At 42.5% G+C, this 236,407-nt stretch overlaps 3 protein-coding genes and 2 long non-coding RNA genes across 58 annotated transcripts in view; 3 read left to right on the top strand and 2 right to left on the bottom strand.

The window, feature by feature from the left end:
• Nucleotides 1-17,850, top strand: part of ELP4 (elongator acetyltransferase complex subunit 4) — a 147,689-nt gene extending 129,839 nt beyond the window's left edge. For 2 of the 3 annotated variants that reach the window (XM_005499390.3, XM_065065433.1), the window contains one exon: nucleotides 13,898-14,466. In XM_005499390.3, the coding sequence (XP_005499447.2) occupies nucleotides 13,898-14,029 (132 nt within the window). In that variant the 3' untranslated portion in view covers nucleotides 14,030-14,466. Of the gene's footprint in view, nucleotides 1-13,897; nucleotides 14,467-16,638 lie in introns of those variants that run through there. The other variant, XM_021279806.2, reaches the window with a different exon arrangement.
• Nucleotides 17,851-25,212: 7,362 nt separating this feature from the next.
• Nucleotides 25,213-50,980, bottom strand: PAX6 (paired box 6). 50 transcript variants are annotated; one of them, XM_065065386.1, is made up of 15 exons: nucleotides 50,821-50,980; nucleotides 46,606-46,720; nucleotides 43,990-44,132; nucleotides 40,540-40,616; nucleotides 40,142-40,196; nucleotides 37,377-37,507; nucleotides 36,478-36,519; nucleotides 36,169-36,384; nucleotides 35,502-35,667; nucleotides 30,896-31,054; nucleotides 29,979-30,061; nucleotides 29,538-29,688; nucleotides 29,300-29,415; nucleotides 27,139-27,289; nucleotides 25,213-26,316 (listed from the first exon to the last, which is right to left on the bottom strand). In XM_065065386.1, the coding sequence occupies exons 5-15, from the start codon at nucleotides 40,149-40,151 to the stop codon at nucleotides 26,231-26,233; spliced, it is 1,311 nt and encodes a 436-aa protein (XP_064921458.1). In that variant the 5' UTR covers nucleotides 40,152-40,196; nucleotides 40,540-40,616; nucleotides 43,990-44,132; nucleotides 46,606-46,720; nucleotides 50,821-50,980; the 3' UTR covers nucleotides 25,213-26,230. The 50 variants fall into 50 exon arrangements, with proteins under 50 accessions (XP_064921458.1, XP_064921466.1, XP_064921481.1 ...); XM_065065394.1 differs by having other exon boundaries at nucleotides 29,300-29,397; XM_065065409.1 differs by having other exon boundaries at nucleotides 36,370-36,384.
• Nucleotides 50,981-51,806: 826 nt separating this feature from the next.
• Nucleotides 51,807-78,915, top strand: LOC110354874 (uncharacterized). Of its 3 annotated transcripts, XR_010473128.1 has the most exons (6): nucleotides 51,808-53,387; nucleotides 73,065-73,147; nucleotides 74,265-74,430; nucleotides 75,211-76,409; nucleotides 77,785-77,918; nucleotides 78,763-78,915. It is a non-coding gene; the product is annotated as an uncharacterized LOC110354874 (long non-coding RNA). The 3 variants fall into 3 exon arrangements; XR_010473127.1 differs by having other exon boundaries at nucleotides 51,807-53,387; nucleotides 74,265-76,409; XR_010473126.1 differs by lacking the exon at nucleotides 75,211-76,409 and having other exon boundaries at nucleotides 51,817-53,387.
• Nucleotides 54,508-186,601, bottom strand: LOC110366339 (uncharacterized). Its single transcript, XR_010473129.1, has 13 exons — nucleotides 186,178-186,601; nucleotides 184,997-185,095; nucleotides 184,408-184,841; nucleotides 170,436-170,577; nucleotides 164,803-164,967; nucleotides 140,950-141,160; nucleotides 128,024-128,200; nucleotides 106,709-106,862; nucleotides 86,068-99,830; nucleotides 85,453-85,551; nucleotides 74,718-84,249; nucleotides 73,390-73,579; nucleotides 54,508-72,611 (listed from the first exon to the last, which is right to left on the bottom strand). It is a non-coding gene; the product is annotated as an uncharacterized LOC110366339 (long non-coding RNA).
• RCN1 (reticulocalbin 1) lies at nucleotides 183,771-197,473 on the top strand. Its single transcript, XM_065065434.1, has 6 exons — nucleotides 183,771-184,141; nucleotides 188,925-189,118; nucleotides 190,682-190,860; nucleotides 191,408-191,468; nucleotides 194,315-194,514; nucleotides 195,436-197,473. The coding sequence occupies exons 1-6, from the start codon at nucleotides 183,786-183,788 to the stop codon at nucleotides 195,541-195,543; spliced, it is 1,098 nt and encodes a 365-aa protein (XP_064921506.1). The 5' UTR covers nucleotides 183,771-183,785; the 3' UTR covers nucleotides 195,544-197,473.
• The last annotated feature ends 38,934 nt before the right edge of the window (nucleotides 197,474-236,407 follow it).

Raw genomic sequence — 236,407 nt, 5'->3', positions numbered from 1 at the left:
CAGCCCTCCCCGCCACTTCCAGATAAACATTAATGTTTGTTTTAATCTCAATTACTCACAGAAGTCTTGCGTTTCGTGTGATACCAGTTTCTGTCATTCATACTCTCTATGTTTGTTTCAGTTTGCACTGGGTCGTACTGTCTTAGATAGAGTCATTTAAAAGGAATTAGCATGACCTGTCTTCTAACCTTTCCCCAGCAACTCCTTATTCTGCGCTTAAACTTCCTTTAAAGCTTTGGTTTGCCAAAGGGTAGTCAACATGCTGACTTGATCACCAATGTGATTTTTATATTTTTTTGTATAAGCAGTATCAATCACTGAGTAAAAATACACCACAGTATGTTTTCCTACCAAAACAGGGTGATCCAATGGCATGGATGTGAAATTACACTTCATTAATTTCTGACGTCTAAGATTATTTGGCAGTAATGCTACAAAAGGCTTTGTTAGCTGGAGTTTTAAACTGTAGCCCTCATGAGTCATGGGGGATTAGTACTGAAAATAAGGTATATTAAAATATGAATTATACAATGACTACGTCTTCGCCTGGGAGTTACAGGAACTGTACGTATTTCCAGTATCAGTGCCAGTTTTTAGGGTGAAAAGACAATGATAGCAGAATTTTATCTATTTTTTCTCTTCTGGCTTGGTTTTTGCCTTAGCATGGGGCATCCAACAGTGACATTTACCATTGCAGAGCTGAAGTTACTAGCTTGTGAAAAGCTGCAAACATGAACAAACTGGTGGTCTGTTTAGCAACCTCTGTTTGTGAATGTGCAAAATTTTGTAAACCAGCAAAACATTTATATAAATGATACTAGCTTTTAAAAGAGAAATTAGTAATAATAGTCTGCACTTACGTTGCACTTTTTCATTTATCTAGCACTGCTTTAAAGTGATTGAATAATTTGTGTTTCTCTACACATAATAATCCTGCCAGGCAGACTCAAAAAGTACCTGTAGCAAAGAAGAACTTGCCCATGCATGAAAAGAAAAATTATTAAAAATATATTAAAAAGCTCAAGAAAATTAGCCTGCTTCAAAAAGCTATTAAATCGTTCCTATCCCTGAAGCTTTACAAATGTGCTAATTGTCGTGTTGTGGTCATGTAATATGTTTCTGCTCCAAGTGAAGGCTCTTCCCTGTTGCTGAAGCCCCGGTGCTGTTGGGGTGGACTGATGGGCCCCGTAACACAGGGAAATGAATCTTCCCTTTGGGCAGCGCCTGCTCCAGGTCTGAACACCCAGAAATGCTTCACAGATGTGCTGGGCTGCCTAGCAATGGAAATCTTCTAATTCTAGCTGACCTAAAAAGGTAAATAGGCTCCTGAGCATAGGGCTGCTCCCAGTATAAACCAACAATACTCCCCCTCAGCTGGCATTTACGTTTTGCCCCCTACATGCTCTTTCTTCGTCAGCAGCAACTTGCCAAACCTGTGGCACTGGTCTCTTGAAACTGCAGCGTTCGGGGACGTATCATATGGATGGTTTGCATTGTGTGGACGAATGTAAAACAATACAGCGCAAACCTCTCAGTGCTTTCTGGAGCAATCCCACGCACCTGGGAGAGGTCCTGCAGGTAGACCCTTGTCAGTAATCATACGCAGCCATAAGTAGTGTGTGCGTTCGCGTGTAGAGTTACGTGTTGTGTAAACTTCTGAAACTGATGTGTAGGAGGAGATCACTATTGTCAATTAATACGAAATCTACGCAAAACGCTGAGGCGGCATTGGGGCAGCCCACAGCTGGGCTGGGCCAGAGTCTCAGAGCAGCTCCCGTTTTCTCCTCTTCTTCTTAGGAAAGCATTTCATTAAACTTAAATTTCATAGGATGTATGGAGACTAGGTACTTGAAATCCAGGGAAGCTTGTAGGCAGTGTGTGTTTTAGCAATAGCTGGCAGAACTGTTCAGTTCCCGAAGACTCTTTGCATTTCTGTTTTCTTTCTTTATTGAGTTGGCAACTCAGACATTGAAACGCACTTGCAAAGGAGATTTGTCAGTGCAAGTTACCTGTCCTGGAGCAGAACCTTTCTGCGAAGTGTTGAAATCTATCTGGACATTTTTTGCAAGAGGCAGAATATATTTTTTCAGTTATTTGCGTTGTTGCACACTTGAGATAAAATGGTGGTTTTTAAATGGATGTACTAATGAGTTTTATGAAATGTAATATATTTAAACCAAAACAGAAGCTTGATAGATTACAGTGAACTTGAACAGATAGCTTTGGATGAGAACTCAAATATTTGGTTAGTTTTCCAACTTAGCTGAAATTTTAGAGGGCAACAGTAACATTGCAGTATGTTGGAACTCCTAGAACAGATGCTTCTGCCTCTGAATGCTGTTTCTCCCTCCTCCTCACATAGCTTTTGTTTGTACACACAGTGTCTCAAACACTTCTCAGGCTTCCCAGTCGAGAGACCCGAGTCATTGCAGAGCAGCACGGGCATCGCCAGCAACTCTGGAGCGTTTCCAGTGAGCCATCTGTGGTTTGATAGAAAATCCGTATTTTGTGGCCTGTTGCAATGTCATTCAAAGAGAGAGGAGAAATCGTGGAGGCACTGACTCAATGAGAAGCTTCGTGTAGTTGTAGGACTGAATTCCTCTCCTTGACCTTTTACTCTCCAAGTTAAGAATGGGGTTTAAGCTAGTCATCCAGGTTTCCTGAATAATCAGCAGAGATGGGCAAGCACTTGCAAGGATGATTCATCTCATCCTAAGTATATAATATAGGTTAGACTGAACGGCTGACTTGTATACAGCTGCAATTAGGTTGAATGAATCCGTCAGAGAAGAGAATGTGACATTAACATCCATCCGGATTATCCTGAGAGCCCTAGAATTACTCAGACTTGCATCACGGGTCCCACACTCCTCTTACGTAAGCCCAAGGAGCAGAAATTCAGCAAAAAGAACAGGTCTACAGGAGCAATGTTGGCTTGCTTGCCTTGGATATAGATGATACCTTCAGACTCATGAACTACTGTTTGAATTTAGAACAGTATTTCCCTTCCGCTTTTAGACAACATATTCCAATCTCAACTATAGTGTGCCTAGATAACGTATCTCACCCTGCCCTCCATCTTGCCCTTTCTTCACTCCATCTTCTCTTCAGCCCTTTGTCACTTGATTTCTTCCCTGTTCTCTTCCGCTTGCCTTTCTATGCCTTTCTCATAGAACATATCTTTTAGTAAGAAGGGAAAAAAAGCTTCACATTGATACAGTATTTATATATCATGTCATTTTTCATTCTTCCTGGATATTTTATCTTTCACTTCTTCCTTTTTACCCACTTTGTATATCCAGATTGTAAACTCTCCCGGACAGAGACAGTCTTTCCATATGTGCTTGATAAGAGCTGGATCAGTAAGTATTACAATAGAATGTGATGTAAATGTTTAGTACAGCTCTAGTTTCAACATTACCATGTATTTCTCTGAATTTTGGATCAGACAAGCAGTTGAACAGCTGTAGTCCCTGGAAAGTCAACAACCACCACTGATTAATCCAGCTCCCTTTATAACATGGGTAACTTCTTCATTATGCAGAGACTACAGTTATAATATGAAGTGGGTCTCGTACTTGTGATTTAGAGCACTCTGTAGTACCAAACATTTGGCATTCTCAAGTGTCAGAGAAGGTAAATCTCCCTGATATTTTTATCTTTCCCTTGTGTCCCTTCACATGTAGCAAATTGTCTTTAACACATCTTGAAGTCTTTCTTCGGAATGAAATAGTTTGTTCAGACAATTGTCTGTTTTTTCCTTTCCTGTCACTGAAAAGCAGTGACTAATGCTGCACCCACAAAAACACACCTGTCTCTACTCAAATGTTACTGGAACTTTTCAGCCATCTGAAATCCCCCAGGGATTCATTTTACACAAACATCTATGGAATAGAATTCTATGGGTACAAACAATCTCTGAAAGATTTTTGGTTTGCAACAGCCAGTGTTTAAATAAACTCAGTGTTAAATTCAGACTCGCGAATTCAGATTTTAAGTACTTTGCATAGTTTTATGGTCAGAGAACTGAAACAGCACCGTGTGGCACATCCAAGCGAATCAGGGCGGTTTGAACTGAAATCTCTTGGATATTATCATATCACTTCTGTAAAGCAGATACCCTGGAAAGCTGCACTAAAGAGACACATATGAAGATTCAGTGTTCTGAAATGTAAAATGGCTTTTACAAATGCTGTCACAAGAGGAAGTGGGTTTATTAATGGTTGTTAATTTTGCCAGGTGTCTTTAAAGTCACTGTTTAAATAATCTCTTTGTGGTGTTGGAAACTCACAACAAAACATCACTGTCCTGCAAATGAGGTGAAGGTGAGAATTATCCTAGTTTTGGTTTACGTTTTGTAAGTGATGGAAAATAAGAGGTTTAGAATTGTGTTCAAGTATTTTAAGTAATATTAGCTATATATTAAAAATGTTTTCATTCTAGCAGTGTGTCCTTTAGCAGACAGACAGGGATATGTAGGTAGAAGTATATTTAACAGCTATTCTTTGTGGAAGCCTCCTGATGTTAACAATAATTAATTTTGACGGCTCAGATTATGCTTCAACTTTAAAAACAGAAATAGGAAATGCATGTAGTAGATGTCCTTATTTTAACATGTATTTATATAGTTTTGGGTGATTATAAGTCAATCACAGTTATCTGAAAAGTAGGAAATTTTAGAATGTTATTTTTAAAAGTCAAGTCTTTTGTCTTGATAATCAGTTTAGAAAATGTATCCATTGCTGTGATGTAAAAATGGTAATGTAGCATCTATGGATATAGCAGAACAACAAGAAACTGCGTTCATGTCCATTATACAGAAAAATGGTTACCAACTGGTTTGTCTCCTGAATTTGTTAAAATACCAATAAAACTGTAATGTGAACAGGAATGTAAGAGATTCTTAGTAAATTAGTTTTAAAATAGTTTGCCTAAAACCTAAATGCCGTTACGAGAAGATAGTTTGGCACCATTCTCCTGAGACACTGTTCGTAACCAAATTTCACAACTGTTAAATGATTTCTGCCTGACACAGCTTTAGGCTGGTTGAAATTACTTTTCTAGTGCTTGCTGTGAGAGCTTGTAATGTCTTCAGTGGTAAAGGGATTTTGCCATTGAGAAGTGAACTTACATTAACTCAGGAGCATTTTTAGGTTTTGTGGCGTTAATAAGAATTTTATATCTTTTCATAGTGGTATTGTCAGATTTGTAAGTTGTTCCAAAGTTGTGTCAATATAAGTGATATGCCACTCCAGTAGACTACACATGGTATAAAATATAATTCATTTCATCATAATACACATATCTGGTGTCTCCCAATTGGCAAACTGGGCAAGAGAAAAGGCCAAGACTTACAGTCACCTACATGTCAAGTATTTGAATAAATTCTTCTCTCTAGAAGAAATTTGGTTTCATACCTGCACACCTTTGTGTTTATATTAAGCCCAAAGGTAGTAAATTGGCCAAGCAGACCAGTTAGTTACTGTGCTTGATGATGACCTGTTAAGAAAACTGTGAAGTCATTGCTTGGCAAGGCTAAGACACTCCTGAAGTGCACATCTGTTAAGAAGTTTGTAACCATTTGGCAGCTGCGTCGGTTAGAAATGCAAGATGCAACCTCTGGAGATGTCAAGCAAACCTGTTCATCCAAGACTTCTTTCATCCCATCAACAAACACATTGCAATGGCCTTGAAGAGAGAGAGATTCAGTTCCACGTGTTGCCATTGCGTTGAAGGTATCATCCAATGTCCCTGGTGGGCTCAGATGCCACTAAATCCTTAAGTCTCCACTGCCCCGATAAGAAGAGCAGAGCAGGTTTAGTGAACATAATCAGGGTCAACCACCACTCCTGGTGACCACCAGACAGATCTGTGGTTGTGAGGCATGTCCGCTCTCAAGCCAAGCAGTCAGGGCAGTAGGTGAGGACCATACCTGGGTCAGCAAGCTCCATGGCCAGGCCTGAGCAGAGGGCAACTCCCCAGCAAACCAGGAGCACCCATTAGGGCTTTGCCAGCTCCTTCTTGCACAGCTGTTTGTCACCCAGCAGCCCAGTTTCGGGGTGCACAGCTGCACTGTGCCACAGCTGGCCATGAGCTAAAGCCTCCCATGTGGGACAGTCTTCTTCATCGCAAAAGTAAAGAGACATCTTAGTGGCTGTGGAGTAATTTGGAACCTCTTCACTGGCTCCCACTTTTCTTAAGATGTAAGTTGCTTGTTTTCGTGGCCTCCGTGTCCTTTTCCCCAGCCTGCCTGTGAGATCTGATTCATTATCAAGAGATCTATTTCCAGTCAGGTAACGGTGACAGTCACTTGACAGTTCAATAATTTTCAAGCAAGAAATGGGGTTCTTCGCTCTAAGATGGGGTTTTATGAAGCCGCATTACTAACATCCTGCATGTTTCTCCTGAAAATCCACCTTTTTCATGATACCTACAAAAATGACAAAGTCTTTTCTTAGAAATTGATTACTAGTTATTATAAATTAGATAATAACAAAAAGATGTAAAAGGGAAAATATAATGGGCATCAGAAGCAGAAAATGAAATAGTAACAGGGACTTGGCCTCTGTACCACAGACTGTTCCTGCTCTCTCTTGTGTGGGCTTTATGGGGTGGCGAGAGTTCTGCTTCAAAGAGAAATAAATAGAATATAAAGCTCCCCAACCAGGAGTCTGAATCTTTCATTTTCCCAGCATTCCTAAAATTCTTCTCCTTGCCCCCCTCTTCCCCCTAAACAAAATCCCTTCAGCTTTGGTGACTTCAGTCTTCATGGAGTTGTGGCAAATGGAACTAGAAGGGATCTGGAGAGGTCATTAACCCATCTCCCTGCCCCAAGGCAGGGCTGCAGCCATCATAGACTAATAAGCATTTTTTTTTGGCCAAAGATCCAAATACATGGAATTGTAAAGATTTTTTTTTTTGTAAGTTTAATTTTTGGAAGTGTGGATTCAGTTGTTAAAGCTTTGTATAACTGTTAGCAGAGTCACAAGGTTATTTTCTGCGACATTATTTTAATATATATCAAATTAAGAGCAAATTTCCACCTGAACTCCCACTTCTCTTTTGGGGGGATTCAATGATTTTGCATCAGTCATGTTATTATTTATTTGCTTCATAAAAATATAATGATTTTGGAGTAATATGAACAATTACTTTGAGCTTAGATTTTTGCCAGTGTATGTGTATCTGCTTATCATATTGTTGCTAAACATTTTTATACTTTTTTATTGCTTAAAGTATTTTACAGAGCATGTGATTTTAGGAGCCATTAATTAATTTTATGAAATGTTGCTGTTTCTCGAATGTCCTCTACCTCATTTTTTCTGAGTATTTTAGCGAGTATAAAAACAATCTGTACAGACACAGATTTCCTCAAATCTGAAAATGAATTTTATGAACTGATTGTTGTTTATACTGTGTAGGTGTAACACTGGATTTCACAAGTTGCCTCCACAATGCGATGCCAATTGATTCTTCAGAAGAATACATGTAGTGTATGTGTATAGTTGTATACTAATCGGTTCTTTAACATTATCTCTAGTAGGTAGCTCTTTTTTTTAACCAGTCATTGGTTACTGAGGTTCAGTTACATGATTTTTACTTTATTTTCAACCCCTTTTATAGTCAGCTAAAGCCTGCATACTGTTTCTATGCATTTTGTAACTCAGGTGTAATCAACATCAAGAGAGGTTGCTAGGAAAATTGCTGCTCAATCCTACTAATACTGAAGAGAAAAAAAGTCTTACATTGGAAAGTCTGTGTTTTATAATAAATCTGTAAAACAATCCACTTCATACAATGAGCAAAAGCACTTGTTAGTGTTTTTGTGTAATGAGGATTTTGTTATTTTGGTGGATTAAAAACAAATGAATTGCACCCCAACCAAACATACCAGCCTACTGGAAGTTCCTGGAATAGTCGTGAATTGGATCTTTACACCTCACTCTTACAAGGCAGACCAGTATCAGAAAACCATCGGTGCTGTATTTGGTCCTCAATGCTGGGGTTGGACTAAATGCTTGTTCAGTGTCCTTTCTGGCTTGTCCTTTGACATATTATCTCCCACTTCTACTTTATTTTTTTTTCCCCCATTGAGAACAAATGAAGTAATTAGAAGTTTTCTTCAGGCAGAGGGAGGAGCAGAGGCAAAGTATGTAATAAGTTTTGTCTGAGCTGTTTTCCTTTTGTAATTCGTGCCCTAAAGGTGTGTGCTTAGCTGGGTTCCGTGTAATTGTTCCGATCACCGCAAAGCCTTGGGGACCTGCCTGAGACAGAGCAGGTGGGAAGCACCAGCACTCGCATCGTGTCCCTTACAGTAACTAATCACCCTCTTCCATAGCCAGGGATTTCTTAATCAACCTTAGAGTCTGATTCTGAAGATCCTAAGTTTAAACCTTTCTGACAGCCTGCCTGGGTGAAAATGGTGTGTGATCGTGTAATTAAACACACTACAATAACGCAGACACACAATTAACTTTGCACAAAGGATGTTTACTCCAGCGTTCCCTAGTTTTCTCACTGTCAAACTTTTCTTTGACACAGGCTTTAAGAAATTATCACAAGGATGGTGATTATAGGATCCTATTTTCACTTGCATATTTACCTTTGCCAGACTTTGACCATTTTGTCTTATAATACTTTTGCCCTGCCAACTTGCTGTAGGCTACAGGAAGTTCTGGAATATTTTAGTGAAAAGTTTTGATTATTTGAAAGAAAAATGAAAATGTGCTATTTCATATGTAGCATTTATGCCAGGGATGTGTTTTTGCTGTCCTGTGAAAATCTGTCCATGTTTGGCTCAAGCGGGCTCAGTGCTGCATATTCAGCTTGACCCTTTTCCATGAACATTCCTGCTTTTTCGGAGCGGGCAGCGAGCAGTGCAAAGGAGATGGGCAGGGGGGATGGAAAACTGTGCCAGCAGGAGAAAGAAGGGCAGGTGTAGGGCAACAGGTGGGAAAAGGAGGAGGACAGAACAGGGGATGAGGAAGACAAGGGGCCGAGGTGAGGGAAGGGTGCTGTATTTGGACCTCGGCATTAGGAACGGGAGCAGGTGTTGGAATATGGGCATAAATGGGCAAGAGAAACTCAGGACTGGCAGGAGAAGGAATGAAGAGCTTGGAAACAGAAAGCTAAGACTGGCTGGGGAGTGCAGATAACTGGAGGTTCTCCTTCCCCTCTACTCTGCCGTGGTGAGACCACATCTGGAATATTGTGTCCAGTTCTGGGTCCCTCAGTTCCAGAAGGACAGGGAACTGCTGGAGAGAGTCCAGTGCAGGGCAACAAAGATGCTGAAGGGAGTGGAGCATCTCCCTTATGAGGAAAGGCTGGGGGAGCTGTTTATTAATGTGTTTATTAATGTTTACAGATATATAAAGGGTGAGTGTCAGGAGGATGGAGCCAGGCTCTTCTCAGTGACAACCAACGGTAGGACAAGGGGTAATGGGTTCAAACTGGAACACAAGAGGTTCCACTTAAATTTGAGAAGAAACTTCTCAGTGAGGGTGACAGACACTGGACCAGGCTGCCCAGGGGAGTTGTGAAGGCTCATTCTCTGCAGACATTCCAACCCGCCTGGACACCTTCCTGTGTAACCTCATCTGGGTGTTCCTGCTCCGGCGGGGGGATTGGACTGGATGAGCTTTTGAGGTCCCTTCCAATCCCTGACATTCTGTGATTCTGTGAGAAGCTGTGATTTTGTCATGAAGACCAGTTGCAGGGTGGGAGACCTGGGCAAGGAGGACTGGGATTGGCAATGTGAGCAAAATCAGCATGATCCTTATCAGGCTGATAAGAGAGAGATTGAAAGGGTCACAGCCTCAGAAATAGCAAAGAAGTCTGTCCACCAGAAAACATTTTGTCCTAAACTGGGTCTTTAAATGTGACTGTTCCTCTGTGGTCAGCAAATATCTGTGAAAATGTCTGATCATTCTGTAATGCTGGTGGTCAAAAAGGATCACAGCCTATTTATGCCATCACTTGCTGCCTTGGTTCAAGTAACTGCAATGTCCCTACTGGTGCCAAAAATAAAAGCCTGCTGTTTAACCTGTGGATGTCTGTATTATGCTGTGTGATGAATTTCCAGTTTGTTTGTGATTTAAAGTGTAGAATTTTTTAATGGTGTTAAAGTATTTAATAGGATTGATATTTGCAGCTCTGTTTATATCTTTAAGCTGCGCACAGAAAATGTAAGGAATGATATTCTGAGATGCCGATTCAGGCTTTATTCAGAGGTAGCACATGTGTGTGCGTGTGCTGTGATTCAGATCTTAATGGCAGGATAATATTCAGTTGTTTTCAGAGAACCCTAGTGTTGTTTATCGTTCAGAATACATCTGATCCGAGGATGAATGTGGCATACTCAGTGAAGTATGCTTCTTGGAGAACCAGCAATTTGTTGTAATCTTTGAAAATGGGGATTGTAGAGAAGAGGAGGATTGCAGGAGGGATGGTCTCATAATTAAGACGATTGAAGGATATCCCGGAAGGTGTGATGCGTCCCTGCCTGTACCGCTGAGCTCCTGTGTGATCATGTTACTTCAACCCAGCATTTTTATTTCTCTGCTCTTATTTTGTGTCTCTCACTTTTCAAGTGCTTGACTTGAGGTCCTTGAAGAAATACCAAGCACGCGCAGCTGTAAATTAGGTTAGCATTTGACTATGTGAAATGCTGTACAATGGTAGACATTCTGGAAAAGCAAGTCCTAAATGCCTCAGATTGTGTTTCTGCAATTAGTGGATACTTATTGCCATGTGTTTTATGTGGCTTAATTCCCTGTCTCTAAAAATGAGGTAACTTTGCCACCTTATCTCACGAGAAAATTAGGAAAACAATGCAGTTGGTATTTGTGAGGCATTCAGGTGCTGCATACTGACACATGCTATTGAAAAGCCATTCTGTCTTCAGAACAAGGTTTGAATCATGTACAATAAATACATCAGAAAAGTTCAAAGTAAACAGTGACAATAAAACAAAATACTGAATATCCAGACTAACTGAGCAGTGTGCAGCCTCTTCACTGAATAAGAGGAGGGAAGAAGAATATGTGCATGTATAATGAAACACTGCTTCATAACAAATACATCTGTAAAAGCCTCATTCAGTCCCACCATCCAATCTGAGGATCTTTAATTTTTACTTTTCCTATCTGAGTCTTTGCAAATGTATAAATATTATTCCATCTGTTTTCTGATTATGATACATATTAGCAAAAAAAACCACAGCATTGACTAAGAAGCTGTGTAAATATCAAAGACTGTTTTTTCTTTTGACCACCACCTTGAGTCCAGGCCCATGTGGCAGGGTTTAAGTTGCTCCCTATCTGTGGTATGGGTTAGTCCCTGTGTAAGATGAGTTTGCTGAGTCTCAGTTCCGTTTGCTTTGAATTCATTTGGCAGACTTGGCAAGAGGGTCCGTAATTGCGGGAGGAAGACAATGGTATCACATTTCCCCTGGAGGAAGCCGCCTCTCCCGCTTCCTGGTGTGGGCAGAGACATGCTAACAGCGAGTGGGAGAAAACTGCATTGTTTCACTTGTGTCTCCACCTCTCACATATCAGATATCCTGTAGCCTGCCAGCACTTTTTTGGAAAGAAAATGTAACTGAAAGATCTGCCGAGTGTTCCCCTGCACTTCCCGGCTTTTCCTCGTCTTTCGCTGTCCAGTGGTTACAACCCACCTCAACAATCCAAGTTGTACATTGGCTCTTGCCTAGCAAACATTTTTCTCAGCAGACAAACAAAATAGGCACATGCTCAGGTTTGTATTGTGTTGGAGCAAGTTCAGAGAAGGGCAAAGAAGATGGTGAGGGGCTGGAGCACAAGTGTGATGAGGAGTGGCTGAGGGAACTGGGGCTGTTCAGCCTGGAGAAAAGGAGGCTGAGGGGAGACTTTATTGCTGTCTACAACTGCCTGAAAGGAGGTTGGAGCATGGAGAGTGTTGGTCTCTTCTCCCAAGTAGCAAGTGATAGGACAAGAGAAAATGGCCTCACGTCGCACCAGGGGAGGTTTAGATTGGGTATTAGAAAACATTTATTCACAGAAGGGGTTGTCAGGTATTGGAACAGGCTGCCCAGGGAAGTGGTAGAGTCACCATCCCTGGAGGGATTTAAAAGACACGTAGATGAGGTTCTTAGGGACATGGTTTAGTGGTGGACTTGACAGTGTTGGGTTAATGGTGGGACTCAATCTGAAAGGTCTTTTTCAACCAAAATTATTCTATGATGTAGAAATGAGGCATCATGGACCACAGTTCACATCCACAGCTGTGCTTGAGCTTCTTAGGAATACAGGAAGAACTGTAGATGAAGGATACCACAGCACAGCACTGATTTCAATACAGTGAAATGTAGAAGTCGCATAGTTACTAAATGGTATATACAGGGTGTGTTTCTTGCTACATAAATTGTGAGATTTCCCACGTGCTTCATAGGCAATGTGCTACAAAGAAATACACACATTTCTTCTATTTCAAGGCTGAGGTATGTCACCTCACCCTGAGCTTGGGCTTTCCTGCTCCGCATGTATTACTTTATGCATTTTCTTCCCTTGGAGAAGACAACCCAGCGCACGTTCTTCTCCCCACACTGCCCAGAACCAGGAGAGCCCTTTGGAGCACCTCCCAAGTTATGTCTAACTGCACAGTCTCAAAGCCAGCAATGAACTGAACAGTCAGTCTGCTGTAAATAACAGATATTCCCTATGCTTTTCTATTGAATTCTTATCCTACAAGAAGTTGCAAAGGTGTTGAAGAAGAGGCATCTGTAGTTATGTGTTGTGGTAAAAGCGAAAACATAGCAAAATCAGAGAATAAGAATGGTCCACACAGCCTCCTAAGATAATTTTGCAGTCATTGCTGTTATCCTGTTCCATTTAGAAGCGTGTGCATTTTAAAGAAAAGCCATGCAGTTTAGCCTTTGCCTACTAAATCTCTCAAGAAATATGTTTCTTCCATGATACCAGTTTCATAAATTATTGCACTGTGTATAAGATGCTCAACTGTCTCATCTGACTGGCTTTCGGTACCTCACTGTGTCCAAAAACGAGGCAATTAACCAAGTAAAGCCTCGGTTTTACATTTATTTTCACCTTACCTTACAAAAGCTAAATGGTAATGGCATGTCTTTTATGTATCTCCGGTGTAAAAGAACCCTCGGAGGGAGAGTTGAAATATTTTTGTCATTGCTGGAAAATAAGGTTTATTACACAAGGACTGTGTGCTTGTGGACAAACATGTAACCTGTGTCTCAGTCTCCTCATCTGTAAAATGGATGTAATGTCCCTACAACTCACAAGGGATGGCAAGGTTTGATTAGCATGTGCGATTGCCTTGTACAAGTGAAACTACTAGCACTTTTGTTTTTATTAAAAAATGAAAGTAGAATATGAAGAAGAAACACTCTAGTAGAATAATGCTGTAACTAGGGTTAGCCCTCTCCACCTTTTGACCATTCCATCATTCATTTTCAGGCTCTGCCACAAATTATCTATGCTTGAAATAAAATTAGAGTTACATGGTAATGCTATAGAAATCAAACTATTTGATATGGGGGTTACTAGTGAGGCAAAATACTTGTTTTTTGAAGGGAAGATGCCCATAGGTATATTGAAATACCTTGAGAAAATTTGCATTTTGTTTAGTAAACTTTAATGAGGAAAAAAACTCTATTCCAGTTTGTAAATCTAATACAGTGAAAACGTACAAAACCATTTCCAGGTCAGCCTAAACGAGTGACTGGGAAGTGTTTTATTTGCATGAGTAAACATCGATCAGTCCAGAAAAATACCGCGTTTTGAAATATGCTATGGAAAAGAAATTCTACTGCATTTATTCTTTCTGGTTTTTTCCTCTCTCTCTTTCTTCTCTCTCTCCCCGTCTCCCTCCCGAAAATTTCCTGCCACAGCGCCTGCATTTGCCTCCAGACTTGTCAGACACAGTGAGCCGCACGAGCAAACAGGATCTGGCAGAAGCCGCCAAACTGCTGAGCTCAGGATGCGGCGCCATGGCCATCGGCAAGAAGCACCTGGACTTCTAGTGATTTCTACTTAGCAGTTTCACTCAGATTTATATGACACCCTAATTATGAGTGTTAATGACTTATATAAATATTTTTCTTAATGATTTGACCCAGCAGTCTTGAAAAATACATGTTATCGTATGGTGCCTTCTTTTTTGGTTTTTTTTTTTCCTTTGTTCTGGTTTCTTTGTACTAATTTTGGGCTTGTTTGGATTTTGCTTTTTGTTAAAGCTTCTGTTTGGTTGGGTCCTGCCATTGTTCTGCTCAACTGGAAACACACAGTGTTTTGTTCCTTGAAATAAGAAAATTACTCTTGTCCTTTCATTTCTAATTTTGTTTTACAAAAAAAATAAAGGGATATTTTTACCGATGGAATTTTTATATACTTACATTTCATATTTTGTATGAGTAATAAGTTAAGTTGGATGGTTTATTGCAATAAAGAATGAAGCTAAGCAATTTGTTGTCACGTGTTATTTTGAAAGCAAACTACACAGTTATGTTTTTAAAAACATTAATTTTAAAAATTGAAATACCGTTCTTAAATTTCAGGAAATATTTACATTAGTTCATTAAATATGTAATAATAAATGTAAAACATATGAGTCTTTATTCTAAGATGCCAGTAATTAAGAATGGTTGTTTTTTTAATCAGAATCTATTATAGATAATTACTTTGCCTTATGGCTTACCACATGCATTTAAATGCACTCGAATGGAATTTACTAACCAGCGAGAAAAGAACTGATTTCCTTGTGTAGTTGAAAACAGTAATCCTAAACAATTGAAGTCAGCACTATGAAATTATGTCAACAGACATAATTCAAGATTGAAATTCAAACTGACAGCTACATTAATGCTAGAAACCAGAAGAGCACATCTGAGCTCGGGGAAGGGTATCACAGCATGCTGGTCTAAAGCAGGGCAGAATATACAAGTAATTCAGGCTTCTGTACCCTCAGATATCCTATTTGTGCCTATTTCTATGTATCTGTGTGTATATCTCATCAAACAAAAGGCAGGTAAAGCAAAGCTGACCTGTAAATTCAAGTGGTTTGTGTGTTTTTCTTCTGAGGCTGCCTTCCATTTGGAGAGGTAATATCTTCTTCTCCGCGGAACTTCCAGCCACCCAGCTGTAAGATTGCATTACAGTTGCAAAATTTACTCTCTCTAATAGTGGATTACATGGCTGGAGTGAAACTGAGTCTTCAAAGAACATGTTAATAGGATGCAATAATGGTTACTTATTTTGATGGGTTTGGAACCAGGAGTTGGTTAAGTGGTTTCCTTTCTTTTTTTCCTGCAATCCAGGTTCTACTTTATTTTTTTCTTGACAACGCTGTGTAAAACAAAGACACAGCTTTTAAAACTGTCTAACTAATATGATGAATGTCAATCACTTAAAAAACTCCACTGTAGCATAAACACATACTGTATACAGCTTTTATTCTGAATTAGAATAATTGAATCAATGACAGTGATTTGCCAGGATGTCAAATCTATCCATCATATCCTGTCACTACCAGTTTATTTTTTGTGATCAAAATCAAAAAGACTACTATTTTGTCATCAGCTATTTCATTAGTAGTAACAATCAGGTTTTCTCTTCTGTATTTTTTAGGTATGCCTGTTGTATTTTTTCTTTCTAAAGACACAAATCCTTTTTAAGTCTTTTCAAAATAAAGTTTCAGAACAGAACTGTCAGTTTAATAAGGCCAAAAGACACCTACTTTCCTATGCCAATATATTTAAAATATTGGCATTGATGTCTCAAACATTTTTCTCTTTTTGTATTATGTGTAACATTGAAAGGAGGTTCTCATTAGATGCTTAATTGTGCCTTTTGAAAGCATGGAATAATTTAAATACTTAGGATAAAGTGATTTTTAACAAAGTTGAAGTTTTACATAGTACGTCTTTTTAATGTAAATAACAAAAACCACAGTATTTCTTTGTGAAATATGAAGTCACAAGACATATAAATTGCTGCCAACATACTTAAATAGGTCATTGACTTAACATACAGGGGAGAATATATCATGAAGGTCACAGTCGATTTCTGGTTAATATATTAACTGAAAATTGTTAGTGAGTAGCGCGGGTATTCCATGTATGTATATGTGTATATGTGTGTCCTATGAATTTATAAGACTTCAGTTTCAAAAACTTTGGTAGGTTAATATTAAAGCTGACAAATATTTTGAATAATAAAGGGAATTCTGCAAATCTGGATTAATTTTTTTTCTGAGTCACTAAACATGCTTTGTAAAATAAGTGTTAGACTATACAGATGTACAGTGTTGTTCACCTAAGGCAAAAACACAGAGCAAAATTTTCTCTGCTTTGCTTCCAAAATGTTGTATCAGTTTCAACAACACGTGACAGTGACTTGGCTTATCAGTAAGCTGATAAGTGAACCAATGCTATGTATGTGCTACCTGGTAGTATGTAGATATATAGGAGTTACGGTGTAGGTTCCACTTGTTGCACCAAAAGTAATTTTGACTTGGAAAGCAGGAGAAGTGTTTACATGGTGATTTTGTGTGAATTTTCCCCTTAACTGTTCTGTGATGGTCAAGCACTTGTGTACTAAACGTCCTCCTGTTCTCTCTTCTCTTGATTTCAAGACAAATATTTAACCAAGGGGTGCAGCCCAGCTCATCGCAGGATGGGTGCAGCCTCTTCTGACGGGTTGTTGCAACGTGCTACCAGCTTCTTCGGCATCTTCAGAGCCCCCTCGTTGGCTTGGATGGAAAATCTTTGCAAGACGAACATGATCCTTCCTCATGCTCGGGGGACTCTTTTGCACAGAGACTACGGTGCAAGGGATTTTTTGTTTGTTTGTTGGAAGATTTTAAGCAGAACTTCCTATTTTTGAGCAGGCTACAAACTGAAACCGCCGAACGCAGCAGGGAAACAATAGACTCATCCCAGGGAAGACGTTCCCAATTCAGCACGAGAACCTGATCTATACAGAATTGTGACATACAGTTGAGAAAGTGGTAATGAAATTTAAAACGTTGTGTCTTGAATATGTCAAATATGAATTCTTTATATACTTTCTGTTGTGTTGACGTTTTCAAAATATAAGTATTTGGAACATGAATATTATGATAGATTAAATCTTGTTCTATGTTTGTAAAGAAATCTCAAAAACGATTTCAAGGATGAAGCTGAATTCGATTTTCTGTAACAGTAGATACAAGCATCTGAAAATGGGTGTTCAGATACATGGGATGTGATACACATGGTAGTACACCACTGGTTTCAGCTTTAAATTTAATATAAAACAGTGATGTTGTTCCAAATACAGCTTTTGGAAAAGTGCAGAAGTCTAACTTACAAAAATCCTTTACTATGCCAATATTGGAAAGTGAGCTATTAATCAAGTTTTTCTGAAACCACAAGTTTATAACACATCCCTTTAAAAATGTGTGTATATTACAAGCATTACACACACAGACGCACACACACACAGATGTCAAACCAGTATTTCTCTAGTATCATGTATTAGAAATTTAATAAAGTGGGTTTTTTTTTGCCTGTGATGGAGAAATGTCATCCTTAACTACAGAGCACAACAGAAACAGGCAAGAAGATGCTTTTATGTCTTTAAGAGGTGGTAGAAACAAGTACTATCCTCCATGGCATTTCTTGGGGTTTTTCTTTTCTCTTGTGAGCTACCTGAGTGCAAGGCCTACCTTTCTTTTTTTAATCACATTGAGCACATGTTGGTGCTTACTCAATAATAAATGTACTTGTGTAAAAAGAAGAATGAAAGTGAATCATCTTCATCTTAAGAAAAAAAGGCAACTCGGAAAAAAACAATCCATCACCATTTTTTTCAGTTTCTAGTCTAATATAAGCAATTGTTAGGCTCATTTTTTTTCCAAAAATGGTTCATTGGTATAATGGGTGCCTACATCTGTATTTCAGCATCTGAACAGACAGACAGATTTTCGGGAGTGTTGAGCATCGAGCATCCCGAAGCATCTGCTGAAAACTTGGCTGCTTTATTTAAACTCGCCTTTAACAATTTTGGAAGTTATTAGGTACGTGGAACTAATTTGCAGACCTTCTGTTCATATCAAAACAAAGATAGCTTTTGTGTTTTCTGTATTTTTTTTGCACATGGATTTTCTGGTGCTGTAGAGCTTAATCTAAAAAATCTTCCAGAGAAACCAGTGACGATTTAGACCAGGAGCAAAATGGTAGGATTAGGTCCAGTGGATTTTTTTAAATGTTAGCTTATCTAGAGAATTTGTAGCTGCATATTCACAGAACCACAGAATCACAGAATGTCAGGGATTGGAAGGGACCTCAAAAGCTCATCCAGTCCAATCCCCCCGCCGGAGCAGGAACACCCAGATGAGGTTACACAGGAAGGTGTCCAGGCAGGTTTGAATGTCTCCAGAGAAGGAGACTCCACAACCCCCCTGGGCAGCCTGTTCCAGTGTCTGTCACCCTCACTGAGAAGAAGTTTCTTCTCAAATTTAAGTGGAACCTTATTCCTCTATCAAAAAATGTATTTTGTTGTCTTCTGGCATTGAAGGTAAAAGTTAAGTCCAAAATGTAGCAAGAATTTTTTTTAAAAACCAAACCCTCCACTTTATGCTGGCAGAGTTCGAGCCTGGATGTTCCAGCACTTGGAATGCTCTCAGCACTTACAACACCAGAGGCATTCTCTTTAAAAGTCTTGAAATGGGCAAATTTCTGTGCACTTACAGCTGCTTTTTTGGTGTCAGGTTGGAGCACTGAAGAAAACTGACAGAAACATCATGGGGCCAGACTTACAGGGGAACAGAAATGGGATCTGGTTTGGGTTTAGGTATGAAATCAAGCAGCTTTCAGTGTCAATATTTTGGGAAAGTATATTGTGTGGAGAAAAAGCTGTAAAGTTGTTTAAAAATATGTTGCTTGCATGAGACTTTTCTCCAGTTCTTAGTGTGTATTTATTTATATTATCAAAGTATCTCAGAGCTTATAGATCAGGACTGTTTTGTGCAGGGCATCATTCTTGGCTCGTGTCTTGCACCACTGCAAAATAAATTTGTCCTCCTAACCTATTTTAAATCAATAGGACAGGGATCATTCAAGCAGGTCTTGATGCCAGTTCTAGCCCCATCGTCTTCCGCCAGCAGCCATAGCTGGAAACTGCGGCTCCGGCACTTGATTCCTGACCAGGGAAGTTTTAATGGGTCAATTTCCTCTCTGGGCATATTAAACATCTTTATGGATCCATCAGATGAACTGGTCAGACAACAGATGTACATCTGTTGTGCATCATGTATAATGAAACTCCTGCCACCAGCGTGGCCTTGCACTTGGAAAAGTTCAACTAGTGAATAGAGCTGAACTTAGTCAAGACCAGATCGAGAGTGACAGGCAGAGAAAAACATTTGGAAGAGTTCTCCAGCATGGGGAAATTTCCATTTATGGTGCTTCCCAGCCTATGTCCAGGATAGCTCAGCAATTTTGGAAAATTACTTGAGTGAGAAGGAGTTTGACAGTTGGAGACAGTGGAAGAGCAAGTCCGTCTGTGTGGAAGACGGAGCCTTCCCAGGAGCCACCTCAAAACTTTGGGTTCTTCCTGACTAGCAAAGCGTCACATAAATGGAGCTTCAAGCATGCACCACCAATACAGCAGCTTCAAATGAACAAATAAAACTTGACCACAACAAAACGCTGGGGAAGAGGATGGAAGCACCAGGTGTATGATATGTAGACACAATTACTTCATGCGTGACGGAGACTACAGCAGATAGACACAGTAAAGGAATATATACAAGGGAGCAGAACAGAGGCTCCCTTCTGCAGTCCCTGCCTATAAAATGATCTATGAAGTTTTAAATGTGCCCTTGCCCAAACAGGTGTAATTCAACAGCAGTTCATGCAGAGCAACTGAATCATAACCCAGAAAACCACCAGACCAAACAGAAGCTTAGTTTAGGTAAGAATTGAAGGGTTTGAATGCATGTTTTGCAAAGGAAGAGTGTCAAACTCAGAGAAGTCAAGGGGGACAACTTGCTCCTTTAAAAGCAAAAAAATTATAAAAATTAAATTACTGGATTTTTATTTAATCCAGTCTGACAGAAGAAGTTTTAAAATTAAATAAACGCTCCCTTGAAGTACTTGAAACACGAAACTGCAGACTACAGACTCTGAATGTGAAGGCAACTTAGCAGAGAAAAATGTAAAGGGTGAAACATAAACTGTTACAGGGAGAAATATAAATTTTCTTCACTTGTGATAAGTTAACATATTTATTGTAGCAACCCGAAGGTGTTTATCTGCTGTATGCAGCTCCATATAAATCAGAGACCTTCTGGTGCCCTATTTGTAATTTCTGTGGAATAACTGCTCATAAACTTCTCAAATTCAGTTGTCAGAGGCCTGACCTGAAGGAGGTTATCTGTGAATCTACAAACTGTGCTGGTGCAGCTGGAAAAGCTCGTATGTCCCAGGAGAGGAAGAAGCGCAGTTCGCAGCCCTTGCCAATCTTGGCTGCTGGAGTGTACGTGAGGTCTGGCATGTGCCTGGAGGCAATTGCAGCCTCTGCTGGAGGATTCCACACAACTTAAAGCTCCTGTCAGACACCTGAAGGTAACAAGGATCTTCCTGGGTCGCTCACAGAACCTCTGCTCCCCATCTGACCCGGCTACAATTCAACTTAGGAGGTCAGGCTCCAGTGCCCAAGAAACCACAGAGCTCTGCCAGCCCAGCAAAAACAGTATTGTGGTCCTTTGTGGGGGCAAAACAGCTCCAGCACACAGCCCACCAGCATCAGACATGTTTGCACCTTCATCCCCTTCAAAATCACAGCCATCTCACCAGGGATGTGACCTGGTGGGATGTTACCAAGGGGGAGGAAGGGAGTGGCACAGAAGGCCCTGAAATTCTGTGTTAGAGCACAGTCATTGGAGGTTCATAGTGCAACCTGAGAGAAAGCAGGTTTCAAGGGAACTTTTCTCTCAAGCGCCATCTTTGAAAGAAACGAGGATTTGGCAGCTGGAGGTTTTATGGAACCCTGTCACACATCACCTTTAGATGTTAAAAGACTGATCAAATGAGATGTCCTTTGAGATTTCATTTCTGCAGCCACTATGGAAGCACCTTCATCTTCCATGCGATCACTACTGAAAACTATCTTAATATAGTAAACCATCCTAAGTAAGCTACACTAAGTGTCTGCTCATATACTGGGTTTTTCTTTCTTTACATCTAAGAGAATATTAGGGGAGGAATTAATTTAAAATGTGTTCTAAAGGAGGGGACTTGCCAGCCTGGCTCTTATCCAAACTGTGCTATCTTTACTACCACGCGTCTTGTGCAGACTGCTCCATCCTCTGCTATTTTTTCAAAGAACTACTAAACAGAGAGACTTGCCTAGCATCATTCTCCAACAGGAATACAAAGCAAGCTATATTCCATCCTTTGTTTTCCACCCAAAGAGGAGGAACATTTTTTCTACCTCTAACGTGCTGTGGAGGACTGGGGCTTTGGGGATTCCTGCACGCTCCAGCCACAGAACTGCTGCTGCCTTCTCTCTGCAGCAAGACATATAAATACTCAACATCTGAACAAGAACAGCCATCACAGAGTCTACTCTCACATCTGTAATTCATATGCCTATTTCTTATGGGGGGGGGAGGGTGAATTGTATTTGGGTGTTTGTAGGTGCCAGTCACACTTTTGCTTAGAAACAGGGCTGTAGGAGCTCATTAAGCAAGCAAGTGCCTTCTCAGAGAAGAGGTGGTTAAAAAGAAGATGCTACAGCATTCCTAGAGCAGAGGAGCTTTATTGGCTGCACATGGAGCATTGCTCGACTGCTGAAACTGAGGACAGGAGTGAATGGAAATGAACTGGGGAAAAGAATAAATAAATAAATAAATAAATAAATAAATAAATAAATAAACAAAAATTTTCAGTTTCCTTGTACTCTTTATACCATGGAAATGCAGAATAAAGGTAAACCTTAGGACAACTCTAAACCTGCACATATTACCCAGAGAAAATAAGTTACTATATTTTAGTCAGTAATACCAGAAAAATCAATTACAGAAAAAAACAGGGCCAGACGCCTTTGGCCATGGGAAGTGAATGAAACAGGACTACTGATGACCAGAAACCCTGAGGGAGGTGACATGTGTTGTCAGTCCCAGGTTATTCTTTGCAACTGCAATCTTGCCCCAAAAGGTAAGTCCCATGTTAGGCTGCCTGAAGTAAACCAGTCTATGGGGACGTTTTGGTCGTTTTATAAAGACCTAGCTAAGATGAAGTGGTGAAAATCCCCTTTCTGTGTTACAACCTGGATGAGAAAGCAGCTCTGTCTGCCTCCCGGAGCAGGACACGCGCCGACTCGTGCTTACCTTTTAAAAACAATTAAAACCGGTATCTGCACGGTGCGAGGCAACTCCAACACGTACATCACCGCATGCATGTCTGCGTCGCCATCAGCATGTATGGCTCGTCATCTGTCTGCTCCGAACAATAACTGTTAGGTTAGCAGCCTTTTCACTTGTAATTGTAAATATTGTATCTAGAACACAATATTTGAGATACAAAATACAGTGTTATTAAGACAGCGCTCACACATCAATTCTTGTGTGACTATAATTTGTGAAATGCCTTAGGAGGGGCTTATAAATAAAGTACAAGGTGTTATTATGAAATACATTTTAACCAAATGCACAGAAATTTCTTGTTCCTATTGAAATCAATAGCAAAACTCCCACTAATTTCAGTGGTAAAAAAGAGGAGACCCTTGGGAATTGCTGTGTTACACTGAGATTGCTGCAGATTTCAGTCTTCTTAAGTAATACAGCTCTAGAAGAAGAAAGGGGGTGAAAATGGGTATTAGAGGCTGTTCAGAGCATGCTGAAGATTTTCATTCCCCGCTGATGTGACCAGTAGCGGTGCCTGGCGAGGCAGCACGTCCCCACGCAGCCCCACGCAATCCCTGTGCCCGTTTGCCAGGGGCCAGTTGGGCATGGGGGCTACTCCGGGGCCTCCCCGGGCCCCCAGCCAGCAACCGGGAGCTGGCACCGGTGCTCAGGCTTGGCAGCCCTGAGACGCTGCCCACTCGGCCCCGGCCCACCCTGGGGATAAGGCTCTTGACGGGGCTGTGGAGGCGACAAGCGGCACAAGGCCGCCTGCAGCCCGCAGAGCCCCCGGCACGCACGGCAGCGGCTCTTCCAGGCAAGCAGTGCTCCAGGGACCAAACGCCCCGGTTTCTTCGCAATGTGCAGCCAGCCAGGGACTGTTCCCCACCGACCTCCTTCCATAGGGCACAATAACAAGCCAGTGAGCCAGAAATGTCTCCTCTCCGCCGCGGCTGGCTAGCCTGTCACCCAAATCAGCTCCAAGTTCATCCGCGCATGCAACCGCTTTCTAGCGTCGCTGCGACAGTGCGGGGCTGTGGAAGGCGGCAGCCCCTCGGCACAGTCTGCCCTGAAGAAGGCTTCAGGAGGGACGTAGAAGGCTGGCGATGGCTCTATGGAGGCCACCAGTAGCTGGGCCACAGGCGGTGGAGCTGCACGGCTGGGAAAACCTGGGAAGGGCAGGGAAGAGCTACAGCGAGATACCTCTGCCCGCGTATCGGTACCTGCAGGAACAGCAACCATGGCAAAAGCTCTCGGGAGGAAGGGATGGGAAGCACATTTCCATTCCTGGTTGAGCAGAAGTTGGCATTTAGATTAAAAAAAAACTACATTAGTAGGTATGAACACTCTATGTGGCTATAAAAGTGCTGGGGTTTTACCTGTAATTAATTGTTCCCAGAACTGATCTATCTATGTGAGAAGGGACCTGTCTATTGTGGTGTTTAATGTGATCTGTCTGTACCTTATATAATGTCTGTGTGTGTATCTGATAAAAGTATATATACATTTTTTTTAAAAATCCATGTTTCAGTAACATTTTCCAATTATGACTTCTAGATAATTAAAACTACTTAATGCTGGTGATCTGTCCATACCAATGTCTGTGTGTATATCTGATAAAAGTATATATACATTTTTTTTAAATACATGTTTCAGTAATATTTTCCAATGATGACTTCTAGAAAATTAAAACTACTTAATGCTGCCACAACAAATACAACAAAACTGATCAGTATCAATTAAAATTAAATATTTTAATCTACTTGTTATGCATATTTTTGCTTGCTTCAGGCTCTTGACTTTATTGTTGTACTGTGCTTTGAGAGGAGCTGCTCTTTGTCCCTAAAGGATTTGGAGTTTATGTGTGTTTAATCTCATCTGCAGCATCGTGACTACCTCAGCAACACAACTCTGCTACTCCAAGTTTACAATGAAGTGTTATCTGCGGTGACAAATATGCCGAAAGGAAAACATAACCAGCCTAGATGGTATCTTTGCTTTACAAAGGCTGCTTGTGATGCCTGTGCTCTGACTCAAAAACTCCCGGCACATTGGCTTTTTAATCACGAGATCCCTTTTTCAGCACAGCATCAGGAGTAACAACTGCACCACAATGAGCCAGCTTCATAGATATGGGAATGTTTAGATTTCCCTGCCAGTGACTAAAGGCCTTTAGCTTTCACTAGCCAGTCCCAGTTCGCATTGTTGTTGCCTGTTGATTTGTCTTCTCTCATTATTCCTTGACATGCAGCTCTCCACCCACGCCCACACTAACAACCCTCACACAAAGCGCATTGAGGTATTAACCAGGTTACAAGTTCAATGGAAAATTACACTAAGATTGTGCTGTGTGGCAATATAAAGGGATGGTACTCACTCTCCCAAAGAGCCTGTTAAAAACACAGCTGGTTTTTTGTTTTTTTTTTTTTTCCTTTCTAAGCACCCTAACAAAAACATTTTTTAGAAGTCGGGAATGTATATTTGTGTGCATATGCGTCTATACGTACTTTTTGTACAATTACAGCAGATAGGCACGGACATGCATCACGTCACCACCACTAACTCACACGATGCAAACTGCTGGATTCTGGAGTTCATTTAGAACATCCCCAGAAACCTGAGCTAAATAACCAACCTCCTCCTCTCAATTAGATCCGTGAACCTATCTTCTTTTTATTAGCCCAAATTACAGGCTGGTAGAAGTGCTGAAAGTCTATAAAAATGTTTCTTAAAAATCCTTATTGAAAACTGAAAATAAATCAAAAATAAAGCTTAATGAAATTAACCTAACACAGTAACAAAATTTGCAACACCACACTATAAGGTTAAAAAGAAAATAGTATAATAAAGGAAATACAAAGGCTTTGGCATGGTTTTTACAATCAACAATGGTTAATTTTGATATGTAGTTGTGAACAACTTCAAAACACTTAAGTTTAAAACTCTTGCAAGCACTTTTAATTGATTAGGAATGAATTCTAGATGCACAAAAATGATTGGACTGTGAACAGTAGTACAACTATATCTAAGAACAATTAACTCTTGCCGACCAAAAAGAAACGTATGATGCATGAAAATGTGTATAAAACATCTATAGAATATTCTTGTCAAATATAAATGAAATTAACTTTATTATAGAAATCATTCTGGGAGATTTCTAGGGAAGACAAATACTTACATTTCGACATAAAACAAATTGGATTATATCGAAGACACAATCTACCTTTTATCTATCAAACTCTTTTCTTCATCAAAGTTCTCTCTTAACCCCTGTTTGCACATAGCTTCAGCCGTTAACAACCTTTGGAAATACCAACAGATATTTTTCTTACATAAATCTAGTGCGTATTGTTCCAGGTTTAATTATATGCAATGGAATGATACAAACTTGGAACATCAATCCATAATCTATGAACAGATTGGTAGAAGTATTCGATATATCTTGATAAAACTCTTAAATTCGTGGCAAAGCTTGTTGATCATGGCTTCTTTTTTTTTTTCCTTTTCTTTTTTTTTTAACAACTTCATGACCAACACAGATCAAACATCCATCCAGTCTACATTGTTCTTTTTTTCTTTTTTTTCATTATAACATACAAATGCCCATTTACAAATAATACATCAAAATGAATAAAAGTTTGGATACCAAAATGAAGATTTGTTCCAACTGATATAATGCCTTCAGTGTACAAAGGTCCATGTGAAAGTCTTTTCCATGTGTTACAGCATAGGGCACAGTTGCAGTACAGAAGTACTCTGAGAGCCATTCTTCCTTTATAAAATACTGCTGAACATCCAACTGTTGTCCATATAGTCATTTACGGAATTAACACATGTTTTACTGTAATCTTGGCCAGTATTGAGACATATCAGGTTCACTGCCAGGAACTTGAACTGGAACTGACACTCCAGGGGAAATGAGACCTGAAAATTGAGGGGGAAAATAGATATTTTAGTTTTTCTATACATAGCACAGTTTTTGCTTGTATTCCAGTAAGTATGAAATCTCGCCATCTACCAGCCTGCAGAATCAGGTGCGGGGGGAAGGGAGACATATTTTAAAAACCTGTGCACGTCTCACTGATGTGTTATTATAAATAAACAGTCGTGCTTTGAGATAAATGCCAGAGCCTTGGCTCATTTGTTGGCAATTCAACCCAAAATACACTGAACAGTTCTGTTCTTTTAATATGTGTCTGGCTTGCTCCTGTTTATGCTGACACTTACCCTTTTTTACCCTAGTTTGCCTTCCTGTGCATAGGTTAATATTTCTACCGGTTACCTGCCTTTTTGATAACTTCAAATCTTTAGCAAAAAATAGCCTTTGACACAGACACGGTGAAAACATGCCCAGTCCTGCAAACGCTTTCACATATACTTAACTTCACAGACTTATCTCCACTGAAATTTAACAGTGAAATAAATACTGCCTTAGAAATCAATTACACAGGGAAGATTTTGAGGGATGGGGGCCTCACTGGAGAGCTTCCCACTGCACCGCCCTTTGAACAACACCTCTGTTAATGAGCCATCTTTCATCTATCCCTTCAGCAGCAGCTTAAAAATCAGACTTAAAAATCAGACTTCTGCCCCAGCCCACAAGGTTATACATTTCTGTTTTCTGCCCGGTTCGACAGCTACTAACCCCAACCTCTCCCAGCAATGGGGAGAGACTTCTCCCAGTGAATATCTGTGAAAAAAATGAATTTCTGGAGCAGAAAGGCAGGGGGACCACAGGGCACTCACCTGTGGAAGTGGTGCCAGAGGTGCCCATCGGCTGGCTGTTCATGTGTGTCTGCATGTGAGGAGGGGTGTAAGTGTCATAGCTCCGGCCATTCACCGATGGACTGGTGGGCAGCATGCAAGAGTAGGAGGAGGTCTGGCTGGGTACCGGGGGCTGTGGGAGCAAAGGACAAAACAGTGTTAAGGATTGGTTGAGGTAAACACCCCGTTACGGTCTTCTGGATGGATGTGCCAGCCCTCAGGGACAGCATGCACAAGCAAAGATGAGCTTCAGTTTCGAATTTGGGGACCTAAATGTAAACGCCTAGTTAGGAGTTCAACCAAGAAGCCTCTTCCTGGAGCTTTTTGCTCTACAGATATGACATGAATGGTCACTGGCACCTTTTCAGACGCCTTGTTGAGCAGATCTAGATGCTAACAAAAGTGTTACATACCTAAACCTAGGAAGCAAAGCCCTTGTTTGTGCTTCTGTAGAAGAAAGATGTTTCCTGCCATTTGCAGCCACAGAGAGACAGAGCAGGGCTGGCATCTTATCTCACACTTGGTGGTTTAACTAAAAACTCTTAGGAGTGCAACTAAAAATTAGTCTGCTGAGACACGCAGGGTGTTTACACAGGTTGGACCTGCATCTGTGTGTTGCACATACACACAGACAATGTGAGTTTGGGGTGACCGAGGCTCTGACGCACATGTGCATCGATCCTCCATCAGCCTCGGTCACCCCAAGCCCATGCCAGCAGCATCCCAGGAGACCAGACGTCTCCATTTACCTGAACTCCAACCCCTAAAACTCCATCTGCCATGGGCAAGAGCAGCTGGGGGCAGGGGATGAGGGATGGCACAGTGCTGGGGAAGGACCAGCCAGGGGCATCTCCCACTCCAGGGTGCTGATACAGCCCTGATGCAGGGAAGCAGTGAGGGAGCAGGATGAGTAATTCCCGCTCCGAGCACACAAGACTCGACATGTCTGCACATATTTCCTCCATCTGCACGTCCCTGACACATGCTGTCTCTGAAAATGCAGCCTTGCTCGCTAAGCACACAAACATGGGGGGAAACGCACACCCTATGCTCTGGGAGAACGAGCAGCAAACCCCATGTCCGTAGGGAGATGCCGATGGTTTGGCTGCCAAATCTCCCACCCTGACATCATGCAGCCACCTAGTCAGGAATTTCCAGAGCAGTTCACACGTGCCAGGTCCCAGCCCAGGTGCCCAGCGGTGAATCAGGGGCCTCCTGCTTTCCCAGGGGTCCCCTCCCGTATCAGCCTTTTGATCTTTTGTCATCTGCTCTCAGCCCGCTGCTGGAAACGGTGCCGCCGGCTACCAACGTCACGGAATAGCGACCTAGCCAATGTCATTTCTTTCTGCAGACTTGTGAGACTCTAACTTTATTTGGTTAATTTTGGTTCAGCAATTAGTAACATAGTAATTGCCACAGCGAAGGAGTCAGGCTCTCTAATCTGCTCGCCTGTCTCCAGCAGTGGTCAATGCTGTGTGCCTCAGACAAAGCTGGAAAACTCCCGTAATTGGCCAGCACCTTCCTAGGCCAACCCCACCATTAAAAAAGGAGGAATTTTGCATCTGAAAGGTCTATAGAAACAGACCCCAAAGGAATAGATTTCTTCCTAACCCAGCTGGTGATCAGCTAATGCTTTCAGGCATGAGGATTGACAGCTCTTGCAATTCTGGCTTAGCTGGCATAACCACTGATGCTAATCACATCCTTCCCTCTCTCAGGTGTTCCTAATGTGCCGCTGCCACATTACCTACTCCAAAAAGGCCAGATCCCTCCAGCAGCTTACTCGGGCGGCAACTTCCACAGTACCGCACCAGTGAGTTCCATAGGTTAACTGTGGTTTTTTCTGAAAAGGGCTTTCTCATCCCAGATTTGTTGCCTTGCAATTTTGAGGATGTTTCTCTTTCAAAATTTGGGAAAAGGGCTTGTCAGGGCACCAGGACTTAGAGTGTCCTTTCTCTTGTGATTTTCCCAAAACAGGGCATCTTTTCAGAGGCCAGGGAAGCTTTTGGTGCCAGTTTCCCTGCAGCATGGTTTGGGTCTGTAACTCCCCATCCTGGGATGAAGGGCCCCCACGCTCCCACACACCCCAGGGGCCACCGAGTCCTGAGGGAGCGTCATGCCGTGGTGGTGTCACCGGACTTACTTGCATAGGCAGGTTGTTGGCCATGGTGAAGCTAGGCATGGGCGGCAGCGCGCTGTACGTGTTTGTGAGCGCCGTGTCCGTTCTGCCCAACATGGAACCTGATGTGAAAGAGGAAACTATAATAGAATAGACAGATAGATGAACACATTAGTTCAACCATAATTACAATCGGCGATACAGTCTGAGAGTCTCATTTTCCCCAGAGGATGGATGAACATGAGCGGGTTGGTGGCATTACCAGGGGTGGTTGGTTGCGGGATCGGCTGGTAAACGCTTGTGCTGAAACTACTACTGATGGGAATGTGGCTGGGAGTGTTGCTGGCTTGTCTTCGCTGGTTCCTCAGCTTCTCTTCCCTTCTCCACTTGGCCCTTCTGTTAGAAAACCACACCTGGAAATACAGTGTTTTGAGAGACGTGAGTGACCTTACAAGGACTGGAGATGTGGGGCCTCCCCCACGTGGCTCAGGGCTGTGCCGATAGAGAGCTGGCTTGCAGCGTAGCAAAGCAATGTGTGAAAGCAAACTGTAGCTGCTGTTATTTTCCTGAAGGAGGAGATGGACAAATACCTGATCATAAATAAGGGCAGCCCTGTGCTTTGAGAAACCAGGATTAACAACAATTATAATAGTAAAAATAATAATAGTATAATAATAGTCATAATTGCACAGTAACTCGGTACCTGTATCCTTGCTTCAGGCAGGTCTATTTTAGCAGCTAGTCTCTCTCTTGCAAACACATCGGGATAGTGGGTCCTCTCAAATTCTGCAGAAGAAAACATGGTTACATTAGTTGCAAAGAGTTAATGTGGCTGAATGTAAAGGCAGGGTCATTCCTGGACTGCCTCTGCTCTGAATGCTCTTAAGAAACATCACTGTAAAGACAAAGCTGAGCTTTCTCCATGTGTGTGTGTGAGGCAGGAGGATGCCTTGCCTGCTGGGGAATATCGCTCAGGGGATCGGCAGACTTGGGAGCAATGCTGCATCTTTCAAGAAGCAGTGAGGGCTTCTGCCTCCGCTGAGGGGGTCCCCAAGGCAGCTCTGACCCTGTCACCAACAAGTGAAATGGCATGTCACTAAATAACAGCGGAAAATAAGAACAAAGATCCACAGCGGGTCAGAGGCGAGGTGCACCCAGGCCAGTCAGGGAAAAGGGCACCTGCTCCCAGCCCCGGGCAGCGGCAGCACTGGGGACAGGGAGCAAGCGTGGGGACAGGCACAGAGGATGCTGCCAGCCCCAGCTGCCTGCCCTGGCCTTCCCGGAGTACGGCAATGTGGCCCAGCCATGGACATGGCACAGTCGGCAGGAGGAGATTTATCCCCCGTGAGAGGAGCCCAGGGTGTAACACTGATGTTTCGGTATGATCTCTGCCATGAGTACAGTCCCTTTGAAAACCTTTTAACAGCTTTTCAGTGCATACCGCAGCCATCGATGAATATTTGGAGCTCAATAAATAAAAGGGCATGGAGGGAGCCATGGACTTAAAATATCTATGCATATATAAGGCATGTGAATGCCATGTTTCCATTCAGCTCTTAATACAGCCAGGGCACACTTTGCTTTTCTCTCCCGCTTCAGCCATAGGAAAATGTCACTCACCTTTCTCAAGGGCTTCGATTTGCTCTTGGGTAAAGGATGTCCTATTTCTCTGCAACTTTCTTTTCAGCTGGAGTCTCATTTGGGCCTCGTCTGAATCTTCTCCATTAGAGCTGATGGAGTTAGTGTTTTCCCCTCCTCCTTCCTGTTGCGGACAGCCATCTGCGGAACCGAGAGTCGGAAAGTGAAACGCAGGTACCCCTGTTTTAAGATCCCTATCAGAGAAATAACACGATTGGAAACAAGTTCAGCCATGTTTCCTGACACCCTCCCTTATAAACGTCTCGAGTATCAAAGCAACATTGCGCTAATGACACGGGTAGCATAGAAACATTTCAGTTTCCAGCATTATCATAAACATTGGAGATAAGGAAATACGATCGCCTGGTCTTAATTTCATTTTGTTTTTCCTCTGGAATAAAACCCACATAAAAATACTTTCCCCTGAAAGTGATTCTTTCCGTGCATCACTGCTGAAGTGCCATGGCAGTCTCCTCTGTTTGCTGCATCTATTTACCTATTGCTACATTTAAAATAGTGATGTTCAGTATTTCAGATTATCTATAATCAGTAATTCCTCTCTAATCAATTAGATGTTGATAGGTTTGCAGAAAATGCTATTAAGAAACCAAACCAAGCTTGTAATCTTTTTAAAAAAATATTTATCCAGTTTTTATTTGAATTCTGCACAGTCAATTTCATTTTAAAGGTTGTGAATTTAGAAGTGCCTGCATTGTTCTGCAGTTTTATTCAACTATTGTATGAGTGTGCATTGCCTTGACACCTATTACTGAGCACAGCTGTAATTATATCATCACCAAGAACAGGCTATAATTGCTGAAAATGGAATTTTATATTTAGATAAAAGGACTGTCCATTCTTTGTAATGTGTTGCACCAGAGAAAAGTAAGATTTCTTTTAAAATTTTAACATGTAATTTTAAAAGAAATAGTAGCGAGTTCACTAACTAGCTAAATACGCTCTTCTGCAGCTGAACGTCTGGCATATCATTTAAGCGGTACGTTTTTAATTAGGGCATTTCGACCACTTTTAATGTAATTTCTGTCATTAAACAGGGGAAAGTTTCATTGTGCTCCCCTTTCGGGCGGTCGCAAGGATGCGTCCCGGGTCCGGCCGGTTTGCGGGGCTCTGCAGGGACCCCCAGGCCGCCGTGCCCGAAAGAAAAGGACGTTTCTGCCGAGGCAGAGAAGTCGTTGTCCCTAAATTAGCTCTCCCTCTCCTTTCAAAGCATATTTTTCGAGACGTTTTGATGTCGCATATAAAGGGGGAGATGGGATGAGGGACGCATGGGCTACTTATGCTAATTCCCTTGAAAAGTTACGCCAAAAATAAATAGCGACACTCCCGCTACATCCTTTAAATATTGTGGGAAATCAACTTTAAAGTAATATCATTTATAATCGGCGAACAATGGCCCCGGCCTTCAAAGCTCGGGGGGAATTGTGACAGGATCTGGTGGGACCCTTTCAACCACTTTGAAATGTTTTAAAACCCGAACTTTCTCCCCCATTTAAACACAGGGATTCAGCGGCCGTGGTCACCATATGGGCGGCCGCAGCCCCATTGAGGCGGCCGGCGGCGGGTGAATAGCCGTGGGGGGGGAGTTCTGCCTTTCAGGGGCACACAAAGCCGCCGAGCCCCGGGAACGCCGCCGCGGCGGGACAGCCGCCCTGCCCAGCGCTGGTGGCAGCTCCGGGGGCCGCGCCCGCCCGCGGTGGGGGCCGCCGCGTAACCTCCGCCACCGCCCTCATCCATCACTGTCCGCTCGGACCGGACCGGCACGGACCGGGGGGAGAAGCGAAGGGAGAGGGAGGGAAGGGGAGGGGGGAGCCGCGCAGAGGCGGCGGGGACGGCCGGCTGCCCCCCCAAGCCGCTGGGAGCGAGGGCTCCCGCGGGGCCGCGCCCGCCCTTCCTAGGGCCAACCCAAACCGGGCACCCCTGCTGCCCCCGCCTCACTTATTTTTAAACTTCAGAAGCCACACTTTTTTGCAACCTCGTCTCGGCGCGCTCCCCATCTCCCCAAAAACCTCTGAGCCAGCTAAAAGTTTCACCTAGTGTTAAACTCGCTTATGATTATCTAAAACCCCCTCGCGGAACAATTAAGATATCTTCTTTTTAGACACCCCCCCCTTTTTTTTAAAAAAAAAAGCCCCTAAAAGGAGCGATCTCAATAGAGCTGTTCCACCTTCCAGACCTAATCCGTAAGAAAGAGAGTGAATGTCCGTCCCTATTATCCTATAGCCAGACCATCTGACGCTGGGTATAGGATTTGTTTCCCGGAAAAAAAAAAAAAAAAAAAAAAAAAGACGCTGGGAAATAAAATCATTCCTTAGTTTCTTAGTGTCTTAATCAGTGAGGCGGAAAACAAGCAAAAAAAGATAGCAAACCAATCGCGGCACCTCTCAGCTATAGAGCTGGGATCAAAACATTGTAGCATCTGTTGAAAGAGAAAGTGTCTAAATCCTATAGAAGGCTTTAGTCTTATAAGAGAGGGAGGGGAAAAAAATATAAGAAACAGTGTCTCGGTGATCCCTAAAACCACTAAATCACTAGAGAATTTCTCCCGGATAGAGATGTCTCTTTTTGTTCTGTCAGCCCTCATGTATCCATTATTTTATTCACTGCTGCATGGCGTTTATCAGATTGAGACCATATTTGTACCCCTCTGAGACCTAACCTCGCCTTATGCTTTTTGAGTAATGGACTCTTAAAATCCAGTAACATACCCCTGCAAGGGAAAAACATTAGAGGGAGCATGAATATTCCAGAGGAAATCCATTTTATTAATTTTAATTTTGCCATGCGGATGTTTTAAGTGCCTGCCTGCCTCTCCCTCGCCTCTTCTGCCCACGCACACAGGCACCCCCGGCCCCAGCCAGCCCTGCCCCGCTCCGCACCACTTTATTTCGGTGGCAATTGGGGAGAGGGCTCCCGGGGTCCTCCCGCTCCGGCACGCTGCTGCCCAGGGTCCGCGCTCCCCCGCGGAAGCTGCGCTCATTCCCACGCCACGGGAAGGGGTCACCGCAAGCCCCCAACATCTCCACCGACAACACCTTCCCCCCACCCGCCGCGACACGGGCGCCTCCGTCGCAACGGTCCCAGGTGCGCCCGCACCGCATCCGCGCACACCGCGCGGAGCAGGGCCCGGGAGCACTGCTCTGCGGAGAGGAGGGGAGACAGGGGGAGCTCCTAAATGTTTTCATTTACCGTCTTTCCTAAAAAAAAATTTTAAAAAATAAAAAATTTAAAAAAAAAAAAAAAAAAAAGGAAAACGGCGGGAACGGAGGGTGCCCGGACTGCCAGGAGCCACAGGGGCGGACAGAGCGCGCCCCTCGCCGCGCACCGCTCCGCGGTTTGGTTCTCGGGTGCGGTGCGAAGGAAGGACAGGGAGTCCCGACACCGGCCGGCCAGCCCTGGACCGGGGCAGGGATGCGGGTAGCGGGGCAGGGGCAGCCCCTGCCCGGCCCCCGGGCGCCGCAGGTAGAGACGAGCCGGGGCGCAGCTGCCGGGAGGGCCCGTCCCGGCTCCGAGGGGGACATAGGGCAAAACAAAATTAAAAAAAAAAAAAAAAAAAAAGACACCAAAGTGGGGGTGGGGAAAAGAGAGGACTCCACTCTATATTTCTAGTGTCCTTCATAGATTGTTTTCTTCTCTTAAAACTGACATGTCTAATTGGCAAGCGGTGCCATATCGTGTCCAGAGGTCTCCTGTGGAACATTTCTACAGCTGTCTCCTTCAACTAGACGCTTATTCATGTCGCCTTAATGAGAAACAAAACGATCTCTAATGAGCAATTACATAGCGACAGAATTGTTCCCATAACAAATTCTTGCGTGTGACAGAAACATCCTTTGTACCAGATATTCCGCACACTGTTACCGATTTTTTTTTCCTTGCGGGGTGAAAACAAAAAGCAGGTTGTTGTATATAGACACCTCTTCTAAAGGAATGACCACAGCCAGGGAGAGAGCCGAGCTTCAACAGAGCCCGTATTCAAAAAGAAGCCATTAACCATCTTAAGTATGTAACGTAACATCCCATTATCCTTCATATTATCCCCTTGTCATTCCTACAACAAATACCTATTAATCTTCAGGATAAACAGTTTCCTATATTTACAAAGTTGTTTCGGGTCCATTGAGGAGGAATTATAATCAGCCCTACGGAGATAGTTACCGATCCCCCCAGCTTTTGAGACCCCGGCACGGGAAGGCGGCCCGGATGGGGAGCAGGATCCTTAATTACCGGGGCTGATGGGCGAGGTTAAGGAACCCGGGAACCCACCCGGCTGCTGCCGGCACCGCAGCTCGGCGGCCGCGGCTTTGACAGCGGCTCCTCCCGGTTCCCCTGCCCGCCGCAGGACCGGGGCCGGGGCTGGACGCCCGCCCGGCCCCCGCCGCCCACCTGCTCGCAGCTGCCCGGGGAGGCGGCGGGAGGGACATCCGCAACCCCTGGCCGGAGAAAACTGCCCACTGCTCTCAGCATGGCGGCGGCGATCGGGGAGGGGGCGAGCGGGAGCCGTGTCGGTGCCACCTCCGCCAAGCGGGGTCGAGCCGGGCCGGGGAGCGGCGGCCAGGTTGTCGCTTACCTTGGGCGGGCTGCCCGGGTACCGAGGTGCCGGGATACCAGCCGGGCCGGGTGCCCCAGGTCCCCGTCTGCCCGTTCAGCATCCTTAGCTTGTCGTACATCCCGTCGGCACCCATCTGTTGCTTTTCGCTAGCCAGGTTGCGTAGGACTCTGTTTATCGACGACACCTGGAAGGCAAAGGACAGGAAAGGCAATGGTAGTGCGGTAGCGCGCTCCCCGCCAGCCACCCGCGCAACCCCCGCGCCCCTTCCGCGCTGCGAGCGGCTCCTCGACCTGGGCGCAAGTCAGGGGCTCCCCGAGCGCCGGCTGCGAGCTGCGGCTGCCCCGACTCGCTCACTGCTGGTGGTGGTGCAAACAAACAAACAAACCAACCAAGGCGAAAGAAAAAAAAAACAAGCCCCAAACCCAACCCTGCAAAACCACAGTGATAGCTTCGACTGATGCTCGCAGTCCTGAGGCGCCAGGCACAGGGGTGACCCGCATTTTTTTTTTCCCTCCTTTAAGGCATTTGTCAGATTCTGTATGAAAAAACACGTCTGACCCTGCCACATGCAAATGATGTGAACCTGCTATCCTCTCATCTGATATCAAAACAAAAGAAGCAGAGGCTCGCTACGGCTACCCAGCATTGTACACAGTACACAGGAAGGTTTTTTTCATGAACTTACACTGGGTATATTATCGTTGGTACAGACCCCCTCTGATAGTAATCTGTCTCGAATCTCCCACGCAAAGATGGAGGGGCACTCTCGTTTATACTGCGCTATTTTGCTTACAACTTCTGGAGTCGCTACTCTCGGTTTACTACCTCCGATTGCCCTGGGTCTGATGGAGCCAGTTTCGTAATACCTGCCCAAAATTTTACTCACACATCCATTCGACACCTGGATAGGGAAGCGGACAGAAAATCACATTATTAATAATTTCAAGACAAAAATAAAATTGTTTAAGTATGCATTAAACAATGACAAGCTTACGTTTTGATTGTCCAGCACTTGGACTTTTGCATCTGCATGGGTCTATAACACAAAAATATACCTTAAATGGTATGAGAACTTACTTAGAGAGTCTTTTTTTCTTTAAAAAAAATACATTCGTGGCCCTACCCTCTACAAAAGTGATACTTTAAAAACATTTGTAAGAAAAAAAAATCTGCTCAAAACGTAATTATTTTAGTATTAATGTTAAAATACGCCTTAAATGCGAACAATAGCTAAACCAGACTAGTCTCCATCGTCCTCACTGCTCTTAGACAGAGTACTTGAGGGGGACAGGGTGAGTGAGGGGTTATCAAAACCTATGTTTACAACACACCCCTGAGCTGCGCCAGATCGCGTTAATGTGTCCATAAAGACAGATTCTGGGCTAAAATAGCGTGGCTTTGAGGGGGGGTATTTTTTTCTCTTTTTTTTTTTCCTCTTTTTTTCCCCGCTTTTTGGAAGAATAAAAAGGTGAGATTAAAAAAAGCAGTAAGCCACGCCAAATGCATACAGAACTCACAAAATCATAAGTAAATATGGGGGAAGGGGGGAAGGAGAGGAAACTGAAATTATGCCGAGTCGTATAATTCAGTTTATTACAGCGAACTAACTGTAACGAGAGTGCAGGTTATCACCGGACGGAAATAAAGGGGAACAAAAAAAATTAAAAAAAAAATAAAAAAAGGTAGATATATTTACGCGTAGAGAGTTCTATTTGCAACAACAATCAAGATAAGCAGATGGATCATTTTATTAGGCTGGAAGGCGGGTGTTGGTGGCGGTGATGGTGGGTGAGTGGGGGGGGGGGGTCGGCAATTAGCGCCTTGGCGGCCAGCGGTGGACAAAGCGGCTCTGGAGCGGAGCGGTGGGAGGACGGGGGACGCCGCCGCCTTCACCTGCAGGATCCGGGAGATGTCGCAGGGCCGGGCGCCGCTGTGAGCGAGTTCCACGATCTTCTGCCGCGTGGAGTCGGGCAGCGGCCTCCCGTTGACGAACACCCCGCCGAGCTGGTTCACGCCGCTGTGACCTGCGGGAAGCACAGTGCCCACCATAGTACCCTCCGCTCCCACCCGCCCGACCCGCGCACACCCCGCGGAGCGCAGCCAGTGCGCCGATCCTCTCCGCGCCCCACCGCGCAGCACCCGCCGCTCCGCTCCGCCCGCTCAGGAGCCACGGCGCCCGGCCCCGGCACCGTCCTCGCGCGCCGCTCCCCGGGAGCCACCTCGGCTCCGAAAAGCGCCCTCGCCCGCACTCCCCGTCTGCAAAACCCGCCGCAGCGGCGAACCCCCCAAACCCAGCCCAAAAGCCCAGAATATTCCGGACTAGATCGCCTTGGGTTGCTTCCTTGCTTTGCCTTTTTTTCCCCCCCACCCATTTAAAAAAGAAAAAAAAAAAAAAAAGAAAGAAAAAGAAAAAAGAAACCCAAACCCACCCAAGCCTGCCTGCACAGCCACGGCTCGCCTCGCCAAAAGCAAAGCGAGAGGCTGCCTCGCCAGTGCCCAACCTGCAGCTCCAGGCTTTGGAGGAAGTCTCCCTGGAGAAGCTCTGCTCTACGCGCTCTCCGCTCTCCTCTCTTTGGAGCCTCCTGATAAATTGACTCCAAGAGCCCAGGCTTCTTAGCAATAAATAAGCTCCAAATATAGAAGAGGGGGAAAATATGATGAGCCTCTCTGACATTTGTCTTTAAAATAAAACTAGCTGCACGTCAAGTTTGAGCTTAATTTCTGGAAATAGGCGGAAGTCGCCCCGGATCATGCATGGAAGGCTAATTGAAAAGATCAGTTGGAGCACTTGTGGCAGGCGTGTCACTTTATGACAGTACTCTGCTTTTGAAAATTGCATCGTCACGACAAATAGTAGCATGATAAAACGACCCTTTCTGTCCGCATTTGGATATCACTCAGACTAGATTGAACTCTACTCGCTCTCCCTCCGAGGGAGGCTGCGGTTTGAGGTAGCCGGGGGCTCTGCGCGGACACAACCGAGGGGGCGCGTTCCCTGCGCAATGGATTCGAAGTGACATCGGGGCTGGGGAATTTGCCGCCCCGGCCCAGCAGCGCTTGGGCCGGCGTTGCGACCTGCGCATCCCACCGCGGGGAGAGCAGCCCCGAGTCCCTCCCCGCCTGCGCCCCGGGGGGCGGCGGGCTGTGCCCTGGCGGGCGGGACGGCTCCGGGCGGCGGGGGGCGGCCGGGACCGCGGTCCCTCGGCGGCTCCCCCTCCCTCCAGCCGCCGTCCCCCCCGCACCGTCCCCGTAAATGCGTGCGGGGAGCCCATTTCAGGGAGGGACGCTCGCCGACATAAAAAATGGCAGCGGGGAAAGCAAAATCAAAGTTTCACTTAAAAGGTTAAGCCTTAATCATTATATAATTTCCCTGGAGAGCGGTGTAGATCTCGCCCAGTGGCAATGATTATGCGCCTTGTATTCTATTGCTAGTCATCTAATAGGAAAACATATGGTGTCAATTTGGATGCTCTGCACCATATACACCCAGGAGTTATTAACACAAAGCCTGAAGAGCCCGCCGCGACCTTTAAACAAAATAAAGGCTTCACCCGAATGATATCTTTTCTGCGTTTTGCAGTGGCGATCCCAAACGGCCGAGTGAAGGCATTCCCCCATTACCATAAACCCTCGGCACGCCACGGCCAAGGGCAGCCGCTGCCGTCCCTGTGAGGAGCGGATAGTACATTTCCCCGGGATGCTGGGGCTCAGTTTTTCCTCAGAATAAATGAAAATACACGGCACGGCCACGCACCAAAAAAATAAAAAATCCACGGGAGATTTTATGAGAAACACCCCAAATTGGTGTTTCTCCTGATGCTCATCACACGAGGAGACAACTTATTAACCGGTCTAAGGGGGGGATGATAAAGGGGTCCCAGAGCTGCGCATTCCCCGCAAGGTCCCGGAGTAGCACTGGGGTGCGGGCCGAGCGCCCCGCGCAAGAGCCGCGCAATTCTGCCTGCTCTCCTCACCGCCTCTACACGCAGAAGATAAGCGCCCCCCTCGCAGGAGCGCAGCGGGATTGCGCGATTTCGCAAAATCGCGACGGCTGCGGAGCCCATCCCGCGGAATATCCGCGTCCCGGGGGGATGGGGCGTGCTCCGGACTGGCTAGGACATCATCCCCGGTACCCCCGACCTCCGCGCAGACCCTTTTCGAAGGGCACGGAGAGGCCGCTTCTCCACAGCCATCTCGACTCCGTGCGCGTTGTGCAAGCGCTTTCGCGTGCAGGCCTATCGGCGAGGTCTTAAACAACATCAGCAACAACAAAGTCAAAAAAATAATAATAATCCACAAAAGACATCAGAATCGGGAAGCAAATAAAACCAGGAGGTGGCGGGGAATTGCATCTACCACGTAGTGGCTTTTTCCTGCCCAGCTCCCACTGCGGAGCAGGCAGGGACACACATCGTGGCCTGGGCCACGAACTGGGCAAGCCCTGGTGGCCCGAGAGCCGTGACAGCGTTCTTGGCCCCTTCCACGCCGCCCGCGGCGGTACCCGCGCCCCGACGGGGCGGGCGGCGCTCCCGGCTGCGCAGGGGCCACCGCACCAGGCGGATCCGCCTCCCCCACCCCTCCCCGTGCGAGGCCTCGACCCCCGGCTGCCTGCCCGCTCCTGCGCGCCCGCGGCCGCGAAGGGGCGCGGAGTCACTTACTGTTCTGCATGTTGGGCTGATAGAGCAGTATCCCACGGGGCTCGCCTATAGCAGTCTATCAGCGATAAAATAGGCGTTAATCAGGGGAGGTAGTGCACACGGTTAAGCTGCAGAAAGGCTAATATCTCACAGGCTTACTTTGTTATCCTTAGGCGTCTTCCCCTGATTAGTTTAAGGATTTGGGGGCTTTAATACCTCAAGGCAGAAATGTACATATGTATCCCTGACACGCGAAAAAAAAAAAAAAAATTAAGAAAAGCAACCCGCCAAGTGGTTTCTCGTTTTAATTGCATGCAGGTGGCGTATTGCCTTGTCGGTAGTGCCCTTCGCTGGGGTGGTGTATTAAGTGGAGCGACAACAATCACAAAGAGAGTCCGAAGTCATGTTTTTAAACTTGCCTGAAAGCGGGGTGGACTGTCCTCTCATACAATTTAGGGACTCGCACATCTGCGTGTCACTAGTTAAAGTCTTCCCTCTAGGACAAAGCAGAAGAAGTACATTAAAAAGTGTGGAGCGACGTCGGAAAGGTGTGCGGTGCGGTGCCGGCCGGGGGAGCAGAGCGGGGCGGGCACCGGGGTAGCCGGGGCGGGGGGCGCTCCTCCTGCTGCCCTGTGTGCTGGGAGCGGGGCTTCATTTTTACCTCCGGGTATTTCCTCGAGTTATTTTTTTTTTTTTTTTCCCCGCGGCACTAGCAACTTTTTCTCCCCCAAACTCCCCGTCTTGTGATTAACTTCTTTTTTGGTCTTTAGATCTTCCCCTTTTTCACTGTACTGTGACACACGCTGTCTACCTCGCCTCACTGCTTTAAAAAGTAAGAACAGGAGGGGGTGAGAACTGTTAAACAAAGCCTACAGAAAGCGAACAATGGCCTCCATTCTGCTCCTCTACCCAAACCCCGAGTGCAGAAACCCAGGCTCCTTAACCGGCCGCGCAGCTTCCCAACTCAACGGACCAACAACCCTCCAACTTACAAAGAGCAGAGAAACAAGCCCCTTCTCCCTTCATTAGTGCCTGCCTTGACCCAGCGCCTGGACAGTCCCCAGAGCTTTTTTTTCTCTTTTTCCCCCCCACCCCTCCCGCTCTCGCCGCTCCCTCCCTCTTTCCCTTGCTCCCTCTCTCCTCCTCTCGCCACCTTCCCTCCCTCTTCCCCCCTCCGCCCCCACCCCGGGCCACTTATTTATTTATTTATGCGTCCCCATGTATTTATTTGAAATCGTCGCGGGTGAAAATGGAAAAGTAATTTCTCGTTATAAATATCTGGCGGTAATTGTGTTACTGGTGCGAGTTGTTAGGGGTTGTAAAAAGATACAACAGCTCAGTGGGGTGCTCAATTGGGGAGGGACAATTACAATAAAGAGCCCATTCAAGGGGGTTGCTTAAAAAAAGGAGGTAAAATAATGAAATAGTCGCAGCCTTCATTTTCTCTCCCTTTTTTTTCGTCTAAAAATACTCATTCTCTTTCTTTTGCGCCTATAATGAATATTAATTTTACTCTTCCTGCATATGACGGAGAATTCAAAGAGGCACGTTTCCCCATTCAGGACTAGCCATGGTATAATTTATTAAGTAGCTTTTAGTAATCTTAAATCCATAAAAATAAACATCAAACAAGTACTTTCTCGCAGCATGAAGACTTTAACTGGTAAATATTTACTGCTCTTTGGAGAGCTACCTGATTAGCAGCAGAGCAAGCTACACTGTACTTCAATGGAGACGTGGCGATATCTCCTTCAGCTGAACTGAACGTGAAGCCATCCCTTTAATACACCAAACACGTCTGCATAGACACACACCGAACGGGAAACCCACTTCTTCAGACACAATTTCCTCACATATTTCACCCACAACTCATAAACGTGGGGCCTATGGGGTTAAAGAAGCCATCCAGAAAAGCACCATTAAACTTCCAGCCGTCAGCTCTGCCAGCTCGGACCTCAGAAACGGCATCGAGCGGATTTTAAAAGAAAAAAAAAAAATAGAGAGGGGAAGAAAAAAGAAAAGGCCACGAAACAATACAAAACCAAACCCCAAACACAGCCGAAAGCGTTTTACCATACAGGGAAAGGGTAGCCAAGTGCTTCAGCAAGGTAAGAGGAGGTGTGGGGCAAGGGAGCTGCGGTCTGCTCAGCAACTCTCTAACGCCTCCAGCAACCGGCCCGGCAGCCCCGGCCGGGTCCGTCGGACGCGCACCCCGAAGCAACACGATCGCAAAATCGCCTTTTCCTGCCATAAGCCGAATTCGCTGCTCCCTTGCAGGGACCTGCGGGCCCGCAGCCGGGACGCGCCCAGCTCCCGAGCCAGGAGGGAACGCAATTCGCCGTGCCCTAATAGGCCAGGCCTAATCTGCAAGTCGGTTTTTAATCTCGAAATCTTGATATAATCTGATGGCGGATAGCATTTTTTTCCCCTTCTCCCGGTTTAACCGTAATTAGACATTAAGGAGACAAAGTTTCGCGTTCTCGGGACAAATGAGAAAGAGATAAAACCGAATCGGTTTGCGATTAGGCTTTGGTAAAGGTCAGCAGCTATAAAGAATTATTGTCAAGGGCTACTTTTATTATTTTATGTCCCTAAGATGGAGAAGATATAGTCACTTTTCTAGGACGTTGTTGTCATTTTCCAAAACAGCCTCTGCCAGGTACAATTAATCGTTCGAGAAAGTTTGTTTTTAAACTTTCCAGAAATTATTCCTGCTCTGCGACTCCATGTAACATCTCCGTGCAAAGCGTTACAAGGTTAAATTCAAATCCAGAATTTTTCCAATTGCACTTGTGAGGAGAAAGAGATTCAAGTTTATTGGTGCTCTTCCTGGGAGCATTTTATTTTTAAACTTCTTAAAATAATAATAAAAAAAAAGGCTTTACTATAGTGGGTATAGTGCAGGATCGCAGGGAGGGGGGGATCAAAAAGGCGACTACGAGGCTGTTGCAGAAATAAGCGAGATATTTTTTGTTAAGAAAAAAAAAAAAAATAAAGGCATATCGATTTGAAAAGGCATTAAAAAAATGCCCAAACCGGGACCGCCGCGCGGCCGGGTGCCGAGGAGGGCCGGGGTGGTGCGGGGGTGTCCGGCCGGGCCCGTGGTGCGGCTCCGCGCCCCCGGCGGTTCTCCCGCTGCCGGAGCTGGGAAAGTTGCTGGCACTAGGGACAAGTTGGGAAGATCCCCGGGTAGATGATTAAAGCTGACAGCCCTTCAGCTCCGCTCAGCTCCCCGCCTGTACCGCGCCTGGGAGCTGACTTGGCCTAGGATGTGATTTTTTTTTTCCTTAATTTTCCCCCCAACGCAACTCTCCCGGTCGCTCGCTCCCTCTTTTCCACACCATCACGGGTGCTGATCCTTCTCTACCCGAGACCGCGGGAACACAAAGCAGAAGCTGCGGACGGGGCCTCCCCCGGTGCAGCGAGGCGCCGCTTCCCTCCCTCCTACGCGGTGTGGCGTGGGACCGGAGCCCGGGATGGGTCGGGGCCTCCCGGGAAAACAGGCACAGCCCCGACCCGTCCCGAGATCCGGCCCCGCCGCCCCTACGAGCTGGGGTACCGGCAGCATCGACAACACAGGCTCCGGCGCTTGTGATCTCCCTGCCCAGCAAATGCTGCGTGGGAATTACTGCTGCTGGTGTTGGCATTGGTTTCCGAGTCAGATGCTTTAGCTTTTCCAGAGGACACGGGCTTGTGTGAAAGGCAGAAAGTTTGTGAGCTCCTGGGCTGGAAAGTTCCCTGGAAAGCTCTCCGGAATGCAAATGGGAATATGAGCGAGAGAGAGAAAGAGAGGAGGAGAGAGCAAGAGCCCTGCCTAAATATTAAAATGCAAGGAGGGAGAAGTCGGGAGAAGAAATGAGCAGACTCACCTTTATGAGGCATCCTGTCTTGTTGTCAAAGCTCCTGTCAATAGTTTAAGAGCGCACTGATTTGAAATGATGGTGCTTTAAAAAGAGTTGCCAGCAAAATAGTTTTTCTCCACTGAAGGTGCTGGTTGTGTGATCTTGAATTCCTGGGAAGGAGACAGAGATTGACAATAAAATGGGCTGTCAGTGACTGGAGAGCGAGAGATAAAAGAGTGTGTGAGTGAAGTGGGGAGAGAGAGACAGAGCACACCTATGCTGATTGGTGATGGTTCAAGTGTATTAATGTATGTGTGCCTTGGTCTCTGCCTCGCCTCCACTGCTCTTCACTGGCCCATTAGCAAAGCCTGACCTCTGTCATCATCTTCCAGCAAAACACTTCCTCCCTGCGCCTTAACCAGAGCGGGAAATGCGGCTGAGCCGGGGCTGGCTTTTCAAACCCACTAATCACTCCGCAACATGCAAATGCTCCCTTCGCTCCCACACAAAATATTGCTTTATGCAAAGCAACGCCAGCGCCTCCCCGCCGCCGATTGGCCGCCCGCCGCCCGGCTCGGCTCAATTGGCCCGGCCGTTTGAATATGAATGTCTTGGGCCCGGCTCCCCGCTCCGGCTCCGCGCCCGCCGCCCGGCCCGGGTTCCACCGGCCCCGCCGCCTCCGAGCCGGGGTTCCCCCCGTGAACCACCGAGCCGGGCCCCGGGGACCGGCGCGTTTTCAGGTCGGGCCTGGGAAGGGAGCCGGGGGTGGTGGTGGCGGCGGCGGCGGCGGGGACGGGGGGGGGGTGGTAGGTCAATTTGCATTTAAACAGTTCGTTCCAGTCCGACAATGGAGATAAGGGGAAAATAACATTCAAATGGTAAAGACATAAATATTTGGGAGACAGACGCTTTGTCAGCGGTGAATCGCCAGGAGCTCCCCGAGGTCGGCAGCCCCCCCTTCCCCGCTCCCAGCGCCGGGGAGCGGGAGGCTCTGCCCGGCCTGGAAAGAGCAGAGCAAATACACCATTTACTTTGTGTATTGAGGGCTCTTGTGAAAAGCCCTGAAGAGTCCTTTACCAAACACTCACAAACTTCTCCCACGTGCCATTTGTTGACTGAGGGCTGCCGGGCTGGTTTTGGGTTTTTTTTGTTTTGGTTTGTTTTTTTTTTTAATGACACCACGGAGGACCTGGTGGGGGGAACGTCCCGCAGGCTGCGGCGGGGGCGGGCAGCGGCTGGGCACTGGGCAGTGCCGCCTCTTTGCGCCCGACCGCTGAAGGGGCTTCCCCCCCTCCTACCCCCCGCCTTTTGCAAAGGAAGCCCCTTCACTGGCTGCCAGAAACTCAAGGGGGAAAGTAAGTAAATGACTTTGCTGCTCTGACCACACACCACATTTGTTGAATGCCGGACTATTAAGACACACCTCAGTAAACTCTAAAGCAACCCCTCAGCGCATGCATTTAAGGTTACACTGGGAGCACCAGTCCGAGCTCAGGGTGTCCCAATCGGTTATGGCGAGTGGTCCAGGGGGGAGGGGAAGGGGGGTCTGCACAGGGGAAGAAAGGAAAAAAAAAAAAAGCTTGGGGAAAAGAAAGGGAAGAAGAAGAAGGGACAGGAAAAAGAAATTCCAAGAGCCGCCGCGGAAAGTGGAGAGTATGAACGCGCAAAGCATAAAATGAAGTCGTAGCCGCATACACTTGACTTCTCTTGACATGTGAAAAGTGCTAAAAGTCAAAGCTCATCAATAAAGTATCTTGAAATTGAATAAGAGCCCTGACAACCATTGCATTCTTAAATAAAGTACAATGAGGAGACAAACGACTCTGCCAAGGAGTTTGCATGTGAGTGAAAGGGCGCCTCAATGGGAGCGGGATAATGGGCTGCCCGGCCGTCATGCACTGTCATCCCCGGTCCCGCCGAGAAGCTGCCACAGCTCCCTAATAGCACAAAATGGGCTCTTAAGAGACTGCTGCCTTCCCCTCCGTCACTCGCTTCCCTTCCCCTTCCCCCGACGGCGGGGTGCCGCGATGGCCACCCCCGCTCCGCGCCCGGAGGGGAGGCCCCGGCAGGCAGGAGCTGAGCGGCAGCCTCTCCTCGGCCCTCCTCTGTGGTCAAGAATGGGCAGAGCAAAATATTTCCTCGGAGGCTCCTGGAAGAGGGGAGCCGCCGGTGGCCCTGCGCCGGCACCTGCAGCGGCAAGGGCCGGAGGGCCGCTCCCCCGGGTCAGCCTTGGCTCTTGTTGCCGTGCCCAGGCCTAAGAGAACCTGCGGGCTTTTTTTGTTTTCTTTTCCCCCCGAGTCATGCATGTTTATAGAAACGAAGCCGAATATCGCGATGGACATACGGGAGTATTTGGGTGCGATGAGATCTCCCCTGAAGGTAAGGCAGGGCAGGAACGGGGGAGCCCGGCTGTGGGGCACACCAAGGGGGGCTCTGCCAAAACTAGGGGCTCGGACAGGACCCCCCTCCTCTGGCAGCCTCCTGCTCCCCTTGCTCGCCTCATGTCCTCCTCCCCAAAACTTTCCAAAGTATCAGCTGCCACTAAGTTAACCTGCCCGTGGCCAAACATAATTTCAAGGGCGCCGAGGAGATCTTTCAGAGAGACAAAAGAGACCGAAATAAGGGCCAAAATAAAGTACAAACCGATGCAGCGCTTGTCTCCCCCTCCAGGGTGAGTCTCGGCGAGCCGTCCCGCGAAGGAGCCTGCCTGCCCTCCTAGTTGCCGGTGGCCGAGGCCGGGCGCCCCGCCGCACGCATCCTGCAGGCGAGAGAAAGAGGCTGCGATTTGTAAACTCGATTTGTAACTCGGAGGCTCCGAAGGGATTGTAAAAGCTGGGATATCTAGTCCTTTTTCTGTAATGAAGTCAGTCGTGTCCGCGGGTTTTGATTTGATTGTTGTTGGGTTTTTTCTTCTTGAATATTTTTGTTTGTTTGTTTTTCCTGTTGCACTCCCCCTCTAGCAAATGAGCGATTTTTTATTTTTTTTTTACTCCTGTCCACGGGGCGTTAAAGGGGGAAAAGAGAGAAATCACTTTATCCGAAATCGCAGGCAAATATCATTTTTACAAGCTCTCAATTAGCCATCCCTTGGATTAGCACCTTCTTACGCCTCCTCGCCAGAATAAAGCAGCCGTAATCTTGTTGCTATTTTCCCCTCGGGCGCAGCGGGCTTTGTGTTCCCTCCCTCCCCCAAAAAAACTTTTAACGCCCCCCCCAGCCGAAAAATAAAATACCCAGGCAGGGAGGGAAGGGCAGGGGTGAAGCCGGTGACGTCACGGCATGGGGGGGGGGTGGTGAGAGCCCCGAGCGAAAGTTGGGAGGAAGAAATAGAACAGTGGGGCGGGCCGCCGGGGCCGCGCGTGTCCGTCTGCGCGCGTGGGTGCGCGCGTGTGCGCGCAGCAGTGCGGTGCAGCCCGCCCCGTCGAGTCCCGCGGAGGCAGGTCGGTCCCGGCGCGGAGCCCCGCGGGGTCCGGCCCAGCTCCGCGCCGCCATTTTACCTCCGCCCGTGGCGGCGGGCGCGGAGGGGCTGCCCGGCACCGGCACCGGGCCGGCCCCTCCGCCGCCCCCGCCCCCGGCCCGGTTACCCCTAGCCCGCCCCACGTCGGAGCGGGCAGCCCGCCCGGCCCAGGCCGCCGCGCCTTCCCCGACGCCCCCTCGCCCCCAGCCCCAGCGTTCCCCGGCAGCGGTGCCCAGCTGAGGGACACAGCACTTGCCGGGACTGCCGTGCCTGGATACCTCTAAAAGAAAGGCTTGCTTTTCTTTTCCTTTTTCCTTTTCTAGTCTTATTTTAATTTTATTATCCAGCAGATTTGCAGCTGCCGCTCGCCCTTCCGCGAAGGCTGCAGCCCTCCAAGCCTGTTTTTCCTTTTCCGTCTATTCCTCCTGTTTGTTTTTTTTTTTTTTTTCCTGTGTTTTTTCTTATGTTAATTATTTTTAATTTTATTTTTACTTTTAAAACCGCTCCGATTGCCTTTTTTATGAAGCAAGGGGAGAACCACTGCTAAGAGGTGCTTCGCATTACCCTTCCCCAAAGGTCTGCCTTCCTGCAAGCGCTGACCGCCCCCCCTTTCCACGGGTGAGGGCTGCGCCGGTGGCACCCATGCCCGCCCGAGGTGCGTGGGACCCCCCAGCAGTGGCTCTCGGCATGGACTTAGACACCCTTTGAAGATTTCTACTTTAAAATCCGCACAGGATTATCCTAAGTAGCATTTTTTCTGCATTTTTTTTTCTCCCCACACCTTTTTTTTTTTTTTAACTATTCCAAACAAAAAGAAAAAATGGCCATAATAATAAATTTTTTTAAAGGTTAGAAAAAAAGGTAAGTAACTATTATATATGGCAAGGCGATTTTTTTGTTGTTGTTTATGTTGTTGTTGGGTTTTGTTCCTAATTAAAATAATTTTCACTCTTTAAAATGTTCTCATGCCTGGGTATTGATTTGTGTTAAACAGCAGCTTTTGCTTCCCTTTCGTATTTTGTTAGGTGTTGAAAGCAGAAAGTGCTGAGTTAGAGACTCCGGTATCGTCTCGTTGTATTAATATCCAGGCTGCAAACTACCTTTTTTAATACCCAGAAAAATGCTTAAAGTCCTCTTGTCCAGTTCGGTCTAAAACTGAAGAGATACACAAATCCTGACGTCTTAGACTACAATGCTTTTGCCTTCAGGACACTTAATGCCTATTTGTATATGTAGAGACAGTGTTTGAAACCTATAATGCACAGGACACTGAGTTAAGTGGAGCTTTTCTAGTTTATAAACAATCTGCAAAAAGTTTGGAATCGATTTAACCTCTTTTATGTTGGCCTTTTGCATAAGGCACAGCTTTGTGTGGCAGGATTAAAAAAAGGCTTTCTGGACCTCGCCGAAGTCGCTCTGGAACTGGAAGACGAATATACATCTTTCTGTATGAGAAAGCCTTTGATTATATATATGTGAAAAATGTCATGCAACCGGACCCGCTCAAAAATCCTTCAGAAAAGAAGAGGGGGTGGAAGCTTAGCGCATCCCGACGGGCTTTTTAAATGCTATTGATTGGGACAAGCTGTTCAAAACCCCAGTAACAGTTAATCTGCCTGTTAATCAAGCCACTAAGGAGCTCAATACGAGTTTTATTAGCAACTGGAGAACACAGGCAGCAGAAAGGATCAAAAGCCTACATCCTCGATATTTGTAAAACCAGCCTTTCCAAAAAATATATTTTCAATTACAGAGTAATTCAGAGCTTACCGGGGCTCGCTCGCAGCCCCACGCAGATGGTTCCGCAGCCGCTGCCAATGCCACGAAACCAAATGAACCAGCACCGCGCTGGCCCCGCCGAGGTGCGGGGTTTAAAGATAACGTGGTGAAGGGGGGGTGGGGGGAGCGGTTTCTCTCGCCTCTTTCCCACCTCGGGCTCTCCCGGCCTCCCGAATTAGCAGTAAAGCCTAAATTTGGCAAACCACGAGGAACCGGTACAGAAACTCCTCGCATTCACGTCAACTGTGTTATTAGGCTGAGGGGTTGAGGGCTCTTTTTCTTTTAGCTGGCATATTTGATTTATCGCGGCAAGTTTGCAGGGTACGTTTCCCTCTGACCATGCTTTTGGTAAAGCCGCCCATTTAATTCCAAAAAAAAAGTTTAAATCCCAAGATTCGTAATTTGGAGAGCCTGAAAGTTGAATTTCAAGTATTTTAATAACCAGAAATATTACTATATCGGCTAAAATCAACATTTGATCTAGTCATTTTTAATGCAAACCGATTGCTTTATATGTCAGCGAGATATGCATATAAAAGACTATCTGGTCAGAGGTAATTATGTCACAGCTTTTTCTCGGCATGACAGCTGGATAAACACCATCTCCAATAAACATCTCTAATTAGGGAGGAGGATCTGAGATAGATGGTGTTTGATTTATTACTGAAGGAGAGTGTCTATTTACCGGTATATTATAATGAAGAATCACAGGGAGCGTTCCCGCTAACGCATCGTAAGGGATATTTGGAGGTGCTCGAGGACAGGTAAGCGGTGTTTTAGGTTTTATGCCGTTATTTTGTTTCGTGTTATTTCGGAGGAAGAACGACCTTTCTAGTATATCTGTGTCTCCCAATGACGCCCTAATTTAGCAAAGCCACCTAGAGCTGGGAAGGCAAGCCTGAGTTTGGGGGCCGAGATGTAGTCGCCTTTCGGCTACCGCACCTTCCCCAGCCCGAGCAAGGCGACGGAGCCTCCGCGGCGACCGGCGAAACCCGGCGTTACCCAGGGAAGGGAGGCTGGGACGCGGCCCCGACGACAGCCCTCCTTGCCTCCCCTCCCCTCCCCCTTCCGCAGCACTGCCACACGCTCGCCTTTCCGCGCCCCTCCGCGGGGCCGTGCGGGCCCGCCGCGCCGGACCCTCCATGCCCCGCTGCCGCCCCGTCCAGCCGGCCCGTGGGGCTGGGGCCCGAGCCAGCATCCGGCTGCTCCAGGGCCCGGGGGGCGCGGAAGGGGGACCCCCGACGGGCGCGGTATCCTGCAGCTGCCCCCGCCACCTGAGATGGGTAACGGCGAGGGTCACGAGGCGGGAGGAAGGGAAGGGGGCTGCACCGCCCGAGCGGGGGGGAAGTTTGGAAAGTGGCTCGCACTGTCGGCAGCCCCCTCCGCCTCGGGGCGCCCCCTCCGACGGGAGGGCAAGCGGCCGGAGCCGCTCGTTCCCTCCCTCCCAGCCTCACCTGTTGTGCGGGACTCCAGCCCGCTTCCCCTCGCCTTCCTCCCGCGGGGTGGGGGTGCCCGACTGCCCGGGGTTGGGGTGCCCGGCCCCTCCCGTCGGGCAGGCGACAGGGAGCGGCCCCGCGTAGGGGCGAGCGGCAGGGGGTGAGGGGATCGTGCGGAGACGTTACCTGTCAGCGGGCTCGAAGGACCCGGGCGCGGCAGTCCCGCGGCCGGGAGGAGGTACCTGGCGGCTCCGGTCGCCAATTTCCACGCAAGAACCTGCCACACAGTTTAAATGTCAATGACAGCAAAAGAGGGGTGCTGCCTTTGCACTAACTTTCCCTTAATATCCACGCCAGCGCCTCCCCCATTGGCTGGGCCGCCCCGGTGACGTCACGGCGGACAGTAGTTAGCTAATGAGACATTTTAGGCGACACGAGCGTGGACGGGGCGAGTCCGGACACCGCCCGCCCCGACGGTGGGCTCGGCTCGGCCCGGCCCGGCCCGGCCCGGCCCCCGCCCGGGACCCCGCTGCAGGGCTGGGCCGCGGGTCGGGGCTCCCCCGGGCAGCGGCGGGGGCTGCTGCCTCCTCCCGCTGCCTCCTCCCGCTTCCTGCCGGCAAACGGGACTGCGGCCCGACGGCTCGCCCCAGCCGCAGCTGTGTCCGCAACCTGGCCCGTCTCCAGGCCAAGGTTTATGCTGAAATTTGGCTCTTTCCTCTGTGAACCGCCCTCCGAGCGTGGGACACCCGTGCGTGGGTAAAAAGAAACCCCCAAAACCCAGCCCTGTGGGTCCTCTTTAAGTCTGTGGCTGCCCAGGCGGCCCACAGCTCTCCTGGGGGAGCTGCATGCTGTCGCCCGCCAGACGAAGCGGGCAGGCCGTGGTGCGCCTGGGACACTCGTGGGCCGCCCCGGCAGCCTGCCTGCGCCGTGACAACTGCTGCGGGTGATCCGCGCCCGACTGGTTCTGCCCGGGCTCCCCGCTCTCATCCGCACCCTCTCTCATTAGAGAGGCAGAGAGAGAGGCCTTTATTTGCACACACTTGTCAGGGTAAATAATTTATCAGCAAAGTGCCCCCCCCCCCCCCCGCCCCGCCGATAGTTTTATTGAACTGTACTTAAATGTTTCATGAACCTGTCGCCTGCCTGGGATGAGGCAGGGGCTGACAGATACATTAGAAGCAGGCTTTGACGCGGGGGGAGGACAGGGCTTTGCGGGGTGCAGGGGTGCTGCGAGGCTGCTCGCCCGGCCCCGGCCTCTGCTCCGTCTCTGCGGGACGGGGCTCGGCGGCCGCCACCGGGGCAGGGAGGCCGGGGCACCCGGCTCGGATCCCAGGTGACCCCTTCTCCTTACGCTGTGGGGCCGCGTAAATCTCGCGCGTTGGCAGGTAGCGACGGCCCCGGGGGGGCGGCCCCGGCAGCGGGGGCCGGCGGCGCTGCCAGGAAGGGGTTTCGCGGCGCTTTTGGAGCCGCTGCCATTAAGGGGCTTGCGGCTCCCTGCAACCCGGCAGAGTTCTCCAGGGAAGCGTTGGAAACACCACGGCTCCCGCCTGCTTATCTGGCTGTCAATAAAAGGAGATGGCTCCTAAAGCAGGGCCAGGTGCTGCCTCCCCTGCTCTCCAGCGCGCCGCTCTCCAGAAACTGCTCAGGCGTGAAGCCAAGTCTGCTTGGCCAGGCCTCGGCGGAGGCAGGCAAACAGTCCCTTCGCCAGCGCCAGAGCGCTCTCTGTTTGCCTTTTTATCTCCTAAAAAAAAAAGAGAGAGAGAGAGGGGGAAGCGAGTCAGGAAGGTGGGGGAGAGCCGGGAGCAGAGTCCGTGTTTGACTGTGAGATCGCCGCAGAGGCTAAAAAAAATATTAAAAATTAAATAAATTAAAATGATCATAATGAAAAGGAACAGGGGAGAAAATATCTGCAAAACGCTGCGCTCCTAGGCAGGCGGGACCCCGAGGGCTGCGGGACCGGGCCGGGCCGCCTCTCCCCGCCGGCCGCTGGCTCGGGACGCCCAGAGGCGGAGGTGCCCCGGACAGGCTCCGTCTCACCCCTCGGACCGCGGAGGAGGGTGCCCGAACGCGGAACCGGCCGCCCCCCGCCGCGCAGCCGTGCGGGCAGCACCCGGAGACCCCGCTCCGGGGACAGGGTGGCTCAGGCAGGGAGCGGTGCCGGGAAATAGGGGGGGAACAGCCCCGCCATCTCTGTGTGTCCCCTCATTTATTTTTGCGTCTGCCATCGTCGGGCCCGCTGCCTTCACCTGGGCCGAGGAAGAAGGAGGCGGCTCCGCGGCATAGCGCGGAGAGGAGCCCCGCGGGCGCGGAGAGGAGCGGGGCTCGGTGCGGGTGCCGCCGCACCGGGCAGCGGATAGGAGCCGGGGCTCGGCAACGTGTTACAAATTTATAAGCATTATACATATTTGATTTACACCACGATATGAAGTTGTGATTTTTTTTTTTTTTTTTGCCGAGGATGCCCCAAACCCCCGTTTTCACATAGGTTGAGCAATTCTCAACACACACTGTAATAATGAGCTTTAATTCTCTATCCAAGCAGAACTTGAGCAATAATAATAAGCACATCAGAACAATTTGTTTACTGTGGCATTGCACAGGCTTCAGGGTCCAAGACTAGCTACAATAAACGGTAAAACTCAAAGGAAACTCTCTAGGACGGGAAAAATATTGCGATAGAAACGTGGTTTTGGCTTTCAAGCAAAGAGGCACTTGACTAGCATTTTAACTGGGATATTTTGCCCTTGACCAAGGTATGTGGTTTTAAATACTTTTTGTTTTACCCACACGTTTCTTTACTTGTCTAATATTTCTCTTTTGCCCCCAGGATTGCGTTTAAACCTCTGCGCAGAAATGTAATGTTGCTCTTGTTTTGGCTTGGTTATTTTTTTTTTTAATCTTATCGTCCTGTCGGTTCAGCCCTCTCACAGTTTGATATAAACTGAATAGCACTATCTCTTCGAATAAAAAATACCTGAGTTACTCTTGAAATAGCTTTTTGTGTGTTGCCATGTAGAGGTTTGAGAGCTTTCTGCCTGTTGTGTGGATGGCAGCCTGCGAGGCTCTCCTGAAACCTGGTAAACGGTTGCACCCCGGCTTCTCCTGAGCATCCTCCTAGAGCGGGCTGAGCAGGTTGACACGGGGCACCCCGCTTTGTGAACCCGGGCGAGCCGGGAACTTGTTGTAACAAGCTGGATTAGTGTGCGGGAGCGTGTGTTTGGGGGGTTTAATTTTAGATGCTGCAAGAAACTTCTGTGAAGTGAAGCGTCCTAAAGACAGAAATTTAGCAGAAAGATAACATTTCCCCTCGTGAAGAATCCCACTGTAGCCGACTGTATAAGAAGACTATTATTTTCAATGCCGTAACCTTGTTTTCTCATTAAAAAAAAAAAAAATCAAGATTTTTAAAAATACTTCTTGCTTAAAAAAGAAACGTATAGTTGTAAATAATTTCTTTATACCTTAACTTTGTAGCTGGGCTTTCTCTCTATTTTTTTTCCCCGAAGACTCCTCACGCTATTAATTTGTCTAAAACTTTATTCTGGGCTGTCTTGAATTATTTCCCTTCTCTATCCTTTAAAACATTTTCATAATAAGCGTGACTCCGGACAATGTTTGATTTGTTTTTCTCCCCTCATCCCGGTTTAGACTGAGACATTAGCTGAATTCCCTGGGGGTGATTGGATGCAATTCGCTGAAAGTCGACAGGCACGTCCTGGATGTTAGAAATTCACTTTTCCTCAACGTGACAAGGCTGAGTTCGATCTACAATTGTATTTGAAAGGGCAATGAGCGGAAAGATCTCCCATCATTAAAGCCTCCCTCTTCTTTAGCAAAATAACAAGATACTTCATTTGCACACAAACACTGAGGAAAAAAAAATCCTCAAACCCCAACCGACTCTTTAATAAAACGCTATCTCTGCATAATTTGGGAGGGGAACACGACATATCAAAAGGTATCGGAGGTCCCCCAAAGCGCCCATGTGATCAAGTTGACTTTTTACTTTAAATCTTGAATAAGATGTGAGTTGTAACAAGGGGATTTGCACTTACTCCATGACCCTTGTAATTGGATTAAATATAGACTGAGACGTACAAAAACATACCAAGATTGACACCTGCCAACTGGACTTCCTTATGATTGATTGTGATGCTTCGTGCTGGCAACAATAATGAAATAAATTGTATGGATAAAACAGCACATTTGTCATTTCCGTGCCATAAGAGAGGAAGGCAGCGTGTTAGGCAAGCTGTTATCTGACAGGCACGAGCAGCAGACACAACTAAAGAGCTAAACAAGGATTCCAGACATTGACAAGACAAATTATAACTTGTCACAACCTTTTTAAATTCAGAAGTTTTCAATTAACATATATATTGCTGTTACATATAAGATCGGGTGGACTTAAAACGTAAACAGCCAGGGACGGAGGGCGTCGGGGGGCCGCGGGAGGCTGCGGCGCCGGCTCTGCCCGGGCTGCCGGCGCTCACCGGAGCCGCGGCCCCGCAGCCGCCCCGCAACCGCCCCGCAGCCCCTGCCCCCGGGTCCGGCTCTCCCGGGGCAGCGGGGCCGGGTGGTGAGACGAACAGGCGGGGGCCGCTCCCGCCCGCCTTTGTCCGCGACCGCCGCGCGGCCGCAGCGCGGAGGGCGGCGGAGCGGGGCACCGGCGCAGGTAGCGCATCACCCCTCGGCGTGCCGGTTTTCCGGCGATAAACTGCCGCCCGTTCAGCCCGGGCTGCAAAACGCGGTCGGCCGGCGGTGTGTCCCGTAGGTAATTAATTGGTTTGAATTTATGGCTCCCGGCGGCTGTCGGCGGCGGGGGGATGGATGTGGCTCAGGGATTCCGCGCTCCTCCGCGCCCGGCCGCGCCCGCGCTGCGCGGCCAGCGATCAGGCTGCCGGCAGCGGGCCGGGCCGGCTTGGGCTTTCCCTCTTCCCCACCCGCCGGGTCTGCAGGGACCCCTCGGGAAGCGGGAAGGAAGACATCACCCATGGGACCCCCTTTGGGGGTGGCAAGGCCGTGTCTGGGACCCACACCCGGCACCAGCCCCGCTCCCCCGGGGGCGGCCCTGTCTCTCAGCTCCCCATGGCCACTCTTGACCGCGGTGTCCCCAGCCCGGTCCGGGGGTCGCAGCAGGGAATCCCGCGGTCCTGCAGAAGAGGGGGACTTCCCGAGTGGGGGGTCATCGTGATACAGGGACTTGATTTTGGGCTGGAGGTTCCAGGGTGCCCAAACGTGCAGCGTGCTCTGCCGGGTACTGGGAACGGTGAGCTGGGCAAGTGTCCGAATTTGGACCATCTGGTCCCCGTCAGGTCATTTCTGAGTAAGCTGTGCCCCCGACCCAGCCTGGTCCGGTCGCGTCCCCCCAACGAAACTCCCGACCATTTCCACCGAAGACGTGATGCCCTTTGCCCGAGGACATGCTGACCCGGTCCGGGCCGGCGAGCCTGGCCAGCATCCCCCAGGAGCAGAAAGAAATCCTGACTCCCCCTAAAAACCGCCGGATTCCACTCGAGGACCAACTCCAGAGCTTATACAAATATTTTTCGTCCTCGGTTCTTTTGTCTGAGCGGATTTTTGCTGGGTCCGATGTGACGAGTGGTAAAAGCGCAATGCTGCAGCAACGCGGCTCTCCCGGCCATCGCCGGGGGCATAGAAAAAGGACCCTTCCCCCAAAATCCCGAGTCCCAATTTAGGAAAAAATAACTAATATTCCAAGGCGACCTTTCCATTTGCTGTAATTACTGCCAAACTCATTCCTCTAAATTAAATGCTGCAAGTGATTTGAATCCTTGTAAAGCAAAAACCAAGTTCCCTCGAATTAGTTGTAGCCTGCCTGCTTTCCCCAGTGACTGCATCTATTAACATTATAATCTCAAACACCATTTTTTATGTAACACTATTGTTAGTAAATCAACTCCTCAGGTCCACAGAGACGCTGACCCCTGGCAATTCAGTGAAAGTGTAATTATCTCCCCGAATCTTGGACAGATTTAAGAGATTACATTTCAACTAAATCTATATCAATGCTAATTTTTTCCAGACTCCAGGTGCTAGGCACTCCGAAATGGTGTTTCTGCCCAGCAGAATGGGTTACAAAGAGGAGAGGGCTTGCTGTGTAGAGGGCCAAAAGAAATGAAGCCCCACATAAAATTACACCTATTTTTTTTTGCTACAAAACCTGGTTCTTGTATGGCAAAGTTAAACAAAGCAGCTATGCTAAATTAGCGTTAAATAAAGGCTAGTTTAATGCTCGGTTACAGTCAACTGGTGTATATTTGATGGCTAATTGTCTATCAAAATTAAAAAGAAAAGAACAAATGATTCGTTATAAGAAGGTGTTAAAAGCTTCGACAAAAGGACATTTCACAAATATAATATCTGTGGATGGCGAATTGTCCTTTTGAAGCTTTTTTTAATGTAGTAAAGGCCTGGGACTCCCTAGATATGAATAATGGGGAGAAACGCGCTCTTTTATTCAGAAAGAGTCTCTTTAAAACCAGTCGTTCTAATAAAACGGCAAGGACAATATTCCGGGAGGAGCTGGGACCCGCGTGGCTGTGATTTCCGACGGCCACTTAAATAAATAATGCCTCGGCACTAAAAAGACATTTAAATGTTATTTGGTTTGTGCTTAAAGAGACCTAAGCGCCATCCCGGTGGAGAGCAGCTCTCACTTGCAAATCAACCCATATCAGCAGGGAGAAAACAGTATTTGTAGGGCTGCGGGGATGGGGACGGATCCTGCCCCGGGTCGCCCCGCATTTATTTCTTTATTAGAGTAATGGGCCAGGAAATATTCCAGGGACAGGGGGAAGCGAGAGAGGGGTAGCAGGAAAAATAAGAGGAAAAAATGGTAAACCCAACCAATCAACCAAAAACCTGTTGTGCGAAGTTAATTGAAGAGAACGGCGGCGAAGCGGGAGCTGGGACAGGGGCAGCCCCGCCGCCTCCGCGGGCGCGGAGCCCTGCGCGGCCACTCCGCGCGGGGAGGGAGCGGGTCCGCGCCCCCGCGGAGGGCGTGTGGGAGAGCCGGAGTATGCAAAAAAGCCCCGACTAAATCATGCAGCAAGAACGACAAACCGTCTGGAAAATGGACCCATGGAGCAGCAAGAATGTACTTTTTTATCTTTGACAACTTGTGTCCTAAAGAAACTATCTTGAAGATAATTGAAATGATTACGATTCATCGCTGTCTTACTTTGAGTAGGAACAGTCAAATAATGAAATCTTAGTAATACAGCAAAAATTTAATTTACATTACACCACTGCTCGAGGTTTCCTTTTTTTCCTTTTTTTTTCTTTCTTTTTTTTTTTTTTTTTTTTTTTAATGCCCAGCTTCCCCTAGAAATTTTGTGCTCACGCATAATTCTGTACTTCGTTGCATTATTCATATTTTCCGGGGTTATTTCCCATCCCCTCCCGCCCTTTCTCCTTTAGTAATGGTCTTCTTTGAAACTCCCAGGTGCGAGGGGGGAGGTTCTTCTGCAAGGAGGGTGTCCCAAGAGGTGAGGAGGGACCCCAAAACTGACTCCAGCGAGGCCAGGGTGGTGGAGGAGATGCCCCTGTCCTGCAGCCTGACAGGGCTTTAGCTGAAACACCCTCTCAGGCTGCGGTGACCAAGGGCTGTGCAGACACAGTCCCCACATCAGGGTCTGTCCCACCCAGGGCAGCGGTGATAATCTGTTTTTGGAGGCTGTTCGGAGTCTTAGTCTCTCTTTTATTATTATTGTTGTTTTTGTTATCATTATCAGTACTACTCTTAATTACTATTTTCACCAGGAAAACATTTTCTAGATGTTACAGAGTGTCCCAGTGGTGGGGGGGTTGGCTGGAGTGGTTTTTACCAGAGTTTAAGGCTGGAGGAGGGCAACAGGACTCACCTGCCCCTGGAAATGCAATGGAGCCAGGGTGACCCTCTGCCCAAAGGTCCCCGTCATCCCCCCAAATCCCCTGCTGCCCTTGCTCACAGTTATTGACTGTGGCGCTGCCCAGGATGCCTGAGCCCCTTTCGGCCTCTCGCCTCGCAGATTGTGCAGGAGGCAGTCTGCTTTTTAATCCAAGTCAGAAATGGACCAGGATACATCCTCAATGCAACTAACTGTTTCTAAAAAAAAGACCATCTGGTAATTGTCTTCCTTTAGATCTTCCCTTAATTATGCTTTTAATTAAAGATGGTTCAAGGCATTGGACCACATGAAGGGCAGTAATTACAAATTACATTACAAACCCAACAGATGTAGCTCTATCTGCTGGGAAAAAGGTACCGGAATAAAATTTGACTAAACTTTAGGATAAATTAATCCGCTGCCTTGAGAACAGAAGCACATTTTTTATTATGCAGACTCTAGCCAGGATTTAAGTTCTCTGTCATGATTGTTTTCATATTTCTTTGACATCTATTGATTTGGAGGCAGCTGCAAGGCTTTGTCACAAGAGAGAAGAGCAGTCACAATATATTAGCTTGATGGCATAACTCGAATATGAGTAGGAAGGATAGAAACATGACAGGGAGCCACGTGACCGAGTGATGGGTCTCCAACAAAATAAAGAAATTAATTTTTAATAAAAAGCTTTAAAAATACCACAGCTAGGGCAACAGCGAGGGGAACAACATAAGTTGTTAATTATCGACTGCTGGAGCCTCTGAAATTTACCCTCAAAGACTAGGAGGGGACAGGCTTTTAATTTCCAGTTAGGACTCGTGCGTTGGGCTGAGATCACAAGGAGCAAAGCCCCTGTGAAGGACACACTTGGATGGAGCCCACCTTGCCCCAGCATCCAGCCCTGGCATGGGGACACTGGGGCACCTAGCTGGCATGGCAGGGCTCCCCTCCCCTGCCAGGCGCTGGAAATGAGCATCCCGTTCAGTCCATGATCCGCTCAGAGGCAAAACTCAGAAACCCCAAGTCGAGTTAATGCAAAGCCCCCTTGGTGAGCAGATGCAAAGCAATGCAGACCCGATAGCCTCTGTAATGAGGGAAAGGCAATGCAGGCTGAAAGATTTCCAGAGGGAATATCGCCCCACTAATCTGTGGTCACTGATGGCTCTGGGTAAGCTACTTATAATGCACATTGTAGGGCTGCAGGAACACAGGCGTGTGAACTCTTCTAAAATGACTTGGTTTGCAGAGGCTGGCTGACACATCAGGAGGAGACCTAGAAATTGTGGGTGTAAGGGTTTATGAAACCCCATTCTGGTTCAGTGGATAAAGACATCATTGACGATCAAGGGGCTGTTTTTAAGTCTACCTCCAGTTCAAAGTATGCGCCTCTCCCGCGTTTTGCCAAAATCCTGTGTTAAGTGTGTAACTGGGAGCTCAAAGTATTTGAGCAGGTTTGGGCAAGGTAACAGAATTTCCCTGTCTGGGGAAGGCTGTTTGTTAAAAGCCATCATTGAAGCCAAGCTGGAGAGCAGGGACAGTGAGGATTCACATGTCAGACGCTCCATCAGACCATTAAAAAGAAATTAAGTTGGGACGTTTTGTCTTCCCCTCTCCCAACTCCACCTCTGTGGGAAAAGCACAACAAAAATCCGGGCAGCGCCCTAATGTGGGGGGTGAGGCTGTCTCCCCTTCAAACCACAATACAGTCTGTGATGCCTTCAGGGGTCTCTCAAAGGTGAAATTGGACACAGGAGACTTTTGGGTGTGAGGTTGCTTGGAGTTCCCCCTTTTTTGCCTGCAACTGCTTGCACCTGCACCCCCCAAGACCCTCCTGATGGTGGGAGCAGGTGCACGGGCACCCCGAATACTCAGACTGAAGGCACATGGGGTCGTATCGTGTCTCTGGCTTCCCTCTCACACACATAGACACAAAGGCTGACACTCTTCCACCCTTTCTCAGGCACAGTTTCCAGCGTGCCTCTGCTTAGCTGAGCAGGATGGGACCTGGCCCAGCTGCTTTCGGCCCCAGAAGATGCAGCACAAACCAAAACCAGCTTAACGCACACGCACACCCCTTGCACCCAACCTTGGTGATACATTCACACTTTCACACACCCTCTGTTAATAGTGTCACTCTTTTTTTCCTTTCCTTCGGTGGAGCGCCAGCCCCTGTGAGGGGTGTCTAACCCATTTCCATATGAATTTCTGGATTTTGTCTTATGTGCAGTGGAGGAACACGAACCGCTCCTCGTGTCTTCTTGGGACCCTCGTGTCAGGAAGGTAGTTATTTGGACAGACCTCTTCGACTGCCTCTTAATCAGCTGACCCTGCTTTTCCAGTAATACTATAATTTATGATCACCAAGTGTCAGTAGGTATCATTACACAGATATAATGCACAAGACATTACAGCTCCCAGACTCTAATTTCATTTTAAAATGAGCAAACTCCTCTATTTGTTCAAATTTTAGGCCTGTGTTTCCTATAATTTCCTACTTTTCTAAAAGTGACCCTGTTGACAAAATTCCATATCAGAAATGAAAAATAATTTCAGGTTCAGAAACGATGTTACTGTGAAAATTATGTGTACTATCTAGGAAAACCTATGTATATAATGCAACTAGTTAATATAAGATTATAGAACCTTCTGAAAAGCTCATACTGCTTATTTACAGAAAGGTTTTGTATGTCTTTGCATATCAGCAAGCAAAAACTTTTGCACCAAATTGCAACAGTGCTTTTAAATCAGGTTTGATTTGGAGTATAGGCTTACTTAAAGGTTTATATTCTATATTTATAGCTATGTGTTATACTTACATTCTATATTTATATTCTACATAGAATGTACATCTATTTAAATAAATCCATATACATAATATTTTTATTATATAAGGAAGAGATAGAAATAGAACACAGATTTCTATAATACTTCGTTTCTTTGTGATTGTATTTCTCTGCCTATGGCCCCATGTGTAACTATTCAGAACGGATACAACGTGCAACTGGACAAACATTTCTTTGTGAAATATGTGAGAGACTACAGGTGTTTCGTTGATTTACTGGGCAAATCCCAGACTCTTTTTGGTGATGTGGTCTGTACTTGTTTACATGGCAAGTAAGTGAGACGTGCTTTTCTTTGAGTTGCAAGACTCACCAGATATAACATTAGAGCCATATATACAGCTCTGGCTTTCACAGGTCTGACCCAGAGCTTGCTGATATGATGGACAAAATCCCAGGTCCACGTGATACGGTCACCAGGCTGAAATCACAGCTGGCACAGCGCATAGTGGTGTTTCTGTCAATAACTGAATACCGCAGGTTTTATTTCTATTCTTCTGTCACAATCAATACTAAGCACATTTTTTTTTTTTTCTAAAATTGAGCTTTTTCTGGAAAAATGGGAGTTCTTGTAGCTATTTAGTGAGTAGAACGTGCAGTCTCATATATGAATTGCATGGTTTTGGGGGTCTGCCCAGCATGTCAGGCAGGGATTGAAAGCAGACGGCAAATGAGGATTGTGGAGGAGTCTGCATCTTTAACAGCGTATCTTGCAGCCGCAATTGCTGTGCACGTGTGAATCGTATTTCATGCAGTAACGATGTTGCATAAACTAGCAGTTTCAGAGGTGTAGAGTAGATGGAGTAATGTCAGACTTCCTTTTTTTGGCACAAAAGAGCTCATTCCTTGGAGTTTCTCTGAGCCGGTGTTGTCTGTGGAGGGTCATGAGTTGGGAATGTCCTCATGATTCACAGCGGTAAAACCTGGCTCTGCAGGCCAGTCTAAGTGACCAGGAAATCCTTCTGTCAGGTTCTCTTGCACCTTGTGAAGCAATTGTTCTAAACATCTGTATAGATGGAATATTGTAATTTTTCTTCAGTTTTAAAGACAGATTGTCTCGATTATCATAGCAAACAAAGGGTGAGAAAATACTCTCTCCAAGCAGAGCAGAAACAAGTGCAGCACTTCCAAAACACGCTGACAATTACATTCCTGGGCATAGTGATGGCATGCTTTTAAGATGTAGTATTTAGGTGTTCAATCCATGCTTGTGTTGGGCATTGTATTTGGGGTACACCTTGCTCAGTGGTAGCAACTTCAGCTGTAGCCGGTCAGATATCACAGGCTCTACATAGTGACTGGAAAACTGCCTGTTCTGCACCTCTGCGAACATGTTAGTGCCAGTTAGGTTTGGCAATAGATTACAGTTTGAGTGAAGAGAGAATATGTATTGATATATTAATCTCAGAGTAAGTGGGGAAAACTTGAAGTTGCTGTGGTGTTTAGAATGATAGGAGTAGCCTCTGGGAACAATATCCAGGGTATTTGTGGAAATTCGTAGTAGTTCCAGGCATTTTTATTACACGGCTTTTCTGTGTAATACCTAAATGCATTGTCTCTGTGTGTGTTAGATTTTAAAGATTAACTGAAATCTGAACATTTCTTTATACATGCGTACATTTTCTGATTAATTTAGAGCTGAAACATTTGAGATGCTAGGAACTTTTCCTTGCAAGTTATTCACTTGTCCTTAGCCACCGAGTTGCAAGCCATTTCTTGTAAACGTTTGCATTGCACCGAAGTTCAGTTACATAAAACATTGTATAAGTGTGTTTGTTCGGAGGACTCTGTGTGTGTGTGCATTCACAAACCTATAGACATAGCCCCTCAGTTTTCTGGGCCTCTCAGGAAGATAATGTCTCTTTTTGTTTCAAGGACACATTTGTCTGTATACAATCTGTTATGGGGCAAGCATGCCAAAGAGATAACACTGCCCACGCAAACTCCAGATAAAGATACAGCAGGACAGTATTTTTTCTGTATGACCATACTTAAACCCAAGATTTACTGGTTCGCACTGGGAGCCAAATGCTTCCTTCACATCACCACCTCACCAAACCCCACCAGGAATGGTACCTACATTTGTACAATACAAGCAGATTTCAAAACAAGGCAAATCTGGGGCAAAGCAGGAACTTTCACAAATATTGAAAAGGTTGTCCTTTTCCTTAACATAAGAATGAGGTTGGTCTGTCTGCACTTTGTTTGTGGGAAGTACAGGCACCTGGCTGTTAATTAGTGGTGTGCACCACAGCTGGGTTTTGTGGGACCCTGAGCCTCCTCAGCTGGGCAGCAGCAGAGTGCTCTCTGCTTACATTAACTTTTACACGGGTTCCCCGATGAAATCAGAAATGCAAAAGCAAACCCCATCACTCAGGGACAACATATAGATTTGTCATATACCTTGGAGGACTGAGAATCCTAAAATCAATGACCAGATTACACTGATCTGTATTTGTAGATGCCTCATCTGTGACAGATATAGTATTGATAGGTCACTTCATTTTACTGAAGTGTTTCAGATCACCATGTGGGAAGGCACAGTGGAATGGTAATTACATTTTCTAGTGTGAGAAATACTTCTTAAGGAAGCTGAAACCATGGCATTCGATGTGGCTGTAAATTGCCGCTACCTCCTGCAACATGCCTGAGCATACATTCGATTGTGATATTGCTGTGCTACATATGTTTTTGCAATAACGACCCTATATTTCTGATTCAAGCACTGGGATGGGGAGACACATACAAGCATGTGTGTATGTGGACAGGGAGACAGAGCCTTTCCTGGAGATGTACATTTCAAATATTTGATGCTGCTGTTTCACTGCTGATTTCTCCAGTTACACACAGGCAGTTAATACCAAATAGTGCGATGTGAAAAATCCCACTAATAGTGAAATCAGTGGGACTATGAGTACACTAAAAATTTCAGGACTGTAATATTTCACGTTATATTTTATGAGCAGTAGGACTTTACCACTAATACTGGGGTTTGGGGGAGCGAGGGGGTATGTAGCCTGGGTATAAATTGCTCTTTAGAACCGATATTGTTAAATACAAAGAGTTAGAGAATACAGAGCAGTGAGCAATTGCTACATGCATCAAACAGAGATCCATATTGATCTAAATAACATGTGATTAACACTAACCACATCTGGCAGAAGTGTGCATCATAGCCCAAAGCCAGATTTACACCTAGATGCAAAAACCAGAAACTAAAGCTTAGTCCCTCTGAGGCTGATGGAAGTTTAGGCATTGCCTTCCCCTGTGTGCTGCTCAGTATTTTAAGGCAGACATCACTTGATTTGCAGGTAAAGGGAAGAGATACGTCTCAGATACTGCAAATTTTGCAGAATTTGCACACAGATGTCCAGGTTTTCCAGACAACAATGTGTTTTTCTAAGTTTTTTTCATGAAGTCCCAGTATCCTGCATGATTTCTCTCTGAGTCACATTCCGAATAACCCCTTTGAAACAAAAATATCGCCTTTGCTGTCAGATTTTGACTAACAGCCATATCATCCTCAGATGGCTGTTTCAAAATCTGTTGAGCAGTTTGTGCACAAACACGCAGCTTGCGTTCGTGAACAATTGTATGTCCCAGGCTCTTAAATTCACAAGTGTGCAATGGAGACTCAGGCACATCAGTAGGTGTTGAAATTCTTAGATAATAAGGAGTTTACAGCAGCTTGATAATTGATTTTTTTTTCTTGTATCCAGCTCTATTCTCAGCGAGGTTTATTGCACATAGCCATATTCTTTGCATATTTGGAGAAGTAAATCAAGCATCTATGTTACATGCGTGTCTCTTAGAGCCTATGCCTGAAGCAAGATTAAAAAAAGGATCTAAAATTTAAAGAGTGTTACATTTTCCCCAGAAATATTATCCAAAGACTGAAGCTGATACAAACAGTGAGCTTTACAGTAAATACATGCAAACAAATTGATTATATTAGATACCACCCTAACAGTTCCAGTTTGAATCAAACCAAACCACTGAAAAATGCAGTGTTGAAGGCAGAAAACATCAGCGAGGAAGAATAGACACTAAGAGAGCAGAAAGTCTAATGAAAGGAAACCCAATATTGACAGATTATGCAGGAAGGAGATGGGGTAGAAAAATGCAAACACGGACAGAAACACGCTGTTTAGCAAGAGGGAGCAGCTACATAAGCCAGTTCCGATTTGCATGATCTGCCTTTCCCCTAAAATGTAAGGCAAGCTCTCTTTAAAGCAGAAAACTTTCCGGAGCCCCGAATCCTTGGAGGCAAAGGATGCAAAGGGAAGAAATGCTGAGTTCTGAGCTTTATTCAGTCCACCTGCCCACACCCCAGGTTGGCACTTCATGGATCCCACAGCCGTGGGTTTGGTTTGGACACAAGGTGCTGCCCGTCCACCTCAGCCTGTGATGAAACCTGCGGCCACCTCCGATGGTGCAAGGGTGGCCCAGTCGGGCTTCAGGACTATTCCTTTGTAATTTCCTTTCCTTGAGACAGACAATTCTTGCTGCCATGTGGTGACGGTCCTTGAGGGTTTGCTTCTACAGACCCTGCTCCTAAAAATATTCTGCATGTGTTTTTGCAAGGAATTTCACTGGAGTTCTGAGCTTCCTCACTGTACACAGAGTTAAGGCTCCACCTGAATCTTTGCAGGCTCAGGGATCTGTATCTTAATTATGAAGTGGCATCTATAGATGTAACTGATTTTTGGTTAGGAAAAATCTTCATCTATCACATCTAAGGAATGCAAGTTTATGGTAACCACAAAGCAAAGCAGCCCTTGCATTTCAGAGCTTAGAAATGAATTGTACTGTTTGGCAAATAACTTTTTTCTCATGTTATAAGAAAAAAAAAATACTGATATGAGATACTCTACAATAATAAAGACTCCCAGTATCTGGCACTCGCTTAATACTAGTAATTTATGTTGATTGTGTGCACTCGTCTTTCAACCACTATTCAGCCATCGATAAATCAGTCACCTGAGGAAATTAATTGAGAAAACCGCAGAAATGCATTTTTGAGCAGAAATCTCTCACTCAGTAGAATGCTGAAGTTTTGCTAAGTGGATTTTACCAGGAATAAAACATCACATGCATTAATTTTGCACGTTTTAAAATTATATTTGATTGCCCAGCAAAGCATGTCTGTGAATACCCTCACGTACACAAGAGCTGGTATCGTGGCAGAGCAGGTCTGTGCCTGTGTCTGAAGGGGTCACTGAAAACTAAACAAGCAAGTAAGTTCCCACATGGCAGCATAAGGCTGCCAAATATAAACAGCAGTTTATATAGGTTGCTTCGGTGCAGATCAGATGCAGCAAAAATGTCTTCCATCTTGCACTTAAATGGTAAAAATACAGAAAAATATTAGACAGACAGTGACTGCTTGTCAAACACTAATGCCATGGTCACAGCCATGCAATAATTTTGGAAGGCTCTTTGGCAATAGGTTCATAATATGGATTAAAAGCCAGAAAAATGCAGGGTTAAATAGTGCAGCTGTGCTCTTCCAAGAACAAACCAAGGCATCAAATACCAGGAAAACACATCGTTGCACTGCAAGCATTTTTTTAATCAAGGCAAGAAGGTGTTGTTTGATTCTGGAACCCTTATGCTTGATTTTGAGAAGCTTTATGTCCCTGGGATGGGAAGAAACTCTTGATCAGGTCCTGCACAAACGCTCCTGTAAACTATTGAGCATTGGCAGGTTTTGTTTGCTGTAAATCTTGACAGATATATAAAAAGTATAACAGAATAAAGAAAATCCCAGATACTGTCTCAAAATTTTGAACCGATTTCCTAAATTATTTTCACTCATATCTGCAAAATATTTTTGAAATGTTAGCTGCATAGTTCAATAGGAAAGGGAAAAGATCAGTCTCAGAAAGGTCTTAGACTCATTAATTATTTCCTCTGGCAACAAGAAAACCTACCCAGACCTCCAGCTTTAGGAAGAGAGAATATATTCACAGATATTTCACTAGTCTCTGCCCTGAAGCCAGCTTCTTAACTTTAGGATCACTTTTATTTAAGTTTCTTACACTTCAGCAAAACGCAACAGAGCTTGACAAATTCATTTTGCAAGAGAAGGTCTGCTACAACTTGTTTGCTTTCTGGATTTGAAATGGAGATTCAGTGGAAAGCATTCAAAAAAAGAAAAAAGAGGATTTTTTCACCACAGTTAAGGTCAGCTTTACAGGGGCTGTAGCACACAGTGGTCTACACTGAGAGAGATTAGCATTGGTTATCATGCAGTGCTGTTAGAAATCTTCGTATACATTTCAGGTGCAGTTATTTGGCCTTACAGATTTTACCTTCTTAGGCAAACACAAAGGTGTTTTTTTTTTTTTTTCAGTGCAAATTTACAATTAGTTTTTCAAGAGCAAGAAATGATTAATTAGTTTTTAAACTAACGAATTCTGTCAGGACCTTGAAGTTACAAGTATGTGTTGAGCTGGATCGCTCAGTTTAATCTCCAGTGTCTTTGACTTCACTAAGTAGGTCAGACCAGCAGTTTTTACAGATGTCATAAGATAAGGTTAAAAATCCAAGTGAAAATATGAAAAATGGGTGATTCCCAAACTCTGCAATTTGATGAATACTTAAAACCCCTTAAACTTGTATTCGGGTAAGAAGTGATATCTGCAGAAGATCTAAGCACAATTTTCTCCTAAGGAAACAATTCAGAGCCAGCTGTTGGTAGCAGAGGCCATCTAAGGAGAAATGACATTATATATGGATTCATTAGGATTCTGTCCTTATTTTGCACAGGGGGTGTCTGCAGACAGTGGGATAGATCAGGCAGGACAGACATGTGTCCTTGCGAGACCCCATCCTGAATCCAGAACCGTGTTTGAACAGCAAGACCCATCTCAGCCATCCCTGGGAAAAGGCACGTGAGGCTTGTTTCTGGTTCAGGCTACCAAATGTTGCAAGGAGCTTTCCAGAAAGTGGCTTATTGTGTTGGTGCTGCCCAAAAATATCCCAAATATATACTGCACCTGCCCTTGAGGGTCTGGGACTGTGGCAACCAAAGTGGGGGCTGGGGTATAAGGTAGCACTAGGGATGTGCCCAGCATGCGAGGGCACAGAATTTGCACCCCATCCTTGTGGTGCTGCCCATCATAAGGACAGAGTGTGACCGGGATAGGTATGTCCTGAGGTGGGTCAGCATACTCTGAGTTGTGATTTGACCCAAAATGGCATGTTCCAAGATGTGACCCAGGCTGGCAAGTGCCATGACGCAGCTGAGAGCAGCAATTGCCCAGGGGCAGGGTTGGGGCTAGGAGGTGGCAAGGCTGATAGCTGAGTCATGGGGGTGTCACCGTGTCACCTTGGTCTGCTGTCCCCACTGAGCTTGGGGGTGCAGCCATGGAAGTTCCCAGGCACTGCAGGGCACCTCCGTGATGGAGATGTTCCCTGCTGGGGGGCAAATGGGTAGTGCCAGGAATTAATATGCATGAATAATTTGTATGGCCGTGAGGGCATTGATTCAAACCTGCAGAGGGTCTGGGCAGGGAGAAACACACCCAAGTGAGCACTGCCCTGTGGGCACGATGCTGCCTGGACCAGCCATGGTGACTGCTGCCCCACCTTGCCTTCTGGAATTCCCTGTTTTAAAATTGTGGAAAAACTATACAACCAGCACATTCAGGGGTTCCTTCTGACTCCTGTGTTTTTGAGGTTTCCACCCAAGTTGGATGGACTGGAAATATACCTCTCAAAGAAAACTGAGCTGCTCACAGAAGAGCCTGACACTGAGAGCTGGACCCCAACAGCAGCAACTTCCACCTGGGTCCTGAAAACTCCCAAGAGCCAGTGGCACTGGCAGCTTGGCAGGAGGCTGGTGTTTGTGCTGGAGCATTACCCTGTGCCAGGAGCACCCCAGTGCTTCAGAGGGTGTCCTCGAACTTTCCCATGCTGGAGGCAGATGTGAGATGTGGGAGAAGCTGATGTGGGACGTTGATGTGTAGTGAGGGAGCTGGAACTCATCCTGCCCATGTAGTGCCACATGCTGAGGTTGGCCATCACTCTTCGAGGACAGAGAAGAACTTTGGAGAGGATGCCCCAAACTGGGACAGACCCCACAGGGTCCTGGTTGTGCCCAATCCTCTGTTGTGAGCTCAGATTCAGCTGTCACTGTGGCAGGAGCCGGCTACAGTCCAGGGCTCTGGGGCTGTCACCCCTGTTCTCTCTCACTGCAGCGCTCGCTGCCGCCTGCCAAGTGAGCGGCATAGGGGAGACAGCAGATAATACACGGTATTGTGCTCTCCCAGCACCTTTTTCTCTTCCACAATCTAACCATTGTGCGCGTTTTATCGCGATTAAACTCCAGATGAACATCAAAGGGAAAGAAGTTCATCAAAACAGGAATGAAACAAAAGGCTTTTAAAGAGCGGTTATCGTGCACCAAGAAACGCTCTTCAAAGGCAGAGAACTTCACATTAAATATAGACAACCTCACTGGCACTGCTCTAATGGCGAGAGCACCCCGGTGGCACTCAGCACCATCCGGCAGCTGCACTTGTTGCTGGAGCTATTACAGCAAATCCCTCTCGGTTTGGGAGGCTCTGTCATGCCTGGGTGCCGGCGCTGGCTGAGGCCGCTGGTGCTCAGGGAACAACCAGCAACGTCCGGTGAAAGCACATGCTTTATTCATGCAAGTGAGTGGCGCTTTTCTGCTCAAAATATAAATAGTGGATGTTTGGTTGCTTTTTTTTTTTGCTAATGAAGTGCTCTCTAATGACAGTTGGGAGACTTTGCTTTTCCCCAGGAATAAAGGCTGGGAACTCAAATAGCCAGTAATAGTTTTGCAGTTTTCAGTCATGTTTATAAGCTATAAACTGTGTAAAATGTACCGGCCGTTAGAGACTTTTAAAATCTGGTTGCAGCTCATGCACAAGTTCATTTTTTTAACTAAAAACTGAAAAAAGAACTAGTGGGAGATGGGGCGAGGGCAGGGCTGGTTATGCAATTAGCACTTCTTGCCCAGGGAAGGCAGAGCAGGTCTCCTTAGGAAGAAGTCTATTAGCTGAGGTCATGTTCCAAGAATGAGCCTAAGGTCTGATTCAAGCCTCTGGAATAATTAATGGGATTTTAAACTCACAAATCAATATTTATTACTTACTTGATTACTTACTTTTTTGCCTTAATTAGAAAATTTTTTTTGTTAAGGCAAGTTGACATCTTCCCACTTCCCATTCATTAATTTCTTCAGTGGGAGAAAGTACAACAAAGTGGAGCAGAAGGTGAGAAATGTTTCAGCCCTCAGTGAAGGGAGTAAATAAAATTCTCAGTCTTGGAGAAAATAAATGTTTTTTTTTTCCAAATATCTGTGGATAGATACATTGTTTATGGATGTGGAGAGCTAGATAATGGAAAAATAGAAAAAAGTCCCTTATTTGCCAGCCCTGCAACCACTAAGTGTGCCAAACTCCTGTGGAGGCGATGCTCATTTTGTGCCAGAGAGACAGCATATGGCACAAAGCAATTTCCCTTCTCAACGCTAGGTAAAAAAGTTTCTTACTATGGGCTTACACGGGGCTCCATTTATTCACCCCAAAAATGGGAACCTGAAGATGATGGGCTGTAAGGTCTGTTTTGCAGGGGTGGGCTACAAGCCACTTTCTCTATTAAACCTGCAAAGTGAAAGGTTTTGTAGGCAGACCAAGTACATTTGTTTATCTACAACAACACCCCTGCTATTAGTAATCAGACAAACTGAAGGCAACCAAAACAAATAACAATCAGAGAGGCAAAAACGTCTCTTAAAGTTTTGTACCATCTAAGCTAGCCATACCCTCTCCACTAGCTTATTTTTAAAAGCGACCCATGCAGAGAATATATGTGCCAAAGAAATCCATGGGATGAGAGTATTACGTGGTGTGATCCAAACAAAGAGGATATTTTTTTGTAAGTCCATAGAAAGCTAAACACAAAGATAATCCACAGCTACGGAAAGCCTGCAGGTTGCTACAAAAAGCCCAGTAAAGCCTCTGCAAGAAGAGGTAAACAATTAACACAAATTTTAAATCAATGCGCTGTCACCTTAATAGCCAACGAAGTCAGCTAAGACGGGTGTAATATGATGAGACAGTTTAATTCTTGTTATGACATTAGCTGCAGACTTTTACAACAGCTGAAAATGCCGGAGTGAGAAGAGTTTCCAATTATCACAGAGCTACGATACACAACTCTGGATTAGACCAAGGCATGAACAAGGGCTCCTCAGCCTGACAAGCAACGTGCAACAAAAGCCGCAGAAGCTTCCAAAATCTGATGAAGATATTTTCCCTTCTCTCCTCTCGCTGATATGCTTTATTTCAGATAAAATAAGGCCATTTTAAAGAGCCTAACAGTGAAACCAGCTCCCGAGCTGTGTGTAATACAGTATTATATACCATAAATCCTTACTTCAAGGAGGTGAACTGAACCAGTCTGAAGTGATTCTGTTTTCCCAGCATTAAGCTTCAAAAAATTAAAAGTCACCCAGGCTTGAAGTGCAGATAGACAGGTAATAAGCCATGACAGCACTTCATGGGAATCCGCAGGAATAGGCAAGTAGGGCTGGGTGTCAGCCATATAAATATGATCATCAGACCCAAAGCTCCGAATAATACCGCCAAGTGTGAGCATGTCAATATTAAAGGCAAGCGGGCTGTGAACAGGAGCCCGAGGCAGCGGGGATTTTAGTCAATGGCCCATCGGCTGTGCCCCTTCTCCAGAGAGGGGCTAAACCTGTCCGAAAATGCAGACCCCTGAGGTGGGAATGGGCTGCAATTCCCATGCCAGTGAGAAGGATTTCCTTCTGCATAACACCAAGCTGTGCTCACTGGCAGGGATTTTTGTTTTCATATTTTGTGATGGTTTTGCTCCAGTTTTATTTCATAGCTTGCTTTCAACCTCTTGGTTTTGTTTGTAAACCTCGCAAAAATAACACTCCTCCTGCACCCTTTGTATGTAAAAGACTTTATCATGCCAAACCACACACCTTCTTCATGGCTTTTGTCAGCCTGTGAACATGGGAAGTAGCTGGGAGGTTTGGAATAGCGACTGTTTAATCCAAAGATGGCCCCTATTGTGTTGCTTACATCACGTTGTTCTGTCTTTTTTAATACTGCTTTTGGAAAAAAATGGGTCAGAGTTTCCTTTTCAGATCATAAAGAGAGAAATCATTCTGTCAGGCCTCTCCCTGTGCAGTGCTTCTGGGTTTCCTCCATGCTGTTTCCCGTGGCTGAGAATATGGGGTCTAGAAAGGAGAAAAGTAGCGTGGTAGAATGTAACTGGGACAAGCCCCACCCTGAACTGGAAAAGATTTTTGCTGAAAAATAAGTTAAAATGCCTTTTCCATTCTAATGAAAGCCCCGTGAGTGCTCCACATTCACTGATTATATCCCAGAAGTCCGTCCCCTCCTCCTCCCAAGCTGGGTAAGGCCTTGGATGAAATATGTCATCTCTCTCTAAAATGCCTTTTCCCACTCTTTTAAAAGCCCCGTGAGTGTTGGCAGAAGTCACCCTGGGTGGCCTGGACCACAAAGAACAGCGAGGGTCCTGCTGCCCAGGGTGCTGCTGGGCGCTGTCTGACAGCAGGCGAGGGAAAAGAGGATTTCTCAGAGGGAAAAAAGCTGAAACTCCACTCAACCCCTCCAAACCTGAGCAGGGGAGACCTGTCTGAAGTCAGTCTCTATTTTTTCCTTTTCAGCAGTCTTTATTTGGCAACTCATTTTTGAAAAGGTTGACCTGAAAAAGTGCCGTGTCATGCAGTACCTTATTCTGCACGATAAGGTAAGATAATTTCTCATTAAAATGGTTGGCTTTCGACCTCCTCCCCTCCCTACTGAATGAATAAATAAATAAATACGCTTGAATATGTTCTGGAAATGCGCTCTCTGCTATTTGCAAAGAAGAAAGGAAAACTTTGGGTTGGGCATGCACCACTGTCCCCAGCCCCTCTGGGGACCAAGGGGTGGCCAAGGGGTGGTCAAGGGACATCTGAGGGGCCCCGTGTCCTGCAAAACACCCCTTACCTGCTTGGGTCTGGGCTCAGCGCCTCCACACGCAGTTTCCTTACGCTGGTGCGTCCTGAAAAACTCTCACTTCAGGATGTCGCTTGTTTTCTGCTCCTCTCCCAGAAATTCACCTCCAGGTTTTTTATTTTGTGATGCCAAATCCCTGGTGTGAAAAGGGGCTTTCATGCCTTTATATGGAATTGCAAACCTGTATTAAGCCCCAAAAAATGTTTTTATCAAAAGATCTCGACAGCTGCCAACTTCCCTAAATCCCAAACTATCATTACACATTTAGTCTTAGACAGGGGATTTTTCTGGATCTTCCCTCCTGACCCAATGATAAAGCCAAGTTGGTTTGAGATTGAAGATTCATTTATCTCTCCTTGGCAATTATCTCTATTACTGCCCACAATCCTTCCCAATCTTTTTAAACAACATCCTGCTATTAAAGCCACTTGGCAAGCATTTAAAGCCCTGGGATAAGTTAACCATGCACAAAATATCCCACTTGGGGAAGGATCCAGCTATAAAAATAAATGGTTTACGTTCCGAAGGCCATGGTTCAGGATGGGTATTCTTCATTTGTGAAGAGAGGTCATCATTGCTGACAATAAAATTATGTAGGACCTGATCCTCCCCCACTGAGCTCAATAGCAAAATCCCTCCTGATTTCAATGGTGTTTTCCGGGGTCAGTCGCCGGGAAAGCCGACATTCCACAAAGTTGCTGAAAATCTATAATTGGATATATTAAGAGGGCTTTCAAAGAGATGTCAGATTTGGAGGCTTAGTGTAAACTGTGCTGCAAAGGGGATCATTTCATATAACTGAATCAATAAGGCCTTCTTTTTTTTTTTAATGTTACTTTTCTACTTGATCTCTGATGGTGGAAAAGCTGAGCTCTGGAGACTCACCATCAGCATGGAAGAGGTGCTGGGACCTGCTGCCCAGTGGGAAGGATCCTGCCAAGTGACCTGGTGTGAGCTGCCTGTCTGACGGGTGTAATCCTCCAAGTGTTTGATCCAGTGGCTTTGCTTACGCCACGGAGAGAACTCGTGCGTGTAAGTACTGGAATATCGAGCCCTTATTTTCATGGGATTGCTGGTCTCCTGTCACAACACATCTCTTCGGGAGATATGATTGAGAGTTTTGATGAATTTTACCATGCCTTACATGTCTATATTTAGTAAAATGAAGCTTAGTTTTTATCTTTGGAACAAGATATGAATTTAGCTCCCAAACACATTTTTTTAACTCATGGGCTGTACTTCAAAGTGTTCTTTAATGCCACTTTGAAAATGCTCACTGGTAGCTCTTTAGGAACTGGAAATCTTCTATTTCTACTTACATGGTGCTTTTATGGATGATGAGCATTGATTTCCCTTCGGTTCTCATGTGGAGAAAGGGCGTTGGTGCAGAGCGGCTGTGCCGGGCAGGTGCAGGGACCACAGCCTCACTGCAATGGACACCGATGTGTCCCAGGGGCTGCTCCTGCCGTGGCACTCCAGGGCAGGGACACCAGCGTGGGGTTTTGCACCAGGTTGCAGCAGCCTGATTTGTAAATATGAGCAAGTCATCTCCCCTCCAGCATCCCCAGTCATGTGCCCCAGCCATGCAGGTGGGGATGGAGAGGTGATACTGCCACCACTGCTGTCAGGACCTGCTGCAGGTCCCCTCTGTGGTTCAGTCAGGTCCCCTCTGAGGTTCAATCACACCTTCCCAAAGTTTCTTTTTCCCTATGGTTTTGGTTAAGCAGTCTTCCATGGGGCCACAGTCACAAGCTTGCTCCTGGTTCCTAGAGGGCTTGTGGCTTTTTTTTTATGTTTTGTATTCCTTTTTAGTGAAAGCTGAAATTCAGCAGAAACTGATGAGACCACCATAGAGAAACGCGGGATCACCGCACTGGCTAGTACCAGCTTGATCTGGCTCTGGCTCCGGGATGTGCAGCCTACAGACACAGTAATGAAAAGAAATATTCTGAAAAGGATGAGTCAGCTGGAGGCCGGTGGGGAGAGCGTGTGGGATCTGACTGGAATTTAAAAAGTTACGAGGCTACACGTTGTTTTGAGCCCTGCCAGCAGAGAAACTCATACACGCGAAATGCTTTGTCATCTGGCATAATTATAATATGTTACTTTGCTGATTAGCTGGTAAACTCTTTTCAGAATGTTTTAAACAATAATAAGTTCACAGAATATAAAAACTTCCTGCTGGCACCACCAACAAGGGTCTGCTTCATGTGTTATTGTGATCTGTCTTCCCCAGAACCCTGACAGACTATTGAATAGCCATGAAATTGTTCTCTTACTATGTACTAGGTGACTTATCTGTTAAAACAGCTGAGGTAGCTCCGTACCTTCATTTCTGTGCTGTAAGTACCCCTACACTGATGTGAGCTGTGGGTACACCCACACCTGTAGTGCAAAACATATTTCTGCACTTGTTTTTTGTACATTTGCACCAATCAGGGCAGCAGCAGTTTGGTTTGAAGCTGCTTCGCTGACTCCTCCAGCCAGGTACCAACATGTCCTTCCTGCCTCCGCTGGAAAGCAGTGCCCAGCACTCAACATTTGGGAGAACAATTTGCAAGCCAGACAAGAACTTTCAAAAATCTGGGTTTCGGCTTTAAGGTTCTTTAAATAAATGATCTCAGAGTTAAATTTATCTTTCGTGTTGTCCCTCTTTATAAAGACCTGATACATCTAGTCCCAATTCCCAAACCCGGTCAAACGAGTGGCGAGAGTCCATGCTCATTCCTGGAACATCTCCAAGCAGGGGATTGCGAAAGAAACACCACTGACACCGGCTGTGACTGGTCACCCTTTGCAATTGTGTTGTGTTTGCCTTTCCTGCTTTTCTTTCAACAAACCTCATCACTGAGAGAGATGCTGACACAAACTGTGCAACTGGTGGTAAGAAAGATGGGTACCCGCTGGTGAGCATGAGACATAACTAATCGCTGCCCCCTCTCGAAGAAGTACGTGCCTTTCTTAGGTGTGGATGAACAAGACGCCAGTTCATTAAGACTAAATCAGAACAGGTAACTTCTCAAAGTTATTTCCTGTAATCTTTTGTGGGAAGCAGGGAAGCATCAACAGCGCCTTATCGCTGTCATCGACATGGTGTGAGAGGTTATTCCCCAGCTGCCTGGGATGGTTAATGAAGAGCCCAAAGCATGCTCAGAGCCATTAGCAGTTTTCAGCGAGCGCTTGTAGAGGACCTGTACACTGGGAAAAGAGGCACCCGTGAGTTTTAGACAAAGCAACCCAATTTCAACTCCATGAAAGTGATGGAGCAAATAATCATACAACTGTCTGTAAACACCCAGAGCAGTAGCTACCGATGGGGATTTGTCAAGAACAAACTGTGTTAAACCACTCCAGTTATTTTCTATAATGGAGGGAGTCCTGTCATGCAGACAGATGCGGTGGATGTATCCCTGCCTCTAGTTTTCTCTCACTTTAGGAAGGCAGCACTTCACATGATGCTTTCTTAAGTGAGGTTGGACAATATGGTTTGGATGAAGCTAATGTAAAAGATGCTGACAAACCACAGCAACAGCAAGACACTAGTAGCTAATCCAATGCCACTTTGGACTGACAGTGAGGTGGGCTTGAGGATGGTCATCCTTGCAACCAGCCAGTGCTAAATTGTCATGCCTGCCCTGGATTGTGGAACTGATGTTACCTACTTACAGTCTCAGGTGACCCAAAGCAAAGAGGACCAGTGGTACGTAGGGAGGTGGGATGGCATTCAGGAGGACCATGCTGGGCTGGATGAAGCAAGGTGCAATGCAGGAGGAACGAGGGTGCTGCATTCAGGAATGGCGTAAAGCACAGCCAGACAGATGCCATGCTCTCATTTGGACACTGCACTTGTGGATCAACAGAGATGCTTGGAGACACATCAGAAGTGAGCAGAGAAAATGTTGAAAGAACTGGAAAATACAGCTTATGAGGAACAGATGAATGAACTGGGGTTGCTAAGCTTAAAAGAGAAGTTGCTGGAGGGAAGAGATCGTTACAACCTTCAAGTACATTAAAGGTGGTCACAAAATTGAGGGGAAGGACTTGCTCTCTGTTTTCATTCTGGGTAGGACAGGAGCAAATGGGCTTAGTGTGCAGCAAAGAGATTCAGTTCAAACCCAAAGCAAGTCTGCCCTGACACTGAAGCCAACAAGATGCCAGGACAGGCAGCTGTGGTGAGCCATGGGAGCTGTAGGGACCCAGGGGATCTTGTCTACGGGCACAGAAATGGTCCAGATGACCCACTGAGATCCCTTCGTGTTTGTGGGTTTTGTATTTTGGTGTTTTTTTTTTTTTTTTTTTTTATTTCTGCATGAAGCAATCGTACAGACTTCATTAGGATACCTCCTGGAATAACATTTTCTCCATGGGCTTGTTTCTCTGCCACAGCTCACCTGTGTGATCCTTTGCTCCAGTGCGAAGTGGGTGTGAAACGCTGCTGCTCAGATGTGTCGGTGTCGTACACCTCCTCTCCAAAGTGCAAATAACTCCCCAGGCTGTGAGCCGGAGGGGACGGGCCCACGGTAAGTGATGGGCTCTGATTGATGAATTTTCACAGCAGGTGAGAGCGGCAGGAGACACACACATTACAGATTTCACGTACAGACTTGGGAAGACACGCACTTGGGAAGACAAATTGAGTGAATACCCCAGGATGCAGCTGCTGGGTCAGACACCAGTCCCCAGCATTACCCAGTGGAGGAAAAAATCCCTGCCCCCAGCCCTGGTGTGGGGCTTGGCGGTGGCACTTGCCCCGTCTGTCCCTACAGAGATGGAGGGGGTGACATCACTCCTGCGCCTGGTTACCAATTCTCCTCATTACCTGCTCTAAGCTTCTCTCAAAGATAAGTGGTTCCTGTGCAAAGCTGCTAATTTAGTCCCAGCAAACAAGAAAATAAATCTGGATGAAAAAAGCTGGTGGGATTTTGACAAGATGCATGTAGAGGTTGGGCGACTAGTCTTAATTAGGCCATCTTTGTTTACATTTGATGTTTATCAGCTAATTGGCATGGCAAGGTGTGAGTCACACAGCTTCCCTCTGGCATGAAATCAGTTCGCAGGAGAAAAACTGGGAGAACAAATGATCCCAATTATAAGAAAACCCACTGTGTTAATTACCATCCCACGGAGGACGGAGCCTCCCACTCGTGGCCTTGTGCAGCCGCCTGCTCCACCATCTCCTGTGCTTGGTCCCGGCACCAGCACGCCCCTCCTGCCCCAGCATCTGGCCCCTTGCTCTGCCTGGGGACCCACCACGTCCCCCAAGTCACCACGGGAGCAAAGGTGATGCTGCACAGCATTTCTCAGGGATCAAAGCTGCTGCCTATGCTGCTGTCCTTTCTTTTTTTCCCTGTTTTTTTGTTTTAGCTTGGTGGAGCCAATGTTGCAGCAGCAGTTCGTAAGGAATGTCTTGTGCTCCCAACATCACGATGCCCGTCAAATCAAAGCCTGGATGTTCGCTGCGGTGGAGCTGGACTGAAACTTAGTGCTTAGGCTAATTAAAATCAACATTCAAACCTTGCCTTGACTTTTACCTCCTCCCACCTTTTACAAATATTTTTAGACCATCTGTGAGTTGGCCCCTTTCCTTCTCTACACTCCTTCTACTGCCTTGGCACTTGATTTCAATGCACACACACTTCTATATATGTATGTGCATATGTACGTACTGTAAATCTCTATCTTTCTGCCTCCATCTCCCTCTCTCTCCATCCTTTGGGGAGATGCGTTGCCCCTATACCCTTTCAGGTCTTTCCCCTATACACAAGGGGTCCAATGCGCAGGAATGTTTCTTGGCTGCCCTTGAGTTGAATGATGATCCTGGAGGCTTGGTAAAGCCACAAAGCTCAATGCTCTCTGTCTCCCTGTGTCTCTCTTGTCTTTCCTTCTTAGTAGGGGTAACAGATGGCTGAGGCTTTCACCAACAGTCCTGAACACATTGTCACTCCCAACTGAAAGTGAAATATTCAGTGGCATTTAAATTAAATAGACTCTAATGCTTCAGTAATATTAATTACGGTTTCATTCATCCCTGGCCTAATAAATCAACACATAAAGATAGGATGATCCTGTGGCTGGCAGCAAAGCAGGGCTATTCTGCCCTTTGTAAGGTTATGCACACAAAGCCCCCATTCTTATAGGGACATGATGGCCCCCGCAAACATCTGTGCTCAGCACCACTTGAGGAGAAGCCAAAGTGGTAACATTTAAACTTTTCTTGTCCAATTTGTCCACGCAACAGGGCTCGATTCAACAAGAACTTGCAAGTTAAAATTATAAAACCCGTGTTAAGCGGGTGAAAACTTTTTAGCAGTTTGGCCAGGGGGCCCAGATTTACCCTGGCAGCGCCAGCTGAAGCCAAGGGCAGGGCATCCATTCTCACCACTGAATTTGTTACCCCAGCTTCAACCTTTAAAAGAGGGATGGGGGTGGGGTTAGAGAAGGCTTGAAGTGTTTGAAAACCTCATGGGGTTAAGCTAAATTTCAGGATTTGGGGAGGCCCTGAACAACAATTTTTCACACAATTTTTTTGTGTGAATACCACAGGGGAAATAGGCTCTGTACTTCACCAACAACAGGTTTTTTCCCCTCACCGCTATACATATGTAAAAGGAGGCTAATAAAACGGTTGAAGAAAAGATTGCTGCTAGTAAATCTTCTAGAGACAAAACCCTCCACTTGTGATGCTTCAAAGCTGCCCAGAGCTACCAGTTTACCCTGAAAGTCCCAACTCAGGGCTGTTGATTGGAAAATAAAAAGCCCCGTGCATAAAAACATCACTCCAATTGTTATGCAGTGAATGTGACGTTTACATACAGCAGCTTTACTTGACCAAATGACTCTCAAGTATACAGACAAAAAGCTTGTTGCCTATACAGTTTAGCTCCTTTGGAAGGGTCCAGCTAGAATAGGTTTATAATGAAAATAAATATAAAGACAAAGCAATGCCATATATTGGAAGTGCATAACAGAAAGCCGGACTAGTTCAAAACTCAAAAATAAATGGGGGGAAAAAGCCACAGAGCTGCTTGATGAAGTGTTGGGAAGGTATAATTTGGCAGTAGCCCTTCTGGGAGACAGCGGTGAGGAGCAGCCACCTGCCCCGCAGCAGCACAGCCCCTCGCTGGTTGTTTTGGTGCGGTTGAGCCCCGGTGATGTCTACGCTGCCCAGTGCAGTGGGACTCCAGCTCGCTGGATGGCTGCCGGCACAGATCTTGAAGGAGCCCAAAAGGAGTGACATGGAGCTGGCTTCTGCAGGTAGCCCACATCAGAGCGCTCCCAGCCCTCTGCAAAGCCATTGCCTTTGGGAACGTGCAAAGTGAATGAGGCTGGTCTGTGCCAACAAGCCAACCTGTAGTTAAGTGCTTAAGCAAGGGATTTTCAGAACCAATCCCTTAAGCAGAAAACTATTTAAACTACCCTGGGACTAAATGCTGAGGAGCTTACCCTAAACTCAGCCAGGTGGAGGTCTCCACTAATCCTGCTAGCCTGCATCGTGCCTCTTCTAGTTCATGCTGAGCCAATAATGCTCGTGCTGTGCAGTACAGGTATTCCTGACCAGGTGTCTCACTGATGGTATCTGCTACTGTCAGCCTGGGGTTATCCCATTTAAACCCCATTAGCTGCTTGGATAACTCATTTGCCTTCTCTGTCACTAATGCCTATCAGCTTGAGACCTTTTTTTTTATGCTTTCTCTAGGTGTCCCCCAAAATCATTGTATTTTATGAAGGCACTTTCCAACAACACTGCCTATCTGTAGCCTACATCCAGCCCATCTGCATGGGCACCCACATGGTCAGGCTCATCCAGTTTAAGGGTTGTGCCCCCAGGTCACTGGGCAGCTGACACCAGGCTGTCCTTGACCAGGGTGTGCCTGCAGTGCTTTGGCAGCCCTGGTTGCAATTTTGACATGTCCGTGATGCCCAGCTGGAAGGCTGGAACACTGATGTGCTTGCTCAGGGGTGTTTTCTCCCTGTTCTTTAAGATAACAAAAAAAGCAGTGTCTCCTGGCTGACACACAGAGCAGGCACCAGCCCCTTGTCATTCTCCATTTCTGTTACCAAAAGCAGGTTATGAAGCACATAAGAGAGGGATTGATATGTGGCAGTGTTCTGCAGGTGTCTTTCGGCAGATGATATCTGTGAAGCAGCGTGGGGCTTGGAGGGGCTGAGCACGATGATGGGATGTGCCAACCACCTCAGGTTCACCTTCCCAAAGCAGCACCCACAGAGCCTGGCACTGGCTGTGCAGGTGGGGATGAGCTCTCACCGGTGAACACCCTCACTGTGCAAGAGCAAATGCCGAGACTCTGAAAGAACTTCTTGAAACAGGCAGCAGAGCCTAGCCTCCTTCCCCACTGTCTTTGCTCTTGCCTCTGCTTTTAGGCTTTGCATCTAATGCAGCGCAGGTGGGTGTCCCCTGGGTTCGATGCACAGGTCTGGGAATGCTTTTAGGGAGGTAGAATCCAGGAGGAGGAAGCCTGGCACCAAAGAGGGGTAATCATGGGCCACTGACAGTCCCTGCTGTGGCTGCAAGGGAGAGCACGAAACAGGAGTCCCAGTGGCAAGGCTGGCCCTGAGCAAGACAGAGCAAGGGCAGGGCTGCAGGCAAGCAGCCAGAGCCCCCGTCACTGGGGAGAAAGATGAGAAGGGGCTGTGCTGCAGGGAGCAGGGGTCCGGGGAAGCCTGTCAGGGAGTAGCAGCTGCTGCTGCACCCCAGGGCATAGCTTGTCCTCTCCCGGCTGCAGTTTCGCTGCCTCCACCAGCCTGCCTCTCCAGGCAACTGCCCATTTCGCCTGCGCCTAAAGCTGGCCCTGGGAGCTGGGCTGGCAGGGAGCTGCTCGGCTCCTTAACGCTCCAGCTGGCTCTGAGACCATGGCAGCAGCTGAATGAGGAGGATGCACCACTCTGCATGTCCTAGTTCCCATCAGCTGGCTAGGGCAGACCATACGCCTGTTAAAAACAGACAACGAGAGCACGTGTTGCTCCCAGCCCATCCTAACCCAAGCTTCTGATTCAGGATCACGAGAGAAAAAAAGCTGGGGCAGGAGTTGCACAAGACCCCTAGCGTGCTCCTGGGGTGGAGGTGGCTGAGTGCCTGTCCCTGCATTGTCACTGCAGAGGGGCCAGCGCTGGCCCCAGCCAGACAAAATGCAGGGTCAGGGGCTGAGACACTGAAAGCAAACACAGGAGACACTACACACATTTTGAAGGCAAAAATGTGTCAAAGGTAACGGTTTGGTTTGTCCATTCAAAATAGCTCATAGACATCTTAAATGAGTCTTCTTTGACTCTAGTTTGGAAAAAAATATTTAAAGTATCAGGACTCAAAAATCAGTGTGTGTTCATGCAAATCAATGTTTTGTCCTACCCCTTGCTCAAAGAGGGTTCACTGTGGATTTGAGATGCTTGAAACTGCTCTTTACCAGCTGCACAACTGTCCTGGTGAAGGGGCTCCTGCAGGTTCCTGTCTTCAAAGACCTCTCCATGTACTCGTAGCTATACCAGTAACCAGCGGATGGGTCTGCTGGCTAGATCATGTATAAATACTTAAAAACCCCATAATTCCTTCATCTAGGCTACATTTAATTCTGAAATATATCTCCATGGCCTGGTCTGCAGACAAGGTATTAGTCTTTGAGAAGACTGTCCTGGAAGATACTCCTTCCTCAATATAATTTATGAACCACAGGAAACATTTGAATGAATGGTGTTGCTAAATCCTGGACAAAAGTTACTAAAATCCCCTGGTTTTAATCAGGGAAGCATTGTTCACAGTTCACAGACAAGAAGTAAAAAACAAGGTTCATCATCCCTTCCCCAAGCAAGGTCGGCAGAGGTTTTTCAGTGATGCAGAAAGCATACACACCAGTCTGCATTTTGGGGCATTTGCAATTGGTAACTATTGTCAAAAGTACAATATACCATGTTAAACTATGACTTTCTGTGCTCAGACATCAACCTTATGCAACCTGTTATAGGCTAATAGAGGAATGAGTTGAAAATCTATTCTTATATGGTGGAAATTAGCAGAGAACATTTAACTGAACTTAAGATATAATTTGCTAACATCTTTTTCTTCCTCGCTCATAACATTCTTCGGTAGTTATTTTTAGTAATGACATATACGTTTCCTAGTCAGGCACTCTACATTTAATAGTAATAAGAAATAACATTATCTACTTTTTATGATTGAAGATTAAAGAGTCTATTCTAATAGCTTCAGTTGTCAACACAAGGTCCTCTGGTACTATGTTTCTTAGCTTCCCTGTTGTAAAAGAACATGTCTATGTAGATATTATTAATTTATCATTGCACAAAACAAAGTTTATGATCAGTTAATATTTAATGTGCTGTGAATTTAATAATAAAAAATTAAGACTCTACCTTACATCATTTTTTAACTATCTGATTTTTATTCTTCTCTTTATCTCTTTATGACTCTGTTCTGATATTTTGAACCCCTGGCTTGAGTTTAAAAGGATTTAGTTGTGTATACCGAAAACTAAATACTTAACCTCTAGCCCAGTTGAATACAGGGAAAACACCATGATGAAATTAAACACAATGACATTTCTACCACATGTAGAACATAGGGATATAAATATAAAGCTGCACCGAACTCGATTGAGCCACCCCAACTTACATGAACTGAAGACCTGGGTCCTCTTGCTTAGTAACCACAGCAGATAGGTGTGCTTGCTGTTTATTCAGAAAGCTCTGAGGTTTTTTTGAACTGATACTTTACCCTGGTGAGTGGTAGACACTCGTTACAGCTTCTCCAAGGGCCTGTGCCACATCTGTACGTCTGAGCAGTTTCTTGCATAAGCACAATTCAAACAAAATAATTTGATCCTGCAAAAGATTAACAGATCTTACATGTTATTCTGGCTTCAGCTTTCCTCAGCACAACCTGACAGATCTTGTAGCTATCTGGAATCGCTCTCTGGGTGCTCATAATAAACAAAGCAGGTTGAGGTCTTAAAATGTGGAAAGTTTCTTTTGATGCCAGTGGCATCACACAGCCCAGCCCCAGCTGAGGATCTGGCTATGTTATGTCTTGACACACGTATGCTTATGGTATGTGGTTTTATTCCTACAGCATGATTCATTCCAGATTTCAAGTACAGAACATGATTCATAGTAATTTATTTCTTTACATTTGTATTATCTAGCCTAGCTGTAGAGGGTTTAGTCAGAAGAATAATTAATGTCTGGTTGATAATCTGAATCCCAACAGCTCATCCCAGACAATGTTTCTTGACAGCAAATCCTGCACCACAGAGATTAAGGGACAAATTTGCAAATGTCAGAAAGCAAGGACTTGCATGCAGAAATGGAGGCCACATTCGCCAGCGCACCCCGTCTGCCCCGTGCTGCGGCACAGCGGCCACGAAACTCACGTTGCAGCACCACTGAGATGCGGCCCCAGTTTGACATGATGTTATATAGCGATCGTGTATTTAAGAATGCAGACCACCAGACGCACATTTAACTGGACATTTGTACATGCAGGTATCTGACTTGCGCACCCAACATCTGTGTGCCTCTTGGGGTGCTCACATCCTGCAATCCAAATTAGATGAGCTTCAACGTGGATGCAACAACAATAGAGAAGAAGCCTTTATTTTGTTAAGCCTCTGGCACCGATTTAACTTTTTTTTTTCCAAATGAGACAGAAGGAAAATGTTCTCCAACAAAAGATAAACAACAATCAGAGCTGGAATATTAACACGCCTGAGTGTGGGAAACAAGCAATATGAGCCAGAAAGGAAAGCAAACAATGGAACTTGCGCCTTGTTGGATGATTATCCCAAGCAGAGAGCCATTGTCATGGCTGCTTCCTAGGAGAGAAGCAGGCACAGGGAGAGGAAAGAAGTGGCTCTGTCCATAAAAACCACCAAAATTTAGAAAATCAATTGGAGTAAAAAAAACCAGGTTGTTTGGAATAGAGGAAAAAACAGAAAACCAGGGACCAATGACCACTGCATGTCATGAGGATCCTTCAGAAGGAAGGAGAGAATTGCACATTTTGCCATGGACAGCTTGATTTGATACCTTGGCCAGTGAATGTCAGCAGATGAAGTTCAGTTCCCTCTTTGCTTCAGTTGCCTTTGCTAGCAAGACAGCATCTCCCAGCAGCTGCACTGCCTTGTCCTGTAGGGAAGAGGAGACCTTTGTGAGCTTGACCTTACAGGAACCTGCACAGTATCTGCATCTACCTTAATCAAGAGAAAACTAATAATTTATATGCCTGTATTTTATAAGATGAGGCTTCACAGCATGCACCGGCACTTCTTTGAGCTCCAAAAAATGGTCATCATTTTACCACTACAGGAAGATGAGGCAGTGCCCATCTAAGGGAAAATTTGACCTTAATGGCCAAAGTATCCCAACAGGTTGTTTCATAGTATTAAAACTGTGATCACTGGAGAAAATGTGGCAAAAGGCTAGCTCCTTACTGGGCTATTTCACTAGAAATGCCAGGTGTGGATAGCTTCCTGAGACTCACCACACCAGATGCTGTGGGTCGGATGGGAGTGTGGTGCAGGCAACCCACCCACTCCCAGCAGACCCAGGGGTACCTCACTCCTCCCAAGATTTAACAGCTCTCAGAGGAAGGTGATTTCAGGGAATGAATCAATGGCAAGCTAGGATGAGGACTGTCATCACCTGAAATTTCACAAACCATCTGTCACCGTATCACACCAGGGGTCCCCTCTTCCACTGCTCGCTGTTACTCTGAGAAGCTCATGTTCAGCCTCTCCAAGAAAGTGTCCTCACAGGTCACAGCTGGTGTGAAAAGGGGTTTTCCTCTCACAGTCTGGATGCTGCAAAAGAAAATGTCTCAGTTCCTTCCATCTCCTCTCTGGGCAACAGGACAATCCTTTGCACAACTTGTCACTGACCTGGTTGTTACAGGTGACTTTGAGTGCAATGCCTAGGGGACAGAGCTGCAAAATGTCACCAAATACAAAGCTCCATGAGAGTAAAGAACCTCTACTGAATATGAATGATGGTACCTTGGCTTTTTTAAAAGGAGTATCACTTACTTGAATAAATGAAAGCAACAGGCGTTCAGGATTTTTGTTTGTTTGTTTGGTTTGGTTTGTTTTTTCCCTACACTCCTGCAATTCTTGGAGTCTGTTTCTGTTGCAGTCAATGACTGTGCTGCCTGGAACATGGAGTGACATTTGGGTCTGGAGCTTTGCCCACCCACCAAGGCTCAGACTGTTCTTTACCTACCAGGCTGGTTTTCTCTGACTGTGGCTAACTATCCCTCAAACCTGGGCTTTTCTCACTTGGTGCTTTACTACTTCATAGTCCTCGGCAGACAAGTTAATATATAAAACCTCTCCCAGGTGATAAATGTTATATTATAGATACAAAAAAAAAAAAAAAAAAAAAAAGAACAAAACCACAAACCCTTAATTGTAAGGACTAAGAACTGAACATCAAGTATCCTGGGCAAGTAGCTGTTCCTCGAAGCTCTTATGACTAAAGTGCTGCCATATTAGATTTTGGAATACATGTGTGTAACTGTTTCCTGCAAGTGTCTTTTTAAACTCAAGCTGGATCCTTTAATTGCAAGGCTGGTGAAAGCTACTTTGTAATTTTCAGAGGGTTGGTGTAATGCATGTACATATTGAGTGAGAGGTAATGAACCCTCCTTCACCTCCCATCCAATGAAGCATTAGCACCACCAGTTGGTCATCAAGCCTGAATAACACCCAGTCCCAACTGCAACAAGAACACAAGAGCTTTGTTCAGGTTCTCAAGAGAAACGTGTTGTGTAGTCCAGATGTACTATTTAGTTGGCCTGAAGTGGAGGCGAGTCATGTTAAAATTGCATAGGTGCATTTTTTTTCTGGGTTTGTTGATTGTACTTGATCTGTTCCAACTTGAAATTTAAAGGACACTAATAAGGGAATCAGAAAACTATAATGAGGAGCTCAGCTGAATCCCAGATATCTCAGCATAGTCAAATTTTTCAGTTTGCTGGTGGAAGATTGAAGAGGATCAGGTAAAACACTACTCCTATTTTGGGCTTTTCGAGCATCCTGATCCAAAAATATACTAATATGCAGAGGGAAGTGGGGCAGACTTGGTTGTTGATTTGCAGTTCTTAGGTCAGTACATTGACTTGCAAAGCCATTTCTGCATGGCACACAGCTAGGCTGCCATGGGCAAGCATGAGGTCTTGGTTTATACACACATATGTAGTGATGCTCAGGCCTTCAACGATGGGTGCATGCCCCTGGTTACTTGAAGGGTCCGTTTGCTCTTCTTTGCAATTATGGTTTGCATAAACTGCAAATGTTTTCAGTTTTCCTCGTTCTCTCTCTTTCTCTTTCTCTGTGTTTTCTCATGAAGAGGTTCACTTCACAGGACTTGCAGAGATTTCAAATTTCATTCTTGCACTAAGGCTCCTGGCATTGCTCAGGGATTTAGCAGGAACAGGAACTACCTTTGTACTTGCTTTACAGGTCTTTTGAATCAGGAGAGTGAACTAAGACAGTCTCTGTGTAAAAGGGAATCAAGATCACCATGTCTGGGCTGTTTGAACCACCACTTCACAACTGCTGAGATAGAGACCAAAACCACGCTCTGCAAGGAAGAACATCTCCTGATAGAGGGAATAATTCGTCAGTTAAGTGCATATAAATAAGGTGAACTATATAATCTGCTCCCTTACAGAAACATTAACCATTGCAAATAATAAAGTGATTATAGAACCTTCCATTAATATCTGGCCCATGGTACGAGTTTGATTAGTATGCATTGGTGCTTGACTGCATCTTGTCTGCCTCTGTTCAGATCACATCCTTGCTGTCCTCCCTGCTTGGGATGGCATCTGACAGTGGCATCTGAGCTGTAAAAGCTAATTCACTCTGGCAGGATTGTCACTCTCAGAACCAGCATGTCCAACAAAATGCAATGCCCTAGACATTTTGAATTTGTTAGTATTTTTTTAATTAATCTTGCTTATAGGTGGGCACAAGAGTCTTAGCAGTGACTGTGGCCTCCCCATGCTACACCCTGTACAAGAACAGAGCAAGGGCCAGACCTGGCCAAGCAGTTTTACACCCCCGGGTGAGGTGGCAGCGCGGCACTGACAACAAGCCCAGGAGTTTGACATCACTCTTGAAGCCTGAGGGCCCAAGACCTTGACAGGCAAGACAGATAAGAAAAGGAAAAAAGGACTGGGAACTTACTTTCTCCCACTGGAATTGTTCTGATATTCTTTGTGGCACTCTTGCTATGTGCTTTATGAAATACTCTCCGTGTTTACACTTGATAGACTTGTACAAATAAACATAATAAACAAATTTTTATTTCCTTTTTATTTTCACATTCCCCTCTTCCTTAGTCAAAATGAGCTTTGATTTGAGGGTATTCCCACAAAAACATATATAGTAGTTGAATACAAACATCTCTGATGTTTTCACTAAGACACAGTCAGGGTTAAAAATGCAGAGCAAAATATGACAGTTCTTACTATGACTTTGTGCTTGATGCTGGCACCTGATGCTTGCAAAGCAAGGAGCTTGACTCATGTAACACCAAAAGTCCTCACCTGAGCAAGGATTTGTGCTGTTCAAGCTCTGCCTTTGCAGGGTTGGAGGGTTTTTGAAAGACTTTTTTTCTTTCAAGAGCTTATTAAAACTGATAACTGATGGAGCCTATTGCTTGGCTGTTTCTCACAGGCTTCACAGCGCTCAGAGAGCATGTCGTGTTTGTACCCTGGTTCTCAGCCACAGAGGCTCTCTCTCTGAAGAGGGTGGGCAATCTCCAGTGCCACATAGCTCTCAGAAGTGACGCTTAGACTGTAAATATTATATGCTGCTGTAAGAACATTTGAATGGTAATACTCAAGCAATTACTTTCCTTTCAAGATCATTAAACACAAATCTGACTTGTATTTTAATAGGACTGCCAATGTATTTAATGGGGGGCAGTAAAGGGTCGTTTTTTTCTAATGGATGAATGTTTATATTATTATCCACTCTGAGAGACCACATTAGGAGGATACTGTATAACGCTCATGTGTTTTGCCTCAGTCTTTTTCGCACAGTATTCAATTTTTTTCTCAGTTTTGCATCTTAGAGTATGATGGCAAAACTGCACCTACAATAAATCACACCACCATGTTCTGATTATGAGACCAAAAAAGACCTACTACTGCCATGCTGAAAAGAATTCGCAGTTTGCATTTGCCATGTCTGTTAAAATTTTAGAGAAGGCAAATTCTTGTCAAGTTGACAAGTTTGGACCGTGACACCTGCTACGCAGCCACGGGACAGGTACCATGGGCTGAGAGCAACACCATCTTCCCCACAGCAACTTGTAAACACATCTGGGGACTGCTTGGAAACATCTCTCAATGATGTGTTCTGATGTGTTTCTGCCTCTCTGTCCATTCCCATCTGAGCCTGGGCTGCCAAGAGGAGTGGTTGTCAGTGTGAGACGTGCCATGGAAGGTTGGGTCTACATTGAAGTCAGCAACTGCTGTGCCACAGCACTGACCTCCCCACCTCCAAGGCTGCCTCCACCATGGGGACTGGCTGGGTGGAAAGTAACAAAGCTCCCTAGTCTCTCATCAACTTTATGAGCGATTTGGATGAATTTTTTTCTGGCTACTTAGTTCATATTAGTAAAACACCTGCATCATCTTGTCACTGGGAATTTAAGTCACATATTTTTACCAGAGTATGGGGTGGGCAGGAAATCAAAGCAAATTAGGGATGGTCCTCAATAAGCTGTGCAGTTTGGGAGCTCAGGAAAGATCAAACACTGCAGTCTGTTTCCAGTTTCACTCCTCGAAAGCGAAGGCTGGAAATGACTGTGCTACATGACTTGTTATGCCTCTGGACAGTAGTTAAAAATGTTGCCTGTTTTTTCCTTCCCACTCGCACACATACTATAAACACACACTTCCCTGCTAACTACAGAGAAGGTTCTGCATATACGTCAGAGCAAACGTAACTGTATAGATTGTATGATGTTTTTATCTGTGCCCAAAATATGGGACTGAGAAACAGATTTCTCTAAGGTCAGTGCTTCCATATCAGTCTGAATTTATCCATAGAGGTTTGTTATTTGAAATGGTACCCAGTTCAATAGCTGAGAATGTGTACATGAACCACCTGTATCCTCACTAAAATGTTTCCGGTGCAAACCTGCATGTCTCCCTGTTAGATAGTTGTGGGCAGTAGTCATTACAAGCTTACCAAGCAGAATTTACTAGAGGTTTATAGATCTATGTTGTAAACATTGCAATAAAAACCATCAGGAACATGGCTCTAAATTCAGAGCTCATGCAAAGAAGCTCGGGAGTTAAAGGAGAAAAGCAAGGTGAAAGGTTTTCTGTTACTTTGTGTTCTAGTGGACAACAGTAAAAGCCAACCAGGATTTGCTACAGGACTAAATTTACAACCAGGGTGTACTGTGCTAATAAATGGAGTGGTGAGGGTGGGAGCCTCCAACCATGACTGGTTTCTGCAAGTTGCAAGAAGAAATAGTGAAGATGAGCACTTTAATCTCCCCCCTTCCCTTGGGGGACAGAGAAATCATATTGCTCCAAGAGCCCCCCGCCCCACAGTCTGCTTGACATGCCTCTGCTCCAGCAGCACCTCTCTGAGCACCTGCTTGCCAAGAGTTTCTCCAGGGCTAGGGGATGGGTTCACTGAAAATTCCCCCCCTTAGAGGAAAAACACCGCACAGACAAGGCAGAAAAGGCACCACACAACTGCAATGGCAGAGAAATGTGTGGAGCACAGTATCTAATATCTGGAATACAAAACCAGAACATGCTCGGTGGTGAGTATGCTCCCAGCAATGCATGGCTCGGCCACTCCTAAGAGAGGTACTCCAAGCACTACAGCTGCCATGTTTGGGACTGTTATAGAAAACTGTTGACATTTTCTGGGTTAAGGTTGGTTATCTGGAATTCATGGATAATTTAGTCCTTCTGCTTATAGAAATAGTTTGATATGCTCTTTAAATAAGCATATAAAGAGATTGATGTATGATGTTTGTGGGTTCAGATGTTCTGAAAAGTGACATGACTGTATGGCAGAGAATAAGGCTTAAAAGGGGATATTATTTATAAAAGCACCACCAGGCACAGGCAGTGTTTATTTACCATTTAAATGCCTCATTTCTGTTCTGGCTGTCTGTGCTATAATTTGCACAGGCACTTAAACTTTAGTATAAATAAATGCAAAGAAGTAGTGTTTATGCAGAGTTAAGATGAGGAAATCAAGCGCTAAAAGATGGAGGACACTCCTGCAACATCAGTTCAGCCATCTTACCCACCTTTGACTTCTGCTGAGGGCCTCTTTAGCGACAAGCAAGACGCCATCCACACTTGCATTTGAAGAGCTTGGTCGGAATATCAGTGCAGAAGAGGCGGCTGAGATTTAAAGAGCAGGCGGGCAGTGTGAGCCAAGCATCGGGTGGCATCTTGTCATTACTGAAACGCATGGGATGTGATGAGGCACCTCAGGTATCTTGCCAAGATCCTCAAGATGGGAAGCATTTTCCTCTGGGCAAAGTGAGGCGCAGGCTCTTCTCCAGGATGAGAGCAGCAAGTGCCAGGGAATAGCCCCAGGACAGCAAGCTGCAGTGGGGACATTTGCCACTGTCCCCACAAATGTTGGAGAGGGGGTGAGCAAAATGCACCTCCTCCTTGAGCTCTGCCTGCATCCTCAATCTGTAAACAACCTCTTTGCTCCTGCATACTTAACTCTCTCTCCCCTGTGCTTATGGACAGATATATTGCACACAGCCTCATGGGGCAGGGACACGTTGTCTCCTGCCCACGGGGCCATTGGGCAGGGGGTGTGGATGCTGTCCAGGGCAGGACACCTTGCAGTTCAACTGCTGAACTCAGCAGGAACAGATTTAGAGCAGTTTTATAATTGTGTTTGAGGGACAAAATTTGTGGTGGGGTTTGATCAAAATATTAGGAGTATAAATCACTTATCTAGTCCCCTTTGTTTGTCCAGGCAGAAGAAGTGAGTTATTTTGGCAGGGAAAGGAAAGCATCTCTTGCTTACTGTGTCTACTAAAAGGGCAGAAAAGTTGCATCTTTTTTCATCATGTTACAGTAATCTCCCGCCTTGAGCTCCTGAGAAGACCAGGCAGTAGGAGGAGAGATGGGCATAAGGAAAGGTTATGCTACTTACTTACACTGTCTGCTCTATTGCAGTCCATGGGGAAGGTGCTCTTGCTGAGTTGTCCTCTTCCATAAGACTGTCCGTGATGACTTTTACAGAACAGCTGTACCCTTGCCCACCTTTGACAAATTGTCACAGGGTGCACAGCCTCTCCAGTGAGTCTCTATGAAGCCTCTCCGTACAGATTGAGCACGCATGGGGCAGGTTGAGCAAGCAGGGGAACAGGTATGCACCAAAATCTGGAATGGCCGTTTCAGAGTTGTAGTCTCAGGAGATATATCTGCACTTGGGAAAAGCCCTGTAGGAAAGCCAAACCTTCCTTTGCTTCTGCTTTGACTACATCAAAGAGAAAAGCCTGTGAGCACTGAGATGTTTAACATCAACTACATTGCAGGTAAAAGAGAAGAGATGCTACTTGGGGTCTGCTTTGGCTTCAAGTGGGGATCAGACATTTTCCACTAAAATCAGTATGGCATTATCCAACAGACTTGTTGCCACTACAAAAGATTTTCTCATGTTCTGCCTTCATTGCAGGAAAATCTAGCAACTGAGACATGTTTGTTTTGTGGCTATAGGAACACATCTCTTCCCACATCAGATGAAGGGGCATGAAGCAGCAGACAGGATTTTTGGGAGTTCTCAGGCCAGCAGGCATGGCTGTGCCCAGCTCGCCAGGGCTGCACGGGGGACCATGGCACTGTGCATGGAACTGTGCCTTGCACAACACAGCTGGACACCAGGGCTGCAAAGTGCCCAAATGCTCTTGGGGCTCCAGTCCTGACCATGCAGCAGCAACACAAAAACTGAAAGTGTCAGTCCCTGGCCAGTACCAACAAGCTGTCATGTTTGCAAGGTATTTGAAAGGAAAAGGCAAGTTATCCTTAATGATCAACAGGGAATATCAGCTTGTTGTTCATCTCCTGCTTCCCTAACAACTCTCCAGCTTTGCCCACAGCAGTACGTTTGTTCTCAGTCATTCTAATCCAGTTACAGTTAGCTTTGGGAACAGCCCCCATCATTACTGACAGCAATGGTACGTAGCCTATTGACTTCGGTAGGAGGGGAGTGTCACCCCTTCTACATGTGTGTGTGTGTGACTGTCTTTTGAAAAGCACTAGGCATACATTAATCCTAATAACTAAGACCGTTATTCCTTTGCGTCTGCCTGATAGGCAGTAGGCAGAGTGCGATCCATTCTATGTATCAATTAAGTGAAAAATAAATAATAGGGAGAAAGTAATATCTTTAACAGTGTATTCACTGGCACATACATATTTATTAGATATAAAACGTAATGCTGCTCATATCACTGCTTATGTTCATGATGAAGCCCTAAAGTCACTGATGGTATGACGGTTTAAATGCTGAAAGTCAGATGCAGTAGCATTACCATATTCCTCAAAGCAAGTTTGCTGATAAAGCTCTGCTTTTCATTTTTTATTTCTTTCACATACTTGGTCCATTATTGATGTGCATCCTGCATGGGACAACAGTTTTTTTCCAGCCTCAGTGAATAAGAGACATTTTTTAGTCTGTGAGTTTTAATGCAACTTTATCCTTGTCATCCTGTCTTTAAAGACAAATCAAAGGGAGGCAGGGGGACCAGGGCTCATTTAATGAAGGTGCAATGTGTGGGTGAGGTGAATCAGGAAACAGCAAGAGCACGTGCAATTTGCTGGATGTAGAAGTAGCAAGGGGAGTGTCTCCTGAAACATGGTTAAATATGTAAACTCCACCTAGGGAAAATGTTTATTTACTTAGATTGACAGTGATCAGGGTAAAAAGCACTCAAGATAAGTGGCTCTTTAGCCAACTTTAATTTGTTGATGGATGGATTGATGGGAGGATGGTCAAAGAAATGACAACATAACTCTCTGTAATGGAGATATCCTGTCTGCTGGAGTTTGTAGTACTATTTGGCCTAATTATTCCTGATCCATCTATGAGCAAACTTTGCTCTCAATGAGACAAGTTGTCATTCCTTTTCTTTAAATAAAAAGATAAGGAGGTAAAATCAAGAGCAATTAGAGCAAAGGATAATGACATCTTCTGTAGTCAAAAACGTATACAAAATCATGTGCATTGCTTAAAGATGGCTTACTATATTAATTGAAATAGTTGTGCATTCTATTATGCAGTTTGTATAGGAACAGATGGCCCATTTCACAAATTAAGACTTGTCTGTTTACTTTGCTTCAACAAAATAATGGTGAATGAACACTGGTATTTTAAATGATCCCAAGTTCAAACCTCGTAGCATTATTAATAGAATACCCTATGCTTTTCTGGTGGAAGTTAATGGCAAAGCAAGGAAATCAGCCATAGAATCATAGAATAGTTTGGGTTGGAAGGGACCTCTAAAGTCATCTAGTCCAACCCCCATGCAGTGAATAGGGATATCTTCAACTAGATCAGGTTGCTCAGAGTCCCACCCAACCTGACACTGAATGTTTCTGGGAATGGGGCACCTATCACCTCTCTGGGCAACCTGGACCAGTGTTTGACCACCCTCGTCATAGAAAATTTCTTCCTTATACCTAGTTGGGGGATGAAGGACCCCTTTGCTCAGGATTGATCCCCTGTGCACTTCTGCTGTCCCTTGGGTGCAGGCACTGCCCTCCACTTGTCCTCGTGTGTCTGGGCTCCAGCCCTCTCCTCATCCTGTGCCTGTTCTCCCCTGGATGAGATCATAGTATTGTTTTGGTTGTAAAAGACCTTCAAGATCACCAAATCCAACTGTTAATTCAATGCTCCCAAGTCCATTTCTAAACCATGCCCCTAAGAACCTAATCTATGTGTTTTTTAAACACCTCTAGGGATGGTGACTCAGCCATTTCCCTGGGCAGCCTGTTCCAATGCTTGACAACCCTTTCCGGGAATAAATTTTTCCTGATATCCAATCTAAACCTCTCCTGGTGCAACTTGAGGCCATTTCCTCTTGTTCTATCACGTGGTACTTGGGAGAAGAGACCAACATCCTCCATGCTACAACCTCCTTTCAGGTAGCTGTAGACATCAATAAGGTCTCCTTCCAGCCTCCTTTTCTCCAGGCTAAACAGCCCCAGTTCCCTCAGCTGCTCCTTATAAGATTCATGCTCCAGATCCTTCACCAGCCTGTAGTGCTGCCTGGGGTTGTTATGATCCAGGTGCAGTACCCCATACATGGCCTTGTTGAACCTCATACAACTGGCCTCAGCCCATCAATCCAGCCAGTCCAGATCCCTCTGCAGAGCCATTCTACCCTCCAGCAGTTGAACTTTCCCACCCAACTTGGTGTCATCTGCAAACTTACTGAGGGTGCACTCAACTACCTCATCCAGATCATTGATACAGATATTAAATAGAACTGGCCACAATACTGAGCCCTGGGGAACACCGCTTGTGACTGGCTGACAACTGGATTTGACTCCATGGTGGCAATGGTGTTCCAGTAGGGCTGGGTGTCCTCGATCATTCTGTACTGACCTGGCTCCCTGAAAGTGGCACATCCCCCCATGGCCGACAGAGGCTGAAGGTGGGGGGAGCATCTGGACATCCCACCAGTGGAAAAGAGAGGTGCATCTGGTCTGCACAGGGAGGTGCCATCTCCCCTGCACTGAGCCCCAAGGGAGAGGGGAGGAGAGGACCTGGAGTTTTTTGGGCTGCTGCGCTGATGCCACATGCAGAGTCTGTTGGAGGCCACCAAGGGAGGTCTTTGGGGCCTGGAGGTGGTGGGGTTTCTTTTCAGTCTGAGATTCATCCTTGCCCTATTTTCTAGTTCTAAGGACAAATCTTCTCACTGCTTGTTCTCCTTTTTTCTTATTCCCCTGCGACATTTTTAGTGTTCTTCTCTAAGACAAAGTATGGTCCAATTCCCGCACTCATCTGCGGGTTGCACCAAGACATTTCACCATGGCGATGGCAAAGGCAACAAACAACTCATAACATTTCAGTCTTGCTCTCACTCTTCCTGGAACACAACACAGATTAGGCTACTGGTCCTGCAGCATGGAATAAGCTGGGAAATGGGCTGTGGTAACATATGAATTTTGTGGACTGTAGGGACAACAGCTTCTCTGACTTACAGCAGCAATGACATGGTTGAGAGAGTCACGTGTGTGAATACGGTCTGTTCTTGCTGATCAGTCAAAGGTGACTGCTTGGAAAGCATCCTGATGAACCACAAAAACATTCCACTGTTATTAATGCACTTACTGCAGAAGCAAAAGCTGCCAATCAGCAGTACAAACTGATATTTCAGATTTTCTGATCTGGATGAAATATGCTTGCTTCAGGACTAGCGAATAAAGAGCAAATACCAGTATCTGCGTCCCTCACCGGAGGGGCAGCTGCCCTCAGCACAACTAAGGGCAGCCATGATGTTGCTCTAAGGCAATACAGCCAATACTAACACTTGTTTTCCAGGGGTGGATAGCCTGCAGTTTCTGAAGAATCAATTCTCTTTTAGCTCGGATTCCCAAAATTTGAGTTAAACCATATCAATGTCACTACTGGAAATTGCATCTACAGTGCAGCTTATTTTACGTGGGCTGGCACAAGGATGGGTGGCATGAAGGAGGACTGCAGTTAAGAGCAACTGCACGTGAAACGGGTGCTTGTGTCAGCTCACATCTTTGTAGAAACCGTCACCACAAACAACCTGAGCGTGAGCTCTGCATGGGCCTCTCAGAGGAAAATTCATCATGGTGCGGGGGTGGGAACTAAATTACTCTGGCACCAAACTGATTTAGCCTGGACCCGGTGAACGTGAGGACCTGCCCACCAATGCTGGATTGACTAAATGTGAGTCAGTCCATGCAATGGCATTGGGGTGTCCTTGTACAGCCAGGGCCCTCCCCACAGATGTCTGCCAATGACACGGGGGACACTGGCAGCAATTAGCCACCACTCTGAGACCTACCACAGATTGCAAACTCCTCTTGGAGTCAGGATGAGGCCAGGCCAAAGCACTGGGTACATGCTGTGAGGAGCAGGGGACCTCCAGGAGACATTTTCTATCACATTTTCCCCACTGGGGTGCTCTTCTTGTGAGCCCAGCACTGCAGGGTAACTGTGGGCACGACCCCATCCACTGCACTTCTACAGCTTGGATCAGCCCCAACTACACGACAAGCACATATGCTGCTGCTGGAAATATTATGTGGAAAAAAACTAGCCTAGATTGTAGTTTATAGTTCTTTTCAGCAGGACTGCATGAAGCTAATGACACAGAAAGCCATTTGGGTTAAATTGTGAAACTGAAAAATGCAGCACCTGCTTTTATGCTTCACATGTTACTAAAAATACTTATTCTTTTCTAAAATGCAACACAAATGACAATACAAAAGAAAACTCCACAATGACGTTGGTGACATTATTAAGGGGTTTTCATCAGTATCACTGTGCACAGAGGGATGAAAAAAAGATAACAGAAAACACCATTGTGTCATTGCTTAAACCCTTGGTGCATCCATATCTGAGGTAATTCATTGCACTCCTGGTCTCTTGATGTAAAAAAGGGGACAACGGTAGGTTTTAGACAAGAGAAATGAGAATGATCCAAAACATGGAAGAGCTTCCATATGAGGAGAAACTAAATAGCATCTACTTATCCTGAAAAAGAGACTCCTGAAGAGAAAAACATGGCAAAAATGTGTGGAGGAGGCGAATCAAGACATCAAGAGAGTGGTTTAAAAACAAATAGAAGTGTCCTATTCAACTGAAATCTAAAGTTTCAGGGGAAGATGTGGAAGGTGAAGTCAGTGGTTCAAACAAGGGGTTATGCTGACCCTCTTGGCTACAGCATCCCTGGGACCACTGGGAACCATGTGGTGCGAAGGCCACCCAGCCCAGTTGCAGACCCTGACACCATCTGTACAAAAGCAGAGCCTGTGGTCGGCTGTGTTCTTACCTTGACCCATGTCACCTCAGACAATGGGTATGGGCATGTGGATGCCCACCTCACCAGGCACGAGGTGACCCTGGGGCAGCTGTCTTCAGGAGTGGCCACCAGGACCTCTAAGAAGTCTTCTTGTCACAGGTGCAGCTCACAGAATTCAAGTATCACGTTTGTTCTTAAACATTTTCCCCCTTCACCCTTCAAAATCAAACAAAAAGCCCTGACTCAAGCAAAATTTTTACCAGTGAAAAGGGAGCATTGCCAGAGACTATGAACCCCTGTAGAGATTTTACTTTTGCTATTGATTTTATGCGTGAGATGCTTAGCTACTCTGATAATATCTGACAGTATAAGAAGCCAGAGAGAGAATGGAAAGGTTAATACAGTAACAATGTCACCAGGATAACTGGTAAAATTTTTGGAAACAGTAATTTTAAATCCAACCAAAATACCTCATTATTTATCAAGCTGAGAAGTGTTTTAACAAAAAAAATCTTCCTCCTATTAAGGAGTTTTAAATTTTTATCAATATTTTTGTAAGAAGGATATGCAAGGTGAAATGGGGTATATTAGAGATCTATAAATGCTTCAGAAAAGGAAAAACATAGATGGCAGAAATCTAAGTGTGAACTGAGGTTTTAATGGTGAAGGTACATATATTTCCTACATTGCTAACAGCTTGCTATGTAAACTTATGTCACATTGGTATTAGGGCGGCTTCTCGAGTGTTAAAAACACTAATTGAAAACATATTTTTTGAATAAAGAGGTCTCTGAATAACAGCCCTGCTCCTCTGGGACAACACAGACCAGAAGGCATGGGGATGGGGGACAACACATCCTCAGCTCCTCTGGAGCCTCAGAAGACATACAGCCAGATCTGCCCTTTCAACAAAAAGCTGCTCTACAAAGCAAGGCTGCTCTCTGAAGACGTCCACCCAGCCCAAGCAAAACCTGGAGACAGATGTTTGTTAGAAGAATGTTCTTTTCAAGGGTAAATTTATTTAAAAAATAAAAAGAAATTTAGCTGAAAGGCTGGTCATAGTTTGGGTGTTACCTGGGTTTGGTTGCCCTCCTGGGGATAACAGTTTGGATCTTTCCGGAATGAGGAGGGACTTGTACAGATGTCAGTCACTTTCTGGACCAGTGCTCTCATATCAAGGTCTGCATTTTAAAAGTGCAGGTCTGGACAGCTGAGGTGAAGAGGACGAGCAGAAGTTGAAGCAGAAGCCCACTCTTGATGGTTCCAGCTTGTTAATGCCAGGACCTCAAGAGGGGCAAGGTTATAGAGCTTGCCCTTTTTGGCAGCCTGTTCTTCACCATGCATGGTCCAAAGAGCCTGGGCCTCATGTGGGGCTTCACACCAGTGGTCCAGCCCTGGAAAATAAGGAGGTGTGTTGTCTGACCTGTGCTGGGCTGCATCTGCACCGAGTCCGTGCCCAGATGTGTTCAGTTTCAGGCATTTGATTAATGGGTCAGCAATATTTATTCATTAAAAACACTAGTGCTTTCCATACAGTTACTTGAGGATTGTATGTCAAGAGACTAAAATATCTTTCATTTCGGTTCACTTAGTCCAGCAAGTCTCCCCACTGTAACTATAACCCACTCCGCTGTCAGGGAATGTACTAAAGCTACTGCAGAGTTAGAGAACCAAAAAAATATACATTTGAAGTGACGGCATGAAAAAAGTGAATGGGGGTGAAATATAATTAGCTGAGGCAAGGACAAGTAGGTAAGTCTCCACAATAATAATTTATGTGGGATATTGTTATAGTTATTGCCATGCAATTTAACAGGAATACACCAGAGCAATTTTCATATCTTAAAACATGCAGATGCACTCACATATATATGAGGAAAGTCTCAGAACTCAAATCATCCAAAATAATCAAGAAAGTTATTATCATAAACAGCACAATTAACACAGGGATCGCAAGGGATGAATCTCCATTTCTGATAACCGTAAGAGAAAATTAAAGCATTATTAAAACTTTAGTGTAGAAATGGCAGCTAGGTTCTCATCTCTGCGCACATCACCAGCGCACTGTAGTCTCTATCAGTCCCTCCTCTAGTGTTTCTTCACTAGTCCCAGAATCAACAAAATGAGTAGATTTGAGATTTCCTGAACCATCAGAGGACACATGTATGTGGTACTGAAAAGTGTTTGGGCTAACCTTGCCAGTTTAAATTGGAGTTTGTTTGTTTGTTTAACTGGAGAAGAGCAGTCTTCAGTTACTAAAGAGGAGGAGGTATGGGCACTATAGGTACAAGTTTCTGGGGATTTAAAGCTGCAAAAAGAAAAATGGTGCTTTATGAAGGTCTGTGCTGCCATCCAAAATTTACAGGCTTCTTTCTAATGTTGCTATCAATACAGTATTGCTCTCATCAGCTCTATAAATTATTTCTACCAGTAACGTGAAACACAGTGCTACCATTTCAATAAAAGGAGACATTCATCATTTTAATTCACACTTAAATTGCTGAAGATTATCCACTGTCCATTAGATTTCAACAATATCCAAACGTAAGCTGTTCTAATCACATGCTAAAACATGATAACCACCAGCTCTCAGAACCATATGAAAAAAATCTGTTACTCCCACACTGATAAAGTTTCTATCTCTCTCAGAAGTTTTTCTCTCTTCTGTGCCTGTACTGATGTGTGCTTTCAACTTAACATGCAGCCAACCCTTGACTCCTTGTAGCTGCCTGCCTAAGGTAAATAGCTTTTGTATACACACGTATTTTAGTCTAGTAGATATGGTTTAGAAAGAGTTGCTCTTTTACTGGGGCATGAGGATAGGCTAGAAGAGCTCCCAAGGTTTACTGTTGTCTCTAAAAATCTGTTCCTCAATCTTGAAAATGTTGTCCCACATTTGGGAAGAGAGCACTTATGGAGAAGGGATGAAGTACTGCAGCTGTCAGTGCCATTTCTGGATCACAAAATCATTCTCTATTTGCCATGTACTCAAATAACAACAAAATGAATCACCAGATAATGCAATGTAGTGGTTTTATCTTTTTACCTTTGAGCCAAGACTTCAGTTGGGACCTTCTCTGAGTTAGTCCAGTGAGCCCTGTGACACCAGGTCTGCCTTCCCAGCAAATGACTCTGCAGCTAAAGCAAGAGCCCCATAAAACTTTTACAAGTTAAGGCTTATGCATGTTTATTTAGGTTCATATTTTAGATGCATCGGATAAAGAAAACCCATTATGTTATTCCAGGATTGGCAGTTTTCTGCATTATTTTTTCTAATACTGTGCCAGTCCATGTCTGTAAAGATCTTCCCTCTGTTTGCTGAACCATGCCTAGAATCCATATTAGAAGTCAAGTGTAAACAAAAGGAGGAGAAGCTGTGCTACAGGCAGCTGTTGTTGTCAATGTCCTTTCTTTCCCTGGAATAAAAGTCAGACAAAAATTTAAAATCTTGCTGGGCCTCTACTCCATACTGTCAACAATACCTCCCTTCAGATCTGTAAAAGGGCAAATCTTTCCCTGGTAGCAGCTTTAACCCATTCACCAGGTTTTGAAAATAGGCTTTCTGTCTTTCCCATAGCTGACAACACCTTGTACTGTTCCTAAATGCATGTGGTTTAGCATGTTGCAGTTCTTCTTTAGCATTAGGAACTATTTCACAGTAAGTCCAAAAAGAGCAGAGAAACAGTAAAGCCTAACACTCGCCCAAGTATTTGTTCTGCTCCAATCAAGGCACTGAATAACAGCAAGGGAAGAGCTTCTGATAGCACTTCAGAGGCAAATGTCACAAATACACAGCTATGGCAGAAGGTTTTATAATCCAGTATTAATTTGAATATGTGGGAATATTCTGATACAATCTCAAAAGTCAATAATTAGGCTGCTAAGTGACAAGACACTCTTGTCTCAAGAAGAGTCGTGATCATACTCCTTAATCATTGTGCGACGCTCTTTGAATAGGAAGCAAGACAGTTAAACATAACCATGTACGAAAGATCTACAGTGCTTTTTAAAGATATAAAAACAGATACAGGGCTAGATACATTTGTAGCAGCACCTAAAATGTTTTATTTATGTATTTTTTAGCTGCTGGACCAAATAAAACCTTATTCCTTTTCCATAGACCACAAACTCGATAATCTAATTTCCCATCATCAGCACCAACACATTTGTCTGTACCTCCTAACAGACTTTCAGATAGAGAGCTGAAACCAATGTCTAGCAGCACTATTTCCTTCTCTTATTAGCAATGCACAAAGCATATTTTCAGATAATTTGGTTTCAGGAGCCACGTGCTCCTGTCTCCTGTTGAACAGAACTATCTTCATCACACTCACTGATGAACTCTGGCTGTATATTGCCTGCCAGAGGCCTGACCAGGCACTCACCAGTGCTGGAAAGCAAAGCTGATTCCTAAAAACACTTTCCGAACTGTGACTGACTCATCCCTTGTCATCCTTTAGGTCCTAATAAGTAGTCCTCACATCCTCTAGGAATATACTAAACATCAACATATACGAACCTGCCAGTTTTGTATGACAGGGGCTTTGAATGAAACCTCTTCTGTCTCTGCCCTGTCACCTCATGTTCCAGGCTTTATATGAAGATGGGGAGTTTGCAAGACATATCAACGGCTGAGAGTGGTTCATTGGTCTAAAGTGCTTTGGAGTCACAGGTTACTGAGTTATGCATCCTTAATGATACTAAGAGGGGCCTGTTGAAATGCTGTCTATCTTTGGGAAAGGACCTACACAAAAACATGGATTATAACAACCATGGAATGGTTGAGGCTCAGCTCCAAATCTGAACTTTGTGATGGGTGCCTCACTACAGAGACAGCACATAACTTACTGTTATGCTACACGGGAAGAAAAGGGAATTCAGATGATACAAGCCAAACAGTGCTTTTGTATACATGCAAAAATGTGGTTTCTGTGTATTCAAATGACAGGCAATTCCAGAAGGAAGTGGACATCATTTAAAACACATAACTCTAGACCAGATGGTAATCTGAGTGTTTTATAACAATGTTACTAATATTTAGTGAGCTACTAACACACCTGGAATCCATTGACATTTCTCATTCATGACAAGGGTGAAACCTAAAGATGTCTACTTGGTGATATGTCAATACTGAAATGAAATGAGAAGAAGAAACCTTGTGTGATTTTTGCAATATTCCCCACCACTTAAAAGTTAGGCATTCCATCAAAACTGTTCACAGGAGTTTCTTAATTCAGAAATTATCAAAGATATTCTCCAGACAGCTGACCACAGAAGCTCTCCAGAACTGTAACTATTTTGTTTCCAAAAGAAAGCAAAAGGCAGAATCTTGTAATCTGCACCTCAGTCTATGGATCTCCTTGCCAGCAGATAATGTGGATTTGGAAAGGTGAGACTGGACAAGCACTTGAAAGAGATCTACTGAGGGCGCTTAGACAAACTGTGTTAGACTCTGGTAAGTTCTTGAATCAAAATCAGTTTGAGACTAAGAGAGCAATATCGTATGGAAATATCATGGATGCATGTTCTGTTTGTACACTACCCTAGAGACTTGCTGTGGCCACTGTTGGAGACAGGATGCTGAGATGTGCCTTCCTCTGAGACCTTGCGGTTGTTCTTATGTTCCAGTGCATTCACAGTAAAAGTCATGTTGGCAGGAAAGCCATGTTGGCTTCATGCAGGCATGAAGTATGTGCTTAGCTGCCTATTTTTTTTTTTATATTTTCTAGTCTTTTGTGCTTCAGTTACCACTCAAACCTATATCTACAAAGTAATTAACTCCTAGCAATACGTAGATGGTTTTTCTGCTGAACTTTATATGGATTACATCTCAGGTGCTTCAGACAACATCAAGGTCAGATTAAGTCCTTATACTTCTGTGATACACCTGAGAAAGTGGTGACACATCCAGAGCAATTTTTCTGCCTTGCATACACATAACTCTCCACCATCCCTTACTTTTTTATTACTGATTATATTTTTGTGTGTTACCTTTAGTTTTCACTACTGTGAAGTTACATAAGGTGATTAATGCTCTCTGACTATGTAATTATTTGATTTGTGAAAAAATAATTAGAGAAGAAAGAAACCGCCCTTAAAAAAACCCCGTGAGACCAGATGGAAAGGTATGTCTTGGGCGTGGGAATGGTTACACAGCAGTTTTGGGGGAACAATCATTTGGGGATTTTGTTCTCCTCTTCTTCTTGCTCAATGATGACCTCAGCGACCAGTGTCTCTTCCTAATTATCAGAAAAGTTTAGGAGAGAAATTCTGTAGGGAACTTTGCCCTTCTTGGCCAACAGATTCATCTGAGTTAAGCTTCTCAAAAACCTTTGACTGGCCAAGGAAATCCTTCCCCATAACTTTACGGTTTATCAGAGGGTTTGGTTCAGTTTCAGAGAACAAATCATCAGGCTGGCATCTCCACACCCAGGTGGGAGTGAACACAGACCAACCTCTGCCAAAATAATAACAATAATAAAGAGAGATGTGTTGACTAGCGCTTGTGCTCAGCCACTTCCTCCACCAATGAAGCAGGAAACAAAGGGGAGAGTTTCAGAAAACAAAAGCAGTGTGATGCCATCTATCAGCACTTACTACTGTCACCTTGCAGTGGGGCCTTCATACTTCAGTGGTATAGATTTCAGACTATATACCCTGCGACAGACTTCAAAGTCCTTTTGCCCTTTTCCATAGGATCTGGACCAGCAGTACTAAACGTGTGAGACGGTGAGACTGTGCCACTCTCACCATCCAAAAAGCTGTATAGGCACCAGAGCTTAAACATAACAAATTACTTGACTCAACACATTGTGTGAACCTGAAATAAGGTTGACATTTCAGAGAAGTTCTAACTTTATTTGCTTGAAAAGTTTTCCTTCTAAAAATATTTCCAAAAAATGCCGAAGGGCACTAGAAATCTCAAAAAGGCACCTCTTTCTGCAGGTTTTCTCACTACCTTTCAAGGTCAAAAGATTATTACTTGATTTAGGTAGTACATATTAATATTAGCACAGCAGGGGAAATCTCAGTTAGTGATGATCATCAAAGCTGCATTGTTCATGTAACACTGAGCAGATCCGGCAAGAATGAATGGACCATCTTCCTGCATTTGATGTTAACAAGTCAGTCATTTCCACCCAACTTCTTGATAAAGATCCTCTAAAAACTCAGTATTAAAATAGGTCTATCTACTTTCACATCCCAGGGTTCTTTTTCTTTTCCAGTTAAAACACCCTGGCTTTTCTAGGACACAGCTTTATATTTTGTGTGGTCTGAGAATCCAGTGACCAGGATAGGGTGCAATACAAGTAATTTCCTTCAGCTCCAGTGTGATCTCAGAGGCTTTCAGCTGCAGACATTTTAGAGCTGGAACCATTTCTATACAGTTCTGAAAAGTGTCAAGCCAAGTTTTGACATGTCATAAAATATTTATGTCTAACCTGGGAACTTTTGTAGCAAACGAGACAGGATTAAAAGAAAAAGACCCAGTCAGTCTGGTGTGGCTATACATATAAAGGTTCTCATTCACTCTTGAGTTCCCTATTGAATCTTAATATTGCTACAACATCATATTGGTTCAATTTAAAAAGCAATCCCTCTCACTCCCAAAAAAACCCCAAAACCCCCAACCAACCAAAAAAACCCCAACTAACCAACCAACCAAAACCACAAAAAATGAAGAAGCGTTAGGAGCTATACTTGAGATATAATTCCACTCTCCAGTAAAGCCAGGGTATGCAGAAGGTTGATTCATTTCAGCCTTAGAAGCACTTGCTATTTCACAATCCAAATGACCATACTGGCTCATTTAAATAGAAGTGATGAGAATTTTAAGTCTGAGAGTAAAAAAAATCTCAGGATTGTTAAGTCTGAGATTTCTCTGTTTACATTCCCAAACGTTCTCTAGCTTCTCAGAATGTTAAAATCCATACACATATATATCTGACATCAAGAAAAATGTAGAATTTCAGAATCTTCTCAGCATTTGCTGGTAGAGAGAACCAGTTGAGACCAAAATCTAGTATTGGTTAACCGTTATCTTAATATACTATTTATATTTCAAATCTCTACTTAATTGGGTGGCTAGTTGTGTTGGAGACCACAAGATTATCTATTCATGTATTTGTTATGAAGAAAGCACGTTCTCAAAATCTCATTTACTTCTGAAAAATGAATGGGACTGAGTAACCTGTGCCAGGTTAGTCATGCTTCACTGGTTTGCAAGGGATGGAAAGCTCACCCACATAGCAGTTCCTCAGCCCAGACTTACCCTCTGCCTGGCTCGATGTCTGGTCACCATAGGTTCCCGCTGTGCTTCTTTCCACCATCTCAAATGGCCACGTCAGTCAAGTGGATATCGACTATTTCTGGCTTTTTGAGGTAGACGTCTCCTTGTTCATCTTATAACGGTGCTTCAGTTGTGCCTGTGACACAAGCCATAATTCAGACCAGCAAATGTTATTCAGTTCCATCAGAAGTACAAATGAGTTTTCACATGATGGCTTAGGCAAATTTCCTAGCTATATATTTATTCTTGATGGGGAATCGTTGGCCAAGAGCTCATGAGTGAGCAGTACACTCTTTCCGGGAGAAAAAGAGGTTTGTTGGTTGCCCAAGCAGAAATTCAGATGTTAGAGGGGTGTTCAAATAGGGCCTGGTGATGCAGACACAATTAGCGGACATTGCACCTGCCAGACCTGCAGCAGATATTAATGTTGCTTAGAAAAAAGGGTCATGAACAGAGATGTCAGACTCTGAGACTCCTTAGGAAATTACACTGTCAGCAAAAGGCCAGGCAGTCTCCCGAGACGGGAGAACACGCCAGGAGGTTCCTTTTACTGGGAATGCAGCGTTGTCCCCGTGGGGAGTGGGGGTTGGCAGCTGCACACCTGCCTCGTCTCCAGCTTCTCGAGTGCCTCCCCAGATGGGAGCATTTGCTGGAGATGGCCCATGCTGCTCCCAGCAGTTTCCTGAGCCCCGTGGCTGCTGTCAGGGAAAGGAATGCTGTGAAATGTGGCATCATTTCATTCCACTAAAAGGAAGCAGATAACACAACGGATAAAATAATGTTCACAATCCCCGTGTGTGGCTCAATACTGGTGTTAAAAAGCATTGTTTGAATACAGCTTCTAAACTGCACTGCAACAAATTCCTTGCATTTCCTCCCAGTTTTCACAGTCTCCATCACCACAACACATAAGTAATTGATGTAGTGCCCTGCTCCACATACCTTCTTGTTCTTGAAGCGGTTGGGCTGCTCTGCACTCTGAGTGTTCTCCTTTCACTTAGACACTGAAGGAAATGCATTAAAAAGCAAAAAAAGCTTTGTTGAAACTTCACCTGTGAAACGCTACAAGCCAGGACAGAAGACCTGGAGCCACAAGCTTTGCCATGCCTGATTGCTAGAGACCTGATGCCCGTAAATGCCCTCGCACGCCTGCAGCCTCTGTCTGTAGCACTTGGTGAGGGTGATGGACCTCAGAAGGAGATCTGGTCCCCCAGCCTCCTGCACTGCCCCACAGCCAACGTCTTACACAGCCTCTTGCTTGGAAGTAGCTCCTAGGGAATGGGGTGTCCGCTCCTGCCTGTCCAGCTCCCCCACCAGCTGCCCTGTTTGGGGTAGAAAGCAGGTGATCCAGTGCCAGGAAACTTCTTCAAATAAGAACCTCTACACTTTTTAATTTCTTCCACAAAGAGATCAGGAAGCACTTTAAGACATGATCGGAGGAGGCAATGGAACTGTGACATTTAGTCACAAATCAATTAGAGCACTCACCAGAACGTGGGGACTTGGGATCCCCTTAGCAACCCAAGGACAGTTGTGGCTTTGAAGTTAAAACCCAAAAAACCTTAATAAAAACAGGTAAATCATCCCAGTAGCAAGACCAACACCCAGGTCTCCTCTAGGACTCCAATGAACACTCTAGCTTGTAAGTGCCACTAATGGTCTCTTTTTTTGGCCCAATAAGACCTGAGTCATATTCTGGAAAGCAGAAAGTTCAAATCCATCATAAACATTGCCAGATCTGCAATATAGAAATGAGCTGGAATAATTGCTAAAATATTAAATGAAATGTTAACTCTTTCCTCCTCCTTCCACAGCCTTTTCTCCCACCTTGTTTTCCTAGAAATATTTATCTGTATTTTCAGAGTGAGATTCACTGCAGGCAGCTGCGCTGGGAGTTCACCTATAGCGCTCACTGCAACACCTCAGCTGCCCAAAATTCAGCATTAAAACCTCAACATTTGCTGCATATGTGTGAGAGAGAGCTAATCTGCTGCACATTTGAAAAAACTAAACAAACAAACAAACACAAAACAACAACAAACCAACTTATTGCTCTACTGTGGACCTAGGGTGAGCAAAGAGAAAGCCTGGAAGTTTGTCCTGCAGTGAGACAGCGAGTGAGAGGTACCTTGACAGGGCATCTTAATACAGTTACAAAATTAAGTGAAGGGCACTGAAAGGGGGATATTCTGTCACCTAGTCACTTCTCCTTTTGTGAAGCCACACATAACACAAAGTTAATTAAAGCTTCTACTCTGAGAAAAAGGAATGTTCCATTTGGTAAATTTAGAAACAGCTGGTTAGTTTTATCCATTACTTTTGTGCTAACATAAGTTGAGCTCATTCAACTCTCTCTTTTTATGAAGCTGTCCTTCCTATGCTACCTGATAGCTACTAATTGCTGCAACTACATTTCTGAATTGCAAATTTTCTGCACTGATAAAAACTTTGATTGCCTGTCAGCTACACATAAGGAAAAGATCACCAGTGCTAAATGAGGTGTTCCACGCTTGGATAATAATGCCTAATGAATTATTCAAAAAAGAATGCTTGAATGAAGCAAACAATTTGAAGGGTTACTAGCAGCCGTAACAGTTCAACAGCCAAAAGAACAAAAGTATCATCCTGAAAATTACACTAATGATTAAAAAATGCGTATTAATTCTACATTTGGAGAAAAAAGAAATGCCAATCTGATTTTAAAGGTTAATCATTATTTTTTCACTAATGCTCTAATCTCTGGGAAAAACACCCTTTACCAATATTTTGGGACATATAATATTATGACATAACATATTTATATAATTTTCCAGGCATTAACCCTCACTGCAAATTTCAAATTTCACTGGAAAAGAATCAAAAGCCCTCTTTGAAAGCTGTTACTGTCCACAGGATTCTTTCTACTGCTTTAGATGAACCTTGGATCAGGCCCAGTTACCAGAACAGCAGCATCATACTGGTTGCACCATGGTCAAGCATCATGAACGCTGCATAGATGCTCTTGAGAGATGGACTGTTGAGCCAGAGCCCGGCCTCAGCCACACCAAAATACAGTCCAGAGTGTCTGGATTACTCCAGACTGCCTTCAGTATCACCAGAATATCCAGAACCTGGCTGTCACCTTTAACTTCGTGAAAAGATTTGTGAAATGACAATATGGGTGACGGAAACAAGACCCACACGTTCAAATTATATTTAAAACAATAGCTATATTTACATAACTGCTGTAATCACTACCTCTTTCCAGACCAGATTTGGTTGTATCATTCTAAAAATAGTGGATGGCTAATGAGAAAAGAAACATTTTCTCTAAATGCTGCTGGCTAGAGGGAGAAGGATAAAATAAAAAGAAATCCTTAATAAACCATGAGAATTTCATGGATGTCCAAAGCTGACACATTTTCAGCTTTCATAAAAAATATATTTCCAAGACCAAAAGTGATAATTTATTATGACAGACTCTCTCTGGTTGCCAGAAAACAAGAAAAATCTGAGAACTAAATCCTAACGAACATCTCCTGTAAAATATTAGCATTACATATACATGAAAAATAACAGCACAATGGCAGTGACATGTTCATCTGTTTTGCTGTTAAAAATACTCCCAGTTGTTCCGTTTGGAACTGAGCTAACCGACATGGACCATCATATGCAGAGAGGTCTCACAACAATAATACAATGTTGACTATGCTAAGGAAGAATTTTTAAAATAGCATTTATTGAAAGGAAACCCAGTCAACCGCTTAGCTACCTCTGTTGCAATTTTACAGCTATAAAGCCTTTGGTATTAGAGGCCAATTAGTGATTTTATTATAAAGATGTTCAATGTCAAGATAACACTTCTTCTCATTTCTGGCAGTGACACTGAATGGTGGATAGAAGAAATGACTTCAGGAAAGCTTAGCTGACCATCTGCTTAGGCCTGCTCACTCACTGATGATTAATCCTTTCCCTCGAGGACAATGTCTCCATGTGTTTCTCTTGCTGTCTTTTTAATGTCACAAAAAGAGGTTGATAAACACATTCAAGTCACAATTAAAAAACATTTTAACTGACCAGTTGCCACTGATGATATTATTAGACAGTTTTAGTCACTGTTGTAACAATGCATTTAGTGGTGTTGATGTGAAGCAGAGATGAAGTTTCTTTAATGTTCCTCCTACCTATTTTTTTTTTGTTTAAGTGACATTTAAAATTTTACCTTGATGCTTGCAAATAAGCAGTTTTCAAGGGGCATGGCAAGAGGGTCATTTTTTAGCCTACAGAAGCAAAAGCTCTGGAAACATTATTTGCAGAACTGCGAGGCAGCTGCTGTGTTCCCTCGCATGGGTGAGGGAGCAGGAGGAGCAAAACACCCAACAGAGATTTTAGGTGGTTTGCAGTGATTATTTCTAGACCCATCTATGGTTCTGCCAAATGCACAAGTGATCTCCCATTTCCTCACAAGAGGTCAGAGCACAGTGATGGGCTCATGGGCCTTGTGGACACACGGGAGTCACGTGTGTGCTGGGACATCACGCTGGTGACGTGGAAGCTGCTACGATAAAGAACAGAGCAGTGTTGGATCCTACCCACCCACTTTCATGGTATGAATTTTGCTCCGTGTGGGTGGCAGGTTCATGCTCACAGTACTTTACAGAGCTGTCCTGATGGAACAGGTGATTAGCAAGAGTCTAACTGCTGACAAACGGGAGGAGCAGCTTTCATGAAGACTGACAGTTGCAGAGCTCAGCACCTCTGGTCACAAGATTACTTTTTATTTGTATGGAAAGGGGTTTTCAAAAGCCCTGGGGTGAGTTAGAAAACCAAGTCCCATTGACTTTTAATCAATTAGACATTTTTGAAATTCATGCAGATAACAATTAAGCAAATTTACAGTCCAGTCCAACCTGCATTGAAGTTGACGGTAAAGTTCGCTTTAGGAATAATAGATCCAGTTCGTAATTAGATTTCCTGTAGGCGTTGCAGGGGGAAAAAAAAGGCAAAAAGCAAAAAAAAAAAAGTGGTGGGTAGTGGCTTTGCAGCTTACCAGTTCAGAACGAGTATTTCATGGCAGGAGAGAAAACCACAGATATGGGAAGAGGAGACAAGCAGGATGTCATAACTCATATCACTGGTAGATGGACCCAGGTAGTGTGAGACTAATAGCAACATTAGACCTAACAAAAAGGTCAGACAGCCTGAAGATGATGAGAAAAGGTAAGAATTTGGTGTGGCATGGAAGAGGTTCAATGAAGGAATATAACAGAGGAGGAGAGGTGATTACAGAGATGGGCCTTTAAGATGATTTTGGCTGAAGTATTTTTTTAAGATGGTGGCTGCACGAATGGATAGCGAAAACATATTTTCTCAAAACCAGAAAAAAATACAATAATGAAAAGGAGAGGATTTAAAATTCTGCATCAGTGAGAAAAAGTTGGTGCTTATAAAAAATTTCTTTGGAAATCATTGTGATATATATACTGATTTTCAGTAGAATCACATAGATGTTTTATAAGGGGAGAAGAGGAATAACCCTTGTAGAGGCTCTCAAGGGATGGTTGCTGACATGGAAAACCATTTGCCCCAATCAAACTTTTGGTTTTAATTTGAGATGAAGGATCTAAGTCATTTAAGGGTGTTTCTGTTTACCCCTCAAGCTTCCTGGAGGCAAGAGAGAAGCTTCTGTGATCAATAGTATCAAATGGCATGAAGAAGCATAGAGCAATACTTACGAACATACTTTTTCAAAAGCAGAGATCATCTACTAGATAACAAGGGACTTTCCACATCATAACCTACAATCAGTCAAACAGACCAATCCAGTGTAGTGGTAGGGCATAAAAAGACTGAATTATGGTTTATCAGAGTTCTCAGAAAATGGAAATTAAGCGGTAGGTGGTATGTTGAGCAAAATGTTGAGAGTGGATTACTGCAACAGATCTAGGCGAGTATCTGCTGGTGAACAGTTTCCAAAATGCCATTTAAAGCTTCATCCTGCAAAAATTTCCTGTGCTTATTGTAGAATCACCAGTTTCTCCAATGGATTTGTGACAGTGTCTTCATAGGCATGTGGGAGGTAAAAGTCATTCATTTCTGACATCTAGTTCATATATCATCCAACTTTAAAAAAATGCCGTACCTCATCGCTTTAGGATATTGTTTCCAGTGGAAAACTACCCACTCTCTATTTTAATTTCTGATCACCACATATTCCTTTCACTTAAAAAAATTAAAAAGAATCTTTTATTTTAAGAATTTTGATGGGACAGCAGACAAGACTCTTCCTCTTCATATGAAAAGATTATCAAATTTTGTTGGATCTATGACAAATTTCAGTTAAAATTTTATGACCAAAAATTCCTGCCCTAAAACTTTGGAAGCCAAATTATTCAAGAGTCTTAAGGAGACTGTTCAAAAATTGAGATACCAAAAGCGTCCAGACACTCAAAAAACACAGGGTCTTACTTTAAAACTGCCTGCTAAGTCCATGAGATGTCCAGTTTAAAATTAAATCATAAGCCCAATTGTGCTGACAATTGCAAAAGCAGGAATGGATCTGGCCTATGCTTTTGAACCAGAAACCCATTATTAACATGGTATATTTTAAGAGTTGAATCAAATGCTGTTGTGTTTGCCATTGAATTCTGCTAGGGGGAAATCCAGGGGAAAGTAAAATGTGCTACAAAGGTTTCTTTACATTTATCTTTCTGTGTGTGTTTGGTTTGTGAAATATTTGTAAACCATGAAAATAGTTTAGCTTTGTAAATAGAATGTGTAGTCTGATCCTGAAAAAGAGGCAATTCTTTGCCTTCATGAAGCAGACCTCAGATGGCAAAAGAAATAAAGTACAAAATTAAGAGAACAGTGACAGATTTTCATAGAGACATTTCAAAATATTGACATTCAAAGTAAATTCAAAGAGATCAAATGGCTATGAGTAGTCAAGAAACAAATCACATAGATCTGTCATCAGTGTATCACTGGAAGCTGAAACCAAAACCATCCTGATGGCTGAAAAAAACAAAAGAAGGAGCATACACCATAGAAATAAGTCTGCACCCACCAGCAGCAACTAAAATGACTAATTCTGATGTTAATTTTAATGAGTCACATAGTTAAGTGTGTTATAACTGTAATCAAGATGTCAATAATGCTCTGCGAGTATCTTGCGGTCATTGGGACTATTCAGAGGGACTGTTGTCTTGCGACTTGTCCCTGTGGCTCTGTCTGTCCTCCTCTGCAATGAATTTAAACATCACAGTCTCCTACAGAAATGTCACACCTTAGCCTTTCCTTGGAAAAAAGAAAGTCAGATGTATCTTATTTTTCCATTGCTCCTCTGTCACTGTTGGCAACCATTGTTGGCAAGCCATTTCTCCTACAAATGTCAGTGTTTTTCTCTGGTGGCTGTTTGTGCCTGGAAACCCCTACCCTTGCTCTTCCTTGCACCACCAGCCCTCCCACCGCCTTCTCCTGAGCACCAGCTTCTGTTGCCAGTTGTTAGCAGGAAACTGCCCATCGTACCTGGGAAATGAAGCTGGCGATCGAGAAGTAAAAAGAGAAAAGTAGGCTCCATTTTGATTTAATCTGGTGAATTCAGGAATAAACTACTGTAAGGAGACGGAAAATAGGTTTTGGGAATCACAGCAGCCACACAGGAGGATAATGGGAAGTGCTGGTGTTAGCTCTGAAAGACCAAACCAAATCACACTGAAAGACCAAAACAAATCACACGAACACTGCCCTGGGCTATGAGATCTGGATTAAGTAATGAATTAATTAGATCTCCCAAGATCCAGGTGTGTGCCTCAACTCTTAGCCATAAGCTCTTTTAACACCGCCATAGAGTGTGCATGTTATGAAAAGCTATGTGACCCAGCCCACATCATCCGTTTCATTTGAGTCTCAGTATAATGTCCTATGAAACAGCTATTTTCCTTTCTTTTTACCTAAATGCCACCAATATAAGGGCAAAATAGAATGGTATGTTCAGGGTGGTTATTCCAGCACATTCTAAAAGTTCAGTTACTGCACTTTCCCTCCTTTTCCAGCTGCAAGACAGAGGGACTTTTCTTCATGCTTCCAGCTCACTTTGTTTTTCATCCTATAATAATAACTCCACAAGGTATGGAGACTTCAGAAAACCTGAGCAACTTAAGAGCTTCGCACTGAACTGGGAAAACAAGTAAAGAATGGGCAGGAGCAGTAAACTGAAATATATAGAAGATCAAATGCCAAAGCCAGTTCCATCTGTGTTCAGCTTTTCAGGTACTTTTCTCTATATAGACATTGTCTAGGATAGTTATCTTCTAGTTAAAGTTGTTTTGTCAAAATGTTCTAGAGGGACTTCATGTTTGTCATCTCTATACCAAGAACAATGTGCATTATTTCACATTTCTCAATAATAAATTTAATTTGCCACGTGTCAGCTCAATTACTGAGCTGATCTACGGCACGATGAATATTTCTTGCCACTCATTTTGTGCTCAGTATGCATTACAATTTAGTATCATCAGCACATAGAGCGAGCTATGGTGGGTCTTTCTAGCTAGGTAATTTATTTAAAATCAAACTATGAATCCAGGTATTAATCACACTTAACTCTTCCCTTTTGGGGGACAAAGATCCCTCAGCACAGAAAATTCATTTTCTTTCATGTATTTCTATCCCATGTCCTTCTTAGCCCCTTTTAGGTTCATCTTCAGAAACAGCCTGTCATCTAGATCCTTATCAGAGATTTTCTGAAAACCTAGATAAAATATGTCATATGCACTGCAATTATCTACTTTATAACTCCTAAGCTCATTAAAGAGGTCAATTAGTCATTATTGCCTTTTTTAAGCCCCCTCTGGCAGCCTCAGGTTAGGCTTTGGCTTCGTAATGCAGGCAGAACTCAAAGAGAGTGAGTGCTCCCAGGAGCCAAGCGCTTCTGCAGCCCGAGCTGAGCACCAGCACTTTTAGATGGATAAAAAAGGGAAAAGAACAGGAAGGTAACTGCCCACTGTTCCACTCACGTCTGAAATATTGATGAAAAGACTGAGAAAATAGAGCTGGAAATGTAAGGAAACCACATCTGAGAGCAGGAAAAAAAAATCACGGAGAGAACAGGAGGGAGGGGGGAGTGAGCACTGCAGAGCACTTTTGTAAGCAGAAGCTGAAATTAGCAGGGGGGTTATCTACTTGTAAGCAGAACAAACACAATTAGATGGTCCCCCTGCTAATTTTGGCTTCTGGTTGCACAAGTGCACTGCAGGGCACACACCTTCCTTACCATTTCCTCCTGTTCTGCACTTTCCAGGTGAGATCTGTGAACCAGCAGAGGAGGAGAGCCTCCATTTTGAGCACTGATCATAAGCGCCTGGCTAGGATGATTCCTGGCAGTGTGTTGCAAAAATATGCATACCCAGATTTTGGGTTATTCCTAACAAAATCTTCCTCAGGGCCCTGCTCCGGGGTGGTGCACTGCTGGATGAGCCAATGCAGCCAAGCATTCAAGTCAACTCATGGCTGCCTCATTCTTCTCCTGTTGGCCCATCTCATTTTCCCTGTGCATCCCAAACGGGATCACATGGAGTCATGGAAGATGGAGAAACCCAGCTCAGTGGGGAGGAGAGGGAGAGAAGTCAGCCCCAGCCCCAGCTGAAACTCCACCTAGAACCCCTCTGCACAATGAGTCGTCCCTCTTGACCATGAGCCATTCCCAGCTTATCTCCTTGATGTTCTCTCTGCCGTTGTTGCGGTGCAAATTGGAGGAGAGAAATGTAATGGAATAAGAGAATGAAAGAAGGCAATTCCTGCCTTGATCTCATTATCTCCACTGGAAAAAAAAACGAGCAATCATGGCAGTGAGAAACAAAATCTCTGAGGAGTGCTCACTCCAGGCAGAAAAAGCAGCAACAGAAGGAAAGAGAACATTAATATGTGCTTTTCATCCATCTGCATTCCAATTTACTAGTGGACTCTATCTTGCTTTTATTAATTTAGGAGTGTTTCTAGTTTACTCTGTAATCTGTGCTCCATATTTTACTGAATTAGATTTCTATTTTCCTTTTCTATTATTTTTTTGTTTTCTTAGTTTTGTTTGTCAGTGTTACAGATGATCACATTTCCTTCTATTTGCAAGTTTGCTTTGTCTGTATTTCACAGTTGCAATCCAGGCTGTCCACTATCTTATTACTGTGTGATAAGTGATATCTGCTATAACTGCACATGAACTCATTTTTCTCTCTTCCTTTCATAGCCCTTTGAATTTGGCTCATCTGAAATAACAAATTGTTGCCTTGCAGCTGGCAATTATTAGTTTGGGCTTATTAGTTTTGATCTCTAAGGTAATTTAATATGTAACCTTATTATAGTTACTTATAGCTCAGGACTCTATTTAAAGTAAAATTTAATTTTGCCTTCTTAGCTATTAACTGCAAACTACTTGGGATGTACATATATTGGAATGCAGCGATATTTTAATGAACATATCTTTGCATAATTTCCTAACATCCGTGTTTTAAGGGTGCCCAGTTCATGAGGACAACTTCTATGGTGAGGTAGGTAACACATGCTGTACTATTTGTGATAGTATCGTTTGTGTTTACCAGAATTCAGGTTAGCAACATGACAGAAAGTGGAGGGTGGTTGTGTTTTGTTTTGTTTTAATGGAATAAGCCAGTCTTACACTATGGCAAACTATCAGATTTATTAATATCTTAATATCTGAGATATACTGTGTAGTTGTGTGTGTGTTGTTAGTTTTTTGTTTGTTTGCATACACTTCTGCTATTTACACCCCTGATCCTCCTGTTTCATCCATGCAAGTGAAACTTTATGTCCATGCTGAATCTTACAAACGGCCACAGGGGCCTCCTCAGACTTGGGGACACGTCACTTTGCAGCCAGCAAACACACAAATAGCTGAGTTAGGCCAAACAACAAATACTTGAATTCTTTTGCACTGCTTCCCAAACTAGACATGTTAGTTACTAACCTTGCTTTGAAATGACCTAATATGCATTTATTCATGATAAAACACCTGATGACCTGGAGCTCAAAAAGCTGACATAGCTGAAATTTATTTGGAACCTGAAGGAATCTATAAAAATGCAATGCAAAGAAAAGCTTCATCCTAAAGGAAGAGTGGATGCTAAGAAATCAACAGCGAAGTATGGAAAACTATTTGCATGCTGTCACCAGTATGATATAAATGCATGAACTAGTAGTTAAGAAAATAAGTTATAACAAACACCTTAACAAACACTGGAGGAGAACTTAAGGGTTTTGTCTTAAAACTGAGAAGATAGCACAGCAGCAGGGAAGTTAAGTACTCTGTGAATCTGACCATTCACATGAAATAGACGATGTTTTACTCCTCTTCATTTATTTATTTAAAAGTTTCACTGTTTGTGAAGGTATAGTATCTATTCTGGGTGGATGTGGGTGTGTGTTAACATGCTCCTCTCCTCAAGAATATGATCATACAAATCTGTGCATTCTTGAGAAATAGCTGTACACGTACACTGCTGTCAAAAGGATTTCCTATGGTGATCACTGAGTGCAGTGAGAAAACAACAGAATTTCTAATTTTGCTAGTACTCCCAAATCCTCAGCCACCTCCTCTGTAGGAAGCAGTAATGCTCTGGTAAATGTGAAACAAGACCACCATGGATAAGAGAACTCAAAAACCTCCACACCAGGACTATGACTATTTCAAAATATTACAGTACCCAGACATTTAGACTTTCAGCAGTGCTCAGATCTGCAACTCTGGAATGCTAAACCAAATATTCTGTAGCAAAATCAGAAGTCTGGGAATGAAAACCCCATTTTACTAACAAAAAGCCTTTTTACATGCCGTGCGGCCCTTGCCAAGACCATAGGCATTAAAGAAAAGTGCTATGTAGATCAAATGTGGGCTCACCTGCCAGGCAGCATATGTTTTGCTACTGTCAAACCCAAGGGTTCTGCAAAGAATTGAGACAGATGCTTATCTCACCTTCTGCACCTTTTGGAGAGATCATGTCACAGGGTCCACATCCTTGGAATGCTTTATTGTGAAACACAGCACCCTTTTTAACACTAGTTTGCCAGCAATCTGAGTCTTGCTGGTAGACGTTTTCTTCCACGCCAGCTAGTCTTGGCTATCTTAAGTTTTTCTAAAGTGACATGTTGAAATTCCCTCCTCAGATACCAACCTGGAGGTACGTGAGGTTCAGTGAATTGTAAACTTTCACAACTGATTTACATGTTCCAGGTTTTAATACCCTCTCAATTCTTAAACGGATTAAGGAGGACAGTCTTTAGCTACATTTGACAGAGATTATTCTCGACATGGCCTATTTTTCATGGTAGTCATTTATTGTACTTGGTAATTTGCTATATGGCCTTTTGCATTGATTTTTCTTTCTGAATCTACTTAAGGTCTGCTTCCTAAATGCTGGATATGCTGTTTAGTGACACCACTTTTGTTTATTCTGCGGTCTGGCATATTTGATAATTCATTCATTTCTTCACATGACATAAACTGGCAATGAATAAACTAAGGTTGGAAATAAAATGGTCTTGGCTGTCATAGCATGGATAAAAGCTCTGGAATCGCTGCCCAGTAATAAGAATACTGAGGGCCAAAAACCCAACTGCTTTTTAGATGAAGCTTAATCAGTTTCTGAAAAGGTTTATAAGACCTAACATAGTGGCTCTGATAATGAGGGGATGGGCCTCAAAATACAGAGTGTCTTTTCCAGGCATATGAGAGATGAGTGTGCACATAGAACAGGATTCATCATCACAGAATATCACAGCATTTTCTCATGTGTGCACAAAACAAACAAAAAAATTAATCCTAGTTTGTTACTTGTAGGCTTAATTTTGAACGACTATTGTTTCCATAGCAGAAGTCCGACTTTTAAAACATTTAGGGGCGCATGCAGACAACTCCTGACGCAGCATGTACTTGCACTTTCTAAGACTGCACATGTTAGCAGTCAAACAGATTCTGCTTTTATGATACTTTTGACAAAGATCAGACTTCACTGTACATGGGGTTTTTTGTGTGTACAGAGTTGCAGCCTTGCTATTTTGATAACCAAGCTATTTTTTTTCAGGTTTTCGTATTTGTTTGGAGACAGGTTTCAGGAGGTCAACTGATGCACCTATCTGTAGCACAGAAAGCCTAAAAGCAGTGACAGAAATGCACATAGAGCAAGTGTTTCAACTTTGACTTACTATCCAAACCCTGATGATGAATTACCTTCAACCTCCCAGCAACAAGAAACAGATATTAGTGACGACATAGGAAAAGGGTCAGTAGCAAGCTTTGGCCCATAAACATTCTTCTACAGCACAACAGTGCATGGAGCTCTATTTGTGCAACATTCAAAGATGCAATGCAGCTTGATAGATGAGGGCATATTTGGACTTCACCACCTCCCTGTGGCTCACACACTTGTCATCGTGGACACAGTAAGACAGGTGATGCCCAAGGCCCTGCTAATCCACCACATCCATTCTGCTCCCATGTTTTCTTCTGCTGCTTCTCTCTCCCAAGTATAGCCACTTTTGAAGCTCCTCCCAGCTTAGCCTGCATCTATGGACCTGTGAGCTCTTTTCTTGGACAGTACCAGCTGAGAGAATTCAGTGTCTGCTCCCTTTTGGTGCATTCTTCGCTTTCACTACTGGACATACTGGAAAAGGTTGAGAACCACAGTAACACAGAAAAGTACCCTTCAAAATACAAGTCAGTGTAGCAGAAGAGTCAAATAACCTCTGCATCTACACCACCTAGACTATGTCTGCAAACCTTATGCTGAGATCAGATCGTGCAGCACAAGCCAAATGGAACCAGTTCCTGGACAGCTGCCAAAATCCCTTGAGGTGCCTCAGGAAGGGACAAGCTCAGCTTTACACATCCTGGTCCCCAGTGCCTCACATGGGTAGCCCTATAACTGCTATAGCCATCTAAAAGAGAACAGAAAAGCATTTCCTGCCCTTCTGTGTATCTATAATGACAAGAGATACCATGACTGTGACAGTTTGGAAACAGACCTGTGGGACTCATTGTGTATCAGCATGAAGGTGAGAGGTCAACACAAGCACAATAGCAGAAGAAAGTACAAGAACCCAGAACATAAGCATTTGAACAAATCAATATTCTGCTCTCCAGAACCAAACTCTCCATCAGAGAAGACTCGTGGCTCCATTTGACATATTCCATGCTCCAGTCACTCACTCAAGTTATTGCCAGCAATGACATCTCTATCGCTGCTGCAGTGGCAGGAGAGTATGACTTTTCAGAAGGTGTAGGGGATGGCACAGGGCTGAATTTATCTGCCACTTAGTGAGACAGGTAAAGAATCAGGAGGAACAATCAGGTAAACATCTACATGTAAAAGTAAGACAAATAGCTTCTGCACCAAATGGGATCTGTAATGCTGCCTTTGCCGCATGTAGTAATAGATGTGGAAGTTGTTTGTTTAGCCCTTTGTCTTCCCAGACTTAGTTCTATATATGAACCCAGTACAGGAGCTCTGGAGTATGGAAGCTGGGTTATCACCCCTCGAGCCTAAGAGAGGTCAGGCTTTTCTCTGCATCAGGACAAGTATCCCTGGGCAGATTTGTCAGCATCTGGGGCAACAGAAAAAGAGTTTCACCAAGGAGAACTCTTCAGAGGCACAGGCTGTGGATGAGTCTCTGTAGCCTGAGCTTTTTTATCGTCTTCATGGAGTGCTGAAAATAAGAACAAGCTCATTTCACTTAGCAAAAATATTACTTACACTTGGGACTATCCTAACCCCAGGGTAGCATGAGACCCTTTGAGGGTTCTATCACTTTCTATCACTATCATAAAGTGTCTTAAAACTTTTTCAAACCCTACTCTGAATGTTCTCAGCCAGAATGAAGATGTGGAACCAACCATCACCACTTACGGCAGAGAGTTCAGTTAGAATGCAACTAGGACCATTCCACCCCATTCACCAGAAAACCAGGAGATAACGGACATGCAAGTTCTCTCTGAACTGAAGAGAGACTTGAAGTATCAGTTCAATGACCAAAAAAGGTACCTATTCCCATATAGAGACAAGTTACAATGCTGAATCTTAAATTAGTGTAATAAAACATCAAGTCAAAGCAATATTACCTGCAATCTCAGTTTGGCTAAACAGAATTATTTTAAATATTTAATGTTGGAAGTGTGAGGAAAATACAGAAATTGAATTTAAAATTGATGTGAAGATGCGCCAATTCCAGTAACATCATGTCTTTGTATGATGGACTACTAATAAGATGCCTTATATAATCAGATGCACAACAAAAATGCCTGAATGTGTCTTGCCATGTATCAGATAAAATGTGGAGTACTTATCTGGCATCGAAACTATCTGCTATTCCTTTAGCATCCATCCCACTTGCAATAGCTTTAGAAAGAACAAGACACAGAAGCATAAGAGGGAAGAGAAAGAAGACAATGATAAAGATATGAAAAATGTCTGTTTAATTATGCTCCAGATTTTATCTGTGTTTCATATTGACTCTCTCTCTCTTCTCCAAGAGAAATAACTGGCATGTGCTCTATTTTGAAAGTAGATTGACACAAAGAAAGAGAATTGGCCACGTCTCCTGGCATTAATCTCCTTCCACAACAGCCTGTGATTGAGTCAGATCTATTATTCTCGCTTTCAGGTCTGAGTCACTATCAAAAAAGATGCTATTTCTCCAGCTTCCTTTCCAGCAGGGATATATACTGTCTGGCAGAGACAGTGCAGAACACTTCAAGTCCTACAGAATTTGCTCTGGCTCTTGCTTTTGACCTGTTCACAGCTCATTCAATGAAAAGCACAAAGCCAAAAGAAAGACAAGGAAATAGTATTGCTGTTCCAGTTTTCTTATTATCTACTTTCTCAGATCCTTCTTCTTCAGTTTACTCCATGACAGCATCTAAAATGTTATATTCCTCACTATAACCACACTGCCTCAAGAAAAACATTCCCCATTGAATTTGAATTCATCCCCTTTACTACGTAAATACAAAAAACATTGTCTCCCATTATAACTCCCCTTTCATCTTTGCCCCTCTGCCTTCTGCTTATGTGCATCTAAATCCTTCTTCCTAAAGATCAGTTGGCATCCTTATTCTGCTCTGAACTTGAGATAGTCCTTAACTGGCCACCCTAAATATCCTCCCTTACTGCTTACACAAGGAATTGAAATAACCTGCCTAGTGTCACCCTACAGCCCAGCTGCTGAGCTCAGTACAGGACTCCAGGTACTCAGAAACATTGACTCTCGTCATATATGTCATGTCTGCTCCCTGCCCTCAGCCTCACTTCAGCAAGGCCCTGCACCCCACCCCATTTACCAAGAGAAGGAGGAACGATCCTGAGCAGGAGGAAGATACTCAGAACCACAACTGCCTGCACAGCTGATGAAATGGTACCATGTGTAGCTCACTATTACTCTAACGTTTAAATCCTTTATCTCCTTCCAGCCCTCTTTTAAAGTAACTACGGAGTTTTTTATTTGGGTGGGGAGGTAGAAGAGACTGACTTCAGGTGCAGCAAGTCCTCCCTGAATTTTCCCAGCTCTCACTGAAGTTTTTGAGCAGGGAGGATTTAATGCAGCTGGGACAGAGAACAGACACCTTCCAGCCTTCCCTCAGTAATGACAGAGCATCGCACCTGTATTAGAACCAGCAAATTGAATGCTGGTCCTAACAAATCCTCCTGGTCTGCTCTACTCTGAAGCTGAAGAACATCTCATCTTCTCTTTATTTAAGATCTTCTTTTCTTCTCTTCAGTAGAGTACCTGAGTGCTTTCCTCAGCCAAATTTCTTAGCTCACCACCTGCTTTCCCTGAAAACACCTGTGGAGATCTGAAAGCAGAACTGTGTCTGTTTTTGCAGTTATGAAAATAACGCAGGACTCACATCATGCAATCCTTATGCTTAGATCCCTTTAATCAAAGAGCTTCCCTGAATCACTTCATTGAACTCATTTCAGGAATGGTTCCGACCTCTGGTTTTAGCACTGCAGATACTCCGTGTGACCCGTTACGGGCCTGGCTGGCAGATGCATCTGGCTCTGGCTTTATCCAGCATTCATGGGAACCCATTACATGCTGGAGACCACATTCTAGTATTTCTATTAGCAAAGGGATATTTTGCCAGTGGAACAGGGTGTCAGTGTCCAGGGCACTCATCCTTCGCTACCTCAGCAGCCATATATCACACTGGTGCTACGGAATGAGGTCTCTTCTAGCAGGTTTTGGATGGGACCATTTCTGCACCTGCGGAGCTCACAGGACTACATTTTTTTTTTCTCTGTCATCTGAAAAGAGTTGAGCTACAGCTTCGGTACATTTTTGTGTCTGGACAAATCTCAAAAAAGCCATCACTTCATCCCTTCATCCAACATCACACTTCGCTTAAGTGGCTTTTCAGAACTAAGCCTGTATGGAACTGACTGTAGTATTTTACCCTCACTGTGAAATATTCTTTCCTTTTGTGACACCAACTAGTCTTGAAATGCTGTAAAAATGCTGACAGAAGAAATACCAGAGAACGGTTTTAAAAACATTGTGAAGGATCGGAAGGTCCAGAGGTGTTTTTTCAGCATCGGAACAGCCAGGGGACATTTAAAACCAAACGGAAAAAATTCTAGAGGACACAGAAGATTTAATGTATTTGAGGGAGTCACCAACATGAAAGGTAACATATTTTGGTGGAGGCTGGAGGGGACAGGATCTGACGGACAGTATGTCAGCCCTATAGTAGTAACGGGGGGGCAGGCGGCACTACTGGAACATGGGGAAAGCAATGAAATGAGAAAGGTAAATGAAGCGAAGTGTAGCATCAGGCAGAGGCCCCAACATCACAACACAGACACAGTGTACAGTCTCATAGATCCCCTGAGTTTTACATTGAAGAGAAGTGACAAAATCATCAGGAGAGAAATGAGAATGACCAGCAGAAGCCTGGGGAGGAACAGTGTGAGAAGGGAGTCAAAAACACTAAAGAGCTGCCTGAGGTTAGTGCTACTGGACTGCGATTTATGAAGGGATACATTCAAAACTGCCTCAAAGGTTAAATGTGAAGCTTGGACAAGAGAATGAGAGAAAAGAAAATCTTCAAGAGTCCAAGATATAAGCAAGATACATGGCATGCACAGCCCAGCCAGCACAATTACCCTGTGAAAATGAATTCCTGAACAGCAGCTCTTTGCTTCCCTGTCCTGAAGAGGCACCCCCAGTTGTGTCTGTCATTGAACCCTGATGGCTTCCACTGCTACAGCACCTGCACCACAACAAAGCAAGGACCCTTGAAATAAGGCTGCAGAGGGGGCATTAAAATCACACTAATCTTCCAGAATTTAATTTTCAAATGTATGCACCACTCTACATATATGCTTACAGTATAGATGCATGTATGCACACACCGGTACACATGTAGATGAGGTTACATACTCAGCTGCTAATCAGAACTCTTAAAATACAATTTAATTGTGTTTTAAAGTTTTTTTAGGAATCCAGAAACATATAAAAGTAATTTATGCAAACATGTCCCACAATCTCACTTTGGAGACCAAAGAGGTGCTTCTCAGTCTCACAGACAAAAGTCGCAGTATGGTTACCTTTATAATAAACTCTTCAGATCTAGGCTTTCCCCAAGTCTTTGCTGCATACTGGAAGAAGCCATTTACCTTCCAAAGCAAGCGGTCCCATGGGCTCTTTCCTTGACTCTCACCCCAGGCTTCTCTTTGCATTCATCCAGCTGCATCAACAAGAATCTTGTCCACCTATAGACTGTAGTATGCAGCTCCTGAATGCTGGAATTTGTGGCCAGTTAGTTTAGTTTTGCACCCTCTATAATTATGGGGATTATTCTGCTTTCGTTCAGATCATATAGTAATTTTTCACTTAGCTCTGTTACGTCCTTAATTATGACCTTAGGTTGAGGTGGTATAATTTTACTTTAAGAGATATGCCAGAACTCAAGTACTGACATCTCCAGGTTTCATAGAAATTGCAGGGATCATAGGAATTTAACTTAATAATTACCTCAATATTTCAAGTCAGACAATCACCATATAAAATAATTATGGGTTGTTGTTTTTCCAAATTCACTTTGTGGGTTACGGTAGGTTACTGCAGGTTACAATATATGGTGTTAAATAGATATAGAAAGAGAGATTAAAAGGTGTAATATACCTAAATGCAAGATTATTCAACTGAATGTGTAAGGAATGCCAAAAGACAAAGAGAGGCACCTCCTTTAAATGCATATATAGCAAATACCACATTTCCAATTAAGAAATGTTCAGATCAACTTTTCTTTTCCACCACCTCTTTAGCCAAAGAAATGTCTCTCCCCATGGGACTTGTAGAGATGCAAAGGCTGGCACAAACAGGAGCAAAAATACCCTTTGTTCACTTGCACGAAACCTTCAGTAACTGCCCCTCTACCACTCGTAAACTCTCTTCTTTCACTAACAGAAGCACCCTTAGCCAGCATTTCATCATGTTCCTTGGCACAATTAAGGTGATTTAAACTATACGCTACTACTTATAAGGTTTTCTTTCTTCCTTTCATTTTAAAAAAGCGATTAACAAAGTTCAAAAGGGGAATATTTTAGTACACCAGAATTTGACTGCATTTTGTGCCCCCCCACCTCAAAATGCCAATGCTTTTGTTATCTCCTGCATGTAAAGGTGGAGAAAAAAAATTACTTGGCATGATTTCCGTCATGTTGATTCTTCTGGGTTCTCAAATATTATGATCCATGGAAAGTCTGGATTCATGCTTACTTCTACTCTTCATTAAGTCAGTTGTAGTTGAATTGCTGGTAGGGCAGGCTGCTGATACAGTAGGTGGGCATGCTGAATAAAATACATACCACAGCTGTACCTGCACTTGTCAGAGAGCCAACCTGCTTTACGCCAGTCTGTTCTCCACTGCTTCCTGGTCATAGCCCATCTGTTTCTGAATTCATAAAATGCTGAAGAACACAAATATCTGAACCTATTATAGATAACATGCCTCAATTAAATTCTGATTGTGGAGCTGTGCTTAACAGACTAACATTGGTAATGCATCTCTTTCAAATTTGTCAATAAATTAGACACCCATCCATAGATATTTCTGCAGAATTCAGAGGTTTTTCTATGGAGTAGCTTCTACATGTGGTGCACCTGGCCAATATTCTTGCAGTTGCAAACAAAATCAAAACCAAAAATAAATGCCAAACCGGAGAATGGAAGGTTCCTAAGACAGATTAGATAAAAACCTACATATAGGGAGAGGTTCCACAGCAGGAGCACCTACAGGTGAAGTAAGCCAGACAGCTATTAACCTGAAGTTTACCAACAGCTTAAGGGAGGGCTTTACTTTTCAGTTGGATTCGGTGATAACATAGAATGATATTGTACACAAAAATGATGAAACTAATAAAAGTTTACCTTGTAGATATAATTTTTGCACTGGGAGTGAAACAAGCAACTTTATGAGGTCAGTTTCATAAAAACCAAGAATTAGAGGAACTCAGCAGGCTGTCAATAACTGATTTAATAGGAACAGACTTTAAACAGAAAAAGTAGGTGAGGGATATATCCCCAGGAAATTTGCTGGGAATACCTACAGTACCTATGATTAAACTGTCTGTCCTCTGGATGTCATCATTGCTCTTTTTATATGCTGTTAAAGGTGTATTTATGTAGAAGATAACTACAGTCCTAAAGAAGCTGGCTTGGGTGCATCATTTTTGGTAGCTCAGTGCATTTCTAATTAGAACTGAATACACAAGAGTGTGGTCCAGATCATTACTATTTATAATCTACAGTGCACAATTTTCTATAATGTAATGCAAAAAAAAAAGACCCCCTGTGCACATTTCATTTGATGTGATTTCACATCTCTGCTTCAAGAAGCACTTCATGTCTCTTCACAAAAAAATTCCACCTTTCCATCTGTGCAGCTGAGACATAGCTGCCAGTCAGCAATAGCATCTGCCGTATTTGCAAAAATCTTTGCTTTAACATGGAACCAGAATTTAAAATTTCTCAAAAAGGTGCTTGGTTTCTCCAAGGAAGGAATACTTCATTAGCACTGATGTGCCAGAGCAGAAAGGAAAAATTTGGAATACACCTTACTGTGGCAAGACTGACCCCAAGAGATTTATTAGAGAACACAGACCAAAGCATGGCACTGCAGGTATTTACCATATTTTTACAGGACTTTTTATAAGATATTACAGTGAAACAGTCTAAGTAGAAGCAGATTCTAGGCTGAATCATTCTCACAGCATGAGGCATAAGGTTGAATTCAAATGTTCTCAGTACCTTTCAAGTCCAGATGAATCCGAAGACGAGGAGGGGCTGGCTGTCCTAGCACAGTTGGGGCTGCTGGCAGGCGGTGCATACTGGACTGGCCCCAGTTGCTGGTAAAGGAGACTGTCACCTTTGTACTTCTTTTCTTGAGCTCTGCCAAATGTTTCTCAGCCGCTGTCAGCATCCATCCTGAAACAGTGTCAATTTTAGCAGCATAGGGACCACTCCAGAAGTCTTAGATATAAAAGCACAGTATCCTTCCCCCTTCTGCATGGCCACTGCACACAAAGTGAGTTGTCAGAGAGCTACATTGCACCAAAAAACCTACAGCTTTCACGAAGGAATTGTTATGGAGCTTTCAGAGAGAGACATTTTTCCAAGTTGTACAAGCTAATGCTTAACATACTCCTTCCCAGCAATAAACGCTCCTCACAAAATTGACTGAGATCAAATTTTGCACAGGAGCAGGGGCTTCTCCATCCCCAGGTTTATCCAAAGTATCAGTTAGATGGCGTTCAGCAAATCACGCTTAGGTTTACAGAAGGCAACTAAACTGAGAGATACAGAGGTGACTTCAGTGCTGAGCATCTGATCTCCTAGTCAGCCATGCAAAGAGGCATTTTTAGTCTGTTAGTTTTCCATGTACTTATGATTTTGGAAACAGTAAAAAGCCTCAGACTTTTAGCAGGGCTGAACAACTCAGGTTTTTTTGGTTGTTTTTTTTTTCGTGCTTCAGCCCCATGAAGATTATAAAATTTGATATTCTTGTAAGTCACATGTGGAGCAGAAGCTGTCAGGTGAGCTAACTGGGCAAATACCTCAAAAAGGGCACTGACTTCCTTCAAGGAAGATGTAGAGGGTTCCCTCATCCTTGTACCCAATAGCTAGTATTTTGCACACCAGCTTCTGAGGAATAAGTTATTTCTAGGGGTCCTTACTTCTATTTAAACTGAAACACAACAAGAGGTGACAGAATGATGGGATTCCCTTCTCTCAGGGAAGTACCTCAGCCATATAAACAAAAAATGTGGTGTGCACGTGCTCTGTCTCTTTAGTCCAATTAATCCTTTTAGTTTCATGCAAATGGAGAAGCTTAAAAGAAAATGTGTCCTTCCCTGTACCCCAGTAGCCTCTAACTGGAGGCCAGAGCGTTTCTATGGGAGGCAGGAGATGCAGAGTTACATACCTTCAGACAGCGATGGATCTGGAGCTCCCAAACTGAACTGCTGTGTGTGAGAGGGCACCAGCACTGCCCTGGCCACATTTTGGGAGGATGGCTGCTGGGTTTATTTTTGAGAAAAAGAGGCCTCTGCTTTCAGTAAAATATCTCTATCCCCAGGTAAACAGCCTAAATACTACAGAGCATACGTATTGGCTTGCTTAAACACTGCTCCATGCTCAGTCTGCCAGGGTTTTGTGCATTTCCCAGAAAAGGTAGGGCATGCACAGGCAGACCAAAGCCTCTCCACTTGCTTGCCACACCAGCAGGACATGGGATAACACTGGTGTGAACATGACAGAGCTGCATTAGCCCAGTACTGACAGGCTCAAGCTTTGAGGAGGGCTTATTGGTTTGGACATAGCAGGGTGTTATTATGGCTTTCATGGTTTCTGGATCAGAGCTGGGCTTTCTTTCATGTGGGACACAGGGAGATTCTGCCCTAGAGAAGCCCCATGCACCACACTGGGCTGTGCAAATGTCCCACTGGCTACCACAGAGCCAAACCCCCTGTAAGATGTGCACTTCAGCATCTCCATGTCAGCTTCTTCTGACTATGCAATATGTTTAGACAAGCTGTGCCTATTCATTTATTACAGTTGGCGCACCATTTTGTAGTGAAGTATGAAGCAGCATTATTAAAAGATGTATTTTAGGATGCTAAATCTATTGTTTTTAAGTGTCCTCTGGAGATGCAATAATACAGCTAGAAAAATAACTTCGATGTGCTGCCCCTTTTCAACACTGGAGTTTTGCCTTGCATGTTAATGTGTATGTTTTCATGCCTCAGCTACACTAACTGTACTCCCTTCCTCTTTCTATTTATTTTGGAAGCAATATATGTTTACTAAATCAGTTGAAAAGTGTTAATGATCAGTTCACAGAATACTAATGTGGATTCAAATTACTTTCACATGAATCAAGACAAATTAAAAAATACTATTTGATCATAAACTGCTTCAAATCCATGGCACAAGAATTCTAGTATCTTGAAATAAAGACTCCTTTTTTATTTTTCGTTAGTATCTCATTAGATATTTAAATTGATAAAAAGGTGTGGGGACAAGAACATGTGGTTTATTTCTGGTTCGTGTAACAGAGAAGAATGAAATAAACCCTCTTTGTGTGTTTATGTGTGGTAAGAAGAGGAGGTATCAAAACCAGTTGCACCACAAGCAATATCTCTTCCATGTTCCTGAAAAGTAGGAAGGAGACACATAAGTGCAAGCAAAAGAGTTGCGACATGGGTACAGCCAGCCCTGACTCTTAGCATATTATTCAAACCTGAGAAATAGACGTGAAACCTGAACACTGGTAACCTACATGGACACTGGGTCAAAATGTTTCCGACAGAAATTTTTATTGCTCCCCATAAAATTCACTGAAATTGAAGCATACTCCAGAGATGAACTGATTTCAGTGACATTTCAGCTTGATCCTGTCTTGATCTGAAACAAAACTGTGTTTCAGCACTGTCTTTCCAGTAAGTCTTACATTTTGAAGGTAGGAACTTCCAAACTATGAAATTCCTACAGGTTTTAGTAGAGGAGAATAACCCAATTAATGACGTCCATTGGGGAAAGGCAGACAAATCATACATTAGGGTACACATGTGTTTGGGAGCAGTGTACTAGCTAGGAGCACATGCCATACCCACCGGCCATACCTGCATACAGGTGACAAGGAACACACAACCTCTAGCAAACCAGGCTTCAGTAGTTCTGCTGCTCAAAGAAAACAAATTTTTTCCCCCATCTGTTAAAATTGGTCCTTTCCAGGCTCCCAGATGTTGTAAATTAACCTCTTAGTGCTTTGTCATACAGGAATACCCGTATGCTACACTAGCAAAACACTGACATGGATGCATCATGATAATACAAATGGTGACTTTGCTGGGTCAGTCAAACTAGCATCACTGAGCAAATCACTACTAGAGGGTAAAAGCACTTTAGCTGGGAAAATCAAGCCTATACCAGGACACTCACTAGATCCCAGTGCAGTGAAGCTGTGCAGGCAGAGCAGCCTGTAGTGCAGGCCAGTTTTGGACACAATGTCCTCTGCTTTCTCCTTTCTCCTGGTAGAAAGCAGATAGCTTACAGTAACAATATTAATCATTACACCTGCCTTGTAAGCTGGCCCATGAGGAGCCGGTGGATACTAAGAACTTATCTTTGTTCAACTTTTCCTTATTCATGAAGGAGTAAGTGTGGGTGCAATACTTTCTTAACCACAGTTGCCCCGAGATGTGGTTTAGGAATGTAAGGCAGGATGCAAGGTTGGGTTTGCCATCTCCACTACTGTTTTGCAGAGTCCAGGTAGAACACTCAGCTGTTCCTTTACTCTTTTATGTTTTACACAAAAATGTAATTTGTGGTGGATATTTTATGCATGACAATTAAGACTCATCTAGGAAACTATCAGTAGGAATAGGCTCTCCAACCTACTCTATTTCATTCACGACAATTTTATCTAACCAATTTTTAACAAATTTAAAACATTGCCCATATCTACTCTAGCTACGAGGCACTGGTAATCAAGTCAAGCACCATTGACTATGAGAACAGTGAACTGTAGAAAATGACTTCTCAGCATTATGTAGTGTCACAGCACAATTTAAATAACACGTTCATTATTCAAGGTCTCATAATTTGTACATATAGAAACAGATATAGGGAGCTGAAAGAGGCTTTCAAGCTTTCAACAGTTAAATAAATAAGCGACTTGTATCATTACAAGTGTACTGTACAGTCTTTAAATACCTGATAGGTTGTTGGAAAGTCCTTCCAAAATTTAATTCAATAATACAAAGTGCTAATTTAGGATGAAAGATGCATATCCAGTAGTGACGGCTATTACGTATTGACACTGCTTTTAAATGAATAAACAGAAGATTTCATAGAAACTGTGCTTTCTGGGTAGGAATCTCAGACATTATTATTATGTTGATGTATAAAAGAGGTCTTACAATTGTGATTACAGAAATCTAATATTAAAATAATTATCTTTAATTTTAGCGAATGTCAGTATTTGTTTCTGAGCAAGGTGGAATTTCTTGCAGAGGTTGTTGTATTGATTTTCATGTGCATTTAGAAGACTCAAAAGTGAAACTGTTGCAATCACACTCTATCTGATATTTCTGGTAGGAGCATAGTCGAAGAAGAGTATTCTACAATGTTTTTTAGAGTACTCAAACCCAGTCTCATATAATTTCCTGTAACTCAATGATGTCATATTATACCTAGATGCACGAGTTACAAAATATAAATACGACATGCCTGTTTATATATAGATAAAATGTATAGATAAAATAACCTGAGCTATGAATAAGTAATTTTAAAGGAAATTTACCAATTTAATATTTGCTTGTGTATTTTATAAAAGGCCAACATATTTGGTAAAAACTATTTAACAAACCAAATTTTACCCAACAATTGTTGCCAAAGCAGAAGAATCTCAGGAGTCTTTCCTGCACCTGATACTTGTCTGCTTGGGACCAGTTACCTGTCTCTGCTGAATTTAAATTGTGAGCGAGAGATGAATTTAAGCCGTGCTGTTAGGTACTTCAGCAGAAAACATTTTTCCCTTTTCTCTGAGAAGAAAGTCTGTGTCTCTAGATGGAGCCAGGGCAGACAGCTGCATTCCTCTCCTTACTGGGGAACAGATGAGAAACACTGTCCTCTTCTGACTGACACTGGAGCAAGTCTTTCAGAGGCCTGGTATTTCTGGGGTGTTTATGAGCTTGTAATTTACTCATTGTTGACCTCACAAAACTGCCTTCCCAAAGGAAAACGCAATTTCCCTCACCTCAGGACACACAGGAATGCCCGTTTTTTCCTCTTTCTGGGTACAGACACACGTTTACCACTGGGTCAGGGATTGAAAGTATTCCTGAAGCCTTGTAAATCTTTACTTTGTCATTTGCCATTTTCATTGATACTCCAAGCTTTCTCCTCCCTTTCTCAGTCCCAGACCTGAATACATAGCCTGCCTGCATCACTCCCTGTTGCAACAAATTCTTACTCTTACTGCCTTGTCCAGTATGTACAGCAGGCAGCCAGCTGAGCCTGGTGTGATCATAATCTCTTCTGAATCTCCCCACTGCCCTCTCCTAATTTCCTTCCTGTCTTCCACTTCACCATATCACATCCAAATTTGCTCTACAATTTTGCCTTGGCCTTGTTATCAATCCATGCCCTTTATTGAAAGCATCCCTTTTTTCTTGATAGTTCTCAATGTTACCAAGATAGTGAAGTTTTAATCTAGTTTTAAGGCATTACTACCATTTGTTCTTGGCAACTCCCATACAGAATTTATTTTTCATGCTGATTGCTACTCCATACACAATCCTCCCTGGATCCTTTTTCATGACTAAGTGGAGATATTTCATAGTTACCAAAAGATAAGAACACACATGAACTGCCATTGGCTATCTGTTAGCCCCCAACAGGTCTGGCAGGATCTTGTTTATGTAGCCAGGTCTTACTTTAGCATCTTGAAACAGGCTGGGTCTATCCTACCAATGATATATGCTCCGCAGTATGTTCTGTATCCTGCCCTGGGTACTCCTGCTGCAATTCAGTTGCACCATCAGATGCTGTGCACCTTTCTCTGTACACCCCGATTTCCTCCCATAGAAAAACTGGTTCTGTGTGTAGGGAGGGTGCTACTACAGATCCACAAAGTCCCACAGTCTGGACGGTCAGGAGACCACAATTACAGGCACAGCATGAAAAACACTTTCCCTACAGGACACCAACAACCTTTGTACCTTAGCACTGGTGTAAATGGGCTTTACTGAGGTCAGCTGAACTGCCTGAAGTTGCAGTGGATTTGGCTTTGTGTTATCTGGCTGTTATAAAAAAGATCACTAGGCCACGTCACTCATTCAGTGAGCATACCCTGTGTTCCTGTGCCTCCTCTCGTGTCTGCGTTGCTCTTTTGGAGAGCTAGCTATGTACATGAACATGTTCTGTAGGTCAGACCAAAATCCATCCTTGCCCTGTATCCTGTCTTTGGGCTATTAGCAGGAGATTCTTGGAGGACATGAATAAGAAACAGGACAAATCAGAAATCCCTGCGCATACTCACTCTGCTTCCAGCAATCAGCTGCTTAGAGGACTTTCTGAACTAGAGCTTGCCATAGTACCATCATGTTAATAGTCCCCCATGGACCCATCGTTCGTAATAGATCTTATTTTTTTGAACTCATAACGTCCTGTGGAATGAGTTCCACAAAATAATTATGCCCTGCATGACAAAAGTTTGCTTTAAATTCCCTGTGTGATTGTAACATTGGAACCCCCTTAGGTCCTGTATTGTCAGAAGCAATGCATTAGTCACTCCCTAATCACTTTCTCTATGACACTCATTATTGTGCACATCTCTGTCTTTTTCCCCTTAGTGGATCCTCTGAAGGGTCCAGATTATTTACCCTCTCCCTGTTATCTTTTCCTGTACCTTTCTTAGTTCTATCCCTTTGAAACCCATCAATCAACCACATACAAGATTCAAGATGAATGTGTGTGATTCAAGAGAAATGTGTGTGCCATAGATTTCAACAGTCTGATTCAACTGGTCTTTCTTGTGATTAATTGGTACTTCGCAAGTTTGGAAAGCACCAGGACAAAAATCGAAAGAAAAATCAAAATAGTATTGGCTAACAAATGATAGTGATAATAAACAGATTGGTTTCTCAGGAAGCAATGTGAAACAAAAGGTAAAATAAATAGGTGGGATAAAAAATAATCGCAAGGTAATTTCCAAAACTAAACAGTCAGTTCTTTCTCCCAACATCTACTGAAAGCGTCTTTGCTCTGGGAGGAAATTCTTGAAGTTTACCACTTCAGGGGAATGAAAAATAAAAGGAAATGCAGAGTTGACTCTTGAGGTCTCTGTGATACAGTAGACAATTGCATCTGCTCTGCTATTGACCCCTCGAACAGGGTTTCAGAAAATCCATGCATTTAAGAAACACTACATGACAGCTTATTACTTGCTAGAACTGTCACTTATCTCTGGCTGCAAGTGACTCAGCTGAACAAATATCATCTCATACATTATCATGTATCTGTTAGCAACAAGATTGGTTTTCTTATGCATGGTCAGCACAACACTTTTTCTCTTCTGAAGGCAAAAAACTAAGGTATATTTAGGCTGAAGAGCTCAGTATTTTAATAAGAGGCTTCTAGAGGCAGCTGCACCTCTGAATGCTTTCAAAGCACCTATATCAGGAATTGGACTCCTCAGCATTATTGTTTTGTGCTGGCAAACTCTTGCCATTTCTCTCTAATTCACAGCAGAATTGAAGCACCTCTTCACTAGCACCAAGCAGTTTGCAGTGACAGTTAGCTAACGGGAGGCAAAATCCTGGCAAGGACGTGACAGTCTGCAACTGATTCAGTCCCTTCACAAGCTGAGTCTCATGCAACCTTCGTGACCATTACAAAATGCCCTGTCCTCATGGTTTACTTTTCCCCCCCGCCTAGTGAAACAAAACTTTCTCATTCAAAAAATGGGTTTTATGCAGCAATCAGTAACCGATTTAACAGCCAATAACTGAGGCTACTTCAGCAGGATCTGGAATTGCCTTCTTCAAACTACCATCAAGAATTAGTACCCCTAATGACCTACAGTCAAGCAACCAGGCTTTTGTCTGGTGCACAGACCTTGTGCAGGTGACAGAGATCCAACTAATCTGCCAATAATTATGCAAGAACATACTCTCACCATGCATGCCCAGTGTAAATGAAAACACTGATGTTTTCTTTGATCTTTTAAGTCAGTAGATTTTTGGATATTATTCGAGGAAACACTAATATGCCAATTCTCCTCTGTTATTACTAAGAAAACATTGAACAGGTTACGCAGGCATCTCTTGTTCTGCTGGCTTTACTAATCTAAAAGTTTGTCTGTCGATTGACAGGTAGCTATTGCAAAATTCCATGTAATATGTGCTTGAATATAACTTCTTTCCCAATGCTTCTAAACAGCGTGCTGTTACTTGTCACTGAATAAGTGTTTCAAATGTCCTCTCAAGCAATAAAGAACTTGCATCTAACGCCAGTGAACAACCACCCCACTGCAGATGCAAACCCCAAGCACCATCATTTCCTGAGGGCAAACCCTCCTCTGCCACAGCTGCAAACCTTGCAAGACTCCAGGACCCTCCTGCCACCAGGGTGACCCCAAATTCATGTTGTGGCTCCAAGCTGAGGACTAAAACTCTTTAACTACAGAAAGCATCCAGCCAGAACCTTTTCACCCACAAACACTCTTTCCTTTCTTGTTTCACCTTCAAAATTGAGCATAGTTCTTTTGGCAACAGACGTGATGCTGATTCAAAAGATGAGTAGTGAGGCCAGGGGAGACATGAGTGTGTATCACTAGTGCAAGACTAGCAAACCAGATCAGTAAGCCAAGACTCACAAGCTACTTTCTTGATGGGACAAAGACTAAATCATGTCACCTGTTCTGCAGCCCAAGATACTGAGTTAAAATGCTCACACTGCCCAGATGTAACTGGACACGGTGTGAGGTGATGGAAGATGAAGTCTCTTCCGTGGGAATTTTTAAGAGACTTATAGGACCTGTCCACAGCATATGGCCATGGGAGAGAGCAAAGACACTGTAAATCAGGTCTGGATGCTGGTGTGTGGCATGGGACATATGGTGATGCAAGGAACAAGGACAAAAAGGTTCTAGTAACCATCTAAACTTAGGTGATCTAGGAAAGGGATTAAATATACTCACCAGAGTAGATGGTATGAAAAAGTGGGGAAACCAACTTTTCATCTACCCAAAATGAAGGAGCTACAGACACAGAGAAATTCACAAAGTGCGGAAGAACCATTTAGATTTGGAACCTCGGCTAAGATGACCCTTTGGAGAAGTTACCACAGGTTGTGAGCAAAAAAATGTTGAAAAATGAGAGCAGAATGCGTAGTCAGTGTGTGAAGCATATTGTTTTTAAACAAACCTCACATTTTTTATTTGTCAAAAAAATTGGTTGTAAATATAATTGCATTTGCATTGTGAATTCATATTTTTTGAAAGTTTTTGCTTTACCTTGTGTTAAAAACAACACTGCTCAAAATGTATAAAACAGTAAAACATTAAAAACTGACAAAAGCACTGTTATTGGTTATTGTATCTGGGTATGGGCCCACCTAATAATATTTCCAGTATTTATCTTTTTTTAAAACCTCCTTTGAGTATGTTTAGGATAGGAATGGATGGAAATATGTTTGTCTGTCTAGGAAAGAAAATAGTTCAAACATTTTAAATTTTTTACTTTAATGGTATGCAAAGAAAAAAATTGGTCAAATAACCATTGGAGAGATAAGGACTGGTCAGTTATAATGTACTATTTGAACTAGCTTGTAAAAGGAAGCAATATTTTTAAAAAGGTTTTAATACAGCCAGACACAAAGTCAGATATGTCAAAAGAGAGAATGTAGGTCACACTAACAACATGGAATACCATATCCTGAAATGCAGTGACACTGAAAAGGACTTCAGAAAATCAATTTACCATGAATTCCCCGTGCAATCTATGGGTAAGGTTAATGTAATATTTGCATGGTTATGCAGGAGATTATGATATAACAGGTATGTATCACTGATGGGAGCAGCATTGCTATGTCCAGTTCTGGTATCCAGTTTTCAAATAATTATGATTCTGGAATATTGCAAGGAAATCAAGAATGAGTCACTAAATTATTTGAAATTGTGGAGGCCTTACCTGTGCATGACACACTGCAGAGAGCCACCCCAAAAAAGGCAGACATAACTCATGACAGTGCCAGGGAAGAGATGGAAAGGGACAGTCCTGACACCAGTGGACATTCAACTAGGGAGCAGAGCCATAAAAGCAATTAGTTATTAGAAATATAAGCTAGAAAAATGCAGGTGGAAAAAAAAGTGCCTGTTCTTTTAACGAGCAAAGTAAGGATTAGGTTAAAAATTAACTGCTTGAGAGCAGTGGATGTAATAAGCTGAGGTCTTTTCAGTAAGAGTGAGTGTCTTTACAAAAGATCCGCTGGAGCTCATCTGGGATCTAGGGGCTGAAATCACACATCATCCAAGAAATAACACTAGATGATCTTAATAACCATGAAGCCACCAAATCATAACACAGCCACTAGAGTATGGATATTTTGACACAAAGAGGAAGCAAAAGTCAAGGAAAAATAAATGTTTACATTTACACAGTAGACTGTTTACCAGTTAGCTTTCAAAGCAGAAGAACCCACATCAGCTGAAACCAACACGAAAATACAGATACCACTGCCTTAAAAAGGCAGGCTAGAAATTAGATTGGTGAAAACACTTCACAAGCATAAGTCAAAAAAAATCCTTTCATACATGCACACGGAGGCACAGACCCAAGAAGCAGGAAGACTGAAGGAGGAACAAATGAACATTTAAGGATGATGTGTTCGAAGATCCCAAATATTTTATTTACACCAGTATTTCAAAAAGGATTTCAAGATGTCATCTCAGCGCATCTATTCCTTCATGTAAGTAAAATAAATTAATATTAAAGATCGTTTTCAAGGCAGAAGGTGCTGCAACATTTGTGTTTGGGAGCAACAGATCTCCAGAACTGGCTTGTGTGCATGCAAATATTTTCAAGGAAGTGTCGGAGGAATTAATTAAAACCCCTGCATCCTTGCTCATTACCATCAGCTGCTGGAGAGCTGGAAGCTGCTATATGAGTAGTAATTTTAAAAAACATGTTGAGCTACCCTTGAAAATTGCAGCCTACTAAACCTTGGTCTACCACCAGGAAAACAAAACTCTTAAAGTATGAAAAGAACCAGGTTGTTATTATATAAAAGAGAAAATAGTGCAGAGTTTTTAAAAATACAACTGCCTCAAGTACAAGCATTTCTGATTAGTCTACTGTTCATTGTAAAAACAGCTAATAGCCTTCATCACAAAAAGTGACAAAGGGAACAAAACCAACTTGGGAAGTAAAAATCACCAAAGAAGAGGAAGAAGAAAAGGCTTTCAATTGCCTTGACAATAAGGTGACTCAAAGGGCCCTGCTAGGTACAGTGCTGTTTAATATGTTAGCAAACAGGAGAAGGGGCTTCAAAATAACGGCTGATAACATTGGAATTTGATACAATTATTGAGACTTGTCCAATAATATGAGAATATTCTGAAGCACTTCAGAAGGATGTAATAAACTAACTAAATAGGCAGAGAGATGGCAAATGAAGGTCACTGGCGAGTGACACATGAGAATGCATATTGGAAAGAATTACTCTGTGCCTCTATGCTAAAAGGCCTGTCCTGGCACCGCCTTCGAGCACATACAAAACCGTATTTGTGGGCAGTGCTATTGCCATTGCTGGAAAAGCTCCGGTGGGGAAGGAAAAGCTTGTCTGGATCAGGCCCTATGCTGAATTTGCAACTGTCGCGGGGGGAGGCGGAACAGAGTAAAACTGTGGGCAGGTGGCTGAAAATCTGCCCATGTGCAAGAACAGCCAAAGAAATAAAGCAAAACAAAACATGCTCCTTCTGCTCTGCCATAAACAACTTGACCACAAAAAGAAAGACAAGGTACAGACTAAACTAGGAAATAGCGAGGCCATTACAATTTCATTTTATAAGGGAGTGATTTGGTCTTTCTGCTCAGCATAGCCCAAGGAATTGCAGAAATGAAATGGGTCCCAAAAGAGGCCACAGAAATGATTAGCTCGCTGAGGAGAGAGCAGAGGGAGGCTCACCCTGCAAGAACCGAGCTGGCATCAGGAGGCTGGTAAGAAGCTGTAGGGAATTACCCCAGGGAATTACCTCAGAGAATTACCCTGGGGACCCAAGGGAGAGCTGTGGTGGAGCCACATTTCCCAGCAGTGCAAACCCAGCCCTGCAGAGAGGACTGACCCCAGGGAGGCTGCGAGCCCCCCCAACCCCAGAACCAGCATCTGGGCCCCACTGCAGGGACCACAGCTCAGGGGGTCCAGTTGGCAAAGGCACCTCCATCCCCTCATGCAAGAAAGACCTGCCGGCACAAGAGATTACAAAGCCATCTTCAGGATAAGGGCCAAACGCCTTAAGCACGCCAGTAAATGCAGCCGAGCTCCAGAGATACTGGAATAATATCAGCTTCATTTATATGAAGAAGAGGGCTTCATGCAGGCTTGGATGTCTGACTACGTAGCAAGTTTTAAGACTAAACAAAAGGGGTCTATCTTCATAATGGAAAAAAATAACATTTTCTTATATCTAAGTTTCTGAAGATATTAGTGACAAAACACAGTTTTTTCCAATATTTTCTGGTATAACAAGCAGATACAGAAAAATAAGAAGAAAATATCTGGGTGTCTGACATTATGCTTTTATGTATTGTGCATTGAGCCTGCCTAAGAGCTAAACAGCATTTGATTTGTGCCTAACAATACACAGAAAAAGGATTGCCAATTAAGAATGTGGGGCATCTATTTTTAACAAAATGTTTTTAAACTTCGGGTGAACTACGAGAGAAAGGCAGTGCCATCTGTTGGGGAAAAGCAGCCGGTTCAGGGAACGGCAGCAGCCACGTCGCTGCTCTGCCTTCGGTAGAACAAAAGCCCGTTTAGACTCAGTACGTGACAAGCCTGGTTTGATGTAGGATAAACTTTTGCAGGCGAATAGAAAGGAGAGGTAAAACAATCTGGATGGATTCAACACCAGACAGTGTTAACCAGCAGCTATGAGATGTATTTAATACCTTGGTGCTCTTTCCCAGCAGCAGGTTCAGCTCCGCGGAGGCCAGACGTGGGGCACGGGCTGGAGCGAGGAGGGCAGGAGAAGCCACGCTGGGGTAAATCCAAGCAAATTCAACCGCCGTAGCAGAAACCAAAATTGTCCTTCCTTGCCGTTTCATGAGTCAGCACTTCTGATGTCAAGACTTTACATTCAAAGTTAAATGAGCAGCAGTCCTGAGTAAGAGGAAGATAAATCTGAGCTCCACAAAGGGATAAGCTGGCACGCTTAGGTGGTCTGTCAATAATTGGGGCTTGTGTAATTTTTACTCAGCATTCGCAGACTGCTGGTGATTTTGCTTTAAATATGCAGCAGTCGGATGGTTGTAGCCAAATGCAGGTTTAGGTGGTTTGAAAGCAAATGTATTTAACATTTAAATACACTGCACGCACCTTATGAATTATTTACTTACACCAACCTTTCTGGAGATGTATGTATATTCTCACACCCACATATGCATAGCAGCACAAACACACCTATGTGCGTCAGCAGAGTCTTTTAGCTAATCATGCTTTTCTGTAGCTATTTAGCATGTTACTGTTTTCATTTACAGGTCAGGGTAGGGCAGTGGATATCAAATATGGACATTTTTTTTGCCCAGTGAGGGACTGACACATCGGCTAGGATCACGTTGATGGTTATTCAACAGAACTGCAGTAGCCGCTATTTTTGCTCCATTCCCACAGCAGCAATAAAACAGTAGCACAAAACAGAAAGTGACACGCCAGATACATTGAACAGCAGCTGCCCTTAAATTCCAAGCAGCCCCCATGGACTGATTTGCTATTTGTAAATGGCTACTTTTTCTCTATTTCTTTCTTTCTTTTTTTTTTCACTGAGGGGGTATGATTAAAGAAGAAGGGAAAAAATGGCATCATACTAGTTGTAAGAGCAAAGAATAGACAATGAGACTGGAAATACATTTCCTCAGATAAATAATCGTGCTTTGAGAGATGTGTGGAGAGGAACACACCAGCAAGGTGTTTTCTTTAAAAAAATATTATCAGGACCAGCAAGTGGACAGTCTCATGCTTCATGGTCCAGTCCTTGTCTGACTGGTAAAAAATTCATATATAGTCAATGCCAAAACAAGCAATTGCATATAAAAGCAACGTAAATGGTGAAAGCATACATCAAATGTGCCCTTGGGCAGGACCGATGTATGGAGAAGCTTTTGGAAATGAACCTCTTTCTTTTTTAAACAGATACATGTATTTTGAACTAAGCCAGGAAGACTGAATTTTTCTGGTGTTCCATTCTGCCCTGTTTTAAGTATTGCACATCATAAGACATGAAATGAAAAAGCACTTCTCTGGTGCCAAAGGCGAGAGGGACGGGAAAGACTCACTCACAGAAGTACCATTTCACTTGTAAGAAGTGCACTCTGATTTCGTTTTTCTCCAGCTGAACTCTGTATGTGTGCAAAGTCCAGGGAAACAGAGTATTAATCTTTGATGAAGCAAAAGTAAAATTGTATAGGCTTGGACTGCAATCATAATTATATTGTATTCAAATGCCCGAGCTCCTTTCTGAGTAAAAGCACTTAAATTATTCTGTGGAACAATATTCCGTGGGGAGACTGAAATAAACAGCACATTCAAACTCAAGATGATATACAGGCCAAGCAGAACCAGAATTGGAGCTAAAAATATTCAATGACCCTATCACCACATAGCTTGTGATAGTAGTTTTTTTTTATAACATATGTTCACAGATACGTCATCATCATCTGTTGTCAGACTAGTGGTAAATACAGACTTGCAAATTTTCCTAGATTTTTCACATCTCTGCTTGTTCCAGCAGTAACATTGCCTGTTTGCCTTTTATTCACCATGTCTGGCATGTTCTAGTAATAATCAGTCATGATAAGATCTTGTGCTCTCAGTATTTGTTTGCTTGTTTGTTTTTTTTTTTTAAAAAAAAAAACCCAGACGTATAGCATTTTTTTTTTCTTTCCTCTTTCTTATTATCTGTATTACATTTATTTCTTCTGATCTAGGAAGGACAAGAACCCTTTTCTATATCCTGCACACGCCCTCAAGAGTTTGAGACTCAAGTCATCATTTTATTTAATACCAACAAACAAAAGAGCTGTATTTGATACTGGTGGATACGTAACTATCAGCAAAGCTCACCTAAAAGGCTTGTCCCCTGTATTTCTGCCCTGGGGATCTGGAAACCCTTCACAGCTCCTGGGACTGTTCTGACTGCACATCAGGATGAGTCCCAAGTCTTAATCATCTCCCATACTCTGATTTTCACTGGGAGAAGGCCAAGGTATACACGTTAGGAACGTGCCACAGTGTGCTGTAACAGTTCAGGATGATCTGAACAAGAAGGCACAGGGATTACAGGGTATAGCCAGAGAGTGTGACATGGATTTTGCAACTTGCAGCACCGAAAGGACTTTTTTTGACCCCAAACCAGAAATTCTCAGTACAAAAAATTCATTTCCAAAGTGTGAGAGCAAGCGAGTATTAATTAGAGTTAGGAGCTGGTACGCACTGCTAGAATTCTTTCATCATACGCATTAAGCCACAGTTTTACTCAAAATTTGTTATTCTATCTAGTCAGGCCTGGATCAGCAATCAAGGTAAATACGGGCAGAACTTCACTCCTCAGTGGGATGACCTGAGTAAAGACAAAAATGTATTTAAAAAAGTGTGTTGCCAATGCTCACAATAGGTGAAACCCATCCAGTAGGTAAATTCCATTTACTTTAGGGATGCTATAGCAAACATGCAGATTTTAAAGCTATAAGTTAGTTTCACTGATGTGGATGGGATTTTTAACCTCAGTCAAGGGAGTGTCCGGGCCTGAAGACACCAATAATCACTAGCAGGTGATGAGTGTGAGCTGAATGATCCCATTTAAAATCCTGCCAGACATCTATTTGCCTCTTCAGCTCCTTAGTTACTTTTGTGTATCTGGCCTTTGTTAGTTGGAGAGTCTTTGGTTTATTCTTCTTTCTATAGTCTTTTGTCTTTGAAGGATTGATTTATTGCTATCTGATATGAGCTACATAATCCAGCAAAATTGCCTTGTCTCAACAGTTTATAGTTCTGCTCAAGATTTATGTCTGATCCATCCTCCCAAGGAAAGTGCTTGCTTTTTCTACTTTATGATTTTAAATGTTTGCCTATTCAGAAATAAAACCCCCTTTTAGGAGAGGAAATTAACCTAAAATCTGAAATGCTTTAAACTCTGAGGTGGCTCAATTTAAAATGTGCATTTTTTAATATAAAATCGTACATGTTTCCTGCCATCTGTGTTCCCCTGTGCATTTTTCCTAATGCACTTGGATTGTTTCTACCTCTCACTCCAGTTCTTCCTCAGAACTACTTTACCTTCTGCCCAGACTTCTCTTTCTTTCTTATTGTTTCACCCCATTTAAAACACTGTGGCCAAGACAATTTTCATTGGTCTAACCCCATCATTCACTCCCTCTTGAAGCTCTGTGATTCTTTTTCTTCCACTGCCTGACATGAGTGTTCTACCTTCAGCCCACACATAATTGTTTCCTTGATTGCTTAAGCTCTTATCCATCATCTTTCACTCATCCTTTATCACACACTAAAGTCCCTTTCTTCACTTCCCTCCCAAATGTTGAATCTGTGTTAATATCCTCATGAAAGCAAATGTTGTGAAAGCTCCTGTAACAACAGATTGTTTCTGATGCAAAGATGAATGCTGCAGTTTAACATAAATAGCTGTTTTACTTATCAGTAAATGGTTATATTAGACCATCATAAAGAGAGTTCTGCAATGCACCTTGCTGGCAACTTGCAGGGTGCACCTTGCAGGTGAACCTTGCCACCAAGTGCAACACAGAAAGAGAGTCCTGAGAACAGCAGCTTTACACCCACTTTTGTATCCTTTAATTGTGTATCCTTTAATTGTGTGCATGAGGAAACCATGAACCATCCTGTAGCTCAGAGAGCAGCAAGGAAGGGAAACTCCAACCAAGAACTGCTGGAGAGTTGTAAGCCCCTCACAGCACCATTGCACCAAGGACAAGACCATGTGTTCTTGGCAGCAAGAACAGAACATGGTCCTCTAAATCAGAATGTTCAGTGAGTCAATGAGGCTCTGTAGAGGGGAAAGGGGGCATGGCCTGGGTTTTTCTTCTGCAGAAGTTCTGGTCCTAACTGTTGGGGCTGGAAGTGTTTTGCTCTGGAAGACAGTCACATTGGTACTTTTAGAATCCAAAACGAACAACATTCATGGACACGCTCATAAGGAAATACATAAAGAAGGCCAAACATGCAGTTTTCACAGTAATAAAACTCACATTTAAAGTGAGAATGTTGTGGAAATTAAAGAACTCTGAAAAATCAGGTGACGTTTACACAGACCCCTTGACTCATCTATATAGCTACCCTTTTCTTGCCTCTAGCTCCTGTTCTTCAAATGTGTCAGAAGTTCTGCATCCTCTATGTACTTCAGCGCAAGGCATAGATGCTTGATGTCTTTTACTGGTCAACCCGTTAAGTTTGATGCCATTGACCTCTGCAGCAGAGCTTACTATGCACAAATTATTATAATATTAAATATTTTAAAGAGGGCTTCATTTCAAACCAAGTATTTCTGATTAAGACAGTCAGTTCAACTCCTATCACAGTTTGCATCTAAACCTTTTTAAGATTTACAATAATCTTCCATACTTAAAAAAAGAGTGATGACTGTTAGGCGTGCAAGTAAATATTCCAATATTAACTCCAGAACACAATCAAGGATGGCCAGGTAGGCTTTGCTGCTCTTAACTAGGCTACATATGGGATTTCTGACATGATCATTCACATTTACAACGACCGTCAATCTAACATCTGCTTTTATTGGACTGTATTTCAGATCAGCAACTGAAATCCAGATGTGTTTGTGTCATGAGCTCTATGCACTCTACTTTAAATGATTTGTCTTTAAAAACAGAATTAAATATGTACTCGTGCTTGCAGCAGTATCCTGAAATGTTCCTCATGCACAGCAGAGCTTTGGTGGAAGAATCCAGCCACCTGGGTCCAAATTCCCTGACACTCTGGGCAAGAGGCATATGCAGATGGGATTCTCCCCCTTCTCAGTACAACAGCTGGAAGTACAAGACAAACCACCCTCACATTCTATGCCATTATTATCCCCACTTCTAATTTAATCCTCTTGCACTAAAACCCCCAAACTTTTACTATATAGTCTTCCCTCTAAGGATAGCATAACACTTGCATACAGTCACAAAATCAACAAATTACATACATATGTTTTCCCATGTCTGCCTACACAACTGGATAATTTAAAAAAGAAAACGGTTTATACAAGCAGTACCTTTGTGACCTGCCATGTTTTATCAACTATCTTGGCCTTGCCTTAGTCTCTTTTTTACTATTAAAGTTGAGGATTTCTGCCCTGGTCAATGGATTCCCCTTCCTCCCCTTCTGTAAGGGGGCTGGAGGGATGAGCTGTAGGACAGCTGAAGGGATGATGACCTGTAGGACTGAAAGGGTCAGGACAGGCTATGGAGCACATCACAACCTGGGGGTACAGCTATGAGAATTTTTCAGACTAACTTTATGAGCACCATGGGTTTAGCCTAAATACTAAAAATGGGGAATTTTGCATATGTCTAATGCTTTAACATCCCCACCCAAATAGTGGAATATTTTTGTTACAACACAGGAAAGTTGTTGTTAAGGCTTAACTCATAGTGGAACTTCTTAAGATAAATTATGAGCTTTTTTCTTTGTTTTACCCTTCTGCCAAGCCTGGGTACTAACTGATGCTATAGACGGAGTTTATGTGCACACATGCAAGAACCACACATCCAGCTGCTCGCTTGCATATGGAATCAAACATGGATGCCCAGATACTGTCACCCAGCTCTTACCAAGGTCCTCAGCTTCCAAGAGCAAATAGAAGTTCACAGATTTAACCAATTCCATCCGTAGGTTAAAGTATTGCTGCTTTCAAAGGAGCACAGAGGACTGCTTGTTTCTCAGTGTGTGGTAAAACACGTAGACTTGCTCTCTGTGTACCGTTAGCGTGGTCCAATGTGGCTTTCAAGGTCACTGCAACATGATGGGGAAGCACAGGAGTGTGCACAGAGACATGGCATCTCCCCCGGGTCCCCAGGGTGGTTGTGCACAGCCCTGCTCGGGGCTGTTGATAACCCTGTACCCAGAGTACATACTCACTCCTATTACAGCTACACTTCAGAACTACACCACAGAGCTTTAAAAAACAGCACTGAGTAGGGGAAAAAGACAGGAAAGACATAGAGAGAAGTGCTCACCATAGCCAGGGGACCTACGTTTACCAGTCTGGGTCACAAAAGCAGTTATTTTCCTAATTTCTGCTCATTAACACATTTATTGGATCACCTAGTTCAGATGCGTGTACCTTCAGAAGCATGTTCCTTTTTTATTAAAGGTACATGGCACTTCCCATATTTTAAGGAGAATTTATACTTTTAGGCAAGAGCCTAAGTAAAAGTACCTTTTAGGAAAATAGCTACAACTAAGCAGGAGTATTCCGACAAAAGATTTTCACCGGAAATTACTAATTCATGGAACTCTGTCTTTCTTTTGGTAAGAAGAAGGTCAGAGGAATATTTTTCAGAACTCTTGAAAGACTTTTGGGGAAAAAAAAAAAAGCTATAGACAATAAAGACGTTATTGCATTACTGTATTCACCTGAGACACAGGAGAGCCAGATTCAGCTTGGAGCTTTACCTGATTTGATTTGGCCTGAGCACATCCCAGGTGAAAGCCCTGACCAACTGCATCTCAGCCTCTTGTACTGACCTAGGGTATTTATGGATCCTGGGAATGAACAGCATCCTTGGATACTCACCAAAGGCAGGACACAATGGCAGGAGCAAGACCCAAATCTGCACAGATAATGGGAAAGAGAAACAGGTACAAAAAGAAATTTGCTGAAATAAAAAAAATCTCACTTTACAACTTGTCAGTCAGAAAATGCTTGAAAACAGTAAGATGCCTGCTTCCTCTACTTTAAAACCAGGAAAAATAAATTTTCTCCCATCAGGACTGAAATCCCTGTTTATGGTGATAAATATGCTTTAAACATCCTTTTCAGAAAAATACAAGGATCATCAAATTCTAATATCCCTAAGTCTGAAGAAAACTTCCTGTGACTTTATCAAGAGTTTTGTCGTGATGAATAGAGATTTCAGAGTTCAGGAGGTGGCCCTGAAATTTCAGGGTCAAATCTCTTCAGTAGCACAACTGAACACAAAACAGCCAAGCTCAAAGGAATCTGAAATTCTTCTCTGAAATTCTTCTCCTCCCCCTACAGCATCACACAGCAATGTACAAGTTGCAAATGTGATGTGCGATTTGCCTTCTATTTGCCAAGATTTGGATTCCTTTTCTGATCCAGACCATTGTGCTATCACATTGCAGGCTCAGTAAATGCCGTAAGATGCTACAAGTCCGTGGTTTCTCAGCCTCTGCAATTCCCATGCTGCTTAGATTTACTTGTCACTGTTTTCCTGCTTGATAACTGCAGGGATGAGAATATTAGGAGTGGCAGCCTAATCAGTGACCACTCCGGGCATTCAACCTGTCAGAGCTGAAAACTCATGAATGAGCTACAGTGGGTCAGTGATACACTAAACACATCAACCAGAGCAGGAGGTTCCTCTGCAACGGGGCTCTTCTGTATCACTCGCCCAAGAGAGAAATGGAAGCCATAAAATTAAACAAACAAACACAAAACAAAGCAAAAACAAACAACCAAAACCAAACAGAAAAATAAATAAAAACAACAAAACCCCCCAAGCCAACCGAACAAAACCAAACAAACTGACAAACCAATTAACAAAAAGACAAAACCAAACAAGGATCAAAAATCACACACAACAGAGAACTAAGTATTTTTTCAGCTTGCTGACAATATAACAAAATATTTGTCTTTCAGACAGTATCAGGCAGATATTGAACTAAAGATGATTTTTTTGTTTTTTTTTGCAAAGACATATCAAAGATCTGACCCTTTTTCATATAGTGGATCCAAAAATGAGATGTGCACAAATTCTTAGAAATCTCATCAATAGCTATTTAAAAATATTTTTATGACAAACCCCACAAGTACAAGGAAATAAATTCAATGTTCACACAACTCAACTAAAGCTCAGCCAAAGGTGGGCATGGGTAGCTATGGCCCCAGTTCAACAAAGCACTTAAGCATATGCTTAAAACAAGCTCTGGATCAATTCCCAGTGAGGATTAATGCATATTCATAAATGCTTCACTCCTTTGGAGATCACAGAATGAAATATCCCTGGAAAAGACTTAAAAAGTAAAAGCATAATTTTGGTTGCTTGTTTTTAAATTAGCTTAAGCCAAACTGAGTATTCTAGACTCAGCAAACTCTACACAGACAAAAGTTTATTTTCATTCTATAGCACCTTGTGCAACGCAACTAAAATTTCAGGGTGTAGCACAGGGCAGCCAGAGGGAGAGATGACGACAGAAGGTGGAGGTCAATGCAGAAAGACTGTCTGAGCTTTCCAAGTATATTATAATAGAAGGCACTTGAATAGGAAGGCTAAGCCAATAAATAATGATAAATCAATCTACTGCTATTTCTGTGGCTCTGCAAGATGCACATATCCTGACACTCCTGCTTATGTATTAAATTGAGAACGTGAATTGATACAAAGTGAAATGTTTTCTTTCCCTCAAGCTCCTTCTGTGCATAGATGGACTGATGTTTGCACTCCACTTTTTTCCTTTGGTTAACCAAAGAAATAAATTCTTGATTAGATCCACATTATTCATGTTTTGCAGAGAACTTTTTGCCTACACACACAAGTCCTGCTGGGGTAAGCCAGCAGAGACCTATTGACTTAGTGTCGTAGCAAATTACATGGCCCTATAGTCAGATGAAATATTAACTCAAGGGACTGATATTTTCACTGGATCAAAGACCGACTAATGAGAAACAGAATACTAGTTTTCAAAGAGGGTTTTAAAAGTTAGAACAAAACACAGATCACTTAATATACCGCAAAAGTTGCAGTAACTTCCTGACAGTTTGCTTGCCTACAAACCTCTTAGCCCTGATTTATTAATATTAGATGCTGTGCCAAATTCATGTCATAAAGGATAGATGCTGTGTGCTCACGCTCCGCTTGGAACTGCATAAACACGATCATCAACTAGATTTGACAATATAATCAAAACAATGAAAATAAGTTAAAGGTGTCAGGCAATATCCAAGAAACTGTATTAAGAAGCTCTGTCTACATTAAAAATAATAAAATTTGTCTTCACTGATGGAGTGAAGGACCTGGTTTTTTAAAGGAATTCAGGTGCTTAAAGAAGCAGATGGGAACACAGCGGGATTTTTAGAAGCTCTTAGATGGCAACTCCTACTGAAATCGCTGTGTATTAGGCAGCTAGGTATTTCAGAAAATTCACATTACCTGCATCTTTAAGCACCTAAATACCTTTAAATATTTGGCCCAAAGACAGCTTACTGTAATGTCACAGAAAACAGAATAGTCCCTGCCCAAGGGAAAATAATTTATTGTATGGTCAATTAATTTTCAAGCAAGAGAAATCCATATAAGCAATTTGTAAGAGAAATAAGGCCAGAACTTCTGAGCTGTGACTTCTGAACAGTATTTTGTAATTGAAGAAAGAGATATGGTACAGAAAGAAATCCTGAGCATTTTTTAGCAAGATTAGAACAGGCACAGATTTGGTGCTCATCTTAAACTGAAGCACATCCGGAATGCACAGGTCTTAATCCCACTGAAAAGTACAAGATAAATGTGGTACGTGGGTGTTTGTGAAGGGAGTCAGGGACTGGTAAGTGTGAGCGCTATGGGAGGGACACACACCCTGCTGAGAAGGCAGGCAAATGGACACGGGCATCATTTGTCTCTTTGGCCGGGAACAGAGACATCAGCAGTCACAGCTCCTGTCCCAAGGAAGCTCAGGAATTCCAAACATGAACCTGTAAGATTTTTTTGGATATTTGTATCCTCCTCTGTGATGGGAAGGGGGCACTCCAGGAGCCACAGAGGTGAGACACTGCATCCAAACTGTCCCACTGCCACTTAAGCAGTGGCTCTAATTCCACTAGCTCAAGTGCAAACTAAGAGGCCTAAGAAAGCAAATCCCACACAAACCCTTTGACTCCTGCTTCAGCAGTAGGAGCCACGAGTAAATCACAGACTCATAGAATGTCCTGAGTTGGAAGGGATCCTTGCGGGTAAGGATCATTGAGTCCAACTCAAGTCCCTGCATAGGACAACCCCAAAATTCACATGGTGTGTCTGAGGATGTTGTCCAAATGCTTCTTGAATAAAGACCATCTACAGCCAGGCTTGGCCCCAACAGCCTGAAGCCCAGGAAATCAAAGTTTCTTGGCTCATCTTTTACAGAAGAGGAAAACAACAGTTATAGTTTTGCACTGTGCCACCTTTCAGTGGCAGGAGAAGATTTCTCCTGCATCACTAGCCTGCGTATCCCATCCAAGTCACTTCATTTAATGTGGAAAAAAACAAGTAGTGACAGAACAGGGCCCTGAGAGTAAGGCTCCCAGCATAATGCAGCCACAAGAATTTAACAAGTGGGATTTACTTAACTGGTCACTAAGTGTTAGCATTGCTTTAAAGACATATGGCTGAAAGTGTTTCTCTGGCCATAAAGAAACAGAACCAAGAGAGGAGAGAAAATGCCTGGCAAGCAAACTCTCTCCCTTTTGTTTAATAGCTCTCTTCAGACTTGTAAGCCTAGAAAAAGCTTCATTAAAGTTAATGGACAAATCTTCCAGGGGAAAAAAAAAAGTACTTAAATGTTACTAGTTTCGGTCTGAGCATGCAAAATTTCTCTTCCTTGCTGCGCTCACCCCAAGATAGCAATCTTCAGGCAGAATTACATAAATATTGACAGCTTTCAGGCTGGCTTTATATAATATCTCAGACCTGATGAGTGACTGGCCAGATTCACAAGCCTTGTAAGTGGGCACAGCTTCACTGAAGTCAGTGGGAGACCTGCACGCATTACAGGAACCTTCCATAAACAGAACAGTGCAGTGTCCATTTGTACCCAAAATGATGGCAAATTACTGCCAGGAACATTACAGAGAACATTTTTCACCTTGTAGACTTCAGGCAAACAGTTCCTGAAGATGCCATACAAAAATACCCACCCCCAGTCACTTCCTTAGCTACTGCCATGGCACCCTTTCCCTTAACATTTAAATTCTCTCTTACACACCAATGCCAAGCGCAATTTAGCCTCGCTACACCTCCAGCCTGCTCCTATGCTTACTTTTTAATAGGTGACTCAGGCACAGATTGTGACCTTCACTGTGTCCCGGTGAGTCGATGAGGAGACACAGCAAGGTGCTGGGACAAAGAAAGTTGAATATAATCCCTTATATAATAGACTTAACACTCAGTCTTTAGCCACAACAAGCATTTAACAGAACAAATGCTTTAAATAGGTTATTTACAGATTCACAGTACAGAAAGAAGCAAACTTACTCTGCTGTGTGGTTCTAAAGCAAAATTTTAAAAGCTCAGTTAAGAAACTCGTAAGACCCATACATCCTGCCATTTTAGATGAGATTTTAAATGGGTGGCCATTAAAAGGCCATGCAACTAAGCTGGACGAAATTGCAGCTAAGGGTGGGACTCTGCACAAAGACAACTGTATTCTAGTACCACACAATCTGAGGTGAGACACAGCAAACATAATCTGCAGTTCCCATTTGGGTGTTGAAAAGTGTAAAAACAGTGTTTGAGATGTCCTATTCTTGCCAGACACGAACACTGCAATCAAAGATAAAGTATCCCGCTGTGAAGTCTGTGGTTCATACAGGGAGCAGGATGTAACAGAGACCACTTACACAACATGAGGCTCCTGACTGCCCTTGGTACAAGGTTGGCAAAGACCTTTCTGGATGAACAAGGAGGAATCATTCCTCATTAGTGGACTGTTCCTAAGGTTTTTACATGCTCTCTTATTACAAGACAGCTAACTGCTGTTTATTCACACTAATACAGTTAGAACAACAAAAGAATGGATGGGTTTTGATACGTAAATGGCTGGTTTGGGCAATTTTCAACAGTACATTATTTAAGTGCATTGTGTCATGGCTTCTTTAAGCAGAGTCAAGTGCATTACAGAAGAACCATTAAAATACTCCAAAAGACATTTTAAAAGTCTGTGAGGATTTAAGGGATATCTTGGCAGCACTGTCAGGCTACTCAGCAAATTGCACACTGTTTTAATACTGACTCACAGCTCTCCAGCTTATAAGCAGAGATCAAAAAGCGTGGGTCCAATGATCCTCCTATAAGTTAGAAGGCTGAACATTCATGTAGTCACCAGGAGAGCTGGCACAGCTTCCTGACAGAAAACAGAACAAAACAAAACGTTGAGGGTTCAATTTGGCAAACCTCACGTTTACCCCATCAAAATTAAGGCAAAGAGATCCAATACTTCACTGTGCAAACTTAGCAGCCCAGGCTAGGGGCTGACCACACTATGTGCAGTGGAGGACACAATGGGGTGCACAGAGGACCTGCTGTTTGTGCTTCACATTTTAACCCCCAGGATCTGTTGGAGTTTCTGCAAAGCTATTCAAGTCTACTCCCAAAAACACACTGACCCAAATGGGCTGTAGTAACGGAGACTCAGATTGCTACAGATATTTACACGTTTATGTCCTAATCGACCTCCTGAAGGAAGTGGGGTCAATACCCGTTTTTCAAAGCTGAGCCTTGTGTTTTAGGCATAGTCTAGCCACAATGCATAATCTAGTTTATGCAGACTACAGCTTTTTCACTTTTTACTTTAAAATCCAAAAATTTGTTAACGCTGACTTCCCTAATTTTTAACAAAATGCCCACCTCGGTGACTCTGTAATCCCTGAAATAAAGCACCAGAAGGCTTTCAGAGCTCCCAACAGCCTTTAAATATGAAGTATGTGTTAGCCCATGATATACAAAGGGAAAGGTTAATAGCTAATAACAACTTTCCTTCCACGTTCCAACTCAGGATTCTACTCCCTTCTCACAGCCACGGTCCCTGCAACTTCCACGTTCGTGATTCCTGCAGGCATGGAGCTGCACATTTCTCCTGCGTGTCTTCACCAGAGCAGCAGCCCTAGTCCACACCTCCCGCTTCCCACAGAGGTCATTCCCTTGACATGTTTTGCACCATCACAGTCACCAGCTTTCAGTTTTCTTCTCTGGAACAGACACCACAAAACTACTTCTCCGAATTCATATGTCATCTGTAATTTTGGATGTGGATTAAGAGCGCTTCGAGGCAGCGCCAGCTTTTTGTTCTGTTTGTACAGCACCTCCCATAAGGGCTTTCCTGCTATAACTGAAATAGTAAATACGTAACCTCCATGTCATTAAAGAGAGTCACTAGCAAAAGAAGGAAACGAGTGAATGTTAATACCCATCACGCTAATCTGTGGATTATCCTTCCTCTCTATGACCACAATGATCTGACTGAATAATTAAAACTGATCAGTGTAATAGTCTCAATATTAGATGCAGAATTTAGAATCAGAAACTCAGCATCTGAAGGGCTTGCTTGAAAGCCAGTGTATCACCATCCCTGCCTGTAGGTAAAGAGGTGAGCCTGAAGATAATATTCTGATTCACAGCATGGTAAAAGTACTGCACTCTGACATTTTCCAGTAGACTTCTCTGCAAAGCTACCATAACTAAAACGAATTTGAAAAGGTGTTCTTTGAGAATTCCATAGTAAAAGAGGGGAGGGTTTTTACTGCTTTTTCCAGAGCATGCTAGGATCACTTGACATTTTTTTGTCACTTTGATTCAAATTCACTTTTTCCCCTGAGAAGTATAAGAATTCATCAGCTTTCCCTGTCTGATTTCTGCTGTCAAACACATCAGGAAGCATGTACCTCTCCATAATTCAAATTCTTTCCTGCAGACCTTAATTGTATGTCTCTTTTCTAGATGTAACATAGTAAGAATGGGCTGTCTCAAAGGGAGATTTCCTCTACATGTCCTTATATGGCAGGTATACATGATCACTGAAGGATAAGTCCTATGCGTAATCCCTCTGTCATCAATTTATTTTATGTCCCCATGCTTCATGACAGCCATTTTGATGGCCTTGTCTACAGGGAATATTGCCATGAACTTCCTTAGACTCCGCAAGAAATGAAAGGAAATTTGTTCCTCCAAGTCTAAGTAATTCCAGCTGTTACAGGAGAAAGCAAAATGGTAAATCCATGCTCCTCAGAGGCAATAAAACAAATCCTGATTTAGCTGATTGCCTTAACATAGGAGTTGAGGATAACTTCTCATTTCTGTGGAATCCAGTTAAGATCTCACATTTTTCCATTGACCTTTAACAATTTCCATTCAGCAGATCTGTTGATAACAAGAGGTTGGTGTGACAGATGCTAATTGCTAGCAAAGAGTAGGTGTTCATCTCTGTGCTTCAAGTTTCACAGAGCTCTGACAGACTGTAGATGCTGGAATTTGGATGCACATGGCTTTTTGTTTATACTGACTCTGCCCGCAGTGTTATGCAGAAGGCATTTGGGCCCCCGTGTTATTTGTGCTACACCTTCAGGGATTAGGGCTCTGCAATGCTACATCTCCACCCTTTATCTTTAAATGTCACACATTGCTAGGGAAGACCTTTAAAAATACCTAAAATTTGATTTGCAGCATTGGATTCCTTCAACACGGTAGCTTTCTGAAACATCCTTACCATGAAATGGTGTGGCACCCACTGAGGATTGTAAAAATCAGTAGAGGTAAAAGATTTTTAAAAAGAAAAAGGAATTTCTTTGCACTACGTAAGTACCATAAAAACATTGAACAAAAAGAAGAATGAAAAGAGAAGGAGTACAAGCCAACTGTAATGAGGAAAAATGTTCTTACTGTAATACGTTAGGGAGATATGAAGAGAGTTCACAACTCAGTGGTGTGAAAATACGTCAAGGTTATTGAACCTAAGGTATGTCTCTACTAACTCTTGCTTACTCTGCTGACCTTTAAGTCTCTGCTTACTCACCTTCCCTAGGACTTTGTAAAGTGTACAAAATGTGTCCTCTGTGCTAGATGACCAACACTTTGGGCTAAATGCCCATTGCTTACTGTGCAGCCGAAGAGCTGTCCCCTGCTTCTGCTCCCATGTTTAAACAAACCAAACAGCCATCACCTCTAAACATCATTGCAAACATGTTGATGCCTCAGAATAAAGTTCTGTACAGTTAGATACATGAAAGACGTGTTGCGCTTGTTTCTGTTCTTACAGAATAAAGACGGTGGAGGGGTGCGTGTGCATGTGTGTGGGGTGGTGGGGAAGCTCTGAAGCTCTGTCATTGATTAATTAACTGTCAATCTGTTCAGCAGAAAAAAAAAAGGCAAAAGAAAGCACATGAAATAAAAAGTTGTTCCACTCTTTTCGTATTCTCTGAGCATTCCAAAATATCTACAGTAGAGATTTCTCCTCTTTTAAAAGAATAAAATTCCTAAGACTTCTGATTCTATGAGGCCTTTCAAGGCTTTCAAACTATCTTTCATTCAGTTAAAGCACTACATATTTTAGAAGCCTGGTATTCAGTATTGTATATTATTCCTTGATGCTTTCAGCAAATCTAAAGCTAAGACTCTACAGAACCTCTTTCTGCCCCCGAACCCTGGAAGAAAAGGCACCAGTAGCTGTGCTTGAGAGATGCTACTCTTGTCTTTCTTTTTCTTGCTCTACTTAGACAGGTTCAACCTTGACAGACTCCTGCCATTGCCTGCTGCTGGCTGAAGCCCCTTCCTCTTAAAGTCAGAGAGAATCAGAGTAACATTTGCAAAAACCTAAGAATAAAAATAAAGCAATCACCCAGCAAACAGAGTAAACAGAAATTGTAAGCAAGAATTTGTATCAGTAAACCTGAAAAACATGTCTGCTGTCTTTATGTCAATAGCTCCTGATGTCCACTCTCATAAGTATCATCTTGGAACTGGCTTTTCCTGGCTTTCCATACATGCCACCCCTCCCCCTCAACACACACTGTTGTAATATATGGGAAAACTGAGCTCTGTAAGTAAATATCAGGCTGGTGTATTGGCAAATCTCAACGGACTTCCATGTAGTGCTGGCAATTTACACTGATAGCTAATTTGACCCATTAAAGAAGTTATTCTGGTCAATGAATTAGTTTGTTTATGAGTGAAAGGAAGTAGTAACTATAACGTAAAATGCTATTTGAATATTCCTTATTTACGAACTCTGCTTCAGCAAGGCTTACAATGTAGATATGTTTTATTAGAACTGATTCTGTGGTGGAACTTGAGTACAGGTTATTTAATGAGTATCTAACTAAAATAACACATTTCACTAATAAAATGTAATACTGAACTCTATCTCTGTTCCTCCAGCTCTTTCAGAAAAAAATATATATCCATAAATATACATACAATGTTCATATGCCTGAAGGCCAAGTGAATATACTTAGTGCTACTTGAAATAAGACAGTTGAATGCTGCTGAAATCTTACTGAAGTAGCTAGCAAAAGGCCTGGGGAACAGAACACAATAAGTGTTCAAAAACATCTCACAATGTAATAATCAATGTGTAATATGAGCTAGGGGTTAGTTAAATAAAATGTGAAAGCTGTATTAATGAACCCTTTCGCTGTCCAACACAGCATTTCATTTTCTTTCATAGGCTGCATAATGCAGGGCCTAGGAATAAATTATAGATGAAACCCCCATCATATGTTTATAAATACACTAACATTAGCATTTTACTTCCTCATAAATCTGCACCATACATTCAGGCGCAAGATAGAAAGCCCTGTAAAACAATGATATATTCTCTGCTTGCAAGACTTGCCTAGTGGCCCATTCATTTCTACCGCTGTTCTTCAAACATTACTTTCTTCGCTCATGCCCCCTCATTTAAAATCCATTTTAATTTAAAGATGTTCGATGCAGTCCTAGTGGTACATTTACTCATCCTGGTTATACATCATGGAGCAGGGAAAAGAAAATTGTTTAATCTAGAGATACGGTTCACTGTGGTCACCACTGAACAGTGGAGTAATTACCAGATCAGCTCCGCTAAAAATGCACTCAGGGTGTTCTGTGACCTATCATCTTCTAATCTGCATAGTGAAGTATAGCTTCATAACTATAAATTGCTGACTTAATTAAAACCAGGACCTTTCTGTCATTTAATTACAGGGAGAAAGGTTATTGCTTAAATGCAATTTTCCAAATGTGATTTCTTAACAGTTATTAACTGCTTCACCATCATTTATTGTTTCAGATTTTTCAATTTGAAAATAGTCCCTGTGACAGAAGTAATGACTTCATGAAAAACTCAATCTAGATGGAGCTGAGCAGACCCATTTGTTTCTCGTAAGTGGAGCAGACAGAAAACTTGAAAATGTCACAGGAGGATCCTGTGATTGCTCCACTTTACAGGAGTAATTAAAACCCAAGAGGTTGTATTAAAGGTGAAGAGAAGAGGTTTATGAAAATTTCAAGGTTTTTCCCCCTTACCGAAATATTGTGCTTGCATTTTCAACTCTATTAGGAGAGGTACAGATTAATGATTTTTAATTTATCCCAGTCCAATACACGATACTAGTACCAATAAACCCAGATAAGCCAGTCAGCTCTGCAGCTTTTCTGTTGATCTTCCAATAGCCACCATAATTTGAAAGAAAAAAATAGTTCCATGTAATTTTTCTCTGCACATAAAGCTTTTCACTTTCAAGAATTGTTTCCATGAAGTACTCAAGTACATTTTAACTAAAATTTGAGCAGCAGCTCATTGTCTAAGACATTCTCATCCAAGAATGAACCTGATTCTGCTAAGCCAGTTTTATACTAATCTGAGTCCAGTGAGAGAAAAATCAGCATCAGACCTCCCCTGCGGAGTACTGCATGAAATTCTACTTGAAGGACAAACCTGGCCATTATAAATCAGAGGAACAGCTAAAGCCTGAGAGGGCACTGCATATCTAATGCAAGGCCAAGGAAAAAACCAAACCACCCCACTCTCCAAAAAAAAAAAAAAAAAAAAAAAAACAAAAACAAAAAAGGGAGAGAAAACCAGATGCTTGCTGTTACCAGGACAACAATTCTTGCTCCCAATAACAACACATTTTTAGTCTGAATTTTCCGTGCATGCCATTTTGTGGAATTAACAGTCCTTTCAAAATATATGTGAATGTTAAATACAAGAGGTTTTGCAGATCGAGGAAATCTTCATTGCTCAGGAATACCATAGGGAGATAAGCAGCTTTCTACCAGGCAATCACATATTCCTTTCCCATGGTGGCGAGACTCCTGCATTCACATAAAGCTTCACTGACATCACTGATGGAGGCTTTAGGGTACTGTAGGAGGTAGCAGTGGCTGCAGCAGCCAGCACTACAGATCCATCCATTTAAAACACCTTTATGATCCCATAAGCACATCATAGTCTTCAGTTCACTAATCCTCCAACACCCTCACTGCTGCTGTCCCCAGGTCATTGGGTGTGGAGCAGGAGAGGCCACGTCACTGTGGTCCAGGATCTCCAGCTCCCGAGTCAGAGCTCCTAGAAAAGAGCCTCTTCTTTCCTGAACAAACATGCCACAAGGATTCATTTTGTGACCACTGTTGTGGTGTATTCAGCTGCCTATGAATTGTGAGAACCTGAAACTTTGTGGAAACTGTTATGTAGCAGTTAAATTCTGCAGAGCAGTTTGCTGCAGATACTCACCGTCTGCATGGAGTTGGCTGGACTGCACACACCATGTGGCAATGTTTCCTCTCCCTGCAGCAACACAGCTGAATATTGCCCATTCAGAATTTGCTCTGAATTTGCTATTTACACAACACCCAAAATATTTTCAAACCATGTGTCACTGCTGTTCCAAATTGCCTTACTAAGTGGAATACAAGCTTTTAACTCTTATCTTTATTTTCTTTTTATGTTGAGGACAAACCATGTTGTTGGTTAGTCACTGAACATATGTGGTATTGGTTTTGTTCTCTGACTGGTAGACTTGCATAACTTAGCAATGGAATCAAAACTGTAAACAGACAACATATGTGCATGTACGATGTGCAGCTTGCTTTCAGCTAATGATCAAGCACTCTGGGTTACAGTTTGCCCTTGGCAAGTATCTGCACTAGCATAGCTTGAATCCTTGCATGTTTACACTCAGCGCTGGCAGGGGAGCGGTGGTGTGGCACAGGGAATAGCACAAGGGAACATGAATTATCTATTTTAGGACTCTCTGGAGATGGCCTCTGCAAGAATAAAAACTACAGAGAAAAAAAAGGCAAGAGAGAGAGAAAAAAAAAACGGAAGAGCTTAGAAAGAAATGGGAGAGAGAAAATGCAGCCGCCACAGAGAGAGAATAGGAAAAGGGACTGTGGGATACAGCCACATTCCCTGGAATGAAAATGCAGCAGCTCTGACCAAAAACACCAGGCATAGACTGTCCTGACCAGGACTCAAAATCTGGACTACCCTGCCAGAGCAGGGTAGTCTTAGTGACATATACTGTGGTCTTACCGCTTTATTTAGAAAGAAGTGTTATTGCCACGTTCATGGAATGACACAGTAGGGCTAATAAATAACATGATTTTTGTGACCTTTTCACTACGCAAAGCCTCCTTTCTTGCTGAGAGATCCATCGGAGTGCAGAATTATCTCCTAAAAAAAATAATGCACCTTCCATCCCCATTTAAAATGAAGCTAGAAAATATACTCTAAAGACTGTGAACTACACCAGTGCACTGGAGGAGTTTGCTAACAATTTTCCAGTCTCAGTTCTACACTCAGAACACTTCTGTTTCATTCCCCAAAGCCAACAGCTAGTCTGCAGATCAAGGAGGGAAAGCCACACTGCTTTCTGCATTGTGGCCTGTGGAATTTGCCCAAGAGCTCCCTACTATCACATCCATGCTCGGTATGAATTTCCATAAAGCCCTTGTATTTGTACAGGACTCCTAGGGAACAGACATTCTTTAAAAGGGCCTGAAGTGCACTTGTAGGATACAATGATGGGTATATTTTGTCTCCAGCCTCTCTCAAATACTTTTCTATTTCCAATGCCACCATAGATGGGACTAATCAAAGAATCAGATACCAAGTTCCTAATAGCAAAGGACAGGTCCTCTCCACAGAAGAGAAAATTTTCCAGGCTTTGATCATTCTTACCCATTTAACTGAAATTCAGAAAGAAGTAAACCTAAGTGTTAGGTTAACGGTTGGGCTTGATTATCTTGAGGGTTTCTTCCCACCAGAATGATTCTGTGATAAATTCCAGGTGGTATTATCCATTTCCTCTTGCAGCTGCTGAGGCTCACAACGCAAGATGACACCTACCACAGATCAGGAACTTGGGAAAGTGCACCGAGGACGGTGACAGTTGCTCTACAAATACTTGAGAACTAAATTCAAGTGAACCCACTGACATCAAAGCTGTTTGTTCTTTAACACCCAACAGATTCTCATCGGTTTCTGTAAAGGAGATGCTTTTTTAGTGAATACCAAAATAGTAAAGGATGCCCATAGGCCAGTTAAATTCACCATTTAACCCTTGATATGCTAGAGACCAGTTGCCTGCTGTGAAGCAAACTTCTCCTGCTCACCTATTCAGAAATCTGCACTCTTGTTTCACAGACAGCATTGGTTGGACCATGTGAAACAAGACCTGCTTTCAGTGGGGTCTGCACAAGTGTGTCCTTACAAAAATTGTCACGCCATGCTGTCTTATGAGCTTTGTGTGTCTCCCTATGAATTACAAAGAGATGTACTCTCAGAGAAGCAACACATGGATTGAAAACCACACCATTATAACAGGACATAACGGCCACGCAGGTTAATAGCCTGAAAATATAGAATGAGCCTTTTTTGTAATTCCCTATAGTTTGTTCATTTGATTAATTGAGCCCATTCAATTTCCATTTGAGACTATTAAGAAGTCTGTAGCCCTAGCTATTTTTGTCTGAGAGACTCAGCTTGGAGATTTCAGAAGCTTAACATTCTAGCAGCATGTCACTGCCACCATTGTCTCTTGTCACAATTCTAATTCTATGTTCTGATAATAAAACTTCATTAGTGTCTGCACATCGTTTGCCTTACCTTTGAAGTACTGTCTTGTGCTGAAACGATTAGCAGTACTTTACGTCATATCACTTGACTGTTTGACAGCCATTGTGAGTGAGCTAAACGAGGAGAAATTAAAATTTCTGACAATTTCCATTACATCTAAATTGCTGAGAAATTAAGGGATATTTACTTTTACAAATATTAAAGGTTGTTTAAAATGTAAACTGACTTCATTTTATTAGTAGATTCCATGATGTGCTAATTCAAAATGACTACATGGCCTTATGTGAATAAATTACCAACTCATTTTCTAAAAGCGAAGGACATTTCCTCCAGGCTGCTTTTTGACTGTTTGTGTCAGTAGAAAAAGAAAACAAAAAAACTTATGAATATTTCAGAACAGAAGATATTCCTTGTTTCATCTCAACAGAATAATGAGGTTATTCCTGTATGATATGATTTTTTTAACAACTTAACAAAAAGCATGCCATGAAGCACTGTGTTTATCACATAATGTTAATTTATCTTCGGAGAGGTCCCTCCTTGATCAGTGTCTTGACCTCTGATAATCCAATCACGCCCTGCATGCCTGTGCATACAATAAATACATTTCATTTAAAAACTAATTTAGGTTTTTCAATTCCTTCTCCTATGCACTCTGCACAAGAACCTCCCTGTTTTGAGAGGTATTTACATATATTTATATACATGTATATGTGATAACTTTTGCAAAGTCATAACTTTGTTCTTTCCAAAAGAACTAGCCACCTTTTCACCTGAATTCCCCAGCCAGCCTTCCACCTATGCTGTGACTTCAGGTCACAAGATTCTGGGTTTACATATCTAGTGTCGCAGTTTCTTCCATGATTTGGTGTTTTCTCAAAACAAAGTGGTCATTATTATTGCAGACTCTACAGAGGCTTCAAACACTTAAGCAAAAGAGATCGTAAGAAGCTTAGCACACCTGCATGGGCTTGTTGGGTGCCACCAGTTGGGTGCCTATTTCAGACACAAATACGTTGGTTGAACTCTGGTTTATCATTTAACCACCCAGAGCTGTATCTCAGTTCTTCTGATGATTTAAAAACCGAATTAGCACAGTTGCCTACAGTTATATCAGTTTCAAGTTGGGAATGAGCATTTTTAACAGCAGTCATGACTTTCTTTTATCTGAGCTGAAGTACTATGAGGAGGCCAGACTCTCCTATATGTTTTGGATTGCAGCCAAGAAAGTCAGGTCATGGCTCCTCCACTCTAAAAATCTTTCCTTTGATTCCCCCAGAACCTCTTCCACACTGACCTTCTTTCCAAACTTCTGAAACTCCATTCCATCATTTATTAGGGCTTTTTTTTAATCTTGGATGCTTTCCAAGACTTTTCTTAGTGTCTAATCACAGCTTTCTTCACAAACTTCTTTTTTAAAGGTCTCTGTACATGGTCTAAAGACAAACACTGCTCCTAAAAATCCTAGCACTTTGCCTTGCAGGTAGCTCTTTTATAGACTCCATTGTAGACAGCATTCCCATGATCATCATAGGACAAGACCCTGTATGGCTGTTCATAGTGGGCTGGCATGTTGAATGCAGTTTATTCCATGAAGTCTGGCACCCATAAAATGGGTATAATAGTTACCTACCACATAGGATGTTGTAAGGCTTAATTTATTACTGCTGTAAAGCATTTTAAACCCTTAGAAGAAGGGTGTTACAAAAACATAAAGCGCTATTGCCATAAAACATTTGTCTGGCTGAAAGCTCTCTTATAACACTGGTCTGCTTGAAAAACAAAGAGGTATGTAGGGAATCAGAGTGTATTACCAGGCATTTGCCATTAAGAAAAAAACTACTGCTTTAATTTATTTGGTGTCAGCATACATATTCTAAGACTCTTGGTGATGAAGAAGGAGGAAGAGCAGTGAGTATGTCTATTGCATAAAGTATACGTGAATAAACGATTACTAGGACACAGAAAAGTATACAAGCTATTTCTTGTCAGCTAAGCATGTTTAGCAAGAGAAACAGAGGTGCAAATGCAAGAACTTTCAAAAATTTAAGTCCTTCACATTAAAGCAAATCATTATGAGTAATACAAACTGTGTAAGAAATACTGAGCGATGATGTGAAGACAGAGAAAGATTACAGTATTTTTGGTGACTTATTTGTGGGCAAATGTTTTGTTTTGTTGGGATTTTTGAGAAGCAAAAATCACAGCAGTAAATGTAACCATGTTCAGTGGCTGCCACCAAAGCTCACTGTGCTTGAAATTCTTTTTTACATGCTTTGCTGAATCGGGACTCTGGCACATGAAATATACTTTGATCTTGACAGTGGTTCAAGTCTTTTCCTTAAAGTCAAAGACCATTTTGGGTTTATTTTGCTTTGATGCACCATCAAGATCATGCACGTTCTTTGTCAAAATATATCCATATAAGAGGGTTATTATAAATAGTTCTTCTAACAGTTCATTTAGGATTCCAAAATGATGAGGTTTGCAAAATGCAAAGAAAAATCATATAGATTTTTTTAAGCAAACTGTAACAACCCCTGAATTAATAATATAACTGAAAGGAAATTAAATCTGAGATAAGTTTACGTGACCTAAAGGCTTTGGGACAGCACGCACCAATATACTAAAGACAGATGCATAACCATAAGCTACATTTAGGACTCAAATCACATATGAATGGCACATTTCAAATGTTCTTCTGCTCCTCAAAATAGATATGTACTTACCAGATGCTGACAAATGGCCACTCCATAAATGGGTACAGAAAGATTTCTTCTTGTCCATATTTGATTTTCTCTTGCATTCTATGTCATGTCCAGCTTCTGCTCACATGCTACTGAGTCAAAAATAGAGCTATTCCATGAGAAATGTTGATCCATGGTATTTCTGATCTGCCCAGAAGACAATACAGCATGTGACAGCACATATTTCTTACAAGATTTTCATTGAGTTCACTAGCAATCCCCTTATAGGTGCTCAGAACTTGGGCTCTCTATTTTGATTCCAAGAATCAGAGGTTATAAGTATCAAAATGACCTTTAAGACCCTGGGCTACCCTCCAGCAAAATAAACACCACAATATTCCTCCAGCAAATTGGAAAGATTCAGAGGAGCATCTCAACTTTCAGGAATATACTTAGATCAAACTTCCAAACCTTTTCCAACAATATAAAAACAGAAATAAAACTGGCAGGTGCATCTTTTGAAATGTCCTGTAACATAAAAATCATGAGTGACTTAATTGAAGTGATTGGAAGTCAAGAAGATAATCTAAATACATACAGCCATTCTGTGAAGTCTGCTACATTGCAGATGGACTTCCAGAAAGTTTGCTATGAAACTAGTAATAATATCTGAAAATAAATAGCACAAAATGAACTTTACTTTAAATTCTGATGAAATTTAAGACTGATGTTGTATCCTAGAGTACAACTATAGGAACAAATTACTGCAAGAATAGGTTAGGTGAATTCACCGTGCAGTTACTGACTTCACAGCAACTCGTCTGTCTGTGCTCTCCCTCACTGGAAGCGTGCTAACACTGTTGTATAGATAAACGTACAGGTAAATGCATACTAAACCCATACCTTACCTTGCTTCACAGTATTTTGTGTAAGCTTACCTAGTGAAGGGATTATTGTCCTGATCACATCAACAGACACTGATCTCAAGGCACTTACATAGAGGTTACTCATTGCTAGTAAAGCTGTGGGTTGCTCTGGGTTGAACATGGGATGTTGGTACCAGTGAAATGGCAGCACTATGGCCCCCAGGGAAGCTGCAGCATTTATGACCCTGTGGCACCACCCTGCAAGTGTCTGCCACAGTGATATCAGATCTTTGACAAATATTTCTAAACTATCCAAGAGCAGGCAATTCTACCTTCAGACTGCAGTCTCTACCCCTACCGAAAGTATTGTTAAGCAAATTTAGCCCACAGCCTTGGTTGGTGTGCTGCCTACCACTTATCACCAGTTTCACAGTGTCATTTCTGCTATTGTTTCATGTGGACTAACAAATTTAAGTACCCCACTCTAATTGACTTTAGCCTTGAAAATTTCGATCTTAACTGAACAGTTTCACTGATTGCATAGTGGCAAATGGAAGACTGTCACTTGTTTTTAAAGTGCTTGCTTTTTACAGTGAAGAGCATGAAGTGTACCAGCAACGTTAACCTTCCGGAAACACACAATATTTAAATTATACTGCTCAGAGCACAGTAATTGAGCCAAACAGACATAAGTTCATATCTACCGAGCTTTCAACGTGGCAAATGCTGCCATCAATCCTTCCAAAGTGCCCTAAGGATGGTTCATATGCCCAGAACGTTGTGTATTTTTTTCCAACTCTGGCAGTAGATTTAAAAAACTAATAAGCTTCCCTTACAAATCTTACTGCAGCCATCTACACTAGGCATATTCAGATTGTTGGCTAACTCAGATCTTTCTAATATGCTTAGCTAAAAGCCTGAGTAAACAATAAAATACCTGCATATAATTTCTTTGCCCCATTTTTGAGTGAGCAGGCTGACAGGAGTCCATGCATAGACATGATCATACATTGGTTAAACTGCCATGTTTATGAAGAGTCACCACATTATTAACAGGCATTTTTAGAAGAGATTAATCAGTCCCTCCAGAGTCCCCTATTTGTTTATGACCTGTAGCTAGTAAAAAAACCAATACTTTCAAACAGACTGTCATAATGCTTTTACCTTTCAAGGTCCAGATTCCCATTCATCGGTCTTTACTATATTATTTGCAAGCAATAGTATAATAGAGGATGAATTTTCTTGGCCATAGAATTCCCCAAGAAGAACAAACTTTCAGTCCTGTTGCAACTTCCCAAACATCTGAATCTACTTTGCACTCACATAGGAATATTACAGACACCAGAACACTTAGTTGCTGCACAGATGTCATTGCCAGATGTGTCAGCCTGGGTGCTGCTGGATTCCAGGGTAAAGGAATACTAATATTCCTGGAAAGGGAAGGACTGTTTTGCCTGTAAGGTAAAGCAAGGGCACATCCTTACTTATTACACTCCACTGCAATGACTCTGGCTTCAGAGGTACATGCAAGGATGCTTTACACCAGGAAAACAAGGCAACTTCCAGCTACGTGGTATCTTGCAATGAAACGTAACGTATACCTAACATATCTATGGTGATATTTCAAAAGGCATCAAGAAATGCAGCAGCTTCATTGTTCTCTCTCCTCTTCACTTCGTACATCATGAACTGAGTTTTTGGAATCATTGCACTTTGTGGCAGTCATGACATTTTAAGTTCTTGCAGGGTAAAGTGTAACCTCTATGGAGAACCTGCACATGGTGTATGAACCACTATTGTGCCTCCCTCATCTTCAAAGCAAGACATATTTCTCCCTTCTGAGAATATCCAAAAGTGCTGTGCTCTCCCTACGGTGTTATACAGGCACAAAGCAGATTAGGTAGAGACAGAAACAAACATATTAACTGATCTAAGAAATCCAAACATCCTCTTAAAAATTAAGGTCTAAACTATCTTTTGAAAGTGTATTATATTCATGAATAAAATAAATATCTTTGTTATCTGTTAAAAATCTGTGCTTAAGCATTTTTTTGTTTTATTGACTTTTAAAATCTTGCTTCACTGATGAATCCAGTTCTCAGTATGCAGCAGATGAGCTATCCCGTCAGCCCATCAAAATGACATACTGAGGCTTAATAGCAGATTTTTTAAATAAAAGTTTTATAAGGCCAGGTGTAAAAGCCATGCTATGTCACACATACAAAGGATTTCACAGTGTCAGTTGAAACCAGCCTTATTGATATTTTGCAGAGTAGGTATTTCAGAAGAAGCTCTGTCTATCTCAAATAATATCAGAACTTTAATTCTACTTTAGTAATAAATTAAATGGTATCAACCAGCCTGAGCTCCCAGACTCTCACAAACTAAATAACAATATATTTTCACTCTACATCTACGTGTAGGTATCATAGCCTATAAGCAGGGATAACAACACATACATTAATGCACTCTCAAGTCCACATTTCTAATAGACAAGCCTAAATAATCCTAATAAGCAAAGTATTTGGAATCTCATTCCAGACCCAAATGCAATGTAAGTGTCACACTGCAGGCTAGCGACCTTTCCTAAAATAAGATACTTTGGGAGATGACCGTGATTGTTTTAACTGTAGGTTTGTTCGGGGGGAAGAAAAGCTGATGGTCTAGGTCCTGATTCAGCAACATCCATGTTGACTGAAAGAGAACTGGTGTTGAAAACAGGTATGAGCTGAAGTACCTTGCAGAATTTGTCCCTAAAATATATAAATTACATTAAAAAAGGGAAAGCCTTTAGACATAAAAGTATTTTTCTGCTCCAAGAGCACCCTGATCTCATACTAATTCTGCTGTGTAAGTAAGCCTTATTCCTGATCAATGTGCTCATCTCATACTCGCAAAAGCAGCAGTTTAAGAAAGAAATCTCTTAATATATTGTTTAACACCCTATCCTTTTTACTGGTCAATTAAAATGTCTCATTTTTTTTTTTTCTTTCTTTTTCTAGGCAGACTTGTTCGTGGTTTTCTTATTTCTAAAGAGAAAAATATCAATATAAAGTCACCCTCCTCAGATGAGAATAAAACCATCTCAGGAGCCCTAATGATACCTTTGCCTTTGTAATTTTTTTTTCCATTCAGATTCAGAGAGAACTCTTGAAATCGAATGCTAGTAAAAGAAAAAGTTCAGTGTTACTGTTATCAAGCACTTAAAACTGTGTGTAAATTTGCTTAGTGCTCTACAAGCAGAGATAAGATATACTGCCCACCCTCAAAGAGTTTAGAATCAACATAAGATACGACAAACAAAAGGACCGCACAGAACTGGGTGTAAAAGGCAGAGTGCCAGGGTGAAAGGGGGTGATAAGAGAGGGTGATGTGAAGTGACTCAGTTCCCCGGCAGGAGGAGGCTGCACAGCGGCCCCAGCCGCTCCTCCCCAGCCGACAGCAGGTGGGGCTGCTGCGGTTCCGAGCGCTGCGGTACCGAGCGCTGCGGGCGCGGCGGGAGCGGGAACCGCCGGCGCTGCGCACCCACCTGGGGAAAACCAGAGGCTGGGACTCAAAACGCAGCACGAATGGCCTGATTTACAAACGACTCAGTTCATCATTCCGGAGTGCTTCCGTGTGTGAGTGACGGTAACAGAGATTCAGAGAGATGCAGGCTACACACTCATCCCAAATCTGGATCACGGTGGCAAAGCTCCACTGGCTGGTGGTACACAGTCGGTCTACACCAATTGAGGAGCACACCTGGATGACTCCTAAAAAACTTCAGTGCATCTCATTTAGAACACATATTGCAGATCAAAGCTAGCTGGTTATAATACAATGGTCAACTCCATGTGCATGCTTATTACCCTATCAAAGCTAGCAGCATGTGAGAATGATATTCAAAGTAGAATGCAAGACAAAGTCCTGAGGACAAACCATGTTAACCAAAAGACTGAGATTATTTTCAAATCCAAAGGTCCAATTCTGCTGGACTGAGCAGGGAGCTGAGCCCTTTTTCAGGAGAGGGAATGGGCACAGAAATGTGATGTTTGGTTTAGCATCCAAAAAACACCTGCAAGGATGATAGCTCCAAGTTGTAGACTCCTCCAAGCAGGCACGGTTCAATGAGGAGAAGTACTGGCTGCCACTGTGGAGCCCAGATGTTCAGTTCAGTTCTGTGGACCTCAATGAGTGTGACAGCTTACATGAGCCGTGGCACAGGGTAAAACATGGGAGCCCTGGGGATCAGTCTGTGGCAGGTAACGTCCCTGTCTCGTTGTTCAGGTTTGAGGCCCAGTTTTCATGCTCTATTTCTAACACTTCTGAGTCAGTGGCAGGTTGCTCTGCAGCACAACACAGTCTCTGACTGCACTTCGCTTCTTCCAGAGTCAGGCACCGTGGGAGGCTTTTAACAGTCCTGGTCATCTTTTTTCTGGCATGGACTGATACTTCCAGCACTGCATTGGAAGCACCACTTTGTCCCCATCCCTCCTCTGACACGCCAGCTATAAAGCTGATCTACATAGAAGCCAGTCTCCTCCTTGCCTCTCTAGTCTCTTAGCATTGATTCCATATGTGCCGAGGGTGTGTCTGGATGAACATTTACACTGTTCACCCAGAACACTGTCGCTGCTTCCTGTTAGATAAAACAGGTGCGCCCTATTCGCAGCAGTGTGGTACTCAGAACAAGCTGCAAAACCCACTCAAGAAGTGGAATAAATATTGTGGCGGTAATCTAGCTCCATCATTGCTAAGTAGCAATTGAATCACTGTGAAATAGTTAACAGGTGTCTCAGGTCATCCCTGCAAGCAGTGACAACATACCTTGAGATATATCCACAAGGTCTCTAGAGACTTCATAAGCTGGTTGCTAGACGGTGCTGCTGCGTCCTCACTGCTAATGTCACCTCTGCCAGTTAAGACAGGTTAACATGCTACAGTCAGACCTTCATTTTGCGAGGTAGAGCTGTGGAGAAAAAGAAAGCCCCAACTGAAAGAGTCCATGATCACACTGAGAGACAGATGCACAAAAGACAGGCCAAACTGTTATTTTTCTAGTCAACATAATAATAACAACATTCTTTGAAGAGAAGCACAATGAACCAAAAGTTGTTAAACCAAGCATGAGGCTGATTCTCAGACATCACTGCAGTAGACAAACATGCTTCCTAACAAGTGCACAGCACCTCTCAGGCCCAGGTTCCCTGCCAGCCATAGCAGGACAGCAAGGAGGTGTGGGGAACAGGAACAGTAAGGGGACATGGTGCCAAGTTAAGGAGTCCCCTGACATTTTTTCCATTGAGTGATGCTGCCTTTCCTCAGCTTTCCATCACCTGTTTGATGCCCCTATGTGTAGGGCGATGCACAGCTCCCTGATGACCACACTGTCTGAGCTTGGAGAGACAACAGGGTTTTCCACTCGCACAAGAAAAAATGGCCAGATGGAAGCAAGAGGAACAGCGAGACGAGCAAACAAACAGTGGGAGTCACCTTCAGAGTGAAAAGAGACCAAAGAAAGCACTGCTCCTTATCCAGCAATTTTTGTGCTCCCTGTAAAATGCCTGGCTACAGCAGAGGCACTCCACAGGGAGAGGAAGAAGAAGTTGCTGTCTCAGTGATGTTAAGTGCTACAGGCAGAGCTTCAGATATGCATACACACTCCTTCAGCCAGTCCCTGCCTCACACATTTAGCAAATGTGCCCCCTCCAACACATGGCTTGTTTTCTCATTGACTTGAATTGCACTAGGACTGCAAGGAGCCTTTGGAATCAGAGGGTCGGATTCTTTCCCAAAGCCATTTTACACCTGGCCAATTTCACATTCTTCAGCAGGCTAAGTCCTGATTTGCACTTTGCTTGAGAACAGAATCAGGCCCACAAATCTTTTGAGATGTAGCAATGCTGAATTAGCGTTAACATTTTTTCAAGAAGCATCATTCCAAATAGACGCCCACCACTCACAGAAGAAGGGCACAGTCTTAGATGTGGTAATTAACAGGCAGCACTACAACAAATGCTGTAAACATTAATAATATGAAATCTTTAGCAGACTTTTTGCATCTGCTTGTAGAGGGTTTGTTTTTCATGGAAGACAAAGCAGTGACTGTGTATAAATTACTCTCATGCCAAGCACTAGAATGCAAGAATGTAACACTCTGGAACATGCCTAGAAATGACTGCTTTGCCATGTGTTTCGTACTTAAAGCAGTAACCTAATCATCTGAGTAAAGCTGAATGGGCTGATATGCACCCTCTGTACAGCCCAGGCACTCATACATGTTGCAATTTGGAATTGGTAATTCATATTTCTCACAGAAAGCCAAGACCAAGTGGCACAGAGAAACTCCCTCACCGACATTGGATGAATGCCCACAAAGAAGCCCAACGATACCACTTAGAACAATGTCCCATGCCCAGTCCTTGCGGCAGTCAAGGCTACAATATTCAAACAATAGAACCTATGGCCCACTCTCTCCATCCAGCTCGGGTATTGCTCTCTCTAGCTGTGCTGGACTACAAGGAGCCTCATCCATGGATAAAATTATATAGCATTCCTGCCTCAGGACACTCCTGACTCCCCCCTGTGCTGTTCCAATACAAAAATCCAAGAGGCCTTTGCAAAGGGGATTTCTGCTTATTTTGTGTGCCTTGAAGCAGCAGAGAAAAACATCACAGTCAAAACCTGGTCTCTTGTGAAGAAATCTAGATTTGTCAATGAAACAGTTCTCTGCCTCCGATACTTTGTCCTGTTCCTCTGATTCTGTCCTCTGTAGCTGCCAACACAGGGCAGAGATTGCTGCCACTTATCTGCTGGGGAAATCCCTTCTGGGAAGGACGAGTTGTGGTCTAAGGTCTGGCATGGCCAGCGTCTGACACTTCCTCGCTGCGGTTCCGTCACAGGGAGAAGTTGACTTTGGCTAGAGCACTGTGTGTTCTGGCTAAGCCAGCTGGCAGCCAAATCCCCAGGGATCCTGGCAGTGCAACCAGAGCAGCCTCAGGCTGCACTCCTGTATTCAGGAGAGCCTGAAGCCCCAGAGTCCAGTGCAGAGCCCAGCCTTCATTGCCCTCATAAAAGCCCAAGCCAGCTTATAGTGAGGTCAGTGCCAAGGCTCCTGTACGAAAGGGAATCCAGCTTGTTCAGAACAGAGTCTTCTGTGTCACTGCCAAACCCCACAGGATCCTGGGTCCAGCGTTAGTCATGCTGCTGGTGGTAGCACACATTTATGGGGTCTGTTGTTGAGGCTCTGCCATTTACTGCTTTGTTCATTAAAGAAAGTCAAGTTGGCTTAATCTTATTGGGTTAATAGCTCTAAATATGGACATAAAGAACTTGAACATGCATAAGCACAAAGAATATGAGTCTCTCATTCATTCCTGCATAGTACACAGTAAATTGCCAGTGCAGCCTTTTCAGCTTACTAACATCTTTAGACTTGGCCTCACAAAGATTACATTCCCCACTCAGCAATTCAATCTCCTTCTAATACTTTTAAAACAGAGGAAAGGCCAAGACCCCTAGAGAAGATGCCAAAGAACGAATGGTTGGCCCTGAAAGCAGATGAACTGCAACAGCCAGCAGAGCAAGCAAACCATGCCAACAGCGGTGCTCTTGAGCAAAGGAAGTACAGTTTCTGTTCTGGCATCCACATAACCCAAACACTTAGGCACACAATGCAGATCTCTGCAAGGCAACAGTGACTATCTGCTTGGAAAGAGCCTTTGCTACTTGGAACATTTACAGGTTTTCTCTATGCAGTGGTTTTTCTTATGCTTCCCTCACCCTTTTAGTCATTTTTGAAAAATAAATTTCCTGGGGCTCAGGCTCCCACACTTACTGGACCCCAGAAAGCTGCAACAACTGAAGGTTGAAATGCGCTGGATGAAAATTTGTTTTCTTGCTAACAAAAAAGGACTTTCATTTCCCTCTGAACCACACTAAGCGCATCAGGAAACGAGCGTTTGCAAGGCGGAAATCTCCGCATCGAGTATTATTTAAATTTGTAGGGCTATTTAATGTTCATCACACACTTGATGCTAACAGTGCAAGTGATTTTCTATCAGAGCATTTTTTTTCCACTTCAGCAAGGAAAACTGCCCCTCCAAATATAAGCGCCGCTTGTTATTTTGAGGCAGTGAGGCAAAACATACAGCACATAGACCACATTTGGCTTGCTTAGCAGATGTCTACAGATCACTTGATGTTAATTTCAACATAAAAGCTATTATATTTCTGGCCTTGCCCTATTAGTTGTTAAATAATTATTTATGCTCGGCAGATAAATTCTAGGAACCTTGAATAAAGCCCATCAACCCTACTAAACTAACCATATTTGACACAACAGTTTTCAGTCACAGAAGACCCTAGATGTAAGGTTTGTTGCCTACATAATTCTGTTTCAGAACCTAAAAGGTAATCCTATATTTATATCTAAACACAAACTGCATATAATACGCATTCCAACATTACTTCATAGCCAAGGAATTAGCTTGTCTGGTTCACTGACATTTACAACTGTGTACTACAGCTAGTTTCAGTTCATAACTCAGTTTATCTACATAATCTCCTATTCGCTTCACAATTCTGGCACTAGTTCATGTTTTTTCCATGGAAGTTTTTGGCTTTGCCTACCTAGTTCACTGTACTTGTGATCAGTAAGGAACTGGTGTGCTGCTGCCTTGATGGCTGTAAAACAAAACAATAATTGGAAATGTAGACTTCCTTTAATTAATATACTTAAGCAGGTAACCCTCCTTACATGAGTGCTATTTATACACATTCAAAACTGCAATTGTTGTGCATTCTGGTTGAATGGTTTGTAAATCTTAAACAGCCAATCTACAGGAAACTTGGAAATGGTTTTGAGAGCAAGGCCCTGTATTAAAGTCCTTCCACCAGGTCTTTGGACATTCATATGTCATTCTCTGAAGAAATTTAGTTGATGTGCTGCCCTTTGCAGAGCATATTTTAGTGTATTTACACTATTGTATCTTTAACAGACAAGAGAGAATTTAAATATTTGGGAAAATAAGGAATTTGAATGTTTCACTGAGAAAAACTCATTTGATAAGCCTATTTCTATTTCATCTGCCTGGTTAAAAGAGCACAGCTTGTCTGTTATCACAGTAATGTACATTATGTCTGCATTTAAGATTGTGAGCAGTTTAGGATTTGTGTGATGAATAGAGATTAGTGATCCAAAAAAAAAAAGGAATTCATATTGCTTAAAGTGCTTCCTGTCCTAAAAGATATGCAGCCTTGTTTTATGCTGTTGACAACTAAACCAAACTCACTAAAGTGAGTTTGAAATCATGCTTTCATGAAATCATGCTTTCAGCTGATTTCAAGTGGACATTGGACAGAGTCCTTTTGTACTTGGTGTGCCTCTGTTCTCAAGTAGCTTAATTTCAGCAGGTAATTGTGCTATAAATTATGAATACAAAATGTCTAAGCTTAGAGGCCGTTTCCACCTTTGATTTCAAGCCAACCCTGCTCTACTTCTCCCAGAAAGCCAAACTGCCTACTGATGGCTAAGTGTTCGTGTTTTTTCCCACTTACACCCCAAATCACAGGGGTGTGAGCCTGAAGCACCTCTGCTGTAGCTTGCTTTAGGACTGCAAGCTATTTTATCAGGCCCCAATGGCCTTAACCCAGGCAGGGAAATGACCATCAGGTCTGAAGGTTGAGAAGTAGATAGAACTGGAGGCAATCACACCCAGCCGCAGTTGCTTATAGCCATACTAGCCTTTCAGAAGTCTCAACAGGAGTAACGGAGGAATCCACGGGTGTTTCTGGAAATGAACTGTTACCAGGGCTTCTTGTGACGTTTCACCCCTAGCACAACAAACACAAAATTGTCAGTTGTCACCAGAAGCTTGCCATTTAATTATACCCTAAGAAAGAGTGAAGAAAAAGAGCTGAGTTCCCCCTCCCCCTGGACACCTACATTCCAGGCCATGCCCTTTATGCATCTCTCAGCCCCTATGATGAGCCCCCTCTACATTTGGCCTTTGCACATGGAGATTTTAACCCTGGGTTAAAAATGATCAACAGATGAGAGCTGTGGATGTTGTTTCACTTCTGCACCCAGAAGGCAGAGGTTGCGGCCAAAAGCAGGGTTTATTGTAGGGTTGGTTTTACAATTATTGTTAACAACAAACCAATTTCTCTCAGTTCCTGTCTGCTGCATGTGATAACTCAATGTTTCCTTGAACATCATGTCATAAACTAGCAAAGGTGAGCAACTGGTGAGGCGGAAAAAGTGAGGAGAAGAGACAGTAAATAAAATCATGCACATCAAATATTATTTATTAAACACACATACTTTTTTGGACATATGAATGTAATGTTATTATTTCTTTCACTTTCTGATAAACTATATCCACTTGTTAAATACAAACTGCACAGCAGGCTAACATAGTGATATTTCACATGCTGGCAGGTTCCCTTAATTTTGCCAGCTAGAAGCAGTGAAAATGTGGAGACTACATATCACAGGGAGGAAGGCAACACCCTTTCTAGGGTAGGGAACCAGAATCATTAAACCCAATGCTAACTCTACATGTGGCACTAACCTAGGCAAATCTTTTCATGTGCACACCCTTTTCCCTGTGCTGGAATGACACTGCAGCTCTGAGGAAAGCTTTGCAATGTCAGCAGTTTCTGTGATGAACTTCAAACATCTTCAATCGAATGCCTGTGCTACAAGCTTCATTAACAACTGACACCATTTCTTAGACATTCTTAGGTTACTTGCAGCTTTTTCATTTTTAACCCAGTGTTAATAATATCTCACTCCATGAATAAAAATAAATCAAAACCACAGACTTATATGCTTTAACAAGACCACAGAGAAACAAACATGCCAGTGATTATTCACACTGTCCCATGAACTTATTTAGGAAGAGGTCAGCTCAGTCCCGAAGAAGACATCCTAGCAACGGAAAGCAGAGGACTGGATAATTACAGTCAGGGGTTTTGTCTGGCTGTGACACTGGTCAGTCAAAGAAACTGGCCTACAAACAGGGTTTCAGAAGGTCTAGTAGCACTGTTATGACAACTTTTATTTTGAAGAGACTGTGTATTTAACTTGCCAAGACCTCAGTTTGTCTGTCCCTATAATTTCAAGGCATCTACTGTTCCCTTCAATGTATGGAGTCTAAGGAGAGGCCATCCTCAGGCAATCACATGATGAATACAGAAATGACGAAGAAATGTCCATTGTAAGCAAAGCAGGCAGACATGCAAAAACTCTAGCAGACAATGAAGCTTGATAGTTTCTGTCAGATGATAAAAAGCCTGACTTTCTGGTGCAGTTTGTTTTTCTTAAGTAGGCATCCTAGCAGATGTTTTATAAAAATTTTTAGTGCAAGTCAGGAATGTCTGTAGCTCCAAGCGCTGTTGCAAAGTTTAACAATAAACTGGATTACCCGGACATGGGTACCTTTCAAATTCCACTGCCATCAATAGCTATTCTTGGCAGGCTGGCACAGCTGAACAGTGCTATCAAGGCTACCGTTGGGCAAAGTATTGAATTGCTAATTCACAGATAAATTAGAGGAAAAAATATTAAACCTCACAATCTAGGATTTGTAGGCAGACCTGAAAGAGTGGCCAACGCCCCTGTACAGATACCAGGGGATACAGACTGGCAGTATTTTAATCTCCAGTTAATTAACACTCTCCACATCTACTACCTCTAGCACAAATAAAGTTGCTCAGTGACTACAATAATTTTGGTTCCACTTCCCACAATGGCTTTGTTTGAGAGAGACCATGTTTTCATGATGAAGACAATTCAGTGCCAGCCTAATGAATAGCTCAACTTGCTTTGGGAACATTTTCCTTACAAAGTGGGATGTGACTACATATGCGCCTCTGGCTGCCTGCACAGTCTTTCTCTGTCTGAAAATCTCCACCCTATTTCACCAGGGTATTTCCTCAATTAATGGCTGGGGCAGTGCAGCCTTCAATAATCAGTAACTTCAGCACTGATTGCAGGACTAACACCTACATTCCCACTATTTAACCACAAAGCAAAAAGAATTCAGCAACAATTTCATTATTCACCAGAAAAGCAAAACCTTTACTTAACCAATTTTCTTGTCTGCTAATTTAATTTTTAACAAAAGATTCTAGTTACAGGTTAGAGGCTTATCTTATTTTCATACCTCCAGGGTTCTAAGGTTGCACAAGGACTAGTGTATATGCAGATCAGCGTTCATTGTTTTCTCCTGCTTATGACCAAACAAGGGATAACTGTTACCAGCTTCCTCTCTGCTATTTCTTCATTTCGGTAACAATGTGCTGGCCCTGATAAGTATTCAGCCACAGCACGTCTGCTTTGAAAACAAAGCCGCTGTACCATATCCTCTGTAAATGATTTGAGGAGGTTTACACCTCAGTCCAAACATCTGTGGCTACAATTCCACCCCTACATGCTCACACTCTGTGTTTACAAATGCAAGAACTTGGGTTTAAGCACAACACGGCCCTGAAGTGTGTCCAAGTCTCCAGACTTTTATGCCCTACATACATTGTGGAATTTCCACTGTGCATACAAAATTATTCATGACAGAAACACTGAAGGACCACCCTCCCCCTCCCTCTGTGTGAATACCAATGAGAAAAAATAGCAAGAGGTTTTCTTTTCCTTCCCGATCATAGTGAGGAAAGGAAATTTAAAAACAACATGTGTGGGGGAGGGGAAGGGAGAGTCACTGCAAAATGTTGAAGACCAGGGGTGCAAGTACATACTTGTATTAACATCTTCCATCCCTGGAGCTGCAGTAATTTGCATGACATTATCTACCTGGGATGTTGCTATGGTTATCACCATACATAAGTAATTACCAGGGCAAATTGCACATACAGTGCACAGATTCACGCTGTCAGAAGCAAAAGATCTTTTTATACACTTGAAACTGTAAATGTTTGAAAAAAAAAAAAAACTAATCACAAAGATTCCTGATATGATAAAAACTTCAAGACTGTTCCTGAATGATCTAAAATGGTTGTTAACTATGCGTATTGCCAACAGTACTTTAAGGGCCAGCTCAGAATATGACCAAGTGAGTCACTACACAGGCTCAGTAGAAAATCAGTAGAAACAACAGTAACCAATAGTAGTGACCAGAAACTAATCAGTAGAAACAGTAGAAAATCCCTGCCCAAAGAGTTTAGAGCGCTACCAGGTATCACAGAGAAAACAAGGTTGTCAATCTCATGGTGCTAGCATAATTATTTTGGGTAAGTTATGTCAAGAAACTCACTTACAGCAACAAGACATGTAAAGGTGAAGAGAAGGAGGAGTGGGTGCTGTAGACTACACCCATGGAAAAAAAGGGACAAGTTGTATTGATGAAGCAGCTAGCTGGGATAGGCCAAAACTAACTCTAATTAAAGTGGTTCTCTGAAAGTTCCTCCGGTTGCCCTCCTGCAACATTTCTGCTGCTATTAATACTTGCAGGCTGGAATCTGACTGTGCCCTTATCTAGCTTCTGCTTTCCCATGGGGGCTAGGGTAAAAGTTACAGTCCATCTACAGTTGTACACCCCAGCTGAAGAGAGCAATTAACATCTAGCAGAATTTGGCTGGAAGTCCAAATACAGGGTATCTAATGCTAGATCACGCAAAATAAATTTGACATAAAAAGCTCATTCTGAAATGCTGCTACAATTCCATTTCTAATAAAATGCAGCAGCACTGTATACAAACAGCTTGAGCTGCACTCTATTGGTGTCAATGGAGATTTTTCAACAACTTCGATGAAAGTGTTCTGTGCCCTAAGGAAAAGACAAGGTTCCAAAAAACAGTGTTGCTGCTGCGATCTAAATAAAGCATATTAGGCTAACTGGAATGTAAAATATAAATCTGGAAAATACAAAATAGATTTCTATAATTTAATTTAAGGTGACATACACTAATCTTATATCCATCCAAATCAATCATACGTTCTGTCTACACAGGAATACTATAATTTAGTCATTGTGGATTCACAGAGTATAGTAGAATTTAGGAGGGGGAAAAAAAAGTTATATTTTCCATTTCTAGCTTCTCTGAAAAACAAGTTCTTCTTTCACTTACTTAGAAATTATCCTCTTCTTACACATGTTTATCTTCACATCCTAATAATTTTAGCAGAATTACCATCAAAGATCACCATTCTCCCCAACTGAGCTGCAGAACACACTTTTTTAGTGCTGAAATAGTCTCTACTCCTAGACGTAGCCTTTGATAGTTCTTCTTAGGAAACCAGGCAGTCTGCCACACTGACCCTAACGATGGTGCTTCCTTACACCCACTGCCAGTAGGTGAAGCTCCCCTATATTTCAGCAGCCAGCCCCAGAAAGCCATCATTCCCTGATAATGCAGTGCCACCATGAGAGCCTGGACTGCTGAGTGAAATCTACTCTCTCATTCCTCCAGGTTGTCTCAAGGGACTATTAATCAGAGCTACATGGAACTCTGAAAAGTACTTAATTTGTTGATGAGAAAACCAGTGAGTGTATCAGTGCTTTACCTATTTATATAGAGATCTCTATGTAAATGGAGCCAGGCTCCATGAGGTACTGTATGTTGGCAGGAAAGAAACAAACAAATTTTGGGGAGGACAGAAGAAATATACCAACACCAGGATAAGTATGTCTCTTGTGATGGTTAGGAATGCTGCACAGTCCATAAAGATTTAGACAAGGCAGAAGATTGTCATAGAATCACAAAATCTTAGAATCATTTCGGTTGGAAGAGACCCTCAAGATCATCGAGTCCATTTCAAGCAGTTTTGCAGGTTGACTTTTCGACCAAAGATATATTTGCACTCTAAGAAGCGTCAGGTGCTACATCACTCTTACTTCCACCATATCCTTTCAAACCAAACTATGACCGAGTCTTCAGGCCTGTATCTCACTGTACTTTTAATACAGACTTCAAATATAAGTAAGAACACAAAAAGGTCCTTACTTAGCTACAGCTATGATGCCATCAAGTATTTTGACTATTTTAGCAGATAGGACTTGAAAAACAAACTGTTAGAGATTATATGCTCTGAGTTTTGCTACTGGAAGTGTGCTAAGAACATGCATTAACCAGCAGATAGTCAGAAAACATGACATCCCTTAGGGGTCATTTACATGGCCTCAAGAAACACAGTTAATGGTGTCCAGAAATACTGAGTAAAGGTGCAAGGTATAAGTATAGTCTTATTAGGATAAATGCAGGCTGAATATATTGTAGGATATGGAACAAGTCACCTTTGGCTTTATCCAGATAACTGGACCCACATGATGACAAGCACATTGTAACTAAGTATATTTTATACAAAATAGTTTGTTGACTGTAAACGTATCAGGGAAAGGGAAAGTAAATATATGAAGAGCAAAATGCAAGATGGAAAAAGCGAGATAAATATCGTTAGATTCAGGGAAAAAAATGCTATAAACAGTAAGCAAAGCTCTTTGATTTGCACTGTTTTCCAGCTCATAAACCCCTAATATCTGCCAGTGTTTCATTAAAAGCTTATAAACTACCCAGCATGCCTGCTGCTGCATAAATGTATTGCTAAAAAAACGTTGTTGATGTTGCAGACCTGGTATTTTGCAATGTTTCAAAGAAATCTTATGTGTATAGAACTCAGACACATTACTAAAAGAAGTTTGGATTAAGAAAATAGCACCTTGAACTCTAAACCTAGTTAATATTAATCATTCAGCCACAGTAGGTTTCTCTCAGCAGAGATATTCACAGTAATACTGCAACAACAGGACATACGAGTATCTCAGAGAAAATTATTCAATATTTAACAAACAAATATTATAGATAAAGGATTTAAGAGAAAATTTCTGTCATTTTGTGAACTGAGTGAAAGCAGTAGAAGGCATGGACTTTTCACAGAGAAATGAGAGCTTAGAACGTTTGGTGAGGTCATGATACCCCAACAGCAAAATCTATAAACATTAATCTGAGTGATACAAAAATCTGGCAACACTAAGACTGACCAGATCAACAAATGTTTTGACTGAATGTGAAGTCTGTTCTCAGCATTACAGTCTAAGACTTCAGCCCTCTAAGGACAAGTAACCGCAATATCTTTCCTTTCCCACAGGAAGTCATATTGGATCAATCACATTTTTATTGTTATCACCAATGGTCCTGAACCAAGTTTAGAGGGATCAGAACATCCACGATTTCCCATCTTTCATAAGGTCACCGCATTTCAGGGCTCACTCACACTTGAATCCAAACAGGGCAAAATTAAAACGTTCCAATGGCCAGAACCCGTATCCCTGAGGCAAACCCTCCCATGTCTGGAGGATTTCAAATGATTGACCATGTATGCACTTCTCACACTTTGCATTGCTGTTGCTGGAGCTTTTCTCACAGAAGCAGCTCCAAATTGTTCTGACAACAGCACATATAGATTAATTTCCCACATCCCTCAAATAACTTCATATTCCTCTGCTACTAAGATCAAACATCAGGCTACACTGTTACAACACTGATGGAGTGAATAGGCAGTAGCACATAGCTGTTAGCCATGCAAATGACTTATCTCTTAACTAGCAGCACACTCCAGCACCATGTAGGTCAGGAAGGTAAAAAATCACCACCCCAGTACAGCCTCACTCTAAAAAAACATCAGAAGTTATATTATAGATGTAGGAATCAAAAAAAAAAAAAAAACAAAACAGCAATATTTAAACTATTGCATAGATATGAGGTTCCCAAATACATTAATGAAAAGTTTGTTTTACAGGTATATGTTAACACAAAAAAGCTCAACATCAAACAACAAAAGCATTGCATGTCACTAGCTGTGACAAACACAGCTGGTGTGACCAGCTGAAGCATTTTGTGTGACTGCCACACGTGTATCACAGCTCTCACCGACACAGCACAGCAGCACTTGCTCAGCTGGGGACACACAAACACACAGAGGAGACAGTCTGTCCAGGCCTAAAGCCAGGCAGCTCCTGTGACTGGAGTGAAAAGGGCGCATCAGTGCTTTGCTCTGTCTGGACTTAAACAACAAACCAACACATCTGACTGTTTAAATGCTTGAAATTCATTACTGTTGCCAATGGTTCTGAAGTAAAACCACCACTAGCCCTACACTGCTCTCATTTGTGATTTGCCTGAGTCACAAAAGGCAGAAAAGAGCAAATGTAGAAATCTTTGTCATCACCTTTTTTGCTGTCATTACAGCTAAGCCCTGGGCCAAGCTCAGTTCAGCTACACCTGAGGTTTAGGTCAAAAGGACGTCTAGCATGGTAACTAGAGTGTAAGGGAAGCTGCCGTCGGGTTCAGCACCTTGTGTGTCAGCATCTCTGGTACAGCATAAGACCACACCATAAATGTGGTTTATACACCCCCGTGGACTGGGCTGACAGGTCAGATGTTGCAATCTGAAACCAGCAGTATCCTCAGGTCCAAGTAACAGCGAACAGACAAGCCCTGGTGGTGACGCTTTGCTGCACAGTTTGGTCACGCAGTTTAGATTAGGACCACTTACTAAGAGTATCATTAACTTACAACACGTTGCATACAACAAAAATCCTCCCTAGTAGCGAACTAAGGATGTAACACGGGGAAAGATAATACAGTAGGTGCAAATTCAATGACCTCCATCTAGAGACTTTTACAATCTCAAGTGAAATAAATTGTAATTCAAGGAAAAACAAACCAACCAACACCTTTTTCTATGCTAAATTATTTGCACTTTCTCTCTTCTGCAATTTTCAGGATCCTAAGTTTGCTTCCCTTACAATTAAAGTGACCCTGTAAATATCCTCCATGAGAGAATAGAGACACAGTTTTGTTTGTTTTGGTTTTGTTTGTTTGTTTGGGAGTTTGCGTGTGTATGTGTGTTCTTTTTATTTGTAGCCTTATTGTTACTTGTCCTTAAAATAAAAAAAATTAAAAATCCTTAAGTCCTTTCCCAGACAATTTCGGATGTCAGCAGAAACCACCAACCTGATGCTCTGGATGAACAAACTACACAAAATATCAGAGAAACAGCCACGATCCGCTATTCCGTGCTGACGCGTTTCTGCAGCGGCACAAGCTGCGGCGCTGACCGAGCGCAGGCGGCCGCCCGGTTCCGCCCGAAGCGCCTCTCCCGCTCCGCACACACCGCCCGGGCCCGCTCTGCAGACGTGGCGCCGGGGCGACCGCTGCCCAATGGCGTCCGCCGCGCTCCCGAGCGGCCGGGGGCGGAGCGGGGCCGTGAGCGGGGCGGGGGCCATGAGCGGGGCCGGGTGCGGCGGGCGGCCGAGGGCTCGGAGCGTCCGGCTCGGAGGGTCGGTGGGAACGGGGGCCATGCGGAGCGCCGGGGCGGGCTGGCGACTGGCGCTGGCGCTGCTGGTGCTGCCGGCCGGGCTGGGCAAACCCACCGCGCGGCAGGAGCGGGCCCGGCCCGGCGCCGCGCAGCACGAAGACCGGCCGGGCTTCCAGTACGACCACGAGGCCTTCCTGGGCAAGGAGGAGGCGCGGAGCTTCGACCAGCTCAGCCCGGAGGAGAGCCGGGAGCGGCTGGGGTAAGAGGCGCGGGCGGGGGACGCTCAGCCCGGTCGCGACAGCGCGGCGGCTGCGGAGACGTGGCAAGGGAGGGCGCGGCGGGGGGGCCGCCGGCCTTTGGGGGGAAGGGGGCAGGGGTGGGCAGCCTTGCTGTGACCCAGGGGGTGGGCAGCCTTGCTGTGACCGCGGGACGAAGGAGGGGAGAGCGGTTGGAGGATGGCGGTGCTGCCTCCCCGGCCCCAGGGGGTCTGGCCCCGTCCCACGCTGGGTGTGGATCCCCCTGTACCTCTTATGGCCGGTGATACCCCGGCACTCAGACTTCATCCTCACGCTGTTGATTTTGCGAACGGTCAACCAACAGTTCATCACTTCTGTGTTTTTTATCTCCTGCCGTTTCTGGTCCTACAGCAATTAGCCTCGTGTGTGGTGCTGTGCCCGATGTTGGACAGACCTCACATGCTGCTGGGTGGCTTTGCTGCTTCAGCTGCTTCTCTCTGGGTCACTCGCCCGGACCATATTAGTTTGGATTAAGTTTAAACCATTCTTTCTTCACAGCTCCATTTACAAGCCCATTGAAGACTTCTTCCCACAGCTGTTCCACTTGTGACATATTTTCTCGCGGTCTTACAGTGTTGCTTTTGCTTCCATGCTGCTCTTTAGGCCAGGAACAGAGTCCATAACAACAGTTGCCTTATTCTACTGCTTCTCACTCATGTATACCTACAAGGATCCAGATTATTAGTTAGAATTAAGTTTAGCGGCAGTTGAAAGATACTTTTATGTATTTGCTGATGAGAAAGTAGTTTAAAATATCTGCATGTTCTCACTTAGATTAGCTTTGTCTTTACTCCCCTTCCATAGGGAGTCATACTTACCCGTATGTCTGTCTAGTTCCATCGTAGACTCTGGGTACAGTATCACTTATCTCACAGACTGACCTCTTGATCCTTCTGGAAGCTGTCACTGCTGTTTACCTGTATCTCAGTGAGTAAACAGAGAAAATGGTTATCAGAAATGACCAATTTCGTGCACATTGTTTCAAGAAGGAGCAAAAGAAACCATGTTCTCAGCATACCTGATCTATGACTTAGATTCTCATAACAGGTGTCACTGGACATGCCTTTTAAAATTGGACTACACTTAGACAAGTTCAGATGTTTTAGTTGGGGATATGACTGAAGAGTAGAGTTGTTTTTAGAAAGTTTTTACAAATGCTAACTGAGCAAGGGAGGAAGCTTAACTTTGAGCGATCTCCCTATGTGCACCTTGGAAAGGTGACACAGGCATGTTAAGCTACAGCCACAATCAATAAGTTTTTAAATGGAGGTGACTAAAGTGTCCCTCTGAGAACCAAAGCCCACCTAGTGGGGTGAGCATTGTGCAGCAGAACATCAGAGATGTTGCTGGGGAGCCCTGTGGGACAGTTTCATAACTTTCAGCATTTCCTAACTTTGTTGTTTCAGATACCATACCAGGAGGTAGAGGAGACAAAAGATTTTTAATACATTTCACTTCCTTCTTTTTATTGTGTTTTAATATAATCAGATATACTGAGAAAACCAGTTTTGTTATGGGGAACTTCTGCAGTGAGGGTTACAAATAGTGTCACTTCTCAGCATGAGTGGCTTTTAGGAAGAAGACATTTAATTAAAAGCTATTTTTCAATGGTTTCTGTGAGAAAATGGAAACATACAGCCTGGTGTCCCAAACAAAATGGTCATCCTGGTGACCAGTGTTGGGATTGGAATCCCAGGGCCAGACAGCAGTGATACAAAGCTACTCTTGCCTTCTTCCAACAAACAAAAAGGAACTAGCTAGTATACAGAAAAAGCCCTGCAGACTCAAGTACCTGCAGCCTTAGTGGAGGGGCAGCTGCACTATTTGGTGTTGATTTGAGATCATGCCATTTACCAACCCATAATTGTATTGTGACCTGGGAGTGCGCCTGCCCTTGTGACAGGTTCCATGGCAGGGCCATCTCCCTGTCCTCTCACACCAGATCACTTGAGAAGGGAAGAATCACAGTTGCCCACTGGTGTGCAGTACCACAACTCACCTGGCTTTGGAAAAGTATGACATAGTCCTGGTACAGCATCCGAGAACTGCATTTGGGGACTGGAGATGGGCCAAGAAGGAGGGGAGTGTGGCTGCAGTCTCTGAACCTTCTCCCTGCCGTTTGTGATGGGCCGGTCATTTTCAGAGAACACAGAAGATGGTAACAGATCCTCACTATATAAATGTTTCTGTTCTTTATACAAACCAAGGCCAGAGTTTATCAACATACAGTTGTAGTCACATCAGGCACAGAGGGGAAGCTTTCTCCTTTCAGCCGCTTCATAGCAGTGATTTCCTGCCCCAACTTTATTTCGTCACCAGATGTCTTTGCAGACTGGCAGCTTAGATTTCTGTAATAGCAGGTTGTATGTGCCTGTTGCATGTGCCCTCTAGCTTCTTTATGATAAAGCGGGAAACACTGTAGTCTCACCTAAGTTAAAGAAAGTAAGCTTTCATTACACACTTATGCATGTAAATTCCTGTGTATGAGCTGGCATTTTGTGTCTGGTAATATGTTCCTTGAATTTTTACTGTGTTCAGGAATAAACTATTTAACATAAAGGCACCAAGGCTTTTCAGACTGACCAACATACATTAGTTCCACTACAAAACTTAGAATGATCCTGAACCATTTTTACAGGTAATTATCAGTATAAAAAGTGAGGTCCACGGTCCATATAATAGCTTGTTATCTGTACCTCTGGGAGCCTGTAGACAAGACTATTTCTTTGTCCCTGTCTTCAACGGGGAAGCAAAGTGAAATAGTGCACATGGATGCAATGGACCTATAAAAACCGAGTACAGGTGAAAAGGAAGAGGCACATTTGCTATTAAACAGCCCTGACTTCTTTCATGTTAAAAATACCAAAGAGCTACTTGAAGAATCATTTATTATGACTAATACATTTAACAATAGAAAGAAAGATCAGCTAAACCAATTAAATAAAATTAATTGTGTGGCAAATCCATTGACAAATACAGTCCATTGTGCAGTGAAAGGGACCCTTGGCAGTCAATTCCCTATGAGATTTACACAAAAGAAGGAAGGTTTTCCAGTCAGTTAATTCATACTTTACTACTTCAGAAAGCAAATGCAGCAGCTCCCTTTCTCCCCCATAGGTCAGAAATAGCCTGGTTTAAGATTCATTCTGATACTATCTGATTCTAACAGGATTGTTGGAGATTCAGCAGAAGCTGCTGCTGTTATCCGACTCTGCTTATCACTTTCATAACTAAGGCTCTGGAAAAGACGTTGCTTCACTAGTTGAACAGTTCCAATTGGCCAGGGTCGGTTTGTGGAGAACCAAGATGTTGAATTGCAAAGAATATTTTAAAGTGTAGAACTTTTCCATGTGTCCTTTGGCTGCCTGGAGGTTTAGGGAGCTCACCTGTTGAATCTCAAGTCAGGGTTTAGACAAGTCAACTCCTGCTCTTGCCCCCCCTTACAAACAACATATAACTAGTCCATGGGCATGGCGATTGAGCCTATGGAAAATGGTTATTCAGATTATCTCAAGCTGGCCACGGGGTGCTCACTGAACTAGATGCAGTGCAACTGCAGACAGTTTGCTCCTGTACCTCATGAGCAGTGGTACAAGGATTAAAATAGCTGATGCGGATGCACAGGAGAAACATGATGCTAACAGCCCCAGTTCCAAGAGCAGGGTACACAGTTTCCCACAGTACTGTGCCCAGAATACAGTAACGCTATGACAAGCTTATCTACAAGTTGTGGGATTAAAGCTGCATCCTTATTTTAGATAAAAGTTTTTATCATCTGGTCTAACAGCATAGCCAGGACAGAAGCCAATTCTACAAGCTCAGACCCAGACTGTTGGCATTTAGCAATTACAGGCATACGTTGAGAAATTTACTGCAGAGAACCTAAATGGCAGAGGAGAGCGTTGCCTCCTTTTTTTTTTTAACATAGTTTTTCAGGTCTATTTTGTCTGCAGCTGTATGCAGAACTTTTTGAAGACGAAAGTTTCCCTGGGAGTGTGCCAGTACCTTCACTCCTGCTGAGTTCAGCAGGACTTGAGGCTGGCAGCTTTATGCAGGACAGTGGCTTATAGCCCAACTGCCAGCAATAGCTGGAGACCTGCTGCAGACCAGCTATTGCTTTAGCTAGTAACAAGCATTCCTGGCAGCACATGCTATTTTGCTTTTTGCTGGTAAAGAAAGAGAAGAAACAGAAATGGAGGAACAGGAATGGAAGACTGTACATGGTGTGCATGCCCAGCATTACACAGTCGTATAACTTGCTCCACCATGGCATCAGTTACCTGGAAAGCCACAGGACAAATCACAGGTGTCCACAAGATCCTAGTGTCCACAGAAACCCCCCGGTTGACTCCAGCAAGCTGCAGTAGCGGCTTTCTCCTGAGGTGAAGTGAATGTCTCCTGCTCTAACCCCAGCCTAGCCACTCCTATGGACAGTGAAGAACAGCTACCCCTAAGTTAGTAGATACAACCTAAGAAATCCAGGTATTATCTGAGGTACTTTGTTCACTAATCTTGATTGTGCAAGTTCCATTTCATATATTCATAGCAATATTGAATAATGAATAGAGACATGTTCCTTAAGATAATCTGCAAAATCAAGAAAGGCTTAGCCGGTAGGGCAACTTTATAAGCTCTAGGTACTGCATTTTTGTGAAAAATCAGGGCCGGATTAAGATTCCTAAAATTGAACTGACACGTGGTTTGTTTTTCTGTCAACTCTTAAGGATGCTCGTCTCTTTTTTACAGGAAAATTGTGGATAGAATAGATGACAACGAAGATGGCTATCTCACAACAGAAGAATTAAAAAACTGGATTAAACGGGTACAGAAACGCTATATCTATGAAAATGTGGCTAAAGTTTGGAAAGATTATGATCTAAACAAGGACGATAAAATTGCCTGGGAAGAATACAAACAAGCCACATATGGTTATTATCTAGGTAAGATGACACTTTCAGATTATATACTTAAAGACTATTGAGATTATAAAGCATGATTTTATGCCTTACAGTCAACAGGATTTTGGTGTCACACTTAAGACTCTTGAAAATCACATTACATTTTAGAGATGCTCAGAGGTCAAAAACACTTCTTAGTTGTTTATTGCAGCTGTTTCCACGTGGCTCACCAGAGCACAGAAGATTTTGTAGGGGGATTATTAAATGTACTGACAAAGCTGAATTAAAGTCTCCGTCACTTAGATAGATACATATATATATATAAACATGGTACTTTAATTAAAAAATAATATATTCCATGACTAACCAATATTTGTTAATTCAGTCTCTCTGAACTCTTACGATTCTAGATTCTAAAAATTTAGGCTTGGCCAAAACTATACGAAGCTATTGATTAAAATAGTTGTTGCAGAATAACATGCTTCAGACCTGATCAACTGGAAATGAAAATCCTTAACAATCAGGCACAAGAAACATTAAGAAATATACCTGAATCTTTTTTTCCCCCCCATATACATTCCCTTTGCTTTTTGTAAGTTAATGAAGGGAAAGGAGGAGAAGAGACCACTTAAGATAAAGCGCAATGCTGACAGAAAAACAAATTGGTATTAATTGACCATTTATACTGGCAATGAGAAGACAGTATCTACCTACCATAGAGACACTTTCTGGAGCAAACTTCCAGAAGCAGTAATAACCGCAAAATCTACTTTAGATTAAAATGGAGCTTATTACATTTGTGGAGATATTTGACACATCATCCCTGCAGCAGTATCGCTGCGAGCCTTTCTCAGCTCTTTGCTCTCTGTAATCCCCAAGATTTGGGGAACAACTCCAACATTGTGGTCTTAGATTAATGCACACTTAAAATTCCCAGCTGCGATTCCTGGCCTTGTATTTTTCAACTGTGTTTGTCTCCCAACATGCAAATTATGAAATTGTTATGAGTATTTTTCATGTTTGAAGTCACTTTAGTGATCCTATTTTAAAAATCATATCAAATACCATTCATTTTGTTCCGCTGTACACCCTGAAAAAATGTATTGTTTTAAACTGGAAATAATTATTAGGTTCCCTGTAGCAGAGGCGTAGCAGTTAGATAATTTCAGTCAGTCTGCCAGCTTCTGAAACCACTTTTCTTTAGCTTGCTTTCTCTTTGAAACTGAAAAGTTATGTAGAATATACTGATTCCTAAGAAAAATAAAACTTCTGTGAAAGAAGTCTGCCCCAAATAATGCCTAAGCAGTGCTTGTAAAAGCGGATTTAAAAAAATAAATACATCTCTGAAGGGTAATATACAATATTGCAAAATCCATTATCCTGGAATCCAACACGATTACTCAGACATTTACCTACACTACAAAGTCACCTTTAAAAATCAAGCTAAGCGCTTGACCCCTGAATTTAAAACTTCACAGTAAACAAGTTCCATTTTAACACAGCAGCTATTCTGGCCTTTGTATTTAGGAGCAAATTGGGGTAGTTCGTTGTGGTAATATGTTTTAACAGGGACATAGTTTTGAGATCGTTTTGATTAATGTGCAGAAAATCCAGAAGAATTCCAGGATGCAACTGATCGGCACAGTTTTAAAAAAATGCTGCCCAGAGATGAAAGACGATTCAAAACTGCAGATCTGGATGGAGACTTGGTTGCCACTCGTGAAGAATTCACTGCTTTCCTTCACCCAGAGGAGTTTGAGCATATGAAAAACATTGTTGTCTTAGTAAGTAGAGCAAACCCTTTACCACTGGTTTTACTTTGTTTTTGGATGAGCTTTGAAATACTTCTCTAACCTTTCCATGCAGGGTTTAGAAAGAGACACACATAATAGCCAAATGGGGAACAGAAAGGGATGCCTTTTTCGTGAAATTCACTTGATTTAGAGCTCTCAGCATAAGAAAGACTTGTTCAATGCACTTAGATAGCTCCTAAATGGAAATAAGGAACGTTCTTGGGGCACAGACTTAACACCAAGACACAGGGAAGGGAATGCTGACATGTGGTAGGTCCGTGTTTGCATCAAACGCCTATCTGACGCTAACTTAAAATTTAAGTGTGGTGTCCAGTTCATTCATGTGCAGGGAATTTTTTCAGCATTAAAGGATATTTGTATATTAATTGTGTAAACAACAATCACATTGGAATCAGTGAGAGTGCACTTGCCTGTGTACAAGGGCAGGTCAAGGCCTCAAACATGAGATAATCGAAGAGGCGAGTAGCAAGAATTCTCAGTTCTCTCTTGGTTACTTCAATGCAAAACTATTTTCCAGGAAACCTTAGAAGACATAGACAAAAATGGGGATGGTTTTGTGGATCAAGATGAATACATTGGTAAGTTTTGAGGTTTGTTTCTTATATAACCTGCAGCTCACTTGTCTGTCTTCTCTTAAATTTGCAGCAGTATTAACAACCCAGTCTGTGCTTCAGATCAACTATTTTAAACCAACCATCCAACCCAGAAAGTTTAATTTCATTTTAGGCAGATAGCAACATCACCAGCAAAACATTCCTCGCACTTTACAGCATAAGATCCTCCTCTTAGTTTCATATAATTTGGCTCAGAGGGTCTCGAATAATATTTTTCATGACAGGAATATTCTCTGTATACTTGACCACATTAAAAGCTTTTTGAAGGCATTGTTTAGAAATGTAGGAGAATCAGAAAGTGAATTAGTCTCTTCCCAAGTTTGAATGGGACTTGGCTAAGCAAAATAGTTGGGAAGCACACATTGCAAAAAAGAAAATTCACCTTTTTATATTAGTTATTTTCCTAATTCGATTAGTAAGTTAGAAACCATACTTCTTTGTATGGTGATGTTATTAGGGTTCTTCTAGAAGCATAGGATGCATTAAAAATGAACTGGGTAAAAATAGCACTAAGATTTAAGATTCTCAAAGAAGTTGAGAAGTGTATGAAAGTCGGCTGTGTATTATTACCTCAGGAGCAGAAAGAGAACAAAATGGGAAACATCAACAGCGGATCAGTCACAGTTAATTTGCACAAACTTCCATCACATTTGGCAATTATCTGCTGTCTTGCACTTAGACCTATGATGACAAAACATAATACATTTTAGCCTTTTGGTTCATTCTGCCGCTACCAAAAGCTAACTTCTCCCTCTGCACTCACTTTGACAGGTTTTAAATCAAGAAAGTAGCACTAGGAAAGCATTACTGCAAATTCAGATGAATCTTTCTGTTTCTAGTGGTGCTATAAAGATCACTTCACATATAATCAGGAACAATATACACACATTAATTAATGGCAGGGGGTTTCTATTCCTTGTAAATTATATTTAGCCTCAGAATGTGAATGCTATTAATTTATGACTGAAATAACAGAGCGGCATAATTTCCACAGTAATTTCAGTTCATTCAGTGACATTACCTACGTATAATTATAAGGTAATTGTCAACATTTGTTACCATGTGAATGCTAGTTTTTCTTGTCTTCTATAGATAGGAACATAGAATGTTCTAGTCACGATCACCCCACATTGGCAAGGATGATAAAAATCAAATTGACAGGACATGTCAGTTGCTTCAAATAAACAATATAATTTGCGCTTTAAAAAATTAAAGAAGAAAGTGAATGTGTTGTCTGAAGTTTTCTTCAAGAGTGGAGGAAAACGATGCTTAAAATATTCCTACATCCCTTTTTCAGACAATTTTATAGAAATTTCTGATCAAGCTGGGGTAAAAAAAAAACAACCAACCAACAAAACCACCATCACCACAAACCCAGAAAAAACAAATATCTCCTTTGGTAGCTCTTAAGGAACAACAAAAAGAAGTCAAAAAATTGCAGTATCTAGGTCAGGTACTTGATGGGCAAATTGTCTAAAGGTTATGGAACAATTCCTATCTCCTCTTCCTTCCCTCCTCCTATTTTGTCTTTTAAAAATTTGGTTTAGATTTTACACAGGCAGTAAAGCAAAATATCCCTAGTCGTGTTAAGCACAGAGAAATAAATTCGTGTTGTGCAGAAGCAGGTAACAGAGAATTTCAGGGAATTTCCTAGATTTGAGACCAGCTTTTATACTTCCTATAATTGACAGACAGCCTCTGGCCCTGAGAACACCCTTGGGGGGTGCACTTTTCCTTGGAACATCCTTAAAAAGCAAACCCAAAAGGCACAGAAGTAGTATCACAAAGCAGGCTTTAATTATAAGTAGAAAAGAGGACGATGTGAGGAATAAGCAGCTCTGATGAGCAGGAAACGATTGGCCACAGTGACTAGAAGAGTAAAGTGGACACACTACTACTCATCGTTTGGAAGCTCTGTGCTGTAAAGAACAGATACAAATCACTTGCTCTTAATAATCACTGCTGTTCTCCCAGCTCTACACTGATAGCTGCTGCCACTGTGGCATTTTCCTACTGACGCTCTTTCAGTATAGCACAGGACTGATGTACAGAGCAGCTCCTGTATGTAATCTGTGCATCCTATGCCATGAAGGGCACTCCATCCCAAGGTGACAAGTGCACTGCCTGTGGTTTCTCACACAGAACACACCAGTGATTGATAATGACTTCTCCAGGCCTTTCTTTGTATAATACCTTCTGCTCAAGTGCGCTGCAGCCCTGCATGGTTAAAAAAAAGACTCATCTACTAAGATTAATTTCTCTTACACAGGCCTCTCTAAAAGCAGGACAAAAGCATTCAAGTTCCATTTATCAATTTGTGGTTTCCTGATTTTCCCCTGTGCCTTTTTTTGCGTTAACCACTCTGCTGGCTGGAGTCTGATCTTATCCACAAAGACATTTGCTGGCAGGGACAAGATAGAAGTGCTAAGTTCCTTTCTCCCCATGTGACGGAGCCCAGCACTAAAGCTTATGGAGGCTATTTAACTAAAGACCCTTAACATTTTTTTTCATTCTGAAATTCAGTGGGTGACAGCATTGGGACACGTTCACCTCTCATATTAGCCTCACCAGCAGTGCACACTTAGGATACAAGGGTAACGTAAGAATGGACAGAACCAACAGCAGTGAAGAAATAGGCCTGAGAGAAGCTACTCTGTTTACGCACCACATTTCATTTTCTGTACAAAGAAATGCTGTGCAAAGAGTGAAAAGTTTAGTCTTCCTCTGAGGAACACTGTGCAAATGACTTGAGTTTGTGCATAATTTGCAAATTTAATATGACTCGAGTGAGACTTTTATTTTCTCTCCAGCTGATATGTTTGCAAATGAAGAGGGTGGACCAGAGCCTGACTGGGTGATTACAGAGCGTGAACAGTTTTCAGATTTCCGTGACCTCAACAAGGATGGAAAGATGGACAAAGAGGAGATTCAGCACTGGATTCTCCCACAAGACTATGATCACGCACTAGCTGAAGCCAGGCACTTAGTCTATGAATCGGATGTAGACAAGGTACTTAGTGTTCTAGTATTTTTTTTAAGTTACATAAGGTTGCGGGGGTTTTAAAACATATCAACCAGCAAGAAATCACTCCTAATAACTTTTCGAATTAGTGCACTTTAAATGGAGTTTTAGAAGCTGAATCGCTAGTGTATTAATGTATCAATTCCAGTTTCAGTTAGTAGGGTTAGAATAATAAACTAATAGTAGTAAAATGGGGTTTATCAGATCTAGAAGTCCCACTGGCTTTCATTAGGTTAGGTGAGAAATTATTTATCATCTTAAATCTGGAAATTTTAACACAGTTTAAATATTCTTTTTTCTTTTGAGACTAGTCACGCATTTTTTATGCTAATTCAGACTACAAGAGAAAAATTAAAAATATATTACATAGGAGGTAGCAAAAAAACTCTATTTCTATAATTAAACACACATCTTTGACTTAAAGACTGGCTCAATGCATGTACTTACTCTAACGTGGGAGATGAATGGTCCCGTAGTTCCCAGATAGTGATCTTCAGAAGTGTAACGTGAGCCTGAAAAGCCAAAACGCTCTTACTCAGTGTGTAAATTGCTAACACAAGCAATTATCTTTAGCAAAACACACCAGAGGATTTTTATTTTTACTGTTAGGAAGGTAAAACCAAACCACAAGGCAGAACTGCATATGAGATAACCCATATGCTGTTTAGAAGTGAGTTAATTACAAAGAACTTTCAACTAGCAGTTTGACCCAATTGAAGCCACTGAGACTTCTTGTCTTCCACTAGGTTCCAGACTTCACTCACCATGACAGCTACAATGATTCCTGAACCTGCAGTCTGCTGCTTTGAAGAACTGTCTATTGCCCAGGGCTCTTCTAATTCTCTGCTGGTGTGTCATTTGCTTAACTTTGAAAATATTCTTACAGACATTTTATTTTCCTCCCACCAGGATCAAAAACTAACAAAAGAGGAGGTTCTAGACAACTGGAATATGTTTGTTGGAAGTCAAGCTACTAATTATGGGGAGGACCTCACCAGAAACCATGACGAACTATGATGCAGCATACCGACCAGTGTGCCACAGACCTTTTCTCCACTTTACTGAAATCACCGTGTCCATCCCCTCTTTTTGGGGGAGATGGTAAAGAACACACAACTAAATGACTTGCATTAATATATTTTTAACATGTCAGTTTATTACCTCAGAAACTACATAGAAATAGCTTTTTACTCTTTTTACATGGTTAAATACAATATCTGATTACTACAGTTTTATTTTGGAAAAAATAAATAGGTAACTTCATAGATTAGAGCCTGATCTGGAAAAGGCACTTCTAAAACATAAATGCAAGAATCTTTAATAGTGAAATATTTTCTTCAAATACCTGTTTTTACTTTAGTGAAATGCAGCTAGGATTAGAAAGAAACCTAATATTTAAACAAGTTAAGTTATTTACTAATCATTTTTAATAGCATATAGCAATTTAGAGTTATACTTTTGACCCTTCTATACAGAGAAAAGGTTTGACACAACAAGCTCCACAACCTTTTTGTCCATGCTGTTTTTCTCTCCTGCTTTGGGCCAGAGGTGCTGAAGGAGGTGTCTAGCAGTGCTCAGGTTTATTGCTTTACAAGTGCATCACATGCAACTGTCCCTTCCCTCTTATCCTGTCTCAGTGCAGAGGCAGCACACGTGGCGCAGCAGCCCATGCCCGCGTTCCTCAGCGAGGGCTGTCGAGTTCATAGTGACAGCTGCTCCTTCTGACAACAGAATAACGTACAATTGTTTGTGGGCTGTTGGTTATGCTGTTTCCTGGGAGGAATTATGCCACATGGAGCTTAATTTATCTCACGCTTTTCGCACTTTACCCAAGCCGTACTCTTGTTCACAGTGTGAATGGCAGCAGTTCTGTGATGGAGAAAGAATGAGACATATCACCCCTCTGGGCCTTCTGTCTTCTCTGCCACATAAGAGGACAGATTTATGCAGCTAAAGTTCTGGTTTTGTATGTATATACGTATAAGTACGTGTTACTGAAGCAACTACATGAAGACAGCTTTCCTTCTAAAAGGGGTGAGCTTTCCACACAGGTGCTTTCTTTTTTACTGTATACTGTGAGCTGTTACATGTATATTTTTATATATCCGGATTAGATACGTTTGGTTGGTTTTAAATGTACTGGTTTTAAAATAAGCACAATAAAACCAATACTTCTTTTTGGTACTATGAAGGTGCAATAACACTAACACAGAGAGATGATGTGAAAGCAGGTTCCAAGCCTTTCAAAACCAGTAGTTCCCAAAACACTGGGTCGTTGGCAGCTCCAGCAGCACTACAAACCTCTACAAACAGCAGCTGGACATATGGCACTGACTGTTTCTTCTTCACCTCATTAAAAAAAAAAAGCTAGAAATAAGTCCAATATACATGGTTGGCATTGCTATCACTAGAATCTCTTCTGAACGCTAATACTAGGAGACTAGGGCTCCATAACAGAGTTCACCTAAGAAATTCCTTGAAGGTTTAGTATGCAGCATCACACACTGGTGATCACATAACCATCCAGAGAGGAGCTTGAGACTCCAATGTTGTGATATTACTTCAGCAATTTAACAAATTTGTGAAAATCATCATGAGACAATGAACAACTGTGACGTCCATAAACAGTGTCATTTTTATAAGGTCGTAGAACTGTGGTGAAATATTTTACATCTTCCAATTGAAGATAATGAAATCTAAATGTTAGAATCTGGCAGAGATTACATGTTCTTACTAGCACAATTATTAAGCTTTTGGTCTGCACTTCTTATGACATTGCCAGCGATGTCTCCAAAAAGTCCCTACCTCTTCCACCATCATACCGTAGGACAAATGTCATAAGACATAAGCAAACTGTTTTTGCTCTTCCAGTACCCTCAAGTTAAATAAATACCTAAATGCAGTGTTATCTGAGAAGCAATAAAATTTTATCTCGGCACGTGTAAAAGATTATCTGTTTTGTTCATGACTTGGATTTGGGAAGGTTTATTGTATTCAACAATCCTAACAATCTTGAGAACTTTTAGTAGTCCTTTCCTACTAGAAGTTAACATCTTTATATTTCAGTAACAGAACTGGAGTACTTACTCTGCATACAGATTATCCTCTGCTGTTTCAGGAAGCAATACCTTAAAAGACCTCAGAAAAATCTTGTTTCCTGCAAGGAAGACTGCAGCTCAGACTGGAGACTAAGCCAAGGATTTTCACTGGAGCCCAAGGGAAGGTTGTTTGCTAACTCTTGTTGAAATTCAGTGGGAGTTGGGTGCTGAGACAGTAAGCATTGTTGCCTTCAGCTAAACATGACACTTCCAAATCCACTGTGTTCCGTCCCAGCAAAAAACTGCATCTGAGCTTTGACGAGCAATCACATTTTCTTCCACGTTACTCAATGAATTTGGAATAGAATTAGCATCAAATGAGAGAGAAGTCATGTTCCCATGTTTGTTCTTGATTTTTCTTAATCCTTGGAACACATTGGGTGTTTTCCAGTATAAAACTATACTTAACATGAGTAACAACATCGAAATCAGAGGAGTTACTCATGCAAACAGAAACTGGAAATTAAGACCCATAGTATTTCACAGTAAAACCTTTTGACAAAAAGAATGGTACTCAGGTAGACTATATCTAGCTATGATGAAGGCAAAAGTGCCAACTAGAATGAAATTCAAAATAATAAAATTATTTATCAATCATTTTAAGAGTAACAGAGTCATATCAAGATTAGGAGCAGAATATGGAAACATTTTTTAGGGAACATAAGTATCAATGAAGTGATTTCCCTCTGAAGCCTACTACCCTCTTCTTTCTGCGGCTTTTCACAGTGCTTCACTTACCAACACATTCAGTAATGCACAGCACATTTTGTGCACTAAATTTTCCTTTCAAGCTCAGTGCACTGAGAAGGAGTAACTCCAAAAGAGACTAGAGCTTCTGGGTTTAAATTTAACACTATTTAAGGAAAGCAAACCTTTGCTAGGGGATATAACTGTTAACATTGTGATTTTTCAAGCCTAAGGTTTCTAATGGGGTTTGACTGTTTCAGAGATAATATTTTTTTCCTAGGTAACATATTTCAAGTCATATTATGAGCAAATGCTACAAAATTTTAGTGTAATGTGAAATACTGTAATGTCAGATAGCATTATTTATCTGCTTAATATGACTAAAACCATTAATTGCTGGGAGCCATACTTCATCCCAGCAACATGAAAATCCATTTTGTGCCTATCTTGTCAGTTATTGCTGATTTTCTTAATGAATTGTGACGTAGTGAAATTCTGTTGGGATACATGTTTATATATTTCCAACTGCAGGTTCTGTGTGGTAACTCTTATTACATAGATCCTCCATTAGCTAAATGTTTTCATTGTGCCTATGCCACAACATATCAAAGGTGCATTTTTCTTACATAGATACCTGGAATGGCCATTATTATTGCACATGCAGTTTTAATTATTAGAATTTATGAAATGAACTAAGTGGCTAATGTTCATTGTCTTAAATTTCCATTTAATGATTCAATCTGTCTCCTGTTCCAATCAAGGTACTCCTCGAGTAACTCCCTGAGGAAAGGAGAATGCAGCTCATCCTGGTCTAATGACACTTACACAAGTATCTTACTACAGTTGCATAATGCTTTGCTCTTCGCTGTGCAGAAATTGATCTTGATCCCAGTGAAGTTAACAGCAGAACTCCTAGTCCCTATGGAGAGGGACTGAGGCCTTGGCCACCCAAAGGCAAACAGAACCATAGGATGGTGGGACTTGAGGTTACAAATGACCTTTGAAGGTCCCTTCCAACCCAAACTGTTCTATGATTCTATGAAATAACCTTACAACCATCAGATCCTGATCTTGCTGCTACTGCTGCTGAACACCATCTTTTAGGAATTTAGACTGATTCATGCTCATGTAAGATAGTTATGGTGTAAGTCTAGTTCATGGAAGACGGTGTTTAATGTTCTACTCGTCTGCTCAAGTGAATTTAGGCATTTTACCGAGTGACGGAAGTGTCACTGCTAGACAGCAAGTTATCATTAGCCAATTGAACTAATTTTACAGGGGAACAGCCAGAAAAAAAACATTGCAAAGGTCTTGCAAAACCTGTCTCAGCTTGTAGTCAAACACTTGGAAGCACCCACTACTCATGACCAAATGCCCTTCTCTTTCATCACTCCAATTTAGTGTGTGCTGTATTCCATTTAATATGTCCAGAAAGGAGCATATTAACCATATTCACTACTTACAAATAAAGAATTTAAGACTATTTCACACTGAAGTTTCAGACACCAGTAAGACTGATGTCCTTCAAGCTTAAGTGCTGTATAGATTGTTTCATATAGAATGAATTTCAAAGCAGCCTCAGAAAAAAAAGGTACCAGCTTTCCCATAGTGTGAAATAATGTACAGGGACATACATGTGTATGTGACACAACAGTCAATTTCACACCTGCATTCTGTCTCCACAGAATAAAGTAAAATATCTTTAGCAGATGGGAACACCACTATGCAAGTGACAGGAATACAATTATCATGTATACGCACCACTATTGATAACTAAGGAATATCCATCTTCAGCACAAGTGTTGGCTCTGGTGGGGGGAGCAGAGCTCTGGAGCTCAGCTTCATGCTGCATGTTTGTCATTTTCCTTGTGGAACAGTTTAATGCATAATCATAAAGTGTCCAAATAGGATCTGCTTGGCTAGCATTGGAAGTTTTAGTATTTACTTAAGCATTTTGTAATTGGTCTCACATTTGTGAGGCTGGCCACATTTGTGGTCTGAAACTGCCATATACCTGAAATTCCAGGACAGCTATATAGACAAGTCATGGCATGGATACCAAATCTGGATAGTAATTAAGAGTGACACATACATTGGAAATGACAATGTTTCATTGTATCAACAAGAATTTAGATACGCATCAAGATGCTTTCACAGTCAAGCTTGAAATCTTTCCTTTATATGGGAATAGCTTGACAATCTTTAAAATGAAAATCCATTGGACCAATGGTGGTACAAAAATTTGAGGAAAATTTAGTTTAACTTTTGAAGACACACCTCAAAATCCTCAGTAAGGTTCCTTGGTGCTTTTGTAGATGGTGTCACAGAAACAAGAGTTGATAATCCCACAGCGCACGCCACATTCTCAAATAGTTCTAGTGCAGAATTGCCCAAGAAAGAGCCATCACTGAAGATGCTGCATTCATATCCAACAGACAGCTAAGGTTTAGGTAAAAATAAAGTGTAAAAATAAAGCTACTCAATAGGCTGCTCCAGCGTGCACCATCTCCCACCTAAGGCTGCTTTTGGATTCTGAGGAAGTTTGATAGGTGTGTGATAACCAACACTGTGTTGCTCACTATGAATCCCACCACTAGGCTTAAGTACCTAAGAAGAGAAGAAAAAAGGAATTTAAAAAAAAACAAACAAAAAAGTCACTCTAATTGTCAGTTACTGAACTCTCAAGAGCATGATGCTCATGGCACTCCTTAGAACATATCTTCTGTTTGGTTAAAAACCAGTTAATGTCATGTTTCAGGAAGGAAAACCAAAAAAAAAAGGGGGTGAGAGGGCTTTTAACGTTAGATCAACTAAGATAACACAGACATACCAAAATAGTATTGCCTAGATTGACAGGTAAGACATCTTCCCCCAAAATTACTCCCAATGTCCCCCTCACAAACTTTAAATTCAGCTAAACCAAAGTTCTGCTGACATTGATTTCATTGAATCCCACAGAGCCCTGGTTGCTGGGACACAGAAAGGAATGCTGGTAGAAAGTGCATCGAAGAAGTGTCAAAAAATTCAAATAGCTAAAACTTCCTGAAACCTTTAGTTGGTAACACTTAGACAAAACATTTTAAAATCACAGGGAGGATGTTTTTTAAAGGTAAATTCACAAGTGAATTCCACAGGTAGTAGCAATGAAGGGAAAAAAGAGTGGCTAGAGAGGTGTCCTGGAACCTGGAACCTAACTTTGTCCTCAAGTTTTAAATTCAGTTAACAGTACAGACATAACATTTCTGGGAAACCCCAGGCCTCCCCAGTCACTGATAACTGTGAAATGCTTAATGCTGAACAAAGGAAATTTTTACAACCATTCCATCTGCTCTGAACTGGCTACAGCAAAGTATAGTTAAGCAAAGAAACCAAATGCAAGATACTAAGAAGAGTATTATTCCATTATTCTCATCTATGTTTATAAACAAACTGAGTTGGAACATTTACTTGGCTACAAAACATTTGAAAGCAAACTCTATACAAGAAAAATCAGGCTACAGAGTACTGTTTTCCTGGAGACAATAAATGCAGTAATTTATACTTGAGTTTAGTCAAACTAGCTCCTTGTGAAGCAAATGTTTCCTGCACTGGTCCTTCTTCAGTGTGGTTTCATGACCATTAGAACTCTCGGATACCTTCTTGTGCGAATTATCAAACCCCATGACCTTATTCCAAGGCTGCTCACTCGGCTTCTTAATAAAAATCTCTACTATAACAGCTCTGCAGTTGCTGCACGTGATGGGTGCAAAGTTTGGAAACTTTCAGTCATCACAAAAAGGTTCCAAAATTATTTCAGTATAAAAAGGACCTTTCAAAAGCCTTGTTGTCAACTAGCATTAAGTTTACAAAACAGTTATGTGGACATCTGAATGGATATACTAATTTCCTCGTTTTTACAAGGAAACTTTTCACATTTGCTACACCAAAACTTTCAAAAAGGAAGATCACATACACAGATTAAGATGGGCCCTCTGGGATAAAAACAACATATAAATATAAAATATTGTATACAAATTAACTGCATTAACTGTGATGTAAATAAACATTATCTTAAGAGTGGGAACCTATGTCCAAAATGCAGTCGATAGAGGCACGTAGGGTCCCCTCAACTACAGCTTCAGAAGGTATAATTATGGCAACATAAAGCAGACAGTGCAAAGATGCTCTCTTTATGCTTCTGCATCCCTTCGTAACATACACAAACACAGTTGAAATAAAACTGGCAAGATGAAGAGCAATGAGAAAAATGTGATGAAATACTGCCTTTAAAATCTACTTTATTCAACTGGAAACAAAATATTTTAAAAGGTGATAATGCTCTAAAAGCTATTTAACTCACCAGCCAAATCAAACTGACCAAAATCTAATTTATTCCTTGTCTTGTTTAGCAGATGCTTAAAAGATCAATATAGTTGTCTCTGTAGATCGGCATGAAATATTAACCAGTCTGAGTGTTCCGAGGCTTTTTACAACATATTCAGCCTCATTAAACATTAAGCAGCCTTGAAATATAAATACAAAATAACTATCAGCTTCCTATCCTTCAGACACGGAACAAAGGTAACTCAAATGTGGGAAGCAGCAGGAAAAAATATTAAATGAACTGGGAATTCACAGAGAAGTTAAGTCAGAAAGCTGTCAGTATAAATTGACTCAGATACACTTTACTGTAAGGAAAGATAATATTGCAATAGCAGAAGAATATCTGCTAAGGAACAAAACAGTAGCATGACATTTATACCATAAGAAATTCATAAAAATATGCCTCTGACCGCAAATATACTCATCTTGGGCGCATTCCTCATTTATAGCATAGCTCCTTTCACCCCTCATATTTGCTATAAGACCCACTCCGTGGGTCCAGTGAGAATGAACCCTCTTTTCTCTGCTTTTCATTACTGTCTGGTATGTTAAAAATATCTGGGCAATACAGCAGAAAAGAGTTTCAGGTTCACTAAAGGGAAATCTCAGCTTTGCAAATCACAGAAAGTAACCGGACGTAAACTGTCAAAATAAGTCAGCGAAACAACGTGGTTATTGTCAGTCCGTAACTCAAATCTGCAACCCGAGATGTGGCCAAAGGTTATGGACAATGTTGCAAGATGGTTGTACTATGATGTACAGGTCGACTAACTTATTAAAACCACATTTTTAGCTATTTGCAGCACATTTAATATCTTTTTCTCCCATTCATCTTCTTGCTTTGTTATTACTGCATATTGACAGTGAAGAATAAAATTAAACCTCATACAGTATGGCCTTTACCACTACAGAGTCTGTCAGTGTTTACAGAGAAGCTTTTTGTGTAGCTTTCTTACTGCTACTTCTTCTATTGTCCAGTATTGATATCGGACTAGACATACCAGCATTTGATTTATTACAGCCACCTGCTTTCAATTTGGGGAGATGGTAACAGCAAGAAGCAAAACTGTGTAGGATTCATTCCCCCACAGATATTCTAGATTTTGTAAACAGTATACTGAGCTATTAAGTTAGAACTATCAAATTATCTTATGCAAGATGATGGTAGGTATACCATCAGTCGTTGCAAAAACATAAGGGTCTGAGAATGAAGCCAAGAAACTAATTCAGTAGACCCAGAGGCAAAAAAAAAAACCCAAAATATATGTCTTTAAAATGGATATTTTAAAATCTTTGCAGCATAAGCAAGATATCAGTGGGCTCACTTAAGTGAACCCAGACACCTTAAGAAATGATATTCAAATAGCATTTGACATTGGGCTATTTTTGCTACACTATAGACTGAAAAGATACTTCTGTATTTCACTGCATTATACCATATCTTTATACTTTCTCTACCTGTATGGTAATGGTAACCACCTTTGATTAGAATAGCATCAAATCAAACGTTTTGCATTTATTTGCATGCCAAATTTTCAGATGTCCCTTATGAACAGGGTTACAACCATCCTCAAATACATGTTTTAAAATTGAATTTTAAAAAATGAATGTAATGGGAAGTGATTATACACAGTGAGAGTGAAGCCCAGCACCTGGCGATTTAGCCAAAGGGGCAAGTGGTAGCCAAACCCAAACATGGGCTTGGGGAGAGTAAGCAAAGCCTTAGATTTCCTGCACCCTCTTCAGCTCTGCACCATCCCACCTTGCTCACGGTAAAACTTAGAACAATCTCAGATTAAAAACAATAAACAACAGCCCTCTGTTACCAAAACCACTGTAGCAGGTTCCCTATTACACTTAGTTTTGTTGTTTTGTGGGTTTTGTTTGGGTGTGGGTGGTTTTGTTTGTTTGTTTAAACTGATGCATGGGGGATACACAGGGCTGTCTCCTCAGCTCCGCTCAGAGACAGTTGTGCAAGGAGCTGCTCACAAGGCAGAATTTTCTTGCCAAGATTGCCACGAAAATTCCAAAAATCCTTTTCTCTCAAGGATACATTAATTCTTCTGTCATCCTTATATCAAACTGAGCTTGCACATAGGAAACAAGCCAGACACTGGTGTTAGAAAGTCATCCAAGTGCTATGAAATTGGCATTAATGCTTAGAGAACAAGCAGGCACAAAGGTGGGGATATATAGGCAGCAAGAATACTGCAAAGGGAGGGGAATTTTGCGTATCCAAGCACTCTCCAATCAAACCGGGAAAACCAGCCTTTGCACAGAGAAAATCTGTTCCACTTCTTGTGCTCTGCTCCCCTCAAAAATTTGAGAGAGACAAAAAACAGTTGTGCCAACCATACTCTAAATATTTACTCAGGCAAGGTGTTACAGTCTGCTTTGATCAAGTTGTGCTTACACTTCTGAGACATCCATCCAAACCCAGTTTCTGGAACACATTATTTGAAGTTTCTTTTTATACAAGACTTTTCCTGTCCATCCACAAAGCTGAAACTTTTGACTGGTCCATCCCTCATTACTCACAGCCTTATTACTACAGTATATTTTCCTGACAACAGACTTGTCCCTGCACATGCTCAGCTCAAAGCACAACTGCAAAGCAGATCCAACACCCCACTCCCTCCAACTCCAACAAGCTCCAAGTGACTCATCTTCATTGTCAAAACTCTTCACAGCCTACAGTTCCCAACATCCCTGATCTGTCACCCAGTGCTGGAAGTTTTATTCCTATCATTCATCCACAACACTAACAGCTTGTTTTTAAAAGGGCAAAGAGAAGCGAAAAATGTTGTGTGTATGCTCCTCGTGCTGTTCCTCATAGTTGAAGGGGTTTTCTAAATTTCTAGTTAAGTCACAATGCCCTCTCCAAGCTCTCCTCTGCCATGATGTCTTCTAAAAACAACTGCCAACCAGCACGTTATTATGTTTTCTCTATCGACAAGACAGAACAGAGAGGAAGAAAAGAAGCTCTCTAACAGACCAATTGACATTTCAGAAGGTAAGGAAGAAGAAATTTCTTAGGACTTCCACAAATCCCATCCTGGGGGTCACACACAGCCTGCACGTGTTCCTTCTTTTGCCTCCCCCCATGTGCTTTCCCTTTGCTTGTGCTGTAAATTCTTTAGCAATGTCTTTTGGTTCAGCGCTGGTACAGTGCTAAGGACAGTGAGATTGTACCTCATGACTTGGATTCCTAAGAATTACAGTAATATAAGTAGTAAAACAACTACAGTTTTAACTTTATTTGACTAAAATTCATACCTCAAGACCACCAAACCATGAAGAAGTAGCATACAAGAGAGGGAGAAAACGATCACATAGATCAGAACGGCACAATGCAAATGCATCAACCCTTAGCTAGTATTAATTGTTATGACTCCAAAAATATATTTTATCTCTCTTTTAATGTACCTATGCTTATTTACATCCAGAGGCACTGTTTAAAATAAATTTGGCTGTAAATAATCCTCCTGGATAAAAAGAAACACTGAGTAAAGCATCCCTGTTAAAGTGCTGCTTTAGAGGAAATGTAATGGATGTATGTCTAGCACACATGAAAGGCAGATGTGGAAGCAAGTTCTTCAACTGTTTGGATTAAAACAGAATAAAAATGTTCACAGACATGCAAATTTCTTTCACTGGTGCCTCTAAAGATATCCTGGTGCTGCTGTAGCTTTCCAGTGTCTAGAAGAATTGAAAACCTATTTAATACCAAGACAAGGACAGGTGCACACATGTCAGAGAGCAGTGAGAGTGCCATCGAAACATGTCAACGAGAATACAAGAGCTCTTTTGGAACACCTTGATAGACATCTATGACCTACTCTGAAGCCTTTGTAACTCTTACTATAGGTCACTAAAATCTAATAAATTTCTGGAGCAGATCTGCAAACAGAATTAAACCTTTTTCTTCAGGAGTTAAATGACTATTTGATACATACGTAACAGGACATGAGCACATACAGAAGGTAGATGAACTAACAGCAACGAAGTCTCTTGATCACTTACTATCTTAAAATGTCTGATATTCTTCAGTATGTTTATTTTCAGATAGCATTGTGCTAGATTTGCAAACAGTCTGGAAAAAACTAATTAGAGCTAACTATCATTGAGAAATGTCTATGTGGAACAGAAAACATTTAAAGAACAGTAACGGAGTTTAAAATATAAGTTCATTCCAGTAAATCAGTGTCAAAATGACAAGAGAAGCCAACGTGGCTCAGGACAGATGTATGGAACAACACACAAGATAAACAAAAAAGCTTTTGAACCCATCCACATTATATGAGAAGTGAAAGGTTTGATTAAGTATTAAGAGAAAAAGGCTAAACCAAACAAAACAAAACCAAAAGTGAATCATACGGATCAAAAATCTCTCAGTATGAGACGGGGGTTTATGTTTTTTTGTTTGTTTGTTTTGTTTGTTGTTTTGTTTTGGTTTTTTAATCAGAAAAAACACCAAACAATTGAGAATTCACTTTCCAGAATATAAGTGAAAAACATAAAACTGAAACACAGTTACTACCAGAAATATTTAAATAATTAATTGGCAACTATTCTAAGATACAACTGTATCTGGTGCAACATACCTGAATACTCCTGTAAGGGGGATTTAAGACTCTTCCTCACCTTTAGTACTCTCTTGTATCAATGCAAATTATGCACTGACAGCACTCACCGAGGGCAAGTACTTCAACTCACATTCAGGTAAACTGAACAAACAGATGAGGTGACCACTGTGTGAAGTCCCATCAGGGCATAACCAACCTCAGCCCTGCAGCAGCAGCCATTGGAGGGGCAATTCCTTCCCTTGTTTTTTATGGTTATTGCACCACATCTTCATTCAGCATGAGAAGAGGTAATGGCCCTTCTTCTCACAGGCTCTAATTACCGGTGCATGGTGAGTGGGAGCTGTAGACATTGCCTGGTGAAGGTCTTCAGAAGCTTTGTCAGAGCACAGAGATGTAACTCATTGCACACCCTGTCCTTCCCCATCTCAGCCCCAGGGCAGTCCCAGTATTTCGCCTCCACACAATGGCAGGTGGCGCGGACCATGCCAGCCCTTCACAAGGACTGCTTTACAACAGGTTTCTGGGGTAAAGTGGCTTTATGAGACCTGTCTTGTTCCTTACCCTGTAATAATGATAAAAAGTGGGAAGGTGAAGTTTGTCCTGAGCTCTAGTGAATTAAAAAAAAATATACAAACAAACAAAAAAACAACCAACAACCCATAACCAAACTCAAACTACTATTATGACTTTTTTTTTTTCATTTTGTCTAAATCAAAGTAAATTTTTGAGAGGAACAATTTGAAGTTACCAGCACACTGGGTCTTCTACAGATCTTTCTCAGTCTTTCCTGCAAGGCATCCCATGACTTCGGGTTGACACAGAAACCAGAGCTATATCCTAAAAGACTTCACTGCTGCTTTAATGTGATATTTCTAGCTTTAATTAGACAACTAAACTAATGATTTAAGCACTATATGGGCATATCCTGATGGAACCAGTCCAAAGAATTTACTGCTTGATCCCCTGTTAGCTTGACATATGCCAATTTTTTCCTTGGAAAACTTATTTTCCTGGTCAGCTCAGTGATGACAGCAACTGCTCCTTCACATTGTGCCCTCCTACCTGAGCAGCCCATGCAAGGGACTACGGGAGTGACTTATGCCCCTTTCTTCTCTTGCAAAAGGATGCACAGCTACTTATAACTGAGCCCTGAGGAAGGCCACAGAGTAGACATCAGATATCCAAGAGAGCAAAAAAAGTGGGAACAGAAATTGAGAGAAGTCTTCACTGACATTTTACAAGTTCATGTAGTTCAAGAGAGATCCCTGAAGACAAGAAAGAGACCATCATAATGCCATTAGTTAAGGGAAAGCCTAGGGAAACTGAAAACGTATGTAGGGAAGGCTTAAAAATCATTTTAGAACACCAAGCGAGGGAAACACTTTAAACAAGTACACTAGTGGTTCAATTAAGGGTTTCAGAGGTGCCTGTAGGAGAAAATCTCCAAGGATATTACCACTAGGAGAGACAACAGGAAGCAATGGGAACCTGATGTGGAGATGTTCCGAATCATTTCCCCAAGATTCATATTGGAAGCTAAATGCATTAAAAAATTTAGAACAGCAAATGTATTCCAGAAATGCGTACAAAGTGCATTCGATGGGATGTTGAATCGTATATCTGTACAAATGGTGAATTAGGCTAATTTTGCAAACAGAAATAGTGTTGAAATGTAAAGAAAAGGAAGCCTTGATTAGTAAAGTGAGTGGGAGGAAGAAGAATTCATTTATTTTTCGATGAAATCGTTTAGACATTTGTTAAAGAGAAGATGCAAGTCCTCTGAGAAGAAGTCTGCTAGTTGATCTATCAAAGAATCCAGAATGAAGGCAAAAGATAGAGGAAAGAAGTCATAAGGAAAGCTGCTTTAAATTATTAATCAAGAATTATACTTGGACTGACCAAGTACTTTCAAAAACAAAAAATGCAACTCAGTTTAAATAATACAGTGTAAATGTTATTTAATTCTATAGGGTTGTGTGTTTGTTTTCTTTGTTTGCTTGTTTTTTTTTCTTATAACAAGGATAGCAAGGTTGGTTTGTTGAGGACTTTATTGGGGTGAGGTGTTGGTGTTGGGATTTAACAATAAACCAAGGTACAGAATTAAAAAGATGAGCAAATTTTATCATTTAGATGCTTCTTTTCCAAAACAAGGTTACATTTCTCCTTGAAGCTCAAACTGTACACAGGTATTTTCCATCTTCCCATTAGTGTGCATTTTGCAGCCCCTAATCTGAGTCCCACACCTAAGTGCCAACTTAGCAGAGAAATCTGTTTCCTTCCTCACCATGGGCACAAACTCTTGTCCCACATACTCCCATGTCCATCCTCTGTGTTCATAGCTGTATGGCCTTCATTTAAAATTATGTCTGCATCTGCTCTTGTCTCATTCAGAGGAAAGTGGAGGTTTTTCCTGTAACTACAAGCCTTTAGCTCTAGCAGCACCTCATGCTTTTCACTGGGGGGAATCCAGTTTGAATTTGCATGTGTTGGACAAATATCAGAGGTCGCATAAAGAGAAAATATATGGCTTTATAAGAGCACAGAACATGGTGAGGAAGGAGAGAGAATAAACAACAGCTAACACCACCACAAAGATGTGGTTTAAAAATACTGACTACAAAAACTGGCTTTACCCAATACCAACCAAACTAAATTAAATACTTAGAGGTGTACTGCTCAGCTGTTTTCTATGTAAAACTGTGCAGTCTTTTTCCAAAGATTTGCTTCTAAATAAGATGGCAACCACATTCCAAAAGAGCTAAAAATTCAATAAGATCGAGTATCGTTTAATGGATTTGCAACTGTGGCAAAACAATATAACGGATGACAATCCCCACACCTTTTCTCCTGTACCTCTTCATTCAGGAGGCACATTCATCAGCGAAGCCCATCAGGGTCACTTGTGCTGGCAAAGGCAGGAGGGACGAGGGACCGCGGAGGACAGGGCTCTGCACGTTCCCCTGGCTGGGCTGGACATCCTGCGCTCTCCTCCGCCTTTGGCAGTGACTACAGCCCCCAAAATAATGGCCCCAACAGCTTCTTAGGCCACTCGCTGTTATAATCTGTGTAATAAGTATTAGTTTAGCTTTTCGTATGGAAAGTTAATCCCCTAATAACATTTCAAATTACTGAACGGTGTTCGCAAAAAATCATAGCTACCATTCAGAAACCTGCGCTGCAATCAGCTACACATGATATACAGCTTTCTGTAATTAGTGCACACCTTTCAGACTTGGCTAATTACCTCTTATTAATTAAAATTGTTTCCTCCCCACCTCCTAGCCACTATACTTGAAAGAAAATAATAATAATTTTTTTAAAATAATAAAAGATAAGCTCTGTACTTCTAAGGTAGCTGAAAATTCAGTAAGATAATGTCACTGATTTGGTTATTTCCAGGTGAACATCAGGTTATTCAACCTAGGTGAATTTAATGATTCTGGACAGGTTGTGCAATGAATTTTTCCATAAATCACTTATAATTGCAAACATAAAAATTAAAAATCAGTCTGAAGAGAGAGATAACAGTATTAATGATGGAAAACAGTAACCTACAGATAGCGGTGCTGCCATTTTAATCATGGCCATTCTGACAAGAAGCTTCTGATCCTCATGGGGACAGCACTAGGATGAAAAAGCTAGGGTGTCTATCCTGCAAGAGTTTTTAAATGAGTACATGTGATTAACAAACACATTTCCAATACACTGACATAAAAACTTCAGAGGTTTTTTTTCTCTTATAGAACCTCCTCTTACATTCCTCAGAAGGACCAAGCTCAACTTGGCTTTCCATGCATTACCAACTGGTTATTACCCCTGTGCTGAGCTTTGGATTAGGAGATTCTCTTGTGTTAACATCCCAAGCCAGCATTTTGAATGATGCAGAACGTTTCAGGTACCAAAATCCCTGGGCAGAGACCACCTTATTTTTTATATCTGAGTGCTGATCAGCTGAACAATGCCATGACCTTCTCATAAAAGCCTTTGGAGCAACCTGGATTGGGGGGAGACTCATGCTCCAGCTTTGATGACGGCACTAAGTGTCCAGTTCAGCTACAGGTGTTAAAACACAAGAGCTGGTAGAAAAGCTCCAAACCCTGTCCTGCTGCTCCACAGTCCTCCTGGAAGCCATCACTGCAAAACCCGCACACGGTGAGTACAACAAACAGCAAAAGGTTGACTGACTCCAGACCAGTCACAATGGCATACATAGAACAGCAACAAGAAACTATAGCTTTTACCTTCCCAATGAAAAATGAAGGGGGGTTTCTCCTCCCCTTACCTGCCAAGAGCCTGTGGCAAAGCACTACACATGCAGCAAGAAGAATGCATGTCTTCTGACCTCGTGTAAACATTTCATCACCTTCAAGCAGGAAACCCACTCTTATTCATCTAATGAAGAAATCCTGCACTTTTGAAAATAAGCACATTTAAATTTATCACCTCCTTGGAGTTCCGGAAAGGTTTTGTCCCCTGTTATTTTAGACCAATTATTTTAGGAATATTAGCTGTGTCAAAAGGAAGAAAACTGAAAGCCAAAGTAGACACCTTCAAAATTAGAGATGACTTGAATATAAATATGTGCCAAACTCATCTATTTTGTCCTGTATGAAGTCTGAAGCCAAGATTAAACCCAGGCTTTTCCTGGTCATAATTTAGATAAGATTGAACTTTTCTGACATTAGCCATTTTTATCAGATTTTTGGCTTCAGATGAAAGAAACCTTGCAGGTACAATCACACAGCCAAATGACTAACTGCCACCCTTTGTGCCTGTTAATTATTTCTGGCCAAAGCATGCTGTACATAATGGAGCATGGACACATATGATGGCTTTGCTTCCCCTCTCCTCTCCCTGTTCCTCCCCCCCAAAAATAGAAAAAATAAATAAATTGGCTTCTAGGTCAACATTTTGAGAAGTCAACACTTGTGTTGCTGAAAGTCAGGGGATAATCAGCCTGGAGCACCTTGGGTTGGTTTGTATAGGTTCTCAGTATTTGCAGCTCCCAATGACTTTTTTTAGCTAGAAATGGGAGAGCAACCATAATTACAAAAGCAACCCAAACTTCTTCAAAATCAATCACTTCAAAACCCAAGGAACATGGAGACTATGTTGGGGAGGTCTAGGGATGGGGAAGGGAGTTTCGTCCCTGGGGAAAATCACAAACTCCTTGTCCCAAGCCACTGTATTTTATTTTTAACTTCTTCCTACTTGCCATGGGACAGAGGTATTGAAATCTTTCTATGGTATTACATTAATATCAAATCATTCTTTTTTCTCGTGTGATAGCGAAGTGTAGTCACGTTAGCACATTTCATTGTAAGTTAGTAAAAATGAACATTAATATGACCTGATACTAATCCACCATGACAGAAAATTCCTAATACGATAAAACTTTCATATCATATTAGTAGAAAAAAAGTCAGTTCCTGCCTGTTCCAGGTCACTTTCAATGTTGCCTTTGAGCATAAAGTAATGGCAAGCATTTGTCTGTCTGCAAAAAGGGTCCATAGCACTGTTCAATGGCAAAATAAAAACTATATTCCAATGTGCCTTTTTTTTTCCTGTGACTTAGCCCGTTGAAGAAGAGCTCCCAAATACATCATATTGATCAGCCTTCATTTCTAACCTTTAACTCTGAGTTATTCAGAATGCCTCTTGTAATGAAGAACAATCTCTTTTTAAATGTTTGTTTCTTTGTATTAATATTATAACAGCTGCAGATATAAATATTCAATCCAGCATGAATCCTTTCCTCATTTTCATGCCCAGTCTTTGAAAGGAAACAGTCAACTATGGGCAGCATGTACAGTGAGTTCTTCAAAGCAAATGCCAGGTAAACTAATACTGGTGGTTTTTTTGGTTTATTTTTTTTCCTGCTAGAACTTAGCAGAGGTCTAGATGAAGTAGAACCAATTCACGGCTTGTTCTGGGGCAGCACGCAGCTAACGTTCAATAGGGCAGCTCAGGGAGGCTTTGTAGGCCAACAACCATATCAGTCACACTACCTTGAACATTACCATCAGCTCTTCTGTCTGTATTACACAACCATTTACAAAAGCTTTTTTTTAGGAAAAAAAAGAGTCTGAACCCACACATTTGCCATCTCTGGGATACCTTTGCTTGTTTGGACCAGGATTTGATGAGCAATCATCCTTTCTGTAAGACCAAAGTGGTAAATCTAACCTAAAATATCTAAATAAGACAATCAGATATAAGCTAAATAAGATCTCACATATAAATAAGAAAGTACTTCTTAGGACTTATTGGGCATTTCCCAGAAATTGCTAACAGATTTGAAAGAAACACCACCAACTGACTACAATGCTTTGCAAAAATCTCTGGTCAAGCTGAGTCTAAATGATAATTAGATCTATTTCCTTTGTCCCTGGAGACCCATGTGAAGAATCTTGGATACCCTTTTGTATTGAAAGTGCTAAAAAAGCCCCAAAACTTTTAAGTAACTTCACTGCGGTACCTTAAGAAGGGGAGTGGGGGGAAAGTACTTCTGGTGGGGAACAACCAGGTTACTACAACCAAAGAAGAGTAATTTTCAGTTATATTACTGCCTGTGAAACATTACGGGTGCAAAATGTAATTACCTTAATGCTATTTTTGATATCATATCAGCAAATTACACTGAGTCCCTACTGTGACACTTATATCAGGGTAAGAATTATCCTGTTGTGAGTGTCGATCCCAGGGGAAAATGAGACAGCATAAATGGCTGTGATTCTTGAGCAATTAGCTGCTCCAAGGCTGCAGACACTCTTATTTAAAAGATACTTATGGAATGTTTAACCTGTAAACATCTTGAACATTTACCTCCTATTTGTTTTTTTCAGTAATTAAGCCTCCAGGGGATCATCCTATGTAACAAGCACTTCTTCCTTATTTTGCCACCCATTTTTCTTTTTAATCAGGAGAAAATCCCTTTCTGCTATTAAGATACACACCGTGAAATTTGGAATTGTTTGTAATAACTATGTCTTTCCATTAGTACTAATACCCTAATGCCACAGGACAACCATGTAATATGCTGAAGGATTATATAACTTCACGTTGAGCAAAAAGAAATTACAAGTTTCAATCACCTTTGGGAGTTAGTTTTTTTGTTTTCAAAGTTCTTTAACAATTATTGAGGGAGGAGAGAAATATTGATCATTACAACTAATTTCAGATCTTAAGCGTTTCCTCTAGAGTCAGAGACATTGGCCTGAAAGAGCCAGAAGTGCAACCATCTAGTTAAGGCAAAGGCTACGTGAACACATGATGATAAAAGGCATAGGATACAAAACAAAACAGTTCTGCTGTAGAGCGTCAAAAGTATATGTATATGCAGCTCTGCCAGGAAATTTTATGCACACAGCAAGAGGAAGGGGATACGAGTGCAAGAGTACCATCTTAGCATCAAATTATTCAACAATATCTATATCCCTACTTTAAATTTTGAAGTTTATGAGCTTAAATGCTGCAATCAAAAATCTGGATTAACATAATCCTTACATTTTTCCCTTAATCTGCACAGGCAAAAGTCAGCCAGCCCTATAACTGAAAGTAAAGGCACATATGAAAATGAATCTTAAATTGTAAAAAGTGTGCACTTTCAAAATTATTTTCAACCCTAAGCACAAATGGGAAGGTGAACGCATTCTGAAAAAGAACCCAGAAATCTCTCTTCTAGGCATAAGCAATAACTTTTTGTAATATTAGTTTTATGCAGTTGTATTTTGTCTGTAAATTATCATCTTAGAATTAAGAACTTAAAAAGAAAAAAAATAAATAAATGAAGCCTTTCTCCTTTTTTTAAAAAAAAAAAAAAAAAAAATCAGTTCCATAACATACAAAACATCAGTTCTAGATCTTCAAATTTCTGATATAGTATAATTCTGCTAAAAGTCATCATTTTAAACTAAACTAAATTACAACTGTTCCCACACTTCCATCATTTAATGCACCACTGAAGCAAACTGAAAGTATATGCTTTGGTAAACACGGAAATTATTGATTTGTTAAATGCTTTATATGACAGGTACGAGGCTCACAATATTATCCATATACCTGTTAAGTTATTCTCCCATCTTTTCCCATTGTTTCCTTCCTTGACTTAGAGTTGCCACATCACTAAACTTTTCTTCTGGCTAATAAATACTTATTTCTCTTACGTAATTAACTCTTTAGCAGAATTCTGTTTGAAAATAGCAAAAAATGGGTTTTCTTTACAGTAGTTAAAGGGCTTTGAAATACACTGGCAAATACAATAAACTCTGTCCAGCTGTTGGGAATTTCAAATCCAGGCTTTGGACAAGGGTGCTGGTAAAAGCACAAAGTCTTTGAAAATGTCAAAAATACAAAATGATGCACAATTGTGACATCTGTTGAAATATTTCTGCATTCATTCTCACACTTGCCAACTGCAACAAACTCTCATGGGTCCTCTCTAACACAATAAGAAGTTACGAAGCATGACAGATTTTTCTCAATACCAAGAAGAGCATGAAAAAGGTGGCTTTCACTTCACTATATTTTTCCACTAAGTATATAAAGGATTCATAGTAATTCCTTCATATGAATTCTGACATAACTAGCAGTAAAATATAGGTTCGAATTCTCATTTAGTGATCAGTGGAGTTAACTTAGCCTACACTGGCAGAAGAAAAAGGATGATTAAGTGAAAAATGACTCATCATAATGCCATCCTTTGAAACAGTACATGCCTGCAAATACCAACTGCCAGTTACCTTTAAGGTACCGAGAGTTGTGCAAGGCCATGTTTAACATCTACTTGAGATACATAGATAATACCACTTGAGAACTATCCAAACATCAACAGTATATTAATTAAAAATATGGAACAGTATTACAAATATACATCAAATCTGTACATCTTTGTTGCAGTTCATCTCGGATGATTCCTCCCTCACATAGAACAAGGGACAATCAAGAAATTCTCAGTGCCCTTCCTGGTCACTGCGAAAACGTTTCTCACACTTAATCTGCATTAATAAAATCTGTGACAGGGAGATTCTCAATTCTGAAAATAAAATTCCCTTAACACCCATTAAATTAAAATAATATAATTGCAGAAACCTATAAAGCAAAAAGGATTAGGATGCAGCAACAAACAGCTGGCTTTTGGCTGACAAGATTTTAGAAGGCGATGTCTTTATTTCCTCGTAATTAGTGCTAAGTGCTACATGGAGAGAAGTTTGTGGGGTTTTTTTTTGGACAGAGTATAGCTGGTCTTTCCTTTGCTGCTTGATATTTCCTTTCTGTGTATCATTCCATTATGGTCTTCTGTTGTAGAATCTCTATTTATATACAAGACCGAAATTAAAAGAGAGAGAGTGCATTTCATGTAAATCTTCTATCTAGCTATCACTAACATAAATGTAGCAACAGTAGTAGAAGGAAACACCAACAGCAGGAGAACTGCTCCCATCTTTAAAATTCGTTGTGAAATGAGATACAGTTTAAAAACATAAGGACAAACAGGACACCTCCACACATCCCTTTGTCTGGCACTCAAATCTTTCATTCTCATTTTCTTACCCCTGGAAACGATGCAGGCATTATTACTCACACAAAATGTCTTGATGCAACTATGTCATAAACCCAAGTGTAAATACAACAAAGATTTTCTATACTTAGTTGTAATGAACCTTGTATGCTAGGGAGACATCCAAATTAAAAGGGACAAATCTTGCCAAAACTACAATATTTTTTAATATCTCATGATTCTCCTTTTTATGATACAGTTTACTTGAAAATGAGATTATTAATTAGTGCTTCTAAAAGTATCATTATAATTTTAGCAGTAACAGAGAGACATATTAAAATACTTTGTAGTAATCTGCAATAGATCTAAAGCAAAACTTGAAACTACCTTAACTAAATAATGCTTCCTTTTTCTATATCACTCATTCCTAATAAATATAGAAAAGAAAAAGTGTTACTGCAAAATACTGAGATGACCTTAAAAACAGCTTTATGATGGATAAAAGGGGAAAAAAAAAAAAAACATATAAAGCAATTGCAGTGGAAGGTAATTTAGAAAAGAGGAACACATTTCTATACAAAGCTGAGTATAAATATTTATCAGATGCATGGATGGTCCAAAGATATTAAGAAAAATAATGAAAAATTACTCTTTCGTTGTCATATGCTTCTTGCAAATACACGCTGGGATAATGCTTCAACTATAATAAAACTGCTCATTATCTGGAGATGCAGTAAGAGGAGAACAAACATCATTTATATTGCTGAGAACAGTTCTGGGGAGGCAGCGGACTACAGAAACAGAGATTCCTTTCTGATATTTGATGTTTATGTAGGTTGATTGAAACAGAATTATTAAAACCGTTTAATTAGAAACTGCTCATGGGAGTTTTTGCAAAAGAATAACGTATGTATTTGTTCAAATGCACAATACTCAATCTGGTAGTAGTACAAAATCATTTGGGGGGCAGAGGGAAAGGAAATCAGGAGAGGGTATTTGTGCTGCTCTGCAGCTGACCAGAACATATTTGATTTAGTGTTTGTCATACAGGCAGAATACTGAATGTACTATTTGGGATTTACTGTTCTCCAGTTCTCACCGGTTAGCTGGTGATCCTACTGGGATTGTACTGTTTCCACTGCTCCATCTATACACACTGCGCAATAGCTCACATCTATGACACACACCAAGTTATTAATACCAGTCTAATTCTGAAACAATACTGGTCTAATTCCTGCAAAAGACATTAGTGTAATTCCTTAAGTAATGTGGATATTTTTTTTTCTCCAAACAAGACTTAAAATGTTGATGTGCACAATAGTAAAAAAGCTGTTTAATAATAATGCTTTCTTCCATTTAAAGGCTTATAGAATTTCTCTATTATCTACAGCCATCTCACACTATACTGAGAAAGTATTATTTTCTCTAAGTATTGAGGATAAGAGCAGTAAGATGTGAAGCAATTTACTTGTGGAGAACCAGTAGCTGTTCTGAGCTGAAAGCTCAGGAATTCCTGGATGCTGTTACTGTTCTCTCCATAATCTGGTGCTGCCTTTGCTCTAATAATCTCCCAGCAGCATTTGTATAAATCATTTGCACTGATGTAGCACCCAGAAAGCCCCGTTTGGGCTGTTACACCAGTTAATGTGCACACACAGAAAGAAACGGAGTATCAACAGCAAGAATATCTCACACAATAAAACAACTTTTAAATAAATTAGTTTAAAATAACCCCACACCACATCACACAGGGAGAGAAAGTACTATAATCTAAACTGCCAAACGAACAGCACATGACAAGCATGTCTGTTACTTCTACCTCATGATACAATACATAGTGCAATAAATGCTGGTTTTACTACACTATTGATCTAAATTTACTTCAGGATACTTGGCTGGTTTAAAGTTCTTCCCTTCATCTTATTTTTTTGTGCAAAGTAATTTTAACTTTGTTACATGCAGATTTATAGGACTAAAACCAGTTACTTATTCTGTTTTTTACCAAATATTATTTTTGTTGTTCTCTGGCAGCACTGTTCTTTTTGGTTTGTTTTCAGAAGATTTCATTAGAAGAGCCTGATTTTGATAGTCAAATATTTTTATATATCCATATAAATCTGTGACATTAGCATTCATAAAACATTCTGTGTACTTTTCAGAGACATCAGCGTGATTTGTCTGTTGTGTTTTGCTTTTAGACTTCCACATGTCCGCATTAAAAATCAAAGACTGATCCACGCTATATAAGAAAAGTTAGTATGAAAACTTTATTATATTTGTAAAATAATGTTATCTACTAACAGCAGAACTGCAGATGGCATCTGTGAGTGTTTGCATGATGGGAACATGAAGGTTCTCCATGATAATGTTGGACAAAGGGAACATACCCAGGCTACCCAGTGTGGGCACCACACCTGCCTCCCTGGCTCAGCAGCCCTGGGGACAGAATTACAGAATCACAGAATGTTCGGGATTGGAAGGGACCTCGAAAGCTCATCCAGTCCAATTCACCCCACTGGAGCAGGAACACCCAGATGAGGTTACACAGGAATGTGTTCACGTGGGTTTGAATGTCTCCAGAGGAGACTCCACAAGCCCCCTGGGCAGCCTGTTCCAGCATCTGTTACCCTCACTGAGAAGAAGTTTCTTCTCAAATTTAAGTGGAACCTCTTGTGTTCCAGTTTGAACCCATTACCCCTTGTCCTATCATTCATTGTCACCAAGAAGAGCCTGGCTCCATCCTCGTGACACTCACCCTTTATATATCTGTAAACATTAATGAGGTCACCCCTCAGTGTCCTCCAAGGAAAAGAGCTCCAGCTCCCTCAGCCTTTCCTCATAAGGGAGATGCTCCACTCCCTTAATCATCTTTGAGTGACTCCCAAGTGACTCCCGAGTCACTCCCTGGTTATTAGAGTGTCAAATATCACGTCTGTTTATCAAATTTTGTTGCAATTGAAATGGTAGGCAAGTGTCCAAATGAAACACTAGGAAATGAGCCAGTTGTCCAGTTAGACACCGTTTAAAGAACGGAGGCAGAGGCTGAAGGTGGGATAACAGCAGCTGCACAAAGATGTCCTGGCACTGAAACCAGCAGCTCTTCCGTGCAAAGGTGGTCAACAAAGCAGATGGGAGGTGTGGGTGGAAGATGCAGAGGTTGACTTGGGACAGCTCAGAAAACCATTTTGGAGTTTCTGTAGGATGGTGTAGTCCTTCTTTAAAGAGCAGCAGGAATATCTGACTAACACCTATAACTGAGACATAGTAAACATAGAGGCAAAGGCAGGAAAAAGAAAAGGGAAAAGAGAGTGACAAAGTATTACAGTTCAGTTACAGACGTGAAAATCTCCAGCAGCATTAACAGGAGGGAGAGCCAGGACTCACACGTTAACAAGGAGGAAAAAAGTTCTGGAATACAGAATAATTCAAGTTGCAAGGTTTAGCCTAAAGAGAAATGTATATAGTTGATAGTTCAAGAAAAATTGATAGCTAGCTCTGTTCATTGAGCCCCAAATTATTCATGTCAAGCTAAAAGGAGTAGAGCAAATAGCAGATTCATTTTAAGAATCTAATAGCTTCTCCTGGTTGCTCCATATCGCACACCTCGCTCTGCCAGAAATGGGGAAGGGGGTAAGTACACAAAAACTCTACGTCTGCCTCTCACAGACACTCACAACCAACTTCAGCTGTGTAGCTCTGTCCAGAACTGACAGATATACTGACCCGAACTGGGCCAAGTTCACTGAGCACAATTCTGCCTGGCAATGTCCGTTGTCAGGCTTCATTCTGCTTTCACCTCTTTTTGGGACACTTAAGAGTTGCAGGGAATTCCTGTTGGCAACAGCTGGGGAGAAGCTCTCCCTCCCAACACCCTGAGGAACAGGGGCCAAATTGGCTGCTTTTCATAGCTGAAAAAAGAAACAGCCCTTAGAGCAGATGGCAGGCAGTGAAGAGTGGTGTTGGAAACAATCTTTCAAGGCAATTCAGTCCAAAAATCACAATTCCATGCAGCTTTCAAGTAAGAACCCAACTACCTAAAAAATCCTTAATATCCTAGCAAAGAAAATTGCAATTCTTAAAAAAAAAATGGTAAAAATATAACATATATTGTTATTAAAAGCAAAGGTACATCAATACAGATTAGTGCTTGAGTACCACCAGCAGAGATGCGATAGAAAGAGACAACCACAACACCAACACATTTTTCCCCTCTGTGTGGATATCAAAAGTAGCAGACAGCCTGATCATCAGCAATGATATCAACCTCGTAGCAAAAAAGTGTTCATTGAGATCACTCTGAGGGAACACATTTTGCCAGAGGACTGGAAGTATCACATCCTCCTTGCTGGCCATAGCTCACTCTACAACATTTTCTGTCAAAGAGTATATATAATAACATAACTATAATAATAGGTACCAAACTGATTAGTTTCACACCATGCTAAACTGGCTTATTCTTAGATTTAAATTTAGAGCAGAAACCAATGGCATTCAAAGAATTTATTACCTAATTTTACTCAACATAGCTCATGCTGCTGTTATCTGCTAAATATCATCATCATCAATGTGCCTCCTCGCCCATTCTGCCAATTAAAATCACCCCAAAAGTACAACATCAAAAAGATTATGTTTTCTTTAAGCTGACCTTTAAAATTGAAGTTTGCAATGCCCTGGTAAGAATTTAATATCTTCATTTACATAATTTTCTTCTAAATTACAAGTCATATTTCATCAGAACAGAGTAAGCCAGAGGACATGAGGAAGCTATGAGCCTGCAGCAAAACGTTCAAACCCCAAATGGGGTTCTCACAGACAGGTTATACAATGCAAGAAAACAAGAAAAATGTAAAAAAGTCGTCTGCTGTTGAATTATACATTCCCCTTTTTCCTTGGGGGTTGTCAATCATCTGCTCTTTCTCAAGATTTTAAACAAATATCCAAATAAGATGGAAAATATAAGTATTGAATTGCTGGAGTTGTACGTAGCCATCCGGAATAATACAGCAATATAACTCCTTGGAATAAGAATGGTTGTTTCCTTCATGTGCTGCATGCAAGAACATCTGAACTGAAAGTTGTCGAGTCCAGTTCTAGCCCCAGCAGCATCACAGAACATTAATATCAATCCAGAAGGAAGAGAATGATGACCACTGGATTCAAAGTGTTCTGGCTAGAGGAAAATCTCCCTCAACACACGTTAACACCCAGCATCCATCAAATATATTACTGTTCCTTGACAAGTGTGTGAAAATACAGAGTGCCCAGAACAGTCCAAATCTGGGAAGTATTTCATGCATGAAAACAACTTTGCGAACATTTCTTGGGTGGAATGGTAGTAGTCAAAGACCTGTATGCGAGCATCTTGACACATCTTCAAGGCAACATGCTAGACTTCAGTAGCTTGAAAGTATACCTCTGATGGGAAGCACTTTTAACATTCTCAGGCAGAAAATACAGGGCTACTTCTGTATATGTGGTGCTGATTACTCACATTTAGAACACCTTTGCACAAAAAATGAATAGAAATCAGAGCACGCTTGGCACCCCTCCCAAAACACACTATGTGATGAACTGGGAAGACAGATTTTCTTTTATCTCTATATTAACTAACCCATGATTAAAATATACACAGCTATGACAATGTTTACATGTTTCATTTCTGAAGCAGGCAAGGTCCTGCCAGCATATCACGTACACTTTATAAAACACACATACATGCCTTCTTAGCCAGGATGTACACTAGAAAGTAGCATGTTTGCTGAGCAAAACCAAGTCAGCTGCTCTAGAGCAGGTTCTGCAAATCAGGTTTCTACATTATGCCTTGGCTAAATCTGCATGCAATACACTAACTTCATTGCTGGACTGTGCTTTCATTGAATTAGATACAAGACTTAAAGAAGAAAGAAAAGATAATGTTTATACTTAACACTCCTTTTTCTTTTAAATACTATAATTCAAGATAAAATTTAATTTTAAGAGTGCCTTTCTCCTGTTCTCACTGGCTAGAGTGCTCATCAGGCTATTATTAAATCAACTGTTGCCCTCTAAAACCACCTGACCAGGTGTCAGGTTCTCACACCTTGACTAACTGCAGGCAGGAAACAATAGCTGACAACTGCTGTCCAATGCTGAGCCCTGTCAACTTGTGCCACCCAGAAGTACCTGAGTAGCCACCCATCTCCATGCACTCACAGACATACCAGCAACAGCTGTGTTCAAGCACAGGAAAACCAACAAAGGTACATTCCTACAGCCACCAGGCCTTCCAAGTATTGTTTAGGTGCCATCTCCAAAATCCTCAAGATCTTCTGGCAAATGACTATCAGTGGCAAACTCATTTATGTTACAAAGCTGCTTTCGAGATTACCAAAATCCCCTTGATTTCACTTATTTAATTTGATCAGCAGATTGTCTTGCTGCAAAGTGGATTTCCTATTTGGATGAACTCTCACTGTATACAAAACATGATACTGAACACAGGCTCAAAGAACAAGTTTAGTTTTGTGACCAGGCTGGTGCTGTCAGAGATGCACAAAGCAAATTTAAAAAGAAATGCTACAAATTTTTGCCTCATGGCTCAGTTGTGGTGGGCAGAGCTGGAGGACACCAACTCCTTGGGCACAGAAGCCGAGCATCTGTGTACTGTCATCTGTGCCAGTGCTGTAGTCCTGATTCCAAGCAGCACTATAGTAAGGGGGAAAAAATTATTTAAAAAAAAAAAAAAAACATAAAAAAAAAAACATAAAAAAAAAACACTTTTAAAATTAATGTTTACCCCTATTTGCATCATTTGCCCAGCTACCCTGTTAGATAAAATCCCCAATCACATCTGCAGATATTTATGAAATAAAAACACTTTGTCTGTCCACTGTGCTGGCTTTTGCCTGGACAGTCAGTCTACGCCCAGCCAGCATTGTAAAGCATGCTCATCAGCCCTCTGAGTGCTACTGTGAGAGATCACCACGTAAAAATGTCATTTACATTTTGTAGTGACAGCTGTAAATGCAAACTATGAGTTTCAAGAGAAGCAGTATTTCATAGCATGGCTAGACCTCCTCCTCTCCTGTCACCAGCCAATGTAGATTTTCACTGTGTTTACTGGAGAGGACGGCCCTGTAAAAGGGTACAGAAAGCATGAATTTGTCTCCAAGCTTTCACCGTGGAGGATGCAGTTGTGATAGTCCTCCCTCTGGCTCATCTGCCCAACCACAGATTCGACAGACGCGTCTTGCACAGATGGGGAAACATGAAATACGTTTAAAAAACACTAGGAAACAGTTTGCTGCAGAAAGGTAGAAATATGCTGCAACACAGACAGTTCTTGTCCTCGCAAAGGCGGACTTTGACGTTCTCTCAAACACAACGCTCTCCCCTACAGTTCTGGACAGAAAGAGAGAGAAATAAGCAAAAGACACATTTAAACTGTAGCTCAGACAAGACTAACTCACTCTCCTTATCTTATAAAATTATATACATGCAAATCCACCCAAGACTAGGAAATTTCACTTACATACACACACATGCACAGGAGATACAATATTAAGTTTGTTTTGCAAAGGTAAACAGAAGAACATGAGACTCATATACTGATAAATCAGAATTATTACAAAGGCATATTTAAAAATTTCACATCCATTTTTAATATTTATAAAATATAGATATAAATGGGGTTTTATGCTGTTGTAATGTATTTTCAAAGCAAGTATTATATTTGACCCACACAAGTAACAAGGTCCTCCCCCTTCAGGAAGAGCTATTTATTTTATGATGCCACACTACTTCAGAAATTTTATCTGGTACTTTTTCTAGCGTCGTGCCCTCACACCTCTACCTTCATATAGCGCTTCTAGTTTTTGAAGAATGCAGAAATGTTTTTGAGGTAAGGAGATCCGTTACAAATATAATCATTTTTAGCCTTTCTTCTTGCAATGGACACAAACGGGGTGGCCCTTGACCAGCCTCCTTGTAACAATGAGGGGCAGTTTGGGCAATGCCTAATTCTCTGTTGTGTAAACACAATGTACTAACAGTTAAAGGAGGGATGGAGAAGGTTTGCAGCCTAAGGTTCAATAAATACTATAAAAGATCTCAGCGGTGGCGAACTCAGCAGAAAGGGCTGCACCCACCTGGCACAAACAAATAATGCCTTGCTAAATTCCAACACCTTTTTCCTCCCACATACCAAGGGCATGTTATTAACAAAAAGCGTACTACAGAAGCTTGACTTTTTCCAAGGATGTTAAGTATCTGCAGCTATAACTTCAGTAAGAATCTCTATGTTGCACCTACCTCTAAACACAAGTATACATTACAATACTCAAAGCGTCAAGGATGTGGTGTTTTTTTGTTTGTTTTGTGGGATTGTTTGTTTGGTTGGAGTTTTGTTTTCTGAGTAAACAGGGAAGCGATGTGCACTGCACCGGCCGTGCCAGGGCACGGCGTGGCCTTCGCTTTCAAGGGTGAACCAAACAGCTTAAGGAAAAAGAGCGAGCTTTGAGGATTGTCACACAAGCATTAATATAACATTCACATCAGCAGCACTGTGGCTTTTTAATTTAAAGCATGTATTCCTTTGAGAATTACCATTATCTCATTTTTTTGCACTCTACCTATTACACAATTCTTTTCGGAGATCTTAACGTGACTGCCGTGGCTTCTGAAAAGCAGCGATCGCTACCTCCAGCCACCACCAGCCCTTCAAAAGGGCCCAGAGGGGGAAGCCAGCACATCAATTGTTACAGCTTTCAGTGAAGCTTTTTAAAAGGAAGAGCTAAGTGTTATTTTATATATTTTTCATGCATAATTTCAGTTATTTCTCAGTAAACATATATCCCAGGGCTCTGGCATTTCACCACAAAAGTTTAATTGAAAGGAGGAGAGGGGGTTGAATACAAAAGTGGGGGGAATACTCAACCTTTGGAAGGAGAGGGCGGGGGGAGGCGCCCAATCTGACACCCCCCACCCCCCGCGGGACCGCAGCCAGCGCAGCACCACGGCGCCCCCTGGCGGCGCCTTGTGGGGCGCGGAAAGCGGGGGGGGGCACGCGCGGAAAGGGGGGGGTGGCCACGCGCGGAAAGGGGGGGGGGGGGGGTGGCCACGCGCGGAAAGGGGGGGGGGGGGGGTGGCCACGCGCGGAAAGGGGGGGGGGGGGGTGGCCACGCGCGGAAAGGGGGGGGGGGGGGTGGCCACGCGCGGAAAGGGGGGGGGGGGCGTCCCAGTGGCCACACTTGATGACTGCACAATGAGGAGTGATATATTTTAATTTAAACACCATAAACCTATTGAGTGCTTAATTAACTTTAACCGTCTTTAGGGGAATGAAGCCAATTTGAGGGGGTCAAAAGGAGTTGTTTCAATATCAAACGGTTTTACATAGTCAATCCATTCATTCGGCCTACAGCTACTGATTAACACACAAAATTAACATGTTAGTAAAAATTCATATTCAGGTCTCTGGGGAAATTAAGATGCACATGCACAGAGCATGATTAGCACAACTATTGTTTTCCCCCAACAATATAATTTAATGGGTTTTCAGAATTACAGAAAGAGAGACTCAGCGCTGGTTTGAATTGATTATTCACCACAAAGCTTTGAAATATAGAGAAGACAGAAAACGTCCTGAGCCAAGAGGCCAGGGATGGAGAAAACCGGGGGCAGAGCAAGTCCCCGCTGCAGAAGGGCACGGTTGGAGCATCAGCCCCTCACATGTCTGTACCACATCAGCTCCCGGAGAGATCTTCCCTTTGCCTTCACCTGCGAACACCTTCCCCTCCTCCTCCTTTCCTTCCCTTTCATGTTCTGATGTTATTTTTCCATTATGTCATTTGTTTGTTCTCTTATTCAAACAGCTCAAAGCTTCTTCCTGTGCCTCGTAATATTGCACATGCCAATTACTTTTCAGAAATAAGAGGATTAGGAAGGGCGCCAAACAGACAAAGCGAAGGTGAATAGAAGAGGTGATATTTTAAAAATATACAACTGGCAAGCCAACCAAAAAGAAGGAAATCACAGCCAGGAGAACCTGGCTTAAGTAATACTGAAAGAGAGCAAGAAATTCCCAGCAACTTCAGTAGTTTTTGGATCTGGGCATTCCCCCTCCCCCTGTTGTCCCACACATCCTACAGGGCAAATCATCATTTCCAGTACAGGGAGGCACCAGGAGAGTTACCAGCCCTGTTGTTACACAGAGGTGGGTCATATGAGGCCACCAAAGCCTGAAAGCCAACAACAGAACAGGAAGCAGAGTAGCAAGTGTCTGTTTTTTTGCATCGCTAAACTATCAGTAGGTCCTTAATGTTCTGCAAATTAAAAAAATGTATTTATACAGGGTTCAGATCACCCATTCAGGGTACAAAAAGTAAAAGGATTCCTTCCTCTTATCTGAATAATGTATCCAAGGTAGATTAACTGTCAAACTAATGAAGGTCTTGTGACTGGCAAATGGTCCCCTGGCTTTCTAGGTTTAACATGTTAATTGTTTTACAATGGTAAAGTTACAGAGACAGAGAATTCTCTCATCATAAATGCAGGTGGCCATACACACAGCTGGTTAGAAGTCTGGCTACTACATCCATGTACTGTGAGCTACCAAGACTTCAAGTCCCACAGAGGTCCGGTCTGCAATATGAGCAGCTTATAGCCACGGTGTCTGTGGATGCCAACAACATCCACAGCCATGGGGAGAATTTGGAGCAGGAACTGGTGATCTTTCATGAGATAACCAGAATGAAACAGGTGCCCAGAAAGACTGTGTAATGTCTATCTATGTCATCTTGTATTCAAAACTCAGCCACACCAAGCCCCATGCAACCTGATACCACTTTCGAGTTAGCTCAGCCTTCAGTAAGAGATTGGACTACATGTTTTCCAGAGATCACTTCCCACCTACATTATTCTATTCTTTAAATCCAGCATTCCAGTAGAGTCCCTCCCAACGTTCAGAAGTCAGAAGCTGTACCTCACGCAACACCAGGATCTTGTGGAACAACAGCACCCAGCCATGGCACAGACAGCAGCACTTTGACCCCAGCTCGCCATGAGTCTGGAGTTTGGGAAAAGCCAAGAGCAGCATTGTCTGCAAACTGGGAGCATGCCCCTAAACGTAACAATAAATGCTGTTGTCTTCCATAATCCACAAAGAGGACTTAAATTCAGGAGTGTGACAATTCAGGAATCTCTAAATCCTTATGCAAAGTCTGTTAGAATTAGAATCCCAAGTGCCAGAAAAAGAACGCAGATATCTACTTACTTGGCATCACTGAAGAATTTGGCAAATGAGAGCAAAGCCTTATAAAAATCAGCATACAATTAGTTGGGTCAAAATTTTCAATTTACCTTAATAAGACTTACAGTTCTGCTTCCACAGTTTAGCATCTGGACACACAAATCCAAGAACCTAGGTATCATTGTACAGGTCTAAATTAAACACCCAACAGAATTAAATTATTAAGATGGCTAACAACAGTTATAAGTCTATATTTAAATAACCATTTTTGGAGCAAGGACTGATGAGAACAGCATAATACCATGCATACTTGCATGCGATTTCCATTCTACGTCTGGTATTGCAGTAGTTTTCTATGTAGAAATTATAAAGACCAAAGAACTGGAAAGGTGTCTGAAGTCTATAGATCAGAAAATAGTTAAAGCAAAATCCTGGGGGTAGTAAAGCAGAAGGGGATGGGGAAAACTGGTTGAATGTCTCATGAGAGCACAGGTTAGGAAGCTAATGTTTGGTTTATCATCTGCTGATTTTTGCAAAAACTGCGGTGAAGCACATAAAAGTGAAGAGATGGTTGCTGTTTTGAACTCAGACCTTAATCAGACACTAGAAGGACTGCAAGAGAATAAGCACAGTTCAGCAGTGATCATAGTTAAGGCCGACCTCCTTGCAGAACAAGATATGTAACAGTAATCCACAGTAATATCTTGAGAAAGGGAAGTGATTTATTTATTGCAAAGATGGAAGTCAGAAATAGCTCATAATGGAAAAAGTTAGGAAACTTTAAATATATTTTTGCTTCTTTGGTATTATTTTTAAGTGATGGTGTTAAAAATGAGTTTGAAGTGTGGGAAGGCAAGACAAAAATCAGGATTGTGATGTTCCAGAGAAATAAGAGGAATCTGCAGAACAGACAGGCAAAGCTAGAGAAGCAAGAAAGGTAACTGACTTTAGAAGTTTAGAAGACTTCTCAATACTTAATCTGTCCCACCAGCAACACAAATAGAAAAGGAGAACTAGGAGACTACAGAGAAGCAAAAATATTTCTGCTAACTGGCTTCAGCACAAAAAGAATGTTGCCATTTCACAGATGCTGAGGGTGTGGTCTGCCAGAAAACCTATTCATATTCAGTAAAATAGCCCACAAACAGAGCCATCAAAGAAAGAAGGTGGTTGTTTTCTGTTAATTTTCACTAAAAATTAGGGCTAGACAAAGCTGACAAAGATTGCCAAGAGAAAGAGATGTTGTAGATATTAAAATAAGTTTTGTTTGAATGCAGGCATAAGTTTAAAAGGAACAGCAAAGGCCAAGGGATGATTAACTGCAGAGCAGTTAAAAACACATTAGCTCTTCTCCCAGGGCAGTGTGAGACTGTGTAAGTCCAGCATCTGCAAAGGTGCATGAAAACCTCTAGTTCTACAGGTAGGAATTATCAAAACTGCCAAATTAAAGCCGTGTGGTTATCATTTAGACAGTGCTGAAGAGTCTTTTGATCATGGTACCATCTAAGGATCTACTACTGAAACCATCTAAATTGACAGTAAACGTGTCAGGATGGGTGTTGAGAACAGGGAGTACTAAGATATTGTCAAAACTAAAGAGGAACCAGCCAGGTGACACCACCCTGTTAAGGGCTGAGCTCCAGGTGAGGCTCAGTAAATGGCTCAGGAAGAGGCAGCACCGTGGGAAGCAGCTAAATATGGGCTCCAGACTGATTCCTGTATTTATTTTTAAGTACCTGAAAAAGGTGGGTACGTAAGTTGTATAGAAGGAAAAGACTCTACTCTCATAAAATGATATAACTTTGGAAAACCTCAGAATTTTCCTCTGTGCCTTTCAATTGGTAGTTCAGAAACACAGTGGCGTTCAAATTTCGTAGGAGTCAGGGCCATAGTGTCCAGTAAATAAACTGCTTATCATTACTTATAACACTAGATACTAAAAAAATCTGAAAATCAGTTTCTGTGGCTCATGTTCAGGGAATCTAAATGTGTGGATAACATCTGGCCACTGTAGTAGCACTGTAAATGAAAAGCAACAACACAACCAAAAGGAGGACCAGTACTCCCTGACTTCCAGGAAGGCAAGAAATAGACTCACTACTATTACATTCAACTACATTTTTTAGATCTTTATCTTTGACTGCTGCAAATCAAAGGACCTCCCAACATTTTATGGATGGAGATACTTTTTCCATTGGAAGAAATTGGCAAAAAATAAGATATATCAGCAAAATTCTATAAATGACAGGAGATATCACGCATACAGCAAGATAATTTTCTACTGGCTTTTCTCAGAACCCATGAGCCACAAGACCCAGGGATAAATCAGAGTGCAACAGCATGATACACAAGAGTCCATAAGATGTAACAGGGTTTGTATATGAAGAGTATTATTGAACTAAAAATTTATATTAAAAAAAAAAAATTGTTTCAAGATAACTGGCTAGAAAACAACATTAACTCCTGTAGCAAGCAAACAAAAGATACTTTTTATCATGTGCATAAAAGCAAAAAAGAATTAAGAAAAATCATCACAATAGAGCAACAGATATATACTGAGAAGCATCTTTCATGGAGTCTCCCAGTCTCCCGGCAGAGAAAGCCAAGCGAATATATGAACCACAATGTCTCACTGAAGAATTTCAGAAAAAAAGCCACCTATTTATCCTTACTTACATAAGATTCCTTCCTATCAAAAAGCAAATGATAAAAAGTGATGAAATTACCTCAACAACTATTTAGTTAATCCGCATAATTATAATTTACCCCCATCATTTGCTTTTATCACTCAATAAATCATAAGCAGATGATTTACAGATAAATTCCATGCAAAGTCTGAAATGTGTGGTTTGTATCTAAGAATAAATCAGCAGGTATACTTTCAGTAGAATATGATTTAGTCTCTAATGCAGAATAAGCAACACAGCTAGTAGGCAAAAGTTTGGAAACTCCATGTGTAGAACCTCAATCTTATACATTACTCTTAATTGGATATGTACTAATACATGGAATATATGTGAACTTCAGGAATATGACTCTCCACAAGAATACAAAAAGTTCTGAACCGTTTTTTGATAACTGTTAAAATATGTTTAGAAAAAACAAATTTATTTCAGATTACATGTTGTCTGGCAATTGTTTAATTAAAAAAAGTAAATATGGGGCAGAGGGTGGGGACAGAGAGTTGCAGAAACTAGTAGGTACACTCACAATTTGCATCAGTAATTCAGCTTGAAGTGCATGAATGTGCTTGACATGTGCAAACTCTGTGTAGGTTTTTCACTGAAACCACACAGGCACTTACTAGTGGCGTACAGCAGGACACAAGCAAATAGACATTTTCCAGAGGTTCACAGTAGTACTTTCTAAAGGGCTACATGGTTTTGGATTTGCAAGAAGAGCACTCCCTTATTTTGCGTACGTGATGAAAACAGTACTTGATGCAATGTCATTTTTCTATGAACTTCTTGTATTGCACAAGTGATAGTCTGAACTCCATTTAAAAACAGAAGAGCAAAAGCTTTTCCTATTATGATCTTTTCAAGCAGAAAAAGTGAAGAGTTATGGCAAGTTCATGCCACTTCTAAGATGTTCAACACAAGTATCATAATTGTCACTTAATGGGTCAGGAAACAAAGACAGACTTGTCTCGGTGGTGTTGTCTGTTCTCTATAGATCACACTTATTTTCCTTTCATATTTAGGAAATGTAATTATGTCTAATTCAAATTACAAGGGAGAATAATTACACAAAGCCATTTTTTTCTTTATAGTTAATCCTCTGAATATTTTATTTGCCAAGGCACACAGTTCTCCAAAAAGAAAACATTAACTTACGTGGCCCATATGGAATTTACTTAATTATAAGATATTCCAATATGGTTCCCTGCAATTTATTATGTTAATTCGGTAGATTATGTGTGAAACATTTTATAATGAGCCCATTCCTTTACTTTATATGTATTTTTTTAATCCTTCTAATGAACCATTTTTCTGCAGTTGTAAGAGATGGCTGGGCTCTGCAGTTTAAACAAACAATTTATATCAGCCTTGACTTACTGAAGATTTTGAGAACCTTAAACTGCATATTTTGTTAGATTGAGATCTCCTTACTAAAATGAAACATAACAATTAGATAATGTTGTGTATTTGATATTATAACTGAAGCCTATGCTACTTTGGGAGTAAATACTGTATCCTTGTTTACAACTGGGAGAAGAAAAAACAACACCACAGACAGACCTCCAATAGTTCCTCAACTAGGAGGTCAGAAAAGAATTAAAAGAAAGCCTCTAACAACCAGCATGTGCAAACATCTTCTGGAAGTGGGCCAACAAGCTAGATCAACACAGATTTTTGCAAGAGAGCAAGTTACTATTTTTTTCCTACAAGTTAACTACAAGTTACTGCTGCTGTGAGATCAGAGAAACAGATCATTAAACATAAAATCCGTTCCGCGATGCCTTCCGCAGAATATGTTTTGCAACAGTCCTGGAGCACTTTCTCATTCAAAACTTCATTTTAGTAAGGAAAGGAAAATTGCATGAGTAAAATGAGGAATGCACTCCCTTGACTGATCCTTCAAGAGCGAATGTGAGCCCCTTTAGATAGATACCGCACACTACCACACTCCAGTTACTGAATTCAGCCAAAGCAGCCTACTTCATAAACATGGAGTTTCTTTGTTAGGTTGTGTTTCTTTTCATATCAATTCTCTAAACTGAAAACAAAAAACCTCACTTTCTTCACCACCATTTTCAGCCCAACATTGCATCACAGAATCATTTCAGTTGGAATAGACCCTCAGGATCATCGAGTCCAACCATAATCCAACTCTGGCACTAAATCATATCCCTAAGAACTTCATCTAAATGCCTTTTAAACCCCTCTAGGGATGGTGACTCCACCAGTTCATCATGTGAACTGTGCCACAAAGATGCACAAGCTTACAGAAAAGAAGTCCTGGTGAACTGGGTGTATACCCACGTATGCGACAGCAGAATTCTTAAATGCCACTTATCCATCACAAACTCACTTTAACAAAAACTCCACTGTGTCAGGAGAAACACTCTCTCAACCAGTGTAAATTAAAATCCAGACTCAGAGGTCATGATAGGATCCATCTCTTGCAAACAGTACAGATGTGATTCATTTGTAGGTGGTGAAAGATAAATAGGGTTGCAAAAATACTGTTTAGCCCTCCTGCTCAATGGTGAGGGGAACAGATACTTAACACACAAAATTCCACAAAGAAATGCAAGTTGAATCAGCCTCTCTCCTTAGATCCTGAAAGGTTTTGCCTATGTGTCATCTGGAAATATATTAACACTACAGAATCACTGATGTTGGTCCAAATGTCACATTTGAGTCAGTTTCCAATTATTATCTTACCATTTATATTCATTTTCCCTTAATGGGAGCACTGTTAGAGCATTATAAAAAATTCTGCTGTGGTCACATACATTTCAAAGACTTGACAGGCCAGACAGCCATAGAAGCCCTATAAATATTTCAGATGACCTAATTTTTTTTGACCAACAGATACTGGTGTAATAATAAAAATAATAGATGGAGGCAGAGGAGAACACATCAGGTTATATTCCAAGCAAACCAAGCTTGTGCTGATTTTTTCCAACTGTTATATCCGAGTCACATTCACTTCCACGTACAGTTGACATTCTTAAAATGTTTATATACTTTCTGTTACATCTTTTGGCTTGAATATTGTTAACAAATTGAGAAAATTCAGGACTACATTATTGTTTATCTCTGGAAGAACAGTGGAAATATTGCTACACGTCAAAGTGAACACAGTGTACCTGGTAACAGACATTACATCTTACGCAAATGCCATGAATTTTGGCTGCACTGGAAATTTTGCCAGCATTGGGCTCCATCAAACCTAATCCCAAATCATTAAAAATTATGAAGAAAATCCTTACGCCAAAAAACACCCTTGACAGATTTCAGCTGTATTTCATAAAGTATAAGCAAAATCCAAACGTAATTTCTCTCCAGGTCTACAAGCAACCAATTCCTTAGTATTGCATTTTGTATGTCTCCATACTAAGCTAGTACAAAACCAAAAGAGGCAATCTTACCAAAGCTGGTTATTTAGATGTCGTCTTGTGTTATGAAATGCAGGAAACATCAACTATCAAATAACCACAGAATTTAAGATAGTTGCGTTTGTTTTAATAAAATTGCTCACACACTCGCTCCTGAAAGACCATTCAGTGAAGGAACTCTCTGGTGAATGTTCCTTTAACAGATGTGCTTGAAGAAAAACGTCCCAGTAAATATGCTAGCCTAAAAATGTATGTATTAATCCAATCATTTTTTTTTTCAAAATGTAATTTTGCAGACTAAGCATCCTAAATGTCACTGTCTAGCAAGGAGGAGCTTGTACCTCAGTGTCCCTTGGATCACACTGAAGCACTAACCAGCAAGAGGAAGGTTGATGGTCTAACTGTCACCATCGCCTCCTCAGAGATGTCCCACAACGATGCTCACTTGTGGGTCACAGCTGAGAACACACTGTGGAGTAAGTTTAGTTCTCACTGCAAGTTCTTAGAACATCATTAAATGCTCTCTGACAGTGAGCCCTTAAAAGTGCCTTATCTGGCTTTAATGCTCTTTAGAGAAGAATTAAATAGGACTAATACATTCACAATATGAATAGTTCAATAACGCCTGCAGTATGCTCAATTTTTTCTTTTTGCAGAGAGCAAAAGAATGACTGAATATAGATAATAACACATATTCAGTTCCCACCACTAAATATTTCTGTACATCACAACTTGTCTCAGCACTTCCTCAAGACCTGACAACCAACTGGTCTCAGCGTGCGCCACCAGAGCAGGGATTACAGTTTATGTCATGCTGGGACTGGCGGGAGTTGAAACACTCAAGATTCGTTCTTGAATCTTTTTGTGGTAGTTGCTGGATACAACTCTAACAACTGAACAGTCTTAAGCTGCACCACTGTACAATCCTCGACAAGTCTTTCCTGAGATAAACCTTTGCGCCAAGTCACAGGGTTCCTCAATTCTTAGCTCCAAACCTTTCAGTACGTTTTGAATTTAACAATTGGTGATGAACAAATATTCTTTTCACGTGTATTGTACACTTCAATACCACACTGACAGTTTTAAAAACTCACGCATTAAAATAATTGTCTAGCTATGTATTTAAAACAATTAAGTCATCATTAATTCGGTAAATGCCATAAAAGGCTTTTAAGAATCATAAAAGAATCCTTTCCCATGACATACATCCATATGATATTTGTCTAACTAGTGATCTGCTTATTATGCACCAATTTAATGCTTTCTTAAAATATGTAGCAACAAAATGCACAAAGGAACAAAGTTACCCTACGTAATTATTTGACACCATAAGTTTCAAAATCCTGACATGCCAAGCTAACTGAAAACAGATTAGTGCCTCCACAGGACCTCCGAGCTCACTTGGCACTGAAGAGTTAATCTCACACATTTAATATCCTACCTCAAACAAGAATAATTGTAGCACAAAGCAAGCTCTTATGGTAGCCTTACTAAGACCATGCTACTTCAGAACACAACTGTAAAAAAGCCATGCAAATGGAGATGAATGGAGCACAAGCCACCGAGGTAATTAAAAATGTATTTTCCATCTCCTAGTAATTGAATTGTGTACAAGCTGCAAGTTAATGAGGTCATCTACCCTCGAGCACTGACAGGAAAGCAGGAATAATTATCTTTCAATTTTTTCTTATGTAGCAATTAATTTTAACCATTCGCCTACACCCCACTCCCACTTCCCTCATTCCAGTCAGTCAAAGTCACGGCTAAGCCGAATTGACAAGCAATTGATATGGTAGCGGCACGGAGCCGCCCAGGCAGGCAAGGTAATCAAGGGGCTGCAGCTGTTGAGGGCTAAGAGCTTCCAGGTGAATGTCACCTGAGATTTTGCATTCTGCCACTCGGAGGACTTGGGACACACTGTAGTGCCTGACAGCACATCTGGTGCCAGGTGGGCAAGGAGGGGACGTTGCTGATTTGAGAAGGGAGCAGGAGGATGGACAAGGATTGATGAATGGACAAGACTTGAAACAAAAATCGTCTTTTTTTTTTTAGGGCTCATCTACTATCATCAAGTATTGCACACTACATTTGGTAGCTGTATGAAAAAAAGTGTCATGGCTTGGCTTTTAATTCGAAAACACAAACGCTAATGAGACTCCAACCCTTATGAAGTCTCCTGTAACTATCTGACATGGACTTAGAGCAACTCTACACTTAAAAGGAACTAAACATGTGCCAAATCAAGTCTGTGAGAGTGGGACACAAAGAGCAGTTTGGCACTTCGACCTGTGGACTGAGACCTCACAAGCTCTGTGCAGATGCCCACATTTATAATTGTGCTGGCAATCTCTGTGG

This window comes from Columba livia, chromosome 5 (assembly GCF_036013475.1).
Source record: "Columba livia isolate bColLiv1 breed racing homer chromosome 5, bColLiv1.pat.W.v2, whole genome shotgun sequence".
In the NCBI taxonomy this organism is placed as follows: Eukaryota; Metazoa; Chordata; class Aves; order Columbiformes; family Columbidae; genus Columba; species Columba livia.
Note: the sequence above shows the minus strand (reverse complement) of the source record. Positions and strands in the feature narration are given on the sequence as shown.

Bases quoted from the DNA above. Each gene is read 5' to 3' on its own strand.
- RCN1 (XM_065065434.1), top strand. From the start codon at position 183,786: ATGGCGTCCGCCGCGCTCCCGAGCGGCCGGGGGCGGAGCGGGGCCGTG. The intron at 189,119-190,681 runs GTAAGATGACAC...ATTAATGTGCAG, and splicing joins CACATATGGTTATTATCTAG to AAAATCCAGAAGAATTCCAG. The intron at 191,469-194,314 runs GTAAGTTTTGAG...TTTTCTCTCCAG, and splicing joins GGATCAAGATGAATACATTG to CTGATATGTTTGCAAATGAA.
- PAX6 (XM_065065379.1), bottom strand. From the start codon at position 40,588: ATGTGCGAGTCCCTAAATTGTATGAGAGGACAGTCCACCCCGCTTTCA. The intron at 31,055-35,501 runs GTAAGCGACAAC...TCGGTTCCGCAG, and splicing joins ACCCGGGCAGCCCGCCCAAG to ATGGCTGTCCGCAACAGGAA. The intron at 27,290-29,299 runs GTAAGTCCGGTG...TTGCTCCCACAG, and splicing joins CCAACAACCTGCCTATGCAA to CCCCCGGTACCCAGCCAGAC.